This window comes from Heptranchias perlo, chromosome 24, assembly GCF_035084215.1.
Source record: "Heptranchias perlo isolate sHepPer1 chromosome 24, sHepPer1.hap1, whole genome shotgun sequence".
Lineage (NCBI taxonomy): Eukaryota > Metazoa > Chordata > Chondrichthyes > Hexanchiformes > Hexanchidae > Heptranchias > Heptranchias perlo.
Genome location: NC_090348.1, coordinates 35,914,854 through 36,169,526, shown reverse-complemented (window position 1 = coordinate 36,169,526; position 254,673 = coordinate 35,914,854). Strand labels below are relative to the sequence as shown.

General features: G+C 41.0%; 3 protein-coding genes across 13 annotated transcripts; 2 read left to right on the top strand and 1 right to left on the bottom strand.

The window, feature by feature from the left end:
* Positions 1 to 36,442: 36,442 nt before the first annotated feature.
* Positions 36,443 to 184,730, bottom strand: upf2 (UPF2 regulator of nonsense mediated mRNA decay). 8 transcript variants are annotated; one of them, XM_068005073.1, is made up of 23 exons: positions 184,643 to 184,730; positions 177,666 to 177,787; positions 172,627 to 173,007; positions 165,222 to 166,001; positions 156,465 to 156,625; positions 155,914 to 156,111; positions 153,283 to 153,480; positions 148,402 to 148,505; positions 140,978 to 141,063; positions 133,805 to 133,913; positions 133,406 to 133,519; positions 132,870 to 132,986; positions 123,228 to 123,413; positions 120,689 to 120,892; positions 119,789 to 120,064; positions 118,025 to 118,208; positions 102,918 to 103,081; positions 100,618 to 100,716; positions 87,592 to 87,690; positions 74,517 to 74,687; positions 57,593 to 57,734; positions 51,063 to 51,183; positions 44,340 to 44,413 (listed from the first exon to the last, which is right to left on the bottom strand). In XM_068005073.1, the coding sequence occupies exons 3-23, from the start codon at positions 173,004 to 173,006 to the stop codon at positions 44,368 to 44,370; spliced, it is 3,939 nt and encodes a 1,312-aa protein (XP_067861174.1). In that variant the 5' UTR covers position 173,007; positions 177,666 to 177,787; positions 184,643 to 184,730; the 3' UTR covers positions 44,340 to 44,367. The 8 variants fall into 8 exon arrangements, with proteins under 8 accessions (XP_067861178.1, XP_067861174.1, XP_067861175.1 ...); XM_068005074.1 differs by lacking the exon at positions 184,643 to 184,730 and adding an exon at positions 181,290 to 181,368; XM_068005075.1 differs by lacking the exon at positions 184,643 to 184,730 and adding an exon at positions 180,614 to 180,632.
* dhtkd1 (dehydrogenase E1 and transketolase domain containing 1) lies at positions 183,967 to 227,376 on the top strand. The gene is made up of 17 exons (XM_068005079.1): positions 183,967 to 184,225; positions 191,220 to 191,375; positions 194,970 to 195,181; positions 197,158 to 197,352; positions 199,428 to 199,697; positions 201,686 to 201,857; positions 202,497 to 202,695; positions 204,128 to 204,440; positions 206,152 to 206,236; positions 207,025 to 207,164; positions 208,108 to 208,263; positions 209,374 to 209,475; positions 210,498 to 210,662; positions 213,458 to 213,540; positions 215,817 to 215,986; positions 217,991 to 218,076; positions 223,660 to 227,376. The coding sequence occupies exons 1-17, from the start codon at positions 184,045 to 184,047 to the stop codon at positions 223,759 to 223,761; spliced, it is 2,787 nt and encodes a 928-aa protein (XP_067861180.1). The 5' UTR covers positions 183,967 to 184,044; the 3' UTR covers positions 223,762 to 227,376.
* A 350-nt stretch (positions 227,377 to 227,726) lies between these two features.
* Positions 227,727 to 254,114, top strand: LOC137341693 (protein transport protein Sec61 subunit alpha). Of its 4 annotated transcripts, none has more exons than XM_068005081.1 (13): positions 227,727 to 227,836; positions 229,075 to 229,272; positions 230,602 to 230,669; positions 234,569 to 234,634; positions 234,729 to 234,807; positions 238,076 to 238,207; positions 240,010 to 240,119; positions 243,040 to 243,193; positions 246,977 to 247,137; positions 247,255 to 247,452; positions 248,140 to 248,331; positions 251,730 to 251,806; positions 253,068 to 254,114. In XM_068005081.1, exons 2-13 carry the CDS (start codon positions 229,266 to 229,268, stop codon positions 253,252 to 253,254), a joined length of 1,431 nt encoding a protein of 476 aa, XP_067861182.1. In that variant the 5' UTR covers positions 227,727 to 227,836; positions 229,075 to 229,265; the 3' UTR covers positions 253,255 to 254,114. The 4 variants fall into 4 exon arrangements, 3 of the variants coding, with proteins under 3 accessions (XP_067861182.1, XP_067861181.1, XP_067861183.1); XR_010967085.1 differs by lacking the exon at positions 227,727 to 227,836 and adding an exon at positions 252,316 to 252,544 and having other exon boundaries at positions 228,906 to 229,272; positions 253,068 to 253,144; XM_068005080.1 differs by lacking the exon at positions 227,727 to 227,836 and having other exon boundaries at positions 228,906 to 229,272.
* The last annotated feature ends 559 nt before the right edge of the window (positions 254,115 to 254,673 follow it).

Genomic DNA, 254,673 nt, shown 5'->3' with positions numbered 1-254,673 from the left:
TTCATGGCTGTTAAGGCTTTGTTTCATATTATGTATGTGTAGTTATCAGTTATGTTTACCTAAAAATAGTTTGCTGTTGACTAAGGTATTTCCTTAATGGAGTGCCGTCAGCAGTAGTTCAGAAGTTTGCCCAGTCCTGCTGCCAATCTGCAACACAAAGTGGGTGAACTCTGGACATCGGACATCAGAGACACACATTTTCATGGGTCTGGACAGCTGCTGTCAAATATCCATTTAATACTAAAAGCATGGTTTCTCATTGGATTCCACATGGCCATAATTTGAAGTACTGCCAAAATGCAAAAATAAAGAGAGGCAGAAGGAGGTCTCCATTTGAGTGTTGATCCCTTGAAACCATTTCTTCAAATGCAACAATGCCTTTAAATGTTGATTAGATCCTTTGGAGTGCCCTATATAGGTTATAAATACACTGTGAAGAGCACTTCTTTCTGAAAGGAATAGTGTCATTTTATTGACCTGTAATATATCAATCCATATATACAAAGTTATCAAATCTGTTCCACTGGATTTTTTTTAGATCTCCCTACACCACATCCCGTATTCCAGCTGAGAGAGAGCGCACAGGCGGCCAGCTCCCAGGCTCTTTGCCAAATCTGCTCTATAACCAACTGTTGGGAGGTGTGAAATACTTGCCTAAGGTGACTCATTCTCTCAGTCTTCTCTTCCTGTCAAGAAAAAGCAACACACTACTTGGCACCTCTTCTCTTATGGCCTAGCTGAAACTGGAAACTTGGCATCTGGGAGAACCTGCTGCTTAACCTGGCTCATTATAAATGCTCACTAATGCTGAAAAGTAGCCTTTATCCACTTGTAAATTTACTTTAGCTGACAGGAAGCAAATAATCTTAACAACTGACATTAATTTCTGTATTGCAAAGCTGTGTCAGCTTAGCATTGCTTTCCATATACTGCACAGCAGCTACAGCACAGATACTGTTAGAGACAATGTAAATGATATTCTTCAATTATTTCCCTCTGAAAAGGAAGGTATACAGTGGTGTTCCCCAGGGGTCGGTGCTGGGACCACTGATTTTTTTTGATATATATTAATGATTTGGACTTGGGTATACAGGGCACAATTTCAAAATTTGTAGATGACACAAAACTTGGAAGTGTAGTAAACAATGAGGAGGATAGTAATACACTTCAGGAGGCTATGGACAGGCTGGTGGAATGGGCAGACACATGGCAGATGAAATTTAAACGCAGAGAAGTGCGAAGTGATACATTGTGACAGGAAGAATGAGGAGAGGCAATATAAACTAAATGGTACAATTCTAAAGGGGGTACAGGAACAGAGAGACCTGGGGGCATATGTGCACAAATCTTTGAAGGTGGCAGGACAGGTTGAGAAAGCAGTTAAAAAAGTATTCAGGACCCTGGGCTTTATAAATAGAAGCATAGAGTACAAAAGCAAGAAAGTTATGTGGAACCTTTATAAAACATTGGTTCGGCCACAACTAGAGCATGATAAACGGGAGAAGCTAGGATTGTTCCCCTTAAAGCAGAGAAGGTTAAGAGGAGATTTGATAGAAGTGTTCAAAATCATGAAGAGTTTAGATAAAGTAAATAAAGAGAAACTGTTCCCATTGGCGAAAGGGTCGAGAACCAGAGGACACAGATTTAAGGTGATTGGCAAAAGAAACAAAGGCGACATGAGGAAAAATTTTTTAACGCAGCGAGTAGTTATGATCTGGAATGCGCTGCCTGAAAGGGGGATGGAAGCAGATTCAATCGTGGGTTTCAAAGCGGAATTGGAAGAATACTTGAATGGAAAAAATTTGCAGGACTATGGGGAAAGAGCGGGGGAATGGGACTAACTGGATTGCTCTTACAAAGAGCATCGGGCTTGATGAGCTAAATGGCCTCCTTCTGTGCTGTACCCATTCTATGATCCTATGATTCTAATTGACTAGGTAAAGATTTGACATTATATTTTATGCATTAAAAGAGAGGTCTTAAGTTGTCATTCTTAGTGGATCCAATCAAATTGCATAATATATAGAAAATGGATGATTAAAGGGGCTATGTCATTTGAAAAGGAATCTTTGAAAGACCAAAGTTCCATGGAGTAATCTTCCATATGTACCAGCTGTCTTCCCTTACTCAAGTAGCCATTTTTAAAGTGTGATCCTAGACAGGTGGGTGTCAGCAGGGTGTTTGACTATGGGGGAATGTTAGGGAAAGTATCACAGCGGAATCTGATCTTGTCCTCACCCAACATCCACGTCTGCACTTTCTAACTGGAGTCACCGGATAACAGTCAGGAGCAGTGACCCTCACTAACCTTTCTCCTCCTTAGGGAGGTACTGTAGCCAATTGTACTACTCCTACTGCCAATCTGACTCAGTACAATCCAAAGATTGAACCCGGGTCCTTTTTGGCCTGCATGGCTCAATTCCACACATGGCAATCATTTCACCATCTGTGCCATCAGTGGGAAGAACTTATCATTTTCTCCTTGAATTCTGGACCACTTGATCAAAGGCAGACATTGCAATGACCTTTAGTCATTCGGATGCTAAAATTAATCATAGGAATAGAAAGATCAGGTTTATGATTCTCGGAACTATAACCTAGACATTGCACGACAGTGTGTCACCTTAAATTTGTCGCAGAAATGTTAGAACAAGAATAATCTGTGCTCTGATGAAGGATCCCACCCAAATAATTATGCTATCTTTCTCCTTCAGGTGCTCATCAGCAACAACAGCTTGCATTAATATCACGCCTTTGTTAGTAAAATGTCCCTAGGTGTTTCAGAGGAGCATTATCAGACAAAATTTTACACCGAGCCAGATAAAGAAATATTAGGACAGATGACCAAAAGCTTGGTCAAAGAGGGAGGTTTTAAAGAGTGATTTAAGGAGGAGAGAGAGATGGAGAGGTTTATGGAGGGAATTCCACTACCTTACAGCCTAGGCAGCTGAAAGCACGGCCGTCAATGGTAGAGTGAAGGAAATAGGGGATGCACAGGAGGTCAGAATTGAGGATCACAGAGATCTTGGAGTTTATTATTACTCTGTGTTCAAGCTAAATTCCATTTTAGAATCTTTTGAATTTGTAGGTAGCAAATTGCCTTCCTTCTGAAAATGAGGAGCCCGGCACATCTTTTTTTTGGTAATTGGGGGACGTTACCAATTTTGACCTTCTGGTAACTCCTCCGACGTCACATCCAGTATTCTACATTTACTACAGAACAAAAAATAGTGACTAACTTTGCTGCTTTAAATTATATAGGAATTTCCACAGAGTAAAACCATACATCTCTCACAAATCTCTCTGAAGTGAAAAAAAAGTGAAAAGCAATAATCTACATTCTTTATGAAGATACACAATTTTAAAATAATTAAATAACATTCTATTTCTGGATCCAATCATCTCCTCAAAAGGATGCATTTTTTCCAGGAGCTCATAAATATAATGGGAACTCCTGAAATAAAAGCAATTTTAACTAGAAGTCACTGTTCTCCTGTGCAATACTTTTAATTTAATAAACCTAGGTTGGTTCAATAAGTTTACCCCATGAGTAGCTGATCCACACACACCAGGAAGCTCCCAGGTTTGATTCTCGGTCTGTGCTGTGTTAACTGGTCTCAGCCTGTGTGATGGTAGGAGTGCTACAATTGGCCTCAAAGCCCACAAGGTTAAGGAGGGAAGAATTGGTTGGGTTCCTGATGGCAGTTGGAAGTGCAAATGTGCGATTGTCAGGCGAGGGTCCAGAGGATTACCGCGCAGGGGAACCACACCCTAGCAAGGAGACAACACGTTGAAGATTTAAATCTTCAACGTGTTGTCCCCTCAGATTTAAATCTGAGATAGATAGCTTTTTGGCAACCAAAGGTATTAAGGGATATGGGCCAAAGGCAGGTATATGGAGTTAGATCACAGATCAGCCATGATCTTATCAAATGGCGGAGCAGGCACGAGGGGCTGAATGGCCTACTCCTGTTCCTATGTTCCTAAGAAGGAAGAAAGGGGAAAATTTGGCAGATGAAGAAGGAAATAACTTGATCCCTTGTACGTTGAAGTATTTGTTTATTGTGCTGCTTTTGACTGAATGCTTTGATGTCAGAACGGTGACACTGGGTCTTAGAATTAAAGCAGCACACTTAACCTAAGTATGGCAATCCATTGTTGCAGTGTATCAGTAAGCTGTGCTGTGGACTGGGAGCAGAGATTCAGATTTCAATCTCTACCGATATTTGTTTACCCTTCCCCCTCCCTCCTCCCCACCACATTGATATTGAGCTGCTGCTCTTTATCAGGTTATCAGGGAAGATGCCAAAATACCTATCTGAACAGGAGAGAGGCAACCAAGGGAGGGGCCAAGATGCAGGGTACCACCAAGTTTGAAAAAGAGTGAAGAAAGTAAATAAAGAAGCAGGGATTATGCCAAGCTTGCATTTTAAAAGATCATAGATTGTAGGAGGAAGGGAAAGTTACAGGAGGTAAGGAGCTGCACAGCGTTGAGATCTTCGGAAAGAATGAGTTAGGACAGGAGTCAGTGCAACGAGTCTTGATTTCAACTTAGAAAGAATGTAAGGAGAAGGAAGAGCACGTAGAACAGTAATTACAGAGAATTTACAGCATGAACAGGCCATTCAGCCCAACTGGCCTGTGCTGGTGTAAAGCTCCACACGAGCCTCCTCCCACCCTACTTCATCTAACCCTATCTGCATATCCTTCCATTCCTTTCTACTTTTGTGTACTTATCTAGCTTCCCCTTAAAGGCAACCAAGCTATTTGCCTCAACTGCTCCATGTGCTGGCGAGTTCCACATTCTGACCACTCTCTGGGTAAAGAAGTTTGTCCTGAATTACCTATTGGATTTATTAGTGTCTATCTTATATTTATGGCCCCTAGTTCTGGACTCTCGCACAAGTAGAAACATTCTCTTTATGTCTACCCTATCAAACCCCTTAATAATTTTAAAGACCTCTATTAAGTCACTCCTCTTTCTAGATTGCAAGCTTAAGAGGAATAACAGAGGATAATTCAAAGGGAACAATAATCATAGATGAAATGCAGCCTCATCTCTCATTTAATGGATGATTCTGTTGGAGTCTAGCAAGGGTTCAGCTTGAGCTAAACTTCAGTACCATCATGCTGACTAGCTATAGATTAGGATCATGAGAGGACCACAACAATCAGGCCATCCTGGAGCTAGTGCCTGTCTAGGAAGAAAAATGGGGATCATTTATATACAAAACACAAGTTTCTTTTTAAAAAAAACATGATTAATGAATTTTCACTATTGTTTCACCAAAGTATTGGATTCAATGAGTTAGAAAACAATTGTACTAAATTCTCCTTACCCTAGAACGTCCTCTTAATTTATTGGTACAAAGTAGGAAACAACGTTCACTGGGAAGAAAGACGGTTGTCAGCGTCACAATAAGGCAGCATTTATTACACTGTTTTCCTCTTTGATGTTCAAGTTTATCACAAATCCAAAAGGCAATTAACTTGGAGATTTCTTTTTAAAGCAGCCTTTAAATTCAAGGTTTTTGCCAAGAATAAGCAAACTTGTTGGCCGTACAGTCCAGCCCAATCCAATCTAAAGCTTCAAGATGTGTTTTTTCTGATCTTGAAACAGAGCCTATTTTATTTAACAGAGAAAAGAGAGGCTAAAGATTTTCAGATTTCTGTTTATATTTGTAAGTGTCAGCTTGCCTTGGTTTTTAAATCTTATCTCTGAATTAGTAAATTGTGGGGTCAAGCCCCACTCCAGGATTTAAGTACGTAATCTAGGCTGACACTCTAACGAAGAACCGTGGGTGTGTTGCATCCTCAGAGGATGAGATGTGAAACTGAAGTCGTGTCTGCCTAATGATCTTGATATACACAAAGCTGCTGTTGCATTGTCAAATATTTACTGTAATTCACTGTATGTGAAGAATTCTGAAGGGACAATGTGCTATATAAATGCAAGAAGCAAAACAAAAAATTCTGGAAACACTCAGCAGGTCAGTCAGTATCTGTAGAGGGAACAGATTAGTTAAACATTTAAGACATGACCCTTCATTAATTCATGAAGAGGAAAGCTTTGACATCCCCTGTGGTGATGGCATAAATGTTCTGGAGGTGATGGAAGGTGATCTTGACAATAGACCAGGTGTAGAGTGAAAGCATGACTCAGGGTTACATAGAGTTACATAGAATGTAACTTTCTCCCTCATGTGTTTATCTAGCTTCCCCTTAAATGCATCTATGCTATTCGCCTCAACTACTCCTTGTGGTAGTGAGTTCCACATTCTAAGCTAGCTTATGAGAAATTAGTATTTATGTTAATTTTTTGGAAACCACTTTTTGTTAATTTTTATTTTGCTCTCTTTCTGATCCATTTTTCTCCTTTATTTCCTTTAGTTTTCTATAATTAGATCATTTTCTATTTTTTTCTATCAGATGACAAGCATTTTCTTATATTCTGTTCCACATGTTCAATGAATTGGCTGTTGCTTTTCTTTATATTACAACAGTGACTATACTTCAAAAGTACATCATGGGCTGTGAAGGGGCAGCTTAGGAGTCATTTCCTCTAATAAGTGGAGCTATTCAACTATGGAGGGTACCATAGCTGACCTCGATTCTGTCCTCACCCATCGACCTGGGTTCTCCTACTAGCCTGCCTATGGATGGGTTGGAGTATCAGCCTCACTGGTATAATATTAAAAATGAGCTGCACCAGTCAGCGTAATTATTCTATCATTGTTGCTAACAATTCATAAACATATATATCATGAGGGTCTTGGGGAATCCACAGTGGGAACTACACTTATTTTTCAGTAATGAGCGTGGAGACATAATTCTACAGCACACCTGGCTTATAAAGTTGTGGCCCATCGCACCTGCCTAAATCAGGACTTGGGTAAGACAAGATAGGGAATGTAACAATTGGAAATCAGAAACTTTGATATGATATATTTTCACCTGAGCAGTTAGTTTGGTATTTGTTTATGCAAGTTTTGTAACTGCATTGCCTTGGGGTTTATTTATATCCAATAGAGGCTTCATCAAAATCTTTAGTCAGAAATGTGCGCTCGCACTTTCCCAGTATAATGTGCCTCTTGTGATTCAATCAACAATAACCCTCTTCACCATGTAATGTAACTAAAATCTACCAAAAGAATGAAGTAGGTACTTGGTAAATTGATACATTAATAAAACAAGCCATCTATTATACAGTCGGAATCAGGTCAACCTGTCACATTGTTGAACAAAATTCATCTCAAATTATATTGGCGTTCAGAATTATTCTGGACAATGGTTTCAAATTCCGAAAATGAAATAAAATAAAGGTATTAACATAGGAACATTGGAACAGGAGTAGGCCATTCAGCCCCTCGTGCCTGCTCCGCCATTTGATAAGATCATGGCTGATCTGTGATCTAACTCCATACACCTGCCTTTAGCCCATATCCCTTAATACCTTTGGTTGCCAAAAAGCTATCTATCTCACATTTAAATTTAACAATTGAGCTAGTATCAATTGCTGTTTGCGGAAGAGAGTTCCAAACTTCTACAACCCTTTGTGTGTAGAAATGTTTTCTAATCTCGCTCCTGAAAGGTCTGGCTCTAATTTTTAGACTGTGCCCCCTACTCCTAAAATCCCCAACCAGCGGAAATAGTTTCTCTCTATCCACCCTATCTGTTCCCCTTAAGATCTTATAAACTTCGATCAGATCACCCCTTAACCTTCAAAACTCCAGAGAATACAACCCCAATTTGTGTAATCTCTCCTCGTAACTTAACCCTTGAAATCCGGGTATCATTCTAGTAAAGCTACACTGCACTCCCTCCAAGGCCAATATGTCCTTCCGAAGGTGCGGTGCCCAGAACTGCTCACAGTACTCCAGGTGCGGTCTAACCAGGGTTTTGTATAGCTGCAGCATAACTTCTGCCCCCTTGTACTCTAGTCCTCTAGATATAAAGGCCAACATTCCATTTGCCTTCTTGATTATTTTCTGCACCTGTTCATGACACTTCAATGATCTATGTACCTGAACCCCTAAGTCCCTTTGGACATCCACTGTTTTTAACTTTTTACCATTTAGAAAGTACCCTGTTCTATCCTTTTTTGATCCAAAGTGGATGACCTCACATTTGTCTACATTGAATTCCATTTGCCACAGTTTTGCCCGTTCACCTAATCTATCATGTTAATTAAAAGTAGATTATTTACTCTTTTTAAGAGCTCAGATTGCAACAAAAATGTCTGAATCGTGCTAATTTCTGAACATGAAGGCTGCTTGGAACACCATGTGACCAGTTTTGTTGGATGAGGTAATCAATAGTGCCATCAAGCGGCACCAAAAACCTACTTGTCAATGTTCAGCATGGGTTTTGCCAGAAAACCTCAGCTCCTAACCTCATTGTAGCCTTGATCTAGACATGGATGGAAGAGCTGAATGCCAGAGAGAGATGAGAGTCGCTCCCCCGACAGCAAAGCAACATTCAACTGAATATGGCACCAAGGATCCCTGAGGTGAATGGACGTCAGTGGGAGAACCCTCTAGTGGCTGGAATTATATCTGATACACAAGAAGATGGCTGTGGCTGTTGGAGATTAATCATCACAGTACCAGAAGATCACTGCCAGAGTTCCTCAGGGAAGCATTCTCGTTCCAATCATCGTCATCGTCAATTACTTTCTTTCAGTCATAAGGCCAGGAGTGGGGCTGGCCAATGATCATTCTACACTGTTTAGCGCCATTCATAACTCCTCCAATGTTGGCACAGCCCTTGCCAGCCTGCAGAAGGACCCGGATAACATCCAAGCTTGGGCTGCCAAATGGCTGATAATATTTAATATCCACCCCTCCACCACGGTGCACTGTGCCTGCTGTATGTACAGGATGTCATCACCCCGCTCCTCAAAAAACCCACCTTTGACCCCTTTGTTCTTGCAAACTATCGCCCCATCTCCAACCTCCCTTTCCTCTCCAAAGTCCTTGAACGTGATGTCACCTCCGAAATCCGTGCCCATCTTTCCCGCAACTCCATGTTTCAACCCTTCCAATCAGGTTTCCGCCGCTGCCTCGGTACTGAAACAGCCCTTATCAAAGTCACAAATGACATCCTATGTGACTGTGACCATGGTAAACTATCCCTCCACATCCTTCTTGATGTGTCTGCAGCCTTTGAGACGGTTGACCACACCATCCTCCTCCAACGTCTTGCCCCCACTGCCTCCTCCATCATCCAGCTGGGTGGGACTGCCCTCGCCTGGTTCCATTCTTATCTATCCAGTCGTAGTCAGAGAATCACCTGCAACGGCTTCTCTTCCCGCTCCTGTACCATTACCTTTGGAGTCCCCCAAGGATCTATCCTTGGACCCCACTTATTTCTCAACTACATGCTGCCCTTCGGTGACATCATCCGAAAACACAATGCCAGGTTCCATATATACACTGATGACACCCAGCTCTACCTCATCACCACCTCCCTCGACCCCTCCACTGCCTCTGATTTGTTAACTGCTTGTCCGACAACCAGTACTGGATCAGCAAAAATTTCCTCCAACTAAATATTGGGAAGACCGTAGCCATTTTAAAAAAATTCATTCATGGGATGTGGGCATCGCTGGCAAGGCCAGCATTTATTGCCCATCAGAAGGTGGTGGTGAGTCGTCTTCTTGAACTGCTGCAGTCCGTGTGGTGTAGGTTCTCCCACAGTACTGTTAGGTAGGGAGTTCCGGGATTTTGACCCAACAATGATGAAGGAACGGCGATATATTTCCAAGTCAGGATGGTGTCCAGAAACTGACTGATAAGTTCTGCAGACGTATTTTACTACTTTCAAATCTGGTAATACCTGTAGGGCCTAGTTATACTCCCTTAACTTCATCACAAGTGCTTTGATTGAACCTCTCTTCCCCTGCAAATACATATCTAATCTCTGCTCTTTGGAAGAGTACACAATCCACCTGGTAGCAAGGATGAATGAGGAAAGCTGAACCACAAAACCTTTAGTGCAGCAAAATGTGAACGTGTCAACTCACCAAATATATGACAGAGTCCATAAATTCTATCCCCTCCCTAATAAACAAACATTGAAGGGGTTTCATCCCAAAAGCACATTTGGTATTGTCCCACATCAAGCCTTGTTGCAAAGCGTATTGAACATTAATGTTGTGGTACAATATTAATAGATTTGGCCCTTTAGCTCATTTGATCTCATCTCTCCGGAATACCAATCTTAATAACTTTAATTTACTTTTCACTAATTTATGTCCTCTGGTCCCACTTCCCTGGTTTAATTTAAAGTAATATTCCAGATTTTATCTAAATGATTTAATATTTTATACATCTCAATGAGGTGGCCCCTTCACCACCTTCTTGTAGTGCATGAGTTTAACTTGAAACGTCCTACAGTACAACAGTGACTACACTTCAAAAGTACTTCATTGGCTGTAAAGCGCTTAGGGATGTCCCAAGGTCATGAAAGGCACGATATAAATGCAAGTTCTTTCTTTATGTCATTTTTTTCTTGTAACAAAACATATCCCAATATATTGGTTGATGTTTCAGACCAGTCAACCCCTGAAATATTTTCTTTCTCTTTCCTGCATTGTTTCCTTACCAGCATTACTTCAGAATGGAAACATTTTGGAAATAATGCTCAACATACAAATGAACATGCTCTTCGCCATAGCAGATAAATGCAAACAGGGTTCCCCTGATAGTTCAGTGAGTGAATGTCCTGCATATTGTAGCACTACATCAGGAATAAGAAAGTCCCAAGTTCCAGAACATAGTATATACCTGTATTAATTTACCCTGAGGGAGGGGTGGAAAGGTAAGATGTTTATTGTTGACGTCATACCTGCGGTCCATTACAGCTTCCAAAGGTTAGATTCCACTGGAGTTTGCCAGTCACACCTTTCTGATTCATAGCTGGAATTTGGTGTTACAATTCATTTCTTTTCTTAACCTTTGGTTGCTGATAAATAGTCTGATCGTTCAGTGAAGGTCAACCCTACATGTAATTAAAAACAAAGCAGGAAAAGTAATAAAAGTCCACCAATGGCTCAGTTGGGAAGGGCAGGGTCTAATGTGGAAGTGAGCCAAAGGACCAGTTGCAGGTTTGTGCTGATTTAGTTGATCTCAGCTGGGGTGACAGTGGGTGGACTACAGTTTGGGGAACGGAGGGATAAATTAGATTACCAAACCTCAGTCCAGTGAATCAATGTAAGGAATCTTACAACACCAGATTATAGTCCAACAGTTTTATTTGAAAATCACAAGCTTTCGGAGCTTACCTCCTTCGTCAGGTGAGTAATCAAATCACGTAAACTTTGGGGGAGGGGCTGATAGCAGAAGGGCTAAGAATAATGAAGGAAAGAAAAAGAGAGCAGAAGGAGAAATGGATACTGAGGAACATGAATGAGTCAAGGATGCAGTGTTTATATGTGAATATACAAAGCATCAGAAATAAAGTCAGGGAACTAGAGGCGCTAATTGGAATAATTCTGTTCACTTGACAGAAACTTGGCTTCAGCTGGGAACTAAATATTCCAAGCTATAAAATTTTCAGGAGAGTTAAAGAAGAAGAAAACAACTAAAGACACAATTACAGCCAGCGAGAGAAAAATGTTATTGATGGTAGTGTTCAGAGTCTGTCCAGGTTGCGTTAAGGAATAGTAAAATGTTTCCATATTGGGAGTGCATTATAGACCACCGAATAGTAGGAAAGAAATCAAGCATGAGATTTGTAGACAGGTTAGAGAGGTTTGGAGTGGTAAGGGAGCTATAATAATGGGGGACTTTAACGATACTAAAGTAGACTGGGATAAGAAAAAAGTTTATGATCAAATTGGGGTGGGGTTCTTAGAATGCATCGGGGACTGTTCCTTTAATAGAATGTTGCATGTCCAACAAGGAAGGATACAGAGCTAGATCTGGTCCTGGGTCATGAAGCAGGACAAGTAACCAACCTGAAGGTAAGAGAACATTTGGGACAGTGACCTAATTAGGTTCACATTGAAAATAAATTGAGAAAAAGAAAATCAAAATTAAAGTAATGAACTGGAAATGAGCTAATTTCCATAGGATGAACTGGGGCTTAGCCCATATTAACTGGTTGGGAAAATGGTAGAACGAATAGCAGACCAGCATTGGGAGAGGGATAAGAAACAGGTTAAATTCATTCGACTAGGATTAAGGTATGAGCAAAGTGAATACATCAAAGGCTGAGGTTCCACAGATAAACAGCTAGGCTGGAGCAAAACTTTACCTTTTAAGAAAGCTCTGTGGACTTTTATTACTTTTTACATAGCTTAGTTCAGTACTTTTACCTCTGAGTCAGGTTTGGGTTCATGTCCCACTCCAGGACTTGAGCACATAATCTGGCCTTTCACTTTCTCTTGGAGAGTGCTACCAACTGAGCCAAGCTGGCACTTAAACTTTATGTTGGCTATGTCCGTTTATTTTCTTCCCTTTTCCTCTTGCAGTATGTACCAGACAACTTCACAATTCAACAGGATGGGCCAAACACTTCCTCTCAAGCCCCTTGCCAATGTTGCTCTGCATATGGCTGGTAGAACGTGTGTGTAATTGGTACAGGATGACTGTTCAAAATTTTGTCCCTTCCTTATGGTATCAGTTCTAGCTCAGTTGGTCGCATTCTTGTCTCTGAGTCAGAAGGTTGGAGGTTCAAGTCCCACTCCAGAGACTTGAGCACAACTGATACTCCAATGCAGTACTGAGTGCCATCTTTCAGATGAGATGTTAAACTGAAGCCCAGTCTTCCCTCTCAGTTGGATGTGAAAGATCCCATGGCATTATCTTGAAGAAGAGCAAGGGAGTTATTCCTGGCCAACATTCCTCCCTCAACCAACACCACTAAAACAGATTATCTGTTTGTGGGAGCTTACTGTGTGCAAATTGGCTGCTGGGTTTCCTACATTACAACAGTGACTACACTTCAAAAAAACCTTCATTGATTGTAAAGTGCTTTGGGACATCCTGAGGTCGTGAAAGTCACTATATAAATGCAAGTTTTTCTTTCTTTAAGTGCCGTTCCTCCACTTAGCACCGCCACAATGTGGCACAGTTGAGATCAAGAGCACAACACATATCCTAGCATTCTGTGATACAGGGCACTGGATCCCTCCTTAAAGTTCTTTTTTCTTCCTTGACGTTCCTGAAGGCACCGACAGCTCCATGGGTGCCAGGAGCTATCTAGTACCTCAACTAAATGCCCATTCTTCACGTGTGAGGCTAGACAAGGAGTGTCAGCAGGCTATTCATTCATGGAAGGCATCACAGCCAAGCCCAATACTGTCTTCACCCAATGTCCACACGTGAACACACACACACACACACACACACACACGTGTTTTCAGCAGGAGTCACTGGGGAGTAATAAAGAGTGAAAATCCTGGCTGATATTTTCCCCTCCCTAACCTAGTGGTGCTGAAGCTAATTACAACATCCCCAGTTACTGCCCAGCTGACATCAGACAATCAACACAGTCCAGCAAGGCCTTAACTAAAATGGTGCTCAAATTAGGAAACATAAAAAGGAACAAGCATGTAAGAATAAAGGAAGCCATTATGTCCTGGTTTAGAATGGGGTAAGCTGCCTTGTGACGTGGCATAAAGTTCGCTGGGCCCTTGTCAAAAAACAGCCACTGAGATCTCAACAAGTGAACTGAGATAAAAAGACCATTGTGGTAGGAGACTTCAGTGTTACAATGGAATCTTTATGCAATGGATTTTTACTGATACTGTAGGCGAGGGGAAAAGATGCCTGATTCTGTATCTTGCTCAATTTCATCATTCAGAACAGACGAATTCTCAAAGGCTGTTCATATTAGAATTTCTGAGATAAAATACTTCTAATGCGACAGCTTGTGATAAATTATATACTGTTATCAGATACACAGAAGCCTGTTGACTAAGTACAATATTTCTTTCATTCATCCTATTAGGGTATTGTATTAGTATGGGTTATTTCAAAGAAAAGGTGATGTATTCTTGAGATAAGCAGTCACCAGAAACAGTGGCCTTTTCTCTTGTTTTTACTCTGAACCCTTTGCTGCCCCAACTAAACTTTCATTACCTGCACATGAAACTGGTCACTGCGAGCCATTTCACAGAACTAGGTGCAGAATTTTTTAAAAATAAAATTTGCCAACAATGGAATGCAACTGCTTTGATCTCAGCCCATGAACTTTCAAAAGCTCAGGATCAATGACAGGACAAATTCTTTTTTTCAACCTGTCTACAGGCAGACGAAATCTCATTGCTGTGAAATCACAAGCTCAAAGTGGTGACATTTACATAAGACAACGATTCTTTATTTTGGGTGTTTATTTATTAAAGATATTTGTACAGCAATCACAATCCTTTCCTGGAGGCGTTGGTTTGTGCTGAAGAATGGTTTCATGGTTACCTCATCCATTGCCATTCATTCATCGTGTGTCAGCATTAAGCAGTATTGCCTCTCCCTCTTTTCAACCGTCACAACAGCAACTTGCATTTAATTAGCGCCTTTAATGTAGTAAAACATCCCAAGGTGCTTTACAGGAGGCTGAGCGAGGCAGTCATACAATGCAGTGAGCTAAACCATATCCTTCAGTCGCTGTCATGTGACATAATTTGTGATAGAAATAACGTTTAATTTTTTAATCAAAAAATAAAACTGCTTTGCCGAACATTTTAAGCATGAAGGGAAATGCTGATGTCATTTCAGTTACACACCTACAGTAACAGGGTGGTACTAACAATCTGAGAGCGAGTTTGGACTGCTATTTCATCCTTTCCACATAGAAATGTGCACCAACATTCTGGTTCTTTAAATCAACCGGATAGGAGTTTGACTGCAGAACAAACTTGCTGTCTGCTACCTTTTCTTTTGTGTTACTGTAAAGTTCTTGAGTTTTGCACGCAGGTATTAAAGGACACATCCTGAATGGTAGATTTCATGCCAGCATGGATTTAGAAGGGTGCCACATTGTAGAATGGTGAACAACTATCTTCCAAAGTCAGCCTCCCCATTGCAACAGCCATCCTCTCATGCAGGGATGTGTACAAATAACATAAGGATGTACACAAAATTAGAGGTTGGATTATGAACCTTGCTAAATACTCAAATCAAAATATTTGATACTGCAGATACTGCATAAACCAGTAGAAAGAGTATATTTTTAACAAAATTGCCATGGTACTTGTCACCTGATGAAGTGGCTTGGAGATTCTGAAAGCTTTTGAAACCCATTTAACATCAAATCTCCAAATGAATAAAGGACCTCGCATTTCCTGCAGCAAAATAATTGAACCAATTGCATTTGTTAACAGACAAAACAAGCTCAGGCAACTTCATCAGCATCACAGGCCAATGTCTCAATTATCCCAGAGTTTGATGAGAAGGTAACATTTAAATACTTAAAACCCTTTTTGTGAGACTTGCTAATCTGCAGCCATTAGCACCATAGAAACATGGTTTTAGATAATTATTCGTTCAAATTCCAAAGGGAAGATACTTAAACTGGTGCCACATGATTTAAATTTCTAAATACAAGCTTTTAAATTGCATACTACTTTCAGTGCAAGGGTGTGACCCTTTTTTGTTTGTAATTTCTTGCCATTTTTATGGTTTCCCCATGGCACACACCAACTGGAGAAAGACAAATCATACTGCAACAGAGAGAAACAAGCTTGAGCCTAGCGGTAAGAGAAGGATAATTAGGGCAGCTCCATTCTGCTGGTGCAGATTTTTTACCCTGATCTCAGTTTTATAGCACCAGCCCTCGGTGTAATTAGAATATATTAGTACATTGTAGTTAGAATATATTAGTACATTGCTTACAGTGGGAAATAAAAACAAAGTCATCAAGAACAATCAACCAGTTCAGATCCTTGCCATTATAAACAGGGCAAATTTAGATAATCAGCAAATGGATAATCAGTATATGGAACTCCCTTCAGTATAGACTCTGGTGGGTTCCATGTGCAAATTGATAGTATCTCCTGCCTCCAGTTTTCTTGCTTTTTTCCGAGCTTAGATATTACTGTTGGTGATATTAGCAGAGTTTTGTAAACAATTTTACAACACCAAGTTATAGTCCAACAATTTTATTTTAAAATTCACAAGCTTTCGGAGGCTTCCTCCTTCCTCAGCTTGTGAATTTTAAAATAAAATTGTTGGACTATAACTTGGTGTTGTAAAATTGTTTACAATTGTCAACCCCAGTCCATCACCGGCATCTCCACATCTTAGCAGAGTTTAACAGTCTTGTGTAATATCCCTCTGTCTGTTATTTTGACACTGGCATTAGCTCATTTGAATAGTTTAACGCCTCCACTAAAATAGCAGACAGAGGAATGTGATACAAGTACTTAAAGCATTCATTAGCTGCAATTGCCGACAGTAATTTCTAGACTTTGATTGCAATTCAAGAAATTCAATTATTTCTCATCATTTCTCTCCCTTCCTATCCTGAGGCATTGGCTCCTTGCTGATGTACCAAGTAATGGACGTCTTCTGGTATCTTAGCCAAGGTACCACAATTCAGGCTATTCAACTGAAGGAGTTATCACAGCTGAGTCCAAACATGTCTTCACCCGATATCCACATGTTTTCATCAGGAGTCACTGGATAGCGATCAAGAGTGGGAGTACCCAATTTGCAGACAAGTCTGACAAACAGTTAAGTTAATAAATAATTAGATAATATGTTTTTGGTGGTGTCTGAGGGAGGAGTTTTGGCTAGGACATTGGGAGAGCTCACTGCTCATCTTCAAATAATGCCATGGCATCTTTTATGTCGATATGACTGAGCAGATGAGGCCTCAGTACAATGTCTCATCCAAAAGGTGGCACATCTGACAATGCAACACTCCCTCAGTACTACACTGATGTGTCAGCCTCTACTTACTGTGCAGTCTCTACCTTCCCCCCTCCACCGTAAAGTACTCTGAGACATTCCTTTATGTGAATTTTTGTTGTTGAACTTATGCAATGATTTTAAATCTCATGATCCATAAAGTGATCCACAGGATTAGTGCACAACATGTTTTGGTAACATCATGTTTTCTTTTGTCTCCTCCTTTCCCGAGGCAGTGACTCGTGCTTGGTATGGTTCTTCCAAGGTGCCAGTAGTCCTCCATCATCATTATGCAAGTTCAGATATTGAGTGTTGGATTACTACATTCTTTGACAGTAATTTTTGTTCAAAGGCGAGCTCAGACTGAGTGTATCAGCAGGCTATTGACCATGGAGGTGTTGAACCAAAGCCTCATCCTTTGCTCACCAAATGTGTACACACTACCTGCCAGGTCATTGATGATGATCAGAAGTGGGAACTCTGAATTATTTTGGTTTTCACATTGAGCTAATGCAACATCCTTATCCCCTTCTGCTATACTGGCTGAGATTAATTAGCTCAGCACAAGCTATAGATCAAACCTAGGACCTTCCTGGTCTGTATGCCACACAATTTTGTTCTCCTGCAATCCCTGTCAACTACCTTTCTAACTCCCTGGGAGATATTCTGTCCATGACATGTCCAATATTCATGGTTCTTTTATTTTGGCCACCCGGGTGTCTGACAGCTGCAGAATCCCATCACCAATTTTAACTGACACCAGACCAAGCTACTAAGAAATCCACATTGGTGGAATTTTTAGACTTCACCACCACCACCACCCCCCACCCGCAATGAATTATGAATGGGTGAGGAATTTAGCCCTCTGCTGTAGAGTGCACACTCTCTCCTTAGGGACACACCCCACTTACCTCACTCCAGAGAACTTAGATGCAGGTTGGCAGCGACAAGGGTTAGATAGCCAAGTGTTCCGAGGTGCACTGTTGGAGTTTAACCAGTTCAAACCAAGACTAGGCACTAGTAAGCAACTCACCGCTTGTCCATTAGGTCTTTGGCTTGCAGGATTATCCAAAGCTAAGTGAGAAGAATCTCAACCCACCTCCATGCTCTTTCATCAGCCAGGTTGGTTAATCAACAGCATCCTAAGTACTGGTGAGGTTTTGGGGAACCAAATCAACCATGAGGGTTGTCTTGATTCTAAACTTCTATTGGCAGGTTTGTCATATTGGAACCATCTTAACCCTGAAGAGACCCACTTACCCCACCCTCTAAGGAGGATAGTGACTAATTAGTCATTAGACAACTGACAAGCATATGTTTGAGTTCTCACTAGGCATATAGCAAGTGCCAGCAGCTCCTCACAAGTAGAAGGGTGAGCAGCGCAATGCACCATAGGAGTGCACTGCTACCATCTTCCTGAACACAGCACGGACACATACATCATACTCCATCAATAGGTGGTTCCAGCAGTCGGGAGGTGTGGAACTCCAGAGCATCTGGTTGCATTTCTACAACCCAATGATAATAAGCACGAACCATGGATACTTGAGTGCATGTTCTCATACCCGACCCCTGGTAAATGCTTTCAAACAACCATCATTCTAAGTCTTAAGGGGTTCTTCATCAGCCAAATGAAGAACATCTACCTTCAGGTTGGTGGAAGAACCTACACAGGACAGCTGGCAATGTGGCAACCAGATTTGCGTGTTAAACATCAATGTCCAATGCTGCGTATCAGCCTTACTCAGATTCTCATGTAAGGATCTTTGACAAAGAGGCACGCCCCACCATGAGGCTCCCCCTCCAAGGTACTCAACAACAGGTCATCATTATATGCCAGAGCACTCCCTCCCTGCAACGGTCTCACCTTTTGTTTGCCATAAATCCACCTTACAGCTTGGTCCTAGATCTTGCATCATAGACTGGAGAAAGCTCTCCCGTGCTTGCTTATGAGTTTGAACCATACGGGAGGGCTGTTTGGACACCTGTGTCTTATACCCCACAACCTTTTCCAGCAGTGGAACGTTACTCACACTTAAGAAAGATCAAAGTGCCCTTCAGCCCTTCTCACTGTGGTCCTGGAGCACAGGCTGAAGTTGGCATCCTCCAGAACCTCCAAATACTGATATAAATCCATAATTGGCATAGAAGGCACTTGTAGCTTGCATCTAACACTTACAAGATCCTTTCTTGAGTCATACAAAGCCATAATTCTGCACTTGGAGGCACCCGGATATATCCCATTGCTTAACTCATTGTTCCAAGGTATTAAGTAGGGTACCCTAGATCCCCAAATGGGTCGGACAACAAAAAATATCATGTAAAAAGGAGCGCCGCAATTCTTTCAGAAACACCTGGAACAGACACCCTAAAGCCGTCCCCTATGATGCAATCCAAACAGCATTGATGAAGAGTATTGCTGCCACCCTAAAATGAAATTATGAAAAGAAAGAAATTGTTTTTTGCTTTTTAAGAGTCTTGTTGACGGCTGATCATAAGAAATTTGTGAAGAACTGCACAGGAAAGGGAAAAATGAATAGTGAGTATTGATCTCAAGTCAAACTTAATCACCCTAGAATAAATTTGCTGGTGAATGGCATTCATTCAGTAGTCATTGCTGGGTATCTCTTACTGGAATGGGAACCAGAGGAGAGGGTTGTCTGGGAGCACAGAGAGTATAGGAGGTGCACCACTCACAGAGCAAACTACTGTGGGCAGAGAATCTACAGCAACCTGGGAAGGAGAGATTGCTAGTGGATGATGAGGCTCAGTAGGGAAGCTGTCACTGAGTTGTGCCACCTGCAGAGAAGGTCAACCATCCACACTGTATTAGCAAGGTCAGTAAAGGTCAATACTGTCCTCAACATTTATATCACAGGATCTTTCCAGGTATCCACAGAGACATGCTAGGAGTCAGATGGTTTTCCTTGCACCACTCCATTAAACAGATAACTTAAGATCCTATACACCATTCACTCTTACAGACACTTCAACAATGGCTACCAGCAGCAGAATATGCAATTGAAGTCTGTCTCAATTGCAGGGACGATTTCTCTGTGTGCTGTGTGTAATGAAATTGTAAATCAGTTCTTTATAAATGGGTTTAAAATTTTATCATACATAGTAAACAAGAGGCAATCTCTCTCCTTGGCAGCTTCCCCAGGGGAACGGTGCATCATTAACTGAGTGCATGTTCAATTTGTGTACCTACCAGTAATCGTATGGTGGACCTAAATAGAAGGCCTATTAATCTATCAAGGAGCAAATGGCATGTGATCCCCTGCAAGAAAATAATGCACCAGGGAGTACGCACGATACTTTTCTTCTGAAGTAATCAAAATTCACACAGATCTTTGAAGTAGAAGGAGCCTCTTGACATTTCAGAGCTATGGGCACATCACACCTGATAGCACCTGTCTGCAAGGCCTCTACTCCAGCAGAGAACAGGTGCAACAAATCATATGGGCGAATGGCTCATTTTCTGCCCCCTCAAGACCTTTCCACCATCTACAAGGCTCAAGTCAGGAGTGTGATGGAGTACTCATCACTTGCCTGGATGGGTGTAGCTGCAACAACACTCAAGAAGCTCCACGCCATTCAGGACAAAGCAGTCCACTTGATTGGCACCCCTTGCCACGGGACTCAATAGCCACCACCAGCGCACTATGGCTGCAGTATGTACTATCTGCAGGATGCACTGCAGCAACTCACCAAGCTTATTATGACAGCACCTCCCAGCCCTGTGACCTCTACCGCCAAGAAAGACAAGAGCAGCAAGATATAGCAACAGTGAAATACTTTTTATAACAATAAAAATAATAGAATTTTTCCCTGTTCATCTAATATATTTTGTATGTATTATTTAAAAGCTGTGATAACGTAGATCTAAGATTGATTCCACTCGCTTTGTTAAAGATCTAAAATGGCCACTCAAATACTTTATAAGGTTTACAGCCACAGAACTCTTTTGATCTGCATGTGAATTAGATTGTGTATTTTTAATTATACGATTGTCCACAGGTGCAGTGGTGCTTGAATTCCAAACAATGTGTGTTTACCCTCTTATTAGCATTTCATGGGATGTCCTTAAGGAGTATTTCATGTGCATTCATCCTGGTGTAATGTAGACTAAAATATAATTTGCAGTTATCGCTATGTGCTGAAACAGGCTGCCAGTTATGCATGAAAACCGCAGACGGAGGATATGAGTGCTGCAAAGCATCACCCGGTTGCCTGCTTAGTTGTTAAGACTGTTAAAATTCTGTTTGCTTTACTTCTTCAAAGGAAAATATGATATAAATACCTTTAGGATTCATCAGTAAGGAGGGAACCATTTAAAGTGTTGGCTGGAACATAATTGACTGGATCCAGAGTCGTTATCAAAGAAATGTGCAGGAGGAAAAAGTGGAAGAATAATTTTGTTGCACTGATTTTTAGCTGAACAAGTCTGAAGTTTGGAGAGTAAATTAAACTTTTGTGGACGATTTATAAATCTTTTGTGTCCATTATTTCTGCTTCTGTAAATTGGTTACAAGATAGGTTAGGAAAAAGAAGGCACTTCAGCCCATATTTTGGTGGTGGTTGAGGGAAGAACATTTGGGAGGACCCTGCTCTTCTTCGAATAGTGCTATGGGATTTTTTTCTAAAGTTAACAGATCATCTGAAGGACGCCTTTGACAATGTGGTACTCCTTCAGTACTACAGCACAGTGCCAGCCTAGAACGTACTCAGGTCCTAGAATGGATCTTCAATGCACGACCGTGACTCAAATGAGCCAGATACCAATTACCCACATTACACCAGTGACTGCAATTAAAAAAATAATTAATTGGCTGTGAGCTGTGATAAGGCAGTATAACAATAACAACTTGTATTTATATAGCTCCTTTAACGTAGTAAAAACACCCCAATGCGCTTCATTGGAGCGTTATCAGACAAAGATTTGACACTGAGCCAAATAAAGAGATGTTAGGACAGGTGACCAAAAGCTTGGTCAAAGAGGTAGGTTTTAAGGAGTGACTCAAAGAAGGAGAAAGAGGCGGAGAGGTTTAGGGAGGGAATTCCAGAACTTAGGGCCTAGGCAGCTGAAGGCACAGCCACCAACGGTGGAGCGATGAAAATCGGGGATGCGCAAGAAGGCAGAATTGGAGGAGTGCAGTGATCTCGGAGGGTTGTAGGACTGGAGGAGGTCACGTAGATAGGGAGGGGCGAGGCCATGGAGGGATTTGAACACAAGGATGAGAATTATAAATATTCTACATCTTTCCTTTCCAGAATAGCAATTGCTACCATTTTCTCATTACAGCATCTAGCTGTTTCTTAAATGAGTCCAGTGTCAGTGCCTCACCATCTTTCTTGACAACATATTTCAGCTGTTGATTACCTTCTGTATAAATACTTCTGATATTTGTCTGAATTTGCCTTTCATAAACCTGAACCTGTGCCCTCACGTCCTCCTGTGTTGGTGTGTCTGAAAGCATTGCTTTGGATTTGCTCCATCTATCTCATGAAGAAAGAAAATACTTTCCTTTATATAAGATTTTATCATGTCTTTCAGAAATGTTCCAAAATCTTCACATCCAATGAATTACTTTGAGGTGTGGAGCCTGTTGTTAAGTAGGCAAACACAACAGCCGTTTTCCACACAGCAAAATCCCATAAACAAAAGTGAAATGAATAATAAGTTAATTGTTTTTTTTTGGCTGAGGGAGGTTGAGGTTTCTGCTCTTTTTCAAAAAGTTTCATGGAATATTTAATGTCCATCTGAACCACCAGAACAAGCAGATGGGACCTTGGTTTAATGTCTCATTCAAAGGTTTGATACATATTTTATATCCTTGTGGCTGAAGAGCCCTTCCTTATCAAGTCATTACTCAAAGCTCTTTTCTCTGATGCTAGGAATCAGCTTTGTGGTTTAAATCTGCACTGCTTCTATGGCCTAAATTGCCTCTTTACATCACACTGACTAGAACTGTATGTAGTATTGAAAGTGTGGCCTGATCAGGGCATTGTGGTGATCTTACAGAAATTCCAGTGCACAATATTTGCATGAAAATGAATTCAATTGGTTGCTATAGCTAGACTAGTAGGTCCTAAATAATGTTTTCCATCTGCTGAAACTTAGGAGATTTGAAGAGAATCTCATGTGAAGTCCAATACTCAGTATTGCTACTAACTAACTGTTAGCCATGGGCGATAACAATATATACCATGAGATCACAAAGAGTGCCATTCACTTGTGAGAAGTCTGGTGCAACCTTTGAAAGAAAAACTAATACCCTGAACTATAGCAATTTTTTTTTAAAGTGATAGGGATAGGTGGTGTTTGAACTTGTGATATATGTGTTCAATAGGTTTTTCTATTGTGTTTAACTCTCAGATTTGTGAACTTCCACATAAGGCTTGCGTCCACGCCCTATTCCTAAAGTACTCCCCCAGTTGATGGAACAACAGTAGTGGTGAAATGCAAGTCCGACAGAAGATCCAGTTTCTGGATCTGTGACTATTCCTGATGTTCTTGCAGTGCTAACAGATTCTTTTGCTGATGTTGGTGTGGGTTCCTTGTTTTTAAGAGAAGGTGGCCTGCAGTCACTTTTGCAGTGCGACGTGATGGCATAGAAGTGCCTATGAACTAGAGGACAACCAGCTGCTCATGTGCTCTTACACAGATGCTACTGCTGGAGGTCATCTTCTTACATTGATCTATGAGAAAATTTATGGGTTCGCTAAATACTTCCTTAATGTTGTCTGCAACCGCAAATAAAAAAAGACATCTATTTATATTGCACCTTAAGTCTGTAAGTGCTTCACGTACAATGAATAACTTTGAAGTGCAACGACTGTTGTGTGGACAAATACAGCTGCCATTTGTATATAGCAAGATCACACAAGTGGGAACTTAGGAAATACAGAACCAGAAAATATCAGTGAGGTCGTTCTGTCCAGCACCGTGCTATAGTCACAGGAATCTACAACTGTACAGGACTGAAAAACAGCCGTAAGATGAATGATAATCTGTTTTTTTTAGTGGTATTGGTTGAGGGAGGAATACTGGGAGACATTGGAAGAACTCTCTGCTGGGGGTCAATTGCTTCCATTGGAATCTTGATGTTTACCTGAATCACTGGAGCTGGCAGACAAGTTGTCGGTTTAACTGGAATGTCAATCTGGATTATCTACTCAAGCGAGTTGAAGCCTACTCTGTATGCTTCTTGGATTTTGGGCCCCAAAACATGTACAGTAGCAGTAGGAAGATTTGTGGGAGACGCTCCTAGTGATGTGTGTCTTCCCTGCACTACTGCAGTTGCTACTAGTCTTGCTCCATACACAGTGCAGACTATTGTTTGTTCAACTTAGCCATACCACCTTCCACTGCAATATGCATGGGGACATGTGATTGCTCAACATAGATCACATGTTCTAATATCCTCTGTTGGAAAGTAGGCTTCCTGTATATCCAGACAGACAGTCCACTAACCAAGTTTCTCCCTACCTCTGCTGCTCAATCATTAATCCCGTGCTTCTTTAACTACAGCACAAGGTTCTATTAATGGCCTAGACCTTCCCGGATCGCACTAACGCAGAAATCACAGTGAAATTTCTATCTGTTTTTACGCCAATCTTGCCAATGGCAACTTATGCTGATTTGTCTTGAAAATCTCAAATGGCCAGATTTTGCTGGGGTGGGGCAGCTCACGGCATGCCCCATTGATCGTGCACATTTAGGTTTTAAAATTTTTTGCCCACAAAGTTGCTGGAAATGCGAGCTGATAGCAGTGCAGTGAGGCCAACAGGGCTTCTGGGACCTTGGTGAACAACGGGATAACCAATGAGATTTAAGCATAGAGAAATAAACAGAGGAAGGACGGAGAAGGAGGGTGAATTAGAGTGGGCAAATTCCATGTCAAATCAGGTACAGAAAGGGAAAGAAAGCTTGGATTGAGAGAGACAAAAAAGAGGGACATAAAGGAAAAGTAAGAAAAAATGTAAAAATGTAAAAATTTGGCATTTTTAAAATCTAAAACAACTCACAACCTGAAGGAATGAGACTCCACACTTATAATTGTTCCCTTTTTGGGTGAGAGGTTGATTGGCAATAATTAACAATTATCACATTGTTAAAAGGGTCCTTACACTTAATTACTAGACTTAACTTTCTGTCGTGAATTTAATGGGCAATTAATGTGCAAATTCAGCAACTTCATAAAACTCACGGGAAGGTTAAGGGCAAGTTGCCATTTTCGCAACGCCATCAACGGAGTAGTGCAAATCGCCCAGCAACTTGTGGCGATTTGCAATTCACGGGGTATCTCTTCCTCGCTACAAATTGCTGGACGATTTGCACATTAATATTAGCGTGCGTCGTTCTGACGACGTTATTTTTCCTGCAAAATCTGGCTCATTAGCTTACGCAGGAACATTAAAACCGGCGTAAAACAAGCAGAAATCAGCGCGAGCAATCGGGGGCCACGGAAAGCACAGAACATATGCCGCCTTCCTTCTTTAAGTCCCTCTTTATCTTAATGATGTTATGAAAATTAAAGTTTGAAGCCAGCAAACCATCATTTATGCACATTAAACATAGCATGTTTAAGAAAATGCAATTGTGGAAGCTTTTCTTTTTTTAATGTAACAGATTCTGATGCCATAAAAATAACATCCAAAGATATAGAAAATACAGTGCAGGTCTCATTAAGGAGAAATAAAAAAAAGCACTAAACAAATCACAATAAAACACCATAGTGACTTCAGGTCGTGCTGAGCTAAAAATTTTAGATGTAAATTTTCAGTCAGTCATTCAGAACAGACCTGAATGCAGGAAACTTGCGTTTTCTGGTCTTTTACATGGGGAGCAGAGCTATGTTAATGAGCAAAATGGAGTTTCGGTGGACATAACTTGGAAGTGCACAAATGACTGATGAAATTCTTGCATAGAGATATTTTTGGCGTAAAATTTATACGGGAATTTACTTGGGGTAAATTTACTGCTCTTATGCCATAGTTATGCCGAAACTTTCCAGGAAATTCCAGGCCAATGTCTTTTCATTGCCTCACTAGAGATGATGTTTGAAAAGCATCCACCAGTTTTCATCTCTTTCCAGCTTTTAAAAAAATGTAACTTCTCTTTGTGACAGAAGTCAGCATTCCTAATTGTTGACTATACCTGGTGGCCTCTCTTTCCACCCATCCTTTTGTTTCATTCAGTCCTACTATGCAGCTCGCTTATCTTCCAGTTCTGATGAGGGGATCTGTAACTCAAAATGTTAAGACGTCCTTTCTTTTTACAGATGTTGAAGGGCTGGCTGTGTACTTCCAGTATTTTATGCACACATGATCTTTAGGAAAAATTAATAGTAATTGTCAAACTGGATGAAGGCCACTCCAAGATTGCAGGAAACATGCATATTACCTCAAGATTATAGAAAGAAAGTAAGTTGAAATCAATGTTTAAAGGTCCAAAGCACACTGAAAAGACTCTGGTGTATCTAAAAAGCACATTTGTGTAGCCGTATGAAATGGCAGCTGCTGCTCAGCTGTTCAAAATACTCCATGAAGGAGAAAATTCATCTCAGTCCTATCTGCCTGGTAAATGCAATTTTAGCTTGCTTTCTAAATAATCTTCTGGGAAAGCAAATATAGTTGGAAAACACTGCATAATATCTATCTTAGCTAAATACTGTAATTTTGTGAAGTCAAACAAAAACCCCTTTTCAGCTCTCAAAAGAGGTGACTAACAAGGTATGCCAGAAGTATAAAAGAAAATAAACAGTATCAAAAGGTAAATATGGAACATTAGGTTAGGTCAAAAAGTTTGTAAACTCTTAGGGGGCAAATTTAACCCCCAAGAATGGGTGGGTTGGGGGCAGGTATGCAGTAAAAATAGTGAATTTTTGGAGCGGGACCGCATCCCAGCTCCAACGTGCCCACTTCTGGGTTTGACCCAGGCGCGTTAGGATATGCACGCGCAACAGAAACCCGGAAGTTCCGCCCCCACTTAAAGCCGGTGGGCCGATACTTAAAGGGGCAATGTACCTCATTGCGATAGTTGAGGTACTTAATTTGTGCATTACAAAAGTAAAACAAATTTTACCATACCTGTTCGGGATTCCCATTGCTTCAGATTCAAGTCAGGTGAAAGCAGACGGGGAGGACTGGATCCATGAAGTGAGTGCCTTTATTGCACTGCTTGTGGGCCCGGAGAAGCAGGAGTGCTTCATCCAGGCTCAACAAGCTCACCTGATAAGACACGACCCCACCCACCCCCGATCGGCCGATTAACCCCCCCCCACCCGATACTGGACCCTCAGATACTGGATCCTGGACCCCCCTGATCTTATCTAAGGCCCACTCGTGTCGTCCATGCCCCCTCACCCCTCTGATTTCTTTCAGGGCCACGATCAATCTCTCCCTCCCTCCCTCTCCGATTTGCGGCTCCTTTCCATCCCGACAGGCAGCCAGCCTGACAATCTGGCTGCCTGGCGCGTGGGAAACCCGGAAGCTCAAATGCTTACCTTCAATTGAATTGTGATCGCAGATTGTGACACACTCATTTGGCTTCCGGGTTCTCCACGCGAATATCTAAAGATGGGCTGGTTTCCAGACTCCCAGCTAAAATCATGCCCTTACTGTCTAGGCTCACAGGTGAAGAATGGCTACTTATGCAAGTTACCAAGAGGGCAACCATTGCCATTGAACCATACAACAACAACTTTCATTTATATAGTGCCTTTAACATAGTAAAATGTTCCAAGGAAATTCACAGGAGTGTTATCAAAAAAATTTGACACCGAGCCACCTAAAGAGATAATAGGACAGGTGACCAAAAGCTTGATCAAACAGGTAGGTTTTAAGGAGCGTCTTAAAGGAGGAAAGAGGTAGAGAGACGGAGAGGTTTAGGGAGGGAATTCCAGAATTTAGGGCTCCAGGAAGAGCCAGAGTCTTTAGGAGAGGAGGAGAAAAAATTGGAGGAAAAGAAGTTTTAGTATCAACAGATCTGGAACTTGAAATATTTGAATTCCCTAAGATTCAGTATTTCATTATTTTGTACTGGTATACAGAACATATAAAATGCTCCCTTAATGGCTGAGCTGATTAAGCAATGAGTAGTTGAATAACACAGGGCAGAAAGTTTGATTCTCAGACTATGTTGAGATAACTCATCCCCGCTGGGGTAGCAGAAGCTATGCTACACTTTACTTCAGCACCCCTGGATTAGGGAGGGGAACTTTCATCAGGTTCCTGCTCACCGCTATTCTTTGATCCCTGCTGCAAAGCGCAGTTGAATAGACAGCTGATTTACACTATTTGAGGTTACACACAAAGAACGGCCAGTTAAGCGAGGTATTAGAGGGCCGCCAGCTCCGATGGTATTCTACTGCAGCACAAGTCTAAACCATTAGGAATGGAGGAGAGGCAAAATAAATATGTAAAAGTTCAATGCACCATAAAGAGGCGGTGGAATTTCAGTTAGTCTTTGGTCTCATTAAATATGTGATTAAACAGAACTTATAAAACAGCTGGGTGGGGTGGAGAAGGTTAAATGCTGCTGAGATTTGATTACTTTTCTCCAGCAGGTAAATCATTAACATGGCTCTGCCTATTCTTCAGTCTACCACTTGGAAATGGACGAGAATGGGATAGAATGACTGTCCCTTCAGTTCTCTCTCTCTCTCTCTCTCTCCCTTCCTGTGATATCTACTTGCACCTACTTTTAATGGCACAGCTGAGATTTTGAATTTGCCACACGGGTAATTCCATGCTCAAGCTTCGTGGCATTGTAAAAAAATTCCCAGAAATTCGCACAGCTTACCCTCGTATCCAGAAGAAATCACCCGATTTCCACAAAGGAACAGGAGTAGGCCATACAGTCCCTCGGGCCTGTTCCGCCATTCAATGAGGTCAGGGCTGATTTGTATCCTACTTCCATCCACCCGCTTTGGCTCCGTATCTCTTAATACCCTTGGCTAGCATCAACTGCTTTTTATAACTAAGGATATCGGTACTGGGGAGTCTGGGGGCGGGGGGAGGTGGAAAAACATTCTTTCTCTTCCAATACCTTCTACGTGTCTCTACTCTGTCCTTTGCTGTCCATTTCTCTGCTCCTTCCCTCCTGTGTGCCTGTCCCACATCTTCTGTATTTCCCTCATCCCATCTTTTCTCCTTCTCATCATCTCCTTCTCCTCGGTGTCTCTTTTGCCTTCCATTTTTAAAAAATCTCTATCAGCTCCTTTTCTTGTGTGACTCCGTTCCTTCTGTCTCTTTCTACTCCATCCTAATTGTCTGTCTCTGCTCATTTCCTTCTGTCTCTCACCTTGTTCTGCTCTGTCTATTTCTCTTTTAAGAGAAAGGGGGGGGGGGGAGGGGGGAGAAGGGAGGTAAGGGAATGTCTAGTCATGATGCTCCAGCCATCATGGTGTGGGGCAAGCTTGATGGACCAGCTGGTCTTTTCCTGCCTGTCAATTTCATACGTTCCTGTGAGAGAGTTCCACATTTCTACCACCCTTCTCTCCTGAATGGCCTCACACTGATTTTAAGGTTACGTCTCCTTGTCATAAGACTCCCCCACCAGCAGAAAAAGTTTCTCTCTATCTTCCCTATCAATACATGCATATCCAGGATGGAATGATGGATAGTGATTGGGAGTGATAACCCTTGCTAATCTTCCTAATGTACGGATGGGGGTGCTGAGGCCATTTGTAAATCCCTCGACCACTGCCCCAGCAACCAAGCAATCATGAGACAGTAATCACTTGCTGCATCCAGTACACTCAACCAGCTAACACTCTCCTTCAACCTACAGGAGAAAATGATAAGCAAATAACTCATTATTCACTGCAAGACTCCTAAAGGGTAATAAACAGTGGAAAACGCTTTCACTCTGTCTTAAACCCATTGAGGTTATAGCAAACACGAAAGGCATCCTACTGAATCAGTTATGAATCAGCTGAAATGCCAACTGCGGAATTCAGAGAATGAATAGAATTATTCTAAAAGCAATGTCCATTGTGAAATTATCACTCCTGCCAATAAGGCAAATTTTGATCTCTTGTAAAAATTAAAACAAATACAAGATAGAGTACATGCATGGATATACCTCAGACCAGCTGCAGTATCTAGATGAATGGATGTTTTGGGGGTGTAATATGTCCTGAGGACCTGTGATTAAAACCAAAGACAATATATGAACTCAAATATGAAGCAAAGTAATAGACTGAAACCAGGTAGGGTACAGATCATCTCTTTGGTATGCAATGAGTACAGAGTTCTATTAAGTCATTATACATATATAATTACATTGGGCAGACAATTGGAGTCACAAGTATTGGCCAATGAATGAATTATGCTTTTTTTTTTAAATAAATGAACTTCCTTATTTCTAAAAGGATTACAATCTCTCAGGGTGTGAACCTACAAAATATTCTTATGTGATAAACAGACTTTACTGCTTCTGGTTAGTAGCTTATGAAAGAAATGTAATAAGTTAATTGAACATATCTGACACAAAATTACTTTTAACAACGGGTAAGGGAAGAAACACACCTGATAATTAGACGAGTCTATCCTTGTGACGCTTTGGTTGGAACCTGCAGGATATTCCTTCATCATGCTTTAGAAGAGGAACTCTTTTTCCAGTGGTTTCCCCCCCACCCGTCCTTCTCTTCTTCTGAAAGTGTTAATTCATCTTTGGGGCAGATACTGGTACCTGTCCCCAGTGGTCCTTTATGTGAGTCTTCAAGGAGTGCCAGCAGGCTATTTGATTGCAGGAGCTATCATAGCTGAGCCTGAACCTGTCCTCAATCAATATCGACGTGTGCACATGCAAGTACTTATAATAGGGATTGCTGAAAAATCATCAGGAGATTTTCCCCTTCCTGCTAAGGGACGTGAAGACCAATTGTAGTGTCCTGACCACTGTCCTGGCTGAAGACAGCTAACTGCAGACAAAGTATTCCCCTTACTCATCAAGAACATCTTACTTTTAGTTCTTTTAACCAGACCCCACTGGAATGTTCTTAGAATTTGGATGGATGGTCAGACCTGGTGGAACAAACCTCAGTGTTCAACAGACAGTTTCACTCTCGAGAGTTGGTTTAAAAGAGTAGGGCTTTATTAGTCTATGGTGAAAGTCGTGCTACTTTCTGGGAAGGCGTCTTCTTTGAAAACTTAAAGCACTTTTTAAAAATGCAAGCACATCACCAAGACCAATAGAACTCATTGTGCCAGCAATCTGGTCACATCTGCCAATGCTGCCGGGTTGAGTTCAACAAGCTAAACATCAACGTTGTTGCTTTTGCTGCCCGTCATCTTTCTTTGGTGGGAATATAATTGGGAAATACACCTTGGTGTCCTAATTCAAGAAAGTCATTGAAAGGGTGTGGCCTTTTATCAATCAGAATACTTCCACTTGGGTCTTAAGTTTGGTTGAGCAAGCCAACATTAAAATCCTTTGAAGATTTCCTGTTAGTTCAAGTTTCTTTCATTCATTCAAAATTTGTTCCTTTTTTAATTATGGTGTTGGCATGGAGCATTTGCAAGCTCATTGTGTTGGTGATTTGGCAGGTGGGAAGAGTAGCATTCAGGCTCTGTACATCATTTTGACAAAATGGCTGCCTGCATTTTATTTGTCTTAGGAAATCACTGCCAAGTTTTCCTGCCACCTCACTTCCTCCAGTAAAAGCAATAATCACTCAGCTTTATTTCCTCTTCCGACAAAGGGTACACATTGGAAACCAGATGCTGGCTGACGTGTGTATTTCTAGAATTTTTAATTTTTATTTGGTAGATATGCTAGCTCTCAATGTAGAAAGCAAATAAATTACATCAATTGAAGCAGTTGCTTCTCTTAGATCAGGGCTCTAGTTACTAAGCAAATTAGAGTGGAGTGCATTTACTTGTTATTGCCTGGCAAGTTGGGACTCGCCACCAAAAGTACAAGTACATTTCTCAAGGCCATTTACAAAGCAGTTAACTGAAGGACCCTGCACACTTTCACTCCTCATACCACCTTGACCAGACAGCTTCAGTCAAAATAAAGTTTTCATCACTGCAGCATTCCAAATAGGCTTGAAGATGTAGGTTGTCAGAATCTAATTTTTGTTTTTCTGTAATAATTTGGTATATTTCTATTTGTGTGTGGTACTTTAAACCAAAGGCAGAATGTTAAATTTCCTACTTTTAAGTTCCCCTGATGGATTAGCAGGTAAACGTTACTGAGCCACACAAACAGAAAATCCAAGGTTCAACTCCCAGTCGGGACCGAGTTAGCAGATTTCAGCTGGATCAGCAGTTTGTTTGTTACATGTGATCTCAGCACCCCTGGACTAAGGAGGTGTGAAATATATAAGATTTGACTAGGATGTCCTCCTCTGTTAAACTACTTGCTAACATGTAGTCTAGGCTCACACATGAAAAATGGCTGCTTGGATACCAGGAGGCTGCTGGCATCAGTGATACCTTAGAGTCAGAGCCTTAGAGTGGGGCGGGGGAAAATCTTTCAACTGCTGGTATGCTAGCATAGTCACATCTCTTTCTGAACTAAAGCTGCTTGGAGGTACTGGTTAGAATATTTCATTACACTTGCTGTAATATTCGGAGTCTAAGCATTGCCATCTCTAGTCAACGAACAACAGCAACTACTCCATAAACTCTGTACCCTCACTGCCGACTCTATCCCCTTCCCTGGTCACTATCTCAGGTTGTCCACAACTTCTGTGTCCTATTCGACCCCAAGTTGAGCTTCTGACCACATACCTTCTCCATCAGAAAGACTGCCTATTGCCACCTCCTGGTCTCTCAACACCTCAAAATTTAAAATCCTCATCCACATGAAATCCCTCCATGGCCGCGTCCCTCCTTAACTCTGTAACCTCCAAGTCCGGCCTCTAGTGCTCCCCCCCTCCCTTTGCTCCAAGATTAGCAGCTGTGCCTTCAGCTGCCCAGGCCCCATGGTCTGGAATTCACTCTATAAACTCCTCTGCCTCTCCATCTCCCTTAAGGCTGTCCTGAGACCAACCTTTTTGACTAAGTTTTCAGTTAACCTTTCTAATATCTCCTTCTTTGGCTCAGGCTCCCAATTTTCATACGCCTTGGGACGTTTTTCCACGTTAAAGGCGCTATATAAATGCAAGTTGCTGTATCATTCTGTGCTGCTATAATCCCAAATACAAAGTCTCAAATTACCAAGCAATCATACACTTCATCTGCTAAGCAGGGTGTGACATAAAATGACCTTTTCACATCTAGCTGACATCCAATTGAAGGTGCACGTTTGGAAGTAAGTGGCAATGATAAACACATGATGTAAATAAAACCAAGGTTGATATATGATAAAATTTACACTGGCAATCAAATGATGTAATGGACCTAACAGCTGTCCAAATCTGAATTACAATCAAAGTAACTTCACATAATTTGGTCCATTTTCCTCAAATTGACTGCTTTGTTTGCCTACATAATAGTCCCTACAGCATTTGAAGCACTTGGAGGTGTTTACGAAATGTCATGACATTATATGAATGCAGGTCTTTCTTTATTAAAGTTCGATTAGTTGTTTTGTGATAAGATATCTGGCCAAGCAGGAAAAAAAATCTTTTGATAAAATCTAGGTCAAATACCACATTACTGCAATAGTTTAAATTTTAACTTAATGCCAGACAATGAGATCACTGATGTTTGTGGCTAAAGACCATCTGAGATGGGCACGTAGAGGAAATAACTAGGGTAAAAAAGTGAAGGGGGGGAATGTTAGGTGCAGTACCTGTGCATTACACAGTAAAAAAACAAAATCCAATACAAAGACAAATTTGGCAAACACTAGAATTAATTTATAGTATGTAAACAAGCTATGTAAACCAGAAGTATATTCATCTGAATTGTCATATAATCCAAAATGTGTTATTGGTAAATTTATAGTCAATTCCAATATATCCTTGTTACAATACCTTACGCTTAAAGGCAGCTTGGAACAGATATTTTGTGTAATGCTCCGCTCTCATAGAAAGAATTATTTACTTTTATATAACACCTCATCACATCTCAAGGAATTATTTTAAAATGTAATGATTGCTCTGTGTCCCCAGCAATCATGAGTTGAATGGCTAGTTAATCTGTTTTTTGGTGTTATCATTTGAGTGGGGAAAATGAGCTTGGACTCCTCCTCTGAGTAGTGCTGTAGGACCTTCAAGATTCACCTGAATCACCGCAACATGCAAACAGGACCTCAGTTTAATAGCTCATCCAAAGGACAGCAACTCAGTGCTGCACTCCAATAATGTAGCACTAGCTCAGTAGTGAAGTGTCATCCCAGATTATATGCCCATGTCCTGCAGTGGGGCTCAAACATATAACCTACTGACTCTAAACAAGCAACAGTGCCATCAACTGAGCCAAAGTGATACTTTCGGGACAAATAGTAGAGGCTGCAACAATAATTTTCCAAAATTCTGTGGCAAGGAAAATTGTACCAAAGGACTGCAAGGTGGTAAACGGGATACCCTCTTCCAAAAAGGAGACCTTGAGAAGCCAGGATTTTATAGGCCAGTTAGTTTTGTTTCAGTTGTTAAATTTCTAGGGTCTATATGAAATGAAATGACAAATTACTTGGAGAAATATGAATTAATCAGGGCCAGCTAGCACAGATTTCTGAGGCCAAGTCATGTTTGGCCAACCCAGAGAATTTGTTGAAGATACAACAGAGGATAAAGGAAATGCTGTGGATGTACTTTATATTGATTTTCAAAATTTGATAAGACATATGGCAAAGATAATGGCAAATTAAATGAATAAGAATAAGGCCACAGGGACAGAGATCGTGGAAGGGCAAAAAGAAAAGGGAAGTTTCTTGAACTGGAAAAGATGTGGTGACCATTGTTCCAGAGGGGTTGCAGTTATTTACTATATATGTAAATGATCTGAACTTTGGAATTGAGGGAACATTATCAACATCTGCTAATGACACCAAATTGGTGGTATGGTAGACAAGGATTACAGGAAGACACAGAGAGGCTAGCAGGATGGGCAGATAAATGTCAGATGCAGTTCAAATGTAAAGAAAAATGCAGTAATATATTTTGAAAGGTAGAAGAAAAAGCGGAAGAGCACTTTCAATAATAAGATTTAAATGGAATGGAGGAGCAGAGCAACCTTGCTGTGTAGATACACAGGCCACACAAATTAAGGTCATAAAAAAGGCAAACACAATCCTTGGTTTTGTACCTAGAGGCATAGAATACAAAAAGGGAGATAGTTTTGAGCTTATACAATACCTTACTTAGGCCACAGCTGGAATATTGTACAAATATTCCTGTATGGGCAATAAATGCTGGCCTTGCCAGCGACCCCCACATCCCATGAACGAATAAAAAAAACATTTTGGGCATCCCATTATAAGGATAGAAAAGCATTGGAAAGGGTACAATTCAGATTCACTAGGGTGCTACCAGGGATGAGAGGTTATAGCTAAGAAACTGGTTAGGGTTTTTTTTTAAACCAGAGCTGGGAAGGTTGAGGGATGACCTAATATGGGTCTTCAAAATTATTGAGTTACAATAGGGTAAAGAGTGAAATATTATTTCCGTTGGTCGGTGAGATGATAACAAAAGGGCACAAATTTAAGATCATCACAAAAGGGAGGTTAGAAAAATTCTTTATATATAGTGTTTAGAATGTGGAATTTTCTGCCACAAGCTATTATTGAAGCAGAGTCCAAAAATACTTTCAAAAGGTAATTAGATCACTCATTGAAAGAAAGGACGATTTAAAGGGTATGGAAGGCAAACATGAGAATGGGATTAGACTAGATGGCTTGTGGAGAAAAACACTGGCATAGACTTGATGGGCCAAACAGTAGTTTTTGTGTTGTAACATTCTATGAATTATGAACTAGAGTAGACTTTCAATTTCACATCAAGGGAAGTACCACAAAGATTTTTAAACTTGTTTTCCCAATTTTTCACCATCCTCTTGAGGACATGACACTGGTCAGGGTATAGTTCCATGAGCACGGTCAGCCCTCAGGCACCTCCAAGCTGTCATACCACACGTGGGCTGAGGTAGCGAATGTCGGAAGGGTATGGAGGGCACCACAGTTAAACCCAATCTATCGTCACCTGGTGTGCACAGGAGATAGTGAGGTGAGCAGAAACACCAAACTTAACTAATTTTTCATTTCCCTAGACCAGGAGTGTTGAGGGCAATTGTAGCACCCCCCTGTTGCCTCAGCTAAGACCAGCTAACTTAGCATAGGCAAGCAATAGAACATGAAGCCTTCTGACTTGTATGGCTTAATTTTGCACCAGAGAGCTTTAACCAGAATTTTAAAGTCACTGAAGGCAACCTAAAAGGCACCACTATGTGAATAGATACCTAATTTTACAATACATGTAGAATTATCTGACAAAAGTGTATCTATTGTCTTATGAAATTATTCAGTTTAATTCTTATATAACATACATTCAAGATGTGATGACTTCTTTGTGTCCCTGAACACTCCCACGTGATTGAACAGCATGATAGTAATTATCAATTAGACTTCAATGAAACCTAAAACCAAGTTTAATTAACAGCTAATAGAACATACTGGAACACGGTGAAGAAGTACTAATCTTTAGTCGTTTAATACTGCTCGCTTTACATTGCTTCCATTTTGTATAAACTGTTCCATTCGATCAGGTCTTGGGTTGAACACATAATCAAACAGCTGAGATTCAATCTGGGGATCATTCAAGCCCAGAGGAAATAATGTGAATTTGACAACATCGCACTAAACATCAAAACTTTAATAAAGTAAACCATTAGCTTCTAAAATTTAAAACATTTGCAGTTAGCAATTTGGGATTCACAAACTAAGAAAACAGAAGGGAATAAATCATTATACAATTAAAGAACTTGCATTTATATAGCACCTTTCCATGACCTCAGCACACCCAAAGCACTTCACAGCAAATTAAGTATTTCTGAAGTGTAGTTGCTGTTGTAATGTAAGGAACATAACAACAATGACTACAAACAATTGCCATGGACTGATCCATCAGCATCCTTGCTTCTCATCGTATAGTCAAAAACCACATTTAATGCAGAGCATGATGGATAATATATTTTTCCCCTTCCTCTCCTGAAGGTGTGACTCCTTTTGGGGTATGGATCTTTGGGTGCCTGTAACCCTCCATTCACGCATCCAAGTACCAGTCTTCTTATTTGTGCCTCGGGATTGTCAGTAAAGTGATTTGATCATGGCAGTTGTCACAGCCAAGCCAAATCCTGTACTTACCCAACATTCACATGTATGTGCACTTTTCAGTAGACATTACTGCATAACTATCAGGAGCAGGATAATACTGACAGGTGTATTTTTTTGGGTGCATTTTCTGTACATACAAAGATGAGAGTGAATAATTTCCCCATTTCAGGCACCCTGGATCAGCATCAAGCTCTCTCAGGATCAGGTATAATATATTTAGATGTAGGCTAAAACTCCCTTCCACTCTATCACATGATGTGCCTGCGGTCTGTGATATACCTGATCACCAACCTTAGAAAAACACACTATTAGGTCCACCTGACATTTTCCACATCAGCCATCTCTTGATTGTCAACTTAGTGCCAAATTAGGAGCTGTTTTCTGTTTTTCAAGGAAGAGAGTTGAAAACCCATTTCACAAAGGATCCTTAAACCAAACAGCCGTTTTATAATGGATTGGGCTGTTCACCATGCAGTTCATGTGCTCCTGGTACTTGCCATCTGCATAGCGAGGGCTCAAACCCATGCTCGTCATGATCTAATAACCAACGAATGACTATCCTCCTTGGGGGCGGTGTCTCAGAGTAAAAGGTGGCCAGGTGATGGAAAACTAGAACTTAGTGAACTCTCTTTGGCAGACTCGGTAATCAGATATCTCAGCCAAGTAGGTTAGCTGTATCCCAGGGACTACTGATGACTGACTGGTCAGCCTGGTTTATTAACGGACCCTGGAGTGATGGACCAGCCACTGGAATCTTGTATTCTTTCCACTCGGCTCCACATAATCCTGCTACAACAGCTAAGTTTGGTCCCGGCTGGGCAGGCAGCGGGAAACTTGCTAATACTCGGTGTTGGCAAGCTCCAAAATGCTAATGTTAAACTCCAGCTATTTAACTTTAAATTCCAGTTACCCTGTGCACATTTAAGGATCCCTAGGCCTCAACTCTTGCCAACCTGTGCTTAAGCTCAGTCGATTTAGGTGTGAGATGTGTCCCTATGGGGATAGAGTGTGTGTGGACTCAATATCAGGCAAACAAAACTTCACCTGTCTGGATTTCTCAATAGTTTGTTTTGGAGAGTCTTCAGTATATTGAAGGGTTTCCATGAGTAGCAGACCTTAGACTGGCCAAAAACAGACAAAGGAGACTTTCATCCAAATGGCATGGGCTGGATTTGGTTCCAAATGTGAAAGGCCATTGTGCTAGCCCACCAACAACTCCTCTGGTAATTTATTTTGCACCTAAGGCTTTATGATATGTAATGACACCACAAGTTCCTAAAACTTTCAAAATCCATGGTTAGATATGAAAGTACTATGTTGAAGCCAGTCAAGTGATGTACAGGAATAAACAATGGTTTAATTGTGCATTTTCATTACCCCCCCACCCCATTACCTGCATTTAAGCAGTAAACTGGGCCTGAAGCAGTTAGTGCATTAAAGAGTTTGAATCTGCATTATATATATTATTGTAAATGTCATTTGGACATTGTGGGTGTGGTTACTTCATACACACTTTCATTCACAGAGGAAGTGAATTAAATCCATCAGAACTCATTTCACTAATGCTAACCAGAGAGGCCTTCAATGTCCATAGTCTAGGATGACTTAGAAAAAAAAATCAGATTTATGAAAAAAACTTCTAGTACTTGCACACATTGCAACACTTTTTCTTTTACTCTCTTCATTCCGTGTATTCTAAAATACATGAAGAATGCCTGCGTGCACAAAAAGTCTGAGCAGAAACTTAATGAGGTCAACAACTTTCTTTTTTTACTGCAAGACTGGCAACAGCCAAAGGTTTAGCAACTTATGAATTAGACCATGCAGTGTTGTAAAGCCAAACATACACTTCTACACTTAGCTTCCACTAAGTATTGTACAAGCAGATACTTCAAACAGAAGAAACAAACAATGGCGAGCTTTAAACGGAAATGACAGTGCTATTACAAATAATTTGCTAAAATGACATCTTTTTTGATGCACATATCCGTACCTTCAAAAACACATTGAAGCAAATGGGTTTGATGACAACTGTAGTTGTATTAACAACCAGATGACAATGTTGGTGCAAAAAAAAATTCAAACCCACGAGCCTTCGGTTACGCCTTCATCTGTGTCACCAAAAGATTGAACAAAAACCCCAAGGTTTTATAAAGTTTACAAATATCGGAAAGAATTCCAAAAACTGAATGCAAAAACAAAACAGAATTAGATGTTTCTTTGCCCTCCAACACCAGTTTTCTGCTGCTAAGATGTTCTGGTTGATGGCAATTGTAAGGTAGACTCTACATCTTTTACTTCTCTGTAAATCTGGGACTTACTTCTGTTTAAACTCAAACCTCTTCTTAGCAGTGACAGTGAAACTACTGATGTTCTTAAGTACCCAGACGCAGAAATAGGAGGATCTGGGAATTTCAGCTCAATATCGTTATCCCATTATCCTGAAGTACAGCCAAGGTCTCACTAAAAGTGCCAACCGATTTGTTTCTCTGGGAGAAATATTCCCCCCCTCAGGGAAGGATTACTGTTGCTTAGCCTTCTACCAACAAACTTTCCATTCAACAAAAGAATGAACTCTCTTCCCTTTCTTCTGCCATTTTATAATCAGACTTCAATATCTTTATACGAAGAATGTTTACATTCACACAAAGTTAAAAATTCTGAAACCAGAAGATTTTGATGAACAAAGCCAAAACATCTTCAACTCAAGAAGTAATCCCCATCCTTAATTAAATGGATCCTTTTTTTTGTTTTACTACTTACTGACACATAGGCCACCTCACAATTTCACTCTCATTCTAAAAGGTGCCAAAGATGTATAAGAATTAACACTTAGAAGTGTTCTTGTAGATGCATTATCAATTCTCTTGAATTGCTTAGCCTGCCAGCCACTTTGCGCTATTGTCGGAGGCTGTAATGTCTGCCCAAGGCCTGGCTCGTACCAGGCACGTGTGTTGATCTCTAGACAGCCATGGTGAGGTGTGTCCACTGCTCTCGATGGGAGGACCCAGATACCTTTGATATCAGAGATACAGAGGGCAAGTCAAAGTGCCACCTGTCACTAACATCAACGTCGCCTGTAAATGATAAAAAAGAGCAATAAAGTACTGATTTGATAAAATTCAAAAAACGTATTCCTTGAAACAATTACAAAATACTAATTTTCGTTTTCTCTTCCAATTTCCTCCTATCCCCCTCCCCCCTGCCTCCCAACACCTCTACTAAATAATAAATTCTGAGATTATTTCATAGGAAGTGTTGGCTCTCTATTTTCTCACACAAATGACCATTCTTAATGCCAAGCATCAGTTCACTGTTTGGACCACCAGAGCCTGAACTTATACTCATCCTGCATCCAAACATGCACACTTTTAACTGATGTGCACCACTGGTTGGTTGAGATACCAGAAGGCTGTACAGATCGATCAGTGGGGGGCAAGGGACAAAGTACTTTCAGTTCTATGATTCTCAATTGGGCTAGTTGCTTTGGTAAAATACTTCATATCCAGGAATTGGAGGTGGGGGGGGGGGGGGGGGGGGGAGGAAGGGGAAAAAGAGAGATGAGTTGGTATTTGTCTCTCTCCGGTTATCTGGCCATGGTTTGAAATTCATGCTGCAGGTAGTGGGCCAGACCAACCTACCCTACCAGCTGCAGTGGGTAGAATGGACCTACACTCTCTGGAGTTTAGGAGAATGAGAGGTGATCGCATTGAAACATATACAATTCTGAAAGGGCTTGACAGGGTAGATGCCGAGAGGATGTTTCCCCTGGCTGGAGAGTCTAGAACTAGGGGGGGGGCACAGTCTGAGGATAAGGGGTTGGCCATTTAGGTCTGAGATGAGGAGGAATTTCTTCTCAGAGGGTTGTGAATCTTTGGAATTCTCTACCCCAGAGGGCTGTGGATGCTCAGTTGTTGATCAATAGATTTTTGGACAAGGGATATGGGGACCAGGCAGGAAAGTGGAGTTGAGGTCAAAGCTCAGCCATGATCTTATTGAATGGCAGAGCAGGCTTGAGGGGCCGTATGGCCTACTCCTGCTCCTATTATGTTCTTATGGGTAGGGGATGCTAAAAAAAATGAAGGGGAAATGAAAAACATGTCACACATTTACAAAATACTTACAACAGTGCACTTTTCATATGTTATTCAATGCATGTAAATATCAACCCATTCTGTGAAAAAGGCCCACTTTCTTTTTGCTCTTAACAATTTTCTCCTCTCTCTCCAAAGGTGCCGACACCTTTGCTGCAGTACTGCACGGGTTTCCAAACTGGGTCCCGGGACCGTAGGAGGTCCTGAGATAAGATTTCAGTTTGTCAGTCATCAGATTGCTGTATTTGTAGACTTACTAGCATCTATTTTTGCTGCTGTATACAAAAACAAAATGCTGCAATATCACTATTTTCCTCTGAACAGCTGATTATCTTTCAGAAGTTAGGTCCTTGGGAGTGTGTCAATACTAGCATTTGAAAAGCTTTGGGGTACATTTCCAAGGGTGGCAGCTACCCTCTGGTACATCAATCAAGTAGATATTATTGATGCGAGAGCCTCAAAAGGGAACATTGGCAGGCTATTTGACCACATGGCATCACAGCCAAGCCCAATCCTTCCCTCACCCGACATCCACTTTCAGCAAGGGTTGCTGGGCGCAGACAGGAATTGGAGTCCTGGTTGGTTTGCCCTTCCTTAAACTGGGGAGCTGAGCCCAGCTGCGGGCCCCAGCTACTACCCTGGCTGAGTTCAACTAACTCAGCACAAACTGGGAATCAACTCTGGAATCTTCCTGACTCAGCATAAACAACCTGCAGATCCATCATGGGAGTTAGCAGCCAGCTTTCCAGCAAGGCTTTGACTCCACAGATGAGGCATTCATAAAGAACCGCTGGTGTTCAATGTTGGAGGTGCAAAGACACAATAGAAGTTAGATTGTAATTACTGGGAAAAAAATATGAATATAGCATAAAAACATGCAAATTATTGACAGAATTTCTGTATGGGAGTATGCTTTACGGTACATGTAATACTATAGGGGAAGCAGGAGTGATTTATAACTAACCAAATCTCAAAACTCTGCTACAACACAACACATACCAAGTCAATTTTTAAATAAAATAAAGCCGCAATACAGCTTTACTCTCCAATACGTCAGCTGCCTTTTAACCAGGCTAGCCATAAATAGCCCAAGACTTTGCCATAAAATTCTTCTCACTACCAACTCCTTGAGCTCTCTCCCTGCTGTCACTCCATGTTTTTCTGTGCAAAGGCCCGTTATCTTAGCCTTTCATGTGATCTTCTCGTCGGTGGGACCTGTCCCAAGGATACCCACTGCTACAAAGCTTTCTTATTAAAGTACTACCCTTGTGTTGTCACCTATTTGTCTCAGCCACTGCTAATCATTATGGTTGCAGAATGTACCTAGGCAGCATATCACATGACTAAAAGCATGGCAAGATAATGATTTTAGTTCAGCAGGTTTGCCAGGAAAATAAAATGCGTGGTCTTCTCCTGTGAGAGAGCGCTTGTTTTGCTGAGTCAGAATTTTCCAGTATACTAAGCAATTGATTTTCAGAAATATGAGGGATAAAGTATGACAAATAGTAATATGCATGTATAAACTGGTTAAATATAGTCATAAAAAAGAACACCAAAATATAGATGCTGGAAATCTGAATCAAAAACAAAAAGAAAACGTTGGAAACACTCAGCAGGTCAATCGGCATCTGTGGAGAGATGAGCTAACATTTTAGATGTGGAACCTGCCAGCTCTAACGAAGGGTCCACACCTGAAATATTAACTCATCTTTTCTTTGCATAGAAATTGTCAACATTTTCTGTCAATTATAGTGACTGTGCACCCAAAGTGCATTCTGTTTACACCAGAGATCTGTTTAGTTTTAAATTTTAAAATAAGTTTTATAAATTAGATTGTAACATTTGAATCAAGATTTTTTACTTAATAATGGTGCCTAAATGTTGCACTTGGTCAGCACGGCACCCTAAAACAGACCAAAATAAGGATCTTGGGAACTTGTACAGTATGGATTTAATTTCTTGATGCTAATAATTATGCCTTTCACACATCTTGAAAATGTGTTCCAGAGGCTGAGCTACTTATTAATGCCAAAATTAGCTCCAAGGCCCTGGAAGCAGAGAACGGTCAATAATGGGCAAAGTAGGATTTATGAACACTATTGTTTCTAAAGCTGAAGGTATAAAGCACACTTTTATAAATACTGGTCATTCTATTCAATTGAAATAAAATGTCCATTATCTAGCTTTCAATTGTTTTCCAAGGATACAGTCAAACTCGAATTATTAACTTTGATCCGTAGAAAATGGTGTAAAGTCATGCTGTTATACTCTATAATATTGCACAATTATCTATTAATATTTCTAAACATCAAATTTAGAACAAAATTCAAAGATTTCTCAAGTTGCTTGTGGCATTACCTAATCAAGAAGGTAGAAGAAATCATCTAAACAGGCAAAGCAATTAAAGGCAAGTACTGTTAGCAACATCTCTCTGGATCCAGGGCCTTGGAACCAATCTTGGTATTAATAACTAACTCAATCTCCTAACTTCTAAAAAAAAAATTGAAAGTGGTAGTTATTGTATTGCTAAAGCTACTTCCAAGCCAAAGCCAAGTATCCAAATTTCCATTTGTTTTTTCTGTATTTGTCTTTTATTAATGATCTCCACATATAGAAGTCCCCGAGGCACCTATAAACATAGGATTTCAATTGGCATATATCAATTGACAGCGATTCATAAGTCTTGTAGAGAAAGATAAAGGATCTAAACTTGAAACATTAATCTGTTGTTTCTCGTTTCAGACCCTGCTGTGTATTTCCAGCAGCTGCACACTTTTTTCTTTTTGCTTTGTAGAAACAGACCACAGATGAAGTGTCCCTGCAATCAATCTTTGGGATACAAGCAAAGGGAGATCTCTATTCTGCACATGGAGTCCCTCCTGGCTATCATCACCATACCATATCTATTCCATAAAGCTTCCTGAAATATTTATTTACAATGCCCTGCAGAGCACTGCTGCACGTGAAGATTATTACATTAAAAAAAATCCAAAATTAGAGCCCGGGGGGATTTTATGAAGTTGCTTAATATTTATCTCGAGAGTAACCTTTTCCTTGAAACTAAACCTGAAATATAATGTTGCGACAAAGAAACGAACAGCATGAGGTGCACCTATATACCAAAATATGCAAAAACTAACCACATAGTTCATCATGACGGCTGATAGTGTTGACATCCATTTTGCTATCCATTGGCTGGTCCATCTTGCCGTGCAGACCAAAAGGATCTGCTGTTCAATTGTGGGAGATATACAGCATCAGGATTTTAATCAGAGGATTTATTAATTTTTGTTAAAACAACTAAATTAAATTTAGTACAGTGGTGTAAAGATCTGATTTATTGAAGAAATACCATCCTCAGCTGATTTTACGATTCATAAAATAACGAGCATCAAAATAAAAGGCCAGCTCACTACATGGCCAAGGTGTGCAGATACAGTCATGAAAAATTACTTTTTTGGAAGGGGATAGGAAGAAGGGAAAAATTCTAACAAGCAGCACAAATCTAAATCAAGATTTTATTCATAACTATTGAATCTCTCCCCATGCCTTTCATTAAATTGTTAAAGTTTGTCATATGAATGTTTATCAACATGCATAGATATCATGCTTCTTGCCATTTTGGGCACTATTTACAGCAACCACAATGCAAGTGATGACTATGTTTTTTTTGCAAATTTAGTACAATAAACCAACTAGATTCCCATTTTGTCACACAGATTGGATGCATATTATTGAGAGAATGGCTTCTCAGTTTAAAAAAAACTAAAGCTTCCTGTAGAATCCATCACGTGAGTTTCAAAAATTGGATATTTAGCATGCTTTCTTCTGAATTTTAAACACATTAAAGTTAGTCCTGATGCTACACATTTCCCAGCATACTAGGATCTGGGCACCAGCATAATGCATGCACTATTTTGAAGAGAAACTACAAAAGGTTCCATTTCCGTAACCAACATAAGCCAACCCTTTGACTAATCAGGTTTAAAACAGAAACATGAGAAAACAGATTCCGCACCACTTTATTGCAGCAATTTTCTTCCATTGTACTAACCAGACTTGAATTTGACAGAAAATAATGTGCAAAATCAGTTCAATAAATACAGACATACTGTCTGCATGCTTCCATTTGCTCACTTAATCCTTTAGCATTCCCCAAGTTACAAAGATTTACATTGTTTTCAACAGGAACTGAGAAATTGCTTTTTGACATTTTGACCAGGAAAGTATTTATACATCACATACAGCTCACAAATAATTGAATAGAAAATAAAACGGAGACCTGAAAGCATTAAATGAAGATTGCTACTTATTTTTGCGGAGAGGTAAGAAAGAATATTTCTTGTCTTAATATTGCAATCTATACATACAAAATAAAAGGTGCTACAAAATTTCACGATGGATACACAGTGTTTTGCAGCATTTGATTTTTCGAGAATCGATCAAAACATTTGGGTGGTAATCTATTAATGAAGTAGATGTAATTTAGAGTTAAAATAGTCAGATGACTTCATAGCAAGGCAGAACTTCATACTGAAATAAGAACAACTCAATGAAGACAATGGGCATATGAAAAAAAATCCCTTCTCCACCTGTGTCACTATCCCCTACTTGTTTAAAAAAAAAACACCTACTCTATTTTGGACACTTGCAGTTCTCCCCCTGACCAATTAAAAAGATTGAAAAGACACGATTCTCTCCATCAAAATGTTTTGTCACAACTATATTTTTATTATAAAGGCTGCACTGAACACAATGGGATTGAACTTCGCAGCATTTGACAGCAAGAATTTCAAACAAAAACACTACATGAATTAAATCTCAAACCTTTGTAGTTCCTCCTTCTAAGTGAATATCTTGAACAAAATAATACTTTTCTGATAGTTTAATTTTAAAAACTGGCTCATTTACATTTTGGAAAAAAAGCCAAGCAGCTATAATAAGCTATTTTGTAGATCTATTAACGTGAACTTTTTAAATTCAGATTTAATCTGAAAAGGTTAAAAGTACATTTTGTAAATAGCATAAAATCCTTCGCTTTAAATTAAAAACACTGACAAAAGTGAAACTGGTTTCAATTTGGATGCAAGGGCTGAGCCAAAACCAGCTGATTTTGTTTTTTGAATAGTAGCACCTATCACTGAACCAGTCAGGAAAATCTCATTAGGATACCCACTCTCAATTCAGACCATCAAACTCACAATGGAAATATAAACAGAAAATACTGGAAGTACACAGCAGGTCCATCAGCAACTGTAAAGAGAAAACACAGGTTAATGGTTTGGGTATGCACCCATCATCAGAATAGAAAAAATGTCTTTTCTCTTTAATGCTATGTATTTGCAGCATTTTCTGTTTCAGACTTCTACCATTTTTTAAACTCACAATGTAAACCTAGTTTTCTTCAATGGAAACAAATTCTTTGAAGACCATTTCTGACAAAATATAAAAATGCAATTTTTCAGTTGCTATAGATTTTGCTATAACTGCACTTTATTCTAAGTACTCATACACACTCTTCTTGGGTTATTTCCCCTTTTTAACATGCCCCACATCATACACCATTCCAGAAAAAAACACAGCAATCAGGCATCTGCTCGTAGGTTTTCAAGTATGACACCCTGAGCCTCTCTCCTCCTGCTTACCATAGCCCCTCAATATCGCCAAAAGCACAAACCTGTGCATCAACCAATCTAAGCTAATGCTTTGTGCCATTATCAAAAGAAAGAAAGTAGAGAGAAACAGGGGAAAATTGCTATAGTTTATTTTGGATTTATACATCCTGAGTAAATGTGCATTCAATGTTCCTGTTTCAAATTCATGTCAATCTACAAACTAAGTGCTAGATAATGCAAAGATAATCTGATGCTAAAGGATTATCTCCAGTACTAATTCTAGAACAACAGATAAATGTTGTGCAATAATTATGTTATTTACCTTCTATTGTCCCCTTTCATTCTACTGATAAGGCTGAGTTGCTACCCCCTTGCTACTGATTCACCACTCAGAAACATCCTCTCAAAGTCTTTCACAATTTTGAAAATGTCAGATTCCCCCATAACCTTGTCTGTTTCAATTTTCAAGCCTTCCTTCACAAGTATAACCTCTTATTCCTGTTACCATTCCAGTGAATTTTGTAATAACCATCCCATTGCTCAAATACCTTTCTGGGTGCCCAGAAGGGCATGCAATACTTGAACTGTGACCTAACCAATGTCTTGCATAAATTCAACATGGTTTTATATTCAGTGCCTCTATATATAAAACACAAAATTCCATGTGTCTTTTTAAGGCCTTTTCTACCTGTGGTCCTACCTTAAAGATCTATGTATGTACACACCTAGATCTCCAATACTCCACTCTATTAAGAGTTTTACCTTTTAGGGTATACTTCCTTTTACTAGTTTTCTTCCCAAAATGTAATACTTGACATTTCTCTGCATCTGCCACATATCAGCCCACTCAACTAATGTCTAAATATTCCTGCATACTTCTTCAGTTTGCCATGCGCCCCAATACTTTGGCATTAATACTCTTGTAACCAAGGCCAAACAATTTATGTAAATGAAAAGGTTCCAGCTTAGATCCCTGGAGCATACCATTACCCACATCCTGTCAATCTGAAAAACATTAGTTTACTCTTACTCTGCATTCCATTCCCCAGTCATCCCTCTATCACTTCAGCTACATTCCCTTTAATATGTACTTAATTTCATAATAAATCTTTTACATGAAAAGGTCTTCTGAAAATCCTTATACACAACATCCACTGCATTCAGTTTATTTAAATGATCTGATTTCATCAAAAAATTAAATTAGTCAAATGCAACTTGTCCTTCACAAATCAATGCTAACTATTCTGGATTAGCCATTCACTAATTTTACTCTGTTCTATGGACTCTCGAAATTCATCTACAACCAAGCCAAGAATAACTGGCATATAATTTTGTTTTAGCTTTATCCCTTTTTAAAAAAAAAACATGTAACATTTGTTATCGTCCAGTCTTTTGGCAAAATTCCTCTTTCCAAAGGTCCCGTATTTATTTTTTAAAAATCAGAATAGTGGCCAGTGCTCAACAGATTATATCTCCATTAAGTAAAGCTAGTATACTGATAGAGGTGGTGAAAATCACATTTGGGGAGACAATGCAACACAACTTGAAACAATGATAGTAAAAAATACAAAGTCATTTTTATTTTAAAAAATACATTATTTGAACTGAATTAATAGTACTTAGTATTACTTTAATACAGTGAATCAGTTACTGTCATATACTTTCACTTGCTTGATTTTGCCTGCAAACTATGGTCTGTATTACCCCCTCCCCCCCACTATTTTATCAATTAGAATCTTTTTTGTCCTGAATTGACTCATGTTTTTTCTCATAAAAGCTGATGCCAACTCTTCACTAGAATAATCATCATCCAAAGCATTCCTCCAAACAATTCTGCCGAATGGCATTTCCTTAAATAGATATGCTGATGCCAGATGATCCTTGTTCAGCACATCAACTAGAAATCTTGTCTGAGTTTTAGCACTAGGTACACTTTTGGGGACACTGCACTTCCAAAGAGTATGTTACTGCACATTACCATGAGGCTTTCCACTTTCCACATCAGCTATACTTATAGACTTTTGAGTAAGACTGACAATTCCATGTCAGTTATGTGAAATAATGGGCTGTGGATCTGTAAGTGAGAATCTGAGGACAGAATTAAGATGGAGGGTGTGGGGGAGTCTGCAATACCCATTCACGAGGCATACTTCTTTTAAAACTAAACAATCACATTTCCATCATCCATTCAAGGACAAAAAAGCAAAAAGACGTGATTCAATTGACAACTGTACAGAACAAAATTATGATGTTACCCATTAACATTTGGTGGCATAGAAACATCCCCCCCACCACCATTTTGGAAGTCTTTTTAACCCCTCTCTGTTATGTCACACTCTCAGCTCAAAAGATTGGGCAAATAATCTGGTCCACGGCCTTTGTCACTACTACTCTATAACTGATTGCTCAGAAGTGTGAAAGAGCATTGTGGGACACTCACCCTCCAATATTCCTCCTCCCCTGATTAAATTGTAAATTTGTGTGTAGAACTACAAACATAAACCTACACTCCTAACTATGCAGAGCAATGCTTTGATAAACCAATGCATGGTGTCATCACAATAGCTCTTCCCCACCTGAAGTCCTAATTTCCCATGTTCCAAGTACGCTTCACCCCGCTCATGCTGAACTATCGTTCTCCAGTGCCTACCGCCCTCAAGTACCTTGCCCAAATTACTATAGTCATTGCACACATGAAGAATATAGAAGTATGTCTAATTGCCTCTTGAACCCATTTTGCCTTATTCAAATCAATGGTCGTCCCAGAAAACTGATACCAGATTCATTACACTATGTGAAATAGGTCTGCCAGAGTCCCTCTTCATAATTTTGTAAATGATGTTCTTTAATTTTTGAGCCAGTGCCATTGTAACAACTTGTCTGGATCAATTTTATTGATCCTCTTCATAATTTTCAAAACTTTTATTACGTCTCCTCAAAGTTTCCTCTTTTCCAACAGGGACTATCTCAACTCTCTGGTGTTTGGGCATTCTTTGTAGCTCATTATGGGTGAAGAGAATTAAGTTCCCATCACCTGTTCTAATAATTTTCCTCGTACTAGTCTAAAGCTTGGCGTTCAGACACAAGCTCCTTTTGTACAGCTTGAGTGTAAAGTGGTTGGAAAATAAACATGAGAACACAACCATCATTGCACCTCACCAGAATTCGAGGAGGGTCCAAAATAACTCAGAAAACAGAATGGATCCTGGAGTAGACATGGCAAACAGAATCTTTAATTGAAATATAGGCATGTTTGTTACTATTCAACCAATAAAACAAGTGCACTAGGAATTGTGTAAGTGTAGGTGTATATAACCTGAGTAGACTGTGCCATGCCATTTGATTTGTGATGTTTGCTTTAATCTTGACCAAACAATACAGAAGAGCTTCCTATTTTACAGCAGCCCTATACTTTCCATTGCCTCAGCACAATAGTCTATAACAAGGAACTTAACCATAATTAGAAAGAAGGTAATTTCAAAAGGGGTCCATTTTTATTTGCCCTGTTCAATAGGCCTTTCATTTAGACAGGATGTACTATGCACACCTTGTGTAATAGAACAGGATTTAAAATGGTCGTAACAAGGAGTGCTGGTTCTCCATGGACAGATTCGTAACTACAATTTGACAAGCCAAGTTCCACATTGGCTCAGTTGGTGGAAATGCACAGAAGAAGGAAAATTGGGGGGCAATTTAGACTGCTTTTGTAGACCTCGTAGTGGTGACATGAAGTATTGTTTTATCCAGGCCTGTGGATATAGTCTATCTGCCCTTTTCTGTGAACCAGTCTGGACCGTTCACTACTTTCTTACAGCATGTCCCTGATAATTAAAAAAAAATCACTCATCCCAAGAAGAACGGATCTCACCCGTGCAAGGTTGAAAATATGCTGAGTAACCTGTTGAGTAGCATGCCCATTGTAATATAGTGATAGCCAACAACAACGTCTTGCATTTTTATAGCGCCTTTAACATAGTAAAATGTCCCAAGGCCCTTCACAGAAGCATAATTAGACAAATATTGATGTTCAGCCAAAGGAGGAGATATTTGGAGTGGTAAGTAAGAGCTTGGTCAAAGAGGTGGGTTTTAAGGAGGATCTTAAAGGAAGAAAGGGAGGTGGAAAGGCCTAGGGAGGAAATTCCAGAGCGTAGGGCCTAGAAGGCTGAAGGCATGGCCGCCAACGATGGGGTGAAGGGAGTGGGAGATGCACAAGAGGCCAAAGTTGGAGGAACGCAGAGTTCTTGGAGGGTTGTAAAACCCTTACCTCCCCCCTGTCTTGAAGATAAGATCAGCATTTGGTGCTCCTTTAGGGTGCTGGTAACGTGGGCGCCGCTCTCGATTGGTGTTTGCTGGAGCTGGACGCTGTGCCAGGGATTGCAACATCTCTGCAACGATAATTTAAAACGATTAGTAGAGAAATTGCAACACAATATTTTACCCTCATTTTATAATGCATCACTTCAACATTTTTAGCAGAATACTCATGATAAAGAAAGCTATGGTTTGAAAAGATGGTCAGCACATAAAATAACCAAATATAGGTTCTTCTCGACCATAGAAATCCTTCTGCTATATACTAATGAGGATTTTGAGGATATGGCCAAATAAATTACTGTTGGTGAATCAGAAGAGACTATACTAAAAGTTATGTGCAACTAACCATGTACATTTCAGGATTTGCTCTGAACTTTCATAAATTGATGTATTAAACATTTTATTTTGTTTTTACTAGTTTCTTTCCCCATCTCTCCTGATGGTACAGACTTTTGCTGGGGTATGGATTTTTTTTTTTTTTAATTTGTTCATGGGATGTGGGCATCGCTGGCAAGACCAGCATTTATTGCCCATCCCTAATTGCCCTTGAGAAAGTCGTGGCGAGCCGCTGCAGTCCGTGTGGTGAAGGTTCTCTCTCAGTGCTGTTAGGAAGGGAGTTCCAGGATTTTGACCCAGCGACGATGAAGGAACGGTGATATATTTCCAAGTCGGGATGGTGTGTGACTTCAAGGGGAACGTGCAGGTGGTGTTGTTCCCATGCCTGCTGCACTTGTCCTTCTAGGTGGTAGAGGTCGCGGGTTTAGGAGGTGCTGTCGAAGAAGCCTTGGCAAGTTGCTGCAGTGCATCCTGTAGATGGTACACACTGCAGCCATGGTGCGCTGGTGGTGAAGGGAATGAATGTTTAGGGTGATGGATGGGGTGCCAATCAAACGGGCTGCTTTGTCCTGGATGGTGTCGAGCTTCTTGAATGTTGTTGGAGCTGCACTCATCCAGGCAAGTGGAGAGTATTCCAACACACTCTTGACTTGTGCCTTCTAGATGGTGGAAAGGCTTTGGGGAGTCAGATGAGTCACTCGCCACAGAATACCCAGCCTCCAACCTGCTCTTGTAACTGGCCGGTCCAGTTAAGTTTCTGGTCAATGATGACCCCCAGAATGTTGATGGTGGGGGATTCAGCGATGGTAATACTGTTGAATGTCAAGGGGAGGTGGTTAGACTCTCACCTGTCTGGTGTGAATGTTACTTGCCACTTATCAGCCCAAGCCTGAATGTAGTCCAGGTCTTGCTGCATGCGGGCACGGACTGCTTCATTATATGGACAGACAAGCACCAGCAGCTCTCATTTACCATGCCCCGAGTGGCCATTCTTAATATGAGAGTTACTCAACAATAGAGGGAATCACATCCAAGCCACATCCTGTTCTCACCCAATGTCACTCATGCACATTCCAGTCAGAGTCACTATTTGGTATGAGATCAAAGAAGTGCCTTAATCCACTAGGCCCTCAGGGAGCTAGATGATGATTTTCTTTGTGTTCATAGCTATTCTGTACTCTGAGGAAAAAGCTGGTTTTCACGACACTGCAGTTAGCAATAAGTAGTGTGACATCTATTGATAACTGTGATCAGTGGCTAAGTGAAAATAATCTACAATATTACTGCTGTGCAGAGTAAATCAAAACCAATGGCAAGACCTAGATATTGAATGTTCAATGTGGTAAAGGAAGTGCATATCCTATTAGAAATGTGATTTTAATCTTACATATGTGCAAAAACAAAAACTTATTTGAAAGAACTGAGGTGTCAATCCCTCAGCCTTCTCAATCACTTCTTTCTAGCCAGTTTCCCAGGCTTAGTCAGTTTTGGAACAGCCTGGTACAGGTGTGAAGTCTTCGACTGAAATCAACAGAGATGTTCTCAAACCTACATTAACTAATGCACTGAATGAATTATTTATACTAGCATCATCTTGAACTTTTCCTTTAATATAAAGGAGTTCCAAAGTTTATGCTCAGTAGGGGTTGAGATCCTCCTGTACTTTTTTGGGGCTATAACGTAACAGGAGTGCCACCTTTTCTATGGCGTGTGAAAGAAAAAGCTTCTATATTTTCGTGGTCAAGTGTCTCTGGTCTGCACCATCTTTGACTGCCCTGAAAAAAGTAATTTTAGGAAACATGTTGAGAAGTAGAATGCATAGCCCTATGTAACAGACAATAACGAACATGGAGATTTGTGATGTAGCTCTACTAATTTGGGTGGTTCACTTTATTATAATTGTGGCCTAATCCCAGTCTCAGAGGGCATTTGAGAATACAATACCATGTTTTTTTTTAAAACTGAGTTTGGACCAGATTTTGAACAGCCTGACAACATTCACCATCCAAGCTTAGACAAGAAGAATGGCAACTGGGGGTGGGCGGTGGAGTCTGGTGCCTGTGAAACCACACCTCAATTGTGGCTTTTGGGAACTGGAAAAAAGTGTCTTCAAAATTTCACTGCTCTCTTCAACTTTCAACATGAGAAATATGAGAACTGAACACTACAAATGGCAATATTTTAATGTAGAAATGTCTCCTGCATGTACAGCCAACAATTAAGATTCAGAATGCTGCAGCTGATGAGAACAAAGAAACTAAGGGTGTGGCACAAAGTAAGGTCCTACATAGCAGAGTGAGGAAAGAACATCTGACTAAAATGGCTCTTCAAGGCTGCAAATTTTTTCAGTGCCTTTGTGTTCCCTGGCTTCCTTGCTCCTCCCTCCTCACCCCACCAAGCCCTCTGGGTAATGTGTGAACTTTATCTGTACTTTGTAGTACAAATAAGGAAGAATGACTATAACATTACTAGACCCGGACAGAAATTCTGAACAGAAGTGAATGAGGAGCGGTTTGGTACCTTAGAAGCATGCTTAATCATACATGTGCTTATCTACAGATATTGGTACAATATATTGCTTTACTGGAAGTGTTATCTTAAAGCTGTGATAATATGCTATGTTTACAAGTTGTCATATGCCAGTAAAATCCTTATACTGAACTACGGAGGGAGTGTCCTATTGAGCTTAGCAAGTTTTCTATATCTATTGCCAAAAACTGTTTAAATATGTTGAGATCTTATTTGTTCACAAGATCTTGTGCCCCACCAAATCCAACAAAGAAGAATTTTAAAATTTGAGTAGTTAGTCAAAGCTGAAGCACTTCCACCTCCATTTAGAGCTTTTTCTGCACTGCCAAGCATTGAGTTTTAAATTAACTGGACGCTTGCTAGAGTGATTCCATGATATTCACTAGAATTTTGGTAAAGAGCACTAGTGGGTGTCTTTGCCCGTGTGAAATACTGCCAATTCCACAAGCTCACTATTTCCTCCTTTGCTTGGTTTTCTATTTACTTATTTTGTTCTTGCTTAAAATATCTTACTCAAATTTGCTTGATTTTTATTCTTCATTCCTCCTCCTAAGCTTCCTCTCACCTTCTCTCCTTTAGGTGTGCTCATTTTATGTCAGAGTGTCAGCCTTGATTTAGCTCCTTGAGGTGACAGAGGTATCAGCTTCTAGCACCTTGCACCTCTTTTAAGCAAATGGAGGTATGATTCACCCATACTTAATGAGTGTGAGGCTACTCTATAAACACTACAAGTTATAAGCTGTTTTACTCTGACTGAGCAGATTGGGTAAGCCCTGCTTCCACCAGAACAAGGTTCACCCACTCAACCTGTCGTAATGCTGGAAATGACATGGATACTGGGAATGTGCAACTGCCAGGTATCAAAACCTATAGTGGGGTGTGATGTCAGGAAACTCAATATATCAGATGAAGTGTGATGTTGCTCACTATACTGTGTTGCTGCAGTCCACAGAGTTTAAAAACAACGCTCTCCCAATCAGTGTGGAGGGGTAAAAATCCATAATGCAAACACAGGAATTTTCTGTTGTCACTTGCTGTCCTTTATTATAGAACAGTGAGACACAGATTTTGTTTTTTCTTACTCGCCTCCTGAAGGTATTTGATTCCTCAATGGGGGATGGTGCCACAGGTAATCACTCTTCGGTACCTCACCCAGTTGTCCATTATTCATATGTAAGCCTCAACAGTGGTTGGAGGGGAACAGACAGCAACATAGCCAGTCTTACTCATTTCTTCCCAAGAACCACTATACTTCAAACTTAACAAACAGATAAAAAATTCAATGAAGTACTCCACAAACCTCACTAGAATGGAATACTAATCTGAGCTCACCTATTGGGATATATACAATTCTTTGTATAGCTCAATTTCTAGCAAAATTGCAATTGTTTATATTTTTCCAAATTTTTCAAAGATATCATTGCTTCAAAAATTATTAAATCTATTTTATAACAGATCTATTTTCAAGTTATAAAAACAATTGCCACATTTACATTTAATACCATGTTCCCTCATTCTAATGACAAACTGAACCCCTTTTTTTAAAAAAAGGGATCACATTAACCACATGGCGAGCACAGCACAATCAAAAATGTTACATTCAAAACCTTTTAACAGTAAGGTATCCTAAAGTATACTTGTTCCTTAAACAAATCTTACAATAAAATTTGCATCTATTTTATGAAGATTTAAGTGCATTAGCCTAATTGGTCCAATATACATAAAGGGAAAATAAGACTAAGGAAAGCACTTTTTGTGCAAGGAATTCTCCCTTTTAATGGAAACTTTATTGACTTCTATTTCATTTACAACATGGAGTAAGGTCTCCCTCTTTGCTAGGCCTCTCCAGTTGCATCAATTACAGGAAATATACCCACACATCCCACAGTGGCTCCACTGCAAACAGTGGGGCATGACTTCAAACCAGTTCTAGTGTGTTTCCAAAGCTGCCTGACTGCAGGAATGATGTGGAGATGCCGGTGATGGACTGGGATTGACAAATGTAAAAAATCTTACAACACCAGGTTATAGTCCAACAGTTTTATTTGAAAATCACAAGCTTTCGGAGATTATCTCCTTCGTCAGGTGAGTGAGTGGGATTCCATGGAAGGTTGCCGCATTTATAGTCAGAGAACAATACCTGGTGATTACAGATAATCTTTCCAACTGCCCGTTGTCAAGGCAATCAAAAAGTGTTCAGACAGAGACGATTTTGCGTTCTCCAAGGTGGCCTTCGAGACACACGACAACGCAAAATCGTCGAGCAGAAATTGATAGCCAAGTTCTGCACCCATGAGGACGGCCTCAACCGGGATCTTGGGTTTATGTCATGCTACACGTAACCCCACCAGCGAATAAAAAAGTTATCTGTTTTTAATACAACGGGTCATTCTCTGTCTTTCTCTTCCTTTCGGATGTTTCTCCCTATCTCTCTCACTCTCTCTGTCTTTTGTTCTGGCCGTTTGTATATTCGGTGGTCCTGTAGGTAACATCTCTCTGTCTGAACACTTTGATTGCCTTGACAACGGGCAGTTGGAAAGATTATCTGTAATCACCAGGTATTGTTCTCTGACTATAAATGCGGCAACCTTCCATGGAATCCCACTCACTCACCTGACGAAGGAGATAATCTCCGAAAGCTTGTGATTTTCAAATAAAACTGTTGGACTATAACCTGGTGTTGTAAGATTCTTTACATTTGACTGCAGGAAACCACAGCACAGACTGGCAAATCTGCATTGCCAGCCTGTACGGCTATTATATAAGGCACATGCCGAAATATTTCTTTAACTCAGTCAATATTTTGAATTATAATCTTCCTCCAGATTCTTAACAGCATCTCTTGTCTACGCTGACGTTCTCCAGCTGCAGTTCTGACACACTTGAGGCTTACATTTGGGCCCTGTAAAGTTATTAATGATTATATGTCATCACCTTCTTCTAGTGAAGCACAGCAGTCTCTTAGCTATGCCAAGTTATTTTCTTTGAAAGTTCATTGTACCTTAGAACAAGAGTTAGAGTATACAATTGCTTGGCTAGCCATGCATTACAAGGCTAGGATACAACGGAGATTGTATAATTTAGTTCTGAGGAAAGGTTCCAAGAGTCAGGGTTATTTACTTTGGACAAACGAAGGCTTATCTCCATAACCACATCAGCTTAGTTCTTAAGACTTAGGACATTGTGACTACCTATATTCCTCATTCCTAGCCATTCATCATTCTAATAGTTTTATAGGAGTTAATGGAAAGTAAAATTGGGTGGCGTGTAAAACAGATGACCGATCTGATCATGTCAGTTTCCCGCTGGGCGGGTTAAAATTACCCCCAATATGTTAGCTCGAATATGTGAAGCTGAGAAAGCATCAGGGTCCAATAGATACCATAATCCTTCACCACAGATTGGAACTATCTTATTAGGATGAGTTCAAACCTCAGATCAGCAGACAGCACAGTGTATACACAACAGATGCAAACAGATGCTCCAACAAATATGTAGGGATGGACACAACAGAAGAAAAGGTCCTTTTAATTACGGAATAATTGCTAAAGTTACTGTTCTAATTTAATTACAACACTTACACAACTATTGCACGATTTATTTTCTGTTTCTTACCCTGGTAGTCTTCCTGTTCCTGGCGTTCATTAATGTCAAGTGTTAACTTCTTCATACGCATTCTTTCTTCTTGCTCCGCCTGCTGCTGATTCCAGTGATTTGCAGCAAGCTGCGAATTCATCGGCACGTTCAGTATTTTAAACTGCATGAAAAAAATAAATAAATCATGAAAAAGATTTTTAGTCAATAGTTAAATGGTACAGTAAAGCTTCAACATTTTTTTTCTTCAAATATATAGGCCTGCATTTTTGAACAGTGAAGTGAACTGATAGTACAGTGTCTTAGCAAATTGTATTTTCACCTCTGGGGCCATTATTACAAAAAGAGCCCAATCCACTGGGTTAAAACCCAACATGGACCAACTTTAATTAATCTTCCTTCTCTGTCAGGGTTTTACATTAAATTAATTTGGGGAAGCCTCAACCCTGTTTCTATTGAGCATGAGTCAAAGCACAAAACTGTCCACATATAATAATGTCAATTTCAAAGAAGCCAAAAGGCTGGCTGGTAAGGAAGGGAGAAATTTTACACTGATGGATCAGAGTGCTTTACTGACGTTGGAGTTACTGAAAGCTATGGGAGACTGCAATTGAAAAATTACCACAAACACAGCACATTGTTTAGTAATTCATTTAAACTGCTTTGACATGCACACATTTTTATTTTAATTAAAACCTCTATGGTTATTCTGCATTCACAAATCAACCATTGAAAATGATGCTTCCTGGAAATATGCATTGGCTCTTTTAAGAGGGTATGACAAAATAGGCAATAAATCTGAAATTAGCTCTATTTTTCTCTATTGACTGTTCTGATTTAGTTAACAGGGAAGGGCAAAAGAATTATTGCAAAGGTAGATGCATGTAAATATTTGCTCAGATGCAACACAGCTGTTTTAACAAGTATTCATGATTTACACACTTTGTCCATGCACAAACAGGTCGAGTGAGAAATCTCCTTTCATACAGTTCATTATTTAAAAAAAATACCTGCCCATTAGGATGTCTCTATGATTTTCTTTCATAACGGCTAAGTGACAGATCACCAGCAAATGACAGTTTCAAGTTTAACCAAGTGGATTTTCTGATACTATTATCCAACCTTTATGTTCACATTGGAACAGGTTGTTACAGCAGTAATGTTCACAAACATTAACAAATCTTAAAATGAACTGTTAAGAAGAAACGGAGAATTTTGGGGAGGACCAATGCATTGTGTGATGGAGTGATAGGATAAAGCTCAGGTCTGTGATTCGCCATTTGGGAGGTCACTGATCTTAGCCAGGCCAGGAAGAGAAGCACCAAGTGGAGGTAGAGGCTCAGCATTTCTTCTTGGGGGGTGGGGGGGGAAGAGAAGGAGAGTCAAAGTACTTTCCACCCTGCTGGCTGCTTGCGACATCACCACTGAGAGCAAATTCCACAATAGTTCCATTAGTCTCAAACCAGATTGAGAGCTGCTCCAGAACTGTCCGACCAGAGAAAACCACACTATCAGTTGGGATATCTGTTTTCCCCGATGCTAACGTGGTTTCTTAGGGGAAGCAGCTGTCAGGGTGGTCTTAAGTCACAGCCCATTGTTTTCTATAGAGCTGCTCCAAGGCTCCCTCTGTTGCTGACATCACCGGCGAGTCTCTGCGATAAGAAAACTCTACTCAACAGTAGCCATACCAGTAAGAAAATTGACACCGACAGACGTGAATATATTTTTCTTTGAATAAAAAGTACACCCAAAATCTTTCTTCCTTTTATAGTAGATACTTAGGATAGAACATCTGTTTAGCTTAAAATGATACTTACTTCAAAGTTTGTATTAAAATAATGCAGTTGACTAACTGGTCATTAAATTTATAAACATTGATGCAAATATCATATATAACTCACTGAGCTAAAGTATCAGGGGGTGAGCTATTCAGATATACTGACTAGCTTCGATCCTTATCGTTCTAATAGCCTATCACTGTTCTATGGATGGCAAGTCACCCTGCCTCCAATAGCACGGCCTTTCTGGAGAGTGAGAGAAAAAGAAACACTGCCAAATGCTGACACCAGGTACAAAGGCAGACACACACAATGTGGCAGTCATGGAGAGCACTACTTAAAAAAAATATATAAATGTATACATGTATATTCATCGAGCAAAATCCTTGCGAGAAGCTATTATATGTGCATTGACTGGCTATTTAAACAAAGAAAAAGAAGAGAAAAAGAATTTCAGGATTATGACAAACCAAAAGCAATTTGTCCCTTTTCCACACCCCACTTTGACAAGGATCTGTTCCATTCACATTCCTCATAACTGTAGTATGGTGACAAGTCTGATTAAGAATTAACAGGTTAGTTATTAATGTTTGACATGTCTGATTTGCAAAGAACAGATATATTTTATGATCAGCTTTCTCCAGTTCATAGATTTTATTGATTTATTAGTGAAGATATGGAGTAGTGAATCAAACCGCTTCTAGCTTTTTATATTTTCTTTTTTCTGTGTCCCAACTGCAGTTTTCTCCCCTCCTTTTCTGAAGGCATTAATTGCCTAACAGGGATAAATTCCATGGGCTTGGATGCCCTCTGATAATGTCATTTCTGAACCTTGACAGTGAATGTTAGTAGGCTATTTAACCAAAAGGGCATCACATCCAAGCCTCACACTGGCATGCACACACTACCAAAAGGAGTCACCATATTTAAAAGGGGTAACTAAGCTAAGGCAATTCATGGCAGCAGACCTCGCACCCGTGATATGCCCCTCCTGCAAGATGTGGGAAGTCATGGACACTACCAGTGTCCCTGCCGACCATGTGTGCAGGAAGTGTGTCCACCTGCAGCTACTGACCGATCGTATCTCGGAGCTGGAGCTGCGGGTGGATTCACTGTGGAGCATCCGCGATGCAGAGAAACTCGTGGATAGCACGTTTAGCGAGTTGGTCACACCGCAGGTAAAGGGAGAACAGGCAGGAAGTGAATGGGTGACCACCAGGCAGAGTAAGAGGTGCAGGCAGGTAGTGCAGGGGTCCCCTGTGGCCATCCCCCTCGCAAACAGGTATACAGTTTTGGATGCTGTTGGGGGAGATGGCTCACCAGGGGAAGGTGGCAGCGGCCAGGTTCATGGCACTGTGGCTGGCTCTGCTGCACAGGAGGGCAGGAAAAAGAGTGGCAGAGCTATAGTGATAGGGGACTCGATTGTAAGGGGAATAGACAGGCGTTTCTGCGGACGCAACCGAGACTCCAGGATGGTATGTTGCCTCCCTGGTGCAAGGGTCAGGGATGTCTCGGAGCGGCTGCAGGACATTCTGGAGGGGGAGGGTGAACAGCCAGTTGTCGTGGTCCATATAGGTACCAACGATATAGGTAAAAAACGGGATGAGGTCCTACAAGCTGAATTTAGGGAGTTAGGAGTTAAACTAAAAAGTAGGACCTCAAAGGTAGTAATCTCAGGATTGCTACCAGTGCCACGGGCTAGTCAGAGTAGGAATGAGAGGATAGCTAGGATGAATACGTGGCTTGAGAGATGGTGCAAGAGGGAGGGATTCAAATTCCTGGGCCATTGGAACCGGTTGTGGGGGAGGTGGGACCAGTACAAATTGGACGGTCTGCATCTGGGCAGGACTGGAACCAATGTCCTCGGGTGAGTGTTTGCCAGTGCTGTTGGGGAGGGTTTAAACTAATGTGGCAGGGGGATGGGAACCGATGCAGGAAGTCAGTGGGAAGTAAAGTGGTGACAGAAACAAAAGGCAGTAAGGGAGAGTGTACAAAACATGACCGGACAGATGGTCTGAGAAAGCAGGGCAAAGACCAAGGGAAGTCTAGATTAAACTGCATTTATTTCAATGCAAGAAGTCTGATGGGCAAGGCAGATGAACTCAGGCATGGATGGGTACATGGGACTGGGATGTTATAGCTATTACTGAAACATGGCTAAGGGAGGGGCAGGACTGGCAGCTCAATGTTCCAGGGTACAGATGCTATAGGAAAGATAGAGCATGAGGTAAGAGAGGAGGGGGAGTTGCGTTCTTGATTAGGGAGAACATCACGGCAGTAGTGAGAGAGGATATATCCGAGGGTTCGCCCACGGAGTCTATATGGGTAGAACTGAAAAATAAGAAGGGAGAGATCACGTTGATAGGATTGTACTACAGACCCCCAAATAGTCAATGGGAAATTGAGGAGCAAATATGTAAGGAGATTACAGACAGCTGCAAGAAAAATAGGGTGGTAATAGCAGGGGACTTTAACTTTCCCAACATTGACTGGGACAGCCATAGCATTAGGGGCTTGGATGGAGAGAAATTTGTTGAGTGTATTCAGGAGGAATTTCTCATTCAGTTTGTGGATCTTAAGGATCAACAAGGTCATCTATGTGCAGAACCACAAGAGATGGTTGAGATCCTAAATGAATATTTCACATCGGTATTTACGGTTGAGAAAGGCATGGATGTTAGGGAACTTGGGGAAATAAATAGTGATGTCTTGAGGAGTATACATATTACAGAGAGGGAGGTGCTGGAAGTCTTAACGCGCATCAAGGTAGATAAATCTCCGGGACCTGATGAAATGTATCCCAGGACGTTATGGGAGGTTAGGGAGGAAATTGCGGGTCCCCTAGCAGAGATATTTGAATCGTCGACAGCTACAGGTGAGGTGCCTGAAGATTGGAGGGTAGCAAATGTTGTGCCTTTGTTTAAGAAGGGCGGCAGGGAAAAGCCTGGGAACTACAGACCGGTGAGCCTGACATCTGTAGTGGGTAAGTTGTTAGAGGGTATTCTGAGAGACAGGATCGACGGGCATTTGGAGAGGCAGGGACTGATTAGGAACAGTCAGCATGGTTTTGAGAGAGGAAAATCATGTCTCACAAATTTGATTGAGTTTTTTGAAGGGGTAACCAAGAAGATAGATGAGGGCTGTGCAGTTGACGTGGTCTACATGCACTTTAGCAAAGACTTTGACAAGGTACCGTATGGTAGGTTGTTACATAAGGTTAGATCTCACGGGATCCAAGGTGAGGTAGCCAATTGGATACAAAATTGGATTGACACAGAAGACAGAGGGCGGTTGTTGAGGGTTGTTTTTCAAACTGGAGGCCTGTGACCAGCGGTGTGCCTCAGGGATCGGTGCTGGGTCCGCTGTTGTTATTTATATTAATGATTTGGATGAGAATTTAGGAGGCATGGTTAGTAAGTTTGCAGATGACACCAAGATTGGTGGCATTGTGGACAGTGAAGGTTATCTCGGATTGCAACGGGATCTTGATAAATTGGGCCAGTGGGCCGATGAATGGCAGATGGAGTTTAATTTAGATAAATGTGAGGTGATGCATTTTGGTAGATCGAATCGGGCCAGGACCTACTCCGTTAATGGGAGGGCGTTGGGGAGAGTTATAGAACAAAGCGATCTAGGAGTACAGGTTCATAGCTCCTTGAAAGTGGAGTCACAGGTGGATAGGGTGGTGAAGAAGGCATTCGGCATGCTTGGTTTCATTGGTCAGAACATTGAATGCAGGAGTTGGGATGTCTTGTTGAAGTTGTACAAGACATTAGTAAAGCCACACTTGGAATACTGTGTACAGTTATGGTCACCCTATTATAGAAAGGATATTATTAAACTAGAAAGAGTGCAGAAAAGATTTACTAGGATGCTGCCGGGACTTGATGGTTTGACTTATAGGGAGTGGTTAGATAGACTGGGACTTTTTTCCCTGGAGAGTAGGAGGTTTAGGGGTGATCTTATAGAAGTCTATAAAATAATGAGGGGCATAGATAAGGTAGATAGTCAAAATCTTTTCCCAAAGGTAGGGGAGTCTATAACGAGGGGGCATAGATTTAAGGTGAGAGGGGAGAGATACAAAAGGGTCCAGAGGGGCAATTTTTTCACTGAAAGGGTGGTGAGTGTCTGGAACGAGCTGCCAGAGGCAGTAGTAGAGGCGGGTACAATTTTGTCTTTTAAAAAGCATTTGGACAGTTACATGGGTAAGATGGGTACAGAGGGATATGGGCCAAGTACAGGCAATTGGGACTAGCTTAGTGGTATAAACTGGGCGACATGGACATGTTGGGCCGAAGGGCCTGTTTCCATGTTGTAAACTTCTATGATTCTATTCTATATATCGATTCGGAGTGGCCAATTTTCACACCCCAAGCCAAGTGGTGCCATAGCCAACTGTTCTTTCCCTCCTGTTGTCTCAGATGAGGTGAACCAGGTCAACACAGAACTTCCTGATCTATACCATTCAGATGGACTTCACCTCATATCTTTTAATATAAAACTAAAACCATAGTCAGAAGGTTGTGGGTTCAAGCTCCACTTTCATTTTAAGCACATAATATAAGTTGACACTTCAGTGCAGTATTGAGGAAATGTTGCTTTGTTGGTGGTGTTATCTTTCAAATGAGATGTTAAACCAAGACTCTCATCTGCCTGCTGAGGTAGATATACAGATCCTATAACACTATTTGAAGAGGAGCAGGGAGTTCTTCCACTGTCCTGGATAGCATTCACCCCTCAAACACCACCAAAAACAGATCATCATTCATTTGCTGATTATGAGATCATGTTGTGTGCAAATTGACTGCCACATTTGTTGACATAACAGTAACTGCACTTCAAAAGCAATCCATTGCTTGTAAAAGGTTTTGGAACATCTTAAAGGTGTGATATGGTGCTGTGTAAATGCAAATTATTTCTTTCATAAGTTGGACCTTGTAGAAACTGAATCAGTGAACTATTCAAAAACAGCTTAAGCAGTGTCACGTTTCGGGATGTTTTAATCATTTTCCCATGGAAAGGATTTGGAAGAGTTACATTTAACTGTTGGTTTTTTTAAAAAGAAAGTTTATTTACACAAGTTTTTTTTAAAAAAGCATTCAGATGAAATGCTAATGAGCTAGGCATTGAAATTCTTTTCCCAAAGACTGAAACAATAAGCAATTTGTTACTATTCCTTGGTTAATTAATAAATATCTCAAATCCATTGTGACTCTGGTCCCAGGTGCTCAACAGTAGTCTGACATAGGCACTTTGCATTGGTTGAAAATGGGGATAAAAGTAGGGACAGAAACAGTCACGTTTTCAAGTGTCAGCCCTGGCTCAGTTGGTAACACTCTCGTCTGAGTCAGAAGGTTGTAAGTTCAATTCCCACTCCAGAAACTTGAGCACAAAAATCTCGGCTGACACTCCAGTGCACGACTGAGGTGCCGTCTTTCGGATGAGGCGTTAAACCAAGGCCTCGTCTGCTCTCTCAGGTCGATGTAAAAGATCCCATGGAACTATTTTGACGAAAAGCAGGGGTGTTCTCCTCCATCTCCTAGCCAATATTTATCACTCAACTAAAATCACTTTTAAAAAAAAATCCAGATTATCTGGTCATTACCACATTGCTTTTTTTGGGACCTTACAAATTGGCTGCCACGTTTCCTACATTTCAAAAAGCAATTAATTGGCTATAAAGCGCTTTGGGACATCCTGAGGTCATGAAAGGTGCTATATAAATGCAAGTCTTTCTTTCTTTAAATAGAAAACTGCTGGGGCAGGCTTTTGCCCAGACTCAAAAAGTTAGGATGCAGGAGTGTTGTTAGAAGTTATTTTGTTTAAGTTAAGCAAGACAATCCACTGATGTGGCAAAGTGTGGTACGTTGATCATTTTGCATTGTGTGAAGACAAGTTGTAGTGACTGAATTAAGAGAGTTCGATCACAACTGTTGATCTGCATGCTCACTTTCTGTCTGAAATAAAACAGCTTAACAATTCACATCTGGCCTTGTTTCACCAAATGCTTTTTCAGTTCACCTTCCAAAAAAATTGTAGATGCATATGTGGGGACATGTACAAAAGGCACGGCATCCAGATCTGAAGTCAAAGGGGACGCATTGTTACGCCCCCAGTTACACTATTACCTAAGTAGTAACTGGGGGCACGGTCCTGAATGTAAGATGCTCAGACTGCTTATGGGAGTGACCAATCTCACTGTACCTAATTTCCCAAGGTACATGCATTCTTGAAAAACATGGGGGAAAAATTGACCACTTCTTCCTGCACTGCATTAGGGTTAGTTCAATCCTTTGACGAGTGGTCAAGGTGAGTGAGTTCAACTGTCAAGTGGCGTCTCCTACCAACTACACCATTAGCTGCATCCATTGCTCCACGCACTACACCCCCCCCACCCTGCCAAAATCACCCATATACCAACAAACTCTTTCCATCAGTGCTCAACTCTTCCAATCAGATGCTTCCTCTCACCCTTACACATTACCACTGTTGCAAGCCGCCCACCCACAACGGCAGCTGTTCAACCACGACAGGCACATTACCCAGACACATGTCCCGCTTTCTTACAGGAGAAGTTGGTTCATATCAGGAGTCAGCAAGTGGCAGTGGCATTTAGCCCCTTAAGTCTGTTCCACCATTCAATGAGATCACGGTGGACCTGTGACCTAACTCCATATACCCGCCATAGCCCCATATCCCTTAATTCACAAATCTATCAATCTCAGATTTAGAATTCACAATTGAGCTAACATCAACTGCCATTTGCAGAAGAACGTACCAAACTTCTCCCACCCTTTGTGTATAGAAGCATTTCCTAATTTCACTCCTGCACGTACTGGCTCTATACGTTAGGCTATGTCCCCTAGTCCTAGTATTTAAGTCTAGGAGACCTCCAAAAACAGTTACAAATGTCTCGGCAGCCAGAAGCAATAATCCAGCCACTAACCTGTAAATCCTGCATGGTCCCTTTAAATAGCGCTACCAGGTTATAGTCCAACAGTTTTATTTGAAAATCACATGCTTGTGATTTTCAAATAAAACTGTTGGACTATAACCTGGTGTTGTAAGATTCCTTACATTTGTACACCCCAGTCCATCACCGGCATCTCCACATCTTAAATAGTGCTGGTAGGGGTCCTCCAGGCACTCAGACACGTTCAAGATGGTTGGGGTTAAGATTGTGCGTTGAGTTGAGCGTTAAGTCCCAAAATGGTGTCTATCACTTTAAATCAGCATTGCACAATGATTGCATCCATTTTCTCCTTACTTTACATGCTTCTGGCATCCTTATCTGCGCCTGCACTAACTCCTATACCAAGATGGCGTCCGGCACAGGTCAAGCTGGAATTGTGCATGCGCAGCCAAGATGCCATCTTGGCACTTCGGGAGGCTGCATAGCGCCGAAACAATGGGCACTACATGGCCCAATTTAGCGCCCATGGAGTCATATCTTAAAATGTGAATAAGTAGCATTGTCTTGCTATAGCAACTACTCCAATTCAGTGAACATTAAACATTAAAATTTGTACTAAGTGGATACCATAGAAGCTGAACTGTTGAGAGGCTACAATACATAACCAATTTTCTATATCCTAAACCCAATAGCTTTTTAGAATGTGGACTGGGCTTATTAAAAGTGGTTGCTTCACCCAAGTACAAACTTACAGTTAACTTCTGTTAACTTTATTTTTAAAAATCTAATAACCAAAACTACAGAAAAACTGTTAACGGGTTTTAGGTCTACCTTTCTCTTTCTCTACCACACACCATTCAGTTGGCTATGAGGGACCTGCACCCAAGCAAATGGCAATGCCACCCCCTCCTGGATTAAGTAATTCTGTCCCATGTCATCTATTCTGAAGCACAGTGCACTCGGCATCACCCCAGAGCTCCAAGACAGATGGCAGTGTGGTGTTTGGTTAAAAAGAAAAATTGGTCACTGAAATTTAATAATGGATATTTAAAAAGGGCGCAGTCATTTTAAATAAATACTTTACTAAAAACATATTAAGGATTGGTCACCAAACTGTAAGGTGTTTGACACTGAAGAATGTACTACACATGATGCTGTATACAGTAGTTCTAATCTCAAACACCATCTTGGTTAGATTATCACACTATTCAAGTAACAAGGTGGTAAAAGGCAGTAAGATGTGTATATTTTATACTGCAATAATAAAATGACTGTAAATTAGTAGCATTGCTGATCACCAGTCATGAATAAGTTAAATATCATTTTTATTACATGGGACTCCAGTGTTTTACAAGTCTTTTGGAAATAGAATTCTCCAATTCAATACATTTTTCTGTAAAAACCATAAACCATCAGCTTTGCTGATCTGGAATTATATGTTGCATTCCTCTTTAAATAAAGGGAAAATTTTAATGCTGACAGCACTACAGCTGAGTTTTCTTGTTTGAGTACTTCCAGGCCACTTACTCATCTGGCTACATCTCTGATCTGATCATGTCAAATCTTCAGGCTTTCAACTGACTGAAAGAACCTCTCAGTTTTATCCATACCACAGCACACAGTGCATTTACTCATGAAGATATTGGAGGTTGGGGAAGACAGAAAGATGGCAGTAAAGGATTCCCTCCAAAATTCCCATTTGCAACTACATAAAAAATATTCCAATGGATAACCAACTGCTTGCTTTTTGTTATGCATTCATGAAATATCTACTTCCTTGATTAAGTATTTGATGCTATGTTGCAGGCCTGTGCAACTTCCTAACAATACATAAATACTTCAGCATATTGCTCGCAACTTAACATTAACTCCCTACAAAACCTTCCCTACAATCACTGGAAAAGTTTACCCTGTGTGCAAAATATGTAGTAGTGACAGCAGTAGCGTTACTGTATTAGTTTGTCGCTGTAAACCTATGCATTGCAAAGACATAGCTGAAAGAAAGATTACAAAGTAGAGAGGAAGCAACACTAACCAAGTGCAAGATGAAACTGACCAAGATGGAGAGAGAGTGAAGAGTGAGTGAAAACTGAAACTGGAATGCTTTTATACACTTATCAGCAGCTGTTCTGAGTGGCAATAACAGTAGCAGTCTGCTTGCCAATCTTATGGTACAAGACATTGAGACAACCTTCATGAAAATTAATTCAGGAAATCCACAAAGAACACAGGGTTGAAACATAGTGGCCTACATTTTCCTCTCTGGTGGCATAATGGGTTCCTGCCCTATTTTCCATCCCTGCCAACCAGAATACCACCTGAAAATCACATGGTATTCAAAGGAAACTCCTGCCTAATTACTTTGTTGTTTAATTTCTGCTTTAGATTTTAGCAGCTCTCCACACCTGTGATACTACACTTTGTAATAAGCCACATTTGCCTACACTGAGAAGCATCAAAGGAATAGTTACTCAGAAAGCTCTGCAGTTCTTACCTTCATCACGAACAATTACACTTAGCCCTAAACTAGTTACCTGAAATAACTATAATAAACTGAAACACTCCATCACTAAAATAAGCTATTCTGCTTTAAAAACAGCTATCCATGTTCCTCACAATTGAATGGCACACCATACAGAATACAGAACTCTGTATTCTAGTATCAAACCCATGTTTTAAAAGAATTATGCTACTGAATTAAAACAGAAAGTGTTGGAAATGCACAGGTCTGAAAAAGAAACATTAATTAACACTTGAGGGGAGACATTTCAACCTTTCATCAATATCGGAATAATTCTTCTGCTCTTAAGTCATGTAATCTAGTCTTTTGTATGCTGTTTGAATATTTAATAGCAAGCATTGCCGACAGTTCCTTAACAGCCTCAATGACTTTGCAAGGATTTGATAACAGTTTGCAAAACTTATTACCCTGAATCAATGTGCATTTATATAGTTCCTTTAATGTATTAAAATGTCCCAAGGTGCTTCACAGTTGGTCAGCAGATCCAAGCAGAAGTTGGAGGGTTAAGGAAGTGATTGAAATTGCAGTTGAAGTGTTAAGTTTTAACAAGGCATTTGAAGATGACATATGTAACAAGATAAAGCAGTGTAGGGAGGAAGTGCCAGAATATGCGTGGGGAAGGGGGGGGGGGCAGGATGGCTGAAGGTTCTACAGTCTTTCAGTATCATCTTTTTCATTCATAGGTTATTGAATTAAATAGGAATTTCCATTTGACACAGAGATCTTAGCACTAAAGCTATGCAAGACAAATACCACTATTCCAGCATGCCAGGTGTTATTTTATATTGAAATGTCCACAGTAAAATTAGAGAACCAGTCTAATCTCAACACATATTTTCCTGCAGCATAGTAAAAGGTAGAAGTACCTTCTCAGAGCTTTCTCCTTGGCTGACAAAAGCACCCTTGTTTCTGTCTTGTTAAAACATAATTTATAAGCAGTCTGTGCTGCTCAAAGCTTTTGGAATCTGTCAAACCAGAAGAATCTGTATTTTAACAGGAATTTATTTAATTCTGCCAGCATGTACCCACCCTTTTAGAAAACAGTGAAAACTCCTTTAGAACAAAGTGCAGCTTCATTACTCCAATACCACAAACCCAAATCATATATTTTCGTTATAATTCAACCCACAACAGGCTTCAAAATTTTGGTTTCAGATGAACAGTATGCCAGTTTGTTAAACGTTTAAATTGGATGTATAAAGAGTAAAAAGTCTGAAGTATCACCCATGAATTTACAGATATTTTTAAGCCATGCTACTCTTAGTTGTGAACAGTAATGTGCACTAATTTTACAGACCATACAGCAATTCTCTGATATAGAAAATTATGCTCATGCTGATCATGGAGACTGGACCGAAAAGTAGTCCTCATAAATCAGGTCTGCTATAATAAGCAGACCTTTTTTGTACTTTATAAATGCATATCAGTTTTTGACCTGCAGTAAACACTACACCTCCTATGTATAATCACTTCATTATGTAACTAACCAGCTTCTGAAGTAACCCGTCAAAATCGGAATAATCAAACAGCTGTTTCAGATGGCCGAGTTCAGAGAATCGGAATTGTACAACTTTGTTCCCAGATTATGAATTCTTTCAAAATGAGATTTTGTATGAACTACATTTTGAAAAAGTCAGACCTAGGAATCTTAGTCGACCAGTAAAATGTTTAACCAATGCAGAGCAGCAATCAAGAACGCCAAAAGAATGTCAGAATGAAAGATCTTGCATCTTTGTAGTCAAAGCAGTAGGATACAAGTCAGAGGAAATCACGATCAAACTGTATAGTGCTCTGGGTCAGCCAACACCTTGAGTACTGTGTCCACTTCTGGTCACTGAGGCACAAGGGAGACATTCAAGCACTGGTAGCAGTGCAGAATGAAACATTCTGGTCTTCCAGTTGAAGGAGCTGTCCACGACCTAGTGTTGCCAACTGGCACACACCAAGGTCCAGGAGCACGTGCTGTGTGACGCACTGTGGTGAGGTGTGACCTACGCGAAGGATCTATGGAGAAAGGCCACTGTGTGAGGCCACCCCACCTTATATTGTACTCCATGAGTCATAAGGAATACTGTGTTTGAATTGTAATAATGAGATGGCTTTGTGTATGACCTGTAGTGTTCTTGGTTTGAAATGTACTGGTTTGGAATTGAGATATTTACTTTGAACTGTGTGTACCTTTAAAATCTATGAAATAAAGTATATTTTGAAATTTAAAAAAAGTAGCAGTGCAGAGAAGAATTATGCAGACAGTCTCCAATCTTACAGGTCTCAGTTATGAAGAAAGAATGGAGAAACTTGGGCTCTTCATCTTAGGAAGGAGACTTGCATTTGTTTGGACATTTATAGGATAAAAACATCTTAAAGCATTTCACAAAGGCATCTAAGAGGTGATCTTATGTAGATATATAACATTGTAAACCGTGTGGAAAAGGTAAATATGAAAAATTACTTTAAACTGCGACTCTGGAACAACAGGTCACAGGTTTAAACTGGTAAAAGGCAATTTCAGGGCTGATATCAGGAAGTCCTTCAACACATGGGAAGAGCTCCCAGAAAGACTGGTGGAAGCAAAAACTCAAAAACCCTAGAATCATTTAAGAACCGACCAGATGTTACAATGAAGGGGCTTTTAGGTTCCTCTGGATGCATGAGCGGAGATGGGTCAAATAGCCTTCCTCATCTGTACTTATCTTGTGATTTTCAGATTTGCTTTTGAACTATTAATGGGAGTATTTAGTTCAATATAATTAGCTCATCCATATGTATCGTTTAGAAAATCCCCTCTTCAGCTGCAAATGGAGAAGATTATATTGTATAATGAATATCCCACAATAGATCTGTTAATTTGTTTTCCTAGATTAATTTAAGATGTACAAAATAAGAGCAATCACTGCCAGTGGGAAGAATACAGCAGTGAAATCAAAGACAAATCTGCAACTAACATTATGATCTGAAACTAAAATTATCATATCATGTAACACAAAAGGTGCTCAAAGAAACAGAAACCCAGTGGGAGCTTTCAAGATATTTAAAACCAGATGTACTCGGACAAATGTAATCATTTTTCCACAATCCTAAATTAACAACTTCACCAACTCGGATGGATTTTACTAGTACAGTCAAATGTAAGGAGTCTTACAACACCAGGTTATAGTCCCATCGTTCACAATCCTAAATTAACAACTTCACCAACTCGGATGGATTTTACTAGTACAGTCAAATGTAAGGAGTCTTACAACACCAGGTTATAGTCCCATCGTTCACATTTCACATCGTTCACATTTTCACATCGTTCACCTGACGAAGGAGGAAGCCTCCGAAAGCTTGTGAATTTAAAATAAAATTGCTGGACTATAACTTGGTGTTGTAAAATTGTTTACAATTGTCAACCCCAGTCCATCACCGGCACCTCCACATCAGGTTATAGTCCAACAGCTTTATTGGAATCACAAGCTTTCGGAGCTTTCCTCCTTCGTCAGGTGAGTGACGAAGGAGGAAAGCTCCGAAAGCTTGCGATTCCAATAAAGCTGTTGGACTATAACCTGGTGTTGTAAGACTCCTTACATTTGTCCACCCCAGTCCATCACCAGCACCTCCACATCATAGTACAGTCAAATCATGGCTCATAATCAACTTTTAATTCTAACCATTTAGAAAATGCAAATACTTTGTCAGAAGCACATAGCACTTCTATTTATATGCTGCACAGCTTTTCGCATTTAGAAAAAGTAAAACATTGATTGATTAAATAGATGGAATTCCTTAAAATGGAGCCTGTCCAAGGAAAGCGGGAGTGCGGGTAATCTTTTAAAACAATTGTGCTATAGCCTTAAGGTTGAGTTTTCACATATGATAATCATCATATGCAGGGAGAGGTAATGGGAAGGAGTTTATGTTTTGTGTGAAAACACCAAGCCTGCAAGTATCAAATGGAGTTTTTACAGCACCATAATTCTGGATTATAAATAAAAAAAGTGTTTTGAGAAAGAAAGACATGCATTTATACAACAGTCACATGAATTACTCTGAAGTGCACACAGCATGATCCTACAAAGAGCAACTAGATGAATGACCAGTTAATCTGTTTTTTTTGGTAGTCTAGTTGAGAGAGAAATGTTGTCAAAATAGTGTCTTGAGATCTGAAACAAGCAGCTAAAAAAGACAGACAGGGTTTAATGTCCCAATTGAAAGATGATACCTCCCACAGTGTAGGACTCCCTCAATACTGCACTGGATTGTAAATCTAGATTTAAGTGTGCAAATTACTGGAGTAGAGATTGAACCAATAACTTCCCAACTCAGGCAACAGTGCTACCGACTGAGCCAAGAGGGCAGTGGTGACTTGTGTCAGCTTGGCTCTTTATGTGTATATTACTTGTTTGCTTTTCATGCTTACATTAATTCTTTTGGTTAGTACTGAGTGAATTGATCTGTGTCGGATACAACAATTGGTCATTGTATCCAATTGAGACAAGCGAAAATTGGCCAGCGCTCCCGACTGCTATCCAACAACCTCTGCTGGCATTATGTGCATAGATGTTAGATGAGGACAAGGTTATGTTCGCCAGTAATGCCCTCTGTGGGAGGGTGGATGAATGGATGGAAGAAAAAGGAAAAGAAAGGATAAAGAAGAAAAAGAAAAAAGGAAAAAGACGAAAGAAATGGAAAAACAAAAAGGAAAAAGGAAAGAATTTGTGTTTATATACGCCTTTCACGAACTTACGACGTATCAAAGCGCTTTACAGCCAATTAAGTACTTTTGAAGTGTAATGTAGGGAAACGCACTAGCCAATTTGCACACAGCATGGTCCCACTCACCCATTACCCCTGTGCCTGCTGACCTATAATGGCTCACGGACTAGCAATGCCTCTATTTTAAAATTCTCAACAAAAACTTGCATTAATGTAGAAAAACACCTCAAGACACTTCACAGAGGCATAATATGACAAAAATGCACACCAATTCAAAGAAATATATTAGGAGGGGTGACGAAGTGGGTTTTAAGGAGGTGGAAAGGCAAAAAGGTTCAGGGAGGGAATTCCAAAGCTTAGGGCTGAAGGCACGGCTGCCAATAGTGGGGCGGAGAGGTGGGAATACAAAAATGACCTGAATCAGAGGGATGGAGAGTGCAGGAAAGGGGATTGGAGGGCTGGAGGACTTGGCAGAGACAGAGAGGGGCAAAGTCATGAAGAGAATCAAACACGAGAATGAACATTTTAAATTTGAGGCTTTGGGAGATAATGTAGGTCAGCAAGGACAGAAATGAATGATGGATCAGCAGGACAGGACATGGACAGCAGAATTTTGGATGAGCTGACATTTAGAGGGTGGAAAATGGGAGGCTGACCAGAAGAGCATTCAAATAGTCGAGACTGAAGGTGATAAAGTCATGGCTGAGGGAGGGGCGGAAGTGGACGATGGTACGGAGGCGGAAGTGGACGATGGTACGGAGGCGGAAGTGGACGATGGTACGGAGGCGGAAGTGGACGATGGTACGGAGGCGGAAGTGGACGATGGTACGGAGGCGGAAGTGGACGATGGTACGGAGGCGGAAGTGGACGGTCTTGGTGGAGACGAAATGCAGTCAGAAGCTCAGCTCGGGGTCGAATAGGACACCAAGACTGCGAACAGTCTGATTCAGCCTTAGTCTGCAAGATAACATTACACCATTGTGCTACCAAACCAGGATGCTGCAGAACATTTTCTCCTAACTTGTCGTTGTACAGTACCTGTTGTTTGTTGCCCCTTCTGGTAAGCATCACAAATTGCATGGTTTCTGAATTTTCAGAGTCCCCTTCTCCTCCTCCTGGGGGTGGAGGTCCTTTCTTCAACTGGCTTTTTAGCTGGAGTGGAATAGCCACATCTAACTGGTGTACTTTGACTGACTCGCCAGTTCGCTGCTGCACAAAAAAATGTAAAGAATCATTTTGGTGCAAGTACTTCTTAGTCATTTTTTAATTTTAAACTTTGTTGCCAAGAGATCACTTGACAATAGCCTAAGTTAAGACATCAGCATAAACTTCATACTAATTTAATTGGCAATACTGTACATTCATATTAACTTGACTCCCCTAGCAAATATTCTACTGTGTATAGTTCTCAACAGAGTAATCCCATTCAAAACAGAAGAGTTAAAATTTTGTGCTCGACAACCAATAACAATGAAATGAAAGATGGCCTCAACACACAAGCAATCTGGACCAATTAAGCAAACAGATTAAGAAATGGCAGTTCAAGTGCAATACAGCTCTAAATGTAAAATAATGTATAGTAGAATAGGAAACATTAAACATAAGTACATGATAAAGAGTTATCCATTAGCAAACCAAAAAACTTGATGTGATTATTGATGATTCACTGAAAGTTTCCAGTTTGTGAAGTTATTATGAACAAAAGTAATCTGGTACTAAGATCTTAAACAGTTTCACTTTGCACCAACATAAGGCTCAACTTGACTCCTGAGTGAAGCAGAGTGAGATTTGCTGGAGGAAAGAGTTAGGGTCTGAATCTGACTATGACTGAGTGCAGGACTGGAGGTCACAAACTAAACATTAACAAGTCTGAAATGAAACTAAAGACAAGAGTTTTCCCCCAAAATTCAGAGAATCAGAACGTTCATAGCACAGGAGGCGGCCATTCGGCCCATCGAGCCCCTGCCAGCTCTTTGTAAGAGCAATTCATTTGGTCCCATTACCCTGGTCTTTCCCCATAGCCCCGCAAATTTTTTCCCTTCATGTATTTTATCTTTGTAATTGTAATGAATATATAGATTCATCTTTCAGCAAAAGCAACTGATTCAAAGTTGAAGTCCTCAATCTCGCCTCCATCCTGAGGGTTCTGACTCTTGCTGGTGTGCAATTCGAAATGTCATCAATCTTCCAGATCTTGCCCAAAGGATAATTTGTTAAAGAGAACCCAGGCAGTGTTGCTATGCCATTTGATTTTTGGAGGCATAACAGCCAAGCCCAATGCTGGTGTCACTCAACATGGACACACGTGCTCTTTCCACCAGGAATCATTAAATACGGATGATCAGCGAAGCTCCTCCTCGTTTATTTTTCACTAAGATCACAAGATGTTTGCGGATGAGAAAGGACATCCAGCTCAACTTAATTCATCAATCCAGAGAGATCTTAAATCCCCCTATTTCAGCATCTAATTGTTTCTTAAAAAGTGCCAGAGCTTTTGCCTCCACTACTCTTCCTGGAATTGTATTCCATATCTTGATCACTCCTCGTGTGGAGAAGAATTTCCAGACATCAGTCCTAAATGCACCATTTACTCGCTTGAGTCTGTGTCCCCTTATCCTATCTTACAATGTAATTTAAAGTAATAGTCCAGATTAATCTTTTCTATTTCCTTGTTTACCTTCTAAACTTCCATAAATTCAACTCTCGGATACCTCCTTTCCAGACTGAAAAACCCAAGTTAATCCAGTCTTTCCTCATAGCTCAGCCCGTTGACACTCAGGATCAGCCCTGCAGCTGTCTCTGCACTACTTTTAGCGCTTGAATACCACCCTTGTGTTTCAGTGGCTAGAACTGGATGCAGTAACTTCATAAGAGTCTCTTCATAAAATTTTACATATCAATCATAAAAGCCTATAGTTAACAAAAACAGTATTTTTTCTCGAGAATAAAAAGGTACGTTACACTACATATTTAACAACAACTGGCATTTATGTAGCACGTTTAACGTAGTAAAATGTCCCAAGGCACTTCACAGGAGCAACATCAAACAAAATCTGACAACGAGCCACATAAGGAGATATTAGGTCAGGTGACCAAAAGCTTGGTCAAAGAGGTAGATTTTAAGGAGCATCTTAGAGGAGGAGAGAGGCGCAAAGGTTTAGAAAGGGAATTCCAGAGCTTAGGGCCTATAAGATAGGTTAGTGTACTTGGAAGACATCATATTTTCAGAAATTATCTGGAATACCCATGGTACCATCCTTAGCCCCTCCTTTTGCACACCTGCAAGCTGCCCCTTCGGAGACGTTATCCTGCCATGGGGTCAGTCTTCATTTGTATGCTAATGACCACCCAGTTTTACCTTTCCTTCCTTCACCCTTAGTCCCAGGACTTCCCCTGTTTTATCAGAATACCAATCTGACATCAAGGGTGAATCAGAATTTATTCAACTTAATAGGAAATAGAATCACCTTATTTAGTCCTAACAAAAACTCTGTCCCTAACTCCATTCCCCTTGCCAGCTGCTCGCTCAGGCTGGACTAAATAGTGTTTAACCTCAATGTCCGACTCGACTGGGGATGGAGTATCACATTCCATAAAGACCACTTATTTCCACCTACAAAACATTGCCCACCTCCCCCTACCTCACCACCACCACTGCTAAAATATTTGTAATGCTTTTGTTACCTCAAGACTCAATTTCTCCAACATCCTCTCGTTGGCCTCTCAAGCTCCACACTTTACAAACTCCAATGAGTATCAAAATTCTGCTGTCTACACCAAACCCCGTTCAGCCTTCACACCACTGTTCTTTCTGACCAGCTCTCGGTCCTTCAACATACCAAATCCAAAATTCTTGTCCTGGTTTAAAAGTCTCTTCATGGTCTTGCCCCACTCTTACCTCTAAAATCTCCTCCAGCACTACGGTGCCTCAGGCTTTGGTTTCGTGTGCATCCAATTCTCCCTCCTGGCCACTCCTCCATCGGAGATAAAGCCTTCAGCCATCTTAAGCCCGCCCCTGAACACCTTTGCTTTGCCATTTGCTCTTCCACCTTAATTTCCTCAAAATCTATCTTACCAGCTTTGCCTTTGGACATCTCCTAACTCTTCTACTGATTGGCATCCATGCTCTCCTGCATAAGAAACTTTGGGCTGTTTTATTATTTAAAAATGTTAGTTACTGGTGTAACTGGTGTAACATCTGCATTTTTGCACCACAGGAACATTTAATGTTCACACTCTTCACAAGTGCAACAGCTTCCATACAGATCTCCGTAGTAATCAAGTATTTATTCAATTGGGCACAAAAGAAAAAAAAAAATCAACCTTGCCTGTCTACTTGAGCCTGAAAGTTATGCTGGTGGAATTTTTTGTTTGACAAGCAGCTCACTAGCTTGTTTCCAGCTGTGAACTTGCAGTACCTAAAATGAAGATCATTTTGATGACAGGAAATTATCTGTACTTGAATGGGGATTGACTTTGATTGCCACTTTTCCAGCAAACATTACAAACCATAATTTTTTTCTTCCTTTCTCTCTTCCTCTCTGGAAGGTGGGGGCCCATGGTGGGGTGTGGTCCTATAAGTACTGGCAGCTCTCTCTCTGGTAATTTACCCAAGTTGACATTCTTTATGCCTGAAAACTGATCAGCAAGATATTCTTTTCAACCTTGCCATGGGTCATCTTTCCGAACTTTTCTATTATTAGTAGGTCTGCTTTCCCTTATGTGAAGAGCCTTGGATCGTTTAATTATGCTAAAGATACTATAAAATCACAAGTAGTTGCCGTTATTCAGCACATATTGCCTCAATCAACTGTAAAATCTTTCATAAGTCATCTCATCAAGCTTGGCTGGTTGCAACTATAGGCATTTTGTGGCATCATCATACATCCTACCAGGGATTGCAATTTAAATGATTTCTGGGTTTGCAGCTTCACAAATGTTTGCTGTGTAATGCAGGAAAATGTTAAAAATGTTAAGAACATTCATTCAGAAACTCACTTCTGAGATTCTCTAGATTCAGGAACTGTCCCTCTAGATTGGAAAATTGCACGTCACTCCGCTTTTTAAGGAGAGAGAGGGAAACCATGGAATTATAGACCAGTTAGCCTAACATCTGTTGTGGGGAAAATGCTGGAGTCTATAATTAAGGATAGGGTGACTGAACACCAAGAATTTTCAGTTAATCAGAGAGAGCCAGCATGGATTTGTGAAAGGTAGGTCGTGCCTGACAAACCTGATTGAATTTTTTAAAGAGGTGACTAAAGTAGTGGACAGGGGAATGTCAATGGATGTTATTTATATGGACTTCCAGAAGGCATTTGATAAGGTCCCACATAAGAGACTGTTAGCTAAGATAGGAGCCCATGGAATCGAGGGAAAAGTACGGACTTGGTTAGGAAAGTGACTGAGCGAAAGGCGACAGAGAGTAGGGATAATGGGTAGGTACTCATATTGGCAGGATGTGACTAGTGGAGTCCCACAGGGATCTGTCTTGGGGCCTCAATTATTCACAATATTTATTAACGACTTAGATGAAGGCATAGAAAGTCTCATATCTAAGTTTGCCGATGACACAAAGATTGGTGGCATTGTAAGCAGTGTAGATGAAAACATAAAATTACAAAGCGATATTGATCGATTAGGTGAATGGGCAAAACTGTGGCAAATGGAATTCAATGTAGACAAATGTGAGGTCATCCACTTTGGATCAAAAAAGGATAGAACAAGGTACTTTCGAAATGGTAAAAAGTTAAAAACAGTGGATGTCCAAAGGGACTTGGGGGTTCAGGTACATAGATCATTGAAATGCCATGAACAGGTGCAGAAAATAATCAATAAGGCTAATGGAATGCTGGCCTTTATATCTAGAGGACGAGAGTACAAGGGGGCAGAAGTTATGCTGCAGCTTTACAAAACCCTGGTTAGTCTGCACCTGGAGTACTGTGAGCAGTTCTGGGCACCGCACCTTCGGTAGGACATATTGGCCTTGGAGGGAGTGCAGCATAGGTTTACTAGAATGATATCCAGACTTCAAGGGTTAAGTTACGAGGAGAGATTACACAAATTGGGGTTGTATTCTCTCGAGTTTCGAAGGTTAAGGGGTGATCTGATCGAAGTTTATAAGATATTAAGGGGAACAGATAGGGTGGATAGAGAGAAACTATTTCCGCTGGTTGGGGATTTTAGGAGTAGGGGGCACAGTCTGAAAATTAGAGCCAGACCTTTCAGGAGTGAGATTAGGAAACATTTCTACACAGAAAGGGTGGTAGAAGTTTGGAACTCTCTTCCGCAAATGGCAATTGATACTAGCTCAATTGCTAAATTTAAATCTGAGATAGATAGCTTTTTGGCAACCGAGATATGGGCCAAAGGCAGGTGTATGGAGTTAGATCACAGATCAGCCATGATCTTATCAAATGGCACAGCAGACACGAGGGGCTGAATAGCCTACTCCTGTTCCTACGTTCCTTTGATCTGGAACTTTCCTAAAAAATTTAAAACTGTACCCGGAGTGAGACATTAAAAACAAAAAGATCTAATGTAAAGAATAACTGCATCAAAAAGAAAGAAGTCTTGTATTTATATCGCACCTTTCACGACCTCAGGACGTCCTAAAGCACTTTACAGCCAATGAAGTACTTTTGAAGTGTAGTCACTGTTGACGCAGTCACTTTGCACAAACAGCAATTGATAATGACCAGATAACCTGTTTTAGTGATGTTGGTTGAGGGATGAATATTGGCCAGGACATCAGGAGAACTCCCCTGGCGCTTCGTTGAATAGTGCCATGGGATCCTTTACGTCCACATGAGGGGGCAGATGGGGCCTCGGTTTAACAGCTCATCAACTAGATTAGTGCCTGCCACTTAAAATACAGAAATATGCACTTGACAAGACAAATTTGGTTAGAGTTGCCTCTGTTACAAAATATTTATTTCCAATGTAATTACTTAGCAAGGTGGCAGTAAGATGTGATTTTAGACAACAAAAGGATCTTAGAATGTTGCTTTACCTGCACGTTGATTTGGAGTTTGAAATGTTTTAGAAACAGTTGCTGGGCTGATAAGGGCTATATCTCCATTGATGTTAATTCAACCCCTCACAAAATTATGCATAATTACTCCTTCAAGCTCATGTCTAATTCTCTTGCTCCCCAAAGACATTAACACTCACTATTTAAATTCAACGGCTCAGAAAACAGAAATTAAAAAAACAAGGCTATTAGAATTCTAATTTAAAGGGATATGTTGAAGGTAAGACTCCATTGTTCAAATAATAAAACAACTTGCTGAACTGAATATTCTAAATATACTCTTTCATTAGACTACAACTTGGACAGTGCAATTCAGCAAGTTTTTTGTTTCATTCCTAAACCTAGGCCTATTCTGATAAAATGGCTCATTGAAACTAACACTCCCCCATACACACAGTTAATACTAAGTGGACTGGAAAATAAGACTTAACACTGTGGAGCAGTAATTTATCACATTATTAAAAAATAACTATTAGCTAAAGTAATTTACTCTTTAAATCTTATCCAGTCACATAACACTTGTTTTCATTTAGTTTCAAGGCTATTAAAATACCAACTTACAAGAAAGTAAGATTTCACATGTGTGTGTAATTTAAAAGAAACTCTTTGATGCTATGCACTTTTAAAAATAACTCTGCACTATATCCAAGCACCCGATCATAAGGCGTAACTAGGCTGACAGGCAAAGAACTGCATGTTCTTCCTTTTCTTCTCCCCCTCCCGACACAAAGGAAGTTAATTCTAGGCAAAGCAATTATTGCTTCTTGCAATACTAAATGACTATCATGCATACCATCACCTATGCTCTAAACTAACCAGATTATTCGAGCGGAATGAAGAACATGTTTTTTCCCTGTAAATCTAAAGCAGAGCTCAATGACTAGAATGGTATGTTTTTAATAATGTGCATTTTTTCCTTCCAAATCCCCAAAGTTCTATCATCTTGAAGCACAAGAGCAGTATCATGGGAACACTATCACCTCCAAGTTACTCTCCAAGCAACACACCATCTTGAATTGGACATAATCTTACATTGTCGAATCAAAGAACCATAGAAAAAATACAGCACAGAAGGGGGCCATTTGGCCCATTGTGTCTGCGCCGGCTCAAAGAACAACCAGATGCCCATTCTAATCCCACCTTCCAGCACCCGGTCCGTAGCCCTGCAGCTTACAGCACTTTAGGTGCAGGTCCAAGTACTTTTTTTTTTTAAAAAAAGAGTTGAGGGTCCCTGCCTCTACCACCAATTCGGGCAGCAAATTCCATGCACCCACCACCTGCTGGGTAAAAAAGTTTTTCTTCATGACCCCTCTAATCCTTCCGCCAATCAGCTTAAATCGATGTCCTCTAGTTCTTGAACTCTCTGCTAGGGGAAACAGGTACTTCCTGTCTACTCTATCTGGGCCCCTCATAATTTTGTACACCTCAATCAAGTAACCCCTCAGCCTCCTCTGCTCCAAGGAAAACAACCCCAGCCTATTCAATCTCTCCTCGTACCTGCAATTTTTAAGCCCTGGCAACATTCTTGTAAATCTTCTCTGCACTCTCTCCAGAGCAATTACACCCTTCCTGTAATGTGGTGACCAGAACTGCGCACATTACTCCAGCTGTGGCCTTACCAGCGTTTTATACAGTTCCATCATTACATCCCTGCTTTTGTATTCTATACCTCGGCTAATAACGGACAGCATTCCATATGCCTTCTTCACCTTATCTACCTGTACTGCCACCTTCAGGGACCTGTGCACATGCACTCCAAGGTCTCTCACTTCCTCTACCCCTCTCAATATATTCCCGTTTACTGCGTATTCCCTTTTACTGTTTGCCCTCCCCAAGTGCATTACCTCACACTTCTCTGGGTTGAACTCCATTTGCCACTTTTCCGCCCACTCCACCAACCCATTGATATCTTCTTGGATTCTACAGCTATCCTCTTCATTATCAACTACACGGCCAATTTTTGTGTCGTCTGCAAATTTGCCAATCATGCCCCCTACATTCAAGTCCAAATCATTAATATATACCACAAACAGCAAGGGACCCAACACTGAGCCCTGTGGCACACCACTGGGAATTCTGGAATTGAAGTCAATGGGAATCAGGGGGAAAACTCTCCAGTGGCTGGAATCATACCTTGCACAAATGAAGATGATAGTGATTGTTGGAGGCCAATCATCTCAGACCCAGGACATTGATGCAGGAGTTCCTCAGGGCAGTGTCCAAGGCCCGACCATCTTCAGCTGCTTCATCAATGACCTTCCCTCCATCATTAGGTCAGAAATGGGGATGTTCGCTGATGATTGCACAGTGTTCAGTTCCATTTGCAACCCCTCAGATAATGAAACAGTCCATGCCCGCATGCAAGACCTGGACAACATCCAGGCTTGGGCTGATAAGTGGCAAGTAACATTCGCACCAGACAAGTGCCAGGCAATGACCATCTTCAACAAGAGAGAGTCTAACCACCTACCCTTGACATTCAACGGCATTACCATCGCCGAATCCCCCACCATCAACATCCTGGGGGGTCACCATTGACCAGAAACTTAACTGGATCAGCCACATAAATACTGTGGCTACTACAGCAGGTCAGAGGCTTGGTGTTCTGCGGCGAGTAACTCACCTCCTGACTCCACAAAGCGTTTCCACCATCTACAAGGCACAAGTCAGGAGTGTGATGGAATACTCTCCATTTGCTTGGATGAGTACAGCTCCAACAACACAAGAAGCTCGACACCATCCAGGATAAAGCAGCCCGCGTGATTGGCACCCCATCCATCACCCTAAACATTCACTCCCTTCACCGCAGACACACCGTGGTTGCAGTGTGTACCATCCATAGGATGCACTGCAGCAACTCGCCAAGGCTTCTTCGACAGCACCTCCCAAACCCGCAACCTCTACCACCTAGAAGGACAAGGGCAGCAGGCACATGGGAACAACACCACCTGCACGTTCCCCTCCAAGTCACACACCATCCCGACTTGGAAATATATCGCCGTTCCTTCATCGTTGCTGGGTCAAAATCCTGGAACTCCCTACCTAACAGCACTGTGGGAGAACCTTCATCACACAGACTGCAGTGGTTCAAGAAGGCAGCTCACCACCACCTTCTCAAGGGCAATTAGGGATGGGCAATAAATGCTGGCTTTGCCAGCAACGCCCACATCCCATGAACGAAAAAAAAATCTCCTACCAAACACCATAAGGGGGCCATCAGCCGAAGGATTGCAGCAGCTCAAGAACCAGGCCCGTATCACCTTCTCAGGGCAATTAGGGCCAGGCAATAAATGCAGCCTGGTCAACGTCACCCACATCTTAAGAAAAAAATAATAAAAGGGCTCTACTAAATCATATGGGGAGGAGGCACCACAACTGATGTTAGGTTCACAGTGCTAGGTAGGAGAAAATTGGCCAGGTTCCCACTTCACTATCTAGTGACCATCTGGTGGAAGTGAATATGTGAGGACAGGACTGGCCTTGGCTGCAAGATGTGAGATATGTTTCTGAAATTCACCAGTTTCCCACAACTCTGTGAAACTCCAGTGCGGCTCAGTGTACCATGACTTAATACTGAGCAACACAGACAATCAACATTCCAAGTTGAATTCCCAATCCATGCTGCATTAGCTGATCTCAGCCAAGGCAGCAATGGAGACACTGCTACTGGCCTCACTGTCCCCAGGATAGGGGCTGTAATCCCTAATGGAAGTGTGCCTGTGGTTTAGTGGACCATAGGATGGAGCTCAGCTATGACGATCCAGGTTGAAGAGTTTATTATCCAGGTTCACAAACAGAAAAATGGCATTTGGACAAGGGTACCAGAGGCCTGCCTGCATCGTGGAACCATAATCTGGAATGAAATGCAACCTTTGGGCCAGAAGGGGCAAGGGGGGAAAAAAAACAGGAGGACAAACTAGCAAAGGGAGAAGAAAAATAACAATTTTTACTGGCCTCTTATTGCTTGCGTGTGAAATCACTCAGTAACAACATTGTTTAAAGAGTAGATGATAAAGAAGTACCAACTATAAAAGATCTATAATTGAGTTTTGACTTTAATTCTTTGAGCAGATTAAGTGAGAGTTTCCTTTCCAGAATGGAAATTTCTTAAAATTATTGGTCAGTTATTATTTCACTCTTCAATCTGGTGCTATCACAGGCAAACACAATCCTGTCATCCCACAAAACCACATATGAGATTACTGGACAACAATCAAGAGCCCAGGCCACATTCTCTCTCCCTTCCTCACGACCCTGGGACCAATAATAGTGTTTCTATTTTAGCCCTAGCTGAGATCAGTTGATTCAACATGGATTACAGATTCAAACCTGGACATTCTTGGTCAGTAGAGTTCAGCAACACACAATTTGGGACACTGAGCCACTGGTAGAGTTTGTACTTTTTTCATCGAGTCAAGATTGTGAGGATCGAAGGAATTTCATAGAACTCTCCTAAAAATGTATCTAAAACTTTTTTTTCAAAAGCATTTGTTTTTCCTCCTCCTTTCTTGAAGGAGTTGATTTCTTGCTGGAGTAAAGAAGGCAATCTCAATTATCTTGCCCAAGTAGCTGCTATTTATGTAGTGTAGGCAGGCTATACTACAGGGCAGTGAAAAGTGATAGGCACAAAAGAATATTTCTCTGCCAACAATTCTTGGAAGTTGTGACTCATCAGGGTCAGGTGTATAATTGCATTCCCAAAGACTGTGTTTAAAATGGAGAGAACTAAGACTCACAAACAAACATCCTTTGGCACTGTCCCAAACTGTAAACAAGCCTGACCCAAAATATCAGAAGATAACAGGGGAATTCTTATTGCCAAATCTCACATTAACAAAGGTGGCTAATCCATAGGCTGTAACTCATCTTCTCAAATCAAAACAAGGGCCGACACACACATCCATTGCACAGCCTGGGTGACTTATTCTTCAACATTGAAATGAGGACATTGTAACTCCAATTTAAAAAAAGTTACCCACAGAATTGACGACTGTATATTATAAGGCGATCACATACAAGATACCCCCCGCCCAAAAATCCAAGAAATTTGTACAAAATGAGGATCAAAGTGATAAGCTGATTTCCATAACTATATTTAGTTTCTCTTCTCATTTCAGTCCACTGTTGCTCCAATATTCCAATGGTATGTTTTATTTTGATCAGCTGGGCATCTGGCGCGCACAGAAAACCAGCTCCATACTTAAGATTCTCCAACAAAGCTACAGAGAAATTAACACAAGTAGAGTTTCTGTTTGCCTAAGATGGGTACAAACTCTTTCCCTGCAGGAATACACAGACATAACTTGCCCAAGTACAGAAAGCTTACAGACAGCAAAGGCTCAGTTAGGGACCATAAATACGTGCATATGTACAACTGGAATTTAACCAACTAAAACCATGCAGCATACTTGTAAGTTCTGTGTGGCTTGAGTAGCCCTATCCTTTAAGTTATATGATTATCCAGACTTTGTCTTTGTGGGTCACTTAGTTGAGCACTATGAAGCTCTATCAGCAACATGCAATTTAGTACATCAAGTTCAAGGAACACACATAGAATGATGACAGCAAAGAAGGCAGCTATTCAGCCCATCAAGTCCGTGCTGGCTCTTTGTAAGAGTAATCCAGTTAGTCCCATTCCCTCGCTCTTTCCCCGTGGCCCTGTAAATTTTTTCCCTTCAAGTATTTAGCCGATTCCTTTTTGAAAGGCACGATTGAATCTGCTTCCGCCACCCTTTCAGGCAGCGTATTCCAGATCATGATTATTGCTGCGTAAAAAAGTCTTTCCTCACGTCGCCTTTGGTTCTTTTCCTCTGGTTCTCAACCCTTCCATCAATGGGAACAGTTTCTCTTTATTTACTTTATCTAAACGCTTCATGATTTTGAACACTTCTATCAAATCTAATACATAAAAACACTCCTAACCCCCAAACTAAAGTATGGTTTAAATTTACTGCGCCATTTCAGAAGCTCACTGCAGGAAAACGAGTAATCAGGGCTTCTTTGGCTAGCTAAGGGTGGTGAGCTGTATATGGCTCAAATGCCATTGCTTAGCATCTCTTCTTTAAGGCTTGCTTCAGCTTGCAGGATTATTTAGACCAGGACCAGGATCAGCACCCATGCATGTCCCATTAATGTGCCACCCTGGTTGGTCAATTATCAATAGTAATCAGGAGTACTGCAGACCCACCAGGCTCAAATATTCGATTACGGAGTCTGTCACGGAGGGTGTCACTGTCTTCCACTGTCAGGAGCATCATTTTGCAGCCATCAACCCCAAGAGACAAACACTTCCCCCCGCTTCCCCCAATCCAAGGCAGATAATCTCCAGTTATCATTAGCTGAGATATTCATATCGCAACTTTCCCTCATGACTTTTGCTGGCTTGCAATTGATTCTAAATCTCCTCCTCTCTAACCTGTTGGGGTCAATCAGATTTCAACTGCAGCTGCTGCCAGGATTGGAATTGAAAATCTTAAGGAAAAGTGACCATTTCAATATCTCAGCAATGGAGGAGTGCTCCAGTATAACAGCTAATAAAATTATGGTGCTGCTGGGTCTACTATCTTCAGAGAAACTGCTCCAATAGGAAGGAGACCCAAGAGAGGATATGACACTGGTGTAAGATGATCCTCCTACTTTTAGGTATCGCATAACTCCAATAGGCTGCTTCAAGAGTGATACGGACAGAAGCTGACTAGAGTCAGCTTGCTCTTCACCCACAGATTTAAGAATGGCATGGGAGGGGGGTCTAAGAGAATAGATACAAGAATAAAAGCAAATGTTGCAAATTTGAAATAATGAAAATTTTGCAAATACACAGGTCATTCAGAATCTGAAAGAAACACCAGTTTTAAGTGGGACCCTTCAGCAGAACTGATCAAGAGTGTCACACAAAATGTTAACAACTTTTTTCTGATGTTAACTGACCCATGAATTTCCAGCATTTTCTGTTTTTATTACCTTAAAACAGGAATTTTAAAAGTTAGTTAAAACTTTCAGTGCAAGGTTTCAGCAACTCATATCAAGTTGGTACGATATGAATTTTTATATGACATATTGTAATTTTTATGCATGAAGTACCTGTAGATTCTCGAGCATCATTTTATCCAAAGCTTGAATGAATTCTTCATCTTCTGCACAGGGAAGATGCTTGAGACCTCCACCCTTGATCATCACCTCCTGCATAACAAAAATGATTCAAATATAAACAGAGTATTGAGTTGAGTGCTTTAGTTAACTTTGTCACCCAATAACAAATATATTTTTTAAAATCCTATTCCATTTGAAAAACAAATATGTAAAACCATGTTAGCAATCTACTGTAGAATTTGCTGCAAATATATACTCTTCAACCTTTTAGCAAAGGTGCACTGTTTAAAAGACCTACTTAAAACTGGTCTGTTGAAAGAGCTGAACCTCAACTGCAACTTATCCTAGCTAAATTAGTTCATCCTCAACAAGCCTACATTTTGTACCTGTAACGTACCTGAATGAGAGTTTCAACGGCAGATGGGCTGAGGTAGTGGCAGAGGTGGGAGATGTTAGAGGTAGAACTAAGCAGTCTTTGCGATGGGGAAGATGTGGGAAACTCAGCTAGTGGTCAAACCGGATGCTGATCTGTGAACAGACAGATAGTAGCGGGGCAGGAGGGTAAGTATGTGGTGAGGATATGGAGTTTGTCTGGGGGCTAAAGTTGGTGGCTTCAGTCTTCTCAATGTTCAGCGAGAGGAAAATACAGACAAGAAGTCGAATAGGAGAGAGACAGTGGAGGGATTGAGAAAGATAATAAAGACTGGAGCGAGGTGCCATCAGTGTACATGTGGAAGCTGACCTTATATCTGTTGTTGCCGAGGGTCAGCATGTGGAAGCGGGGGATCAAGAATGGATCCTTGGGAATGTTCTGAGGTCAAAGTGCAGTGGTGGGTAGAGAAGCCATCGTTAGAAATGCGCTGGCTACAATCATACAGAGGAGCCAAATGAGGGCAGTCTCAAAGGGTTCAAATGGAGGAAAGACATTGGGAGGTGATGTGATAGACCACATCAAAAGCTGTCGAGAGGTGGAGGAGGGAGTCAAGGGATAATGTGTTATGATCACAATCACAGAAAGTGCCGTACACAACTTTGGTTAGGGCCGCTTCAAACAAGGAGTTATAGAATCATAGAATCATAGAAGTTACAACATGGAAACAGGCCCTTTGGCCCAACATGTCCATGTCGCCCAGTTTATACCACTAAGCTAGTCCCAATTTCCTGCACTTGGCCCATATCCCTCTATACCCATCTTACCCATGTAACTGTCCAAATGCTTTTTAAAAGACAAAATTGTACCCGCCTCTACTACTGCCTCTGGCAGCTCGTTCCAGACACTCACCACCCTTTCAGTGAAAAAATTGCCCCTCTGGACCCTTTTGTATCTCTCCCCTCTCACCTTAAATCTATGCCCCCTCGTTATAGACTCCCCGACCTTTGGGAAAAGATTTTGACTATCTACCTTATCTATGCCCCTCATTATTTTATAGACTTCTATAAGATCACCCCTAAACCTCCTAATCTCCAGGGAAAAAAGTCCCAGTCTGTCTAACCTCTCCCTATAAGTCAAACCATCAAGTCCCGGTAGCATCCTAGTAAATCTTTTCTGCACTCTTTCTAGTTTAATAATATCCTTTCTATAATAGGGTGACCAGAACTGTACACAGTACTCCAAGTGTGGCCTCACCAATGCCCTGCACAACTTCAACAAGACATCCCAACTCCTGCATTCAATGTTCTGACCAATGAAACCAAGCATGCCGAATGCCTTCTTCACCACCCTATCCACCTGTGACTCCACTTTCAAGGAGCTATGAACCTGTACTCCTAGATCTCTTTGTTCTATAACTCTCCCCAACGCCCTCCCATTAACGGAGTAGGTCCTGGCCCGATTCGATCTCCCAAAATGCATCACCTCACATTTATCTAAATTAAACTCCATCTGCCATTCATCGGCCCACTGGCCCAATTTATCAAGATCCCGTTGCAATCCGAGATAACCTTCTTCACTGTCCACAATGCCACCAATCTTGGTGTCATCTGCAAACTTACTAACCATGCCTCCTAAATTCTCATCCAAATCATTAATATAAATAACAAATAACAGCGGACCCAGCACTGATCCGAGGCACACCGCTGGACACAGGCCTCCAGTTTGAAAAACAACCCTCCACAACCACCCTCTGTCTTCTGTCGTCAAGCCAATTTTGTATCCAATTGGCTACCTCACCTTGGATCCCATGAGATTTAACCTTATGCAACAACCTACCATGCGGTACCTTGTCAAAGGCTTTGCTGAAGTCCATGTAGACCACGTCCACTGCACAGCCCTCATCTATCTTCTTGGTTACCCCTTCAAAAAACTCAATCAAATTCGTGAGACATGATTTTCCTCTCACAAAACCATGCTGACTGTTCCGAATCAGTCCCTGCCTCTCCAAATGCCTGTAGATCCTGTCCCTCAGAATACCCTCTAACAACTTACCCACTACAGATGTCAGGCTCACCGGTCTGTAGTTCCCAGGCTTTTCCCTGCCACAAAGGCACAACATTTGCTACCCTCCAATCTTCAGGCACCTCACCTGTAGCGGTGGACGATTCAAATATCTCTGCTAGGGGACCCGCAATTTCCTCCCTAACCTCCCATAACGTCCTGGGATACATTTCATCAGGTCCCGGAGATTTATCTACCTTGATGCGCGTTAAGACTTCCAGCACCTCCCTCTCTGTAATATGTACACTCCTCAAGACATCACTATTTATTTCCCCAAGTTCCCTAACATCCATGCCTTTCTCAACCGTAAATACCGATGTGAAATATTCATTCAGGATCTCACCCATCTCTTGTGGTTCCGCACATAGATGACCTTGTTGATCCTTAAGAGGCCCTACTCTCTCCCCAGTTACTCTTTTGCCCTTTATGTATTTGTAGAAGCTCTTTGGATTCACCTTTGCCTTATCTGCCAAAGCAATCTCATGTCCCCTTTTTGCCCTCCTGATTTCTCTCTTAACTCTACTCCGGCAATCTCTATACTCTTCAAGGGATCCACTTGATCCCAGCTGCCTATGCATGTCATATGCCTCCTTCTTCTTTCTGACTAGGGCCTCAATCTCCCGAGTCATCCAAGGTTCCCTACTTCTACCAGCCTTGCCCTTCACTTTGTAAGGAATGTGCTTACCCTGAACCCTGGTTAACACACTTTTGAAAGCCTCCCACTTACCAGACGTCCCTTTGCCTGCCAACAGACTCTCCCAATCAACTTCTGAAAGTTCCTGTCTAATACCATCAAAATTGGCCTTTCCCCAATTTAGAATTTTAACTTTTGGGCCAGACCTATCATTCTCCATAGCTATCTTAAAACTAATGGAATTATGATCACTGGTCCCAAAGTGATCCCTCACTAACACTTCTGTCACCTGCCCTTCCTTATTTCCCAAGAGGAGGTCAAGTTTTGCCCCCTCTCTAGTCGGGCCATCCACAAACTGAATGAGAAATTCCTCCTGAATACACTCAACAAATTTCTCTCCATCCAAGCCCCTAATGCTATGGCTGTCCCAGTCAATGTTGGGAAAGTTAAAGTCCCCTGCTATTACCACCCTATTTTTCTTGCAGCTGTCTGTAATCTCCTTACATATTTGCTCCTCAATTTCCCGTTGACTATTTGGGGGTCTGTAGTACAATCCTATCAACGTGATCTCTCCCTTCTTATTTTTCAGTTCTACCCATATAGACTCCGTGGGCGAACCCTCGGATATATCCCCTCTCACTACTGCCGTGATGTTCTCCCTAATCAAGAACGCAACTCCCCCTCCTCTCTTACCTCATGCTCTATCTTTCCTATAGCATCTGTACCCTGGAACATTGAGCTGCCAGTCCTGCCCCTCCCTTAGCCATGTTTCAGTAATAGCTATAACATCCCAGTCCCATGCACCCATCCATGCCCTGAGTTCATCTGCCTTGCCCATCAGACTTCTTGCATTGAAATAAATGCAGTTTAATCTAGACTTCCCTTGGTCTTTGCCCTGCTTTCTCAGACCATCTGTCCGGTCATGTTCTGTACACTCTCCCTTACTGCCTTTTGTTTCTGTCACCACTTTATTTCCCACTGACTTCCTGCATCGGTTCCCATCCCCCTGCCACATTACTTTAAACCCTCCCCAACAGCACGAGCAAACACTCCCCCTAGGACATTGGTTCCAGTCCTGCCCAGATGCAGACCGTCCAATTTGTACTGGTCCCACCTCCCCCACAACCGGTTCCAATGACCCAGGAATTTGAATCCCTCCCTCTTGCACCATCTCTCAAGCCACGTATTCATCCTAGCTATCCTCTCATTCCTACTCTGACTAGCCCGTGGTACTGGTAGCAATCCTGAGATTACTACCCTTGAGGTCCTACTCTTTAGTTTAACTCCTAACTCCCTAAATTCAGCTTGTCGGACCTCATCCTGTTTTTTTACCTATATCGTTGGTGCCTATATGCACCACGACAACTGGCTGTTCACCCTCCCCCTCCAGAATGTCCTGCAGCCGCTCAGAGACATCCTTGACCCTTGCACCAGGGAGGCAACATACCATCCTGGAGTCTCGGTTGCGTCCGCAGAAACGCCTGTCTATTCCCCTTACAATCGAGTCCCCTATCACTATAGCTCTGCCACTCTTTTTCCTGCCCTCCTGTGCAGCAGAGCCAGCCACGGTGCCATGAACCTGGCCACTGCCACCTTCCCCTGGTGAGCCATCTCCCCCAACAGTATCCAAAACGGTATACCTGTTTTGGAGGGAGATGACCGCAGGGGACACCTGCACTGCCTTCCTACTCTTCCTCTGTCTGTTGGTTGAAGGGGGAAAACTCTCCAGTGGCTGGAGTCATACCGAGCACAAAGGAAGATGGTAGTAGTTGTTGGAGGCCAATCAACTCAGCCCAAGGGCATTGCTGCAGGAGTTCCTCAGGGCAGTGACCTTGGCCCAACCATCTTCAGCTGCTTCATCAATGATCTTCCCTCCATCATAAGGTCAGAAATGGGGATGTTCGCTGATTATTGCAGTGTTCAGTTCCATTCGCAACCCCTCAAATAATGAAGCAGTCCGAGCCCGCATGCAGCAAGACCTGGACAACATCCAGGCTTGGGCTCGTAAGTGGCAAGTAACATTCGCGCCAGATAAGTGCCAGGTAATGACCATCTCCAACAAAAGAGAGTCTAACCATCTCCCCTTAACATTCAACGGCATTACCATCGCCGAATCCCCCACCATCAACATCCTGGGGGTCACCATTGACCAGAAACTTAACTGGACCAGCCATATAAATACTGTGGCTATAACAGCAGGTCAGAGGGTGGGTATTCAGCAGCGAGTGACTCACCTCCTGACTCCCCAAAGCTTTCCACCATCTACAAGGCACAAGTCAGGAGTGTGATAGAATACTCTCCACTTGCTTGGACGAGTGCAGCTCCAACAACACTCAAGAAGCTCGACACCATCCAAGATAAAGCAGCCCGCTTGATTGGCACCCCATCCACCACCCTAAACATTCACTCCCTTCACCACCGGCGCACAGTGGCTGCAGCGTGTACCATCCATAGGATGCACTGCAGCAACTCACCAAGGCTACTTCGACAGCACCTCCCAAACTCGCGACCTCTACCACCTAGAAGGACAAGAGCAGCAGGCACATGGGAACACCACCACCTGCACGTTTCCCTCCAAGTCACACACCATCCCGACTTGGAAATATATCGTCGTTCCTTCATCGTCGCTGGGTCAAAATCCTGGAACTCACTTCCTAACAGCACTGTGGGAGAACAGTCACCACATGGACTGCAGCAGTTCAAAAAGGCAGCTCACCACCACCTTCTCAAGGGCAATTAGGGATGGGCAATAAATGCCTGCCTCGCCAGCGACGCCCACATCCCATGACCAAATAAAAAAAATCATGGCTGATCTGATTTTTACCTCAACTCCACTTTCCCGCCTTTGCCCCAAATCCTTTGACTCCCTTGCTGATCAAAAATTTGTCTAACTCAGCCTTGAATGTATTCAATGACTCAGCCTCCACAGTTTTTTGGGGTAAAGAATTCCAAAGATTCACACCCTCTGGGAGAAGAAATTCCTCCTCATTTCCATCTTAAACAGGTGACCCCATATTCTGAGCCCATGCCCCCTAGTTTTAGATTCCCCCATACGGGGTAACATCCTCTCAGCATCTACCCTATCGAGTACCCTCAGAATCTTGTATGTTTCAATAAGATCTCCTCTCATTCTTCTAAACTCCAATGAGTATAGACCCAACCTGTTCAATCTTTCCTCGTAAGACAACCCTTCCATACACGGAATCAACCTAGTGAACCTTCTCTGAATTGCCTCCAATGCAAGTATGTCCTTCCTTAAATAAGGGCACCAGAACTGTACGCAGTACTCCAGGTGTGGTCTCACCAGCACCCTGTACAGTTGTAGCATGACTTCCCTGCTTTTATACTCCATCCCCCTAGAAATAAAGGCCAATATTCCGTTTGCCTTCTGGATTACCTGCTGCACCTGTATGTTGACTTTTTGTGTTTCATGTACGAGGACATCCAGATCCCTCTTGTACCACAGCATTTTGTAGTATTTCTCCATTCAAATAATATTTTGCTTTTTTATTTTTCCTCCCAAAGTGGATGACTTCACATTTTCCCACATTATATTCCATCGGCCAAATTTTTGCCCATTCGCTTAATCTGTCAATATCCCTTTGCAGACACTTTGTGTCCTCATTGCAACTTGCTTTTCCACCTATCTTTGTATCATCAACAAATTTGGCCACAAGACACTGTTCCTTCATCCAAGTCATTGATATATATTGTAAATAGTTGAGGTCACAGCAGAGCCCTGCAGCACCCCACTAGTTACAGATTGCCATTTTTAAAATGACCCTTTTATCCCAACTCTTTGTTTTCTGTTAGTTAGCCAATCCTCTATCCATGCCAGTATATTACCCCCAACACCAAGAGCGCTTATCTTGTGCAGTAATATTTTATGTGGCACCTTATCGAATGCCTTTTGGAAAACCAAATATACTGCATCCATTGGCTCCCCTTTATCCACCCTGCCCGTTACTTCCTCAAAGAACTCTAATAAATTTGTCAAACACGATTTCCCCTTCATAAAACCTTGTTGACTCTCCTTGATTGTATTATGAGTCTCCAAATGTCCTGCTGCTACTTCCCAATGACAGATGTTAGGCTAACTGGTCTATCGTTACCTGCTTTCTGTCTCACTCCCTTCTTGAATAGGGGTGTTACGTTTGCAGTTTTCCAATCCGCTGGGACCTTTCCAGAATCTAGTGAATTCTGGAAGATCACAACCAATGCATCCACTATCTCTGTAGCCACTGCATTTAAGACCCTCGGATCGTCAGCCTTTAGATCCATTACTTTACCTCTAGTGATGGTTTGTAGTTCCTCCCTCCCCTTTGCCCCTTGACTTTCTATTATTATTGGTACATTATTAGTGTCTTCTACTGTGAAGACAGATACAAAATATCTGTTCAATTCCTCTGCCATTTCCTTGTTTTCCATTATTATTTCCCCAGTCTCATCCTCGAAGGAACCAATGTTTACTTTAGCTACCCTCTTCCTTTTTATGCACTTGTAGAAGCTTTTACTGTCAGTTTTTATATTTCTTGCTAGTTTATTCTCATAATTTATTTTCTCCCTTTTTATTATTCTTTTCGTCATCCTTTGCTGGTTTTTAAAGTTTTCCCAATCTTTGGCCTTACCAGTAATCTTTGCCATGTTGTATGCTTTTTCTTTTAACCGGATACTATCCTTTACTTCCTTAGTTAGCCATGGTTGGTTCACCCTTTTTGTGGAGTCTTTCTTCCTCACAGGGATATATTTTTGTTGCGAGTCATAAAATATCTTTTTAGATGTTTGCCACTGCTTATCCACCATCATACCATTTAATCTGTTTACCCAGTCCACTTTAGCCAATTCTGCCCTCATTCCTTTATAATTGCCCTTATTTAAGTTTAATACAGTAGTTTCAGACCCAAGATCCTCGCTCTCAAACTGGATGTGAAATTCTATCATGTTATGGTCACTGCTTCCCAAGGAATCCTTTACTTTGAGATCATTAATTAATCCTGTTTCGTTACCCATTACCAGATCCAAAATGGCCTGTTCCCTGGTTGGTTCCCCAACGTATTGGTCTATGAAACAGTCCCTAAAACACGATGAACTCCTCCTCAGGGCTATTTTTGCCAATTTGATTTGTCCAATCTGTGTGAAAGTTAAAATCGTCCATTATTATTGCATTACCTTTTTTACAAGCCCCCCTTATTTCCCGATTAATATTTTGCCCCACAGTGTAGCTACTGTTAGGGGGCCGATATACTACTCCCACCAGTGATTTCTTTCCCTTGCTATATCTTACTTCCACCCAAATTGATTCGACATCTTGATCTTCTGAGCCAAGGTCATTTTTCATTATACCAATTTCATCCTTTATTAACAGAGCTACCCCACCACCGTTACCTTTTTTCCTATCCTTCCGAAATGTGAAATAACCCTGAATATTTAGCTCCCAACCTTGGTCACCTTACAACCATGTCCCTGTAATGGCCACGAGATCATACCCATTTGTTTCTATTTGTGCCGTCAATTCATCTATCTTATTACGAATGCTGCGCACATTCAGATGAAGAACCTTGAATTTTGTCTTTTTACCATTCTTTCCTACCCCGGCCCCGTTTGCTAGTGCACTCTTATGTTTGTACGCTTTGTCCCTTCCTGACACACTGTTTATCATTGCCCCCATCACTTTCCTGTACTACTTCCTTGTCTTTTCTCTATCAATCTAAACTTCGCCCCACCTGAGCTCTCCCCTCCTCTATTTAGTTTAAAGCCTTCTCTACCGCCCTAGTTATTCGGTTTGCCAGAACACTGGTCCCAGCATGGTTCAGGTGAAGCCCATCCCAACGGAACAGCTCCCTCTTTCCCCAGTACCGGTGCCAGTGCCCCATGAATCAAAACCCACTTCTTCCACACCAATCTTTGAGCAATGCATTCATCTCTGATATGATTTACCCTGTGCCAATTTGCTCAGGTAATAATCCAGAGATTATCACCTTTGTGGTTCTGCTTTTTTAAAAATTTAGTCCCTAGCTGCTCAAACTCTCTCAGCAGAACCTCTCTCTTAGTCCTACCTATGTCGTTGGTACCTATATGGACAACGACAACTGGATCCTCCCCTTCCCACTCCAAGTTTCTCTCCAGCCCTGAGGAGGTGTCCTTAACCTTGGCACCGGGTAGGCAACACAGCCTTCGGGACTCTCGCTCTTGGCTGCAGAGAACAGTATCTATCCCTCTAACTATACTGTCGCCTACTACAACCACATTCCTTTTTACTCCCCCCACTTGAATGGCCCCCTGAACCATGGTGCCGTGGCCAGTTTGCTCATCCTCCCTGCACTCGTCCACAAGGGCTGCAAGAACCTCGTATCTAGTGCACTAGTGCAGAGGCTGAGGCTCCTGCAATGTTTCCTCCTGGATCCCCGTACCTGCCTCACTCGCAGTCACACCCTTCTGTCCCTGACTACATGCCAATTCTACAGTATTTAGTCTAAGGGGCGTGACTGCCTCCTGGATCAAAGTGTCCAGGTAACTTTCTCCCTCCCTGATGCCTCGCAACATCTGCAGCTCGGAGCCGAAGTTCCTCGAGCTGCAGAGACTTACCGCAGATCTAGTCACCCTGGACAAAACTGTCCAGTAGCTCCTGGAGGGTGTCGAGATTTAGAACGAAGAAAAAAATGGTGGAATACCCATAGACTTTCCTTGTGATCATTTTCTTGCACCAGTATTAACATGTGCTGCAAAGAAAAAATATACAAAGAACGACAGGGCTGAAATGATTAAAAATGTCACACCCCCACTACTATTTTGATGCTGCGCACCCGGAGTCAAAAGTATACATTTTGTATTTGTCAAATGGTGCAACGTCTCAAGTTATATTCGGCCCAATTATTTAGATTTCATCAATAAATACAGGCAACAGTAAATATATATGTCAGTGTGCCTGCTGGTCATTCCATGTTAACCACATGATAATACAGATCAATCAAATCCCCACGATGACACGAGGAGCACTTTTTTTTTCTACTTTTATTTTTAGTGGTCTATTTTTAAAAAAATTCACACCATGACTAGGTTCTAATCTACTCAGCGCATCTGCTGTGGGATACAAAACTTTGCTCCTTTCCAAGTGTGACCATATGCCAAAATCAGAGTCTGCCCAGTCTCTAGGACCAACTGTGCTTCTTGGCCCTTCCAATCTAATTCAACCTCATCTCTCTGCTCTGCCCAATCTGTTCTCTCTGCCCAGCCAAGCCTGGCATCTTTCCAGCGACCCAACCTCAAGCCACATGTACTATAGCAGTCAATCTCCCCATTATCACTCACTGGCTAACAGCCTTTGCCAGAAAATTCCCTCTCCCGCTTTTAGATAATGGGATCGAGAGTGATATTGCAGGAGATCCCCAATTAATTTTTTGAAAGACATTTGCATATTACAAAAGTTACAAACAACACAAATTATAACCAATGTGTTACTAATAACAAACATTTCAATGTGTGAAACTTTGTCTCAGCTGGATGAGGATTCTGAAGTTGGCATAAATTCTGTCAGTACCAAATGGAAGCAGAAGCGCAGCAATTTTCCAGAAGAATCATTAATTCACATATGCATGCAATTGTCTTTGCTTTTGTTAACAAGAATCCATTGATCATGTCATTATCAGTGGAAGCTTTGCAGACTGTGAAACATCCACACAACTTTTATACTGCTTTCTTGCAGTGCTTTTGCCTCAGATCACATTCTGATGATTGCATATAAATTGCCAAAGTGGGTCAAGTGTAAAGGAGTGTATGCACTTTTACATCTCAAAAACTGGAACTATCCAACCACCTCGGTTGCTACTGCATCCTCTTCCACTACCACCCACCCTAGCTTTTCCCTGACTTCAAATTGCTTTGCAGCTTTTTCCTCAATCTTCCCCTCAGAGATCACCAGGTTCATTTCTTCCATCACACCCACCTCCTGTTCCCTTGATACCCTTCCCACCCAAATCCTCCCTGCTCCAAAAATCACAAACATTGTAAATGACTTGTTTATAAAAGGCACTATATCTCTTCTCTTCAAAATCATTAGTCTCTCCTCAAACTACCCACTCTTGCTCCTTCTGTCCTCTCCAATGTCCTTCCCATAGCTAAGCTCCCTTTCCAAGGTCTTTAAACATGTTGTCATCACCGAGGTCCATATTCACCTCCCCAAAACAACTACGTCAATTTTTTCTTCCAAATTCTTTCATTCCAGCTTTCAAATGAGGAAAAAGAGAGGACCAAGGTTGGAATCTTGAGGGCAGAAGTCATTGTTGGAGATAAGCAGCCGAATTTGGGGCAGGTAAGAGTAAAAACAAGATAGGGTGATCCTCTGAGGTTGACGCTGAGGAGCGAAGGATAGATTAGTCAATCGTCAAATGTCAGAGGTTGAGGAGCACAAGAATGGATAACATGCCAAGATAACATGACATGGATAACATGTCGCGGTCTCATAGAATGTCATTGGGGATATTGACTAGGACAGTCTTGGTGTTGAAGTCAGGGCGCTCCATGTCCTCCAATGCGCTGAATTCAAAATCCTTGCCTACAAATTCCTTTGTGGCCTCAATCCACCCTATCTCTGCTCCCTGTTCTCCAACCCTGTAACCCAGCTCATGCCCTTTAACTGTGGCCATCTGAGTATCCCCCTCTCCTGCTGTTCCTCCATCAGTGGCAGAGCTTTTAGCCATTCGGCCATTCTCTCGTGGAAATCCCTGCCTAAACGTTATCTCTCCCTGCCTATAAGAAGTATCCACAAAACCTGTCTTTTCGACCTTGCCTTCCGTCATCTCTCCAAACTCCTCATCTAATACATGTGCCCAGTAGCTGCTCTCTATGTGAAGGGACACTATTATATAAAGGCTCTGTAAAAATGCAAATTGTTGTTGCCCAGATAAATCATCATAGTGATTGAATATTTGCTCAGTTGAGTAAGAAAAATCAACATTGCTTGTTCATTTGAGTCTGAAAGTAGTCTGATTGACCTTTTTTTGGTTTGGCAGTTTTTGTTTCCTGTTGAGAACATGTGGCATGTAAAACAAAGATTATCTGGATAACAGGAAATTATTTGTACCACAATGGGAACATGACTTTAAATGCCACTTCTCCAGCAACCATTACCCAACATAATTTTAATTCTGATTTTCTCCCTTCCATTCGAGAACGTGGTGACTCTTTCTGGGGGGGATGTGCCTATTAAAGTGGTCATTCAGCCATCATGTCTTTTTGTTCTTGTTCTGTATGTGCTATTATAAAACCCAAAACACTTAAGGCTTCACCTACCCGCACTCTCACTTTCAATAACTATGTACTTGAATTCCTAGGTTACTCTGCTCAGCCACACCCTTCACTGGTCTTCCCAGTGAGTGTATGCTCCCATTCCTTGCTTTTCCTCCTAAAATGTATCACATCACCCTTCTCCACATTAAATTGCATCTGCCACCTGTCTGCCCATTCTGCTAACCTGTTAATATCCTCTGGAAGTCTTTTACAGTCTGCCTCATTGATTGCCAAATTCCTTACTTTCGTTTAGTCAGCAAATTTCAATATTGTGCTCCCTATACCCAAGTCTAAATCATCTATACATACGGAGAACAAAATTGGACCCAGGACCAATCCCTGGGATACAGCACTTCCAACTCTTCTCCAATTCAAGCAACACCGATTAACCCTCACTTTTTGTTTCCTGTCTGTCAATCAACTTTCTAGCCATGCTGCTACATTACCATATCCTTGAATTTTTGTAACAAGCCTCCTGTTCAACACTTTATTGAATGCCTCCTGCAAATCCTTACACACATGTAATGCATTCCCTTTATCCATCCAATCGGCCAAAAAACGATTAAATACGTCAGTTGTCCTCAGTGCTCAAAATTAAGGTATCTCAGTAAAGAAGAGACAAATATTTCAGATGGTTCTACTTGGGTTCGCTGGTTACACTTACATTGTTATCCTCATCAGTTTCATTCTCTTTATTTGAGTCAGTCAGGTAGTCCGTGTTTTCCTCCTCCTCTTCATCTTCCTCTTCATTCTCAGAAGCATCCTAAAATAAGTAAAGTTTTTTCTTTAAAATTTTTTTTGTTAAAGCAAAGAATAGTATCAATTAACTGCCATAATTAGATTATGGGAAGGGAAAGGGTTGTTTTTTTAAATTAAGAGATAAAAATTTAGGCTAATTTATTCTAACGTTATCTGTATTTCATACAGTATGTATGTAAATTAACCAGTTGAAGTTTTTGGCCACATAATGAGATACTGAATTATGCTTTACTATTACAGCACAAAATAAATCTGTTCAAATATTGATTCTAGAAATCCTAAAACGAACACTGAGAACATTCTTTAACTAAGTTCTGAAGACTACTGCAGCTCACTATGCCTTTCTTTCATCATGTGGAGATGCCGGTGATGGACTGGGGTTGACAATTGTAAACAATTTTACAACACCAAGTTATAGTCCAGCAATTTTATTTTAAATTCACAAGCTTTCGGAGGCTACCTCCTTCCTCAGGTGAACGATGTGGAAATCTTTCATCCGCATTTTACTATTTTATCTTTACTTTTACTTCAAAAAAACTTGGTTGACCGTTTCTAGTCTTTATTGTCATTTTCTTCAAGTTTACTTATGATTTGTTCCTGAACCCCCAGGGCCACACTATCCATTCTGGAAGTGGGCTGCACAGCATCCAAAATTGGTCACAGATAACTTGAAATTAGCTTCAAAAGGCCACTGTTTCAGCAAGCTGATTGAGGCTCACAACTGATCTGGTTGTGTCAACTTTTGGCAGGTTTTCAAAGAACCAATCCGACAGCACTGCTGCTTAATAAGATATCTCACTGGTGATCTGGGCTTAAGGGTTAATTTAAAGCATTTGGTTTTTGTCTCTTTTGCCTGTCATTTCCAAGTAAAGAACTGTGTTAAAATTTAAAAAAGAGAAATTATATGGGGGATGCACTCACAGTAGAAATTACTCCTAAATAGGGATACAAGCTTTTTTTTAAAAAAGAAAAAAAAAATCACCCCCTCTGCAGGATATTTTGAACTTGTATTTTTTTTAAGCTCAATCTACCAAAAAAAGTAACCCATCAAAGCAAAGACTCCTGAATTTAAATAGGACGCCTGACAGAGTTTTACCAAAGCCTCCTGGATTTTGAATATCTGATGAATTTGGAAATGAACTGTTAGTCACATATAAATTGAACCAATCACAGCATTGTTTAAGTTTCCATTATTCCTCTCTCGAACGTGCAACCAATGAAACTTGCAACATTGCAACAAGGTAAGTTAGGCACAAGATTCTGGTTTAGCCATGCAGTCTACTCCTTACACTTTAGTTGCTTTTTTCACTAAAACTTTTTGAATTATCCAATAATTTGAATTAAGCAATGTCAATAACACAGCAAAGGGGAATTTAGTGCCAAATTAGCCATTCATTTGAATTAAGCAAGTTTGAATTAAGAGCATTAGACTGTAGCGCCTTATTACCTCTCAAGCCTCTCAAGTGATTCATATACAAATTAATTTCTTAAGTGCAGTAACTTGTTATATAGATAAATGCAGCAGGAGCTATTGTGCACATAGCAAAATCTCTCAAACAATGAGATAAATGGCCAGTTAATTTTTTTGCTGGGATTGGTTGAGGAATACTGGTAGGACACACTGCTCTTCAAATTATGCTGTGGGAGCTTTAACATCCACTTGAACAAATAGAACATGCAGACAGGGCTCATACCTCCAATATCACAGTACTGCATTGGAATGTCAGCCCAAGAGAGCAAAGTTCAGAGGACAGTAACTTAGTTACAGCCAAATGTTCAAAAGTGAAGTGCCAACAGCAACATTTGTTTCTAATCAAGATAATTTGGTGTCATAGCATCATGGAGCTAAGCATTCTTAATAGTTTCACAGCTCACTAGTAGCAGTGTATGAAATATTGAGGGAGGTGAGAATACATAGCTTTGTGAATTCTTTACCAAGAGAATTTTCAAGAGGCCACATCTGAGGAGGTAACCCATATACCTCTCAAACCTCCCCTTTTTGCTCATACAAATCACAATTTAGAGGATGATGTAATATCCATTTGTTATTTCTTTTTAAACTATTGCTCAGTGCTTGTATGTCAGCATAAAAACAAAAAGATGTTTGGCAAGCCCAATTTGATAGTGAAAATGCACCATCATAATCATTCATTCTAGTCTACCATCCATTTAAGCCAATAGTTTTGACATCAGTAGAAATCATACCTCTTCTTCATGTTCATTCATTTCACTTTCATTTCCAGACTGTTCCTCTGTTTCTGCTCCGCCCTCTTCCTCTTCATCGTCATCATCATCATCCTGATTTTCTTCCCCTTCTCCCAAACCGGACAGCTTATCTGACTTGGAATCTTTCCCATCAATAACAAGCCCTACGAAAATGTACCAAATTCAATTTAAAAAAATTGTTTCAGATAAAGTAACTCTTTAATCTTATAAACCAGAAATCAGATTACATTCAACCTGAACCATTTGAAATTTCCTAAAATTAACACAAGTGCAATTTTATTTCGCCAAAATAGTTCCTTAAATTCTATATAGTAGACTCGATAGGTCATTAATCTTACTTTACTCATTTCGGTTTTCTATTCTTTCCGAGATCCCCACATGTGCCATTAATTCCATGGTGAAGAAGCAAGTGGGTGTCCTGCTCACAAGGTTCTGCCAATGCCACTCCCCAATTAACCATTAATTCAGCAGAATGTGACTTTCGCCAATTCTCTCTCCTTTCCTGGGACCAAGTGAATTACAAGAATGGTCTGGCTTTCACTCAGCACCTCTGTTTAAGAAATAGCTGACATCTGCAACTCACCAGTCACCAAGTCTGGTGCTGTGCCACCATGCTGCCCATTCATGCAATTCACACACACACACACACACACACACACACACACACTTAAATCAACACTTACTCTATAAAGATATGGGATTGGACACCATATGAACGGAACATTATGATGTATCCTAAAACCTGGGGCAGTGTCCGAGTAAGCCCTACACTTAAACCATATTATTATCTTTTTTATTATTATTCATTCATGGAACGTGGGTATCGCTAGCAAGGCCCACATTTATTGCCCATCCCTAATTGCCCTTGGAAAGGTGGTGGTGAGCCGCCTTCTTGAACTGCTGCAGTCCGTGTGGTGAAGGTTCTCCCACAGTGCTGTTAGGTTGGGAGTTCCAGGATTTTAGACCCAGTGACGATGAAGGAACGGTGATATATTTCCAAGTCGGGATGGTGTGTGCTTTGGAGGGGAACTTGCAGGTGATGGTGTTCCCATGCACCTGCTGCCCTTGTCCTTCTAGGTGTAGAGGTTGTGGGTTTTTTTAACTTCCTGTAAGAGTAAGGGTTTGATTGATCAATCCTGTCAAACAGAATTCCATTCTAATCCATCCCAGTGATACTCAGAAGGGAAAGGTTGGTGGGCGGGGGGTGGGGGCAGGGATGTACAAATTAATTGACAGTTCAGCCGAAGTGCAGTCTGTTCACAGCACATTTTACACAATAACTACAAACCACAAAAACACTGATAAAACCAACGGATTTTTTGTTGCAGTGTATCTAAATGTTGTCAACCCATTAAGATGTGTATTGTACATTATTTTTTTTTCAATTTTAAGTAACAATTCCTTCGTTATTTGCCTCTCTCTAGTTTCATCTACGCATTCCACAAAGGGAAACCACTTAGGACTGTTCTGATGTTCCTCTGACAAGTTACAGGGAGGTCCAGTGCAGCTTATGTGGATTTTAAAACAATGGGCATTGGCAGGAATGAACAAGGTCATCTCACTGACATCAGCAAGGCTTTATTTTGTCCCACTGAATTACAAAAGCCACAAGATAGTGCTAAGCCTATGCATATCACTGGTTCGGCTGCAGTTAGTATAGTGTCCAGTTTTGGGTACCTGACTTTAGGGAGGATGTCAAGGACATGGAGAGGGTGCCAAGATGATACTAGGGATAAGGAACTTTAGTTAAGAGGAGAGACTAGAGAAACTGAGGTCTTTTCATTACAGCAGAGAAGTTTAAGAGGAGATCTAATATAGGTGTTCAAAATTATGGAAAGATTTTGATAAAGGTAAATAAGGAAAAACAATTTCCACTGGTTGCAGAGTTGGTAAATAAAGGTATAAGCTTAAGATCATCACCAAAAGAATGAAGGGACAGTTTAGGAGATTTTTCAAAAATTAACACACGTCAGATCATGGCATACCCCATCAGAAACAGTAGTAGAAGCAGAATTCATAATAGTTTTTAGTGAAGTAAATAAATATTTGAAATAGAAAAAAAAATGAAGGGTATGGAGATAGAGCTCTTTCAGTGATCCAGCGCAGGTTCAATGGAACGAATGGCCTCCTGCACTTAAAATTCTATGATTCAAGAAGTGGTGTTCTAGTTTCGGCCAACAGTCAGTACTACTGTGTACGTCAAGGCAGATAAATTAATGCTGTCTTCTAAACTCTGTACCAAGGTGCACTACCAGCTTACTCAAATGTTGCATTTGCATATTTTGGGGAGTAGTGGTATTACGTGTGTGGTACTCAAAAGAGTTCTGAAGAAAGCAAATATCAATCATCTATGGAAATCTAGAAACAAAAGATGATGCCTGGAAAGGAAAAAGGCAACCAAAAAAAAAAGTAAAATAAAATACAAAATAGGAAGTAATTTCACAGCTTTTTGTAATACACACCCTTAAGCAATTAAAACTAAAACTGCTGAAAGTTGATTTTTAAATAGCTGCAGCTTTAAACACAAATTTCAAAACTTTTACTGCGTGCAAACTTTTACATTCATGGCTACCTAGCATTTTCTCTTTAAAACAATGAGCTACATAAAACTTCCAAGACCATAATGTTGTGTTTAATGCTCTGCTTCATACGACTGTATAAACAACCCAACATAAAAACTTGAACAATATCACCATATAAGGAAGTGTATCTGTGATGCAAGAGCCGCATTTTACATGAGTAATCACAGCAAGTAGTAAAACTGACAAAGATGCATCAGTAATTTTAACTAGTACTGACTCAAGCATTCTACAAACTGAACAAACTGGATTTTCATCTGGATATTTTCCATACTAAGATTTCACGCTTATACATTTTTATGCATTCACCCTTTACAAAGTTCTGGCAACAGTAACAGCCCATAATAGAGGCACTGACATTCAAGTGCAACACATTTGTCCTTCTGTTTGTGGAATAAAAGCAACAAAATAATCAACAGTGATATGCAGATGACAATCTGCCAATTCTATAAAATGCAGTGGAATATCCAATGAACTAACAACATAGCTGACTTTGAACTGGGAAGTTTATAGCCACCTCTGTATAATATTTAGTTTATAGTCCCATTCAGCAATTCTGGTGCTTTGTTTCCATGTCCATGTTCAGTACAGCACTATGCCAAGCAAATTCGTGAATGCCAGAACTCCATAATAATAACAAATTATTGATTGTTTCAATATGTAAAAGCTTTCAAAATCTCTTGCGTCAAGTAAAACTTGTGTTCGCTGAACCAGACATGGAAATACAATAATCATATTGCTAATTGCTTGAAATTCATGAGAAATGCTTAACTCTTCAATTTCCACTGTGCTCTGCTTTACAGGAATACACTTAGTACTAAATGGTGTGTAAAATGCTAAGTGTTTCCTCATGAAAAGATGAATAACTCATGCAGCACAAAATGTAGGAAACTAATAACGTTGGCTCAAAGAAAATAGATCTTGCCAGAGTGCAAAAAATATTACTTGAAGAATAATGTTACTAGCATTCACTTATTAATATATTCAATTCAGTACACACAGCATGCATTCCACTGGAAGCACCTAAAACAAATCCCATTATCAAAGTGTGCACTTTTTTTTGCAAACCTGTGGCATCTGTAGGTTGCTGTGATAGGACTTTTACTTCTAGAGCTGTAACAACACCTAGTGTTGTACTCAGTGTCCTGCAGGGTACTCATATTGAAATGCCTCGATTCTTAAGCCTGCATGCATCCCACCACTGTGGCATGAGTTGCTCAGGTCCATTTTTCCTGCATGCCTTTTAATCATTTCTTTTTAATAACTTACAAACATGTATATGAAAAAAGTTAACTTGTAAGTGCTATGATACCCAAAGACTGCAAAAGCAAAACTCTAGCACGTATCAACGACAAATAAATATTTTACTATTTTATTTGTGGTCAGTGGTGAATCCTGAGCTCACATGCCAGTGTAAATTTTGAGTGCCAGAGTCTTCGGAAAAGTGTTGGAAGCATTTATTGGCTCCAAGTTAAGAAGAGATATTTGAAAGAGGTGAGCAAGATCATGAACGGTTTTGATAGAGCATATAAAAGGAGACACTGTTTCCAGTGGCAGAAAGGTCGGTAACCAGAGGACACAGATTTAAGTTGATCAGCAAAAGAGCCAGAGGCTACAAGTATATAAAAAGGAAGAGGTTAGCTAAAGTAAACATTGGTCCCTTAGAGGATGAGACTGGGGAAATAATAATGGAAAGCAAGGAAATGGCAGAGGAATTCAACAGATATTTTGTATCTGTATTCACAGTAGAAGACACTAATAACATACCAATAATGGTAGAAAATCAAGGGGCAAAGGGGAAGGTGGAACTAAAAACAATCACTATCACTAGAGAAAAAGTACTAGGTAAACTAATAGGTCTGAAGGCTGACAAGTCCCCTGGACCTGATGGCTTGCACCAGAGAGTCTTAAAGGAAGTGGCTACAGATATAGTGGATGCATTGGTTGTAATCTTCCAGAATTCACTAGATTCTGGAAAGGTCCCAGCGGATTGGAAAACCGCAAACGTAACACCCCTATTCAAGAAGGGAGTGTGACAGAAAGCAGGTAACTATAGACCAGTTAGCCTAACATCGGTCATTGGGAAAATGCTAGAATCCATTATTAAGGAAGTAGTAGCAGGACATTTGGAGACTCATAATACAATCAAGGAGAGTCAACATGGTTTTATGAAGGGGAAATCATGTCTGAAAAATTTATTAGAGTTCTTTGAGGAAGTAACAGGCAGGGTGGATAAAGGGGAACCAATGGATGCAGTATATTTGGATTTCCAAAAGGCATTCGATAAGGTGCCATATAAAAAATTACTGCACAAGCTAAGAGCTCATGGTGTTGGGGGTAATATACTGGCATGGATAGAGGATTGGCTAACTAACAGAAAACAAAGTTGGGATAAAAGGGCCATTTTCAAAATGGCAATCTGTAACTAGTGGGGTATCGCAGGGATCAGTGCTGGGGCCTCAACTATTTACAATATATATCAATAACTTGGATGAAGGAACAGTGTCTTGTGGCCAAATTTGTTGATGATACAAAGATAGGTGGAAAAGCAAGTTGCGATGAGGACACAAAGGGATATTGACAGATTAAGCGAATGGGCAAAAATTTGGCCGATGGAATATAATGTGGGAAAATGTGAAGTCATCCACTTTGGAAGGAAAAATAAAAAAGCAAAATATTATTTGAATGGAGAAATACAACAAAATGCTGTGGTACAGAGGGATCTGGGTGTCTTCGTACAGGAAGCACAAAAAGTCAACATACAGGTGCAGCAGGTAATCCGGAAGGCAAAAGGAATATTGGCCTTTATTTCTAGGGGGATGGAGTATAAAAGCAGGGAAGTCATGCTATAACTGTGCAGGGTGCTGGTGAGACCACACCTGGAGTACTGCGTATAGTTCTGGTGCCCTTATTTAAGGAAGGACATACTTGCATTGGAGGCAGTTCAGAGAAGGTTCACTAGGTTGATTCCAGGTATGGAAGGGTTGTCTTATGAGGAAAGATTGAACAGGTTGGGTCCACACTCATTGGAGTTTAGAATAATGAGAGGAGATCTTATTGAAACATACAAGATTCTGAGGGGACTTGGTCGGGTAGATGCTGAGAGGATGTTATCCCTCATGGGGGAAATCTAAAACTAGGGGCCATAGAATAAGGGGTCGCCCGTTTAAGACGGAAATGAGGAGGAATTTCTTCTCCCGGAGGGTCATGGAACTCTTTACCCCAAAAAGCTGTGGAGGCTGAGTCATTGAATACCATTCAAGGCAGAATTAGACAAATTTTTGATCAGCAAGGGAGTCAAAGGATATGGGGAAAGGGTGGGAAAGATGAGTTGAGATAAAAATCAGATCAGCCATGATCTCATTAAATGGCGGAGCAAGCTCAAGCGGCCGAATGGCCTACTCCTATCTCTTGTGCTCTTATGGAGGAAACATTTTTTTTAATGCAGCAAGTTGTGATGGTCTGGAATGCACTGCCTGAAAGGGTGGTGGAAGTAGGTTCAATAGTAACTTTCAAAAGGGAATTAGGTAACCACTTGAAGGGAAAAAATTTACAGGGCTCTGGGGAAAGAGCAGAGCAATGGGACTAATTAGATAACTCTTTCAAAGAGGCACGATCGGCCGAACGGCCTCCTCCTTTGCTGTACCTACTGTGATGCAATGAACTATCTTGCATACTTAAGAAGGACATTGGACAACTAAACAAAAATTCATGAGGTTAAGTTTAAATTAAATTTTTGACTTTAGCAACTTTCAAATACTACAGTGTGGCTCGCAATTAAACTCGCGAACCTTTCCGGAACCCCTTATTTAAATTTCAACCTCTTCACCACACGAGTGGTATAAGTCTAAAGTTATGAGTAGTGCAATATGAAAAAAATAAATTATTGTGGTGGATTACTTAATAAACATGCCCCATGAAGCTTTGTCAATTTGTTGCACAGACCATCTCATACATTTGCCTTTTTATAACATTCAACCAATACTAAAATTTGACATCTTTTCCAATACATTATGAAAAGTTCATAGGACACAGTAACGTACCAGCACTCACTGACTGTAACAAATAAAATTTTAAAAATTTAATTCAGTGCCCATAGCATCAAGTTTGTTTTGTCATCAGCAACTTTTCTGATGGTCTGAACTATTTACATATCATGCATTTTGATAGAAGGAAAAGCCAACTACTGAAACAATCTCTGATGCAATCAAAAGAAAGAGTTTATATTTACATAGTACCTTTAACATCACAAGGAATGTCCCAAGCGCTTCACATCCAATGAATCATTTTTGACATGTAGTTATTGCTGTTAGGCAGGCAAGCGCAGCAGCCAATTTACACAGAAGGTGCCTCAAACAGCAAGATGATGAAAACCAGTGGTGTTGGTTGAGAGATAAATGCTGGCTAGGACATCAGTACAGCTGCCCTGTTCCTCTTCAAATAATGCCTGGGGTCTTCTATATCCACCCAAACAGGCAGTCAAAGCATTAATTTAATGTCTCCTTTGAGAGCCAGCACATCCGACAATGCAGCACTCCGTCAGTAGTGCGCCGAAGTGTCAGTTTCACATTATATATTCACATCATGGAGTATGGCTTGAACCTACAACCTTTTCACTCAGAGCCTACATAAATATGTACATGTCTTCTAGTTTGTTAATGCCACCACTTCCATATTTAAAAACTGTAACATTCAGTTTGGTGATGTTCCATCCTGATCCTTTCTAGAGGGGCTACTAGTCACAGCAGCATCAATGGAGTACAACATTTAAATGAAGAACTGCTGAGAAAATGAGACAACCCCACAACCGAAGGAAGATGAAAACAGTTTGTGCAGATCATCGACAGGGACTTAAGCCATGGGCTTCATGGACTAGATCTTTCTTGTTTATTTTAACACAAAAGATATAAACAACAGTGTAGGGTTGGAGTACATTTTGCCAATCATAGTCGTTATCTAAGTTTGAACTAGTAGCACTTGTCATGTTATCGTCAGCACAGCTGTTTATTCTTACCTGATTAAATAGCAAGAATATTTCAAACATGTTGCAGCTCTTGCATCACAAAGCGAGGGTGGGGGGGGGGGCAGTTCAACGGTATTGCACCTTACACAATGTTTTCATTTCAATCAGATTGTAAATTAAGGGAGAATTTTGATTTGTGGAGAACATCAGTATATCCCCCCAATACAAAGCAGCAGTTAAGTTTCCAAAACAATCAATGGTCTGCATCATAGCTGCTACCTAAAGCAGAGAGAATTAGGCACAGACGGGGGCAGGGGGAATAATCAAAAATCTTAGTTGTGCACGTATAACGATAAACAGAATGCTGGTAATCTGAAGTAAAGCTATAGCAAGTCAGAGTTCTGATCCATTAACTATCTTTCTCTTTCCAGACTGGCCTGCTGTGCTTTTCCATAATTTTTTGTTTGTATTGTGCATCCTGGTTTTAATCCTCGACTTTGCCTTGTGCCAAAATGGTCCTAGACAACGTTAAGCGTCTAAATCACAAGTTCAGCTTTGCAATGAGACTCAGGACAGAGATGAGATCTTGAGATTGTCTGGACAATCAAAACAAAACAGCAACTATCAACCCACTTGCTCAAAACTTCTACAGTATTATGCAGCAAATTGTTCATTGTACAATAACTAGACAGGGGAGGAAAAATGCAGAGATAAACGCGTGCCATTTAAAAAGTTTAACATTCCACATGTGCATGCCAAGACTGAAATTCTCAAACAAAAGCAACATGGGTTAGGCCACATAGATCTCAAAAATGAAACTGGAATGAAACACTACTTAATCTTTATTTGAAGTTCAAGTTTTCAAGTTTCAAAGAAATCTGAAGGACTGCAGTTTGTTTTCATTTCAAAATAGAAAATTTGGAAAACAAGTCAACTTATTTCTTTAGAAATGTTTAAGTTCTGTTGATAGGGGTAAATTAGATACAACTTTCTCATAATAATGCAATATTTGAAATGTTTCTGAGGATGAGCATTACAAAAAAAGAACAAGAGTAAGTCAGGGGGATTTCCATCACAGAAAACGTTGACAATTTGAACTTCATTGGCTGTGACAATAAATTCTTATATTTTACCAATTTTCTTTCCAAAACTCCCTTATGTGGTTCACTAGTTAACAACAGCACCGGAGGCTGAAAAGCAGAGAATCACTAGATTAGCACTGCAGAATCTTAAAGCCTGGCTCAGTAGTAGAGCTTCAGTGATAGAGAGGCCATATGCAATTGCAAACGTGTCTGTTGTCTTTCGGATGAGACATTCAACTGAAGCCCCCTTACAGGTGGATGCAAAAGATCTCATGGCACTATTTAAGAGCATACAAGTTTTCCTGTTGTCTTAGTCAACATTCCTCCCTAAACAAACACCATCAAAAACAGATTAAATGGTCATTTATCTCACTGCTGTTTTTGGGACCTTGCTGAGCACAAATTTTCTGCTGCATTTGCCTACATAACAGTGACTGCACATGTAATTTATTGGCTGTAAAGCACTTTGAGACATCCTAGTTGCAGAAGAGGTTCCCTTTGCTTTGGCTATAATCCCAGCCTCAGCAGATCCCCCCTCGCTACTCCAGCGGAAAATTCACATTTCACTGGTTAGGTCACAGCTGGAGTACTGTGTGCATGTCTGACTAATTTGATTGAATTTTTTGAGGGGGTGACTAGGCGTGTGGATGAGGGTAACGCAGTGGATGTGGTATACATGGATTTCAGTAAGGCCTTCGATAAAGTCCCCCACAGGAGGCTGATCAAGAAGGTACGAGCCCATGGAATCCAGGGTGCCTTGGCACTTTGGATACAAAACTGGCTTAGTGGCAGAAGGCAGAGGGTGATGGTCGAAGGTTGTTTTTGTGACTGGAAGCCTGTGGCCAGTGGGGTACCACAGGGATCGGTGCTGGGTCCCTTGCTGTTTGTGGTCTACATTAACGACTTGGATATGAATGTAAAAGGTATGATCAGTAAGTTCGCTGATGATACAAAAATTGGTAGGGTGGTAAATAGCGAGGAGGATAGCCTCAGTCTGCAGGACGATATAGATGGGTTGGTCAGATGGGCGGAACAGTGGCAAATGGAATTTAACCTGGAAAAGTGCGAGGTGATGCACTTTGGAGGGACTAACAAGGCAAGGGAATACACAATGAATGGGAGAACCCTAGGCAAGACAAAGGGTCAGAGGGATCTTGGTGTGCAAGTTCACAGATCCCTGAAGGCAGCGGAACAGGTAGATAAGGTGCTAGAGAAGGCATATGGGATACTTGCCTTTATTAGCCGAGGCATAGAATATAAGAGCAAGGAGGTTATGATGGAGCTGTATAAAACACTGGTTAGGCCACAGCTGGAGTACTGTGTGCAGTTCTGGTCGCCACACTACAGGAAGGATGTGATCGCTTTGGAGAGGGTGCAGAGGAGATTCACCAGGATGTTACCAGGGCTGGAGCGCTTCAGCTATGAAGAGAGACTGGGAAGATTGGGTTTGTTTTCCTTGGAGCAGAGGAGGCTGAGGGGGGACATGATTGAGGTGTACAAAATTATGAGGGGCACAGATAGGATGGATACTAAGGAGCTTTTTCCCTTCGTTGAGGGTTCTATAACAAGGGGGCATAGATTCAAGGTAAAAGGCGGGAGGTTTAGAGGGGATTTGAGAAAGAACTTTTTCACCCAGAGGGTGGTTGGAGTCTGGAACTCACTGCCTGAAAGGGTTGTGGAGGCAGGAACCCTCACAACATTCAAGAAGCATTTGGATGAGCACTTGAAATGCCATAGCATACAAGGCTACGGACCAAATGCTGGAATATGGGATTAGAGTAGACAGGGCTGATGGCCGGCGCGGACACGATGGGCCGAAGGGCCTCTATCCGTGCTGTATAACTATGACTCTATGACTCTATACCAGATGTCTTTATGATCTCTCAAAGGAGCTTGCCAATTTAGTCGCAGATTGCCCTAAGCTATGGGTAGTTCTGTGGTGTGAACACTCAATAGGAACTGTAGCAAGACCGACAAAACTTATTTCACTAAAGACCCCAGCAATCAGGAGATGGGTCAATTTTGTATCATCTGACTCACCTTGATTCAAGTCCAGGTTCAAAAGTTGAAATAGTGTGCACCAATTAGTCCTCTCCTCAGTTCACACAGAATACAATACAGTAGTCATATCTTTCAATTCTCTAATGTTATTGGATATTTCCAAAAACTCTTAAAAAGAGGACAGAAAGTGTACAAGAAAATTATACTCTTGCAAATTATTTGACTGAGGGCAGCAGTAAGAAAGGATGGTTTTATTCAGTTTTTGCTCTGCATCCATCACAATCAAGACTGGGAGAGCCCTATTGTATTATTTGGTTCAACTTAGTAATATCAGGTTTTATATCAATGCACATTACATGAGAATAACACGGTTATATTATCAGTATGTTTAAAAAGGGAGAAAGGGATAGACCGAGTAATTACAGGCCAGTCAGCCTAGCCTTGATGGTGGACAAATTATTGGAAACAATGTGAACGGACAGTATTAATAGTCATTTAGAAAGGCACAGATTAATCAAGGATAGTTAGAATGGATTTGTTAAGGGAAGGTCGTGTCTGACTAACTTGATTGAATTCTTTGAGGAGGTAACCAGGAGGGTCGATGAGGGTAGCGCGTTTGATGTAGTCTACATGGATTTTAGCAAGGCTTTTGACAAGGTCCCACATGGCAGACTGGTCAAAAAAGTACATGCCCATGGGATCCAAGGGAGAGTGGCAAGTTGGATCGAAAATTGGCTCAGTGGCAGGAAGCAAAGGGTAATGGTCGACGGGTGTTTTTGTGACTGGGAGGCTGTTTCGAGTGGGGTTCCGCAGGGCTCAGTACTAGATCCCTTTCTTTTTGTGGAATTTATCAATGATTTAGACTTAAATGTAGGGGGCATGATTAAGAAGTTTGCAGATGATACTAAAATTGGCCATATGATTGACAGCGAGGAGGAAAGCTGTAGACTGCAGGAAGATATCAATGGACTGGTTAGGTGGGCAGAAAGGTGGCAAATGGAATTCAATCTGGAGAAGTGTGAGGTAATGTATTTCGGGAGGGCAAATAAGGCAAGGGAATACACAATAAATGGGAGGATACCGAGAGGTGTAGAGGAACAGAGGGACCTTGAAGTGCATATCCACAGATCCGTAAAAGTAGCAGGGCAGGTAGATAAGGTGGTTAAGAAGGCATACGGGATACCTGCCTTTTTGGCCGAGGTATAGAATATAACAGCAGGGAGGTTATGCTTGAACTGTATAAAACATTTGTTAGGCCACAGCTTGAGTACTGCGTACAGTTCTGGTCACCACATTACAGGAAAGATGTGATTGCACTAGAGAGGGTACAGAGGAGATTTATGAGGATGTTGCCAGGACTGGAGAATTTTAGCTATAAGGAAAGATTGGATAGGCTGGGTTTGTTTTCTTTGGAACAGAGGAGGCTTAGGAGAAATTTAATTGAGGTGTATAAAATCACGAAGGGCCTAGATAGAGTGGATAGGAAGGACCTATTTCCCTTAGCAGAGGGTCAATAACCAAGGGGCAGAGATTTAAAATAACTGGTAGAAGGATTAGAGGGGAGCTGACGAAAAAAAATTTCACCCAGAGGGTGGTGAAGGTCTGGAACTCACCACCTGAAAGGGTGGTAGAGGCAGAAACCCTCACTGCATTTAAAAGGTGCTTGGATATGCAATTGAAGTGCAGTAACCCACAAGGATACAGACCAAGAGCAGGAAAGTGGGATTAGGCTGGATAGCTCTTTTTCGTCCAGCACAGACGCAATGGGCCAAATGGCCTCCTTCTGTGCTGTAAATTTGTCTGATTCTATGTATAGTAATCTAGCAATAGTTTGCAGCGTGCAAAATTCTGAAGACCTGCAATTCTTGTCGAAAGAGAGAGACTTTGATTAGTTACTGTACTTCAGTGACATGGCAGCACTAGTAACATACTGAAATCAAATTTGAAGTAGCCTTTTAAACATTTAATTAATGTGCATTCTGGAAGATCCGTTGCAACCCAGAGGGGCTAACACTGCTATACTTGTATTTTAAAACCTGATAACTAATATGAATTTACCGATTCAAAAACAAGAACACATATTCTCTAACTTTCATGAAAAGTAATTGATTAATGTACCGAAAGTCATATTCTCTAAACGCCAAATTCAAAGTCAAAAAATGGAACTGTTTAAAATCAAATCTTACATTAAGCATTAAAAGGAGCAAACTCCAAGAAATCTGAAGCTCAATTAAAATTCCTTGTAATCCATGTCAGATTATTTTAGGACGTATTGTTAATTCTATGAATCTGGTCATTCATCAAGAACATGAAGCACAAAGAAACTGTGGACAGCTGCCGCTGGTAGTTATTATTGACATGGTAAAGCAGCAATAACAAAGCAGTTCCCAAAACCAGTGGCTTTAAGAATTAATTGTCTCCATCACATTTACAAATTAAAAAGCTCATTCAAAAGTAAACTGGAAAGCATCAGTAAATTGATAAACTGGCTCAATACTTGGCAAATGATTAGCTAAAACTATTACCCAAAATATAGCCTGTGTCACAAAATTAACCAAACAGAATAAAATGTACATCAAAAACAATAAGAAATGCCCAAGAATGATTCCGAGAGAGTAATCTAATCTTGGGGTTCAGAAACGACTTCAGCTTTGTTATTTGCGATGCCATTCCATCCACCAATTAGACTATGACTCCATAATAATTTCTAAGTTGATACTATTTCTGGTCTAATTTGAGTTAAGCATGGGGATAGGTATAGAAAGAAGGGAGGGAGTTTTTTTTGGCCAGTGAGACAATTTTCCTACATCTAAAAGTGCTTGGAACGTCAGGTTTTTTTTTCGGCAACCTTACTGGTAATTGTTACTGACATAACAAAGCAGCAATAAATCAGCTCCCCAAACTCGTTTTTTTAGGAAGTAATTGTCCCTTTATTTAACTTAAAATTTAAAAGAGCTAATTCAAAAGCAAACCAGAAAACAAAGTCACCTGAACTGGGCAAATTCTCAGCAAAGTAAGTGAGCAGGGAAAAAAATACTACCCAAAATTCAGTCTTGAGAGACAAAAATTCCAAGAATTTAAGTCACCTCTTGCTGTACCATAAATTCAAAATATCTTGGATGCAATATCAGTTAGTGATACCCTTGCCAGCTATTGTAACAACAGACCTTTATCTGAGACATCCCACCCCCACCCTCACTGAATCCATGAGACAAAGAACAAGAGCCCTTTCAACACTAAGCTTTCTCAGTATTTACCAAGTATCAAAATTAACACTGACCTACAAGAACCGTATTGCCAGATTATCCAGCATCGTGTGTGTGTGTGTGTGTGTGTGTGTGTGTGTGTTAAACTTTAAATACTGGCACATATCCACCTGTGCTAAAATATTTAGCACACGTTTATCTACTAGAATCCAATGTCCACTTAGTACCCACCGGTGTATATATATATTCTTGTTCTTCCTACAAAAGAAGTTCAGACAGAAGCATAGCTGCAACTCAGCTTATTATCTAGTTTATTATTTAGTGAGAAGAAAATATGTGCTCTGCCAATGGCTCATCTTGTTAAGACTGTGAATATCTGTGCCATATGTAAATAACAGTAAGATTCCAGGATTGATCCTGAATAGATGCTCAGTTAGCAGTTATCAACCAGGGTAGTGTTAAGGGCACTCTAATTTACCTCAGCACCCTTGGGATATAGCGGACAAAAATCAGCCAAGGTTCCTTTCCTAACCCCAGCTGAATGTGTGGACATTGAGAGACGACAAGGTTAACCAAGGAGAACCAAGATGTGGAGATGCCGGTGATGGACTGGGGTTGACAAATGTATGGAATCTTACAACACCAGGTTATAGTCCAACAATTTTATTTGAAAATCACAAGCTTTCGGAGATTATCTCCTTCGTCAGGTGAATGACTGACTGAGGAGATAATCTCCGAAAGCTTGTGATTTTCAAATAAAATTGTTGGACTATAACCTGGTGTTAAGATTCTTTACAAGGAGAACCAAAGCATCCGAAAACATTCTCAAGACTTATTTTTCTTTCAGAACAATGCAGTGGAAAATTTCTGACAGTAGCAGGGGATGGTTGGGGGTGGGGAAAAGAAAAGGAAGAACTGTAGTTCCCGGTTGTCAAATGTTTCAAAGGGACATTGCCCTTGTGATTTCTTTTCCAACCCGAGTATAGGCTTCACTCCAACGACGTGAAGAAGATGCGCAAGAAACTATAACTATTTCATCGATATTAATTAAGTCTTGATAAGGTATCAAAAACCCAGTCAGAAACTAGCTAGTGTTCTATTAGCAGATTTGCTTCTTCATTTTGTGTTTATCATTTTGATTGGCAAACACAATATTAGTTCTGTGCTATACTAAGCGTGCAAATGATTGAAATGCAGTGAAAAGATTTGAGCATACAGTGCAAAACTATCACAATATAAACTGAGCCTTCCTTACCTAGTTTAATCAAGAATTCACGTTCAAGTTCCTGCACTTGCTTGATGGCCTCTTCAAGGGAGCCGCAGAATTTCATCTTTGGACGAAGCAGCTCAAGTATGTCACTTATCATGTAGTCAACATCAATAGGGAAAGGGTGATCTTTTGTCCATACATCTAAACTCTTCTTCCACCAGATGTAACGCTGCAGATACATTAACATAAGGCTCAAGTTTTTTAGTATGTACAAAAATTATGTAATCACGATTTCAATAAATATGCACACAGCAAGGTTCCAGAAACAGCAATGAGATAAATAACCAGATAGTCTACTTTAGTGATGTTGGTTGAGGGATAATATTGGCCAGGACACTGGGAGAACTCCCCTGCTCTCCTTCAAATAGTGCTGTGGAATCTAATATGTCTAACGGAGAGGTTTAACATCTCATCCAAAAGATGGCCCCTCCAACAGTGCAGTGCTCAGTACTGCACTTATGCGTCTGCCTAGATTATATTCTCAAGTGTCTGGAGGGGTGCTTGAACCCATGCCCTCGTGCCGCAGAGACAAGAATGCTACCATTGAACCAAGGCTGAGATACCATGGTATCATTTGAGTTTTCCACAAGTTTTAGCTAACACTCCTCCATCTATTAAAACCACAAACAGATCTACAGTTCATTTATCTCATTGCTATTTACAGGATTTTGCAATGCAGAGGCATTTACTTACTTAACAATGGAAACTACAAAATTTATTGGGTGCAAAACACATATTTCAGAGATGTGATCAGGTGCTACATTAATTAATGCAAGGTTTTTTAGACTTTCTTTAGCACAGCACAATTCTCTGTCACCTCCAAAAAAAAAGATACCATCACAATTTTTGACTACTTAAGTTTATAACCGGTCACTTCCTATTTATACTCTTAAATCCAAAAATGTTAAGCATTTCAAAATATACAATTACAGTTGACTTGACAAATCCCAATTATTTTTTAAACCATGTTCTCTTTATAAATGCAAACGGGGAAATAGAATGAAACCAGATCTCTATCTTCTTTCAATCTGACTTGGCAGTTTGACCAGTGTAGCAGCTTGGTCCTCAGTCTGCCAAAACATGCAGATTAAAAAATATTTGGGGAGAGGTGCTTTTAATTTTATTTGACCAGATGCTTACTCTTCAACACAGATTGAATAGTCTTTACAAGAAAATTTAAAAATACAGGTTTCCATACAAAGTCGCATTGCTCCTCAGCATGGTGATCTGAAACAGTAGGATAAAATTAACTAAAATATATCCCCTACAAAGTAAGAATTTTGTGTTTGTATTCTTAACACAATGTGGAAGGAAGACAAAAACTAGCTTCTGTAATACATATACTTAATTCTTTTGATTGCTTAAATTTCTACCTAATATTTAACAGATAACCGTTATAAAGGTGCTCTCCAAAAATTCTGGCACAATTGGATGTTTGAGCAACCAAATTTTTGATTTTTTCCGAATTCCTATATGCATTGCTGAGAGATTTAAAATATATTATTGAATTTTTAATGGCTTTGCTAACAGTTAGCTGGAGGAAATGATATACTTTTTAGTTGTGTTTTTTGTAACAAGCTGAAGGGGGTTATAGTGCCACCTCTGGAGAAAATCAATGTTACCCACTGATTTCAATTAAATGAGAATGTGACAGCATTACTAACTCAAGGATTTTAATAAGTGTATAAATATATATACATTCTACTGCTATTTTGTGAAGGTACTGCTTAAAGTCATTAAAAAAAATACCTGAAAATATACAAGGAAACAGTCCAACTTTCGTTTGCTGGAACCTCTGTCAAAATACTGTCCACAAGTGTCCAGCAGAGTGCAGACCAGTCGAATACGGAATAAATGCTCTGGTGGGTCCAGAGGTGTCGCATTGCCATCAGCACTTATACCAAATGTAATAAAGGAATACAAAATTCGGAAGATGACTGCAGACTCTACCATTCTATAATTGTACAATTCTCCGAGGAACTTAACACTGCTGATACGCCTCTGGTTGAATTTGGGTTGGTTGACCTGTAAATTAAAGACAGCTTGTCATTACAAGTTGACATATGTAAGATCCATATGTAGAAGCAGCAGGGACTGCTAGAATTGAGGACAGATTTTGAACTTCAGTTTGGTCCCCTATCAATGTTGAGTTACCTGATCTCAGTCAAGTCAGCACAGAGTGCTACAATTTGATCAGCACCATTGGGTTATAAAGTAGAAACCACTCTTCCACTCCTCCCCCCAAAACAGGGCTCCTGCTCTTGACTGCCACCAAGTGATCCCGACTAGAAAGTGCATGTGTGGATGGGGTTGGGCTCAGCTATAATTTCCTCCTATGATTAAATGCACTGCCAACATTCAATGTACTCAATATAAAGAAATGCCAATTGCTCAAGGTATCAGAGGGATACAAACATCTTAGACCCATACCCCAGAATTAATCAGCAGCTTTAGGAGAGAAAAAGTGAGAAGGAATATTACCATTTGCATTCCTTAAAAAATTGCTTCTCTGTCCTTACAAGTGATCTCATTTAATTGTGATGATCCTAATGCTTATTAAATGTAGATAGCAAGTTTGTGTTAAATGTGAATAGTATCAATTTTAGGGGCAGGGACACATTGCATAATATTTAGGCAAGATTTTATCACCTCCATTCCTAGACGGATGTCTTCCAGCACTCCATCTACAACATGTATTCCCACGTCTTCCTGGTATGGCACTAATCCCGCCAAGAGATTAGCAACACAGTGAATGCTGTTGTATTTCACGTTCCAGATGTTGATCATGCAGTTAATAACATATTCCTTCACCTCTGGATCATGCCAAGCCAATTTTCTCATCTGTCTCAACACCTACAATATGAAAGTTTTGTTAGGTATATTTTTTTTAAATGTACATGGCATAGTCTGCTTCCATTCCACACTTCAATCCCAATTAATACTATCAATACACAAAGTAGAATCACTGTTTATGTGTAGATTAAAATCTGTTATTTTCTTGTCTTGTAGCATTATTGATGGGATAAATGTAAACATCGAACATTTAATTCATTATACTGGGCCCGCATGTGTATTTTTCCTCTATTTCTTAAAATATACTTTCTACCTCATTGGATCTCCCTACACTAGCTGGGATGACATGCAGGTAGCCTGTTTTTAAGACCTGCAACTCAAGATAGCCATTAGGAGGTACAGGGGAGCAATTTGGGAAAGGAAATGACTCAACCCATGTGCTGTTTTCCCTCTCCCACCAGCTGAAAGCAGATAGCCTCCAAAAAGCACCTTGCTCTCTGCTATAAACAGACACAAAAATCAGGAACTCATCTGGGCATAAATGGGCAACACTGCATCCCACTATTCCATGGTATATTATATCAATATCCTGTGCCTCTCAGCTACTTGTGTTTTTTCATTTTGAAAACAGATCATCAGAGTATTAGTGCCAACCATATAGTGAACAGCAGTTTAAAAAGTCGATCAGGCACATTTCTGTAACACAACATTATACCGATTGCACACGGCCAAACGTTAAATGTGAATTAAATATTTTCACAGTATCACTTATTTTTCCTCCATAAAGAAGTAGGCCAAGCTGCACACATCAAGCCATTCTAGAACTATATTTTAGTGTTAAGCATAACTTTATGATAAACTAGCAGATCTCCCATGGCATTGCTCATGCTAAGAGTTTTATATGGGCAGGAATGCTATACCATGCAATGCATAATGTATTATTCTCCTGCTAAATAGGAGCTGTATCATTTTAAGGCTACTAAGTCTGATTGTTGTTAAGTACAGAGGCTTAGGTCAGGGCTCAATTGCTGTTGGTCTGGGAACTTTGCATATTGCAAAATGCTTCTAAGTTTCAAGCTGCAGGTCAGAAGCACACCATATTAAGCGACTATTTATCTTTTTTTTTTAAAAAACTTGTTTTACATCCGTAACAATACTTCATGTCTGAAGTATAAGTGGTGTGCACTAGATGTTTGTTTAATATAAAATTAGTGGATCTCCCTTGACATTGCTCACATGTTGAATGCTATGTTGCTTTATAAGGACAGAAGAATTATATTTTGTTATGCACAATGTAATTTTCAGCTGCCAAGAATATTCTGCTGTGTCCCTTTAAGGCCATAAAAGCTAATTGCTGTTATGTAAGTGAGTTTCAGATAATCAATTGATTGGTTAGGCTCCAGGTCTGAGATTGAGATATTTGTGGCATTCAGTTTCCAAATTTTAACCCTTTAATGAATATATACGTATCTTCAATGCTCTCTATTGGCTTAGATGGTAAGTGCACTGCCTAGCATGGAACTGTCATACAGGCCAGCGAGGTTCAATACCCAACCTGTGTGGAGTTAGGTCATCTCAGCTAGAGCAGCAACAGAGAAACTGCAGTTCACCTCAGCAGCCTTAGCTTAGGGAAGGGAGGATCTCGTTCCTTATCACTAACTCGGAAGTCCTGTTAAAATACCATGGGCGTGAATTTTGTTTGCGGACACAATCAGGCTCTCCGACAGTGGTTACATCTGAGCTTACAAATGAAGAACGACCACATGGGAGGAGTCCTGGTGGCCTGTTTGCAAAACCTCCAATGGCCAATAACCATTTACAAAATAGGATTGTCACAGGATGGAGCTTGAAGCAACAGCTGGGAATGTACAAACGGCAATGTGATAATGACCAGATAATCTGGTTTTCTAATGTTGGTTATGGGATTAAAAATTGGCCAGGACTTCCCTGTTCCTCTTCGAAACAGTGTCATGGGATCCTTTACGTCCACCGGAGAGGGAAGATGGGGTCTCAGTTTAACATCTAATCCGAAAGACTGAACCTCCAATAGTGCAGCACTCGCTCAGTACTGTACTGGAGTGCCAGCCGAGAATTTGTGCTCAAGTCTCTGGACTGGGACTTCAACCCACCACCTTCTGATTGAGGCGAGAGTGCTACCAACTGAGTTACAGCTAACACTCATTAATTCAAGCACATAATAATTGTGAAGAACTTGCTGGAGCAAAGATTTGTGTTTTAAACTACTTTGCTTACACTAACAAAAGGTGTAATGAAGTTAGAAGTAAGACACACTCAACAGAATGTCTATCTTAGTATTGCATTTTTTATAAATCTGCTTTTGGGAAAGGAACACATTTCACAGAGTGAATGATTAATTTAATTAACTAGCAGTCACCTTTTCAGTTGTGACCTTGGACAAGTCCTTGTAGAGGAGTTTGCGGATATATTCCTGAAGGGGAGGACGCTTCTTCCTCACTGTTTTCTCAACAGGTGGTGGGTTACAATAATAGTAAGCGTTTTCCACCATTGTAACATAACGAGCATCTAAGTGCATGGCCTGCTTCTTGCGCATCATTTGTTCCTAAAGAAAGGGCATTGAAACTGGTCAGCATTATTGGTACAAATGTCAGAAAAAAGAATGACTTGAAGACTTCGGTAATTGCAACATCAAATGAACATTTAAGCAAAAGACTAGGGTTGAGATTAGAACTGAGGCTATCCTTCCATCTCTAATCTGGGCTGAAATCCATTTTAGAATAAGGAAGCAAAAGTCTTATAACTAGCTATATAGATCCAAATTTGAGAGTTTTTGCATGTTGAACCCAGATCCTATACAAATTAGCAATCACACTCAGAAAAGTCATGAGGATAGCTGGTGCAAGAAATGGAAAATTCACTTCTCAAATGTTGGGAATGAGGCACTTCATTGGCAGAGAGTAGGGGGATCCTTACAAGTAAAGGAAAGTGGTTCATGCTTGATGCTTACACTGGGTACACGGATTGGGAGAACATTTTATTTCCAATTCAGACATTTCCAGCCTCAAGTTCAAAAATGTACCAACATGTAAAAAAGCACGCTATGTAATCAAAAGTAAAAAGTTTAAACACCAATCCTCATACTAAGACTAGAGCCTATCCTGAAACTATCAGTGCTGTCATTGCTCATTCTATTATGGACAACCACTTACAAGAATCCAAAAAAGCAACATTAAAAATGTTATTTCAAAAACACCCTCATTTGGCACTCGAAGTTAACATTTTGAGAACATGCCTTAAGGGGCTACTAGTTTAACTTGCCTGACTGCCTACTTCATTTTATATTCTGGAATTTCCATTGGGTATGTCTAACATCAAAATATGGCAGGCACGACAATAAAAATAAGAACACACACTGCATCAACTAAATTTTAAGTCAGCCAGCACTATCTTACCATGAACCACTTTTCTAAACTTGTAAGTTATTTAAAACATTCAACAGAATTATTTAAGTTAGAATCCAGAAAGCATACAAGGTAAAAAAAAAAAATCACACTCCATATATCTACAATTTGCCAACTTGGGAGTCTTGAATCGAACTGCATCACTGACAAAGAATTGTTAAAAGTAATATGAAGTGATTAACTTTGCCATGATATAAACATTGAGCTGCATAAATCTAACTTGTGAATTAGCCCACGGCTTTTTAAATAGTACATTACTAAAATAAAGTTATTAGAATTTGTTATTAGGGACAGAGTGACTGAGCATTTGGACAAATATGAACTGATCAGAGAACTAGCATGGATTTGTAAAGGGTAAGTCATGTCCAATGAACCTAGTTGAATTTTTTGAGGAGATAAAAGATATAGTAGATAAGGGAGTGTGTCTATGGATGTTATTTATATGAACATCTAGAAGGCATTCAAAAAGGTTCCACATAAGAGACTGTTAACAAAAATGAGAGTGCATGGAATTGGAGGCAACCTATTGGCTTAAATAGGGAATTGGTTAGGAGGTAAGAGAGAGAGTAGGGATAATGGGTATGTACTCAAATTGGCAGGATGCGTCCCCTAAGGATCTGTACCAGGGCATCAGCTTTTCACTATATTTATTCCTTCATTCAAGCCATTTATAGAGAACCGTATATCTAAGTTTGCTGAAGCCTCTAAGTTAGGAGGCACAGTAAATAGTGTAGGCAGGAGCAGAAAGTTGCAAAGGGACATTGATAGATGAAGAGTGGGCAAAACTGTGGCAGATGGAGTTCAATGTGGAAAAGTGTGAGGGCATCTATTTTGGAACCAAGAAAGATAGATCAGAGTATTTTCTAAATGGCAAGAAGCTAGGAACTGTGAATGAGCAGGGAGATTTAGGGCTCCAAGAACAGAAATCACTAAAAGCTAGTGGACACATACAAAAAATAATTTAAAAGGCTAACGGAATGTTGGCCGTTATCTCAAGAGGACGAGTATACAAAGGGATGGAAGTTATATTACAGCTGTACAAAGCTCTGGTTAGATCCCATCTGAAGTACTGTGTTCAGTTCTAGGCACCGCACCTCAGGAAGGATATATAAGCCTTGGAGGGGGTGCAGCCCAGATTCACCAGAATGATACAGGGGCTAAAAGGATTAAATTAGGAGGGCAGATTGCATTGAGTAGGCTTGTATTCCCTTGAATATAGAATACTATGGGGTGATCAAAGGAGTTGAAAGGGTAGATAGAGAAACTATTTCCTCTAGTGGGGGAGTCCAGAACAAGGGGGCATAGCCTTAAAATTAGAGCTAGGCCTTTCAGGGGTGATGTCAGAAAGCATTTCTTCACACAAAGGATAGTGGCAAGCTGTTGAACTAGGTCAATTGAAAACTTCAAAATAGAGGTAGATAGATTTTTGTTAGGCAAGGGTATTAAGGGATACGGAACCAAGACAGGTAAATGGAGTTAAGGTACAGATCAGCCAGGGTCTAACTGAATGGCAGAACAGGCTCAAGGGGCTGAGTGGTCTACTCATGTTCCTAGGAGTACTGCTCCAGGCATACAAAGAGCAGTTCAAAATTGAAAATTCTGAAATCATAACCCATTATTTTTAATTGCTAGCAAATTAAATAATCAAAATTGAATCATAGAAAATTTACAGCACAGAAGCAGGCCATTCGGCCCATTATGTCCTCGCCAGCTGAAAAGGACCCACACAGCTCAATCCCCCTTTCCAGCACTTGGTCTGTAGCCACGTTGGTTACGGCACTTCAGGTGCACATCCAGGTACTTTTTTAAATGAGTTGAAGGTTTCTGCCTCTACCATCCGTTCAGGCAGTGAGTTCCAGATCCCTGCCATCCTCTGGGTGAAAATATTTTTCCTCAGCTCCCCTCTAATCTTTCTACCAATCACTTTAAATCTGTGCCCCCTGGTTATTGACCTCTCTGCGAGGGGAAATAGGTCCTTCCTATCCACTCTATCTCGGCCCCTCATAATTTTGTACACCTCAATTAAATCACCCCTCAGCCGCCTCTGTTCCAAAGAGAACAACCCGAGCCTATCCAATCTTTCCTCATAGCTAAAATTCTCCAGTCCTGGCAAAATCCTCGTAAATCTCCTCTGAACCCTCGCTAGTGCAATTTCATCCTTCCTGTAATGTGGTGACCAGAGCTGTACACAGTACTCAAGCTGTAGCCTAACCAGTGTTTTATACCATTCCAGCATAACTTCCCTGCTCTTATATTCTATACCTCGGCTAATAAAGTATTCCATATGCCTTCTTAACCACCTTATGTACCCGTCCTGCTACCTTCAGGGATTTGTGAACATGCACTCCAAGGTCCCTCACTTCCTCTACACCTCTGTGTCCTCCCATTTATTGTGTATCCCTTGCCTTGTTTGCCCTCCCCAAATGCATTACCTCTCACTTCTCTGGATTGAATTCCATTTGCCACTCTTCTACCCAGTCCAGTGATATCTTCCTGCAGTCTACAGCTTTCCTCCTCACCATCAACCACACGGCCAATTTTTGTACCATCTGCAAACTTCTTAATCTTGCCCCCCTACACTTAAGTTCAAATCATTACTACATATCACAAAGCAAGCAACAGAGTACTGAGCCCTGTTTGAATGCGTACAAAAAAAAACAAAGAATTTGAAAAAAGGGCTTAGAAGATGGGGTTTGCCAGAAAAAATGTCAGAAGTCCAGAGCCGTAGACAGGTTAGTGGTAAATTAGTTAATACAATACCAACAACCTGCTAACTTATATGTCATTATTAGTTCACCAGGTTCAGAGAAACTGCCACTGGCTGACCGTTTTTCTACCTACATTGTGATGCTGAATTTTTTTTTATTCGTTCATGGGATGTGGGCATCACTGGCAAGGCCAGCATTTATTGCCAGCCCTAATTGCCGTTGAGAAGGTGGTGGTGAGCCGCCTTCTTGAACCGCTGCAGTCCGTGTGGTGAAGGTTCTCCCACAGTGCTGTTAGGAAGGGAGTTCCAGGATTTTGACCCAGCGATGGTGAAAGAACGGCGATATATTTCCAAGTCGGGATGGTGTGTGACTTGGAGGGGAACGTGCAGGTGGTGTTGTTCCCATGTGCCTGCTGCTCTTGTCCTTCTAAGTGGTAGAGGTCGAGCGTTTGGGAGGTGCTGTCGAAGAAGCCTTGGCAAGTTGCTGCAGTGCATCCTGTGGATGGTACACACTGCAGCCACTGTGCGGTGGTGAAGGGAGTGAATGTTTAGGGTGGTGGATGGGGTGCCAATCAAGCGGGCTGCTTTGTCCTGGATGGTGTCGAGCTTCTTGAATGTTGTTGGAGCTGCACTCATCCAAGCAAGTGGAGAGTATTCCATCACACTCCTGACTTGTGCCTTGTAGATGGTGGAAAGGCTTTGGGGAGTCAGGAGGTGAGTCACTCACCGCAGAATACCCAGCTTCTGACCTGCTCTTGTAGTCACAGTATTTATATGGCTGGTCCAGTTAAGTTTCTGGTCAATGGTGATCCCCAGGATGTTGATGGTGGGGGATTCAGCGATGGTAATGCCGTTGAATGTCAAGGGGAGGTGGTTAGACTCTCTCTTGTTGGAGATGGTCATTGCCTGGCACTTATCTGGCGCGAATGTTACTTACCACTTACGAGCCCAAGCCTGGATGTTGTCCAGGTCTTGCTGCATGCGGGCTCGGACTGCTTCATTATTTGAGGGGTTGCGAATGGAACTGAACACTGTGCAATCATCAGCGAACATCCCCATTTCTGACCTTATGATGGAGGGAAGGTCATTGATAAAGCAGCTGAAGATGGTTGGGCCAAGGACACTGCCCTGAGGAACTCCTGCAGCAATGCCCTGGGGCTGAGATGATTGGCCTCCAACAACCACTACCATCTTCCTTTGTGCTAGGTATGACTCCAGCCACTGGAGAGTTTTCCCCCTGATTCCCATTGACTTCAATTTTACTAGGGCTCCTTGGTGCCACACTCGGTCAAATGCTGCCTTGATGTCAAGGGCAGTCACTCTCACCTCACCTCTGGAATTCAGCTCTTTTGTCCATGTTTGGACCAAGGCTGTAATGAGGTCTGGAGCCGAGTGGTCCTGGCGGAACCCAAACTGAGCATCGGTGAGCAGGTTATTGGTGCGTAAGTGCTGCTTGATATCACTGTCAGCACATTAATATTACAGTAATAAGGTTGCTACAGCATTAAGAACAGCTTTAAGATACCAAGATAATATTAACCCTTAAAATTAAATCAAAATCAAACTTTACATAATATATAAGTAAACATTTTAGCTGTGCTGACCTTGCTGTCCTCCTAATTATCATTGTCTATTTTTAAATGTTAACTTGAAAGTTATTCTTTTTCTAACTTAGTATATGCTACTCTCCCTTATCTATCCTTCATTCTCTAGCACTTTTTTTTTTGCTAGTAGTGGTGGGGGGGGGGGGGGCGGTGTAAGAAGAGAGAAAGAACAAAATTGTTTTCAGGTAAATTGGAAAAAGTGCTGAAAATCTGTAAACAAAAATGGAAAGTGCTTGAAACTCACAGATCAGTCAGCCCCTGGAGAGAACAGATAAGGTGATGTTTCAGGTATACCAGTTTCAGGTATACCAGTTTCAGGTTCTGCTGAGCTAGTTTTCTTCCCTCTCTCTTCTGCCCCTGACTAACCAAAAGGTGCTGTTTATGCACATGGGGGAGGGGAGAATTCTTGCTGATTTGTTGGCTCTCTGCTTTGTTTCTGGATAGGATCCGGAAGAGGGTATTTGCATTTCCTTTACAGAAAGCTGTTTACCTCCGGACTGTCCAGGGATTGCTCAAGTGGTTATTTTTGGCTCATGCGTCTTATCAGGTGCTTACCGTACTTCATGCTGCGAGGACTCAATCCAGTTCAACCCAAGAGATTTTTTTCCAAACTGGTTCACTCTGAAGTCAGTTTAAAAACCATGACATGCAAGTTTAAAAATTAGGAAGGCTGCAAAGTCAAAACTTTTTTTTAATGCTAAGCTAACAGTCTTATGGAATAGGTTATGAGGATTTGCTACTGAAGTGAATACTGTAAAATGGGTTCAAAGAGGCAAAGGATCTGGCCAAAAATGGGATTGAGCGATATGCTGAGAAGCAGGTTGGCGAGGTTGAGTTTAATCAAGATAGGACAGTTCCAATGACCTTTCCTGTTCCAAAAAAAATCTTTGGACCTCGGCATAGTTGATGTGAGACATAGAAAATGCAATGGACAGCATACAATAGAAGATAGTCAGTCCCCTGCTTGGATGGAGAAGAGATAGTCAGTGGAAACTCCAGAAAGCCTCAGTGGGATAAACTCCAGTGGGATCACTGTGATGGTTTGACTTCTTTTGGCAATTGACAGAGCTTCCATCCAGTCAACATTAAAGATATTAAGTCTCTGCAAAAGCACAGCACTTAAAAAAAAAAAAATCTAGATTTTCAAGTGCACTTGAAGGTACTTTACTTCTTACTCTATTCCTCAAATACACAAACTCATCACTTGTATCAATACAATATTAAGAAATCCATTTCTTCTCTACTGTACTGACTCTCCACTCAAACCCTGCTTACCATTAAGCTCCATTACCTTAAGACCTCATTATCTTTGATAAAATAGAAACCCATATGCATTAAGCAGGTTAAAAAAAAAACCTTCTGAATCAGTTGCAAAGAAAACGTTCTGAAACTACTTGAGTCATGACTGCTGCTCAAAAAAGAAAGAAGTTTATTCTTCAGCATTAGAAAACCTAGAAGTCAGATGGTTAAAAATCAAAGCAGCAGAGCTTCCCCATATGATAAATCAGAATTCATAGTAACCCACAACAGTCACATCAACCACATCCGCATCACTGTGGCATTAAAAGAAATATGCTTTGGATTTGAACATTTTCAAAGTGTTGGAAAGACTTCAATTTTTTTTTTGGGGGGGGGGGGGGGCAGGGGAGTTGAAAGCCTTTCCCATTTCCCCACCCTTGCTAAAGCAATTAACCCATTTACTTCTAGCGAAGATTTCTAAATAAATCATTTTGAAAGTTCTCTTCCGAGCTTTTTCTTCACCATTAAATATGTTGTACATTTTTGCACGACCATTAGCGATCAACAATAAAATTAAGTGAGACGCCCACAATACAGTCTTTGCATTCATATCCTAGCAGACTTATCAAGTTTTATATAGCTGGTTCTCCAGCCTTCATTATCGTTCAGTTCAGTAGGTTTCAATCAATCTTACTCTGATTTCCTAATATCACAAGCAATTACAGACTGTGGCAACTTTAAACCAGAGTGTCTCGCACTGTAAACATGACTGCATTGAATATTTAGCCCATCTGTTCCTCCCTTGCCCTAACATCACAAGTACACCATGTGTTGTGGCACTAAAGCATACAGAGCTAGGAACACCCCAAATTCAATCACTCGGCTATGCTTATTTAACTATTCAGAGGCCTAGAGTAATAATCCAGAGAACAGGAGTTCAAATCCCATCAAGAGAGTTTGAGAATCTGAATTCAGTTTAAATAAATCTGGAAACAAAAAACTGGTACCAATAAAACTGACCATGAAGCTGTTGGATTGTCAATAAATCCAACAAGTTCACTAATGTCCTTTAATAAAGGAAACCGGCCATCCTTACCCTATCTGGCTTATATGCAAGTACAGCCCCACACCAACATGGTTGACTCAACTACCCTTTGAGGTGGCTTAACAAGCCAACTAGTTGTACCACCACCTTCTCTGTGCAACTGGGGATGGGCAATAAATGTCGGTCTTGCCAGCAACGCCCACGTCCCAAAAAAAGTCAATTTCAATTGAGCAGTGAAAGAGATGCTGCAGTTGGCCTCAGCAGCCAGGTTCTAGACTCCAATCATTCCCTCACTGCTGTTTGTGATATTGCTGGTGCAGGCGGTTGCCATATTTGCCTACAAAACAGTCAGTGCACTATTGTAGGAAGCACTTTGAGGCGTTGACGTGATAAGGTATTAATGTAATTATTTATTTCCTTTATTACAGTATTTCATATTTTCTCTCAGAACAAATGAAAAGCTACATCGAGTTGCATCGAAACTACAGCACAGAAATAGGCCATTCGGCCCTACTTCATCTAACCCTATCAGCATAGCCTATTATTCAAGTTTCCCTTTAAATGCTTCTATGCTATTTGCATCAACTACTCCTTGTGGTAGCGCATTCCACATTCTTACCCAATTCTCCTGAATTCCCTACTGGATTTATTGGCGACTATTTTATATTTTTGACCTCCAGTTTGGATTCCCCCACAAGTGGAAACATTTTCTCTTCGAATACCCTATCAAACCCTTTCATTATCTTAAAGACCTCGATCAGGTCATCCCTCAGCCTTCTCTTCTCTAGAGAGAAGAGCCCAGCCTGTTCAGCCTTTCCTCTCAGTTCTGGATTCATCCTTGTGAATCTTATTTACACCCTCTCCAATGCCTCTATATCCCTTTTATAATATGGACACCAGAACTGTGCACAGTAACCAAGGTGCTATACAAGTTTAACATAACTTCACTGCTTTTTAATTCTATCCCTCTGGAAATGAACCCCAGTGCTTGATTTGCCTTTTTTATGGCTTTAATAACCTGCATCGCTACTTTGAGTGATTTGTGTAACCGTATCCCTAGATCCCTTTGCTCCTCTATCCCATTTAGACTCTTATTATCCAAGCAGTATGTGGCCTCCTTAATCTTCCTACCAAAATGCACTACCTCAGTCTCAGTGAACAGTGCCACCAGATGCAAGGCCCCCTGTTTACTTTTCACCCTTGCAAATTCATTTCTATGCCCAGATACCTAGATCTCAGTTAGGCCATCTGCCGCCAGTACCAGGGCTTCATATTTTGTTTTCAAACAACAGTTCACAACTGAAATGATCTGGTTGCCTGATTAATATTTCAGTAAACTGCCCAAAAATTAGTGAACAACAATTAGTGATTGATATTGGTTTGTCTATTCTCAAAACAGGAAGGTGAAAAGTTCCCAAAAAAAATTAAATTTGTTTATCTGTATTAATGCCCACTGTTGATGTTGTCTGAGTGCTTGGCTTCAACAAAAATTACCATTGCAGAAAGTAATTCAACCTCCAATCATAAACAAGACACTAGTTACTACAGAAAATCAAACAACACTGTTCCTTTAAGAATTTCACACACTGCACAGCTAGGTGACCCATACCTCAATGTACACAAGAACATGTCAAAGCTTCAACTGGGTAATGAGTCAAAAATAATACCAAGGCATCCAAGGTTCTCCAAAAAGCAAGTTCCCAATTTAAACAAAGCTCATTTAGGGGGAGGCATGAAGCAAAGGATAAACATGACCCAACAAGGAGAGAAAATTGGAACAAATCACTATTTGTTGCTCTTCCAAAATCAAAATAGCCAGTTACAAAGCACTGTAACCTCAAGCATGTCTGCAGATGACCTAACCACACACTCACCTGAGAAACAGCTTAAAGCTGGACCTAAAAGAGCAGAGCAAAATACACACAGTGCATTCCACAAAAACAGAGTAAGCAAAAGCAAAAAATAACCCTTCATTTGTGCATTCTCAGTGTACATATCTTACCAAAAGAACACTAGTCCTCAAATGGGAGTCAGGTGATCGGAAAAGAAAACGGCCAGTTGTCTCCAGGAGTGTGCAAGCCATTTCAATATGGTGGTGAGAAAAGTCAGCCAAGAGCATCTGTTCATTGTAGAGAATTAAAGAGAGTCATTTTTTGTTCACATCAAGTAAAAAGTATTTTTTTTAATACAAGAATATAAAACTGTTGTGTTATGGAATGATCACCATGAACAATGAGATATTTCTTTGAGGTCCTCTGCCAAATCAGTGCAAGAGTAGCTTGTTTCTTTTCATCTTGCAGGATTTGATCCTTCCTAAGGAATGATCACGATTTGTGCCCTTACTACCTGTGTCAGTCCAAGGACAATGTAACTTTAAGATCATAGATTTAACTTGGCATCGTTACATAAACAAGTGGACGTGCTCAGAAACTGTTGTTTAATCCTACTAGATTTCAGTTCAATTAAAGAACATGCACAGGTTTCAAGTGGTTAAAAAAATATTTATATACATATGGATAAAAGATGTTGCAGACTGACCTTCAGACAATGAACAGAATCATTCTTTAAGAACATTTTAAACTTTGTTAGTTCCCCAATGAACCGTACAGTCTTGTTTTTAGTTTCGATGTTGATCTGATCCTTCTTCCTGACCTGAAACATACAATAAAAAGCGTGTTCAAACTACATATGGATACTAATCACTCAAGCAACTTGAATGTTTATATAAAAGTATACTTTGTCCTCTGGCACATACAATGCTGCATTTATGCAAACTAAAATGATTAGTACTTGATCTTACAGTCCACTGTATACTGCATCCTATTAAAACAAATGTGTTTATGTTGCAACTGAGAAATGAATTTGGAACAAGTAGTTTCTTACACCAAATATTAAAAAATTTACAGCAGTGTTCTTTCAGAAAGAGTTAAAACATACGTGGAATCGGAAGTCTCCTTTTAACATGGCACAGAGGTCTTCTGCCACGTCAGCCATGCATGGATGTAAAGTACCAACCAGACGGGCATAAAACGGAAGCAGGTCCAACCTAAAGGGGGAACGTTTTTAATAAATAATCAACCCACATGAAAAATTTTATGCATCAGGTAGAGGCTAATTCTGTATTAAAACTAAACACACAATTCTTGAGTAAAAATACAATTCTTACTCTTTAATCATCATTTTAAAAGTTCAACACTAGCAAAACACAAGAATAAAAATTTAGGATGCCATTACACCTGATGTAAAACCAGATGACCTGATCACTCCATAAATGCCAAAAATGCAGACTGTAAAAATATTTAATTAACTATGCATTTGAAAACAATATTTGTTACTGATTTAACAGGACAGTAACAAATGCACTCGCTTAAATTATCACTGCATTTTTAGCATTTGACAATACAACACCTGTCTCAAAACAACAAAGTTAACTCTAGCTTGTCCTTTAAATTAAAATAATACATTTTCCTTTTTGGGGTGAATTCAAAAGGAGAGAAATATCAGTGATGGGGAATAAAACACTTTTCACTGTGAGTCAACATTAAGCATGTCAAGATCAGATACCACACATCCAAATGCAAAGCAAACAAAACATTTTCTATTCCAATAAAGTACCCTTAGTCCTAACCTCAGATTTCACCCAGTTTTCTTCTTATTTATACCATTTATTTTTCTCTTGCAAATAATTGCCAGTGCTCTTTCCTGGCATTTTATACATCACGTCTATATAGAGTTAGGCTGTTGATAGTAATATAGTTATCAAAATAAGCAGGACCTTTGAAAAAAAGTTAAAGGTTCACTCCAGAAAGCCACTGTTAAGTGCTTGTAAAACATAAAAAATACATTTATACCAGCCAAAAAACCCCAACAGTTTTTATATCATGGTTTCAAAAAAAAAAATCTTGTTTGGGATTAAAGCTGAAGCATTCTTGTGTTTCTTGATAAACCCAGCCTAGGTGTTCGCGAATATCTTTTAGAACTGCCTACAAACAGCCGTAGTCAATTTCAAAGTTTCTGAACTGCTGCCACCGCGTTTGTGAATGTCTTTCAGAAATTAACATTTAAATAAGGGGGTGATTCAAGTACATTAAAACAGTGCTGCAGGACAAATGGCAGTGGACTGGTGGGGGGGGGGGGGGGGGGCGAAGAATTAGGCAGAAGGTGACCCCGAACATCTGCATGAACTGCCCAAAATAGTCGACCCCCTTAATGTGGCCTTTTTAATTGACGCCTACTGTAATGGCAAATAGTTAGCAACATTTGCCCAATATATGCAGCTCTCTGGGATAAAACGAGGACGGTGCAAGTGGTGGGGACTGTACTAATAAACTTTCTTTGGTTCTGCAAAACACAATTGAGTCCCACCGATGGATTTTTGCAATTTTTAAAACTGTTTTTCCTCTGAGCTCATAAAATGTTACTCCTGCTAACGAGTTGAGTTTGACAGACATGAACTCAAGCTTGTTTTCACAGCCACTCTGGCACCACAAATTAACTTTCACTGTTAAACGATCTTTTAACCAACTCATACAACCATACAATTCCAAATTAATGTAGTTATCAGACTAGCCAGATGAACAAGGCAACAGAATTTTCCTATCAAATAGCACTTTAAGGACACTTCAATCCCAAGTGCCAAAACAGTACCAGTCATGCTTATAAATAAATTCTCTTTTCCTGCACTGTCCAAGCCTCCCTCCCTCCCCAAAAGTACTGTCTAAAAATGACTTCATAGTGTAACAGACAAGAAAATAAAGCAGATACAATTTTGAAAAACACACACCAGTTATTTTGCAAACAGACATTAAGTAAGGGTTTCACACATTTGATGTAATCATTAAGCTATTCTAACCCAGCAGGAATGCTGTGACAACCCTCACTTTGCCATCTTTCAAAACCAACAAACTTAGTATTTCCACATTAATTGCACATCTCCAACCCCTGGGGGTAACATGTAAAATCCATTCCATATAGAAGTTGTGGAAGAAACAATAAACTATTACAAATAAATAATAATAATAATAATAATACAAATGATAAAGATGACATGATTAGAAAACTAACCACACTAAATAGCAAAATTAGCAGTGAGAAAGATAATTTACACACACAGTGTAAGGAAGTTACATTGTATACCAAATGCATTCTTGATTATTTGAGAGTTCATGTGTTCAGGTTGCTGAAACTGAATTTCTTCAGAGCTATTGCATAAAATAACATGGAAATTACAACACGAAATAGAATGTTTGGCCCATCCAGAACATAAGAGCATAAGAGATTGGAGCAGGAGCAGGCCATACAGCCCCTCGAGCCTGCTCCGCCACTCAATCTGATCATGGCTGATCTTCGACCTCAACTCCACTTTCCCGCCCGATCCCCATACCCCTTGATTCCCCTAGAGTCCAAAAATCTATCTATCCCAGCCTTGAATATACTCAATGACTCAGCATCCACAGCCAGCTGGGATAGAGAATTCCAAAGATTCACAACCCTCTGCGTGAAGAAATTCCTCCTCACCGGTCTTGAATGGCCGACCCCTTATCCTGCGACTATGCCCCCAATTTCTAGGCTATTCTAGATCCTTGCGGCACCCCACTAGTTACAGCCTGCCAACCTGAGAATGACCCGTTTATCCCTACTCTCTGTTTTCTGTCCTTTAACCAATCCTCTATCCATGCTAATATCACCCCGAACACCATGAACCCTTACCTTGTGTAAGAACCTTTTATGTGGCACCTTATCGAATGCCTTTTGAAAATCCAAATATACTACATCCACTAGTTCCCCTTTATCTACCCTGCTGGTTACTTCCTCAAAAAACTCTAATAAATTTGTCAAACATGATTTCCCTTTCATAAAACCATGCTGACTCGGTCTAATCATATTATGATTTTCTAAGTATCCTGTTACCACGTCCTTATTAATGGATTCCAGCATTTTTCCAACGACTGATGTCAGGCTAACTGGCCTGTAGTTCCCTGTTTTCTCTCTCCCTCCCTTCTTGAACAGCGGGGTAACATTTGCTACCTTCCAGAATCTAGAGAATCCAGTCGATGTTGGTGTTTATCCTCTATACGAGCATTAGTCCTAATCCCATGTGCCTGCCGTATTCCCGTATCACTTTATTCACTTTTCCTACAATCACCTATCGAACCCGTTCTTAAATATTTTAACAGGCTCTGCTTCAATAACCAACTCTGAAAGAGGGCTGTGAGGCTGTCGGATGCACTGTGGAAAAAGATTTCTTCTGCTTTCTGTCCTAAAACACTTACATTGAATTTTATATCTATATTCCCTCATTCTAGGCCACTCAACCTCAGGAAACAGTCTGTTTCTATCCATCCTGTCCCATCCCTTCAGAATTTTAAATATCTCTATCAAATCACCTGTTCTAAAGAAAACAGGGCCCAAGTGTCAGCCATGGCCCAGTGGTAGAACTTTTGCATCTGAGTCAGAAGGAGGTGGGTTCAAGTCCCACTCCAGAGACTGGAGCACATAATCTAGGCTGACACTCCACTGAAGAGTGCTGCACTGTCAGAGGTGCAGTCTTTCAGATGAAACGTTAAACAGAGGCTGTTTCTGCCCCCTCAGGGGAACATAAAAGATCCCATGGCACTATTTCAAGAAGAGCAGGGAAGTTCTCCCCAGTATCCTGGCCAACATTTATCTGTCAACCATCACCTAAAACAGATTAACTGGTCATTATGTCATTGCTGTTTGTGGGAGCTTGCTGTGAGAAAATTGGCTGCCTCATTTCCTGCATTACAACAGTGGCTACACTTCAAAAGTACTTCATTGGCTGTGAAGTGTTTTGGGGCGTCCTGAGGTCATGAAAGGCACTATATAAATGCAAGTTCTTTCTTTCTTCGTATCGCCTCATACCAGGCAGCATCAAAAATGAATCTGTGTTGTACCCTTGCAATTGTCTTAACAGGCTTCCCATGGTGTGGAGCTCAAAACTTCACAGTACTCTAGTTGTGGTCATACTAAGGTTTTATATAGATTCACCATTACATCTCAGCTTTTATATTTTACACCTCTTGCCACTCCCTCTAGCCTGATATCCAAATCATTGATGTACACAGTGAGCAGAGGTAGTGCCAGAACAGAACCATCTAGAACACCATTACCCACTGAGAAACTGCCCTTAACTCCGACTCTCTCCTCCATCTAACCACTTTTTAAATCCAATTTGTTACCCTTTCCCTAATCCCATACCCTTTAATCTTCTCCAATAGTCTCCTTTGATGTCTTGTCAAAAGGTTTCTGAATGTCCATGTATGACATCCACTGCATTTCCCACATCCACCATATCTGCCACTTCCTCAAAGAACTCGTCACGTTTGTCAAGCACAATCTTCCTTACAGAAATTCTAGTTGGCGGCTTCTAATTATTTTCCATTCATCTAGATATTTAGTAATTTAATCTTTAAACATTTCAAAATGTTTCCTACTCAGATGTTAAACTAACTTTTTGAAAACAGGTATTGCATTCGCCACTCTCCAGTCCTCCAGCACAGATATACAATATCTCATTAGAACTCAAATATAATTTCTAGGGCCTCCGTATTTCTTCCTCTCAGGATCCTTGGTGTGTACCTCATCCGATCCAGGCACTTTGCCCTCCTTAAGCTTAATTAACAGCTCGAATGCTTTCCTTTTTTTGATGCATCTCCTATCTCACTTTTAAACAATTCAGGATTTACTTCCTCTCCAATAGCTTTCTCTTTAGTAAACAATGCTCCAAGTTACTTATTAAGTATCCCTGCCAATTTCCACTTATCTCAAAACTCACCAGCCTGTCATCTCAGGGATCCCGCCTCACATTTAACAATTCTCTTTTTACTGATACATTTGTAGAATACTTCACTTTTCCTTTTAATACATTTTGAGAGTCTACCATACTCACTCCTTGATTTCCTGATTACTCTCTTAACCTTTTCCCCAATTTTCTCATATTCTCTCATTTTTATAATGTTTGTAATACCTATAGACCTGATATGCCACCTTCCTTCAATTTTTGTTTGTCTCTAACCTCAATTTTCCACAGCACCCTGAAACCTGAAGTAGTCTCCTTTTTAATTTCATTTTTTAATCTTCATCCTTCCAATCGCCTTAAAAACATCCCATTGTTGATCTACAATCTTGTATATTAATTGCTTTTTCCACCTCAGCTCAGCAAGCTCACTCATCTTTTTAAAATCTGCTCTACCCCAAACTGGTGCCCTTGCTTTTGTACTAACTTTTTCTCTTTCTATTTGGCCCATAAGCCTCATCATTATCCCAAACGTGTTCACCCGCATTTAACTCATCTACCTGATCTGCTTCACAACTTATAACTAGATCAAGCAATGCCTCCCTCCTTGTATGCATATGAATGTACTGGTTGAGGAAGAAATCCTGCACACATCTTAGAAATTCTATTCCCTCTTTTCTAATAGTTCTCCAGTGTTCTAATCAATAAGTGGGTAATTAAAATCTTCTATCGCAATAATTTTGTCATTCTTATTCATCTCCCTGATCTGTCTGCAGGTTTCCACTTGTATTTCCCTCCCACAATCAAGGAGATTGTGGCACAACCCCACTAATGTAACAACCCCTTTATCATTTTTGATCGCCCAGAGATCAGCTGCAATAGTTCAACTGCTAGGCTGGGACGGAATTCTCATTTCCCAAACCAGGTACACAACATCAAAAGTACAATGAACCCCGAAATCTTGAATTATGTATAGAGCATAGAGTTTAATTTCTATATGTTTAGAGCATACCAGATGTCAAATTGCACATAGAATACTGGAAAAATGGATTACGTAAAAGGAATTGGCAAATTCTGAAGAAATACAGCATATATGGACTGAAAGATTCAGTGCAAAAGATGGTCTCTTGTGCCCTCTACAGCAAAATGCAACAGGTTGCAATTAAGTAAAAGATTTTAAGCACATTTTAATTGCTGGTGGCAAACCATAAAAACAAGATCATATCATTTTTTGTCTGCAATTTTTTTTTAAAAGCAAACTAAAGCTTATCTCAGAGAAAATTATAGTGAAATCCCTGGTCAGTTTTCAGCAAGTGAGTTTTGGTTTCAGTTTAAAAATCACCTGCTTCTGACAAAAACGGTTTTAATTCCTGGACCTCATTATAATCTCACCGAATTGGCTGACCCGAGCGCAAACTCACTCACTTCCGGGGCACAATTTCAGGCAGGTCAGCCAGAAGCCTATTTAAAGCAGGAATGCACCTCTTAAAACAAGGTTGCATTCATTCGCAGCTTGTTTCATTTCCAAGGTGCGGGAAGAAGATTATTACATCTATCAATAACATCTGAGGAGCCAACTACAGTATTAAGTACCATTATTCAACCATTATAAAGAAACATTTGCATTTATATAGCGCCTTTCATGACCTCAGGACATCGCAAAGCGCTTTACAACCAACGAAGTACTATTTTGAAGTGTAGTCACTGTATTAACGTAGGAAACGCAGCAGCCAAGTTGCGCACAGCAAGGTCCCACAAACAGCAATGTGATAATGACCAGATCATCTGCTTTAGTGATGTTGGTTGAGGGGTAAATATTGGCCACTTTTCTTTGAAATAGTGCCATGGGATCTTTTACGTCCACCTGAGAGGGCAGACGGGACCTCGGTTTAACATCTCATCCAAAAGACAGCACCTCCAACAGTGCAGCATGCCCTCAGTACTGCAGTGTATATATTATAAACATTTGTTAACAGGTAAGAGCAATTTAAGGCACATTTTAATGTCTGTACACATCTTACTTTAAAATTAAAAAAAAAATCACATACATTCACCACTATGAAGCAAAGTCGTGGAAACACCAACACTTCCAAGTTTCCTTTCAAGTCACACACCATCCTGACTTGGACATATAATACCATTCCTTAACTGTTGCTGGACAATATCCTGGAATTCGCTGCCTATTACCCTGCCTAGCACCATCAGCAAAAGAACTGCAGTAGTGCAAGGAGAAGGATCCAGGTCCACCTTCTCCAAACAGCTACGGTTGGGCAATAAATGTGGTCTTGCCACTCGCACACGTCACACACATTCTGAGACCAACAAAAAAAGTGCTACAACAATAATACACCAACCTCTGCCTGGGTACAGTAAAGAGTGCTCGTACTAATTTCCTTCGATTAGCTTTTGTGTTCATGTTCATGCAGAAATCCATTGCAGCCTGCGTAAAAAGAATGAAAAGATTTGTAAATGCTAGAGTTTTTAAATTCAGCTGCCAAAATCATCAACTTTGGTCTCTACTTTTCATTAGGCAGTGTTATATTTCAGCTAATGATATGAACTAAATCAGAAAATGCTGGAAACACTCAAGTCAGGTAGTGTCTATGGAGAGAGAAATAAAGTTAACCTTTCAGGTCAATGACCTTACATCAGAACTGGAAGAAGTTAGAGATTTAACCGTTTTTAAGCAAGTGCAGAGCCAGGGGAGAAGAGGGGGTGTGGGGGGAAAAGAAAGAATAACGGGAAACGTCTGTGATAGGGTGGAGGGCAGAAGTGATTAAATGACAAAAGGGATGATGATGCAAAGCAAAAGGGGGTGGAAATGGGACAAGTAAAGAAATAAAAGATGGATCTAGACAAAGTGTAAATGTTTACAGCAGAACCATTACTAGCACCTGCTGTCTGAGAAAATGGGAGTGGTGGTTATGATCTAAAGTTGTTGAACTCAATGTTGAGGCCAGAAGGCTGTAAAGTGCCCAACTGAATGAGTGTTTAGCGTTTCCAGTATTTTCTGTTTTTATTTCAGATTTCCAGAACCGCAGAATTTTGCTTTTGTTTTAGGGATATGAATTATTTTAAACAAAAAAGCTTAAGACATTTAGATTTTTTCTTTAAAGGATGTAGCCGTTGAATCAAAAGGTCAAATTATTTTACTACAATTTTAAAAATTCAAAGCATCTTTCCTTAAAATGAATGCCAAACCTGTCCGCCATTTGTAGAGATTGGGCTGAGCTATTGCCCAAAGATCAAATGGATTATTTATAAAGTTTCATAGTAAAAATAACTTGTGAATGCTTCTGCCTACTGAGGGCTTCATCGTCAGTCTCCCAAACAATTTCTAAGAAACAGCCATTTAAAGAGCTCCCAATTTTCAAAAGCTTCCTGTTTTCAAAAAATGTGTGTTTTATTGTCGCACTGACTTTTCCACCAGAAGTGACTGATTGATTGGGGATTTGTGGGTTGGGGGGGGGGGGGGGGAATGAATTTCACCCTCAATATTATTTAGTGGACTAAAATAAAAGTTCTACAAAGACACGTAAATATTTAATTTGTAATTGTTCTGCACTTAATCGTCAAAGAATAGATTGCAACATAAAGATTAATCCTTCAGGAGACAATGGTAGGCATATGGAACTAGGCTACAATTTTTTCTCCCCATTAATTCAGGAATGTCTGCCAACAAAGGAAAACTACATAATTGTTTGCGCATTTCTTTCCAATTCACAACAAATTAGCATTAGGAACTATAGAAAATCACTTCTGTGGGTAACACATAGGGATCTCAACAGTGACATACAAAAGCAACAATTCCAAGTGAATGGTCATAAACTCAGCAAATTCTGAGTAAAGAAGAAGCAGAAGCTGAGTGGCACAGATAATAGGCAATAAGGACAACAGTGAAATAGGATCTGAATATACCTGGCACTTCAAAAAAGACAGAGTTTCCTTTTGTAGCAAATTACTATTCAGTGTACACTACAGAGCAGACTCACTTAAAAGGCAAGGCAAGACCAGGCGAAGTAGAGTACTTTTTATTCAAAGTAATCTCTGGTTTGAGAAACAGAAATAATGCGCTCTCCAAGGGAGAAGATTACGCTACACACAGCGCATAGAGGAAACTCTTACCACCCCCAAAAATCTTTGTGCAACGCGTTTTCATTTTTAAAAAAATGCAATGATGTTTGTAACTGCTGGAAGATGGGAGTACTGCTAAGACACTTGTGGCATCAATGAAAAGCAACTCCACTGCAGAAAGTGGCACTTGCAACTTCACACTGGCAAGTAGCCGATGTAACACTTTGTCCAAGAACGGAGAGAAAGATGAACCATGTAATTATAGGCCTGTTAGTCCATCAGTTGTGGATAAACTCTTACAATCCATAATTCGAGATAAAATTAGTAAACATTTCGAAATTCATGGGTTAGTCAAGAACAGCCAGCACGAATGTCAACGGCAAACGTTTGACAAATGTAACATTTTTTTGAAGAAGTGACCAATTAGACAAATAAAGGGAATGCATTAGAGGCAGTGTAAATGGATTTTCAAAAGGAGTTCGTTAAGTGGTCTCACGAAATTCAGATACATGGCTGCGAAGGAAATAGATAGACAATTGGTTGGCTGACAGGGAACGAAGAGTTAAGGTCAACGGGGTTGCTTGAATTGAAGGAGTGGTGTATCCCAGTGGTTAGAGCTGGGTCCACTTTTATTCTCAGTACATATCGATGATTTGGATTTGGGTGCAGTCAGCATAATCTCAAAATTTGCTAATGACACAAAAGTAGGCCCATCGAGCCTATGCCTGCTCTTTGTAAGAGCAATCCAGTTTGTCCCATTCCCCCGCTCTTTCCCTGTAGCCCTGCACATTTTTCCTCTTCAAGTATTTATCGAATTCCTTTCTGAAAGCCACGACTGAGTCTGCATCCACCAGCCTTTCAATCAGCACATTCCAGCGAAGTGGACTGTAAAATACTTCAGGAAGGTGTAGACACGCTCGCGGAACGAGCAGACAGGTGGCAGATGTAAATTAATTTTGTGAAGTGTGAGATAAGACATTCAGGAAAGAAAAAGAACGAAGGGGAGAACACACTTAATTGAAAGACGCTGAAGGGTGTGGATGAACAGAGAAACTGATGGATACATCACTCCCAGAAATAGCAAGTGCAGGTAGATAAAGCCATGAAAAAGGCCAGTTGGATTTTGGGTTTTATAAATAGGAGCAAAGAGAATAAGAGTAAAGAAATTATCAATTTGTTCAAAGCATAGGTTAGACCACAGTTAGAGTATTGTGTGCAATATTGGACAGCCCTTTACAGAAAGGACATTAAAACCAGAAACGGAATAGGTCAGATTCACCAGGATGATGTCAGGAATTGGAAACTATAGTTCTGAGCAAAGAAATGAGGTACTGAGACTCCTTCCACTGGAACAGAGAATACTGACGCGATTTAGGGGAGTCAACAACAAGGAGTCATAGAACCAAAGAATGGTTACAGCAGAGGAGGCAGTCATTCGGCACATCGAGCCTCTGATGGCTCTTTGTAAGAGCAATCCAGTTAACCCCATTCCCCGCTCTTTCCCCATAAACCTGCAAACTTTTTCTCTTCAAGTATTTATCCAATTCCTTTCTAAAAGCCATGATTGAGCCTGCTTCCACCATCCTTTCAAGCAGCACATTCCAGATATTAACCACTCTGCATAAAAAAGCTTTTCCTCATGTCGCCTTTGGTTCTTTTGCCAATCACCTTAAATCTGTATCCTCTAGTTCTCAGCCAATGAGAACAGTTTCTCTTTATTTACTTTATCTAAACTCTTCATGATTTTGAATACTTCTATCAAAGCTCCTCACAACCTTTTCTGTTCAAAGGAGAACAACCCCAGCTTCTCCAGTCTATCCACTTAACCAAAGTCCCTCATCCCTGGAATCATTTTAGTAAATCTCTTCTGCACCCTCTCTCAGGCCTTCACATCCTTCCTAAAGTGCGATACCCAGAATTGGACACAATACTCCAGTTGTGGCCGAGCCAGTGTTTTATAAAGGTTCAACATAACTGCCTTGCTTTTGTACTCTATGTCTCTATTTGTAAAGCCCAGGTTCCCGCATGCTTTTTTATCTGCTTTCATAACCTGTCCTGCCACCTTCAAAGATTTGTGCACATATACCCCCAGGTCTCTCTGTTTCTGTTCCTGCACCCCCTTTAGAACTCTACCATTTAAGTTTATACTGCCTCTCCTCATTCTTCCTGCCAAAATGTATCACTTCGCACTTCTCTGCATTAAATTTAATCAGCCGCGTGTCTGCCCATTCCACCAGCCTGTCCATGTCCCCTTGAAGTCTGTTATTATCCTCCTCACTGTTTACTACACTTCCAAGTTTTGTGTCATCCACAAATTTTGAAATTGTGCCCTGTACACCCAAGTCCAAGACCAAGTCATTAATATATATCAAAAAAAGCAGTGGTCCTAGTACAGACCCCTGGGGAACACTTCTGTATACCTTCCTCCAGTCCAAAAAACAACCAGTCACCACTACTCTCAGTTTCCTGTCACTTGGACAATTTTGTATCCACACTGCCACTGCCCCTTTTATTCCATGGGATTCAATTTTGCTGACAAGCCTATTATGTGGCACTTTATAAATCACCTTTTAAAAGTCCGTATATACATCAACCACATTGTCCTCATCAAACCTCTCTGTTATCAATTTAAAATGGTCAGAAAGTGAGGAGAAATGTTAGGAGAAATTTCTTCACACAGTCATTGGAGCATGGAATGCTTTGCCAGAGAATGGCAAAGGCAGTGACCACTGCATCTTTTAAGAGCAAACCAAATAAATATTTGAAGCAGAGCAAGATACAAGACTATGGCAGGGCCGAGAGATTAGTTTTGGACTGCTGCAGCAAAGAGCCAGCACAGAATGATAATTAAATGGCCCCCTTCAGTGCTGTCAACGTCTATGGTTCAAGGAAATGCAGTACTGAATGTCCCATTGCCACATAGGTTTTGATTTTTTTTCAAAAAGGTAGCATCACATTTTTATCAACATTCTTAGTCTCAGAGAAAAAAAATCTCATTTGAAGAAGAATGTTAAAATTGCTCCAACTTTGGGCAGAGAAAACACTTAAGGGTCCATTTAACAAAAAAAATACTACCAGCGGCAAGCTTCGCCTGCCAGTCTCATGTAATCAGGAAATCTTGGATGTAGTAACCACAATTTTCTGTCTATTCATTTTGATGCACGAAAAATCATAGGCAACGTGCCTACGATTTCCGAATTTGCACGGCTGATGGTCAAGTCTCCCACTGGTAGTGCATTTGTAAAATTGGACCTTGAATCTCTGAAGAGGATTTTCAAAATGGCAGCATTGTAATGATTTTTTTTGCTACCATTGGTGGAACCAGAAATAATGCCATACATTGGGTGGATTATCGAAAGGATGTAAAATATATTCTATGTTGCATACGTAGCATAAACATTAAAGCACCACTGCAGTATCCCACTGTGAGACAAGATGCAAATACGATCCCCACCTTCTTTCACACAAACACAGCCAAATTCCCACTCTCACCTGAGGCACCAGGGAAAATGCTAGAATCTATTATTAAGGACGTAGTAAAAGGGCATTTAGAAAATCATAATATGATTCGGCAGAATCAACACGGTTTTATGAAAGGGAAATAGTGTTTGACAAATCATTTAGAGATTTTTGAGGGTATAACTAGCAGTGCAGATAACAGGGAACCAGTGAATGTAGTATATTTGGATTTTCAAAAGGCATTCAATAAGATGCCGCACAAGAGGTTGTTACACAGGATTAGGGCTCATGGGATTGGGGACAATATAATTGTGTGGATTGAGGATTGGTTAATGGACAGAAAACAGAGTAGGAATAAATGGGCCACAGGTTGGCAGGTTGTAACTTGTGGGGTGCTGCAAGCATCAGTGCTTGGGCCGAAGCTGCTTACAATATATATCAATGACTTAGATAAGGGAACCAAGTGTAAAGTACCCAAGTTTGCTGACGATACAAAGCGAGGTGGGAAAGTAAGCTGTGAGGAGGACGCAAAGAGGTTGTAAAGGGATTATAGACAGGTTAAGTGGGGGGCGAGAAGGTGGCAGATGGAGTATAATGTGGGGAAATGTGAAATTATCCACTTTGGTAGGAAGAATAGAAAAGCAGAATTTTTTGTATTAGAAGGGGAGAAACTAAGAAATGTTGGTAGTCAGAGGGATTTGGGTGAACTTGTACCTGAATCTTAGGCGTTTCAGAGAAGGTTCACTCGACTGATTCCTGGGATGAGGGGATTACCTTATGAGGAAAGGTTGGACAAGTTGGGCCTGCATACACTGGACTTTAGAAGAATGAGAGGTGATCTTATAGAAACATATAAGGTCCTGAGGGGACTAGAAGGGGTAGATGCTGAGGAGATGTTTCCCCTTGTGGGAGAGACCAGAACTAGGGGCCACAGTTTAAAAATAAGGGGTCTCCCATGTAAGATGGAGATGAGGAGAAATTTTTTCTCTCAGAGTCGTAAGGCTGTGGAACTCCCTTCCCCAGAGAGTGGTGGAGGCAGGGTCATTGAATATTTTTAAGGCTGAGTTAGATAGATTCCTGATTAATAAGGGAGTCAAAGGTTATAGTAGGTAGACGGGAAAGTAGGGTTGAGGTCACAATCAGATCAGCCAGGATTTTATCAAATGGCAGAGCAGGCTCAAATGGCCTACTCCTGCTCTTAATTCGTATGAATCACAGAAAGTTAACATGCAGGTACAGCAAGCAATTATAGGAAGGCAAATGGTGTGTTAGCCTATATTGCAAAGGGGTCGGAGTATAACAGTAAGAAGGTCATGCTGCAATTATGTAGGACTCTGGTGAGTCCGCACCTGGAGTACTGTGTACAATTTTGGTCTCCTTATCTAAGGAAAGATATACTTGCCTTAGAGGCGGTGTGACAAAGGTTCACTTGATTGATTCCTGGGATGAGAGGGTTGTCCTATGAGGAGAGAATGAGTAGAATGGGCCTACATCCTCTGGAGTTTAGAAGAATGAGAGGTGATCTTATTGAAACATAAGATTCTGAGAGGGCTTGACAGGGTAGATGCTGAGAGGCTGTTTCCCATGGCTGGAGAGTCTAGAACTAAGGGTCATCGTCTCAAGATAAGGGGTTGGCTATTTAGGACCGAGATGAGGAAAAATTTCTTCACTCAGAGGGTTGTGAATCTTTGGAATTCTCTACCCCAGAGGGTTTCGGATGCTGAGTCATTGAATATATTCAAGGCTGAGATTGATGGATATCTGGACACTAAGGGAATCAAGGGAAATGGGGATAGGACGGGAAAATGGAGTTGAGGTAGAAGATCAGCCATGATCTTATTGAATGGCAGAGCAGGCTCGAAGGGCCGTATGGCCTACTCCTGCTCCTGCTCCTATTTCTTATGTTCCTATGTTCAAATAAGAACCCCAAAAATGAAGAAAATTGTCTTGAGCCTACTCTTATGCACCTCCTCGTGGTTAGTTCAGAGGAACATTGCAGTTGACCTGAACTACTCTGATCTGTAGTTGAAATGCAGGGAGTCTTGGCCGGAAATTTTTCAAAATCCATACTTAATATATAATACACAACAGAAGTTTATCCTGTTGTTAAGTAGTCACACCAGCTGCAAAGGAAATTCTGCAATTTCCAAATAGTTAATAGCAGATAAGCGAAGTCATACATATAAACAAAACGTAGCTGTACAAGTTCCGTAAAGTTTCTGTACGAAACAGGATTCTAATTCACCTTGTCTATCAGGTCACGGTTGACACAGTTGGGTAGCTGCTGCAGAAAAGCATCCACTATCAGTTTCAGATGAGAACCGGTGCTGGCTTCTTCTTCATCTTGTTCTGTAATATAATCAGCATTAGGCAGATTCAGAGGACAAAGGTATTTTCACACTTAAAAACAGGACCAACAACAACTTGCATTTATATAGCGCCTTTAATATAGTAAAAAGAGCTTCACAGGAGCATTATCAAACAATATTTGACACCAAGCTACAAAAGGAGATGTTAAGATAGGTGACCAAAAGAAGGAGGTAGGTTTTAAAGAGTATTTTAAAGGAAGAGAGAGAGGTAGAGAGGTTAGGGAGGGAATTCCAGAGCTTAGTGCCTAGGTAGCTGAAGACACGGCCGCCAACGGTGGAATGATTAAAATCAGGGATGCGCAAGAGGCCAGAATTGGAGGAATGCAAAGATCTTGGAGGGTGTAGGGCTGGAAGAAGTTAGAGATGGGGAGGAGCGAGGTCATAGAGGGATTTGAAAACAAGGATGAAAATTTTAAAATCCAGGTGTTGCCAGACCAGGAGCCAATGTAGGTCAGCGAGCTCAGGGGTGATGGGTGAACGGGACTTGGTTCAAGTTAGGATACGGGCAGCAGAGTTTAAGGAACGTGGACAATGGGAGGCCGGCAAGAAGAGCATCGGAATAGTAGAGTCTAGAGTCTAGAGGTAACAAAGGCATGGATGGGGGTTTCAACAACAGATGAGCTGAGGCAGGGGCGGAGGTGGGCGATGTTATGGAGATGGAAGTAGATGGTCTTGGTGATGGGAGCGGATGGGTGGTCAGAAGCTCATCTCAGGGCCAAATAGGACGCCAAGGTTGCAAACTGGTTCAGCCTCAGACAGTGGCCAGGGAGTGGGATGGAGTCGGTGGCAAGGGACTAGAGTTTGTGGCGAGGACCGAAGGCAATGGCTTCAGTCTTCCCAATACTCAGTTGGAGGAAATTTCTGCTCATTCAGTACTGGATGTCGGACAAGCAGTGTGACAAATCAGAGACAGGGGAAGTCATGACAAAAAAGTATTATTGAGGCAGTATCAGTATAATGCTGCTACGTCTTAATGGCACACTTCAATATTTTGCATTATGTTTTTTTTCTTGAAAGTTACGAACAAAACCTCTTCTATCCCAGTTATCTGCAACCAAGAGAATAAGCAGACAATCTGCTCCAGACCTCCACAATAATTGCTCTGAGCCAGTCAAGGGATCCATGACAACAGAGGTCAGATTGCATCTTCTCAATGTATCTCCACAGCAGTTCAATTGAGATCGTCAACTCAGTGGTGGGTGAACAATTGACCATACAGTTCATCTTCACTACCAAGAGATTAAGTTACCTGTTCCAAAACATTTTACCACTGAACCATTAAACAAAAAGGTGTTACTGATAGATTTGCAGGCTTTGGGATGGACCACTGGGTGGTAGGACGTGGCTTCATGCTCAAGATTTCCCAAAACCGTTAGTAGCCAAGGTTGGCTACGTGATTTGGGAAGGTGTCACAGGCAGATGCTAAATACTTCTTTATGGGTAGAGAACAACACTGTCAATGCAAATTACTCTCATGCAACTCCTTGCCACTCAATATTGGCAGAGGCTAGGGAGCAGAATGGTGCGCTTCACTGGAAAAGGAGCAATTAAAGCAGAGGGGAGGGTAAAAATATAAAAACATTGCTCAGTTAAATATGTCGGCTCACAAACTGCACTAGTAAGGAGTAGCTGCCTGTGCTTCCTGCATTGTTCAGAAGACGACAGATAAGTATTGTCAGCTCAAGAATATCCATTCGGAGCTTTGCTCCTTCGTCAGGTGAACCTGACACTTCACCCGACGAAGGAGCAAAGCTCCGAAAGCTTGTGATTTCAAATAAAGCTGTTGGACTATAACCTGGTGTTGTGCGACTCCTTACATTTGTCCACCCCAGTCCATCACCGGCATCTCCACATCAAGAATATCCAGCCATGGCCAAACACTGCTGAGCATCTGTCCATTTGGTGCACAGGAAACACTTTTTTCTTGGTCATCTCAGTGTCTGACACACGTGGAAAGCCATCACCATGGATAAATCTTCAAAACAGGCTAGTTAGACTTCGGGACCATCAAGTTTACCATCAAAGCAAGATAAGCTTCCAACTGCTCATCCAGCCAGGGCCAAACTACCTGTTAAGACACTGGCTTGCATGGTTACCTAGGGCCAAATGGAAGGAATGCCAGCTCCCAGAAGCAGTTCAACCAGGTGCAATTAATAAGCCAGACAAGCTGGTCAATCATTCAATGTGGCCTGGCATAGATATCAATTTATAAAGTCTGTCACAAAGGGATAGCTTGAATCCAATCCTCCAGCACCAGGTGTAACATCCTGGAGTCACCTCGACCCCAAAGAAACACCTTACTTTTGTCTCCACGTCCCACATGAATAGTTATTAGATAAGTGACAAGCACGAGTTCACCCTCGAGGCAGACAGCAGATACCAGAAACATCTCAACATCAGCACAACTCACCATAAAATGTGCATTGCCTTTATTCTCCTGACTACAGCAAAGGCACATCATATACCCCATCAAATGAGTGTTCTGCCAGGTGGAGGTATAGGCTTCAGAAGCAATCACAATACAGCTGTCATTCCAAGTCGGAGTTTCTATGCAAGGCAGCTATATGTGCCAGTCACCTTAACATCCTAGCCCAATGTTGTGTACCACGCTTACTGATCATCAACTCCAGGGTGCTTAGTGACAGGTTGGTGTGGGCTGGAGGCCTACCACCTTGCAACTGCGACCCCTTTTTGTCAGAAATCCAGAATTTGGAAATGTATCTGACATCTGAACATGTAGTTTTATTCTCAATATGAGTATTTATGCTTATTGTATCTTTACAGGGATATGGTGTAGAGGACGCATACCATTCTGAGAATAAAGAAACTCCAACCAAGTCCCCACCAATTTAACATAATGGCGTCCTCAGCACCTTGCTGTGCTAGTGTTCCCTGGGCGCCAAATGGTACTATTGCACGCTCAGCAATGCCTGACTGAATTTCTTGGGTTGACTGTACTTGTTGTCTATCAATGAAGGACAGATGTGCAGCCACTCCTGACAGGTGCAGTTCCTGAACAGATGGTAATTTGCCAATTCATAATACCATGTTTAAGTCACAAGTATTTTGTTCAACAATTTTTTTTTAAACACAGGTGTAATTTAAAACTTTTGGCAGATGATGTGCAGGCATGCTACCCCACTATGGAGGCACTTAGATTTTGATGTTTGTGATGCAGTGCATGCATCAGTGCCAAAGGATACAGTGCAGACTGTAAAATTCAATTTTGTGGCTTAGTCTCTAGACAGCATTGGAATTGATTAGTGTTACTATATAGAACATTTCAATTCTTCCTTTTGTGTGCTTGTCCGGAAAAGGACAGCCTAATACAATATTTTCTGGAGGTTCCTCACCCAACATCAACATTTTAGGCTCCTAGAAAACTATCAAAAGATTCAAAAACTCAACAGGCTGTTGTCCGGTACTCTGTCAGAATGTTTGATATTCAAATATAATCGCTTCTTAATGAAACGGTAGAAACTTTGTCCCTAACATTTTTCAACAAGAGCTCTGATGCAAGGAGTAAAGGAGATTTCAGCTGGGGGAAAAAAAAAAATGAACTAGCAGAATGACACAGGCTCTGGGGGCTTTATATTGCTTTGGAATAACGCACATGTAGCAACACCTACCTACAATGTGCTCAACACCAAGGCTTCACCAGAACCTAGCATGTGGAAGATGCAGAATTAAGATTGCTGATATCTAGCTAAACATTTAGAATAAAATTAAGTGAAAAGTTACATCCACTATCATATTAGTATCTAAAAACTCCATTTATACAGAAGAGCTAAGATAAAATATTTTAAGTATTAAAAAAACCTCAACAAATTAACAAAAATTCTCTCAGCCAACTAATTGAAAAATACCATATCATAACCGACTGTGTCATTATTATGTCAAAAGTATTAACACGTAGATTGTAACTACTATAGAGAGTCATCAGTTTTCACTACCTGGCTAGGTTACTGCTTCATTTTGGTCTAGATAGGAAGAGAATTACTGTAGTGGCACATAACATACCATCTGTGGATTATAGCTGGCCCAAACATTTTGCATTGGACCACAAAGGCACTCCCAAATAGGGGTAACACCAGTCCGTCCAGTTTCCCAGTATCTGTCAAGCTGGTTTTTAAAAAGCCAGTTATATTAGTTTCAGTGGAGTTTCTAAACACAAGAATCAGAGCTTACATAGCTCCCATTGCCCACTTAAAATCAGACACAGGCAGGGAGCAAAAGTAGATTTTTTTTTAAAAAAGAGGAGTTTCAAACAAAGCTCCCAGCCATCATGTCCTCCAATTTTTCCTGGTGTAATCATCACCACGCTTAACTCTCCAGAATTCCACACCCAGTCAGATTTTTTTTTTTAAAGTAAGAATACATTCTGCCTGATAAACGCCCAAATGTAGATTTTCTTTGCCTTAGGGAAGGGAATGGAGTCTAGACTATTCAGCCCTCTGATAGGCAAAGCAGAAAATTACTTCTTCCAAGTAATATCAAAACTCAAGGGTGTTGATACACAGGAACATATCTGTGAAAGACCAGAGAGCAACCTTATGCGGTCAAAAGAGACAGGCTTGTTGGGCCTAATGACATTTCCCTGTTCCTAAAAATTATTTTGTTCTATAAACAAGGAAAATATTAAAACGTAAATGCAAACAGCAATTTCAGTTCCATGTGGAGGTTAGATGCAGCTCAGCCACACAGTGGGAGTAACAGCCAGTACAGGTTAGTTAAAGTAGTTAAAAATATACTGTTACCATGCTCATCCAGAAGTTTTTGACTAAGGTCTTCTGTTTCATCTGTTCCTTCTTCTTCTACTATTATTTCATCATTAATATCCAGATTCTCTAGTTCCAGCTCCAGCTCCTCCGTAGCAACCAACTCTTTGGAATCCTTTCCATCTTTAGAATCCTTTCCATCTTTGGAATCTTTAAAATCTTTTCCATCTTTAGAATCTGTTAAAAAAAGTGACATTCACAGTGGCCCATTTCTTTCAAAAATCAACTATTATTTACAGCATAAAATGCAATAGATACTAAAACAGGGAAAGCTATACTTGGATATTCCTCTATGCTGCTTTAACTGATCAAAATTCTGGCTATTTTTTCCCCCAAACCACCAACCACATTTCACATAGGAACATAATCATCTTTCTTTTCCCTCTTCAATTTCCTCCCTTTTCCTAAAGATGGCACCTCAAGTTGGTTACAGCTGCATAGGTACCAACAATCGTTGTAAATTTACCCATCCTTCACTTGTAAGCAGGTTATTTAACTGCAGCATGTCACAGCTGAGCCAAATCCAATATGCATATGACATCCATCTACTTGCACTTTGCAGAAAGGGTTACTGGTTGGCAATCATCTATACAAAACTCGGCTGATTTTTTCCCCTCACCAGCCCTGGAATGTGGGTGCCACACACACTACCTTATTTGAGTACAACTAATTCAGAACAGACCAGGGATCAAAGCTGGTACTTTCTGCCCTGGATGATTTAGTACCATCACCAGAGAGCCAGGTCTCTTTTCTCAATGCAAAACATATGAATTGAAAGACAAAATTCAATTGATACACAGGAACATATCTGTGATAGACCAAATCAACAGCTAGCAACCCTATGCTGTCAAAACAGACAATTCAAATGGGACAGGCTTGTTGGGCCTAATGACATTTCCCTGTCTCTAAAAATGATTTCATTCTAGAAACATGGAAATATTAAAACGTAAAATGCAAACAGCAATCTCAGTTCCATGTAGAGGTTAGATGCAGCTCAGCCACACAAATGATCAATTTGACTGGACTTGATAATGCTCTTCATTGACAAACACAAGCTGGCAAACTCACTGTTTAGAGTCCTATTCTCATATTATTGAATCAACTGAGAATGCAATGAGTGAGCACTGACAAAAGGGCTGCCAAAATATTCTGTGCACCCTAAAAATCCATAACATGGTTGGAGAATGAACACAGAAACTTTATAACTTTCAACTTTTGGTTAATAGGGTTTGAACATTATGCAGTACAGTCATCATTGAAAGAACATAACATTATTAAAAATTATGTTGGTCAAAGTGGAAAAAAAGTTACAACCAAAGATATGCCATAACTTTTGGCAATTTATCTCAAGAAACAGTCATTGTGTAATAATAGTCTGTGACACCATTAGTAGGGCAGAAACACTCAATACAGGCATTGACTCCTGCTCCCTTGAGTTATCAAGAACCACTGCTCCAAATTGCTGTCAGCAGAGATTATTAGGTCATAATCACTTGAAAAGGGCACTGATGAACAGTCCTCAAAAAAAAAAAATTCTCTGTGGCCTATCAAAGTTTCAACACGCACTATTGCCAGACTTCTAAACTATATCAAATTAATAAAATCTGTGTGCAATAACAAAACTATTCTAGGTTGCACCATAATTTTTTAAAAGTGAATTCCGCTTGTTTTATTTCAATACGTGTACACATCAGATATTTTTAGCTCAATTAAATCTCAGTGATAAGATTAAATATGACATAATTTGTTGCAATTAAACAATCAGGTTTGCAAAATGCAATTGGAGCAGCAGACTGTGTCATCAAGATAGAATCGGACACCTTGGTTTTCCCTACATACATCACACATTAACTTTGCTCATCACTCATGCTGCCTCAGGTTCATGAAATGATGAAATACAAGCCTACTGCAGTTTTAGTTTGCTGATGTGCTATTGAGACCCATTGACATTCCAGTAACTATGAGCCCATTTGTCCTTTAGATGTATCAGCCAATATAAAACAAACTGGTGATGGAATCTACTCAATACATTATGGCAATACGGGTTCACGGACCGAGAAGGGGTCACTCACAAGAACAGTTCTGCTCCTTCCGACAAAAGTATGTATAATTTCACTATCACAGACTCCACCCAACTCGAATAACCTCAAGATTAACTTCCAAGATAAAGCTCCGTCAAATTTCTTTGAATCCTGAAAAATGATTGAAAATTGGGGCAAAATGCTGATGCCAAACAAGCAAGTGACAAAAGTGCACCCAACAAACAAAATGGGTGCTTTTTCTCTTTTCTCAGTTGTAACATATTTGTTAAAAAAAAACTACTGTTGTATGAAGACATGAACCACATTATATCACACCGAGGCTGGTGTGCTCACCTCCATATAACTGCATACTTACCACATGGTGATCCACAGTTGAACACCAGGAAGTGACAGTATGTTAAGGCAACCTATAGAGCCATTGGACATATCTTAAATTATCTTGGAATACACAGTCTCAGGCTAAGCAAAAAATTCAAGGCTTCAAACAAAGCCACTGGCACTTCTTATAATTCCACTCAAATATAAAAAAAAAATGGATTTGCCATTAAGTACCCACACACTGCATTACCTTTTGAATCATCTTTGCTGGCATCTTTGTTTTGTGAGTTCTTATCATTATCTTTGAACAATATGGCAGGTACAAATGCTTTCAGGTCAATTAGGTTTTCATAGAAATTGCGTGCATCTTCATCCTCCCAGATTCCTCCATCAAGGTCATATTCTCCAGGTTTTCCAGGTGTGAAGATGTCAATACCAGTGCCATGTTCTGTTAAATAAAATTACAGAACTTCATTCGATGCAACAACTGTTATTTAGTGACACCTAGTGGCTGTTCATATCAATCTAGCAAATACATTTATGGAGCTTTTTGTATTGGATTTTCAAAGCCACATTCTTTTTTGCCTTCTGTTGATGAAACTGCCCTACAGTACAAAGAGGGGCATTTTCACCAACAGAAGTCTTCCAAGGCTGTGACCTGCATTTTCACTGCTTGTCTGAATACAAATGACTATAAACTGTTGATGGAATAGGGACACTGTCACATAATTGGATGGTGCCACAGAGTTCACACTTTATTCTCTGCCACCGCAACACCAACACTGTGATGGACAACCGTACCTTCCTGTGCAGATTTATCTAAGGGTAGTTCAGGCATGTTCTCATCCAACAAATCAGCCAGACTCTGTGTGTTAGCTAACAGCTTCTGGTACGAGGTGGCAAATTCCTCATACTGCTTGTGCCGATCTTCACTCAGCTCTCCTTTTGAATGCAAGATTCGCCTAATAGAAAACAAAACACAAATACGTAAGTTAAAAGGAAATCTGGTCACACAGCTCGATTCTGCTGTCATGGTACTCATGTGCGATACACAAATATTTGTCCCCAAAAGTTGAAAAATGGTGAATTTTGAAAATCAATTGAGGAACCAAATTTGTACATCCATATTTTAATGAAACAGCAATTTCCAAATGATTAGCAACTACTAAATCATTTTAGTCAGCCATTAATAAAAAGCCAAAACACATATGGGCAGTATACAATAAATGGGTTAAACTGATGGGAATGGGGAGCATTGCAAATATCCATGTGACATATACATTTTGCTGATACCACAACCAAGTTTCACTCTAAATGACTTTTTCCAACTGCTACTTATGGAACAGAAATTAAGCGATCCAAAACAGATTTCAAGCTTAATTCTTTCTTGACTGGGATAGGTGTGTATTGGTCATGTAAAAGCAAAAGATCGGTTCATTTAAACCTTCACTACAGAAGCTATATACCTAATTTTTCAATTTAGCACCAAAATATATTACTATTAATGGCTAGCTCATCCCTAGACTAGAATGCATCTAAACTGAATACCTGAATAAACTGAAGTCTGATTGAATTCCCACACCAACCTTAGGAAAAGTTGAAAACCACTACAAAACTTACAAACAAAAGAAAGTAACTTCAGCTGAATTTCAGTTTGAAAAATGATTATTCAAAACTACAAATTACTCAAAATAAATTTGCAAACGTATTATTTCATAAGGACAAGACTACCTGTTATGAGTGGGATGTAATGCAAGTTTTGGCCACAATGTGGCACCAAATATATCTGCTCAAGGCCTTCCCAGTCACTTGGGAGAACAGAAAACAAAAAAGGTCTTCAAGAACAATAACTGGAGCCAAGTTGGATGAGGTCAAGTTTCTGATTGTTTTTTTGATTTTAGTGCATGCAGTATTTGATATTTGAACAGAAGGATTCTTAGAAATCAGGCTGAGGTTTACTGGGTCATGATTAATGACAGGCGCCATGAACAATGTATAATATACTGAAGAGCGTTACACAAGTGTACAATTTTAACTAATATAAAAAAATAAATAATCTTTACTATAAAAATCTAGTACATAACACACATTAGAGAAGAGGTTATTGAAGGTGGTGTTCCTCTTGACTGAATTGAGAAATAATAAGAGTTGTCCAAGCAATATTGGACTTCCATTGTAGAATGTCAACTGGTGAGAAATAAACGGACAAGAGGTTTGCATCCAAATCAGAGCTTTTCAAAAGTAAAAAGAAATAACGAACCAGAAGTAGTCCAGATAACCCCAAGAATGGTGGTCAAATGGGAAGGAATTCAAAAAAGTAGATTAAATAAAGAAAGGAAGAACTTGCATTTATATAGCACCTTTCATGACCTCAGGACATCCCAAAGTGCTTCACAGCCAATGATGTACTTTTTGATGTGTAATCACTATTGTAATGTAGGGAAATGCAGAAACCAATTTGTACACAGCAAGGTCCCACAAACAACAAGGCGATAATGACCAGATAATCTGTTTTAGTGATGTTGGTTGGGGGGATAAACTTTGGCCAGGACACCGGAAGAACTCCCCACATTTTCTTTGAATAGTGCCAAGGAATGTTACGTCCACTTGAGGGTACAGATGAGGCCTCGGTTTAAGGTCTCATCCAAAAGACAGCAGCTCTATCTGTGCAGCACTCCCTCAGAACTGCAATGAAGTGTCAGCCAAGTCTGTGGAGTGGGACTTGACCCACAACCTTCTGACTCAGAGGTGAGAGTGCTACCACTGAGCCAAGGTTGACACCTAACAGGGGTTTGGTAGAATGGGCCAAATTGTCCTCCATTTACTCTTTTTAGTGACCCACCAAAGTAAAACATGGACTGAAAATATATACAGAGAGAGAAAGGAACTGGTGTAGGGTTTGTTAATAGTTGCATTATCAGGGTAGATTGTAATAATGAGAATTGAGGGTATTTTGTAAAGAACAAAGTATTTTGTAATCTTCCTTTCATTACTGAGGAGGGATAGGGAGGGGATATACATTCCTGCGGCCCCACTAGTGCTGTCAGCGGAACTTATTTAGTGTATTAGTACCAAAACGCTACAAAGCAGAGAAAATAGACTGTCTTACGCTTCCCATGTGATATGTTAATCCATCACCAAGTTATTCCTACCAGCAGTGCTTCACTCTAGTGTTGCACAATTCAAAATGCTCGCTCCAAGAACAAACCCAAACTGGAAGGGGAAGAATGAAATCTATAATTGTAATGCTGGGTATTGACAGACCAAGTATGAAAATTTCACATGCCAAAAATGATGCATTGCCAAAATTCTGATGACTAGGTCACATTTTTAATAATAGTTTCACATATAATGGGATTAAACTAGAATCAGGCAGCTCCTGGCAAAAATGGATACAATGATACATCTCTGCTTACAGTAACTCACTGCTGCTTGTATCGTACTTGTGAGACAAGTATTTAGCCCATGTGATTTCGAAAGGCCCTTCAGCAACATTTCAATACGACAGCCTTGGTAAGAGTAACCCTGTACCAGAGCCAAGAGCCACAGTGCAGTTCTAATGGAATTAATGCGCAGTACAGATGATAAATTCTGGGAGGACTGTTATAAGCAGGTGTTTTTCTCTTAAAAAAAGATTCTAAGAGTCCAAAGGGGAAAAATGCAGTACAAGATATGGTCCTGGGTAATAAATCAGGACAAGTAACCTGAAGGTAGGAGAACAAAGATCATGTTTACAGGCAAAATAGATGAAGAAAAATCGCAGTGAAAAACAAAGGTGTCAGACTGGAAAAGAGGACATTTTAGATAGATGAAAGTGGACCTACATCATGTTTATTAGATGGAAAAGAAAACAAGACAACAGATCAGTAGTGGCTACATTTCAGTGTGAGATATTACAGACTAAAATCATTCTGTCCATCAGTAAAGGGGTACGAGAAAGACATGAATTCCATGGATGAACAGGAGTATTGGGTCAAAGGTAAAGTCTAAGCAGGAGGCATACGAAATAATATTAAGGCTATTAACACAAAAGGAAAAACAGGAGAAATAGCAAAAGTATAGAAGAAAAGCCAACGGATCAACAAGAGTATGAAAAAATACTGGCAGTCAACATATAAAGTGATAGCAAAGGCATATCAAAAGCAAAAGGATAGTCGAAGAAGGGGTGGGGCCACTAAGGGACAGAAAAATAGACAGACAAATAATGGAGAATAAGACTGGTAGGAATACTTGACAGTATTTTACCTTTGTGTTTACTGAAGTCAAAGAAAGGACTGCAGGGATACCAGAGGCAATGTAGCAGAATCTCTAAATATTAAAAAGGAAACTGTAATAAAGGGGTTAATGGGACTTAAAGTTAACAGGTCACAAGCCCTGGATGGTCTTTAATCCAGAATACTGAGCAAGGCAAGGGATGAAAAAGCAGAGGTACTAACAATAATGTTCCCAAATTCATTAGAAACGCAAATTATACCAAAGGGCTACAAATAAGAGCACAAGAAATAGGAGCAGGAGAAGGCTAAGCGGCCCCTAGAACCTGCTCCATCATTCAACAAGATCATGGCTGATCTTCTACCGCAACTCCACTTTTCTGCCCTATCCCCATATCCCTTGATTCCCTTAATGTCCAAAATTCTAACAATTAAAAAGGGGAAAGCCAGGTAACTGTACATCATGGTGGAATGAAGCAAACAGCTGGATACCATAATCAGAATGCAGTGGATTTGGTACATATTTTCAGAAGTGTTAAAGTGCCACAAGAGACTTTTTTGTGAAGACCAAGGCACATGGTATTCAAGTTAAATTGGCAGCATCGAAAGAGCAATGGTTGAGAGATACAAAACAAGAAGTAAATGGATGTTTCTCAGGTTGCCAAGGTCTCCTCAGCTCTCCTCTAATCCTTCCACCAATTACTTTAAATCTATGCCCCCTGGTCACTGACCCCTCTGCTAAGGGAAATAGGTCCTCCCTATCCACTCTATCTAGTCCAGTCTTAATTTTATATACCTCAATTAAATCTCTCCTCAGCCTCCTTTGTTCCAAAGAACACAACCCCACCCGATCCAATCTTATCTGATCGCTAAAATTCTATAGCCCTGGCAACATCCTCGTAAATCTTCTCTGTACCCTCTCTACTGCAATCACATCTTTCCTGTAATGTGGTGACCAGAACTGTATGCAGTACGCAGTACTCAAGCTGTGGCCTAATCAATGTTTTATACAGTTCAAGCATAACCTCCTAATGAAGAAAGACTGAAAAACTGGGACCTTTTTCTTAAACAGCCACAGTTAAATGGGGGGGGGGAAATCATAAGAACATTAGAATTAGGAGCAGGAGTAAGCCATAAGGCCCCTTGAGCTTGCTCCGCCATTCAATAAGATCATGGCTGATCTTAGACTTCCACTTTCCTGCCCGATTCCCATATCCCTTGATTCCCCCAGAGTCCAAAAATCTATCTCAGCCTTGAAATACACTCAACGACTCAGCATCTACAGCCCTTTGGGGTAGAGAATTCCAAAGATTCACAACCCTCAGTGAAGAAATTCCTCCGCATCTCTGTCTTAAATGGACGGCCCCTTATCCTGAGACTATGCCCCCTAGTTCTAAACTCTCCAGCCAGGGGAAACAACCTCTCAGCATCTACACTGTCAAGCCCCCTCAGAATCTTATATGTTTCAATAAGATCACCTCTCATTCTCCTAAACTCCAGAGAATATAGGTCCATTTTACTCTCTCTCATTATAGGACAACCCTCTTATCCCATGAATTAATCTAGTGAACATTTATTGGATCGCCTCGAAGGCAAGTATATCCTTCCTTAGATAAGGAGAGCAAAATTGTGCACATTACTCCAGGTGTGGTCTCACTAAAGCCCTGTACAACTGTAGCAAGATTTCCTTACTCTTGTACTCCAACCCCCTTGCAATAAAGGCCAACATACCGTTTGGCTTCCTAATTGCTTGCTGTATTTGCATGCTAACTTTCCGTGTTTCTTGTACAAGGACACCCAGATCTCTCTGAACACCAACATTTAATAGTTTCTCACCATTTAAAAAATATTCTGTTTTTCTATTCTTCCCACCAAAATGAATAACCTCAAATTTCCCCACATTATACTTCATCTGGCACCTTCTTGCCCATTCTCTTAACTTGTCCATATCGCTTTGCAGACTCTGTGTCCTCTTCTCAGCTTACTTTCCCACCTAGCTTTGTATCATCAGCAAACTTGGATACATTACACTCGGTCCCTTCATCTAAATCATTAATATAGATTGTAAATAGTCCTAAGCACTGATCCTTGCGGCACCCCACTAGTTACAGCCTGCCAGCCTGAAAATGACCTGTTAATCCCTGCTCTGTTTTCTGTCCTTCAGCCAATTCTCTATCCATGCTAATATATTACCCCCAACCCCATGAGCCCTTATCTTGCTTAACAGCCTTTTGGAATTCCAAATATACTACATCCACTGGTTCCTCTTTATCTACCCTGCTAGTTACATCCTCAAAAGAACTCTAAGAAATTTGTTATACATGATTTCCCATGATGTAGACAAATGTGAGGTCATCCACTTTGGATCAAAAAGAGGATAGAACAGGGTACTTTCTAAATGGTAAAAAGTTAAAAACAGTGGATGTCCAAAGGGACCTAGGGGTACAGGTACATAGATCATTGAAGTGTCATGAACAGGTGCAGAAAATAATCAGTAAGGCTAATGGAATGCTGGCCTTTATACCTAGAGGACTAGAGTACAAGGGGGCAGAGGTTATGCTGCAGCTAAACAAAACCCTGGTTAGACCGCACCTGGAGTACTGTGAGCAGTTCTGAGCACTGCACCTTCGGAAGGACATATTGGCTTTGGAGGGAGTGCAGCGTAGGTTTACTAGAATGATACCCGGACTTCAAGGGTTAAGTTACGAGGAGAGATTACACAAATTGGGGTTGTATTCTCTGGAGTTTCAAAGGTTAAGGGTGATCTGATCGAAGTTTATAAGATATTAAGGGGAACGGATAGGGTGGATAGAGAGAAACTATTTCCGCTGGTTGGGGATTCTAGGATTAGGGGGCACAGTCTAAAAATTAGAGCCAGACCTTTCAGGAGCGAGATTAGAAAACATTTCTACACACAAAGGGTGGTAGAAGTTTGGAACTCTTCCGCAAACGGCAATTGATACTAGCTCAATTGCTAAATTTAAATCTGAGATAGATAGCTTTTTGGCAACCAAAGGTATTAAGGGATATGGGCCAAAGGCAGGTATATGGAGTTAGATCACAGATCAGCCATGATCTTATCAAATGGCAGAGCAGGCACGAGGGGCTGAATAGCCTACTCCTGTTCCTATGTTGACTCTGCACATTATGATATTATGATTTTATAAGTGCCCTGTTACCACTTCTTTAATAATGGACTCCAGCATTTTCCCAATGACTGATGTCAGGCTAACTGGCCTGTAGTTCCCTGTTTACTCTCTGCCTCCTTTCTTAAATAGCGGTGTTACATTTGCTACCTTCCAATCCACTGGGACCATTCTAGAATCTAGGGAATTTTGGAAGATCACAACCAATGCACCCACTATCTCTGCATCCACCTCTTTTAGAGCCCTAGAATGTAGGCCATCAGGTCCAGGGGATTTGTCGGCTTTTAATACCATTAGTTTGTCTAGTACTTTTTCTCTATTGATCAAGTAGAGATTTTCAAAGTTATAGGGAAATATTGTTTCAACTGGTTGGCCAATCTGTAACAAGGAAGCACAAACTCAGGTCCATCAATAAAAGGAAGGGGAAGGTTAGAAAAATATTGTTTCCACATAGGGTTATTAGAACATGTAATGTTTTACCACAGATAGCTACCGAGGCAAAGACCAGAACATCATTTATAAGGGAATTGGATCAGTATTGAAAAAGAATATGTAAGTATACAGGGGAAGAGTAGGGAAATGGGATCACTGTAGTTTGCTCCAATTGCCAATAGGTCTAATTTTTCTCATGATTCTGTTCTGTAGAAACTGTTTACAACCGAGTTGCTTGCTAGGCCATTTCAGAGGCCATTGAGAGTAAACCACATATTGTGGAACTGGAGTCACACGTAGGCCACACCAGGGAAGGGTGGCAAATCACTTCCCTGAAGGACATTAGTGAACCAGTTGGATTTTTACAATAATCTGGCAGTTATGATGCTCATTTTTCCTGATGCTAGACCTTAATTAACCAGATTTATTGAATTTAATTTCACAAGTTGCCATGGTAGGATCTGAACTGGCAACCTCTGGGTTGCTCGTCTACCACTCAAATGTATGCACATCTCCAGCACAAGAGTTTCCAACTCTAGTCCTTTTTCTACAGCCACTCTCAGCCAATTTAAGATTTTGGGTTGACAATCACATGATTATGCCTTTAGGGCAATTTTGTAAATGAGAAACCAGCAAAGAGAAAACAAGTAGCCCAGAAATGCAGCAAAACAAAACCATCAATGTCTGTGACAGTAGTTTGGGAAATCTTGGGTGTTCTACATTACAACTTAGAAAGCAGAACCTAATGCCAAATTCATAGTGAACACTAAAGTTCAAAAACTTAGATATTAAAAAGTCTTATCTATTAATCTTCCTGGCAGAAAAGAATCAACTAAAAAGAACTATTTTGCAGAGTTTACATTCCTATAACTATAAGCAGTTCATCAACATGCAAATGACTGGTAGAATTTGAGACTAAAATATTGCAATGAGCACAAACTGCTTAATCCAACATTAACATTCCAAATTAATACACGTACTCATTAACTAGGTCAAAACGGATGGGAGGCTGCCTGTTTTCTCTATGGCTAATGCTTTGTGCTTTGTCATTTTCCATTGTTGGGATCAGAACTGTATTCGTAGGCATGGCAACTAAATAAAGCATTCAAACAACCACAATTGAGACACAGAAGAGCCACATGCAGCTCATGAGCTGCTGGTTGTCCACCCCTAGCATTGACTAGCACATCCGGTAACATGCAAGATACGTAGTTATCTCCAGCACATTTGATCATATTGGTGTCTCCAGATTGTGATCTTCAATAAGACTATAACCCATCAATAACATGCATTTATATCAATCTTCATGCTGAGGAATATCTCAGTATTTTGTGCCAATTGACTCTTTTGGTCATTGTAATGATTAGTGCTTCAATAACATTATTTACAACAGAAACAGCAAAATATATTCAAAATGAGTATATATGGATTTCTGTTACTGACATTAGAAAACTACCACTGCCAGTCAAAGGAGAGTGACAAAATTTTGACACTAAAATCTAGCTTTGCTTCCCCAGTTTTTGTCCCACTTCTACTACTTGTGTATACTGCCAAATTCATAAGTCAGTTTCAATTCCATTGGATTAAGTTACCTGGTTAAAGCAGGATTTGTTACCTTACATTTTTAGCATTTCTTTATTGGAATACCGTCATTATACACTGCATCAAATTCAATGCCATCTTCATTAATAGGTTCACATGACATAGCAAAAATCCATCAGTAACATTAAGACTTCTTAAAACAATAAAGAAAATGTGCATGGAATCACCTGTTCTGCCTCTCCAGATTCTGCAATTCTCGGTGGTCTTTTTTAAGATGTTTGGTAAGCGAGGTAAAGTACTCCCTCAACAGGTTCATGAAGGGCTGTTGTTTCTCAGAGCTGATTATCTCACTGGGAGGGAAGCTGAGGTTGTATTTCTCTGAGGCAAACTTCATCTTTCTGGTCACCAGGCTAGCAACATCATCTCCACAATGTCGGCAAAAACTGATAATCACAGAGACATGAGTGTGGCTGTCACGATCAGCATTATTGATGTTCTTTAGCTGCTCATAAATGAGCGATAGGCCTTCTTTGTCAGTGAAAATTCCACAAATCGTTAGTTCTGCAATGAAGCGCATATCAGTTCTTAGCTTGCTAATATTTGGAGTTTTTTCCTCCTTCCTGGCTTCAAAGTGCTTTCTCCAGCCTTGTAGAAGCAATGGTGCAAAGTCAGCATACCGTGAGTGGAAGAGACAGCAAAGATGAACAGCACAATTTACATCAGATAATTTCAATTTGGCTTCTACAACAGACGCAACAGCTTCCGCTATGTACTTGCTCAAGTTAAGGGTGTTGAAATCACTGGAGAGGGAGTCTCTTTGCTGCTCAGTGATAGTTCTGAGCTTCTTGACAAACGCAGTATTTTTCTTTAGGCTCGAGTCCAGCCTGGTAAAGAAACTCTCCTCTGGACGGCTGTCATGCGCAGTCTGGTTCTTACTGCGGAGTTCTATTCTTGTTTGATGACGTTCCCAAGCCTCTTGATGCAACTGATATGCTTCTTCCATTTCTCTACAGAATGAGGAGAAAAGCAAAGCAAGACTCAGAATCTGAATACTATAAAACTATAAACAGAGTTCCAGTATTAATTCAAGATTTTTGAAAATGTATATATTCTGATTATTTTTAAACACCCCAAAATCTAGAAGAACATTAGAAAATTGTTGTCCAACCTTGCAATTTCTAGGTCATAACCTGCAATGCAGATGCAAAGATTCATCTGAATCCTGTGACTGTGTTGTAGCCTTAATGCTTGTAGCATCTCTCCACCCTTGCACCAAAAGTAACACTAAAGGGAGTTATTTCAATTGTTCGCACTAGTATACAGAACATATTGGTCCTGAATATGCACAACAGGTAATGATACAAACAAATAAAAGGTTCACAAGATCAAAAAATAATTACGGATGAGGAAGGCTCTTCAGCCCGTTTGATTCACCATCAAGAGAGACCCAAACGTCCCATCCCCCCATTTTAGGAACCAACTGTTTCTTAAACAATACCAGGGGTTTTGCCTCCTCTGCTCTATATTGACAGTGAGACTTTGGCTTAGTGGTAGCATTCCTGCCTCGGAGTCAGAAGATGAAATGTTCGAGCCCTACTCCAGACAGCCCAGGCCAGCGGAAATCGGAACGCCAGCGGGGGTACTTGCAGCTAATGGGTGCCAATTGTAAAGGGTAAGTGGGGTTCTTTAGCCTTGGTTGCAATCCGCCTAAGTAATCCAAAGATTAAAAAACCATGAGGAAGGCAACAGTAAACCACTCAGCTACTCTTCCCTGGTCCAAAAATCTCATGTGCGGGACTTGAGTTAGGACCTACCCTAGGGCAGAACCCAACAGACATGCAGACTCTACCTAGAAGTTTAGTCCACATGTTGATCACTCCCACTCTAGGAGGGAAAGAGAAAACAGGAAATTACAGGCCAGTTAGCCTAACATCAGTTGTCGGGAAAATGCTGGATCCATTATTAAGTACATAGTAACGGAGCACCTAGAAAATCATAATATGATTAGGCAGTCAACGTGGTTTTAATAAAGGGAAATCATGTTTGACAAATCTGAGTTTTTTGAGGATGTAACTAGCAGGGTAGATAAAGGGGAACCAATGGATGTAGCATATTTGGATTTTCAAAAGGCATTCGATAAGGTGCCACATAAAAAGGTTGTTACACAGATAAGGGCTCATGGGGTTAGGAGTAATATATTAGCATGGATAGAGGTTTGGTTAATGGACAGAAAATAGAGAGTAGGAATGAACAGGTCATTTTCAGATTGGCAGGCTGCATCTAGTGGGGTGCCGCAAGGATCAGTGCTTGGGCCTCAGTTATTTACAATCTATATCAATGACTTAGATAAAGGGACCGGGTGTAATGTATCTAAATTTGCTGCTGATACAAAGCTAGGTGGGAAAGTAAGCTGTCAGGAGGACACAAAGAGTCTGCAAAGGGATATAGGCAGGTTTAGTGAGTGGGCAAGAAGGTGGCAAATGGAGTATAATGTGGGGAAATGTGAGGTTATTCACTTTGGTAGGAAGAATAGAAAAACAGAATATTTTTTAAATGGTGAGAACCTATTAAATATTGGAAGGAAATACTTGCCTTAGAGGCGGTGCAACGAAGGTTCACTAGATTGATTCCTGGGATGAGAGGGTTCTCCTATGAGGAAAGATTGAGTAGAATGGACCTATATTTTCTGGGGTTTAGAAAAATGAGAGGTGATCTCACTGAAACATAAGATTCTAAGAGGGCTTGACAGGGTGGATGCGGAGAGGCTGTTTCCCCTCGCTGCAGAGTCTAGAACGAGAGGGCACAGTCTCAGGATAAGGGGTCTGCCATTTAGGACTGAGATTAGGCCAGTTAGTCTAACATCAGTCGTCGGGCAAATGCTGGAATCCATTATTAAGGACGTAGTAACAGGGCACTTAGAAAATCATAATATGATTAGGCAGAGTCAACATGGTTTTATAAAAGGGAAATTGTTTATCTACCCTGCTAGTTAAATCCTCATTTCACTCAGACGGTGGTGAATCTTTGGAATTCTCTACCCCAGAGGGCTGTGGATGCTCAGTGGCTGAGTATATTCAAATGTAAGGAATCTTACAACACCAGGTTATAGTCCAACAAATTTATTTTAAATCACAAGCTTTCGGAGATTATCCCCTTCGTCAGATGAATGAGTGAAAAGGTTCTCAAATCGCATATCTTATACTATGCTGGGACAGCATCACATTCAAACAGGCCAGTCACGTGCTGTTCTCCGTGACTGGCCTGTTTGAATAACAACGACGCCTTTTGATTGGTGTGATGCTGTCCCAGCATAGTATAAGATATGCGATTTGAGAACCTTTTCACTCATTCATCTGACGAAGGGGATAATCTCCGAAAGCTTGTGATTTTAAAATAAATTTGTTGGACTATAACCTGGTGTTGTAAGATTCCTTACATTTGTCCACCCCAGTCCATCACCGGCATCTCCACATCATGAGTATATTCAAGGCTGAGCTAGATAGATTTTGGGACTCTCAGGCAATCAAGGGATATGAGGATCGGGTGGGAAAGTGGAGTTGAGGTCAAAGATCAGCCATGATCTTATTGAATGGCGGAGCTAGCTCGAGGGGCCATACGGCCTACTCCTGCTCCTATTTCTTATGTTCTTAGCATGAAGAAGAATTTCTAAAAGTACCCTTCTCTGGTTTGAACCAGTGTGCCCAAGTTCTACCCTCGCAGTTGAATTTGAAGTAATAATCTGGGTTAACTGTTTCTATATCTGTAACAATCCTATACACCATAAAATCACCCTTCAGACACCACCTTTCTAGGCTGAAAAGCCTAAGTTTCTCCAGGCTTTTCTCACAACTCATTTATGTCTTCCAAAGTTACACAATCTGGCAACAGTAGGATATTACAAAAATAAACTGCTTGAGCTTCACCAGTAAATACTCCCAACAAAACTTTTCTATCCCAACTCCATTTTTCAAAAGGTCACAATCATCTGTACCACAGATAGACAGCTCTCCTTTGCAACCAAACAGGGAGTTCCCAAAAATCATTAAGGAAATGCATTGATGCATTTAAGGGGAAGCTAGATAAACATATGAGGGAGAAAGGAATCGAAGGATATGCTGATAGGGTTAGCTGAAGTAGGGAGGGAGGAGGCTCGTGTGGAGCATAAACACTGGCATGGACCTTTTGGGCCGAATGGCCTGGTCCTGTGCTGTACATTCTCTAACTACAGATGGAGGAGGCCATTCAGCCCAGCTAGCTCATCCTTCCACTGAAATCCATGGTCCTTCCATGACAGCCTCTTGAATGATTCCCCTTCCACACCCAGAAGACTATTCTAGGAATTGATCACATTGCATTAAGAAGACCTCCCCTACATCAGTCTTGAACTTGCCTTTTATCAGCTTCTACCTTTGCCCCCCCTTGTCTTAGTTATAATTTAACATGTAATGTGCTCTGGATTAACCCTTTTTTATTCTACTTAAAGAAAGATCTTGCATTTACATATCACCTGTCATGATATTACGAAAATAAACTGCTTGAACTTCACCAGTAAATACTCCCAACATAAACTTTTCTATCCCAACTTCATTTTTCAAAAGGTCACAATCATCTGTACCACAGATGTCCTAGGATGCCCCATAAGAACATAAGAAATAGGAGGAGTAGGCCATATGGCCCCTCGAGCCTGCTCCACCAATCAATAAGATCATGGCTGATCTTCTACCTCAACTCCACTTTTCTGCCCTATCCCAATATCCCTTGATTCAACTTAGTGTCCAAAAATCTATCGATCTCAATCTTGAAAATACTCAACGACTGAGCATCCACAGCCCTCTGGGGTAGGGAATTCCGTAGATTCGTAACCCTCAATGAAGAAAGATTCCTCATCTCGGTCCTAAATGGCCAACCTCTTATCTTGAGACTATGCCCTCTAGTTCTAGACTCTCCAGCGAGGGGAAACAGCCTCTCATTCTTCTAAATGCCAGCAATCACCTCTCATTCTTCTAAATGCCAGAGAATTTGGGCCCATCTATCCTCATTCGACAACCCTCTCATCCCAGGAATTAATCTAGTGAACCTTTGTTGCACCCCCTCTAAGGCAAGTATATCCTTCCTTAGGTAAGGAGACCAAAACTGTACACGGGTGTGGTCTCACCAGAGCCCTATATAATTGCAGCTAGACCTCCTTACCCATATGCTCCAACCCCCCTGCATTAAAGGCTAACATACCATTTGCCTTCCTAATTTCCAAAGCACTTTACAGCCAATGAAGTAATTTTGAAATGTGATCACTGTTGTAATGTAGGAAAAGCAGCAGCCAATTTGCACACAGCAAGGTCCCACAAACAGCAATGAGATATTGACCAGATGATCTGTTTTGGGTGTTGGTTGAGGGATAAATGTTGGCCAGGACACCGTGGAAATAGTGCCATGGGATCTTTTACATCCACCTGTGAGGGCAGACGGGGTCTCGGTTTAACATCTCATCTGAAAGACTAAACCTCCGACAGTGCAGCATTCCCTCAGTACTGCACTGGAGCGTCAGCCAAGATTATGTGCTCAAGGTGTTAAAGGCAAATCATGTTTAACTAACTTGATTAAGTTTTTTGATGAGGTAACAGAGAGGGTTGATGAGGGCAATGTGGTTGATGTTGTGTATATGGACTTTCAAAAGGCCAACCTTGATAAAGTGCACGATAGGCTTGTCAGCAAAATTGAAGCCCATGGAATAAAAGGGGCAGTGGCAACATGGATACGAAATTTGCTAAGTGGCTGGAAACAGAGAGTAGTGGTGAACGGTTGTTTTTCTGACTGGAGGAAGGTATACAGAGGTGTTCCCCAGGGGTCGGTACTCGGATCACTGCTTTTTTTGATATATATTAATGACTTCGACTTGGGTGTACAAGGCACAATTTCAAAATTTGCAGATGACACAAAACTTGGAAGTGTAGTAAGCAGTGAGGAGGATAGTAATAGACTTCAAGAGGACACAGACAGGCTGATGGAATGGGCGGACACATGACTGATGAAATTTAACACAGAGAAGTGTGAAGTGATATATTTTGGCAGGAAGAACGAGGAGAGGCAATGTAAACAATATAAATGGTACAATTCTAAAGGGGGTGCAGGAACAGAGACACCTGGGGGTATATGTGCACAAATCTTTGAAGATGGCAGGACAGGTTGAGAAAGCGGTTAAAAAAGCATACAAGATCCTGGGCTTTACAAATAGAGGCATAGAGTACAAAAGCAAGGAAGTTATGTTGAACCTTTATACTGGTTCAGCCACAACTGGAGTATTGTGTCCAAATCCTGGCACTGCACTTTAGGAAGGATGTGAAGGCCTTAGAGAGGGTGCAGAAAAGATTTATTAGAATGGTTTCAGGGAAGAGGGACTGCAGTTACCTGGATAGACTGGAGAAGTTGGGGTTGTTCTCCTTAGAGCAGAGAAGGTCAAGAGGAGATTTGATAGAAATGTTCAAAATCATGACTGGTTTAGATAAAGTAAATAAAGGGAAACCATTCACATTGGTGGAAGGGTCGAGAAGCAGAGGACACAGATTTAAGGTGATTGGCAAAAGAACCAAAAGGTGACCCGAGGAAAAACTTTTACGCAGCGAGTAGTTATGATTTGGAACGCCCTACCTGAAAGGGCGGTGGAAGCAGATGCAATCGTGGCTTTCAAAAAGGAATCTGATAAATACTTGAAGGGAAAAAATCTACAGGGCTACGGGGAAAGAGCGGGGGAATGGGACTAACTGGATTGCTCTTACAAAGGGCCGGCACGCACTCGATGGGCCGAAAAGTCTCCTTCTGTGCTGTAACCATTCTATGATTCTAAGTCTCTGGAGTGGACTGGAACCCACAACCTTCAGTCTCAAAGGCGAGAGCGCTACCACTGAGCCACGGCTGACACTCCAAAAAGATGACTTCAAAAAATACATAATTGGCTGTAAAGTGCTTTGGGACATCCTGAGCTTGTGAAAGGCGATATGTAAATAAAAGTTCCTTTTTTCAAGTTCTTTCTATGTCATGGTGTAGATCAACGTCACCATGGTACATAACACAAATCCAATCTTTCAAATTAACAAGGGCAGTGAATAAGTAGGTTTTATCCATGCTGTCCTGATAACAATGCATACTCTGGCTTTGTCTGTTTCTTAAGCATCATCACTGTACACACAAAGGTTGTTATGACATTCTATACATATGCCTTTGTGTGTGCTTGATGTTAGTCCAACTTTCGGTGTAGCCCAGAGCACCCAAGATCCCTAATCAGAAAACTTGGCTAACATAATGAAGATGCATTCAAGTCAATTCCACACAGAAGTTAGGACACACACAAAAGAAATATAGGCTCAGATCTATGCATACAACCCTCTCTTTCACTGGCATTACTAATAACACTGATCATTTGTATTGGGATGCTACGTGAATGGCAATTATACATACATCTAGACTGCATTTTATTCAATCCCATATTACTTTCTACAATGAAGGTATCATAAGTGGGGGTGGAACTTCAAAGCACAAGCAAAAGTCATTTTGTATTAAAGTTGATTCAAAGTAAATAAGTCAACACTACATTTATCAGTTATCTATAAAATCTCTTGAAAAAAAAATCAATCTTACCTCTGCCTTGCTGCTTCTTCTTCCCGCTGCCTTTTTTCCTCCTCCTCCCGTTTTTTTCTTTCCTCCTCCTCTAGTTTCTTCTTTTCTTCCTCTTCCTTCTTTCTTTGTTCTTCCTCTGCTTTTAACTTTTCTTCTTCCTTCTTTTTACGTTTTTCCTCCTCCTTTTTTCGTTTTTCATCTTCCTGCCTCTTCTTTTTCTCCTCTGCTGCTTTTATGCTTTCCCTTCTGCTGTTGGCTTTAAGATCATCCCTTCCTTTTTCCCGATTTGAGGCGGACCTCCGCTCTGTACCTTCCTTGTCTTTACTGCTTCTAGTCTCATTGCTGCAAACTGGGACGTCTTTCTCTTCCATGTTTACGGATTTCTTATGCTCACCCGACATTCTGTCAAAAACAAACAAGATATGAAACAAGGACAGCTCATTCACTCACCCTCCCCCCCCCCCCCCCGCAACAAAGGAATCTTCCTTCCATGAATCATCCTTCAGCGAAGACACAAGATCATTTGAGGTCCGGGCTCCACTAGAGCAGGCTAACAAGAGGGACATTTATATCTGTACAAGGAAAGAAACGTCATACATTTCCCTTACTACAATCTGTGCCACATCTCCCTTTACGTATGCAGTACAGTAACTGGCACTTAAGCACAGATTCTCTCAAGCACTTCAAAAGTCACATATACACCTGGCCATAAGTTGTCCCTACACTAGTACGGTTCTGGTAGCATTGCTCACAGGTGGTCTAGGGTAGGAGAGGAAGAGTGACAGGATCTGTACTGAGGCTGAGGATCTCAAGGTGTTCACTGTTACTCTAAAAAATTCAAATCCAGAGAATCTTTGCCCCACCGATTGGGTGATGGTCAAATTTCCCACTTAACTGGTTGATAAAATGCAGCTATCTTGTGTACATTGTGATTGGTTGAGATTTTACCAATCAACACCCTCAAAAAATGATGTAGATATGTTGGACACAAAAAAATGTTGATAGATGGATAGAGAGAGATAGGTCCACCAAATAAATGCAACAGCATGCAACTTTCTATTTGATACCCAATTCAACAAGTGCAGCAATACAAGAACATAAACTATGTATCTCCAATACAAAAATCATGGGGTATGAGCCTTCCCTCAAGAATATGACAGCTATATAACTCATTCCCACCTTCCTACCGTCCACAAAACAAGGCCCAGCCCATGTGCATGTGGTGCTGCTGTCAAAGTCTTTCTTACAGATCTATCATACGTTTTCAATTATACCTTATATGAGGAAATTAATGTGAATTTAATTCATTTAAACTAATTTTGTTTAAAATTTTCATTTAAAAAAACAAGCCAGATCTCCAACAAAGGTTTTTTTTAAAGGGAGACGATGGTCCAAAGATCCAGCAATTCATACACTGTGAATTCAAAGGTGCTGATGCATGTCTACTGAGAGCTCGAGGGAATGAGAAGAAGCTTACAACAGTGATTTTGAAACTTTTCTGTGGGGGGTCTTCCTGAAAACGGACACTCCCAGGGCTGGCCCTTATCCTAATTTACAAAAGGAAGTGTCAACTGTACAAACAGTTTTCTTTTCTCGTGTCTGACATGTGTGGAAATCTATCACTATGTTTTAGTCTCTAAACTAAGCCGAGCAATTTACACACATCAAATTTATGGTATGGTATGGTATGGTATGCATACTCTCTACACATAAGGACTTTCTAAATTTACCCAAGTCCAGAGAGCTTAGATATACTTTGGCAAAGCCATGGATAATGGACTCCAAGTGTGTACGGGGTACTGCTGGAGTCTAACCAGCAGAAACAGAATACAGGTAGGACCAACCATTGCAGAATTATCTCTGCAATTAAATTAGACAGGCTAGCTGGTCAATCAACAGTGTCCTGGAGTATTGTGGACCTGCTTGGTGCAGATATGGCAGTACCGAGTCTATCACAGAAACATGACTTGGCTGAAAACTTCCACATGGAGGTGCCTTGATCCTAAAAGGCCCCACTTTAAGCTAACTAAAACAAAATAGTGCTATAATCACAGAAAATGCTTTGATTAGCATATGCAGCAACAGAAATAGTATGCTAGTGAATCAACAAATAAAGAAAAATAAGAAATTTGATGACCCTGGAGTGTGCTCAAGATCCCTTAGGGTTCAGGGACCAATATTTGAAAACCTGTGGATTACAAAAGCATCATCAGAATAGGAACTGAAGCCCTCAAGCTTTGAGATAAATCACATGAGCACTGAAACTAAATTATAAAGGTTAAACATCAAAGCTTTTTACTGTTCTAAGTGAGAGCTCCCACCAATTTCAAATCAAACACTGCAGATGGACTCTACCACAGTGTTAAGTCAGATTCAAGAAATAAAATGAATCAGGCTTTGGCTGGGTTATGATAAAACCTTTGAGGCTTAATTAATTTCAGTGGGACCTCAAACTGAAAATTCAGTTCACCTTTCTCTGACAATTTCAACTCTGTCTGCTACATTATTAGCCCAGTTTTGTTTCCCTTGAGCTCTGATCTCAATTTCTCCACCCCACAAATTTTCTACTCCATATAACTTACCAACCCCAGGTTCTCATCAACCAATAGCAAAAGGTCTCAAACTTTTGAAACAAAGCATGCACATTTGAATTTACAGATAAGTCTCTTTGAATTTCTGTGGCAAGGAGATGAGTTGACACCTGAGATTTTAAACTTTATAGTTACAGAAATTTTGAGCCAAGATTCTTATTTTGTAGAATGTGCTCTTTAATATTAATGAATTATATTTGAGACCACACAATTAAAAAGTTTTCTTCTTGGATCTACTTTGCAAGACAGCTAAAACATTTGTAGGCTGAGGGGGGGGTGGGGGGAAATCATTATTCAGCAGCAAGCATACAACACAAATAGCTACGTCTTCAACTGAACAAATTCTCATTTTCCAAAGTGGCAACGGAAGCATTGGATCCTACTTCTAAGCCCACTCAAAAATTGCAGTGGGCTGGGCATCAGCAGGAATGGGGCAGTAAGTTACCACTCCGGATACAGGTTTAACACTGAACTTTCCATATTTTGTCTGAACACAGATTGAGTTCCAGCCACAGCATCACAAGTACAAACTATGGATCGTATTTGAGTTGATTTGATGCCGTAATAATGATGTTTAGTACCCATCACTGCACTAATCTAAGATCTCACTCTCTAAATGCAAACACATAGAATCATAGAAAGTTACGGCACAGAAGGAGGCCATTCAGCCCATCGAGTCTGTGCCGGACAGATACAGACTAGGTATAGCTACAGATTCCAAAATGACACCCAACTGCAGGACTTTTAGGTATCAGGTCTGGCTGGGAGCTTTACTAATTGAAGAAACTTTGACTTATAGGAGCTATGATTGAGGCTTTTAAGATGATGAAGGAAATAGTCTCTGCCCTGGTGAACTGGTTATTTGAAAAGATAGGAATCGGAGAACTAGAGGACAGGGGTATAAAATACGAAAGTCAAGAGTTAGCTTAGATGCCTGGAAGTATTTCTTTTCACAGAGTCTGGAACAGATTACCAAAATGTGTGATAAGTGTGGCTTCCCTGCAGACCTTCAAAAGGGAGCAGTACAAGTTCTTGAAAGTGGAGAACACTTTTGAGTTGTATAAAGTAGTGCAGAGTAGCTAGGATTAGGGATGGTGGTGTTGCTGCAGTCTCCTGCAGCTTGTTTGATTACCTTTAGCGTACTGAGAGGAAGCTACCAGAGTTTTTCCTAAAATAGCCTTCTCTTTTGGCCTTTCCCAGAAGCATGATTGGGAATGGGGAGTGGGGCGGGTATGAGTGGAGAGAATGGATGTGCATGTAGGCTGCATCTGTATGGGGTGGGCTTGATGGATAGATGGTCTTTTCCTGTCTTTTGTATGTTCTCTTTAAAAGGAAAACGACGGCAGATTGGGAGTCAAGCAGCAGCAGAGACAGACTGTGAGTCTTCCATATCCCACTATAAAACATCTGATTTGTGTGTGTGGGGGGGGGGGGGGTTTAATTCTCAAAAGGAATGGGAATGTGAATAAACTGCACTTTCCAAGGAAATTCCACACCTACAGATTTCCTACAGCCATGTCCATATCTTGTTTTGTAGTAAGTGACAATCTGTTACAACTCCAGCTATAGGGGAAGGCGGGGAAAATGAAGCAAAGAACTTTAATATAAGAATTGTATGTTTAAATTTGAATAAAGATTTCAACATGCTGTCTCAAATGAACCTAATCATAACTAAAATACTGTCTTTAGATGGGCTTGGATCCTCCTCCCATTTTCTACCACTTGCTTACCTTTTGCCTTTCCTCTCTCTTTCACTCATCCTGTTTTGTTTCTCACGTTTTCATTGAATCATTTTTTAATGAGGCCTCACTACTAAGCTGTCATATTCCATCTGTATATCTGTATGTTTCTGTAATAGCATTGAATAACAAGTGCATTAAATAACTATTTAAAAAACATTTTGGCATAGACAATGCAAACTAGATGTTGATATCATTTTGCTAACTTCTCAATCATTTCTAGCAACTCAAAAACAGCATTCTACATGATGGGTATAGCAGCTGTGACCTCTCAATACCAACAGCAATAGGGATGATTCATTAAAAATATTGCCGATGGTGGAAATCAGGATACAAATCAATTGTACAGGAGTGAATGGAAGAGATTGGCTACAGTTTGGCACTAGGAATGCAGTGAATTTAGGCAACGCAGAATGAACAAAGACTGACTTGGTGTATTGATTCTCAATTTTACAAAGTTTGAGCATCCAACACTACGATCACTGGCTGTTCCATATGCAAGTTTAACAAGACTGTTTTCACAAGAATATCTCTGTGTAGCATAGCCCTATTTAAGCAATTTGTTTTCAATATAATTTTTAAAGCTACATTTCCAAGTAAGTAGATCCCACGAAAACCACTTAGTGGGAGTCAAATTCTGGCACCAGTCAAATATTGCCACCGTTACCACCTTTTTCCTCAATCCCACTTGTGAAATCATCCTACGGTTTAAATCTGGAGAATAACTCACCAGGAGAAGGCAGAAAGCTTCAAATGTTCAATGCCACATTCCAGTAAACTATGCATCCAACATCAGGTACACTATTGTCTGGTGCAAAATCCAAGAGAATCCCGATATGATCCAGTTTCACTCTAAAATCACAAAGTACAGTTTAGTAGTTCTGACCAGTTCTAATTTCAATACGCACTTCAACTCTGTCACCATATATGGACATGGGTAGTATCACATTGATACACATTATGAAATCACATAATGCTTTTGAGCACAAACTGGAACAGAAATCAGTTCCAGGTACACTGCAACTAGTTTCGGAACAATGTGATCAAAACCATCATCGAGGATTGCTGGTTTTCTTTACTCTAATTTAGTAGAGTTCAGAAATTGTTCAAAGTGGTGATATTAGATGAAGAAACAGACTTTGAAACCACTCCAGTTCTTGTCATGCAACTTAATTTTTTTTAAAAAGTGATTTAACAAACCCTAATGTCGTATCAGTTAAAGAGTGTCTCAAAATCAGGGACAGCTTCAACCACAGAATATTAATCCAGAGTGAAAACAAATGCTTAGGAATTCAAAATCACGAGGGGTTTTGATAAGGTAAATGGGAGAAAAACTATTTTCACTAGTTAGTGAGTTGGTAACTAAAGGGAGTTAATTCAATATCACCGGAAAAACAAAGGGAGAGGTAGGGAAAACATTTTTAGGCAGAGGGTTGTTAGGACATAGAATGCACGATCAGAAATAGTGGGGGAAGCCGAATCCATAATAGCTATTAAAAGGGAAGGGGATAAATATCTGACAAAGAAACATTTTAAAGACTATGGGGCAAGCAGAGCAATGGGACTAGGTGGAGAGCTCTTAAGAGAGTCAGCAGCATAGGCGTGATGGCCTCCTTCCGTGCTGTAAAATTCTATGAGTCTAAAATAAAATGGGGTCATTCAAATTTTTGCCATCCAACAGGCAAATGAAGTTGCATGTGGAAGACACAAGGACAGAATTACAGTAACATGAATTCAACAGAAATAAATCCAGCTGGCTGCAACTTTTTTCCCCCTCGCCATCGGCTATGGCACCAAACTCTTGCCTTATACAGGCGAATCTGGTAAGGCGTACGATTAGCTTTGGAGAAACTGGGCAGGATAGGGCTAAAATGGCTGTTTCCGTGTAGTTCTGCACAATTCTTGTAAGGACAGGAAATTATGGTACTATTTTAAAAAAATCTACGAAGGTTCATGATCTGAAAAGATGTTAACTTACTTTTTTCTAAGAATGAAATCAGAAACATATAATGCATGGTTTCTCCAATTCATAACATAATTTAAATATCCCCAGTATTATATAAAATTTTAAATTGAATAGTATAACAGGAAATTCCATTGAAGGAATATACATAGCGTACCATATCTGAAGCTACAATTTTTCCTTCAACCAAATTTTGTTACACTATGCATTTCAAAAGTAAAGTTAGTTCATTTCAACTTTATTGTTGGAAACCGTTAAGTGTTTTTCTTTAAAATCCCATCAGTTATAGTACTATGTAAAAACCACAACAGACAGCGAACAATATTTATAGTTCTTTACATTTCACGTGGCTTCAAGATTATACAATGAGTTGTCTTTAGGAACATAGGATTAGTTTATAACAAACATTTACTGCAAAACATAATAGAAACAGGTTACAATGCAATGGTCTGAATCCTATAGTCACCCAATACGCAATATTTAAGACCATATAATGCATCCAAATGTTTAAATTTTGAAAAAAAGGCATGTTTGTTTCTGTTCCAAGATATTGGGGGGGGGGGGGGTGGAGGTTAGTGATCTGGTGTTTCAGAGAACCCTACACTGTTTCCCAGAATATCTCTAAAAAAATATATAAACGATAATATTGTCTAAAAGTCCTGTCGATGTTGTTGTGGTAATTCCCTAGAAAACCAATTGAAGAACAGTTAATCAACATTCAAGGATATGGAGCAGTCATTTACAACAATAACTAAACAAATGTGTAACTGAAATTGATAAACACAAGGTGAGGAAAGGGGGGGGGGTCAAAAATAAAAAATCTTGAAATAAGGCCTTTCAGAAGTGAATATAAATCTTCGCATAGTAAACCTTAATTCCTTTAGGCGATTTTTTAAAAAGAAAAACAACAAGCGGGGAAGCAAACCCAACAAAACACTTCGCCGGGTCCAGGGATCCGGCTGGAGGCAGTGAGTGTCAGTCAACTGGGGTCACACACAGGCCCGAGAGAGAGAGAGAGAGAGGGGGGGAGAACAGAACCGCGGCCAGGAACAAACAAAAACCTGGATGACACCTTCGCCGCCACGAACCCAAAACGCATAGATATCGGCTCATCAATTTACACCGAATAACGTTGCGGAGGGGACCGGATTAAATGGAGAGGTGTTCACTCACACTTCACTCACTCCTCACTCTCACAGCCCAGTAAACACCTGCATCACTCTCTGCGAGCCGAGACTGACTGACTGGCTGGCTGGCAGGCAGGCCCCCCACCACCACCACCAGACCCGAGTGTCTACCACACGCCCGATAACAATGTCACTTCATTTTTTCAAAAAAAAACACAATAAAAATGAAAACGAGTGGAAGTGTGATTTATATACATATTGCCGAGTTATATTTGGTCCATGAATGACGCGCGCGGCGATCTTCTCTTCGGGGCCCTGTTGGCGACAGGCACTTTACGAGGTCAATCTCTTCCCCCCCTCCTCCTCCTCCTTTGGCTCCGTGTTTTGTTCGGTGGAAGCCGGAAGTGGCGGCGCGAGGGGCCGGGCCGGGCCGGGCGGCCGAGTCCGAGTCGGAGCTCGGCCTTTAACGACCTCCGCAGAGGAGGGACGGCGGGCGGCGGGCGGCGGCGATCAGTGGGTTCTCCCTCTCCTTTCAATTAGATCCGTCGAGTGAATATTACGCGCTCGGGTCTCAAAAAAAAAACCAACCTGACTTCAACCCACGACACTCTCGAGACAATGAACACGCCTCTCCAAATATGGCTGTCGAGTTGTCACCATTTCTGTTATGTGTTTGGTCTCACTCATTATTTCTCCCATGTTAACATGTTTTTTTCCTAAATTTCCCCCCTCTTCTGACGGTGGTTCTTTTCTGGTGTACAGTTCCATGGGCAATCGCCAGTATTTCATTCAAATGGCTCCTTTTCATATGTGGCTTTTTTTTTTAGAAAATCAAGATATTGGGTCGCCCCACTGTTATCAAACGAAAAGAATCCCCAACAAAAGTGACCCCTTTTTTTTTAAGAGGGGCACACCTAATAGAAAACTTTAAACAAGAACAAAGGAAACTTATAACCATCCACCATGCCCTCCAGACACTGCGGTGTCCACTGGTCACAGAAGGCCTCAAGCATACCAGCGGACACTGCATACTCTTTCTCCAGGGCCACCCGGGCACAGACAAGACCGCAGAAGAGAGGCAGGCAGTCAGGATGACCACCCCCACTGGCCGCACTACTATTCGTATATGAGGCTTGACAGCGAGTGCTGACAAAGCTGTTCAAATGTGGGCAGTACCATAGCGAAGCCTGCCCTCAATTGACATCCACATAGGCACTTCCCAGTGAGGATGGCTAAGACAAGAATCAGGAGCAGGAACACTGACCAGTCTTTTCCTCGCTAACCAAGGTTGCACAGGTCAACTGTGCACTGCTACTGCCACCGGTCCACCAAGTCAAGATCAGCTAACTCAGCTTGAATGAGTCACTTGTCTGGTCTATGTGATTAATGACTTCACTGGGTGGTGTATTTAGTCACTAAGCAAGGAGGGGGCAGGGGAGGGATGAGCATTGGTTTTAAACTTTTTTACTTGGGTAATATTTCTGTCTGATGTAATAGATTATATTCAATTAAAATGCGATTTGGAACACTTAGAGTCTGAACTCCAAGTTTGTGTGTGTGCCTCTCTCTAAATAGCTATAAAAGGATCTATGGGGTATGATTCCTAGACCTGATTAGCTGTGTCTAATTGTCATTCCACAAGTGGGCATCTCATCATGTGGTTTGTTTGCATCACGTTACAACAACAACAGCAACAACTTGCATTTATATAGCACCTATAACATAGTAAAACATCCCAAGGCGCTTCACAAGAGCGTTAGGTCACATAAGGAGATATTAGGACAGGCTTGGTCAAAGAGATAGGTTTTAAGGAGCGTCTTAAAGGAGGAGAGGTAGAGCGGCAGAGAGGTTTAGGGAGGGAATTCCAGAACTTAGGGCCTAGGCAGCTGAAGGCACAGCTGCCAATAGTGGAGTGATTAGAATCAGAGGTACGCAAGAGGCAAGAATTGGAAGAGTGCAGAGATCTGGGAGGGTTGTAGGGCTGGAGGAGGTTACAGAGATAGGGAGGGGCGAGGCCATGGAAGGATTTGAAAACATGGATGAGAATTTTAAAATCAAGGCGTTTCCTGACCAGTAGGTCAGTGAGCACAGGGGTGATGGGAAAACAGGACTTGGTGCAAATTAAGATACGGGCAGCAGAATTTTGGATAAGCTCAAGTTTATGGAGGGTGGAAGAAGGAAGGCCGGCCAGGAGAGCATTGGAATAGTCAAGACTAGAGGCAGCAAAGGCACGGATGAGGCCTTCAGCAGCAGATGAGCTGAGGCAGGGGCGGAGACGGGCGATGAGTAGTCAACTTGACTCTGTTCAATTGTTCGAGACTGACTCCATAATAGTCAATAGCCATATGACTTTATTTAGCACAAGAAAGAATACTGTAAAGTACTGAAGCAGTCGTTTACAAAGCACAATTGAGAATTATATTACCCCATTGTCCTTTAGATAGAGGCCGCGGCTCTGTTCCACATTCCCTCGTACATGTACTCTCGTTCTCATTTACCCGCTAGGTACCTTTTCTGTCCTCTACAACCTGACTCTAGCAAAGGGTCTCTCTTTTATGTTACTTTTGTGGGCAGGCACAGGGGCTGTTACTGGCACAGGTGTTCACCTTATCAGGGTCTTTCTATAAGGTGAGGTGGCCAATGAGGAGTCTTGTATCTCTTTAGACAATGGAAGAAGAGTCAGCCTACTTCTTAGCTCCACAGTTCGTGGGCAAGGGGTGATTGAGTTGCCATCAAAATGTCATATCCTTTGGTTGACCAATCATAGGCTTCCAACACTAGAGGGGGGGGCCTGCCCCTCCAACTTATCTTGTTCTAACTTTGCTTCAAGGCCGAAGCCGGCGGCTTTGACCTGTTATCTTTTCACTCCCTGTCATCTTTTCACTCCCTGTCTTGTCCCAGGTTGTTAGCTCCAAGACTTCATTATCTCATATGGACAGCTAGCTCCTTATCTCATGGGCGTGACTGAGTAACTTGTTAATGTAGCTATGGTTACAGCTTGTGTGCTGTGCTAGCAATTTCAAGCCTTAGAAATACAAGAATTTAATCAGTATTGAAGTAGTTACTGTGTACTGCAGAGTAATAGATTGTACACACCGACAAAGCATCAAACATTCTTCCCAGCAGGTTGCACAATTAAACAAAGAAATCCAGCATGAAATGACTTGCCCTTCTAAAGGCACAATTTGTCAAGAATGGAGTTTCCAATAGCGTTCTAATTCCCCCTGTCCCCAGTAAAAAGTGTCCTCCTCACATTAGTTGGTCAACACTGCTGCAAGTTCCACAAACTCCTGGACATGGCACATGAGCCAAAACACTGCCCATATTTTCCTTTTCCTTCAATTTAAATCTAGAGAAGTAATCTCCCTTAAGTCTTGGTACTAGTATGGGATTCGACTTTACACTGTTGAACACCACAAATGTTATACCATTCTGTTTGACAAGTAAGTTTTTGGGTCTTTTTACTCTCATTAATTTTGTTTTTTGTGTTTCAGACTAAGCTTGTAGTTGATCCCGAATTCCCTGCATTCTTGTGTGCTTGCAATTGCAAACAGAAAACCTTTCTTTAGATTGCTTTAGCTATTGATTTTACCACTGTCTCCTCAGAACCCTCAATCGTTGATATTGAGTCAGTGAAGTAATATTTCTCATAAAAATATTAACAAAAATGTACTGAAATAAAATCACTTTCAAAGGAATAAGTTCCCCTGCTGTTAATCTGTTTCATTTTGTTTTAAAACGAATTCACAGATCATAAACTTCGTGACCTACTGACCAAAATCTGTATGGTGGTGGACAATTTCCAAAGCCGCTTGCTCTGTGGGAGGGAGTCACGCCAGGTTAATTTGTGCAAGCGTTCCCCTCAGCTGTAACCTATCACATTTGGGGGTGTCGTCTGTTTGCGTTGTTGCGTCCTCCCGTAATCCATTTGCACATGTCTGTTCGAAGCTGTGGGGTCATCACCCACTCTCAAGAAAGGGGAAAGTGACCGGTGGAATTTTGGGGGTGGGTGGGACATTATGTCGGGTTATATCTTAAATGCAATGTTTAATTCGACTGCTCGGCGCTCTGTGAGGGATGTGTGCCAGTTTCTCAGCCTTAGGCGCCTTTACCGCACCGAAAGAGGAGTTTATGGTTACAAACCTCACAGGAATGATAGTGGTCTTGAATTAACAAGAGAAGTCCCAACTCGGGCTCAAGGTCAGTCTGCGTTTTAAATATAAACCCGAGATTACAATTTGTGTTTTTTTTGCGGCGGAGGAGGTGGAATTGGACTGTAAAATTTCTATCAACGTAATAGGAAGGATTACTAAGAGGCGAGGATCTGTAAACTTCTTTCAGCGCCGAGTCAGCAAGCAAGGGCTGATTGTAAATTTGGAACTTGAATGTAACAAAGTAACAGTTTGCGAACGCACCTTATCTTCTTTCCCAAATCGATATCTTGCTCGGTCCAGCTGTAAAGCCTCAGATTTTCTCCTGCAAATGGCTGCCACTCAGGTTTTTTTTAAAAAGATATTCATCCAGAGCACTGAAAGGATTTTACGGGATAGGTCCTGGGCATAAAAGTTTTGAAATGTAAAGTTGCCAATGAAAATATATTTTTTTCATTCTCCTTACCTAGAGCTACATTGGTGTAAAAGGTAGCAAGCTGCCTTCTTGTTCCCAGGGTCGTCGTGCCTGATTTTGTCAGCTTGTTGTACGCGTCCCTTCCAAAAGTCTGCGACTGGAAATTGGGCTGGGGCCAGTTTTAGGGTTGTGTCTACTGCCACCACTATGGTGGTAGTAGCACATTCTGGTATTGGCACTGACAGGATGTGGGAGAAAGAAAGAGTTAACGTCTCAGGTCTGACGAAAGGTCTCCGATCTGAAACGTTAACTCTTTCTCCACAGATGCTGCCTGACTTGCTGAGTTTCTCCAGCATTTTCTGTTTTTATGTGAGAGGACAATACTCCTTGTCTGGAATGTGTAATCCAATCTGCTGCAGAGTAATTCAGGTTCTCTAGAATGTGTAATTTGACCTAGTCATTGTCAGGCAGGTTACAGAGTTCAGACAAGGCACCGTGCTAACACTGCTGATTTCAGAGCACGCACAGCACTGACGCTCCCGAGTTCAGAGCATGTACAGCGCTAACATTACCGAGTTCAGAGCACGCATAACGCTAATACTACCAAGTAGGATGGGGCAGTTGGGATTGCTGCTCATGAGGAGGCAGCAACGACTGCCTTGATGGGCCCTGCGGAGGAGGCCAAGAGAGTCACAGAGGGAAGCTGCAGGCTTATCTGAGAGGGAGTCAAGCCTGGGACAACGGCAGGAGAGCAGAAAGGTTGAGGGATGCTGAAGGGCTGAGGTAGGGATTCGGGAGGGGGGCAGAGTACTCACGAGGGGATAAATGAAAGGAGGCATGACGATAGGAGAGAGGGGCCTTGGAGGGGTAAAGAGAAAAGAAAAAAAGGGGAGATAGAAGCGATGGGCTTGGGTCCGGAGCGGCAGCCAAAACGTGTGTGTGAATGGACACGGAAACTGAAGTTACATTGGTGTGGTTACATAGTAAGATTATGATAGATATTCCCAGGGAATAGAGGGCAGACACTGCCTATGCTTCCCCCCCCCCCCTTACTGTACTTCCTGCGCTGTTTCTGCTCTCCACCCCCCTTCCCGCACTGTTTATACTCTCCTCTTTACCACCCCCCCCACCCCGCTTCTGTTTAAGAACATAAGGAATAGAAATAGGAGCAGGAGTAGGCTATATGGCCCTTGAGCCTGCTTCGCCATTCAATAAAATCATGGCTGATCTTCGACTACAACTTCACTTTCCCGCTCAATCCCCCAATCCCTTGATTCCCCCTAGAGTCCAAAAATCTATCAATCTCAGCCTTGAATATACTCAGTGACTGAGCATCCACAGCCTTCTGGGGTAGAGAATTGCAAAGATTCACAACCCTCTGAATGAAGAAATTTCCCCTCACCTCAGTCCTAAATGGCTGACCCCTTATCCTGAGACAATGCTCCCTAGTTCTAGACACTCCAGCCAGGGGAAACAGCCTCCCAGCATCTTCTATTTCAATGAAATCACCCCTCATTCTTCTAAGCTCCAAAGAATGTAGGCCCATTCTACTCAATCTCTCCTCATGGGACAACCCTGTCATCCCAGGAATCAATCTAGTGAACCTCCGTTGTGCCCCCCCTCTAAGGCAAGTATATCCTTCCTAAGGTAAGACGACCAAAACTGTACACGGTACTCCAGCTTCCCGCACTGCTTCTGCTCCCCCTCCCCCCGCCACTTCTCTCCCTCCCCTCCCCCGGCTTCTCCCCTTCCGCTGGGCTCTGCTCTGCTTTCCTCCCGCCTTATGGCTACCTGAATCGCCTGCATTTTTGGTACTTGGCCTCTGGTCCGCACTTTTAGTGAACAGCATCGAGGGCAGTTGATGACCGACAATGCGCATGCGTGGCTCAACACGCTCCGGGCCTGAGTGCGCACGTGCTAGACACAGCCCAGTTTTAGCGCAGACGGAAAAGAAACCACTGGATTTAGTGGAGGCTGGCAAAATGTTAGAAATGGATATTGATTGATATATATTGAAAATGACCATCTTGGTGCTAACCACTGCACTAAATGAAGTATGACACCGGTTTTGTGGGTGCGGTATGTTTGCAACGTGTTTAAAACCTACAACTTTCTGTCATAATTCTGCAGGTAACCTCATGAATACTGTAATATTGTATGAGAGAGAGTGGAAGAGATGTGACCTCGAATTCCATCCTTTATATTAAAAGGACATCATTTTGATTTTAAAAAAAGTGTTTGGAATTTTCTTTTTATTTGCCACCACTTAATTCGATGGGATAAATGGCATTGAAACATTTTGCAAGGAATTACATAGCCTGGAATTATCTGCACCCAAAGCCACATGAAACGGTCTCTTATAATCGCTTTAATAAAGCTTGGTGGTCTCCTTAGTTATACCACCACTCTGCTGTGTTCTGAGATTCACAGCACTCTAGCTAATACTTGTCACATTGTGCCTGCTAGATGCCTTAACATGCTCATGAAACTTTCTTGACTCTACCCACTGTGGATTTACTTGCCCCATTGTCCGTTACCTAGCTGGTTATTATCACAGGAACAGGATTGGGCCATTCAGCCTATTCATTAATGATAATCTTTCTTCTTCAAACTTATCCTGAGACACTCTGGTGTCTCTAACCCTAATTGATGCAGCTACCTTACCTTGAGCTCCACAGGGAAACTGCTATCTAATGATTGGGGGCTGCCTAACAATAGTAAATACAATTGGCCAATATGTGTGGATTCTTTTAGGGTTTAATTATGGGGTTCCTCCAAAGGCTTAGCAGAGGAAATGGTCTGATGTCTGATCTCCAGACATGGAGCTGATCTCAGTCAGGGCAGCAGCATGGTACTGCAATTCATCACTGTGTCTCTGGGCTGGAGAGGAGAAATCAACCAGGTTTCCTGTTTGATTATTATCCAGTGACCCCTTCTGCATAGTCTACATCTGGGGCAAGGACAGGATTGGATGTGGTTGTGATGCCCTGTGCAGCCTGCTGATGCTCATTGCCTAGGGGCATATATGAAAATGGCGATTGGCCCCTATGGAACCACACCCAGTTTGAAAAAAAAGTATTTGTGGAAGACTGAACAACAACAACTTATTTATATGACTAAAGGAGGTTTTTCCACAAAAATATAAAAACTTCTGGGAATATTGCCGATGAAATGACTCATCGATAATTTTAGGGAAGTTGAAGGGCTTTGAGTGAGTAAAAATACTGCTGAGAAAACCGAAGAGCCAGCACTGAGGCTGCAAAATAGAAAGGTTACAGCACGGAAGGAGGCCATTCGGCCCATCGAGTCTGCCGGCTCTATGCAAGAGCAGTCCAGCTAGTCCCACTCCCCTGCCCTATACCCCGTAGCCCTGCAAATTTTTTCCTTTCAAGTGCTTATCCAATTCCCTTTTGAAAGCCATGAATGAATCTGCCTCCACCACCCACTCTGGCAGTGCATTCCAGATCCTATCCACTCGCTGTTAAAAAAATTTTTCCTCGTGTCACCTTTGGTTCTTTTGCCAATCACCAATGCATCTATGTCCTCTGGTTCTTGATCCTTCCGCCTATGGGAACAGTTTCTCTCTATCCACTCTGTCTAGACCCTTTGCGATTTTGAATACTTCTATCAAATCTCCTCGCAATCTTCTCTGTTCCAAGGAGAACAACCTCAACTTCTCCAGTCTATCCATGTAACTGAAGTCCCTCATCCCTGGAATCATTCTAGTAAATCTCTTCTGCAGCCTCCCTAAGGCCTTCATATCCTTCCTAAAGTGCGGTGCCCAGAACTGGAGATAATACTCCAGTTGTGGCCGAACCAGTGTTTTATAAAGGTTCAATATGACTTCCTTGCTTTTGTACTCTATGCCTCTATTTATAAAGCCCAGGATCCCGTATACTTTAACCGCTTTCTCAACCTGCCCTGACGCCTTCGACAATTTGTGCACATATACCCCCAGACCTCTCTGTTCCTGTACCCCTTTTAGAGTTTTGCCCTTTAGTTTACATTGCCTCTCATCATCCTTCCAACCGAAATGCATCACTCACATTTTTCTGCGTTAAATTTCATCTGCCATGTGTCTGCCCACGCCAACGGCCTGTCTATATCCTCTTGAAGTCTATCACTATCCTCCTCACTGTTTACTACCCTTCCAAGTTTTATGTCATCTGCAAATTTGGAAATTGTGCCTTGTACACCCAAATCCAAGTCATTAATGTACCCAAGGCGTTTCTCCATTTGGCTTTGGCATTAAAGATGAAGAATTTGCAATTATATAGCATCCTTCATGACCGCAGGGCGTCGCAAAGCACTTCACAGCCAATGAAGTACTTTTGAAGTGTTGTCACTGTTGTAATGTAGGGAAACGCAGCAGTTAACGTGCGCACAGCAAAATTCCAAAAACAGCAATGAGATAAATTAACAGATAATCTGGTCAAGGGATAAATGTTGACACTGGCAGAACTTCCCTATCTTTGAATAGTGCCAAAGGATCTTTTACATGCACCTGAGAAGGCGGACCAAGGCCTCGATTTAGCGTCTCGCCCAAAAGATGGCACCTCCAACAGTGTAGCGTTCCCTTAATAGTGCACAGATGTCAATCTAGATTATGTGCTCATGTCTTTGGAGCAGAGCTTGAACCCACAACCTTCCGGGCAGTGGCAGAGCCATTGTCGGGTTGGGGTTGGGGGTGGTGTTGTTGGAGCTGCACTCATCCAAGCAAGCAATAGATGAACACCTTTATAAGAGGGGATAGAGCGGGGAACATATACACAAGAGCCTGTAAAGTGATGAGATGGAGAACAGGAAATGGATACCTAACAGAAGTGATAATAGTGTAAGATAAAAGGAGGCATGATGAGAGAAATTAGAGAAATAAAAGACATATACGAGACCCAGAGAATGTGTGAATAATTAAAGCAGGTAAACGGAGTTGGAGAAGTGGAACAAAAAAACCGGGCCAAGTGGTGCAGGCTTCAGTGGCCCAGGGGTTGGTGGAAGGAGAAGGCAAGTCAGCACCTGGGGTTTAGCTTACCCTGCTCGTGGTGAACTGATGTTGTATCCCCATTCCAAGCACCCATCCCTCTCCCTGCCCCACTGATGGAAGCCCTGGTGCACTCATCTCACTTTACTAGCACCTATTGTCACAAACAAAATGGGAACTGTGGTTAAGGTCGAAAGTCATTCAAGTCAATATTAAGGTTAGATGATTGCAAGGTGGCGAGTAGAAAGATAAGGTGCTGTTCCTCAAGCTTATGTTGAGCTTCAGTAGAACTGCGTAGAAGGCCATGGCCAGAGTGGGAATGGGACAGAGAATTCAAGTGGCAAGTGAGCTTGGTCGCAATTGTGGACAGAATGGAGGTGTTCAGCAAAGCGATCACCGAATCTACATTTGGTTTGGTTTCCCCAATGTAGAGGAGATTGTGCATCGTGAACAGTGAGCATAGTATACTAGATTGGAGGAAGTACAAATATATCGTTGTCTCACCCAGAAGGAGTGTTTGGAGCCCTGAACGGTAGAGCAGGAGGAGCATTGCAGAGCAGCCATCAATAAAGCAAACCGAATGTCAAGCTACGTTGCTGAATTAATAGAATATTAGTTTGAGAATGTTATGCTATAGCTGTGGAGTGCTTTGGTCAAGTCGCACCTTGAATACTCATTATGTTCTAGTCACTAAGACACAAGAGAAACATACAAGCTCTGCAAGAAATGCAGGGAAGGTCCATGAGGCTGATTCCTAGTATTAGAGGACTGAGTCATGAGGAAAGGTTAGACATAGTTGTGATCTTTTGCCTTAAAAAGAGATGAATCAAATGGGACCTTATATAGGCATATGATACAAAGTCCAATAAAAAAGATGAATTCTGAGCATTTTCAGGTTAAATCATGTCAAGAGTATAATGAGAAACTGAGAAACAGGTACAAACTGTTAAAAGGTGAGGACTGATGCGAGGAAGCATAAATATCAGCAATGGTCTTCCGAGCAGTTTGGGAAACCAAAAGCTTGAGTCATACAATAGCCAGTTAGATGTTGTGATTGGAGAAGGGGATTGTAGGTTTCTATGGAAAGAGGAAGTAAGTGGCCTTCCTTTATCAATACTTGTGGAGTCAATGCAACTAATTTCACTTTCCACTTCCCTTGCTGAAAGAAAGGCCTTTTTAATAACTTTTGCTGTATGTTGATAGCAGCCATTTTGAAAGACGGGGCAGAGTACATTTTAGACAGCAATAGTGTGTTTACATGTTCTAGTGCAATACAGCAGGATTCCAGTTCATGCTGAGATCCCCCACAGAGTGAGTTTTGTGGCCTCCACTGGAAATGTGTACAGAGGGAAACATTAACAGGGTAGGTAAGGTGGTTTAATATAATGCACAGTCCGAAACAGATTAAACAGAAATGCTTTAAGGGTGCTCATACTGGCTGTGGGATCACAAAAAAAAATGACTGCAATGTAGATCCATACAAACAATAGACCATTTTATTAATTGCTATATTTATATAAGGTCTCTGCCAAAACTGCATTAATCAAAAAAAATAAAAAAGCAGTGATTTTGAACATGTGGACTGTAGTCTGGCATTATTACTAGTTAAATCTCAGAATATTCAGTATGATTTATATTATTTTCCAGTTGACCATGGTTTAGTCCGGCTGGTGACAGCTTATCGTGAACATGGCCACAAAGTTGCTAAAATCAACCCATTGGGTCAAGATGTGCCAGAGATGATTCCTGAAATCCAGATCTTAACTGAAGAACTTCAGGGTCACAATCTGTTCCACACAAAAGGTAAGTTTGTTTCAGTAGATGGACTGACTGGTTTTGCAAGTGGGAATTAGAATTAAAACATTTTCTGCTGTTTCCACCTGGATAGAGGCTACAGGAGCACGTTATTTAACACTAAATCAAAAGCAAAATACTGCGGATGCTGGAAATCTGAAATAGAAACAGAAAATGCTGGAGAAGCTCAGCAAGTGAGGCAGCATCTGTGGGGAAAGAAACAGAGTTAACGTTTCAGGTCGAAGACCTTTTATCAGAACTGGAAGATGCTAAAGAGTTAAACTTGCTGAGCTTTTCCAGCATTTTCTGTTTCTATTATGTGTTATTTAATACGTTTATTTCTAAAAATGGACACAACTGTTGATGGTGAGTAAAGTCTTTTGCAGACACACTTTCAGGGAATCATAGAATGTGGTATGTGATCAAAGTACTGTCCAATTTTGGTTGCCACATTTCAAAAAGGAAATACATAACTTGGAGAAAAGAGCAACAAGAAAGAACTCATGTAAAGTGAATGAATTATGAGGAAAGATTAGATGAGCTTGGGCTATACAGTCTAGAAAGATGATTAAGGGGGTACCTCAGTGAGCCCCTTAAAGTATTAAATGATAGAGACAATTAACCCAAAATATTACTTCACGGTATATCAGACCAGGATAAGAGGACATAAAGTTTATATTGGTGAAAGGTAGATTTAACAGCAATCTTAGAGAGAGAAAAAAATTGTTCAAAGAGCAATAGACATTTGGAGTATTCAATCAGGTACGGTAGTGAAGTCATCGACATTACTTGGATCCTAGGCTGGGAAAGTTGGAATACTAGAGGGATGAGTTTGATAAGCTGAATGGCCTTTTCTCATCTTTTTCTTGAGTTTTTATTCTGTTTATGGCTCGTTCTCAGACTCCGAAGGTTCATCATAATCAATTGCTGACCAGGGAATGATGGGTTTTCCACACAAAGGATAGAAAAAAAAAATAGAAGGGCAAGCCATCCTAAGCTGATCCTTGTGGCCCAATCTTGTTGTAGAGTGGAATTGAGTAAAGACTGAAGGTATCTGAGAAACTATACACTTCTTAGCCTATTGGAAGAATAAGTTCTTACTACTGAGAGCACTACTAGACAATGCCATGTGTGAGCAAAGACATTACTTAACAGAAAAATGACTCAATCCTGAAATCATTTGCAATCTCTTCCACGATCTCAGGACATCCCAAGAGGCTTTACAACCAATTAAGTACTTTTTTTTAAGTGTAGGAAACGTGGCAGCCAATTTGTGCACAGCAAGCTCCCACAAATAGCAATGAAGTAAATGACCAGATCATCTGTTTTAGTTGTTGGTTGAGGGATAAATGTTGGCCAGGACACCAGGAAAACTCCCCATCTCTTCTTCGAATAATAGGAACATAGGAACAGGAGTAGGCCATTCAGCCCCTCATGCCTGCTCCGCCATTTGATAAGATCATGGCTGATCTGTGATCTAACTCCATATACCTGCCTTTGGCCCATATCCCTTAATACCTTTGGTTGCCAAAAAGCTATCTATCTCAGATTTAAATTTAGCAATTGAGCTAGTATCAATTGCCATTTGTGGAAGAGAGTTCCGAACTTCTACCACCCTTTGTGTGCAGAAATGTTTTCTTATCTCACTCCTGAAAGGTCTGGCTCTAATTTTTGGACTGTGCCCCCTACTCCTGGAATCCCCAACCAGCGGAAATAGTTTCTCTCTATCCACCGTATCTGGTCCCCTTAATATCTTATACACTTTGATCAGATCACCCCTTAACCTTCTAAACTCCAGAGAATACAACCCCAATTTGTGTAATCTCTCCTCATAACTTAACCCTTGAAATCCGGTTATTATTCTAGTAAACCTACGCTGCAGCACTCCCTCCGAAGGTGCGGTGCCCAGAACTGCTCACAGTACTCCAGGTGCGGTCTAACCAGGGTTTTGTATAGCTGCAGCATAACTTCTGCCCCCTTGTACTCTAGTCCTCTAGGTATAAAGGCCAGCATTTCATTAGCCTTATTGATTATTTTCTGTACCTGTTCATGACACTTCAATGATCTATATATCTGAATCCCTAAGTCTCTTTGAACATCCACTGTTTTTAACTTTTTACCATTTAGAAAGTACCCTGTTCTATCCTTTTTTGATCCAAAGTGGATGACCTCACATTTGTCTACATTGAATTCCATTTGCCACAGTTTTGCCCATTCACCTAATCTATCAATATCGCTTTGCAATTTTATGTTTTCATCTACACTGCTTACAATGCCACTAATCTTTGTGTCATCGGCAAACTTAGATATGAGACTTTCTATGCCTTCATCTAAGTCATTAATAAATGTTGTGAATAATTGAGGCCCCAAGACAGATCCCTGCGGGACTCCACTGGTCACATCCTGCCAATGCGAGTACCTACCCATTATCCCTACTCTCTGTCGCCTTTCGCTCAGCCAACTTCCTAACCAAGTCTGTACTTTTCCCTCGATTCCATGGGCTTCTATCTTAGCTAACAGTCTCTTATGTGGGACTTTATCAAATGCCTTCTGGAAGTCCATATAAGTAACATCCATTGACATTCCCCTGTCCACTACTTTAGTCACCTCTTCAAAGAATATAATCAGGTTTGTCAGGCACGACCTACCTTTCACAAATCCATGCTGGCTCTCTCTGATTAACTGAAAATTCTCGAGGTGTTCAGTCACCCTATTACTTAATTATCGTGCCGTGGGATCTTTTAAGCCCACCTGAGAGGGCAGACAGGGCTTCGGTTTAATGTTTTATCCGAAACATGGCACCTCCAATAGTGCAACGCTCCCTCAGTACTGCATTTAAGTGTCAACCTAGATTGTGTGCTCAAGTCTCTGGAGTGGGACTTGAACCCACAACCTTCTGACTCAGAGGTGAGAGTGCTACTACTGAGCCACAGTTGACACTGTGTGTCTTGCAATGGGAAGTTCACACCCAGTCAACTGGTGGAGATGAAACTGCAAAGGCTTGGAGCCATATTTGGCCTTTTGGTGGAAGTGAACTGCTATTCCAAAGGTTAAATGAGTGACATAAGTTAACCTTTTAAAAGGAGCTCTGTGTTAGAAAATAGATGTGACAGTGGTACAATCAAAACCTACCAGGCACTGGCAGTGGGCAAGCATGGCAGTACCCATTAACTGCCACTTCCTGGAATAATTCAGCAGGGCTGTTCACAATCCAAGCAAAGCTCACTCACTAACACAATTACCATGTGTACTACAGCTTGTACATTGTATATTGTGGTATGTGTGGTAACCAAAACAATTTCAATAAAAAAGAGAAAATGTGGAGTGTGAAATGTTACCCTGCTCACTACTTCCTAGTAATGGAGTGATTACTGCTTCTCACCAATGGGATTAAGGTCCCATTCAGATGATCTGACTTTGAATTCCAGCTGTGGATAATCTCATGGAAAATTTCTAAAAAATGTTTAGATGGGAGCACCCCATGTTAGCAAAATGCTCCCATGTGAAACTGAATAATCCAAAAGTGGAGGGGTGAGGATAGAAGTGTTTTTTTTTGAAAGACACCAAATAAATAGTGAAGGATTATATTAAATTATTTTCCAGGAATGTTGAACTTTGGGAAGGAGGAAGTCACCCTAGAAGAGGTGTTGGCCTACCTGGACCAGACTTACTGTGGGCACATATCTGTTGAGATCAGCCAGCTGGAGACCATGGCAGAGAGGGAATGGTTTGCTCAAAGATTTGAACAAGTCAAGCAAGAAGCTTTAACCCCAGAAGAGAAAAGACATTTAGCAAAATTGATGCTGGAGTCTCAGGTAAGATTAACTGAATGGAGGATGGGATAAGCGGAGTAGTTACCATTGGGAGTGGAAGTTAAAATGGTTAAATAAAACATAGATTGCCGAATAAAGTGATTATGTAAGTCATATGGCAGATTGATTTGAGTCTTCTGATGCCCCCAACCTGCCTGGTATTTCTTGTTAGGAACTTGGACTAGTAAAATACATTCTAGTTCATTACACTGGGCTATCACAAAAAATAATTTGAAAATAGATACTTCAATTCTTTCTCAAATTTTACAGTCTTTAAATTGATTGGTGGAAATGCAGTGGAATGAAAATAGTCTTGGATAACAACTTTGGGAGAAGCTTTCCTCTTGTTCTGTTTGCAGCAGAATTGTAAAAATGTTATATGTTTGTGATTTCACTGCAGAAAGAGGATATCTTTCCCCCCTATATTCCTTAATCAAAGTCAATGTACAATTAAAAAGGATTTGAAAGAAAGTAAAATTAATACACTGTTAGCATTCCTAATTGACAAGGTTATATATTGGTAATTGTCATGGTACAATAATCCCAGTTTGGCTTTTGAATGCACCCTTAAATACTGTCATCATCCCCTCCTCGACCCTACTCCATAGTTAGTGGTGGTACAAGCCAAGAAGTGGAATATAATTAGAAAATATTGGAATACTCAGAAGGACTGTCAGCACCTCAGGAGAAATAGCAGATTAATGTTTCAGCTAGATACCCTTTGTCAAAAGTGGAAATGGGTTGGTTGCCTCAGCTGGGATACAGGGCAGGAAAAAAAACTCTTTTTAAAAAAAAAAAAAAAAAAAATTGTTTTAAAATAAATGTTGTAGATTGTTCCTTTCTAAATTTATTGAACTTGTTGCTTTTTATTCCTTTTTCTACACCCCTTTGTAAATTCAGTGAGAGGTCTTTCAGTATTAACAAATTAGAGGGTAAATATGCGCAATGTTGGATCACCTGAAACTGCACCTTTGCCTTTTAAAAATTGCTCATCAAAGTATTATTGGGGATATGTCATTGATGGGGAATGGACTTTTTTTTTCTACTCTCCAGACCGAGCACTTCTAGGTAAGGTGCAGAGTGAATCTGCCCCAACAATTTGTCTTAACCCCAACATCAGAAGAGCACCCAAACTGCACCAGTGTGAATCGTTCCATCTTCTACATCAGCCACCCTTACAGCTTCTCTGAGTGAGATTGCCAAATTGCGGCTAATTTATGCATAGGGTTCACTTGAAACCAACTTGAGACTGCCCACACTTATTTCAGATGGGATACTTAGGGTGGACAAAGAGGTGTCTCATCCTAGCAGACTGAACCCAGTTCCTAATGTGAAAGGACAGTGTGCTAACTCACTGTACCATTCAAGTCTCAACTGATTGTTTTCAGGCTGTGACCAAGGACTAAAGGGCATAAGTATAAAATTGCTAAACCTGGAGTTAGATTAGAGATTAGTAGATATTCCACACGCTTGCTTGAACACATAGTGATAGATGTGTGGTATAGACCCATCAAAAGCCATATAGACATAGATGATCAAATATCTTCTGGAGCATAATGTTGGGACCATGGAAATACCATCTGTGACCAGTCAGAGTTCAATATGTTACACAGATATATTGGAGTTTTAAAATTTATTACCTTTTAGGAGCGAGAAAAATTTCACATAGCTTCTCTTCAGAAGTTTTCCATGTGATCATTCACTCAGATGTTAGTTGGCTTGAGTCCATGACTATACAAATTATACATAATCTGTAAAAGGAATCGTCCTAGTGGACAGAATAAATGTTTGCTCCAATGGAGAAGCTTCCTTTGCAGCTTCATTAAAAACAATTTACACTGTCACCCTCTTGCTAACAACTCTGCAATTGGTTCTGATATTGTTCCTTGGATGTGTTCAATAATGTTTTGATTAATGAATCCTTATGTGGAGGACATGTAATTACAGTAAATAGGTAATGACTTGTGTTTATTCACCAGGAATTTGACCACTTCCTGGCCACTAAATTTGCCACTGTGAAACGTTATGGCGGTGAGGGAGCAGAAAGTATAATGGGATTCTTCCATGAATTGTTCCGAATGGCAGCATTCAATGGTGTGACTGATGTGGTGCTGGGAATGCCTCATCGAGGGCGATTGAACCTGCTGACTGGACTCTTGCAATTTCCACCTGAGGTTAGATGATAATTGAAAAAGCCCTAAATATATAATTGAAATGCATGAAATAGGGTTGAGTAAAATGCTCAGATTTGTGATCTGTAAAAGCAAACTAAAACATGACTAAAGTATGTGCAGGGTGACTACAAGCTGTTAAAGAAGTATTAAACAAGTACACATGGACTATTTGGCACTAGTGTTTTCAGATGTAAGTATCCTTGTTCACACCCTTTTACTTTTGTATGGCACCATGAGGCAAAATTAGAATGTTCAGTCAGCTTACCATAGTCTTCCTATGTTACAATATGCTTATTTTGAGTGGTTCTGAATTCTGGTTGTGAGATGCTTTAACAATACCTGTGCTTTTTTTATTTCTCTTTTTCCAACTTTCTCTCTCCTTCTCTTGAAGGCATTGGCTCCTTGCTGGGGTACAAATCTACAGGTGATGGTCACCTTCTGGTACCTCACCCAAGCAGTTGTTAGCCATGTGCGAACCTGGATGGTGAATGTTGGCAGACTATTTGACTGTGAGGGGTATCAGAGCCAAGCATGATCCTGTCTTTACCCAGTATGCATTTTCACTTCCAGCAGGTGATATTGTATACGACCTGGAGCAAGAATCCCAGTTGAATTTCCTTACCCTAACCTTAACCTTAGGGCACTGAGGCCAATCATAGCAAGACTAATGCTGCCCGACTAAGATCAGATAGCTCGGCATAGACTAGCAATCAAACCTGTGACCTTCCTGGTTTGTACTTGGTGGAAAAGCTTGCTGAGTCATGGGAGGGGTTTTGTTGATACATTTAATCCACTGAATACTGTGTAGCCTTGGTGGTTTCAGAATACATGCAACTTTTCTATCCAGTAACATTGTCAAAATCAACCCTCTGCTGATTTCTGATACAGAACATATAGAATTAAGCATACTATCTTTCAAAAAAAACACCTAGAGAAAATGAGTTTTTTAAACTTTTTTTTTGGTTAATATAAGAGACCTGCAACAGTAGCTAAAGCATTAAGTTCCAGAACACACTGTCACAGACAGGTTTCTCTGCCATAGTATTTCTGGTTTAAGAGTTGCATGTATTGTGATAGTCAGCAAGGCTGCAAGCTTTTGGACAACTAGATTCATGTTAATTATGGCATCAAATATTTCAATTTTATTGTTATTAGTGAATAATGTTCCATTTGGTTATAATCAATAATTGTGAATCCTTTGGTATATCAGTGCTTTCTCAAGCCTCGTGCAATTGCAGTGATTATTGATTTAATTTCACTTTGTTAAAGGAATCGTGTGTGTGTGTGTGGAATGAGCTACAAGGCTGTAATTGAGATATGCTCAGATTATGTTTTAAAATAGCAGAGTGCATCTTTAGCCATTAACCTGAAATTTCCTTTAATTCTGCTGGAATCGCTTTTTAATAAAAAAATCACAGTAACTTGTTTGACTTCGACTTGGTTCTCAAACTAGATGAGTTGCGTGGCTGTAGTTCAGATATTGACTTGAGTACAGTGCCTTCGAGAGTGCAGGCTAAAACGGATAAAGCATCCACTAAGCGTGCGTGTACAATGGAGACTTGAGGGGGCCATGTTTAAATTAATTTGCATATGTCTTAAGTTGCTGACACTAACAAACCTTGGTGTTCTGATTTAGGATTTATCCACGAATGAAGCAACAGTGCTCAAAGCAGCTCTCTCAAACCTCTGGGCACATTAAATTCTAACAGGAGAAATCAGTGAATAAGCACGAATAGGTTTGAGTTCCCTGGGCTTCAAGGGCTGCATTGCCAGGGCTTGAGAGTTGCATGTGACCCAAGAGCCATTTTGGACACCCCTGCACTAAGGCCAGTTTGATATAATAGCTCTTGTCACTGTTGCCTCTGGCTGCATTTGGTTATTACAACATTGCTTTCATTTATTGCTGCTTGAGAGGCTACTAATGTGATGTTTACTATTGTATTTATGATCTAAGCTTCCCTGTTTTGCATTCTAAACTCCATGCCTCGAAATGTAGTACTACATTAAATTTGGATGGGTTTCAGTTGGCTCTATTATTTTAGGTGCTGAAAGATCTTTTATGAATTTGTTTCCAGTTGATGTTTCGGAAAATGCGTGGATTAAGTGAGTTTCCGGAAAACTCCCCAGCCATTGGAGACGTCCTGTCTCATCTTACCTCCTCTCTGGACCTGGACTTTGGTTTTGACCAGCCACTGCATGTCACCATGCTGCCCAACCCTTCCCATCTGGAGGCAATCAACCCGGTTACTGTCGGTAAAACTCGTGGCAGGCAGCAGTCTCGGCAAGATGGGGATTATTCACCAAGTGGCTCTGCACAGCCAGGAGACAAAGTCATTTGTCTACAGGTCAGGAACATATGCGTGTTATATACACACATCTGTGTGGAATAAACTCCCAGGAAATGTAATCAATGCTGTTGATTTATTTTAATTTTAAAAGCTGGAAAACTGACTTCATTGATTTAATATTTAAGACACAATCACTGAAATGTCCTGGACAGAAGGAAGGTGCATTGTTCTTAGAAGCTAATTTTTAAATGAAAAATTATATTTGGATATTTGGATTTCCAAAAGGCATTTGATAAGGTGCCACATAAAAGATTACTGCACAAGATAAGAGCACATGGTATTGGGGGTAATATACTGGCATGGATAGAGGATTAGCTAACTAACAGAAAACAAAAAGTCGGGATAAAAGGGTCATTTTCAAAATGGCAATCTGTAACTAGTGGGGTGCCGCAGGGATCAGTGCCGGGGCCTCAACTATTTACAATATATATCAATGACTTGGATGAAGGAACAGAGTGTGGCCAAATTTGCTGATGACACAAACATAGGTGGAAAAGCAAATTGCGATGAGGACACAAAGTGTCTGCAAAAGGATATTGACAGGTTAAGCGAATGGGCAAAAATTTGGTGGAATATAATGTGGGAAAATGTGAAGGCATCCACTTTGGGAGGAAAAATAAAAAAGCAAAATGTTATTTGAATGGAGAAATACTACAAAATGCTGCGGTACAGAGGGATCTGGGTGTTCTCGTACATGAAATACAAAATGTCAACATAAAGGTGCAGCAGGTAATCCGAAGGCAAACGGAATATTGGCCTTTATTTCTAGGGGGATGAAGTATAAAAGCAGGGAAGTCATGCTACAACTGTACAGGGTGCTGGTGAGACCACACCTGGAGTACTGCATCCAGTTCCGGTGCTCTTATTTAAGGAAGGACATACTTTCATTGGAGGCAGTTCAAAGAAGGTTCACTAGGTTGATTCTGGGTATGGAAAGGTTGTCTATACTCATTGGAGTTTAGAAGAATGAGGAGATCTTATTGAAACATACAAGGTTCTGAGGGACTTGATAGGGTAGATGCTGAGAGGATGTTACCCCTCATGGAGGAATCTAAAACTAGGGGGCATAGTCTCAGAATAAGGGGTCGCCCGTTTAAGATGGAAATGAGAAGGAATTTCTTCTCCCAGAGGGTTGTGAATCTTTGGAATTCTCTACCCCAAAAAGCTGTGGAGGCTGAGTCATTGAATATATTCAAGGCTGAGTTAGACAAAATTTTGATCAGCAAGAAAGTCAAAGGATATGGGGAAAGGGCGGGGAAGTGGAGTTGTGGTAAAAATCAGATCAGCCATGATCTCATTAAATGGTGGAGCAGGCTCAAGGGGCCGAATGGCCTACTCCTGCTCCTATCTCTTATGGTCTCATTATAAAAAAAAAACTCCTTGATTTGTATAACAGCTTATTACATAAATGCCTCCAAACACTTCAAACCTTTAATTACTTTTGAAGTGTAGTGACTATGTAGGCAAACGTAGTAGTTATTCTCCAGCAGCAAAGCTCCACAGATAATGAGATGCATGACCAATTAATCAGTTTTATTAGTGATACTGGTTTGCAGGGAAATGTTGGCCAGGACACTGGGAGAACTCGCTGCTCTTCTTTGAATAGTGCCATGGAATCTTTAAAGCCCACCTGAACAGGCACACAGGACCTCTTTTCAATGTCCTTTCCAAAAAATTGTGAAGCAGTCCCTTGCCCCCTCTTAAAACTTGATGTTGAACATTTACATACTGTTCAGATATTCTCTGACACAACCTCAAAAATGTTATGCATACCAGTTCAGAATCATTCAGAAATATTTTAAATTTTTCAGATAGTGTATTTTTTAAAAAAGTTCTGAAACATTGTTGCTTCAAAGCTAAATACATAACATCTATTATTTGGGTAAATGTAACTATTTGAAAATGATGGTCTTTCTCTCTTTTCCCCCTCCCCCTGCCCCCCCCCCCCCCCCCCCACCACCTCACCCTCGCCCTGCCAATTGCAGGTACATGGCGATGCTTCTTTCCCAGGACAAGGTGTTGTCGCTGAAACCTTCACTCTGTCTAATCTCCCCCACTACAGAGTTGGCGGAAGTATTCACCTGATCGTCAATAATCAGTTGGGCTACACCACTCCTGCTGAGAGAGCCAAATCCTCACTGTACAACAGTGATGTTGGTAAATTCATTTATACACAGTGATTACTAATAACCAATGAAAGAATTAAGATGTTAACTTTAACCTGGAGACCAAACTGATAAAGAGACTAATGCTTTAAGAGTTGGCATATTGCTGATCCATATGCAGTTATACAACTTCTACAACAGGAAAGACTGAACTTTTCTGGTGATTCACAATTATTTTTACTTTAAGTTTTGGGAAAACTTGCTCTGCTTGTACAAAAGAAATTTATCTTACCTCAAGCTGATTTCTTGAAGTTGATAGAAATACTGTGCCAATGTGAAACTGACCACCGTGGCCATAATTGAAGTTCAGCATTTGGTGGTCTTGTCAAATGCACTTGGATCTAACAATTTACCTTAACTCCAAACTTAGAGCATCCGTTATGCATCAGTGTAGCAATTCTATGTTCCAAACCAGCCATCCTTGTGGTTCCTCTCAGTGAAATTGATAAAATAAAGGCAGCTTTGTGCTGAGGAAAAATTTAATTTGGAATCCTTATAGTGACGGAGAGGAGAGTTCATTTGATGACCATAAGCTGGTTTGAAATGAGGGTCACACTATAGCTGGACTGTGCTTCTATTCTTTCAACTATGTGTAGTTTGAAAATAACATGCTTATTTTTGATACTTCCAGGTAAGATGGTTCATTGTGCAGTTGTTCATGTGAATGGAGATGATGCAGAAGAAGTGATTCGAGCCACAAGACTGGCTGTTGAGTATCAGCGGCGTTTCCGCAAAGACATAATCATAGACCTGCTCTGCTACAGGCAGTGGGGCCACAACGAGCTGGATGAGCCAACCTTCACAAACCCTACTATGTACAAAATCATCAGGTACAGTAAAGAATGGAGTCAAATAATTCTTTTAAACACATATTTATTGATGAGCTCCTCACAAATCCTTATCAATAAAGTATCAGTAGGCATTGTATCTATCTCCACATATCAGAAATAAAAGCTGCAGAAGCTGAAGTAAAAATAGAAAATATTGGAAAAACACATCTGGTCAATTCACAATTGAAAGAGAAAGGTTAATATTTTGAATGGGACCTTTCACCAAAAGTAGCAAGATTGACCTGTTTTCATTTCCTGCACTTTATGCTTTTGGTCACTTCTAGTTGTTTGTTTTAAATATTAAAATCAATACGTGGGTCATGCATTCCATTCAATAAGCCTATGTAAACATTCTCATGTTAGCATGTCCACAAAGGGGTGATACTTGCCTGTAACACCAGTTGGTGGTGCTCTAAAAGGTTTTTCACTATTAATCTAATCACTGACCTGCACTCTGTGTGACAAGAAATAATTGAGTCTTCAGCACGCAGTGGCACTATGGTACCTCCACATTCCCATTGCCCAACTCAAACTAATAGCCCCACTCGCAGCCCTTCAAGTTCCATCATTAATGGAGTTCTCATGCCTTTCCTCCTGCTTATGGCATCAGCTCCTGCCTCGAGGCTGGCTTCCATTTCTCACTCCGTTTACTTTCATCCCAACCCACTCCTTCCTGCTAAAATGCTTGCCTTACCATGATTTGCATTTTTAAAGCTTTTTTGACTGTTTCTGGCTCCTGTTTTTGGCAGTCTGACAAGTTAAGAGGCTTTTTATTTAGTTGATCAAAATAGCTCCTAAATCAGTGACAACCATGCAGCAAAATGTTTTCTGCACTCCCCCACCCCCCTCCCACCTGACAGAACAGATAGGATTTCAACTTGTACTACTTCTAATTCCATGGTGGATTGGGGAAGTGGAAAGGTGCTGGACCTTTATCAGTGCTATTTTTGGTTGACACTTGCCTGATACATGCAGAAATCCATCACCAAGTCTCCAAATGAAATTACTGAGAAATACACACAAGTAGAGTTTTATTTGCCTGGTCTGGAATACACACACCGTCTCCCCATAAAGAGATACTCCCCTCACCTAAGCCCAGAGAATCCAAAGGCAAGGCAGTGCTGTTCTGTGATACACTAATAGGAAACAAATAAAAGCAGGCAAGTGTGTGTCTCTTTCTGCCTTCCCCATTCCATTCCATTCCCTTCTGGGAGGCAAGCGTCTGCTCTCCATTCATGCTCCCACCATTGCATGGCTAATATCGGGAATACTCCACATGCGGCTTCTTGGGCACAAATCTGCATTCTGCCATCGTGTGGCACAACACATTGAAAAATCGACTGCACCATTGTGACTTCTAGTTCGAAGCTGCACTATTTTTTTCAGAATGTTCCATGTTGTGCTACTTTATTTTTCTTTTTGGTTTCCACAGATCCCGTAAAAGTATTCCTGACTTGTACTCTGAGCAATTAGTAGCAGATGGTTTCTTGACTGAGCAGGAAGTTTCCAACATTAAAACCTCTTATTATTCTAAACTAAATGGCCACCTGACAAACATGACTTCATTTTGCCCATTTGCTCCAAACCTCCAGGCCCACTGGAGTGGCTTGGTGGAGCCTTCAGCCAGGATCAGCACATGGGAGACTGGAATACCCATCGACCTACTCAAGTATGTGGGAGGCAAGTCTGTGGAGGTTCCTGAGGAAATAACCATGCACAGTCACTTGATGAAGACTCATGTACAAGTAGGTTTTAGAAGTGGGGGGGGGGGGGGAAATTACACTTCAATTGTTAAAGCGTGCATTAATTCTAAACTGATGGATGACCAATTAAGGCACCTTGTCAAATACAGTGCTGTGTACAATGTAGCCCTTATTCTTTTTTATAGAATGTATTTCCTTTTGGTTGGTATAAAATTCATTTGTCTTAGGCTATTTATACTAATTACTGTACATTTATCTTATTACATTGGGTTTCAGATGATTTTTGGTTCAGGTCTGACATTGAATTGTTGGGAGCACCTGTTATGAAAGTTGTGTGATCCTTCTCCCAGTATTGCTGTACATACTTATTATCAATAGGAACCAGAAAATATCTATAAGATTCTGCACCCTTAATTGACAGCAATGTCATTTAAGTTCAGCATTGCAATATTTCTGGAATAGTTCAGTTTCCCCCCCCCCCCCCCCCTTTTTAGGATGAAAATGTTCCATCCGATTTCACTTTTTTTTTCTCTCCCTAGATTCCCTAATTTGTAACTTTTGTCCCCTGATATTTGAACTCTTTACCTTAGTAAACAATTTGACTGGATCAGTTTTGGCAGTTCCCTTTATAACATGAAAATTTCAATTTGGTCAAAGTCACCCATTTTCCCAAAGAAAATAATTGGAACTTCTTTAACTTTTCCTCATAACTTAAATGGCTGATATCCCAAATCTTCGCTCATCTATGTTGTCTCTGAACAGCAATAACATCCTTCCTGTGATTCCTTGACCAGGACCACGCACAGTTATCCAGGTGGGGGTTGTCCAGTGCCTTGAACAACAATACAATCTCCTTTAATTTATACTTTATCTCTCTGCTATATAATCTGGTACCTCATTTGTCTTTTTACTGCAGCTGAGCACTGACTTGGACTTAGAGAACAGAATTTTGGATTTATTAACTTCATCCTGTTTCTGCTCATAAAATCATGATCACTCACTTTGTCGATGTTTTATTTTAAGGATTGAAATTTTAAGGATTGAAATTTTTCAAATTGTATCAATGTGTTATTGTAATTAGAAATTAAATATCTCACTAGTTCAGTAGGATGGTCCCATTTAAATTGCTGCTGAGCAGCATTGTCAGGTCAAAGAAACATCAAACTTACATTTAATTAGTGCCTTTCACAACCTCAGGACATCCCAAAGTGATACACAGTCACGGAAGTACTTTTAAAGTGTAGTCACTGTTATAATGTAGGGAAACATGGCAGCCAATCTGTGCTTAGCAGGGAGATAAATTACCAGATAACCTGTTTTTAGTGATGTTGATTGACAGAGACATTTTGGACAGGTTAGCAGGAGCTCTCCCCTGCTTTTCTTTGAGGTCCCATCTGGGAGGGCAGATGGGACCTCAATTTAACATCTCATTTGAAAGACGGCACCTTCAACAGTGCAGCACTCCCTCACTATTACATTGAAGTGTCAGCCTAAATTATGTGCTGAAGTCTCTTGAGTAGGACCTGAACCCATGTTCATTTGGCTACCACTGAGCCAAGGCAAAACCCACTTCAGAAAGAAATGACCCCAATGAAAGTATCCATTTTAGGATTTTTCCAAGTTGCTTTCTCTGCAAAGCATCTCACAGTAGTGGCTTAATTACCTGAGCTGCAGGATGCACACCCTGAGGTTGGGGAATAATGTGTAAATAAATGTAGTCCGCTGTTCTTTATTCCTCTTAATATCTGTTTAGGCTAGATTGCAGAAACTGGAAGAAGGCACAAAGTTGGACTGGTCTACAGCAGAAGCACTGGCTATTGGAACTTTGCTTTGTCAAGGTAATAATTTTGAAGGAGACTGAATGATCAGTTATAATAAATACATCATGATGGTGAATAAACTTGTGCTAGGCTACATTAAGTGCATTAGGCTCACTCGGTTACCAGTTCTGGATCAAAAGACCTTTCAATTCCACTACACAAAAGGCAAAAGTGGATGGTAGCAATTTGAAGGGGTCCTTATGGAATAATATGTTGATGGTGCTTGAATACTAGTATTCAAGCAATCAGCAGAGCAAGCCTGGGTGTAGATAACAAATTTGATCACGTTTATTTTAAAAAAATCTTGCACTGTTAACTTACCTCAGCCTAGGGTAGGAGTTAAGGCACTGCAATTGGCCTCTGTTGTTGAACTATGGAGAGGAAAACAAATCAGCCAGGGTTCCTGATCCTGATTGCTGTCCAGTAACAACTGCTGGAAAAACATATGTGTTTGGATGTCAGGTGCAAATAGTATCAGGATCGGTTGTGATCTCATCCACGTTCTGCTGACACTGTTACTAGGTTCGCACAGAACAACTGCCTCTTCTGCGAGGTATTGAAGGGCTGCTGATACCCTTGGAACCATAATCCAGCAAGAGTCAGTGAATTCCACAGATCTGGGGAGAGAATTGGGAAAAATTAAAAAGTTTTAAAGTGTTATTGACACCTGGGCTTGTAATTTTTAAATGGTGATTTGTTTAATTTAATTTTTTTTTATATACCAAGTTACTGCTCTAAAGTACTTTCACGAACTGTAGAATGTGTAAATTGGAAATATTTGATTAAAAACACTTTTTTTTGCAAAGATTTTAACGTGCGCATAAGCGGTCAGGATGTTGGTCGTGGTACTTTCAGTCAACGGCATGCAATGGTCGTTTGCCAGGAAACAAGTGACATTTACATCCCACTCAACCATATGAGTCCAGAACAAAAAGGATTTTTTGAGGTAAAAATCCAGATATTTCTGCAAAATAGACAATTTTTAAGCTTTCTTGTTTGTGACTGACCCAGTAGATATATTGTAGATTAATGTATTTTACTTCAATAAGCTGCTCTAAAGAATTCCAGCCATTTACTTAAAAATGATGGAAACCACAGAGAGGTAGAAGGATTCTGCCTATTAAATATTGTTTCCCCATTCCCTGAAGCTACTATAATGACTAATGTTTCACATTTAAGTTAATAAACTGTGACCAATTTAATTTTCTTGTGTTCACCAAAAGAGATGCAACTTATTTCTGCACTTGGTCAGAGTGCTTTGACTTACTAAGGACCCACCGTATGAAACTTGATAGTAAACATATACGCATCTGAAGTGCAAATTGGTGAAAAAAAGTTACATTTCAGACAACAATCTTAAGAACAAAATAACTCTCCCCTCCCTCCCCGCCAACATAACTTTTATGGTAACTACTGTAGTATTTTATATTAACTTTTTTTGTTTCAAAAGAAATTAAGAATTGTTGCCACTTTATTAAACTGTGATTTTAAACAACGTGCTGAGGTAGTAAGTGTATTGCAGGCAGTGGTTTAAAATTGTTGGCAAAAAGTACAATATGGAGAGGGGAAGGGGAGGGTACTCTAACTAACAAGTGGAGAAAAAAATGCTTTATTTTGTTCCCTGAAAGAAAGGCTTCTTACACCTGTGCTGATCTTAAATAACTGGTCGGCACTGGAGAAGTGACCAGTGCTGTATCCATTCTTTTTGTACCCCATTCTCTGCAAGAAATCACCTCCACAGCTTAACATTAATCATATTAGTGAAGAAAATGCATGTTGTCCTACTAAAATTTTAACATCAACTCCTTTTTAAAAAAAAATGTTGAAAATATAAAGGTAGTAATAATATGTACAAAAAGAAATAACTTGCCCTATCTTCTTTGTATCAGGTATGCAACAGTCCATTGTCTGAAGAGGCAGTGTTGGGTTTTGAGTATGGTATGAGTATTGAAAGCCCGAAGCTACTTCCAATATGGGAAGCTCAATTTGGGGACTTTTTCAATGGTGCTCAAATTATATTTGACACATTTATCTCTGGAGGTGAGGTTTAAAACAAAGTATCTTGCCAGATTAATTGGTCAGATTGTAAGGATATTTTCACTGCAGAGCAGTGTATGCATGGCATGTTCTGGATAGATTTGAATGGCCTGTTGATCATTTCCTAGTCTCAGCCCTGAGTTTTTCTTTCGTCCACATGTGTTGCAATAGTTCTTGGATGACTTTGATAACCTGCTGCCTGCCTCCCCCTGTCCACTCCCAGTTCCCATCTTTGACCTAATTGACTAAATCAATACTAGAACATGTGTCGGAGGTATACTGAAAAATTGGGAGATGAACAAAAGAGAGAGGAGGCGGAGGAAGGAGAGTCGTGCAGAAACTGGGGAAAGAGATCAAGAAACAATTGGAGACAAATACAGAGATGACTGAGCAAAAATGTGTAAGAGTCAGAGAGGAAGAAAGAGCGAGAAAATGGAAGACAGACAGGAAATTAGAGTGGGAAATAAGCAGAAAGGACAACTGTAGGAAGCGAGCATCACAATTTTTAAAATGTTGTCTATGAGGAAACTGTCAGGTAATCAACTAAATTTAAGTTATATTTGCATATCTCCTATGGCAAAGCCAGAGGATGTGCTTTTATAATGATTGGGTTATACCAATACCATGTAATAATGTACTAAATCGTATTCTATCAAGCAGGCCGTTTACATATTAATAGTCCTTTCCTGATAGGTGACTGCCTCAAGGAAAGCTGTTTGCTATGAGGGGGGAGCTGTGTTTAGTCCAGCCTGTCCCTTTTTATGTCCACAAAGTCCAATTGTTGTAAATAGAGAGATTTTGAGACTATTAGAGGCTAATTGCTATTGGAGGTTTGTCTTTAGATTACGGTTTGTAAATTCCTGGCTGCTCCCTGGGGGAAAGGGCCAAGTTATCCAGATCAGAAGAAAATTACGAACTTTTTTTTTAAGATGCTACTTATTGATAGTTTCCCTATCTGTTGAGTTGACTAGTTTAATGGGGTGAATGTGAAAATCAGTCCGTGTATGCAACTTCCAAGAATATGCTTGGGAGAGTGGTAATTATTAGTCTTGGTTGAAAATCTATTGAAAGAGTCTGACTTTGTGTCCCTATTAAATGCTATGTTTTTGGTAGGTGAGGCAAAGTGGCTGTTGCAAAGTGGGATGGTTATCCTCTTACCCCATGGATACGATGGTGCAGGCCCTGAACACTCATCCTGTCATTTAGAACGTTTCCTGCAGGTAAGTCATCCTTTCACCTGCGCCGTAATGTATCCTAACTACTCTTTAAATCCAGTATTAAAATAGAACCTGGATCAATACACAAACCAAGCACACATTTTTCATTAGACGTGTTATCCAAGCACAGTGGGAGATTATCCATGGATTGGTCTCCATTAGGCATGAACTGTCAACTGCTGAACAGCCAAGAGATATCCCAACAGTGTAGGAATCACTGGTTATAGTCTCTGGCAGTCTGTTTCCTATTCACATCCTAAGGCATGGTACTTATTTTATCCAACTTTGAAGGATGAAAAGCTGTGAACCTTGCTAAGATTTAACTCCAAGTCTGGCACCCAACTGACCAAAATACCTGACTACCAGCCTAATAGAATAGAGGCTCCCATAATTAATTGATTTTAAAGAAGGGAAAATATAGTTGGTTCATAATAGGAACAGGAATAGGCCATTCAGCCCCTCGAGCCTGCTCGGCCATTCAGTTAGATCATGGCTGATCTGCACCTCAGTTCCATTTACCCACCTTTGCTCCATATCTGTTGTTACCCTTACCTGACAAAAATCTATCACAGTCTTGATAACTCCAATTGCCCTTGCAGCCACAGGCTTTTAACATCAGATCACCCCTCAATCTTCTATACTCAATGGAATACAAGCCAAGTTTATGCAACCTCTCCACGTAATTTAACCCTCTAAGCCCTGGTATCATTCTGGTGAATCTGCATCGCACCCCCTCCAAGGCCAATATATTCTTCCTGAGGTGCGGTGCTCAAAATTGAACGCACAAGTTGGCTGCCACATTTCCTACATTGCAACAGTGATGACACTTCAAAAGTACTTCATTGGCTGTAATGCGCTTTGGGACGCCTTGAGGTCCTTTTTATAAGGCCAAGTTCTTTCTTTTTCTTTTAGCAGACAGGCAATTTTTTTTAAAACTGTAGGTGGATGCACAGCTTCCAAAGAGCAGCATCGTGGAGAACTATCACAACGTAACTTTTTGTATATAACTTTCTTTTTTCTAACAGATGTGCGACAGCAAGGAAGAAGGTGTTGATGGAGATAATGTAAATATGTTCGTTGTACATCCGACTACCCCAGCACAGTACTTCCACTTACTGCGCCGGCAGATGATTAGAAACTTTCGGAAACCCCTTATTGTAGCTTCTCCTAAAATGCTGCTGCGTCTCCCAGTGAGTACATGTAACACTTCTGATGTGATCACAGATGCACTGAACATTATTAGTACCGTGTATTTACGAAGTTTGTTCTGTAAACATTTTCAATTGTAGTGTTCTTTGTTCAAATCTATGAGAAGCAAACCACAAACTCTGTAGCTGAGATGTTTTTGGAAACACACTGAATAAAATTATGTATTTGTAATTCCCTCATAGGCTATATTTACCCATGAGAGTAGTTTGGGGCTGAAGCTTTTGGTACTGGTACCAGTACCTTGAGTGATGTATTGTCGAAGGTGCTGTCTTTTGAAAGAGATGTTAAACATAGGTTCCATTTGACTGTTTGGGTAGACTGTTTGATGAGGGAGTTCTTCCAATGTCCAGGTCAATCTGCATCCTTCAATCAACAGTGCAAAAAATGAATTCACTGGTCATTTATCTAATTTGCTGATGTGGGACCATGCTGTGCACAAAGTGACTGCCATGTTTGCTTATAAAACAAATGACTACACTTCAAAAGTTATTCATTGGCGGTGAAGCATTTGGTAGCATCTTGAGGATGTGAAAGGCATTTTTCTGAAATATGACAGTATCTCATTTGCCTTTGTAGTCTTCCTGTCACATCCATACAAGTTTAATGGGTTCGGTAGTCCAGTGGTTATGATACTGAACTAGCAAATCAAAGGTCACGAGTTCAAATTCCAGCAGAGCAAGTAGTGAAATTGAATACAAAAAATCTGGATTGGCACCAGAAAAAATGACCATGTAAGCTGCTGGATTGTTGTGAAAACCCAACTAGTTCACTAGTATTCTTCAGATCTGGCCTATACGTGACTCCTGTCCACTCAGTGGTTGATTCTTAATGCCCTCCAAAGTGGCCTAGTAAGTCAGTAAAAGTAATTGCTAAAAATAGCCCACCACTTTTTCAGAGCAACTACGGATGGGCAATAAATGCAGCTTTGCCAGAAATGCCCATATCCTAAGAGAAAAAAAAATCAGTACTATACCACTTTTTCCTTCTCTTACCTATTTTCTCCCTTCCTCACCTGGTGGCATTGATTCTTTGCTGGGATATGGTTTCTAGCCATCCAAGTGGTAATTCATCATGTGCTGAGCCAAATGCCGTCCTCATTTATGTGCATTTCCAGTAATTAAGGGTGGGCCTAACTTTGGTTAAGAATGGGAATTGCTGTCAGTTCTTTTTTGATACAGAAGTACTATTGCCAGTTATAGCGGGGGAGGAGGGAGAGATGGGGGAAGAGGTATGGGAGGGAGAGGGATGAAGGAGGTGGGAGAGGGAAGATTGAGATTGGGGAACATGGGAGAGGGGGCAAAGGGGTTCCTCAGAGTTCAGACAGTCCATTCCTCCTTCATATTGATCTCCTCCACTCATTATCCAATCCTATCCACTTTTTGCTGATTATTCCATTCTACATTAATCCACTTTCTTCAAATCAAATACCCTCTGTGCTCACAGCTTCTAATTCTCATACTATTCTACTAATTCTCTAATGGCTTAGTCACTACTTCTTGATCTTCTCTTTGACTTTCAATTAGATGATTTATTTCTCCCAATATTTCAATGACACTTTTTTTCATGTCTTGTGCAAGTCTTACCAACAGCTGCTAACTCCTATTTTTGATGGCTCTATCCTTAGCCTCACTATCTCATAACCTTAGATGAAACTTTTGTATCTTCTCCATTCTAAAGTTACATTGAAGAAGCTTTGTTATCTCTTTTGTTAAAACACCCAATTATGAATATGGAAAAAAAACTTAGTTCCCAGGCAGTGGTATAAATATTAGACTATGTAACAGAATGGGACGTGATGCCAAATGGTAATCAATGTCTCATTTATTAATAATCAGATCAAACGTGTAAAGGTATCAAATATTGGACAACAAATATCAAAACAATATTACCCCGTTTGATCTCTGAGCAGAGGTCGTAATTAAGTTGGCGACGTGGTCATTCCAAGTTTTCTGACAGTGAGGTAGTCTTCTGATAGTCAGGTGTTCTTTTAACTGCGTTATCATCTTCAGACAGTTAAGTGTTCTTCAACAGTTGGGTAGCCTTCGCTGATTCCTCTGTCCTGAGCGCAAAAGACGTTGGGTTTTTATGTCCCCATGGCAGGAACCCCTTACCTTATATGGAACAACATTCATAAGACCCTTTTGGATTAACAAAATTGTTTTTCAAATAATTTGAGGTCAGCTTGTTTTAACATTACTCATTTAACTGCAAGACCCTTTGCAAGGTTGTTTTTTCAAGGTGGCCAGTTTTTCTGACTACACTCGTCTAGCTATCTTGTTATGGTCCTGGTCTTATCCTATCTTTGGATTATTGTTCTGCTTTTTGGGTCATTGTTCATCTTTTACCACATAGCTGCCTTGCCTCATAATGAGGGTGACCAAAGGTCAGTCACTAGTCAAAGGTTAACAGTTTACAATTCAGCAAAATAAGCCACATACTCCGCAAAATAGGCAGCACAGCCTGCAGAGCATGATGGTTAATAGCATTAAGAAAAAGATTCTTCCCTTTCCAATATTCTTACAACTATATATAAATAAATTCATACAAGGCGCCATGCAGAAAAATAGGTTTAGCTTGTATTGAGGCCAACGACAGTATGTATGTATGTATGACCTTTAACTAACACATTATATATTTAGTCAATAATTAATGTGATAGTTTTAATAGTTATTTCATGTGACTTGACTTGATGAAGACCTGTAGATTGTAATACAGAACAATTTTCATGTAATATCTAATATTTCTGAACCCTAACTTGTATTCTTTCTTTCTGAAGGCTGCAGTCTCCAGGTTGGATGAGATGGCACCTGGAACCACATTTAAACCCGTCATAGGGGATTCATCAGTGGATCCTAAAAAGTAATTTTTTTCTCTTTCCAAAATGGTCACAAAACTCTTTAATAATTTTTTAAAAAGCAAGAACCTTTTCTGTGACTGTTTAGCATAAACTGTTGAAATTAGTTCTACAAGTATTGGGTGGAATATACAACTGTTGTCACTGGGATCGCAGTAAAATATAATGGGGGGTATGTTATATTTTCAAGCAGCTGCATTTCTTCCCCCTTCCTATAATGAATGTATTATACCAGTTGGCTAAATAAGCCTAGTGACAGCACTGCAGGAGATGCACTTTTATAACTTTTCCCATAAGTTGATGGCACTTATAGCCATATGTAATGTGAAGAATTGTTGATGGAAAAGCAAAATGTCTTAACAGCTTTATAGGCATTTCAATGTATGTTCCTACTTGTTTAGTATCTGCTTGTTGGTTTTAATGACTTAAATGACCAAAGGTATTGGATGCATTTTCAAGTGCAAATGCGAGTGAATTTATATCCTTGTGTATATCTACATATAAAGTCATAGAATTAACGTTACCTGCATCATTCAAGGAGTTGTGTATTCATCTGAATTACCAAATAGTAAATATGTCGACAGATGACTCATATTTATTTTGTTTCCTGTCTTTTAGGCTTTTAAAACCACTTGAAATCAAGTCTCATTGCACTATTTCCCACTAACTCATTCTTTACCAGGACCTCAACACTGTAGAATTCCCTACCTCACTCAGTCTTTCTACAAGTTAGACTTTTAAAACTCAAGCTTGATGTCACCCAATAACTACATGATTTACCTCCTCATCTCTCCTCTTTTCAACCTTGCTGGTGTCCTGCACTTAAGCCTTGACCCTTCGCCTCAATTTGTAAATAATGAAAATAGCCTGAGAGCAGATATTTTTGAATTCCTCCTTTGGTGTCATCATGAAGTTCCAATCCAACAACATCATAAATTGGGATTCATGACCACAGTTCTATATTCCATTCATGATCTGAAAAATCCCTGCTCCTAAACTACCTCAGAAAAGTAGCCTTAGTGTAAAATGTAACCAGACTGACGCATCTATACAGATACAAATCTTTTGCTTTATGGAATGTTTGAAGTGCCATCCTTTAGATGAATTGCCAAACCAGATCCTTGTCTGACTGTTCAGGTGGACATGAAAGACCCCATTGTACTATTCAAAGAAGAGTAGGAATCATTGTTTCCTGACCAACACTCTTCCCTCAACTAACACCACAAAAAACACTCATCTTATAACTGTCTTGCTATGCACAAAATGACTGTTGCATTTGTCTACATTGTAATAGTCACTACACTTCAGTGTAATTCATTGTATATGAAGTAATTTCAAATGCAATAAGGAATTCTATAAAGCCACATCTTTTCCTCTTTTTACCTTTGGGACAATGTGGTAATTCAGATGGATACACTCTTGATAATTCGTCTGGCTTTTGATTTGCTTAGGAAAAATATTAAAATATGGTCTTTGAATTTCATTTTTCCCCCTTTAAATTAAAAGACTGGTTGCTGGCTATTGCAAATCTCTAGGCAAAGTATTCAGCAGTTTGTGTGGTCTATGGTACAGCATGTTTGATCAAATGTATATGACGTGGCAATCTACCTTAATTTCCTCTTTTCAGCACACCTTTCTTTGCATTGCTAATGTCTATATTTGCCCAGCAGAACTCCCAGGAACAGAGGGATATGAGGCAAAATCTGAAGCGTATATACTAAGGCTGGTGTTGCCTACCTTTTCTGCAGTTAGCTCACAGCTGGATCGGCAGAGGCCTGGATCATTCACAGGACATATTACATTGGAAATGGGGGAAGAGGGTGGAAATTAAACAGTTTAGACAACTGTGCTGCTAACTCAGTAACCAAGGCAATTCAATTTTCACTGCCTTAAAGTGAATGTACCCTTGTATTATTCAGTTCTTTCAGTATCAATTTCTACTGTGCACATTTTACAAACCAGAATGTTCTCTCCAATAATTGCTTTAATGAACAATCTTAGTGTAACAGTTGCCTTTTTATTTCTGCAGGTTAAAGTGAGGTTTGATGTCATAATTCAAATAAAATTTTTGAATTTTTTTTTATATAAATAACAGAATTCTGAACTCATTGAAGATCACCAATTCTAGTATTTATCTAAAAACATTTTGATTCTCAGTTTCATTATTTAGTACATTGTCTGTTAAACAGAAATGATCAATCAAATATTTTTACGATACAATGGTACCACATTCCTCAATAATCTTTTAATTGCTTTGTTTTTTAAATATTTTTTCTTTCAGTGTGACCCGAGTGGTGGTATGTTCTGGAAAACACTATTACACTCTGGTTAAACACAGAGAGTCTTCAGGGGAAGCTGCACAGAACACAGCACTCATCAGGATAGAAGAGCTCTGCCCCTTCCCACTGGAAGCACTTCAGCAGCAAATGGATAAATATAAAAATGCAAAAGGTCAGGGCTGCTTAGCAATTACCACATTAGCCTTGAAACCTATTGAAAAGAAATTGTGAATATGTAATGTAAACCAGGCAGATTCAGAAAACTCGGAGAATTTTTGCTTTTCTGTGACCTTAATTTCTTCTTTTTCAGTTGGTGTAACCCTATTAATACATCCTTTTTTTTTCCCCTGAAAATAATGACACAATGTGGGTTGCCAGCAGCCCTTCAATGCCTTACCATTTTGGCCATTCTTCACATGTAAGCCTGGCAATGAGTATTGATGAGCTACTTGCCTGTGGAGGGACTATCTGCAATCTAGAAATTTTATTGACTGCACTAACAAGCTTGCAACATTTATTCTTAAACATTACAAAATTTCTTGTGTATTGTATTCTACTGCATTTCTGCAGTCACCGTACCTGAATTTTGGGGGTTCTTTAGAAGTTGTACAGTTGCCACATGCTTGATTTCCATTTACAGATCTTGTTTGCAACCTCGGCATCCTATCTGACTCTGAGCTGAGCTTCCAATCTGATATTCTTTCCATCACAAAGACCACCTACTTCCATCTCTAACATCGCCCATTGCTGCTTCTGCCTCAGCCCAACTGCGGCTGAAACCCTCATCCATGCTTTTGTTATCTCCAGACTCGACTATTCCAATGCTTTTCTGGCCGGCCTCACATCTTCCACCTTCCATAAACTTGAGCTCATCCAAAACTCTGCTGCCCATATTTTAACGCACACCAAGTCTCGCTCACCCATCACCCCTATGCTCGCTGACCTACATTAGTTCCCGGTCCACGAATGCCACAAATTCAAAATTCTCGTCCTAGTGTTCAAATCTCTTCATGGCTTTGCCCCTCCCTACATTTGTAACCAGCACTCCAAGAACTCTGCGTTCCCCCGCTCCATTTGCTCCACCATTGGAGGCCGTGCCTTCAGCCATCTAAGCCCTAAGCTCTGGAATTCTCTCCCTAAACCTCTCTGCCTCTGTCTCCTCCTTTAACACACTCCTTATAAACTACCTATTTGACCAAGCTTTTAGTCACTCTTCCTAATATCTCCTTCTTCGACTTGGTGTTGATTTTTGTCTGGTTATGCTTCTGTGATGCACCTTGGGACATTTCCCTACATTAAAGACGCAGTACAAATGCAAGTTGTTGAGGCATTAGCTTCAACGGGCCCATGGCTGTTTTGCACCCCTGATTTTTTTTCTTGTGTTTTCTGACAACTCACTCCTTATATTTCCTTCTATGGCTTTATCAGTTTTTTCTGATTACACTCTTATGAAGCACCTTGGGACATTTTCCTACCTCAAAAGGTGCTATATAAATGCAAGTTATAACACAAATTCACTGAAACATTGGTTATTGTTTTTTTGAAAACCTACAGCATAAGCAAGCAGTACAACACCAGAATTAAGCTAAACTTAATATACATGTGCTTCAAAACTCTATTAACCCTGTCCTGCTGCTTAATGTAGGATATTGTTCCATGGGTACTGGCTGCCCTTCGGGATCTCGTTCAAAAGGCTGAGCTTACATGTCATGAGCCACATACCTGAGCCTCGACAGTGAGTATCAGCAGGCTATTTGTGGAGGCACCATAGCTGAACCTGCTCCTATTCACACTTTCCAGCAAGGAACACTGGTAATGGTAATGATCAGGAGAGGAAACCATGGATGATTTTTTTTGTTTTCTTTTCTCCCTAAGCTAGAGATGTTGAGGCCAAATTTAGCACTGCTACTGCCATCCTGGCTAAGATCAATGCATGCAGTGCAGACTTAGGATCAAACATGGGAATTATCCTAATCTGTATGGTTAAGTTCCACATTCGTCAAAGTATTTATGCACTGAAAAAAAATTGCATTTATGTAACACTTTATCTCAAAGCACTTAATGTACAATGAATTACTTTGAAGTACGCAGTATGTTAGTAAACGCAGCAGCCAAACTGCCTCGGGGGGAGCCTTTACCTATGTTTTGGATACTAAATTAGAAAATTATTTTTCAGACTTTGTATGGAGTCAAGAAGAACCACAGAATATGGGCCCATGGTTTTATGTATCTCCCAGGTTTGAAAAACAGTTAGGATGCAAGGTAAGCTACCATATACATCCAAGTAATGCTCAAATGTTTTTGTTAAGTAACTTCTTTTGACCTCAATAAGTCATATTTTAAAGTCTTATCTGTTCTATTTATGTTGGAAGGACAGTTCTAGAACTTAAGTGGTCAGTTCACATGAATATGGATCCAGTTACTGTATAGTTGGTATATTGTACTTAAGGATCTGCTATGTGGTTTCTTCGCAAAATTTCAAAGGTCACCTCTGTTAGCATTAGTAGTCATATTTCAGCATACTGTGACTAAGTTGATCCAAGAACTCAAAGTAGCCTCAGTAATAAGTTATGAAGGATATGAGGAAGGGATGTCTGTGGAGGACAGAAGGATTAGATTGGACGGTGAAGATGTGTAGATATTCTAGTTTTGCTTGTTAGATCTTGGAAATCGGGGAGTATCGATGCAAAACTTCCCCGTAGAGATTAAATGGGTGAGGTATAGTCCATGATATGATCAATGGAAAGAATGAGTCGGTGCATCAAATGGCTTTTTCTCATTCAACAGCAACTTGCATTTGTTGAGTGCCTTTAATGCTTCAGAGGCAAAAATGGACGCTATGCAGTAAAAGAAAACAGTTAGGCGACTAAAGGCAAGGTCAAAGAGGTAGTTATTGAAGACATTTTCGAAGGAGAGAAGTAGTAAGGTGGGTGGAGTAGTTTAGAGAGAGAGAGGGTGCACGTAGGACTAAGATGGCTGAAGGCTCTGCCAACAAAAATGATTGAGGAAGGGGAGAATGCAAAGGAGGCTAAAGTTGGAGCAGAAGTATGCGCTGGCACATAGAGCTGGAGGAGGTTGCAGATGTAAGGAGGGATGAGATTGTGGAGGGACTTGTAAATGATTGAATCAAAAATCCTCAATGTGTCAGGGGACAAAAGCCACTGGAGGTTGGTTGAGGGTGGGTTTGATAAAGGAGCTAGAATTAATGTGGGATAAAATACGGTCGGCAGAGTTTTGGATGATGAAAGGTGGAGCTGGCAAGGAGAACATTGGAGAAACAGAACATGGAGGTGATCATGAGCGTTTTGGCAGCAATGGAAATGATGCAAGGGTAGTGATGGGTGAAATTGTGGAGGTGGAAATAGGTGATCTTGGTGGATAGATGTGGGGTTTGAAACTCAGCTCAAGATCAGACAATGAGTTTGCATTTCGGCTGACTCAGCTGGCATTGACACAATGGGCTCGATTTTAGGAGCGTGTTTCCGGCGGGTTCCCAGCGGGGTGGCCCCGAAAATCCCGATCTCCGGTCACGTGACCGGATCGCGACGAAATCCCGGCCACTTCCGGGTACCGCGCTGACGTGCGGGGCTGCGCGCGCAAGCCCCACTGGTGGGAATCCCGCAGGCAATTAAAGCCAGCGGGGTTCCACTTGAGAGTACTTACCTTGCTCGTTGTGGTCAGTTAATGAGCTGAAGCAGCTGTCAAAAGAGGAAGTGTGGGATTTTAGGTTCAAGGCAGTGAGTTTCCCACACTGGGGGAAACAGTCTCCCTCCAACCAGGCGTGTTGCAGCCAGCAGCCTGTGGCAGGTGCCAAGGTGCGCTCCACGGGGGAGAGCCCTCACCCACGCAGGAGGCCACCGCGTCACATAGGGCAACCCCTGCCCTCCACCACCCCCCGCCAAGCCAGAGGACAGACCGACACGAAACCGCAGCCCCAGTCCGAGGAACCACACACCTACCCTGCACAACCCCTCAGACCAACACCTGCCAGTTGGGTGGTGTGTGGAGACCCTCGGAGGACGAAGAGCATGACCAGCACCACCAGCCTCGCAGTCCACGCCGTCCGCCGCAGGGACGTGGATCCCCCCAACACGGTGTTGTTGCACGCCCACCTGCACAGCAGGAGGGAGGGCTACCGCAGAGAGAGACGCATCGCAGAGGGCACTACCCTCGCCACAGGGTCCACAGACCGAGGCGCAGCTCCCCGGACCTCTCCGAGCAGCAGTGCACAGGGAGGCGCAGATTCGCTCGACATGTAGTCGTGGAGATCTGCAGCCTCTTTCATGCCGAGCTGCTCCTGGCTGGCCCCAGCACCAACTGCTTACCTGTCGCAGGCAAAGTCACCACTGCCCTCCACACCTTCTCCTCCGCATCCTTCCAGGGTGCAGCCGGCTACACCGCCGATGTCTCTCAGTCGTCTGCGCGGACGAGCCCTGCAAATACACCTGCACCTACTCTGCAGTAACACGATGGGTGGCATCAGTGGTGGGTCCTCATAGTGATACCCAGGAGCGGGCATTATTGGACACAACGGACAGGATTCGCGGAGACATGGCAGTGGTGGTGTCAATATAATGTGTGCTGTTTGTTGCTCTGAAATTCAATATGGGTAACACCCATGACAAACCCTCAGACACCCTTGTGCACCCCCTTCATGCTGACGAGACGTTTGCCTTACGCTGCCTACTGCACATATGTGATGCATGCCCTGTGGCTGCAGCACAGGTGGTGGCAGGTTGAGTGAGGCTGGCCGTGAGGGAGATGCATGAGAGGGTGAGTATGGGATGGAGCAATGAGATTGTATGAGGAGTGGGTTGCGTGTTAGTGGCAGGGTGAGTACTGGCGAGGTGAGTGGGTGGAGGTAAGATGAGGATGGGGTGTGAGTGGGTATGAAGGGTGATGTGACAGAATAGTGTTGGCGGTGCCGAAGGAGATGTGGGGTGGGGGCAGTGTTGTGGCAGACGGAGTGTAGGGGAAAGACTTCGTGTTCTCACTGCGGCTGACCTACTGCGGTCATTGCAGCGCCTCCTGCACTGTATGCAGGTGGGCGATATGTTGGTGGCGCAGGTGACCCCCTCTGCCACCTCGCGCCAGGCCTTCTTGGTGGCAGAGGCAGGCCGCTTCCTCCCGCCCGCCGGGGGGAAGATCTGTGTCCTCCCCCTCCTCCTCACCCCATCTGATGATACCTCGGGTGAGGCATCATTAAACTGGGAGCAGCCTTCCCCCTGGGCTGCTCCATGCTGCAATTTGTCTCATTGGTTGCAGCATCTGTCAGTGGAGGACTGCCCCTTTAACTAGAGAGCCTCCAGCTGACAGATCGTACTGCGCATGCGCAGCCCGACCGACGCACAGGCCAGCGCCATGGACCCCGGAGGAGCAGGTAATTGATTCCTATTAGTGGGTTTCCTGCTACGATCGCGTGGGCAACCCACTAATTTCGCCGAGCATGTTGACCACGCTCCCGGAGGACCACCCGCTGGGAACCCGCAGGCCTGCTAAATTCGGGCCCAATAAGCTTGTAAACATCCATGATTCTATGGTATTAGAGGCTGTGGAAGTAGAGTATTTGTGATGACCTGCAGATCATTTTATTTCTCTACTGCCTGATCTCCTATTGTGTTCCTCACGGTAAGTCGGATGAAATGCTGCTCTCTAGCAACAGGAGCGTTATACCATGTAATGCAGTGTATATTATTCTGCTGCTAAGGTGGAACTGTGTTTAACTGTCCTGTCCCTTTAAGGCCATCAAGTCTAATTGCTGTAAATCCAGGGATCAGTTGGACTTAATTGTTGATAAGGGGAGATTGCAGATTGGTAGGTGTTTGTAAATTTCCAGCTCCAGGTCAGAAGAAATCAGCATGAAATGGCTGGCTTTCTTTTTCTCTTTTTATATTATTCTTAACACTTTGGAATGTGAAAGGTGCATGCCCGACTCCAGATTTTTTACATGTAAGTGGATCTCCCATGGTCTGGTATCTAAATTTGCAGACAGTACTAAATTGGAAGCGTAGTAATTAATACCAAGGACCAAAGGAAGGTACAAGGGGAGGTTGATAAAATGGTGGAATGGGGAAAAGTGTAATTCAATGTCAGTAAATGTGAGGTTGTACATTTTGGTTGAAAAAAGATAAAAGTAATAATTATACTTTGAATGGGAGAAGGCTGGGTGATGTGGAAAAGCAGAGGAATTTGGGGGCTCGGTTTCACAATTCATTCAACAGCACCACCTCAAGTGGATAAGGCCACTAGAAAAGCTAATTTGAATACTGGTCTTAAGGCAAGAGGTATAGATTATAAAAGTGGAGATGTAATAGTGAATCTATTTAAAACCTCATTAAGATCCCAGTTGGATAGCCAAACTGGATAAGTACTTGAAAGGAAAAAATTTTCAGGGCTACGGGGATAGGGCAGGAGTGGGACTAGCTGGATTGCTCTTGCAGAGCCGGCGCATGACTCAATGGGCTTGTCGAAACTTAACACTATACCAATGCACTAACACACTCAGACCAGTATCACAAAGGGAAAAGTTTTACTTTAATTGACTTGTATACAAGGGAAGCTGTATTCTGAACAACGGTCAGAATAACCTCTTCACTGAACAAAGGAAACAGTTCACATTTATACAGTTTAATTAGCAATGCACCTGTCATAGAATATGGGCGTACATGTACATTCTTTATTGGTTCAGGTAGTTGGTCAATCAAGTAGTGAGCCTGCCCCCTCTGGACATCCATTGCTCATTCCTGTTTTGGCACCTAGACCTCGTAGGCCTGAGAACACTATCCTCCCTAAATTCTGAAGCTGGTTATCAGTCGGGCTGAAGTCAGTCTCAAGGCCACATGGCCTCTCAAGAAACTGTATTCTCATTATATTTTATAGTCAGCAATACCCTTATCTGCTCGGCGGGGGGGGCAGACAGTACCAAGCACCTGCACAGCCAACTTAATTATCAACATACCAAGGCTTAAACATAATTACACAATTGTGTCTTTCTGTGTGTGTGTGTGCTGTAGCTACCCCATTATGGGAGCCAAGGAGTTAACATTGGTCAAATATCCATCATGCATTTCTTTTTTTTTAATATGGTCAAGTAACTGTTCACATATTTCTACATTAATGTGGTCAGGTATCTCTTTATGGTTTAGGTAGAAAGTTAATATGGTCAGGCATTTCTTTATGGTTTTCCACAGGCTGAATGGTCTCTTTCCGTGCTGTAACCTTTCTATGATTCAGCCTGAACCAGCAGCCACAGAGGAGATGGAATCAGGACTGTGCAAATTTTTTTTGGCAGGAACAGAGTAGCTTTAGTCTTGCCATTCTTAAGTTGGAAGAAAATCTGGCTCATCCACTATTTGATGTCCGATAAGTGGTCAGACAGCACAGTGATGATCATGGATTTGAAGTAATGGCAGAGAATTATAGCTGGGTGTCCTCAGTATACATGTGGAAGCTGATCCATGCATACAGGTGATGTTGCAGTGGAGTAAAATATTGACCGGGAATAGGCAGAGGCCATGCATGAAACTTTTATTAAGAGCCCTTGATCTTAAAAATATTAATAATCCAGGGCAGAATGCAATCCAATGCAGGGAAGAAAAAGATATAGCCTTCATTTAATGACTTAATTACCAAACCAAAATATTTGGTCGCTGGTGGTGTTCAATTGCTTGATGTAGGTTAGATGCAATTGCTATTTTGGCCATTTAAACCTGCTACCATTTTTATAGCCCAGTCCACTTGCTATTTTCCAGTAATTATTTGTTACAATATTACCTCTCATTGTTCCTAATTCATTGCAAAAAATAATTAATCAACTCTTCTAATTTTTTTTAAATTTGTCTCTAGTTGAAGTTGGTAAGCAGACCATCTCTTCCAGCACCTGCAGTTGGCATCGGGACTTTACATCAGGAACAAAATCAGGACATCCTCACCAGAACCTTCTCCTGAAAGGAATTCGGAAAACCCTTTATGTGCTCTGCTATGCCTGACTGCTGGAGAAGACTGACAACTTATTAATATAGTTGTGAGGTTATAATTCAACAAAACTCTTCTTCAAAAACAAATTTTACTTTGCAGAGGTCTTTGAAAGGGCTTTGACCTATCTCTCTCCACAATCATGGAAAGTATTCCAACCTACTGTCGTTAAAAATAATTAAAATCCTGAGTTACTTGAGAGCTAGGTATTCAAAATGAACTGGACTTTTGTAAACAGATCTCCTAGGCATGTTCCATACATATTCAAGTTACAAAAGCAAGATTATGCTTATCTTCTCAGACTGAGTGGCTATTGCTATAGAACAATTCATGGGTTCTAAGGAGTTTTAAATTCCTCTACTGTTCACTAAGCGACCTTTCCAATGTGACACTATTCTACTCCTACAAATCAACCAGGTATGCTGTGCAGAAAACTCCCCACATTTCAAAGAGCAGCGTCTTCTAGTTACGTGCTTGCCATTACCATCCTGCTGGATGTTGCAATTTCAACCAAAGGTGAAGGTAAATAAGTTGGTGCTGCTGCTGCCACCACAAAGGGCTTGATGTACCACCAAACAAGGGTGTTTTCTGTTTAGTGATATAAACAGAATTGGACATGCTGTTGGGAGCAGCTATATTTTGTGACTGCTGATGGGCTGAGCAGTTCAACCTGCTCGGAGAGGAGTAAGTGGTTCTGTCATTGCTGGCTTGTCTGGATCTTCCTCTGTCATTAAGAAAAGTACAACAGCCCGATACAGTGCAATGTAAATACACCATGAAATGCCAACTCCATCACAGACATAGCTCCACCCACACCCCCACCCACGAAGTGACAAAACTCTCCTACTGGTAATAGCTGAACATAAGAACACAAGAAATAGGAGCAGGAGTAGGCCATACGGCCCCTCGAGCCTGCTCCACCATTCAATAAGATCATGGCTGATCCAATATCTGAACTTCACTTTCCCGCCCTGTCCCCATATTCCTTGATTCCCTTAGTGTCCAAATATCCATCGATCTCATTCTTGAATATACTTAATGACTCAGCATCCACAGCCCTCTGGGGTATAGAATTTCAAAGATTCTTAACCCTCAGTGAAGAAATTCTTCCTCATCTCGGTCCTAAATGGCCGACTCCTTATCTTGAGACTATGACCTCTAGTTCTAGACTCTCCAGCCAGGGGAAACAGCCACTCAGCATCTACCATGTCAAGCCCTCGAAGAATTTTATATGTTTCAATAGATCACCTCTCATTCTTCTAAGTTTCAGAGAATACAGGCCCATTCTACTTAATCTCTCCTCATAGGACAACCCTCATCCCAGGAATCAATCAATTGAACCTTCGTTGCACCCCCTCTAAAAACAAGTATATCCTTCCTTAGGTAAGGAGACCAAAACTGTACACAGTACTCCAGGTGTGGTCTCACCAAAGCCCTGTATAATTGCAGCAAGACCTCCTTACTCTTTTATACTCCAATCCCCTTACAATAAAGGCTAACATACCATTTGCCTTCCTAATTGCTGGCTGTACCTGCGTGTTAACTTTGTGATTCATGTATAAGGACACCCAAATCCCTGACTACCAATATTTCTTAGTCGCTCATCTTTTAAAAAAATATTCTCCTTTTCTGTTCTTTCTACCAAAGTGCATAACCACACATTTCCCCACATTATACTCCATCTGCCACCTGCTCACCCACTCATTTACCCTGTCTATATCCCATTGCAGCCTCTTTGCGTCCGCCTCACAGCTTACTTTCCCACCTAGCTTTACATCATCAGCAAACTTGGATGCATTACACTTAGTCCCCTCATCTAAGTCACTGATATAGATTGTAAACAGCTGAGACCCAAGCACTGATCCTTGCGGCACCCCACTAGTTACAACCTGCCAACCTGAAAATGACCCATTTATTCCTACTCTTTTCTGTCCGTTAACCAATCCTCAATCCACCCTAATATTACCCCCAATTCCATGAGCCCTAACCTTGTGTAACAACCTCTTATGTGGCACCTTATTGAATGCCTTTTGAAAATCCAAATATACGACATCTACTGGTTCCCTTTATCTACCCTGCTAGTTACATCCTCAAAAAACTAATAGATTTATCAAACACAATTTCCCTTTCATAAAACCATGCTGATTCTGCCTAAACATATTATGATTTTCTAACTGCCCCGTTACTATATCCTTAATAATAGATTCTAGCATTTTCCCTACTACTGATGTCTGGCTAACTGGCTTATAGTTCCCTGTTTTCTCTCTTCCCTCCTTTCTTGAATAGCGGGGTTACATTTGCTGAAATCTGTACTGTGATTCTCCTGTAAGAGCCCAATAGTCTATCAGAATTCTAACCATGGGAATAAAGAAAAAACTGCAAATAATTGGAATACATAACAAGTCCATCGGCATCTGCAAAGCAAAAGGGTAAATTAAAATTTCAAGTGGAGTCCTAGGAGACCCTCCATATTTTCAAAGGGATTTAGAGGCATTGGAGAAGGTGCAAAAAAGATTCACCAGGATGATATAAGAACAGAGAGGCTATACTTATCAGGAAAGGCAGAACAAGCTGGGGTTCTTTTCTGTAGAAAAGAGAATGCTGAGGGGTGACCTGATAGAGGTCTTTAAGATACTGAAAGGGTTTGATAGGGTAGATGTAGAGAAAATGCTTCCACTTGTGGGGTAACCCAAAACTAGAGATCATAAATATAAGATAGTCACTAATAAATCCAATAGGGAATTCAGGAGAAACTTCTCTACCTAAAGAGTGGTAAGAACATGGAATGCCCTACCACAAGGAGCAGTTGAGGCAAATAGCATTGATGTGTTTAAGGGGAAGCTAGATAAGCACGATGGAGAAAGGAATAGAAGGATATGCTGATAGGGTTAGATAAAGATGGGTGGGAGGAGGCTCATGTGGAGCATAGACCAGCTGGGCTGAATGGCCTGTTTCTGTGCTGTAGACTCGCTGCATCAGAATAGATCTGTGCTAGAATCTGTCCTATGCACAAATAGGCAGATCTGCTCAGTTCTTCCAGCATTTTCTGTTTTTATACCAGAATTCTGACCCATATTTAAATACCACAGCTAAGTTCAATCCATGATCTGAGTTCAAAAAACTAATACGGCTTTGAAGTTAGTTTGTTCTGAGTAGAGAAAATGCTCCTTCACAGCTGGTTCAATACTGTAATGGGTTGTTTATTTTCATTCTCTTTAGACCAGATTTAAAATAATTGTAAATGTTTGATTATTGATCATTAAATTACATTATGGGAGATGTTTAAATTACAACAATGTGAAGACTCATGTTGGTAAACCTTATTTAGAACATATATGGTACTTCTGTAATTCACAAGCATTTGCTTAGTTCTTTTGAGTTCTAATTTATGTAACTACACTGTTTTCTGATGGCAAGTATAAAATTGTTAGTAACAAGTAGCCTCATATGATTGCTGTAAAAGTGCTCAAAACATTTTTTTCCTAATGGAATTATTTTTATTGATGAACAGTAATGTGGGGGTGAAGTTAGCAAAGTACAGACTATAACAGTGCACTCTTAACAATTGTTATTAAATATTTACTGGTGTATCTTTTCTACCAGACTGCTTTTGGGCAGAAGAGATTGTGTCTTTAGTGCTACCAGTTGGTGGAACCAGTCACTTGGTAGGGAATACTGTGCAGGAAGTACACTATTTGCATCTGGTCATGTACACTTTCCCTTTGTCAATGCAGACCCCCTCAATAGCTTACAATGTGACAAAAGCATTCACATTTAAGACTTCAGGTCGATGAAGATCTAAACGGAAGTGAATCTACGATGACTGATTCTGCTGTAAGTGAATACAAGCTGTTAGTCAAGTTGATTTTAGTGTCTGCAGAGCTCCTATGCTTGGTATGAAATATGCCAATGTTAATCACCCTAGGACTACCTCCACCTGAAGGAAATTCCAGGCTGATGCTCAACAAACATTCATTTACAGCAGTACTGCTGTACTCCTCGTGTAAAGGAAGACCTGAGTGCTGTGAGTGGAAAGGGTGGATAGTTGGTAAGTGAAGAAATTTAGGTAGCAAGGTCTAAGCTAAAACCAAAAAGCTAGGTTTTTAGATAATTGAAGGCAGGGAGCAAGGTAGTAAGCAAGGGTACCAGCTGCCATGGATGTAATGGCTGAAAGATTAGCCTTTCATCGTGGAGGGTAGAGGACAAGCAGTGGTCCAAAGGAACTATAAATTGATTGCTGTGGGAAATAGAAAAATGATAGTGGTCCTGCAGGTGTTACTGTTATTGAGTAGGAGGAACCTTACTCCCCATGGCCCCTTGATATACATGGGCAGCCTGGGAGTGTTTGATGCTGAAATTGGAACCTATTTCCCAACATTCTCATCGTGTGCTTTTTTTTCCTTCAAGAAAGATAAACTAAACATCCTAGTGATGCCACATTTGATGCATCCATTATAAAACGCGTATGCAGCCGCCGAAGACAACGCATTTGTTAATAACTAAGCCAACTCCTGGGAGCCGCGCCACCAATGATCATTCGGTGCTTCTAGTACACTTTAGGCCCGTCGTTCTTGAGCCGCTGGCGCCGGTCGAGCATTTCTGCTTCATGAGCGCCACCATCTTCAAAGAGCCTGCATTCCCAGCACCACCGCAACGTGGCGTCGCCGAGAGCCCACCTCTGCTGAAAAGATCCTCCATTAAAAAAATTACCTCATTTTATTTCGATTTAAATATACGGAGTGACGGTTGACGACGCGGCCGACCCGAGTCACCGACACCGTCACAACGACCATTAAACGCCGCAGCCGTCCCTGCATCGCGCTATTGACATCGGCCTTCAATCAATTATTTATTTTGTTGTTAGTAGTTTAACTTTTTTTTTTAAAAAAAGTGTACGGTTCCCTCTTTAACTTTACATTAAAAAAAAACTCACCACACAAAAACCATTTGAACAACAACGGAAAATAAACTGCGCGAGGCTCATGAAGCCGCGCCTTCAAAAATAACAGTCCCGATTTCAAAACTTTGGCGCGTGCCAATCTGAGGTGTCACCGTTTGCTGACAGGCAGGAAGTGACGCGCGGGAGCGCGCTGACGTCCTGGCCGGCTGGGTCTCGGGCGACGGGCGAAGCGTTAAAGGGACTGGGAGGCAGGTGGCGGCGGTGCCTCGGCTTAATTTTGAATTCATTCAGCGATAAGTATTAAATCTAACCTTTGTGATTTTTTTTTTTAAATTTAAAAAAAAATGTTTTCCGAAATATTTAAACGGCAACTGGAATATTTGAAGGGAGCGAATTTATGATAAAGACCCGACGCCGAGTGTCAATGTTGTGTCGCCAGGGTTGACGCGGCCCAAGTGTCCATATTAGGTGATCACGTGACGGCGGAGAGCTGCTGGCCGGCCCCCTGATAGAGGCAGAATAAGAAGGTGCATTGAATTAGTGCAGAGTGGGCAACGTTCACCGCACGGTTCCAGCCATGGGCAGTGAGTATACTTAGAATTTGCCTCTCCTCATTCTGCACTTTTAATATATTCACCGTTATTTATACACTTTTTTTTTTGCCACCCGTGGTTGGCAAATATACATTGACCCAGCCCTCCCTTGCATTCACTCAGACCTTGACTTTAATTTCAGAATCTATAACTGATTGAACGAGACATAAGTAAGCCTATTAATACTCCAAAAACTGTGAATCTCTGCTGAGTAAATACACTCCTCACTCCGCGCTCTTTTATTAGTGATTAGAATAGACAAGTAGGAAAGATAAAATTAGGGATAGTTAATGTTTTGAATTGTGACGGAGGATCCACCTGAATCTTGTTTTAATTCAATCCGTTTTAATGATTGATAACGTTTTCACACGTATGAAGAAGTAAAGAATTTACGAAATACCTTTCATATTCTCAGGACGTCTCAAACCGTTTTATTGCCGACGAATTACTTTTGGAACAAAGTCATGATTGTCTTGTAAGAATGCAGACTAAGCCACTAGTATATGTATTCATTTTAATAATTTAAGATTCATATCACATCTGTAGAATAGCAGCATATATTTAAAAAAATCAAATTAATTTGAAAACAGCTGGCCTAAATCAAGTACTCATTGATTTTTCGATTGAGGGCCCAGTCCTCAGAAGTGGCTTGCTCAAGGGCTGAACACATTTAAGGCAATGCCATTTGTGTATTTTTAAAATAGCATATGAGATATGTACTTTACAGCCTACTTCATTTATTGTTTTCTTCCTGTTCTTTTTATTATTTTAACACTGACATTCTTGACCTGAGAATTAAGGTTTAATGCCACCTTTCCAGTGATTTGAGTTTAAGAACAGCTCCTGTCAGTAGATGCGTTTCTACAGATGAAGACACCTGGTACAGTGCGGCACAACTGAACTCTAAGCCCATGCTCTCCCTTATGGCTCAGTATAAGATTTTCTTAATGCACAATCCAATTTGCACACAGGGACAGCTTCCATCAGTCCTTCTAATATTTGCTACATTGTGCATCAACTCCAGTGTTTTCTCCCAACATTTAAAAAAAATGCATTTCTCCCAATGGTTCCATTTGCAGCATTGTGAGCAGAAAGCTATCATAGAACCAAATAGCTTGCACTGTCTGGAAACAACACGGATTGAGGGAAATACTGGACATAAACAGACCAAAAAAGCCAATCTACTAACAATAATGGGAAGAGAAGGGAAATCTTGGGAGAATTGTCCCAAATGCAGCATCATTTACAAGCTGGGGGAACCCCCATGGGATACAGAATTTTTATTAGATTGCTTGAAATTAATATTCTTGTCTATTACAGTTAAATTTTTAGAAGTCATCAAGCCATTTTGTGCTGTTCTACCTGAAATCCAAAAGCCAGAAAGAAAGGTAAATGTAATTTTAATTCATATTCTTTTTACTTTTACACTTTGCCCATACTTCTTTGTAAATGTTGCTGGATACTGTGTTCTAATCTCCTTTAACCAGATCTATGCTGTTGGTTCCTCACTATCATTTTCAAGAATTTTTTTTTCTGGATGGTGAGCTGGAATTGGCCCACTGTACTTTCTCATCAGTATCTATTTTGTGTGCCATAGAGCCTCTGAACACAAACTTGGCTACCCTGCTATCTGTTTTGAGGCAGTGAGGGGACAGAAAATAGGGTAATGCAAGTCAGCATTAATTTCTCTTTATCAGCAAAAACCGGCACAATGGTCTCTTTCCCTATTGAGTCACCAGAGGTTCTTCATCTTGCATGTGCCTTTGGGGGAAGATGCTGAGCCAGCCATCACCCCTGAAGTTTGGGACAGTAGTGGGGTCATTTTTGGAAGTAGGTTGCCTGCTTAGCTTTTGACCTGGTAATGGTATACATTGGTGGAGAAGTAAATCCAGCTCAAAAATATAAATAGCCAGAAAATATTGATATCGAAGAACCATCTGCATTGGTATGTCCCAAGGGATGATGTGCTGAGTCTGCTATGATCTTTTGAATAGTGCTGGTGATCAAGAATTTAACTGTCCCCCAATCTTCAGACATACAGTTCTGTAATGAAGACCACATAGTATAAGTTCTTTAAATGCAGCATTTGAAGTTTGCAACAGACTGCACCAAACAGGGAGGACATTACTATTCAATTAGAAATAAGATTGAAACAGGATATACTTTTTCCCCTGGAAAGGGAGGAGATTACCAAGTGCTTTTGGAGCTGCATGGTTTGCAATTGGAAAAAACTGTTGTCAGCAAGCGAGACCTTTCCTAAGAGGAAGTGGTTAACTTGTGCCTTTATGTTTATCGCAATGCTCTAGGGCCATAATTTGTGCAATAATAAAGTCATAGTGACTTCAGTGCTCATGTTGGACATGATCCTGTGTGTTGGCAGGGTGTCATTGGAACAAATGCCTAGCAATTAATATGTAGCCAAAAGCTACATTCATGTTTTTACATCGCTACTATAATAGAGGTGATGTTTTTTTCTTCTTGCCTATCTAATTTTAGACTTATTTATGTCAAGCATATCTGCTTGGTCTATGTGTGATACTGAATTTATCAAGTCTGTCAAAATCCTGTTCCATGGCATTCATTTGTTCACGTCAATATAAAATAATATTGAGAGATTCAGAAATCACTCACTAGCTATCATTCCCAGCTTCCTTACATTAATATTGTTAGCTACTGACCTGTTTCTAATACAAGTCAGAACTTTCATAATTCCTCTTGCTATTATCTTCCTGACCTGATTTTTGCTTGTACCAAAAATATTCAATTAAAATTGCATAAATATCTATCCATAGAAATTAGAACACTGCTACTGTGTCTAGTACTACTAAAATCTGCTACAGAAGGCGGAGGAGCCTCGGATCAATGCTGGCAACGAGAGGAATTCTTAAAAACTGCAGATTACGTGATAAATGGGTCAGTGGCTAAACTTTAATGTAGAAATTGCCAGAGATCAGCACTGGGGTCTAGTTTGCTGATCTCTGTGCAGTTCTTTGGAGTGTTCCTTTATATTAAAAATTAAAACTCTTATTTAGAAGGGTGGCTATTGGATATCTTTGTCTGTCTACTGTGTCTAGAATTGTTTTGTGCCGGTTACTGTTACATGTGTAAATTTATGTCACACTTAGAAAGTGTTTTTAAAAAAAAAAATTCTGTCTGACTTCTAAATTACCAGTCTTGGCAGATAATCAGATTAGCCTCCAGTTGACTGAGGAAGGCACAGAAAACACTGCTGTAGTTTACTCCTTTTTCATTTGAAGTTGCTTAATTCAAATTGATTGTGTTGTGTTATTTAAAGTGCTTAATTTGAACTACTGGATAATTCATACTGGAATTGATTTCAGGAGTCACTTAAAAAGGGGAGGGGAAGGTGAAGCTTAATTAAATATTATGAAAACTTCATGCTAGCACGGAAGTCCAGCATACTTTAAATGTCACAAACTGACTAATGAAAATTTTTGTCACGCATTTTTTTTGTAAAAAGTATAAGGGAACAAAGACAGCCATTTGCAATGTACAGAAGAACTCTGCAGGAACATATCTGTAGGTTCCTAGTTGATCTTCCCATAAACAAAGCCAAGGTTCTGATCTATAGCCTGAATTAGCCATAGAATTTTTTTTAAAAGCCAGTTGAACATCTGATTGACCTGAGCACAGCACATTAATTGGCCTAAAAGAGATAGACCAAGTTGCACACAGCTACAAATTTAACAGCAGAATAAGTAGATTGCGTATTATATGATGGTAGGTAAAACCCTTGCACTCTCCCACTCTGGTTGTTCCCCATGGTACGGCCCCCATCTTCGCTCCCTTGAGTCCAAGGAGCGCAGACATGAACGTATATGGCACACAGCTGGTTTAGTCTTTCATTGCCAGATCTGGCTGTACAACATCAAGCACTTTCAGGCCCTGCTCTTCTGCCATAACTGCTCACTACTCCAGGATTATCCTGAAATGCAAAGATAACCACCGGATTCTTTTCTCCACTGCCAGCTGTATTCCTTAAACCCCTCTTCCCTTCCCACTCCATCTTTACCTCCAACAAGAAGTGCGAGGAGCTCGTGGACTCTTTGCACGAGGAGTGAGACTACCCGTTTAGCTGCCTTTGCCGCATCCCTCCCTTCCCCTTGCCCTCCAGCCAAGGTTCCCCTGTGCCCTACCCTGAACTTGCATCTTTCTCCTAGTTTCTCTTCTATCTCTTCCTCCAGCTCTCTGCAAGCTCATCTTGTCCATGCGACCCATTTCCTAGTCTCTTAACCCTATTCCTACTAAACTGCTGACTATCCAACTTCTCTTCCTGGCCCCATGCTAGTTGATATTAAGAGTGGTTCCTCTCTCCTCAGGTACTGTCCCCTTTCAATTCTGCTGTCATCACACCCTCCTCCTCAAAAAAAAAAACACCTTGACCCCTCTGTCCTTGCAACCTACCACCCCATCTCCAACCTCCCTTTACTCTTTAATGTGCTTGAACATGTTGTCGTCTTCCCAAATCCATGCTCATCTCTGCCGCAACTCTAATAAGCTTTGGGTCCACCAATGCCTTGATTTTAAAAGTTCTCATCCTCGTGTTCAAAGCCCTCCATGGTCTCTCCCCTCCCTATCTCTGTGCCTTCCTCTAGCCCTACACTCTTCCACCAACTCTGGCCTCTTGTGCATCCTCCACTTTCTTTGCCCCACCATTGCCTGCCATGCTTTCAGCCATTTAGGACCTAAGCTCTGGAATTCCCTCCCTAAACCTCTCTACCTTTCTCGCCTCCTTTAAGAACCCCCCCTTAAACCTACCTCTTTAACCAAACTTTTAGTCACCCATCCTAATAGCTCCTTCTTTGGCTCGGTGTCAATTTTTGTCTGATTACGCTCCTGTCATGCGCCTTGATGTTTTCCTACGTTAAAGGTGCGATATAAATGCAAGTAGTTGTTATGCTCCTGTCTTTTTTAGCCCTGTTATCTGCAAGTCCCACCAATTTTGTCAAGTAGGTGTTGCATATTTTATTATTGCAGTAACCAGACATTAAATTGTGCAAATGTACATTTTGATTTTTTTAAAAAACAAGGAGGACGTACTTGTTTGATTTCAAAGTGACTTATTCTGGGGAAATTTGTGTAAATGTTTCTTATGGATGTTGATACAGAACACAACTTCCTTTTCGCTGCATCTCATTTTAATTACCCAGTTTAAGTAACTGCTGCATATTAAGTGAATGTACAAAACTGGCATTTATAGAGAACTTCCTGTTTTAGCTGGATTATTGAAAAACATTTAGTTTTAATGTATCTATTTATTCCATAGATTCAGTTCAGAGAAAAAGTATTATGGACAGCTATCACACTCTTCATTTTCTTAGTATGCTGCCAGGTGAGTGCAAATCATCATTTTTTTTAAAAACTCAAGTAGGTTCTCAAATACGAGTGATACTTGAAGCATACTAACATCTCATTGTTGTTTGTAGATCCCATTGTTCGGCATTATGTCATCAGACTCTGCCGATCCATTCTACTGGATGAGAGTTATCTTGGCATCAAACAGAGGTAGGTATAAATAGAACAGGTTTCATGTATGGCTTGTTACAAACAGTAATTTGTTAAGTTCCTGTTGAAGCAATACTCCAGAGAAAGTTTACACATCATACTCTTGAGCCTTTCTTTATGCACTGCCAAATATTAGCCAAGAAATTAAACCTTCCTTTTCCTGAGGTATTTCAGCAAAAGAAAGAACTTATTTTATAAAGCCCCTTATTACGTGTCTCAATAATATCCCAAAGAACACATTTTTTTATTCGTTCATGGGATGTGGGCATCGCTGGCGAGGTCAGCATTTATTGCCCATCCTTAATTGCCCTTGAGAAGGTAGTTGTGAGCCACCTTCTTGAACCGCTGCAGTCCGTGTGATCAAGGCTTCTCCCACAGTGCTGTTAGGAAGGGAGTTCCAGGATTTTGACCCAGCGACGATGAAGGAACGGCGATATATTTCCAAGTCGGGATGGTGTGTGACTTGGAGGGGAACGTGCAGGTGGTGTTGTTCCCATGCGCCTGCTGCTCTTGTCCTTCTAGGTGGTAGAGGTCGCGGGTTTGGGAGGTGCTGTCAAAGAAGCCTTGGCGAGTTGCTGCAGTGCATCTTTTAGATGGTACACACTGCAGCCATGGTGCGCCGGTGGTGAAGGGAGTGAATGTTTAAGGTGGTGGATGGGGTGCCATTCAAGCGGGATGGTGTCGAGCTTCTTGAGTGTTGTTGGAGCTGCACTCATCCAAGCAAGTGGAGAGTATTCCATCTCACTCTTGATTTGTGCCTTTATAGATGGTGGAAAGGCTTTGGGGAGTCAGGAGGTGAGTCACTCGCCGCAGAATACCCAGCCTCTGACCTGCTCTTGTAGCCACAGTATTTATATGGCTGGTCCAGTTAAGTTTCTGGTCAATGCTGACCCCAAGGATGTTGATGGTGGGGGATTCGGCGATGGTAATGCCGTTGAATGTCAAGGGGAGGTGTTTAGACTCTCTTGTTGGAGATGGTCATTGCCTGGCACTTGTCTGGCGCGAATGTTACTTGCCACTTATCAGCCCAAGCTTGGATGTTGTCCAGGTCTTGCTGCATGTGGGCTCGGACTGCTTCATTATCTGAGTGGTTGCGAATGGAACTGAACACTGTGCAATCATCAGCGAACATCCCCATTTCTGACCTTATGATGGAGGGAAGGTCATTGATGAAGCAGCTGAAGATGGTTGGGCCGAGGACACTGCCCTGAGGAACTCCTGCAGCAATGTCCTGGGGCTGAGATGATTGGCCTCCAACAACCACTACCATCTTCCTTTGTGCTAGGTATGACTCCATCCCTGAGTATGTCCTGTCCCACCGGCAGGACAGACTGACCAGAGGTGGCGGTACAGTGATATACAGTCAGGAGGGAGTGGCCCTGGGAGTCCTCAACATTGACTCTGGACCCCATGAAATCTCATGGCATCAGGTCAAACATGGGCAAGGTAACCTCCTGCTGATTACCACCTACCGCCCTCCCTAAGCTGATGAATCAGTCCTCCTCCATGTTGAACACCACTTGGAAGAAGCACTGAGGGTCGCAAGGGCACAGAATGTACTCTGGGTGGGGGACTTCAATGTCCATCACCAAGAGTGGCTCGGTAGCACTACTACTGATCGAGCTGGCCGGGTCCTGAAGGACATAGCTGCTAGACTGGGCCTGCGGCAGGTGGTGAGCGAACTAACGTGAGGGGAAAAACTTACTTGACCTCATCCTCACCAATCTACCTGTCGCAAATGCATCTGTCCATGACCGTATTGGTAGGAGCGACCACCGCACAGTCCTCGTGGAGACGAAGTCCCGTCTTCACACTGAGGATACCATCCAACGTGTTGTGTGGTACTACCACTATGCTAAATGGGATAGATTCAGAACAGATCTAGCAGCTCAAAACTGGGCATCCACGAGATGCTGTGGGCCATTAGCAGCAGCAGAATTGTATTCCCGCACAATCTGTAACCTCATGGCCCAGCATATTCCTCACTCTACCATTACCAACAAGCCAGGGGATCAACCCTGGTTCAATGAGGAGTGTAGAAGAGCATGCCAGGAGAAGCACCAGGCGTACCAAAAATTAGGTGCCAACCTGGTGAAACTACAACTCAGGACTACATGCATGCTAAACAGCGGAAGCAACATGCTATAGACAGAGCTAAGCAATTCCACAACCAGTGGATCAGATCAAAGCTCTGCAGTCCTACCACATCCAGTCGTAAATGGTGGTGGACAATTAAACAACTAATGGGAGGAGGAGGCTCTGCAAACATCCCCATCCTCAATGATGGCGGAGTCCAGCACGTGAGTGCAAAAGACAAGGCTGAAGCGTTTGCAACCATCTTCAGCCAGAAGTGCCGAGTGGATGATCCATCTCAGCCTCCTCCCGATATCCCCGCCAGTCTTCAGCCAATTCGATTCACTCCACGTGATATCAAGAAATGGCTGAGTGCACTGGATACAGCGAAGATTATGGGCCCTGACAACATCCCGGCTGTAGTGCTGAAGACTTGTGCTCCAGAACTAGCTGCGCCTCTAGCCAAGCTGTTCCAGTACAGCTGCAACACTGGCATCGACCTGACAATGTGGAAAATTGCCCAGGTATGTCCTGTCCACAAAAAGCAGGACAAATCCAATCTGGCCAATTACCGTCCCATCAGTCTACTCTCACTCATCAGCAAAGTGATGGAAGGTGTCGTCGACAGTGCTCTCAAGCGGCACTTACTCACCAATAACCTGCTCACCGATGCTCAGTTTGGGTTCCGCCAGGACCACTCGGCTCCAGACCTCATTACAGCCTTGGTCCAAACATGGACGAAAGAGCTGAATTGCAGAGGTGAGGTGAGAGTGACTGCCCTTGACATCAAGGCAGTATTTGACCGAGTGTGGCACCAAGGCGCCCTAGTAAAATTGAAGTCATGGGAATCGGGGAAAACTCTCCAGTTGCTGGAGTCATACCTAGCACAGTTATGAAGTGCAGTCACTATTATATACGCAAAAATGATTGAATGACCAGTTAATCTGTTCTTGGTGTTGGTTGAGGGAACAGCATCAGAATTTATAAACAGAGGAAGCATGTTAGTGGAGGCCCTGCGTCGTGAGCAGATACAATTGAATGTTTGTACCGAGAGTTATCTTTAAGTAACTGGTAGTACTGTATAAATTGATGAACTACTTAAACAAAATTGCTTTAAGTTCACATTGAAGCTGCTTTTCACTGCATTTCAAACTGTGATTTCTGATATTTCTCATTGAACTGATGGTGTTTGCAGGTACCTTAATGGAACTCGGTATCTCTCCAATTGTAACCTCTGGTCTAATTATGCAGCTGCTTGCTGGAGCAAAAATTATTGAAGTTGGTGACACACCGAAAGATCGTGCGCTCTTCAATGGAGCTCAAAAATGTAAGTGTTTAGAATTCTGGCCTAGATTGGCTTTAAGGAATGCTTTCCAGAATTCTCTACTGGGACATCAGTACAGGGTGGCTACGTGGGATGGAGAATATAAGCTGAAATATTAACTATAGAGAGGAAATCTGAAACAATTTTTTTTGAAAAATAGTTATCCATCGGAGCTTGAAATTTTCAAGTGGTTACAACTGCCCTCTGACCAATTTCTAAGTAGTTACAAATACTGGGATTTGCCTATTTAGAGTCCTGCCTATAAAGGCTTCAGCCAGATTATAAACAAAATGTCACTAACTGTGCACCACACCTGAAACTGCCTATGAGCAATGACATGGAGATTCTGTTGATAAAAACAAAAAATGCTGGATATTCACGACAGATGAAAGTCAAAAATTGGTTAATGTTTCAGTTGTCCAGCTCAGTGGGACTACCCTTACTTGGTTCTACTCTTGCCTATCTGATCATCGCCAGAGTATCTCGAGCAATACCTTCTCTTGCCCCTGCACTGTTAACCTCAAGTCCTTCTAGGATCTATCCTTGGCCACTCCTCTTCCTCGTTTACATGCTACTCTTGATATCACCTGCAGACGGGATCAGCTGCAACATGTGTGCTGATGACACGTAGTTCTACCTCTCCAACACTTCGACTCTCAACTACCTCTGTCATACTACTTGCCCAACATCCGGTCTTAGGCTGGAGGAAAATGCATCTCATCTAACATTGGTAAGACCAAAGCCATTGTCCTTGCCACCTGACTCAGACTGAACCAGACTGTTTTCAAGCTTGACATCCTGAATTTCCAATCCCATCTCCTCTCAATCACAAAGACTGCCAGCTTTCATCCCACCTCAGTCCATCTGCTGCTGAAACCATCATCCATGCCTTTGTCACCTTCAGAATCAACTATTCCAATGCTCTCCCGGCTGGCCTCCCATCCTCCACTCCCCATAAACTTCAGTTCATCCAAAATTCTGCTGCCTGTATTTTCCATACCAAGCCCTGTTTACCAATTACCCCTGTCCTCGATGACTTACATTGGCTCCCGGGCCATCATCGTTACAAATTTAAAATTCTTATCCTTATGTTTAAATCCCTTCATGGTCTCACTGCTCCCTATCTCTGTAACCTCCTCCAGCTCTACAACATCGCTCAAGCTCTCCATTCCTCTGATTCTGGCCTCTTGTGCATCCCCCATCCCTTTGTCCCATGCTACCGATGGCAATCTTAGCTGCCTTGGCCCTGCTCTGGGATTCCTTTCCTAAACCCTTCCACCTCCCTCTCCTCTTTAAAAGCTACCTCTGACTAAGATTTTGGTCCTCCCTCCCAATATCTCCATGGGCTCAGTTTTCAATTTTTACTTACAATTTTGTGAAGCACTTTGGGACTTTTTTATTTCTACATTAAAAGTGCTCTTTAAATGCAAGTTGTTCTTTCACTCAATTTAAAAAGCATTGTATATTTGAGTTTCTTGAAAGAATTTTTAATTACAAATGAGATGTTCCCAGCACTTTTTTGGCTTTTGAGGCATAATTTATAGAAACTTCAATATGATGAGCTTTCAAAAGAATCTGGAAGCAAAATATAGCATATGTAAATGATTTTGAAAAATTGATGTAAGGTATTCAAAATACCAATATAAAATTTGACAGTAATTTTGTGTTACTAAGCTGGATTCCCCCCCCCCCCCCCACCTCACTTTTTTCCCCTTTGCTTTTAAGCAATGTGATTTTCCATTATAATGGGCATTGGAGTATAGTTTTGGAGTAGCTGATTTTGAATGTTTGCCTTTTTTCTGCAGTGTTTGGGATGATTATCACCATTGGTCAGGCTATTGTATATGTAATGACTGGCATGTATGGAGATCCGGCAGAGATGGGGGCTGGCATTTGTCTACTCATCATTATACAGGTGAGTGCTTCAGGCTACACATAACCTATACTAAAGGGTCATTTTATGGGAGTACATAGCTGGCAGGGAACCTCTCCCGCTGACAGGGTTGGAAAATCATGTGTGGTGTGTGTGTGAATTTCTGATATGTTGTTAGTGGACAAAGCAGCCTGTCAGTAATGTGGACTCGTAAACATCTTTATCGCCTATTCCTGATGGAGGGGAGCTTCTTGCTCTAAATGTTTGTCGTCTATCCCCTTTTAATACACATTTTGGTTCCTTTCAGCAATTTGGTTAGTTAACCCAAGAATTCCCAGTCAGAGGAAAGTAACTCAGCCCAATTTTTTGCACACTCTCTAGATTTTTCTTTTACAACTCCAATGTTGTAAAATTGTTTACAATTGTCAACCCCAGTCCATCACTGGCATCTCCACATCATAGATTTTTCTTGTTAGAGCATCAAGTAAATCAGCCTGGTCAGCTATCAGCTGACAGTAGGTGACACGGACAGCCTTGGTGAGCTGCTTAACATTCAGAGATTCTACCTACTGTCAGACTACAAACCTGACATACTGTACCCCTCTGCTACTAACTTTTTTATGATCGCAATGAGACCGTTGCAAACCCAAGGCCTTTTGATGTATCACTGGAGTCACATGTTTGTATTTAAGCACATCATTGGCACAAAAACGCACGGCCATTTGTGGACAGCGCAATTTGTTAAATGCTAATTGCAATAAGATGAAGAGGGAATCCAATGATGATAAATGTTGCATATCTGCCAGGTGCACTCTTAGAACAGTTAGATAGATGAAAGCTAAACATGACTGCAGTCTGTAATTGGATTTGGACCAATTTGAAGCAAGCAAGCAGTGATCACCGTCGCCACTGGTCCCCCCCCCCACTTAGGTTGAAATTACGTTGTGCACCATCAGTAACAAATGCATTAAAACATCCCTAGGAAATTGTTTTGCCTGCTCTTTTAACAAAGGCATCAATCTGTTTATTTAGTGAAGGTTGACACCTTTTGTTAAAATAATGAACAAAAATATGAGCATATTTGTTATGATGCTGCTCAATGCAACTTTAACCAACATGAGTCATATTTCATGACCTGGTCACACATTGTTTTGTGTAATAAAACATGAGCTATTTGTTCCTGCTGCTGTCTTTTCCCTTGCACACAGATGTATTCTTTGTAATTTGAAAATGCCTTATTATATCGAACATGCAGAAGATGAGGATCTTTTAAAACAAAAGTCAAGGGTGTATTGAGAAAGGTACAGTTTCACAATGGGTGTCAGTCTATTACATAATTAAATGATAGGAAAATTGACATTTTCTGCCGTTAAGGCATATTTTCACAAAATGGTATTTTAAGATAACTTTTTTTGGTTTTCTTTGTTTCCAAGCACTATATTACATTTATGAAAAACTCATGGACTTGCCTAAATTATTATGATTTAAGTGTGGATGTGGATTTGTGCGAAGATGAGAAACCAAAATACAAATTTCACTTGAGTATTCCAATGTAATCTAAGGTGAGAATGAGAAATATCCCCTAAATGTAGGAAATGGCTTGTCGATCAATGCAGCTTTTACCAGATTTTACTGTAGGTCCTTATGCAGAACCTGGACAGACCACTTTTATCTTCTTCCCACCCGTATACACCTTTCAGAACTTTCTCTAGCGGTGGTAACCAGTATTGGTTAAATGGATGCTCCAGAACATCTCTTTTTCTCTCATTGCTTCCTTTAGGTTTTTTGGTACCATATTAAATTATGCAAATGTTATTTTAAAGTTGCAGGTTTTTTTAAAAACAAAAACATAAGAACTAGGAGCAGGCCAATCGGCCCCTCGAGCCTGCTCCGCCATTCAATAAGATCATGGCTGATCTGATCCTAACCTCAAATCTAAATTCATGTCCAATTTCCTGCCCGCTCCCCGTAACCCCTAATTCCCTTTACCTCTAGGAAACTATCTATTTCTGTTTTAAATTTATTTAATGATGTAGCTTCCACAGCTTCCTGGGGCAGCAAATTCCACAGACCTACTACCCTCTGAGTGAAGAAGTTTCTCCTCATCTCAGTTTTGAAAGAGCAGCCCCTTATTCTAAGATTATGCCCCCTAGTTCTAGTTTCACCCATCCTTGGGAACATCCTTACCGCATCCACCCGATCAAGCCCCTTCACAATCTTATATGTTTCAATAAGATCGCCTCTCATTCTTCTGAACTCCAATGAGTAGAGTCCCAATCTACTCAACCTCTCCTCATGCCCGCCCCCTCATCCCCGGGATTAACCGAGTGAACCTTCTTTGTACTGCCTCGAGAGCAAGTATGTCTTTTCTTAAGTATGGACACCAAAACTGTATGCAGTATTCCAGGTGCGGTCTCACCAATACCTTATATAACTGCAGCAATACCTCCCTGTTTTTATATTCTATCCCCCTAGCAATAAAAGCCAACATTCCGTTGGCCTTCTTGATCACCTGCTGCACCTGCAAACTAACTTTTTGATTTTCCCAGATCCCTTTGTACTGCAGTACTTTCCAGTTTCTCGCCATTAAGATAATAACTTGCTCTCCGATTTTTCCTGCCAAAGTGCATAACTTCACATTTTCCAATATTGCATCTGTCAAATCTCCGCCCACTCACCCAGCCTGTCTATATCCCCTTGTAGGTTTTTTATGTCCTCCTCACTCTCTACTTTCCCTCCCATCTTTGTAAGGAATTTCAAAAAGAAAATAGACAAAATCCTGGTATCTGAAAGAATTTGTGGTTATTAAAAGTTATAACTGATAAAGATATCTTACATGAAAGGGGATAATTAGAGGGGTAGGCTGGATAGATCAATGATCGTCTGCACAAATTACTTTGTTAGTAATCTGTTATCCTAGTGTCGAGGCATTTTGTGTTTTAAGTTTTTTTTTATCTTGCAGCTGTTTGTTGCTGGACTGATAGTGCTCCTTCTGGATGAGCTGCTGCAGAAGGGTTATGGTCTGGGATCTGGTATTTCCCTCTTCATTGCCACTAACATTTGTGAAACCATTGTGTGGAAAGCTTTCAGCCCCACCACCATCAATACAGGCAGGGGTAAGCTGTCGTCTTGTATTTTGGTGGGGAGCACCTATCTTTTTAGAATCACAGATTTCATTCTTAAAACTTTAAAAAAATATAGAATCATAGAAGGTTGCAGCACAGAAGGAGGCCAATCGAGTCCGCACCAGCTGTATGCATGAGCAATCCAGCTAGTCCTACTGCCCCACCCTATCCCCTGTAGCCTTGCACATTTTTTCATTTCAAGTACTTATCCAGTTCCCTTTTGAAGGCCACGATTGAATCTGCCTCCACCACTCCTTCGGGCAGTGCATTCCCGATCCTAACCACTCGCTGTGTTTTTTTTTAAAAAAAAGTGTTTCCTCATCACCTTTGGTTCTTTTGCCAATCATCTTAAATCTGTGCCCTCTGGTTCTTGACTCTTCTGCCAATGGGAACAGTTTCTCTCTATCTACTCTGTCCAGATCCTTCATGATTTTGAGTACCTCAATCAAATCTCCTCTCAACCTTCTCTGTTTCAATGTAAACAATCTTACAACACCAAGTTATAGTCCAACAATTTTATTTGAAAATCACAAGCTTTCGGAGATTATCTCCTTCGCCAGGTGAATGTTCACCATTCACCTGACCAAGGAGGAAGCCTCCGAAGGCTTGTGATTTTCAAATAAAATTGTTGGACTATAACTTGGTGTTGTAAGATTGTTTACATTTGTCAACCCCAGTCCATCACCGGCATCTCCACATCATTCTCTGTTCCAAGGAGAACAACCCCAGCTTCTCCAGTCTATCCACGTAACTGAAGTCCCTCATCCCTGGAATTGTTCTAGTAAATCTTTTTTGCATCCTCTCTAAGGCCTTCACATCTTTCCTGAAGTGTGGTGCCTGGAACTGGACACAATACTCCAGTTGTGGCCAAACCAGTGTTTTATAAAGGTTCATCATGACTTCCTTGCTTTTGTATTCTATGCCTCTATTTATGAAGCCCAGGATCCCGTATACTTTTTTAACTGCTTTCTCAACCTGCCCTACCACCTTCAACAATTTGTGCACATATACCCCCAGATCCCTTTTAGAATTGTGCCCTCTAGGTTATATTGCCTCATCATTTTTCCTACTGAAATGAATCACCTCGCATTTTTCCGCGTTAAACTTCATCTGCTACATGTCCGCCCATGTCATCAGAGTGTCGATATCCTCTTGAAGTCTATCACTATCCTCCTCACTGTTTACTGTCCTTCCAAGTTTTGTGTCATCTGCAAATTTTGAAATTGTGCCCTGTACACCCAAGTCCAAGTCATTAATATATATCAAGAAAAGCAGTGGTCCCAGCACCAACCCCTGGGGAACACCACTGCACACCTCCCTCCAGTCCGAAAAGAAACCACTCACCACTACTCTGTTTCCTGTTACTTAGCCAGTTCTGAATTCATGTTGCTGTTGCCCCCTTTATTCCATGGGCTGCAGCCTTAATAGCAAGCCTACAATGTGGCACTTATCAAATGTTTTTTGAAAATCCATATACACCACATCAATTGCATTGCCCCCATCCACCCTCTCTGTTACCTCGTCAAAAAACTCTCAAGTTGGTTAAACACGATCTGCCTTTAACAAATCCGTGCTGGCTTTCCCTAATCAATCCACACTTGTCCAAGTGACTGCTAATTCTGTCCCGGATTATTGTTTCCAAAAGTTTCCCCATCACAGAGGTTAAACTGACTGGCCTATAGTTGCTGGGTTTATCTTTACACCCTTTTTTGAACAAGAGTGTAACATTTGCAATTCTCCAGTCCTCTGGCACCACTCCTGTATCTAAGGATGTTTGGAAGATTATGGCCAGTATCTCCACAATTTCTCCCCTTACTTCCCTCAGCATCCTAGGGTGCATCCCATCCAGACCAGACTTATCTATTTTAAATACAGCTAGCCTTTCAAGTACCTCCTTCTTAATTTTTAGCCCATCCAGTATCTTAACTGTACCGAGGCTCTGGCAGCATCTCCTTCCTTGGTAAAGACCAATGCAAAGTATTCATTTAGTACCTCAGCCATGCCCACTGCCTCCATGAATAGATCTCCTTTATGGTCCCTAATCGGTCCGACCCTTCCTCTTACTACCTGTTTACTGTTAACATGTCTGTAGAAGACTTTTGGATTCCCTTTTGGCCACCAGTCTATTCTCGTACTCTTTGCCCCTCTTATTTCCCTTTTCACTTCCCCTCTGAACTTTCTATATTCTGCCTGGTTCTCACTTGTGTTATCAACCTGACACCTGTCATACGCCACTTTTTTCTGCTTCATTTTATTCTCTATCTCCTTTGTCATCCAGGGAGCTCTAGCATTAGTTGCCCTACCTTTCCCCCTCTTTTTGTAATGTACCTTGTATGTACCCGAATCATCTCCTCTTTAAAGGCCGCCCACTGTTCAATTATAGTTTTGCCTGCCAATCTATGATTCCAATTTACCTGGGCCAGATCTGTTCTCGTCCCACTGAAATTTGCCCTCCTCCAATTGAGTATTTTTACTTTAGAGTGGACAGAGTCCTTTTCCATTGCTATTCTAAACCTTATGATATTATGATCACTGCTCTCTAAATACTCCCCAACTGACACTTGGTCCACTTGGCCCGTCTCATTCCCTGGAACCAAATGCGTCCTTCCTCATTGGGCCAAAAACATACTAGTTGAGAAAGTTATCTTGAGCAAATTTCAAAACTTCCTTCCCTCCTTTGCACCTTATTGTTATCCTAGTTGCAATCCACCGTCATTACTACTCTATGGCTTTTGCACTTCTCTGTAATTTCCATGCAAATTTGGTCCTCTCTATCCTTCCCACTAGTTGGTGGCCAAAAGAATACACCCAGTAGTGTAATGGCGCCTCTATTGTAACCAAATAGATTCTGTCCTTGACCCCTCCAGGACATCCTCTCTCTCCAGCACTGCAATATTCTCCTTAATCAATACTGCCACCCCCCTCCGTTCTTCCCTTCTCTATCTTTCCTGAACACCTTGTATCCAGGAATATTTAGTACCCAATCCTGCCATTTTTTGAGCCAGGTCTGCATTATCGCCACAACATTGTATTCCCATGTGGCTATTTGCACCTGCAGCTCACCAACTTTGTTTACCACGCTTTGTGCGTTCACACACTCACCGCAAACCCATCTTGGACTACTTGTACTCTCTCTTGGTCTGACCCCACCTAATACCTTACGATTTCTAGGGCTATCTTTCTCTCCTAATCCTTTGTGCCCCTTGTTTCCCCTTTTCATTGCTACATCCTAGTGCCCATCCCCCTGCCAAATTAGTTTAAACTTTTTTTTCTCCCCCCACCACCCCAGTACTAGCGAACCTCTCCGCGAGGACATTGATCTCAGCTCCGTTGAGGTGCAACCTGTCCAGCCTGTACAAGTCCCACCTCCCCCAGAAATCTGAAGCCCTCCCCCTGCACCATCTCCAGCCACGCATTCATCTACTCTATCGTCCTATTTCTATACTCGCTAGCGCATGGCACTGGGAGTAATCTGGATATTACTATTTCTTGAGGTCCTGCTTGTTAATCTTTCCTAACTCCTTAAACTCTGCCTGCAGGACTTCATCCCTCTTCCTACCAATGTCGTTGGTACTGATATGGACCACGACCTCTGGCTGTTCACTCTCCCCCTCCAGAATCTTCTGCAGTCGCTCAGTGATATCCTTGACCCTGGCAACAGGGAGGCAACATACCATCCTGGAATCACGTCATTTATAGCTTAAGCATTACAAAATCATGCCAAGCACTTTTTAGAACTCAGCTAATGATGCAATCATCATTGTCTTTGTCCAGGCACTGAATTTGAGGGTGCAGTGATTGCTCTCTTCCACCTGTTGGCAACTCGGCAAGACAAGGTCCGAGCTTTGCGGGAAGCTTTCTACCGACAGAATCTGCCGAATCTTATGAACCTCATTGCCACTATATTTGTGTTTGCCGTTGTTATTTATTTTCAGGTAAGGTTAAGTCTAGAAGAGCAGGATGTCATTTTTATATCCACTTTCTGCTCATCTTTATAAAGTTCAAAAGAAGCCAAATCTGTCGGGAAAAAAAGCTACATTTTTTTTTGACAGGGATTCCGTGTGGACCTGCCCATCAAGTCGGCTCGTTACCGTGGACAATACAGCAGCTATCCCATTAAGCTGTTCTATACATCCAACATCCCCATCATTCTTCAGTCTGCTCTTGTATCCAACTTGTATGTTATCTCCCAGATGTTGTCTGTACGCTTCAGTGGCAACTTTCTAGTCAACCTGCTGGGTCAATGGGCTGTAAGTACCCATTTGTTATGAATGTTTGTTTTAGTTGTAATGTTGCTGGTTGTGAAGATCAATTTTACAGTTGAGCTCATTAGCACAGTTATCTAAAACACCCCACATCATTATCTTCATTTTGAGCGTTTCATTAGGTGGATCCATTTTTTAAAAAAAAGTTTACTCTTTTAAAAACAAAATCAACTTCCTTTCTCCTCCCTGCCCCCCTTCCCCCAACCTTCACACATCATTAAAAGTGCTGTTCACATTACAAGACTCGCTTAATGTTACTGATAGGCTTAGTAATGTGCATCATTGAAGCATCCTGGGTTAAAGCTATTACTTGACAGTTCTTCTTGCTGGCATTATTGCAATCACTATGCCAAGTGATTTGTTATTGCTCAGGCATTTTCACTGCTTCTGGAACTTTTTATTGCAAAATTGCAGTACTCGGGTAGCAAATCACACTGTCACGCTCTCGGTTCCGGAACCTTCAGCATTGCTTTACTCTATGCCTAAGCCCCTAATTTATGCATCAACACTTGCTAGCCTCATGATTACTTAACAAAATTCAAATTTGTTAATTTTTTTAAATGATCAGACTCCAGGCTTTTAAAAACTTATATTTTTTCCTGCCTGCTTTTATTGTGTGTGTTCTTATAGTTTTGAAGCTATTCACTTCAGATATTTGATTGTCACTTCTAGGATGTGAGTGGAGGTGGCCCAGCTCGGTCATACCCAGTCGGTGGGCTCTGCTATTACCTTTCCCCTCCGGAATCTATCAGTGCTGTGTTTGATGATCCCATCCATGTCACTGTTTACATCATCTTTATGCTGGGATCATGTGCTTTCTTCTCCAAGACTTGGATTGATGTTTCTGGTTCTTCTGCTAAGGATGTAAGTAGTGATTGTCAACTTTGCTTTGTTCGTGGCACTCGGGGTCAGGTTATGGGTTTGAGCCCACAGCAGGACTTGAACACACAATCTAGGCTAATGCTCTAATACAATGTTGAGGTAGTGCTGCATTATCAGAAATGTCATCTTTTGCATGAGATGTTAAATAGAGGTCCTGTTTGCCTGTTCAAATGGAAATTAAAAATTTATAATGGGAAGACTGAGGAATGCTATTCTGTAAGGAGGAAATCAAATGGGTCGAAGGACTCCCAAATTGAAAATGTATACATCCATAATGAAATTATCAACTAAAATTGTACTTCGTTACTATTCTGTAGACTATTTGTGAAGAGTATTTAAAAGATCCCATGTTGAGTGTCCTTTTTAGGAGTATTCACTTGTGCTTCCACTAGCCTTTAAGTGTACTGGTCGCAGTCTAATGGATTAGTGCTACAGTCTTCTTTGGCAGTCCCTCAGGATCAAGGATGACTTGCTTCCACTCCAGGAGGGTGGGTTCTGCAGAGGTTGAATAGTCCAATCCTGGAGCTGCAGTCTCTGCCACGGGTGGGGCAGGTAGCGTTTAATAAGGCGGGTGGGTGAGACGCTCTGGATTCTGCACGATCTTTCCGCTTTATAGCGTTTCCTTTGCCCTCCTAGTGATCGCCTGCCATTGCGGAGCTCGGAGTAGAGCACTTGTTTAGGGAATCTTGAGTCGGGCATGCGGACAATGTGGCCCGCCCATTGCAGCTGGTTGAGCATGACCGGTGCCTCGATACTGGGGATGTTAGCTTGGGAGAGAACACTCACGTTGGGTACACCTATCCTGCCAATAGATTTGCAGGATTTTGCGGAGGCAATGTTGGTGATATCTCTCCAGGGATTTTAGGTGTCTGCTGTACATTGCCCATGTTTCTGATGCGTACAGGAGGGCGGGGACCACGGCTGCTCTGTAGACCATGAGCTTGGTGCTGGATTTGAGGTCTTGGTTTTTGAACACTCTGTTCCTCAGGTGTCCGAAGGCTACACTGGCGCATTGGAGTCGATGTTGAATTTCATCGTCAATGTCTGCTTGCGCCAAGAGGAGGCTCCCGAGGTATGGGAAATGATCCACGCTGTCCAGAGGCGCACCATGGATCTTGATTGTCGGGGACAGTATTGTGTAGCAGGAGCGGGCTGGTAGAGGACCTTTGTTTTCCGGATATTTAGCCTGAGGCCCATTCTCTCATACGCCTCGGTGAATGCGTTGACGATGGTTTGTAGCTCAGCCTCCGAGTGTGCGCACATGCAGGTGTCGTCTGCATATTGCAGCTCGATGACAGAAGTTGGGGTGGTCTTGGTTCTTGCCTGGAGGCATCGAAGGTTGAACAGTTTCCCGCTTGTCCTGTAGGTTAGCTCCACTCCGGCAGGGAGCTTTATGGTGATGGTGATGGGGTTGGAGTGTTGCAGCGAGGAAGGTGGAGAAGAGAGTTGGTGTGATGCCGCAGCCCTGCTTGGCCCCAGTTTGCACTTGTATTGGGTCTGTGGTGGATCCATCGGTGATGATCACTGCTTGAATGTCATTGTGGAGCAGGCAGAGAATGGTGACGAATTTCTGCGGGCAGCCGAATTTGAGGATGCTCCACAATCCCTCACGGTTGACAGAGTCGAAGGCCTTTGCGAGATCCAAGGCGGCCATGTATGGAGGTTGATGCTGCTTCCTGCACTTTTCCTGGACTTGTCGCGCGCCAAAGATCACGTCCATTGTGCCTCTTGACTGGCGGAAGCCACATTGAGACTCAGGGAGGAGCTCTTTGGCCACCAGAAGGAGGCATGAGGAGGATTCTCGCGATGACCTTTCTCGTGGTGGACAGTAGGTAAATCCCTCTAATTCCCGCAGTCGGACCCATCTCCTTTCTTGAAGATGGTCACAATTACAGCGTCTGAGATCTCCCGGCATGCTCTCTTCCTTCCAGACAAGGGTGATAAGGTCGTGTATTCGTGTCGAGTGCCTCTCCGCTGTATTTTAGTACTTCAGCGGGGATTCCATCTGTGCCAAGGGCTTTGTTTTTCAGCTGTCGAATGGCTTTTTTGACCGAACAGTAGGCTGGGGTTGTGCTGAGATGGTGGCGGGTAGCGTGTTGTGGGATGGTGTCAAGGGCACTTGCGTCGAGGACTGTGTCTTGGTTGAGGAGGTCCTCGAAGTGCTCTTTCCAGCGGGCGTTGACTGCCTCTCTGTCTTTGATGAGCGCCTCTCCATTTTTGGCTCTGAGTGGGGTAGGTCCCTGGGTACTCGGACCATAGATGGTTTTAATTGCGCTGAAGAAGCCGCGCACACCGTGGTTGTCGGCGAGTTGCTGAGTCTCCTGCGCTCTTTCCACCCACCATCTGTTTAGGTCATGGGTTCTTTGTTGCATCTCTGCCTTCAGTTGCCTATAGGCTTGTTTCCTGTCACTCGAGTTTTGGTGGAGCTGCCAATTCAGTGTGTGGTCCCCATTCCATATGTTGTGTAGAGCAGAGGTCCTCTTGTACGGCTCCTGGTTTACCCGTGCTCACGCTCCCCGGGCTCCCTTCGGGGCGTGTTACTGTGGGGGCAGGTGAGTTGGGGGTGAGAGAGAGAGAGACTGTTAGGCAGCTCAGGCTTTTCACGGGTGGGAAGTGGAAAACTGCTGCACGTCGCCTTTCTGGACACCTGGACCTGGTGTGAACTGCTGCGGCTTGTTGCCGAGGAGAGACTGTGCTGGTTGGAAATGCTCCAGTGTGCGAATGCAGCCTGTTTGGCATTATTCAAGTGAACTGTAGTTCCATTAGTGTGGTTGCCGCTCCAATTGATGCGGGTGCAACCCTTCGCTGCCGACCTCCGCTCGTTGCTCACCTCCAGCAGCACTTGCCCCGACACCGCGTCGCCGCTCGAGTAGCTGCTCACCCCTTCGCTGTCGAAGACTATGCCGAAGGTACTCACCTTCACCCCCATCGCAGGCAGGCGCTTCAACAGAGTTTTATTTACTGGCTGCTACAGTAGTATCAAGCTCTTTAACAGTGATTTTTAGAAAATGTAATGTGGTGTTGTAGTTTTAAATTTCAGACTTTGAGGCAGTACCAAAATATCTTGGTACTCTGAGATACTAATGCTGTACACCATCAGAAAGGTGCTGAGAAGTTTCTTCCACCAGGCGAGATGATGTGAATGTCTCCGAAGTGCCATCGTGAAATCAGTATTAGGGAAGGTCTGAGAATGACAAGCCCTCTAAGCTGAGGGTGGTGTGAAAGAAGTTCGGAAGGGTGGCAGAGAACAGCAAGTCCTGCCTTCAGCAAAGGAGATACCAGAGGAAACCGACTCTGCCTAGTCTGCAGTCTGCTGTTGGCTGCCTGCAAGAAGCCTTTTGTAACACTAAATAAATGTTAAAGAACTTATCTTTTCGCAGGTTGCTAAACAGCTTAAAGAGCAACAGATGGTAATGAGAGGCCACAGAGAAACCTCAATGGTCCATGAACTCAATAGGTCAGTGTTAACTTTTGTGTTAGGTTGCATAATGGTGCAGTTCAAAATGCTGTAACCAGGGTGGAAATCTTATGAATTTGTACGGTCATAACTAAATGATAACGACTGAAGTTTAAACATGTTGTCAGGGTAATGTATTTTTGGGGAGAAGTGTGGGAGTTTCAGTATCATAACTGATGCTGTCATTGGGATTCAATTCTTTTAGTTTTGTTATCCTTCACTATGAGCACAGAAGCCTTTATGTATGATAACTTCGAAAACAACATATTTGTGACCTGGGACCTACTTTTGTGTGCCAGAACCTAAAAAGAGTGAGAGAAATCTGTTGGCTCATAACTACAATAATATTAAAGTAATTGTATATACTCATGTATTCCCGTTTTTGGAGATATTCATCTTTGGACATCCACCACCCATTAATTTTAGCCCTGTTAAGATTTATTTATCAAACACTAACTGATGACTTCTGTAGTTAACGACTGATTCATAAATTGCATCTCTCAAACTAGACTTGTCTGACATTAAACAAATCCTCTGAGGTTGTTGGCCTGGTATGTCCACCTCTGGAGACACCAGTAAAGAAATCCAGGACTGCATGTTGCTGCTACGCATCCTTGGTTATCCATTCATATACAAGTAATTAGTTGCTGACATAATGGGCCAAATCTTCCTGGAAAAATAACGGCGCATGCTATTAATGCACAAATCGGCCAGCAAGTTCAGAAGAGAAGATATGCCGTGAGTTGTGAAGCTGTATAATTTGCTGCCGTTTGCCTCGCACAAACTGCAGCTCTCCCTCAACCACAGTTACTTTGAGAACTTGCTGGATTTGCATATTAATTGCCCATTCAACCTGCCTCAAAGTTAGGGCTAATACTTAACAGCACAAGTAGCCTTTTATTGACTTGATAATTGTTAATGCAATGCTGATCAACCTCTTTAATTGGCTGATGTATTCTCTATATTTATTAGAATGTTTTATGTAAAGTATGATTCAATTTGGGATCTAAAAATCTTTGAGAATGAAAGAAATGGCCCAATTTTTAGTAAGCTATTCTAAGCATCACAATTACTGAGTTAAGATTTCAAGCAGAAATGCAAATGTTTCTACCTGTTGTCACAATATATCAGAGTTCATAAGTATTTAATAATTACAAGCCATGTACACTAGTGAATCAAATCTTAATGATTAGGCAGCATTTCTATTTGAAACATACAGCTGATATTAGTGGTTAAGTTTAATGTTTTTATTTACCCCAAGGTATATTCCTACAGCGGCTGCTTTTGGTGGACTTTGTATTGGAGCACTTTCCGTTCTAGCAGATTTTCTAGGAGCCATTGGATCTGGCACTGGAATCCTACTTGCTGTTACTATCATCTATCAATATTTTGAAATATTTGTGAAAGAACAGGCTGAAGTTGGAGGAATGGGTGCATTATTCTTTTAAATTGCTAAACTCTGAAGTTTATTTATGGAAAAGGGAAATCTTTCTTACTTTGTACACCATTTCTGTGTAAAGGGAGTTTTTTTTTGCTTATCCACTTAAATGTTTTCTTCCCCCTCATCCTAGGCCCCAAACTCTGCTTGTGTGCAGCATACTTCTAGCTGCCTTAACCCTTTATCACTCTTGGGCTTTTTAGAATCGTCAGTGCCAAAAAGCAGTGCTTTCCAAAGCATTTTGACCACACTACCTGCTTTACAAATGTATTCAACAAGCATGCCAATTTACATTGAGACTTTTCATTTAAATTTAAAACTTGGATGAGTTTAAATTATGAATTTCAAGCTGCTATAGGAAATCATTGATGCTTAATGTGTTTTACATGTAAAAGTGATTTTTTTCTTCATTTGAATGCATCATACAATCCAGTGTTTTTTTCAAATGTATACTTGAGTGGCCTTCTGAAACTGCCTAATAGTTAGTTATTCAGTGCTTATGCCTAGATCACAGGCCCAAATCATTTCAGTCCTGTATCTGGCAGCTAATCTGTGCCAAACTCAGTCATATAAGCATTAGTCCCTGTGAATGTGGGTTTGTATGGAGACCATGTATACTACAGTTTGTTTTATTTATTATGTATTTACATGGTAATGTAAAGGTGAAAAGTCAAATTATTAAATAAATGTATTTGTGCCTGAACAGGCAGAACTTACTGTTAAAGATGTATTAAGAGGTGTGCACTATGGGATACTGAGACAGCTGTGGTAATCTTATTGTAAGTTGGTGCTTTTTAATCATCTCAGCAAAGTTGAAGACAATACTGCCTTTTGAGTTAGGAAAAGTTTAATAAATATTTCTGTATTACACTACCTATGTCAGTTCACTTTTTTTGTATTACTTCAAAATCAAGCATTCCAACATAACCTATACTAGATATGATTTAGACCACTGAATAAAATCCAACATTTATTTTACTTGAATTTCCTCGCTTTCTCTCCTAAATTTGGTTGGGGTAGTTCTTTGGGTGCCATTATTGCATATCAGAAGTCATTTTTTTAACGTGAGCCTGGACACTGAATGCTAGCAAGATATTCAACTATAGGAGGCATCACACTAAACCCAATCTTTTGCTTCCGTGACATCCACTTTCCAAAGGTCATTAGATAGGTAGCTGGATTTTTTTTCCCCTCCCACCCAAGGTTGATTACTGTCCTGAGCAAACTGCTCTAAAGGGATTGAAACTTAGACTTTCTGCTCTGTAGGGTGCATGATTTTTTTTTCTTCTATTCCCCCTTCAACATGGTGAGTTCCTGATCTTGACATTACATAGAAATTGTTTTTATATTTGTTTCTGGGTTGTGGATCATGCTGACAACGCAACATTTATTACTTCTCCTTGGTTGTCTTATGGGCATTAAGAGGCAA

Coding starts and splice junctions, on each gene's coding strand:
- upf2 (XM_068005070.1), bottom strand. CDS start 176,955: ATGAGTGAAAGAGAGAGGAAAGGCAAAAG. Junction 118,209..119,788: donor GTTTCCTTGTATATTTTCAG/GTATTTTTTTTA, acceptor ATGTATCTGCAG/CGTTACATCTGGTGGAAGAA. Junction 87,691..100,617: donor AAACTGATGAGGATAACAAT/GTAAGTGTAACC, acceptor TTTGTTATGCAG/GAGGTGATGATCAAGGGTGG.
- dhtkd1 (XM_068005079.1), top strand. CDS start 184,045: ATGTCGGGTTATATCTTAAATGCAATGTTTAATTCGACTGCTCGGCGC. Junction 197,353..199,427: donor TCTTGCAATTTCCACCTGAG/GTTAGATGATAA, acceptor ATTTGTTTCCAG/TTGATGTTTCGGAAAATGCG. Junction 209,476..210,497: donor ATTTAGAACGTTTCCTGCAG/GTAAGTCATCCT, acceptor TTTTTCTAACAG/ATGTGCGACAGCAAGGAAGA.
- LOC137341693 (XM_068005081.1), top strand. Junction 234,635..234,728: donor TTTTCTTAGTATGCTGCCAG/GTGAGTGCAAAT, acceptor TGTTGTTTGTAG/ATCCCATTGTTCGGCATTAT. Junction 243,194..246,976: donor CACCATCAATACAGGCAGGG/GTAAGCTGTCGT, acceptor GTCTTTGTCCAG/GCACTGAATTTGAGGGTGCA.